This window comes from Eumetopias jubatus, unplaced genomic scaffold, assembly GCF_037043125.1.
Source record: "Eumetopias jubatus isolate StellerSeaLion01/CBP00866 unplaced genomic scaffold, mEumJub1_p1.0 scaffold_11, whole genome shotgun sequence".
In the NCBI taxonomy this organism is placed as follows: Eukaryota; Metazoa; Chordata; class Mammalia; order Carnivora; family Otariidae; genus Eumetopias; species Eumetopias jubatus.
The window spans coordinates 116,111,428-116,399,785 of record NW_028274817.1 but is presented as its reverse complement, the minus strand read 5'-3'; the positions used below and the strand labels follow the sequence as shown (position 1 = coordinate 116,399,785).

Genomic DNA, 288,358 nt, shown 5'->3' with positions numbered 1-288,358 from the left:
ATCTTTTGCCCTTCTTCCTTCTATGCACCCTATTGTATTCCTGTACAGGCACTCTTGCTCTGGTCTTTAAGTCCCTACTAAATAAAATTCAGGAAGTTAGCCATCTCGCTATGGAGACAGATGCACACAAAATCAAAGCATGGTCAGAATGATATGAATCCTAGTAACGATCAAGGTGGAGATAAATGTGGGCAGAATCCAGGGGAAAGATTATTTTGTTCCAGCTGGGAGGATTGGAGAAGGTGTTACAGAAGAGATAGGGCTTGATCTGAGCTTTGGAGGATGAGAAGCATTTTGATAGACTGACAAATGGGGGAATTAGTGTTTTGACATATACTTGAAGTGATGCGCGGAGTTGTGTGCTTAGAGGTAAAACTGCTGATACAGCCATTGAAATTATACCTTTCCCCAACTTGGAGCATTATCTGTTTTAGCCTGGATTTATTCTCATGTGCCTCAGCCTCCTTTTGTCCAGACCTTTCTCTCCTCATTTCGTAAATATTCTGAATTTTCTCCTTCATGGGATTAGCGCCTTATAAACAAGTTTTAGCAGGCACATTTGTAGCTAATGGAGACAATTTGAGAGTTAATAGCCTGGGCAAGCCTAAATAGTGAAGATCATATGGAAGCAATTTCACTTTGGTCTTAGTCCATTAAGCCATCATCACGGGGTTATAAGTCTATGGGTCTGGGGGATGAGTTGAGGAGTTCAGTTGGAAAGAGAGGAGAGTGGTGGTGACGAAAAGCTCTTAATTTCCAAAATAAAGGGGGGAAAGAACCCAGAGGAGATACACAAGCATTACTGATCTTGTCTTACTCGGACTTAGAGTGCCATGATGGATTACAGTGATTCTCAAGAAGGGAAGATTTTGTCTCCAAGGAGACATTTAGCAATATCTAAAGACATTTTTGGTTGTCACAGTGGAGTGGGAGGTGCTACTGGCATCTGGTAGGTAGAGGTCAGGGATGTGGCTAAACATCCTACAATGCATAAGACAGCTCTCCCCCTCAACACAAGGAATTCTCCAATCCAAATTGTCAGTAGTGCTGAGGTTGAGGAGCCCTGATGAAAAGCACACCCAACACCTATCACACTGGCTAAAATAAAATACAGTGACACGCCAAGGGCTGGCAAGGATATGGAGAAACCAAACAGAATCACGGGTGCACTGCCAGTGGGAATCTGAAAGGGGGTAGCCGCTCAGGAAACCAGTTTAGTAGTTTCTCATAAAACCAAACCCACAATCACCACATGACCCAGCGATTGCACTCTTGGGCCTTTAATCAAGAGAAATGGAAATTTATGTTCCCCCAAATACTAGTGCACAAATATTCAAAGCAGCTCGATTCATAATAACCCCAAACTGGAAACAACACAGATGTCCTTCAATGAGTGAATGGTAAACAAACCATGCTACATCCATAGCACAGAATATTACTCAGCAGCAAGAGGAATAGACTACTGATACATGCTACAAATTGGATGAATCTCCTGAGAATAATGCTGAGTGGAAAAAGCAAATCCTGAAAGATTACATACTGTATGATTCCATTTACATAACATTCTTGACAAGAAGAAATTATAGAAATGGAGAACAGATTAGTGGTTGACAGGGGTTAAGGACAGGGGAGTTGGGGAGTGGGTAGGGGGTAGGTGTGTTTTTAAAAAGGCAATACAGGGGCACCTGGGTGGTTCATTCAGTTAAGCGTCTGCCTTCGGCTCAGGTCATGATCTCAGGGTCCTGGGATCGAGCCCTGTGTTGGGCTCCCTGCTCAGCGGGAATTCTGCTTCTCCCTCTCCCTTTGCCACTCCCCCTGCTTGTGCTCTCTCTCTCTCTCTCTCTCTCTCTCTCTCAAATAAATAAAATCTTTAAAGGCAATACAGAGGGTTCTTAACATTGGAACTGTTCAGGATCTTGGCTGTAGTGGTGGAGAGACAAACCTGTCTACATGATGAACTCTCTTCCTCTCTCTCACACACACACACACACACACACACACACATCACATACAAGTAAAACTAGGGAAATCTAAACAAGCTGGGTGGACAGTATCAATATCAACATTCTGGTTGTGATATTGTACTACAGTTTTGCAAGATGTTATTATTGAGTGAAATCAAGTAAAATGTACATAGAATTTCTCTGTATTATTCCCTACATGTACATTTGAATCTATATCTCAAAATAAAAAGTTAAAAAAGAGCTAACTCAGATCCGCATATTTGGAGGACATTAATGGTTTGTTTTGCACAATAGTTCCATAGATTATAACTTTTCTTTTTTGTGCTCAAGTCTATTGTGATTTTTGTCTTCTTCCCTCAAATTAAGTATGAGGCTTCAAGGTAAAACAATCTATTCACCCTTACTGATAATTTCTCAATGTCACTAGATATGAAAATTATAGTGATTCCCATGCACCTCACCATTTTCGTTTGCAAATGCCTCTGTCCCTCCTAACTACACGTGCTTCCCTAGGCTAAGAAGCATAGCCTGTTGCCATCAGTACAAATACAGCACTTGAAATAAGGGAATCCTTTAGCAAGATGCAACTCACCTCCAATATACCATGATTCACAGAACTAAGAGGAAGAATTTAAAACATAAGCTCATCAGAGATTATAAATATGAGTGACATTTAAAGAAAACCGAAGTTTTCAAAAATAGCTCTTTCATTCCAAGGTTTATTTATTCAACATTCTTAATTAATATGTTTCTAATTAGAACTCCATAGATATTACCCATGTAAATGTTGAGTCTAACATGTTTGTTCTTCTGTTAACTTGTCACTGCTAAGAATATGTCTTTATTCCTTCTGTAAACGATGAACAGTGATTTGCCAAACCAGTTCCATGTTGCAGTGATTCTAGTGGCTTTGCTTCTAAATCAGAGCCACTATCGTACCTCTAGTACTAATGAGAATTCAGAGTGATGGATCAAAGACATAAAACCTGCTTTGTAAAATGAAGGATACGGCTATTTCTGAAACTATGGAAGGTAGAAAGCAATAGGAGAGGGTGAGGTTAGGTCTTTCAACTCTCTTCTGTTTGATTTATTTGACAAATAGAAGACAATCATAGTCGATATCTCAGGACAAGCTAGAACCAGATTGTCAGCATGATTTTAGAGAAATATCTGGAAAATCACATAGGGCAATGATATTGTATGCCTATAAAAGGTGAAAGAGAATTTGTTTAGTTAACGAGCAATATGGTAATTTAAGAAATTATCTGGCAAAATTTTTTGAGGATAAAATTGGAATACTTAACTCTCAATAATCCACTTGCTTGACTAAAAGTGATGTCTGTTTTCACCACTGGTTTTGGTAACTGAATGAGTGTTTCTTATTGCCCGGAAGATGTTGAAAAATCATTTGATGGTAGGAATCCTTGTCCTGATTCTGTTTTTAATGAAAATGTCTCTATTTTACTGTTTAGTCAGAAGTTTGCCCTTGGTCCTTGATAAATACACTTGCTCAAGTTAAAGACACACTTCTTGTCACCACTTACTAATAATTTTATCATGAATTTCTGTTTAATTTTAACATATAAACCTATTAAGAGGTCATATGGCTTTTTCCTCTTTAATTATGCAAATTGTTTCCTGATGTTGAATTATCCTTTTATTTCCAATGTGTGGTATATTATTCTTTTAAATTCTACTTAACATTCAATTTGCTAATATTTGCAGTATATTCATAAATCAGATTGGCCAATAGTTTTCTTATCTGAATGGCATGTCAGAGTTAGCTTAGTCTCTCAGAAATGAGTTGGGATTTTTATCTTTTCCTTAGCTTTGGAATAGTTTAAATAGAATACATATTATCTTTTCCTTAAAGATACTATAGTGCTACTCCATAGAACTATATGGTCATAATGGCTTTTGTGGGGGAAGGGAAAATTTTGACAATTTAAAAAAATTTCTTTTATGGTCTACTCAGTCTTTTTAACTCTATTTGGGTCAGATTTAATAATCTTTACTTTCTTTGAAAAATGTCCCAATCATGTATATTTTTAAAACAGTTTCCATATAACTGTAATTCTCTTGCATGATTTTGAACTCCTTAGGCAAAGCATAATTTTGAAAATACCTCAAAATACCAGCTATTGTATCAAAAAAAAATCTGGATTTAGGGAGACTGATATCCTATCTGAGGTATGGGAAAAATTAAGTCTCAGTCTCTCAAGGATCCTCTACTTTCAACGAGGCTTGCTTTAAACATAGTCAGAATTATCAGTTGCCTGGATGACGTGTATCGAAGGGAACCAAAAACCTCTATGTCCCAAATACTTTACTACTTCTTGATCACAATCACGAGGAATCCCACCAATCAATCACTTCTTTAGACTAAGACTTTGGAGGCCCCAGATAAAGTAAAAATATGCTCTATGGAAGGAGCATCACATTCTCCCTTTTACCTTAGCATAATTTTGTTCAGCCCTAACAGATCCCTGAACATCTTGGTTGGATATGTACTGCTAGGTTTCAGATTCAAATATAAATGGGCCCAAGGGCTTGCCCTTGAAAAAAATATATCAATGCTTATTGTTTTATTCCAGTCTCTATAGTCTAGATTTTATTCCATGCCAGGCGACCCGCACCTAATTTCTGCCTCAAATTTGCTTGCCTGTTTGATTTTGGGTGTTTAATCCTGGATTGCAACCTTTGGTTAACTAAGGCAAAATCCCTCAGAAGGAAAAACCAGAATCCCCGCACTAGATGCAGACTTGAGGGCATATAGATGTCCACTGACCACAGATGAGCAAATCAAAAGTTAATTAACAAATAATTAACAGCCAAATAACAGGGTCATCAACATGTGTCGAACCAACAGCCTGGAAACTTAGGTATTCATTACCCTTGAAATTTGCATTGACTAAGATGCACCTTCATGGCTTCTTGGCACCCATCTACTTACTTATTTTGAACTGAGAGGATGGTTAGGACTACCTAATAGTAAACCTAATGAAACTAAGAAGTTAGTTTTCCTTAATTCTAAAAATGGAGTCTGGGGATACCACTACATAGGGTATAGAGCTAAGAGTTAGTAGTCTGAAATTCAACTCACCATGTTTAGCTCTCTCCATGAATTGCTCCATCTGCTCTCAGATTGAGCATAATAAATATTGATCCCTTTACCTCACAGAGATTTTTTTTTTCACAGTGTAATGAGCTGCTTGTGGAAAGCTCCTTAGAGAAAGCTACTGCTAAGACACAGCACTTCCAAATGCATGGAAAAAGAAATCGATCACGGCCTTATCAAATAAGATTAGTACACAGTCACACACACCACCTCTTAGTATCTTGAGGAAAATCACACTTTTGTTTTGTTTTGTTTTGTTTAAATCAAGGAAGCGTTAAAGACTTGATTCCCGTTTCCCCGCGAGTCCCAAGAAGATAGCTGCAGGGAAATGAGAGAGTGCAAGTGCCGGGATAGAAGAAAGCCAGCGGACTGATTACATCTCTGCTGTGCATGCTAATGCCGCACCCAGAACGGTTCTACACGCGGAAATGAGACGGTTGCATTTATTCCATCCACCTCCACCCCCCCTCCCACTCCCCCGCCCCCCCCACCCCGCCGAGCTCTGATGGATACGGAGCTGTGCTGCCCAGCTGCAGTTGTCAGTTCCCACAGGGAAAGAAAGCTGCCTGTTAGCTTACTTTATATCAAAGTCCAATTGACTAAAATAGTCACGTGGGCTATATTCTGATGTTCCCTTTCAAATAGCTCAGAAACTTTCCAGGTTTGTTTCTAGTTCACAACATTAAAAGCTCACACACCAACTATATTGACTTTGGTGTATGTGTCAGAACAAAAAAAGAATGCTCAAGATCAGAAAGAGCAGGCAAATAAATAGAATTCTTCCCAGCTTCTGCCTCACCAATTAAATCCTTCCTTTGTAACATACCTCAGTCCGGTGTTTTCTTTTTAACTTTAAAGAGCGCACAACCCGGGGTGCCTGGATGGCTCAGTAGGTTCAACGCGCACAATCCCGGAGCCTCCCGCTTGGGTCAAGATCTCAGGGTGCTGGGATGGAGCCCTGCCTAGGGCGCCCTGCTCCGCAGGGATGGGGGGGGCTCTGCGTCTCCCTCTCCCCTCCCCCACCCCCGCTCTCACGCAGGCACGTGCATGTTCTCTGTCTCTCTCTCAAATAAATAAAATCTAAAAAAAAAAAATAACAATGAAGTGTGCACAATCCCATGAGGATAATGTTACAATGCAGAGTATGACTCGGGAGATCTGGGCGGGGCCTAAGATTCTGCATTTTTTTAAAGATTTTATTTATTTATTTGACAGAGAGATAGAGAGCACAGATAAGCAGAGCAGCAGGCAGAGGGAGAGGGAGAAGCAGTCTCTTCACAGAGCAGGGAGCCCAACGCGGGGCTCAATCGCAGGGCCCTGGGATCATGACCTGAGCCGAAGGCAGACGTTTAACCGACTAAGCCACCCAGGCGCCCCTGCATTTCTAAACAACTCCCGAAGTGATGGCCAAGCTGCTCGTCCACAGACGACAGTATGAGGAGGAGAGCCATATTGTCACACACAGGTGCTATTTTTTAAATGTTTTAGAATATAAAAAAAAGAAGAAGGAGAAATAAAGGACAAAGAGAAAGTAACCAGGCAATGAAGGAACTAAGAGAAGGCCCGGATTTGCAGACAGTAAGCGAACAACTACTAAGGTACCACTAGGCAAGAGCCTTCGAATTACACGTATGGTGATGAGAGGGGCCTGCATGTTGAGGCACTGAAGGTGTGCCTAATACAAACAATAGGACTCGTGGATATAAGCAGTCACTGTTCTGAACAGGTATTCCATTTCAGTTCCCAGATGGATAGAGATTTTCACTCTCTCATGATACCTCAGGTAATGAGAAAAAACTCCTGAAGTGTGACATAAATGGCCATCAAGAGGCAGTAGTGTTTAAAGACCAAAAAAAAAAAAAAAAAAAAATCCTTTACTTCAGGGTTATTGTGGGGGAAAGGAGCATTTCAAATTAGCGGGCATGGGAATAGCAAAACGGTGAGGCAGAATTTTCCTTCTTAAGTGGGTCAGTTGATGGACTATTCAAGTCTGTTTATAATCATCCAAATGTTCTAAGGCATGAGGGTGTAACACAGTGTTAGGTGGACTTTAATCTTGGAAGAAAATGTCAGAAGGAATCTTCCCTGCTCTGCTTCCTTGAGGTGAGGAGAGGATTGCTGGATGGACTCTGGGAGAAGAAATGAGAACCTCTTCATCCTTTAGTAAAGGTATGGAACACTTGGGTATAATAAAAACGAGCACTAGGGAGGGAGTCAGAGTATCTGAATTCCAGCGCCGATGCCACTATGAACTAGCTGTTGGACCTTGGGCAACAGATCTCTGAATAAGTTTCCTTCTTGAGAAGATTAATCTAGAATAGCGTTTTCCAAAGTGTGACAAAATGTTAATTGGAGTTATCTGGAAAACTGCTGTCCGTGGTCAAATGAGGTAGGCAGATATTGGGTTATATACACCTAAATATCTTTCATTAGAGGCAAGCCTCTTGAGTTCTTTATATGGAGCCTCTGAATATGGAGAGCAGCAGTATTTCCCAAACCTACTTCATCGTGGAACACTTTTTGCAAGGACCGTCTCAAAAGATTAATGCTCCATGGAACTTACTCTGGGAAATGTAGATGCTTTTTAAGGCTATCTACTTTTAGCACAATATCATCCACATACGAAAGTTAAATCAGGAATATCCAGAAATCTACCCATATAAAAAACTTAAATTAAAAAAATGAAGTTAATACTATTTTTAATTTGTTGCTGTTTTAATTTGATAAAATCTGTTTTTCAAAATAACCTTTTGATCTAATTTCAAAGTCGATGCACTTGTATTGTAGAATTTGATTTGAGAAATAAAAAAGAGCACAAAATGTACAATTATTAAGAGAGTCACAACTGTGAATATTTTCATGGAGATCCTTCTAGAATTCAAAGTATTTCCTAAATTAACTATTATTTTTTTAAAAAGATTTATTTATTTATTTATCTTAGAGAGAGAGAGCATGTGTGCGTGCATGGGGTGGGGAGATGCAAAGGGAGAGGAAGAGAGAATCCCAAGCGGACTCTCCTCTGAACTCGGAGCCCTATGTGGGGCTTGATCCCAAGACCCTGAGATCATGACCTCAGCTGAAATCAAGAGCCAGATGTTTAACCAACTGAGCCACCCAGGTGCCCCAAATTAACTATTATTTTTATCATTAAGGCAAATTTTTAATTTCCCATTTAGCAGGTCTCCTGTTCTAGTTTGCATATGGCCCCATTTTTATAAGGACCTTCAAATATAAAATTTTTCTGATACAAGATGGAATATTGAACCTTAAAAATATTCTAAAATGAAAGATAGTAATAAACTACAAAGAAGAAAATTACCTTCATCTTTACAGTCAGATATATTATTCTTATTAAATTATTCTAAGGCTGAATTCTTCTTATATCTGAATATTCCCCAACAGTGGCATCTAATTTATTTGTATATTTATACCCTACCTTATTACAAACATAATTTATGGTGACTGTCTAAGTGTCTTTAAATTGACTCCAAGAATTAAAATTCATTGGCTTGAAGATATTGAGAACCCATAGCATCTTAAATATCTCTGAGGGTTGGAGATGATCACCTTCATTTTATAGATTCATCAGAATAGCAGGGTTAATCATAATACCTGAATAATTGTTTTCACATTGGGTGCTTTTATTGAAAAGGCTAGAACGAATTCTAGATTTTGTTTCTAACACTGCCTAGAAAAAATGAGGGATACACAAAATGACCTCTGGGTGGCCTTCCAACTTGTTATGAATCCTTGCATTAGAAAAGTTTTTCAAGAAAGAGATAATGGTGATTTTTTCCCCCTTAAAATGTGTTTTTCGCCCTTAAAATTGTGCAGTCAGTATTTTTGGAGAAGCCTCACTTACAAAGTCACATTAGTGATATTTAAGGGACAAATCACAGGTTTCTATGGTTAAGGGATAACGAGAAGATTGTATAATGCCAGTCTTCCTCTGCCAGCAGCGGGTACTTTGATTGTAAATATCAAAATCTATTTTCCCTTATTAGTCTTAAAAAAATAACGCTGAATCTAAGAATTAGAGATAGTAATAGTTCAGATGGTTTGCCATGCGCTGAGAACCCCAGATAGCTTAAGTATGAATGATCAGGCTCTCATTGTAAGGACTTTTATTTTTAATAATTGATGACGAGTATGTATTGCTGCCACTGTTTCCCACTTAATTACTTTTCTTTTTGATCAAGCACATTAATGAAAAGAGACCTAATAAATCATGTGCAAAAACAGTAAAGCACTTAATTAACATGTGTTTCCCTGATTGATGGTGATAGAAAACCACAGTAGCACTGAGTAGGCTCACAAGGGCACCTTCAACAGACATGGTATCTTGAACAAACATACAGCTGAGAACATAATCCATGAACTCTATTCTTGTTTAAGAACTAGCCATGACAACCACAGATCACAGTGTTATTACAATCTTCCTTCTTCTCTCTGACTGAGAGGCTCTATGCTCCCGGCTTGGGGGATGTAAACAATACATGGGAAACATAAACCAACAAATGCCGGGGTAGACTATTTCTAATACCAAGAGCCAACATTTACAGAATACTTAACTGTGTTCCAGGTTCTCTGCTATGTGTTTTAAAAGACTGACTTATTTAACTCTTCAACACTGCACTTAGCTAGTGATCATTACTGTCTTCATTTTCTAAGGAGAAAACCTGATACGTATAGATGGTAAGCCATGGTCCAAGTTGCTCAGCTAATGAGTAAGGTAATCTGGTCAGCCTCACTCCATAGCTCCGTTTGATTGGCTGGAAGATGTTTTTCCCATGTGTTTCCAGCAAATTTGAAATTCTGTGGGAGAATCACAAACTACTATAGATATCCCCGGAATGGGATCGCCTGAGAACAAACAAGGGTTGAGATAACTGGGTTTCATACACACACAATGAAAAAGTAGATCATATTGCATGGTTAAAACACAGCTACATCTTAATTTTGATTGTATGAGAAAGGTAGATCACAGCTAGAAGCGACGGTTATTTTTTCTTCTTCATCCTGTATTCCCATTTTTTGTGTAATGTGGTTTTGCTGCTTTTAAAACGAGACCCAGTGGAAGCCAATAAATAAATCCGTCTTCTCTCTACCTCCCTCAAGAATGGACAGGTCCCACATCACCTTAATCTGATGTCTCTCCAGAATGTATGAACAAATCAGCTTCGCTGTTTAAAGAGGTCACCTCTGTTCCCAAATCACCTTTCAGCTCTGCAATCAAGTTTGCTGATGGCTGAACAACACTTCCCACCCCCTACCGAGGATCCTTGGCTGGCCAGTCTGCTGCTGAAAGATATTTATGAAGACCTTCATCATCCCCTGCTTCCAGATCCTTTCCCAGAATACCAGGGATGGTAGGATAAAGAAACCATTGCTAATCCTGCATAGCATCTCTTTTATGGATGGCTGCTAGGTGCATTTGGTTAAATGAGACAAGCCGGCATTGTTCTGAACTCAGAGATTCCCATGAAGAAAGGGACTGATTCATTCTCTGCGCCATCACACCTCAAATTTGAGGACCTTTAGACCAGGTGCGTTGTTTGTTTGTTAGGGGGTATGAAGGGAAGGCTAATATACTGAGTATCTCAGTTCTGCTAAGTACTCACATACAAGAAGGCAGAGAGTAGAGCTCCAGCAGGTGAAGTGAACCGGGGGAATCACAAAGGATGCTCAGGACCCAGAACCATTCCTCTGGACCGTGGAGAGAGGCAGAGAGCATCAGGTGTGTCCTAGAGTCAGAAAAAAAAAAAAAAAAAAAAGTTCTAATAGATGAAAGGACCACAGAAAAAATTTCAAAAATGCTGTAGGGAAATTGGTACGGAGATTGGTGGAGAGAAGTACTCCTCCCTGCCTGACCCTTTTCTTGCCAAGAGATTCCAAAGTAACAACTGGAAGATTTTTTTCCTTCCCCACGGGAACACACACATTTAATTTCATTATAAAATCAAGGGAAAGGAAAGATCCCCTTACATATGGAGTACAAAGTACTTCTGTGTAAAGGACAATCAGGGTCTGGTTTAAAAAGAAAAACAATTGAACAAGAGCTCCTCATGAGTTGTTGTTCAATACATATAAAGTTTCAGTTGTGCAAGATGAGTAAGGGCTAGAGATCTATTGTACGACATGGTGCCTCGAGTCAACATGGTATTGTGCACTGAAAAATTTCTGAAAACGGTAGATCTCGTGTTAAGGGTTCTTGCCACCCACCCACAAAAAACAAGGACACTTTCAGAGGTGATGGATATGTCCATTAGCTTGATTGTGGTGATAGTATCACGGGTATATGCATATGTCGGAACTTACCGAATTGTATATAGTAAACATGTATATTTGTTTTGTATATCAATTATACCTCAATAAAGCTCTCAAGGAAAAAAAAAAAAGAAAACCAAGTCATCCTCGAAGGCATTGAGATGTTTACAAATTAAGTTTCCATTACTGCAGCAGTTCTTAGTTTTTTGGGGGAGGTAGCGAGGGTAAAGATATCTTTAGGAATCTGATGAAGCTAGTGAACCCTCTCCAAGGATAAAAGCACATACATTCATACACATGAACTGTTGCACGTAATCCCAATGGTTCTGCATCCCAGCTCTGGCCTATCCATGGGGCTCATTAAGGAACACCAGCGTTGTTAATTGCTCTCAGTGTTGTTCCAGGTTTCCTCCCTTCCCCAGTAGGTGCTGCCCTTGTGCTGTGAGCATCTCTGTGTCTTGTCATCATCGATGCACCCAATTCATCTTTCATTCAACAGCTGTCCACTCCCTCTTCAGAATGAGAAACCAGCCTGCTTGGACTTCATTTCTGCACACAGGGGACTATGAAGGCATATGATTTTCCTTTTTCTGTGATCGATATAGGTATTGGTTGATATCATGAAAGGAAACTGTTTCAGAATCTAAAAGGAAAGGGAAAACTTTCCAAATCGAAGAAAATATGGAAGAGAGATTCCAATTTCTTCCCGTTATGTTTGATGGCATAAGAAGTAGGCAGTGGGGGGAATTTGTTATTGGAGCTTGACTGGCTGTTTCCTGCTGCTCTGTTATGTAGGAACACATTTTAAGAATGGTTTTGCACAAGATCCAGATTGGTAATGAAATATAGAAATAATTATATCTTCTCAATATGTATGCCTTTCTTACATAACTAAAAAAATATTAAAAAAATGGCCCAAAGCAATCCTTCGTCCTAAGAGGCCACGTGTGGACAATGACTACGGTAATTATGACAGCCAATAGGGACTTGTTGTGAGCTGTACAACCCACTATGCGTTGACTGAGTATGATCTCATCATTAAACCATCCAATTTCCCAACTCACTAGGCTCTTCTCAAGTCATTGCTTTCTCTCATGTATGGCCAATCAAATCCAGCCACTCCACAAGGCTGGGATTTACTGGTGGTTGCCTTGCAGCCTGTACAGCTTAACCTGGCTTGAGTTACTTTGCATCTCAGGCTGCCATGTGTAATGGTGCAGCTTGTGCCCTCCACAGATTTCTGGGCTTGGGGGGCTTGAGTAGCACTGAACTCCAATCAGAGCTTACTAAGTGCCTCATTAACCTTCATTACATACCCACAGACCTCAGACCTTAGTGGCTTAAAACAATAACCATTTTTTTTCCTGCTCATGGTTATTATAGGTTGGGTCTCTGGATTGGGCTCAGTTGGATGGTTCTTCTAAGTTTGACTGAGCTTGGCTAGCTAGCTTTTTCATCTCTAGTCAGCTGCTAGGTGGGCTGGAGCTGGCTGGTTTAGGATGGCCTCAGCTGGGATGGCTGGGATGACCGAGACCCCTCCCCAACAGAATCCCATCAGCCATCTGGCTACCCTGGGCTTGTTTGCATGGTAAGAAAGGTTACTGAGAGCAGCAGGAGGACAAATCCCAAAGTATAAACTCTTTTTCGAGGCTCTGCTTGCATCAGGTTTGCTGATATCCCATTGGCCAAATTGTCTTAATGACAGTCCAGAAGTAGTGTGGGAGTGCAATACCAAAGACTATGGATAAGAGAGAATAATTTATGACCCTCATTATAATCTACACCACAGAGCTATGGCACTGGCCTGAGCCTACATTAGTGGGGAGGAAGGGGCAACTTTTTCTAGATGTGAATTTAGGTGTGTCTTTTCCTAATTCATTTGCCCAGAGCGGGTGCCTCTTTTTACAACCCACAAAGGTACCATATGGGCTAGCTGAGGCTCTAGACTGGCCCAATATATGTTCTATCTTATTAACTAGATGTACATGGCAAATACTATCCCCACGGATATTTTACCCTTTTTCTTTTTTGTAGACTCTCCAAACCAGGCAGGCCCAACAATAAAGACCATCTCTTAAAGTATTTTTTAGGTCTTTAAGGGAAGAATCCATGTCCAATTCAAATTTGTAAACTCCATAGTCTTTAGCTTAGCATTAATTTGGGCTCAAAAATATTTAATCTGAATTTTCACATTTTTATCATTCATATCAGTTACAATCTGGACCCTAGACACATGGTATTCAAAGTGGATCTGCAGACCACCTGAATCAGAATCACCTGGAACCCTTGTTAAAATGCAGATTCCTGGGGTGGAGCAAGATGGCGGAGGAGTAGGAGACCTGGATTTCGTTTGGTCCCAGGAATTCAGCTGGATAGGGATCAAACCATTCTGAACACCTACGAACTCAACAGGAGACCCAAGAAGAGAGTAGCAACAACTCTGAACAGAGAAGCGACCACTTACTGGAAGGTAGGACGTGCGGAGAAGTGAATCCGAGGCGATATTCGGGAGGATAGACGGCGGGGGAGGGGCCCCCCTTCGGCCGCTTCTCGCAAGTGCTAGAGCCGCGGAGCCCAAAATCGGAACTTTTAGAAGTCGGCTCCGCGGAGGGACGTCGCTCCAGTGGCTAAGCGGGGGGGGGGGGGGGGGGGGGTGGAACCCTTGCAGGACAGTGTGGTCTCAGGACCCTCGGGGTCACAGAAAGACCGGGGGAGCCTGAGTGCGGCAGAGCTCCCAGGGATCGGAGCGGGGAAGCCGGCTGCAGAGACGGAGCCGAGGCGCGGGCTCTCAGCTCGGGGTGGCCATAAACTGTGATCCGCGGCCCAGTCGGGCCACGGCTCCTCCAGCAGGGACCCAACAAGCGGCAGAGCCGGGGAGAGTCCCCTTCCTCCCCCGGGAGGAGCGGCGCGGGACCGCACCGCGGGGATCTGCTGGGTTTGGAGACTCCACACGGGGTCGTGTGCCAGAGACAGAAATGCTTGGTCACAGGCCGGGTGAGCACAGAGTGCGGCCGGAGACCGGGGACACGGGAGTGACTGCTTTTCTCTGGGGGCGCACTGAGGAGCAGGGCCCCGAGTTCTCGGCTCCTCCGGTGCGGAGATTGGGAGGCCACCATTTTCACCCTGGTCCTCCAAAGCTGCACCCAGAGCTTGCAGGGAACAAAAGCTCCCGAGATCAAACCCGAGCAGATTGCTTAGTCCGGACCGACAAGGGCGGGGCAATTCCACCTCCGGCAAAGACATTTGGGAACCACGGCAACAGGCCCCTCCCCCAGAAGATCAGCACGAACAGCCAGCAAGCCAAGACCAAGTTTACCGATCAAGGAGAACGGGAGAACTCCAGCGCTAGGGGAATACTGCACATAGAATTCATGGCGTTTTCCCCATGATTCTTTAGTCTTTCAAAGTTATTTTTTTTAATTTTCCTTTTTTCCTTTTCTTTTTTGAATTTTTCTTTTTCCCTTTTTCAACCAACATCTTATCAATCCCTTTTTTAAAAATCTTTTTTTTTCATTTTTAGAGTCATATTCTATCCCTTCATAAATGTTAACCTTATTTTTCATATATATATATATATATATATATATATATATACACACATAAGTTGTTCTCTCTTTAAAATTTTGGGATACAGTTTCTTCTAACAGACCAAAATATACCCTAAATCTCTAGTGTATGGCTTTGTTCTAGTCTCCTGCCTGATTGTATTCTCTCCCTTTTTTAAAAAATTTCTCTTCTTTCTTTTTTCAACCAACTTATCAGTTCCTTTTATAAAATCTTTTATACTTTTCATCTGTACAGTAATATTCCATACCTTCATCGTATTTACCCTTATTTTTGTACATATAGAAGCTTTTCTTTCTTTAAAATTTTGGGAGGCAGTTTCTTCTAACAGACCAAAACATGCCCCAAATCTAGTGTGTGGCACTGTTCTATTCACCAGCCTAATCATATTTGATCATATTCTTTTTTTTATCTTTTTCTTTTTCTTTTTTTTTCTCTTTTCTTTCTTTCCCTTTCTTTTACCCCAGTTTCAGGTCTCTTCTGATTTGTTTAGTGTATATTTTTCGGGGGTCATTGTTACCCTGTTAGCATTTTGTTCTCTCATTCATCTATTCGCCTCTGGACAAAATGACAAGACAGAAAAAATCACTCAGAAAAAGAACAAGAGGCAGTACCGACTGCCAGGGACCTAATCAATATGGACATTAGTAAGATGTTGGAACTAGAGTTCAGAATGACGATTTTAAAGATACTAGCTGGGCTTGAAAAAAGCATGGAAGATATTAGAGAAACCCTTTCTGGAGAAATAAAAGAACTAAAATCTAACCAAGTTGAAATCAAAAAGGCTATTAATGAGGTGCAATAAAAAATGGAGGCTCTGACTGCTAGGATAAATAAGGCAGAAGAGAGAATTAGTGATATAGAAGACCAAATGATGGAAAATAAAGAGGCTGAGGAAAAGAGAGATAAACAACTACAGGATCACGAGGGCAGAATTTGAGAGATAAGTGATACCATAAGACGAAACAATATTAGAATAATTGGGATCCTAGAAGAAGAAGAAAGAGAGAGAGGGGCAGAAGGTATGTTGGAGCAAATTATAGCAGAGAACTTCCCTAATTTGGGGAAGGAAGCAAGCATCAAAATCCAGGAGGCACAGAGAACCCGCCTCAAAATCAATAAAAATAGGTCAACACTCCGACATCTAATAGTAAAACTTACAAGTCTCAGGGACAAAGAGAAAATCCTGAAAGCAGCTCGGGAGAAGAGATATGTAACCTACAATGGTAGATACATTAGATTGGCAACAGACCTATCCACAGAAACCTGGCAGGCCAGAAAGGACTGGCTTGATATATTGAGCACTAAATGAGAAAAATATGCAGCCAAGAATACTATAGCCAGCTAGGCTGTCATTGAAAATAGAAAGAGAGATAAAAAGCTTCCAGGACAAACAAAAACTAAAGGAATTTGCAAACACGTAACCAGCCCTACAAGAAATATTGAAAGGGGTCCTCTAAGCAAAGAGAGAGCCTAAAAGTAACATAGACCAGAAAGGAATGCAGACAATATACAGTAACAGTCACCTTACAGGCAATACAGTGGCACTAAAGTCATATTTTTCAATAGTTACCCTGAATGTAAATGGGCTAAATGCCCCAATCAAAAGACACAGGCTATCAGATTGGATAAAAAAAAAACAAGACCCATTGATATGCTGTCTGCAAGAGACTCATTTTAGACCCAAAGACACCCCCAGATTGAAAGTGAGGGGGTGGAAAACCATTTACCATGCTAATGGACACCAAAAGAAAGCTGGGGTGGCAATCCTTATATCAGACAAAGTAGATTTTAAACCAAAGACTATAATAAGACATGAGGAAGGACACTATATCACTTTAAGGGTCTATCCAACAAGAAGATCTAACAATTGTAAATATCTATGCCCCGAACATAGCAGCCAATTATATAAGCCAATTAATAACAAAAGCAAAGAAACACATTGACAACAATACAATAATAGTAGGGGACTTTAACAACCCCCCTCACTGAAATGGACAGATCATCTAAGCAAAAGATCAACAAGGAAATAAAGACTTTAAATGACACACTGGACCAAATGCACTCCACAGATATATTCAGAACACTCCACCCCAAAGCAACAGAATACACATTCTTCTCTAGTGCCCATGGAACATTCTCCAGAATAGATCACATCCTAGGTCACAAATCAGGTCTCAACCGGTACCAAAAGATTGGGATCATTCCCTGCATATTTTCAGACCACAATGCTTTGAAACTAGAACTCAATCACAAGAGGAAAGTCGGAAAGAACTCAAATACATGGAGGCTAAAGAGCATCCTACTAAAGAATGAATGGGTCAACCAGGAAATTAAAGAAGAATTAAAAAAATTCATGGAAACCAATGAAAATGAAAACACAACTGTTCAAAATCTTTGGGATACAGCAAAGGCAGCCCTGAGAGGAACGTATATAGCAATACAAGCCTTTCTCAAGAAACAGGAAAGGTCTCAAATACACAACCTAACCCTACACCTAAAGGAGCTGGAGAAAGAACAGCAAATAAAGCCTAAACCCAGCAGGAGAAGAGAAATAATAAAGATCAGAGCAGAAATCAATGAAATAGAAACCAAAAGAACAGTGGAACAGATCAACGAAACTAGGAGCTGGTTCTCAAAAAGAATTAACAAGATTGATAAACCCCTGGCCAGACTTATCAAAAAGAAAAGAGAAATGACCCAAATCAACAAAATCATGAATGAAAGAGGAGAGATCCCAACTAACACCAAAGAAATACAAACAATTATAAGAACATATTATGAGCAACTCTATGCCAGCAAACTAGATAATCTGGAAGAAATGGATGCATTCCTAGAGATGTATAAACTACCAAAACTGAACCAGGAGGAAATAGAAAACCTGAACAGACCTATAACCACTAAGGAAATTGAAGCAGTCATCAAAAGTCTCCGAAGAAACAAGAGCCCAGGGCCAGATGGCTTCCCAGGGGAATTCTACCAAACATTTCAAGAAGAATTAATACCTATTCTTCCAAAACTGTTCCAAAAAATAGAAATGGAAGGAAAACTTCCAAATTCGTTTTATGAAGCCACCATTACCTTGATCCCCAAACCAGACAAAGACCCCATCAAAAAGGAGAATTACAGACCAATATCCCTGATGAACATGGATGCAAAAATTCTCACCAAAATACTAGCCAATAGGATCCAACAGTACATGAAAAGGATTATTCACCACGACCAAGTGGGATTTATCCCGGGGTTGCAAGCTTGGTTAAACATCTGCAAATCAATCAATGTGATACATTAATAAAAGAAAGAACAAGAATCATATGATCCTCTCAATAGATGCAGAGAAAGCATTTGACAAAGTACAGCATCCTTTCTTGATCAAAACTCTTCAGAGTATAGGGATGGAGGGTACATACCTCAATATCATAAAAGCCATCTATGAAAAACCCACAGCAAATATCATTCTCAATGGGGAAAAACTGAGAGCTTTCCCCCCAAGGTCAGGAACACGGCAGGGATAGGCACTCTCACCACTGCTGTTCAACATAGTACTAGAAGTCGTAGTCACAGCAATCAGACAACAAAAAGAAATCAGAGGCATCTGAATTGGCAAGGAGGAAGTCAAACTCTCACTCTTTGCAGATGATATGATACTTTAAGTGGAAAACCCAAATACTCCACCCCAAAACTGCTAGAACTCATACAGGAATTCAGTAAAGTGGCAGGATATAAAATCAATGCACAGAAATCAGGGGCATTCCTATACACCAACAAGAGAGAAGAGAGACAAATCAAGGAGCCGATCCCATTTACAATTGCACCCAAAACCATAAGATACCTAGGAATAAATCTAACCAAAGAGGCAAAGAATCTGTACTCAGAAAAGTATAAAATACTCATGAAAGAAATTGAGGAAGACACAAAGAAATGGAAAAACGTTCCATGCTCATGGATTGGAAGAACAAACATTGTGAAGATGTCAATGCCACCTAGAGGAATCTACACAATTAATGCAATCCCTATCAAAATACCATCAACCTTTTTCAAAGAAATGGAACTAATAATCCTAAAATTTGTATGGAACCAGAAGAGACCCTGAATAGCCAGAGGAATGTTGAAAAAGAAAAGCAAAGCCAGTGGCATCACAATTCCAGACTTCAAGCTCTATTACAAAGCTATGATCATCAAGACAGTATGGTACTGGCACAAAAACAGACACATAGATCAATGGAACAGAATCGAGAGCCCAGAAATGGACCCTCAACTCTATGGTCAACTCATCTTTGACAAAGCAGGAAAGAATGTCCAATGGAAAAAAGACAGTCTCTTCAAGAAATGGTGTTGGGAAAATGGGACAGCCCCATGCAGAAGAATGAAACTGGACCATTTCCTTACACCACACACAAAAATAGACTCCAAATGGTTGAAAGACCTAAACGTGAGACAGGAGTCCATCCAAATCCTAAAGGAGAACACAGGCAGCAACCTCTTCGACCTCAGCCGCAGCAACTTCTTCCTAGAAACATCGCCAAAGGCAAGGGAAGCAAGGGCAAAAATGAACTATAGAGACTTCTTCAAGATAAAACCCTTTTTCACAGCAAAAGAGTCAACAAAACCAAAAGACAACCGACAGAATGGGAGAAGATATTTGCAAATGATATAGCAGATAAAGGGCTAGTATCCAAAATCTATAAAGAACTTATCAAACTCAACACCCAAAGAACAAATAATCCAATCAAGAAATGGGCAGAAGACATGAACAGACATTTTTCCAAAGAAGACATCACAAATGGCCAACAGACACATGAAAAAGTGCTCAACATCGCTCGGCATCAGGGAAATCCAAATCAAAACCTCAATGAGATACCACCTCACACCAGTCAGAATGGCTAAAATTAACAAGTCGGGAAAGGACAGATGTTGGCGGGGATGCGGAGAAAGGGGAACCCTCCTACACTGTTGGTGGGGATGCAAGCTGGTGCAGCCACTCTGGAAAACAGTATGGAGGTTCCTCAAAAAGTTGAAATAGAGCTACCATCCAACCCAGCAATTGCACTACTGGGTATTTACCCCAAAGATACAAATGTAGGGATCCGAAGGGGTACGTGCACCCCAATGTTTATAGCAGCAATGTCCACAATAGCCAAACTATGGAAAGAGCCAAGATGTCCATCGACAGATGAATGGATAAAGAAGAAGTGGTATGTATACACACACACACACACACACACACACACACACACACACACACACACACACACAATGGAATATTATGCAGCCATCAAAAGGAATGAAATCTTGCCATTTGCAACAATGTGGATGGAACTGGAGGGTGTTATGCTGAGTGAAATAAGTCAATCAGAGAAAGACATGTATCATATGACCCCACTGATATGAGGGATTCTTAATGTCAGGAAACAAACTGAGGGTTGCTGGAGTGATGGGGGGTGGGACAGATGGGGTGGCTGGGTGATAGACATTGGGGAGGGTATGTGCTATGGTGAGTGCTGTGAATTGTGTAAGACTGTTGAATCACAGACTTGTACCTCTGAAAAAAATAATACATTATATGTTAAAAAAAAGAAGATAGTAGGAAGGGTAAAATGAAGGGGGAGAAATTGGAGGGGGAGATGAACCATGAGAGACTATGGAGTCTTAGAAACAAACTGAGGGTTCTAGAGGGGAGGGGGGTGGGGGGATGGGTTAGCCTGGTGATGGGTATTAAAGAGGGCATGTACTAAATGGAGCATTGGGTGTTATATGCAAACAATTAATCATGGAACACTACATCAAAAACCAATGATGTCATGTATGGTGATTAACATAACAATAAAACTTTAAAAAACAGAATAAGAAAATGCAGATTCCTGGGTCCGACCTTAGGTCTAATGTGCCCAAATCTGCTTGCGGCTGGGAAATTTACCTTTAACACACCTGAGTACTGCTTATGTACATTAAAATTTAAGAATCACCATCTTAGAGAAGCAGATTTTGCAATGGTTTGAACTCTATTCAAGGTAATAAATAATTTTTACATCCTAATTACACACACACACATCCATACATATCCACAGACAGAGACGCATGACTGAAAAAAAAGATTTTGTGGTGAAAATACCCTAAGTACCATAGATCTTTTCTAATCTATTTAAGTTTCCGAAATGTTGATCAGTGAGTCAGATATATTTCGTGACCCAATAATGTGTGATGACCTGGCTTTTGATAAACGCAGGTCTAGGGAAGATGCTCATAGGACCTTTATTTGAACATTTTTTTCTTCTCCCATATATACATGGCAAATATATAATGCTTCTTTTTCTATGCTCATAAATTCCTTTAAATATCCATTCCCCTATGCCAGTGGTTCTCAAATTTTGGCATGCATCAGAATCACCTGGAATGCTTGTTAAATCACAACTTTCTGAGTCCCACCCCCAAGAGTTCCTGATTCAGCAAGACTGGGGAGAGGCCAAAAATGTGTACTTCTGGGGCGCCTGGGTGGCTCAGTCGTTAAGCGTCTGCCTTCGGCTCGGGTCACGGCCCCAGGGTCCTGGGATCGAGCCCCACATCGGGCTCCCCGCTCGGCGGGAAGCCTGCTTCTCCCTCTGCCACTCCCCCTGCTTGTGTTCCCTCTCTCGCCGTGTCTCTCCCTGTCAAAGAAATAAATAAAATCTTAAAAAAATGTGCATTTCTTTTTTTAATTTTTTTAAATTTTATTTTATTATGTTCTGTTAGTCACCGTACAATACATCATTAGTTTTTGATGTGGTGCTCCATGATCCAAAAAATGTGCATTTTTAACAAGTTTCCAGACTGATCCTTCTTCTCGAGGGACCCATTTTGAGAATCACTGCCCTATATATTCCAGTCTCTTTGATTTGCTCCACAAACCATTAGAAATCCCCAAGTTTCCTGGCTGATTTTTATTACCATTTTCTAACCACATTTGCACAATTTCTTGATTTTTTCTTTTATTACTGCTTTCCACCTACATTTGCTTTTGCTGGTTTCCACGCAGACTTAGCTTGCATTGTGTAATGAACATATTGGATTCAGCTGGCATTTCCCTAAAGCCTGCCAAAAGCACTCCAACCATTGTCTTACTGGCATGTTTCCGACTCTGATTCTGAAACTGTTCTTTTCATTCCTCTGTTTCTTCAGAAAGCACGAAGGTGGCTCAAGTCCCAGTATAGTGGTGCTGTTTGTTCTGTAAAGTCTCAGAGATGGCAGATCAGCCCCTCAAGGATGTCATTCTGACGCTATTAATCATTTCTTCCTCCAAGGGCCTGCTAGATCTCAGCCTGAGTCTACTGGCCTGGGTTTACTATGGTGCCTCATGCTATTGGAAACTCACTACCACAAGCAGAGAGTGAAACATTTTTGGAAATTTCATATGTTTGGCGGGAATTGGACAAAACAGCAAGCTATTAGAGCGCCTTGTCTTCTCCCAATACAGAAAAGTGGATTTTGTTCTAGCCATTGTATCCGGTTTTTTTGGCTGTGAACAAAGAGGAAGGGGGACACAGAGAAGTCTAGATCTTCCCCCCCCCCCCCGCCAATTCTGAATTACCCGTGGTAAGAATGGACCAGCTTTGAATGTTTTAATACAGGGGATAAGGGACTCATTCCCGTCTGAGAACCCAGCATTCTGGCCCCACCGTAGGCCACTGTCCTCTCTTGGTCATGATAAGCTGATTAATACCTATGTCATGAATGCTTCGAGGGAAAGATATTTGGGAATCTGATGTCATCATGTGATTTCTCTCCCTCACTTGTCACCCAGATAGTCCTCAGGGCCAGAATGGTGCTATGGTACTCATGGCAGTTGACCCTAACATCTCCCTGTAAACTTTCCTAGGTAAAAATTCTTTCTCCTATATTCTACGATCTGTTTATCTGGGAAGAGGGATGGGATCTATGAGTTCTCTTGCAGGGCTTTGAGCAGATTTTAGGTTCTTTTCTGAGAAATATTTGGACTCTGCCCAGGTCCATCTGAGGCCCATTTCCATTAAAGGTAGGATGACTTTTCATCTAAGCCAAAATATAAATCATGTTCCTTAATTTTCAAAAAAGATGTTTCAACTGGGGCGCCTGGGTGGCTCAGTTGAGCGGCCAGCTGTTGATTTCAGCTCAGGTCATGATGTCAGGGTTGTGAGATCAAGGCCCAAGTCAGACTCTGTGCTCGGGGTCTGCTTGAGGATTCTCTCTCCCTCTACCTCTGCCCCTCCCCCTACTCATGCTCTCTCTCTCTCTCAAAAAATTAAAAAAATAAAAAAATAATAAAAAAGATGTTTCAACTTTCCACACAGTCATCTGAAAGCAAAAGCACTGGAAAAGCTTATTTTTGAACTGATAAGTAGCTTTCGCCAAAATCATGGCTGGGAAGGGGTTATACTTGCAAGAGATGTTCTAGATTACCCACCAATAATAGGATCTCTTACTTCTAGCCTTGTGTTCAGTGCTAGAACCCCTAATAGCAATGCATTCAATAATACCTTGGCTGCAGTAGAATCTTCTTCAGGAACTCACTCTACTCCCACCCAAAAGGTAAGAGCAGTCCCTCTGGCAACCGTTTTCTGTGATATGGCCTTGGCTTCCTACACACACTTGATTGATCCAGACTTGGATGTGTGATCTAGATGATCTAGACTGTATGAAGTAGAGAACCTTCACTGAAAATTTGGAATTAGGATTGAAATTCTAGTTTCCATCAGGACTGCTTATTTAAAGGGAGGAAATATAAATCCATGAGGGGTGGTACAATCCTGTTTTTCACCATGTGGATTGGAGACCAGAGAAGCCCAGGAGGAGGAGGGAGATACAGAAATTTCGAGAAGAAGAGAAAGAAATGAAGATGATACAGAGATGAGAAATGGAAAGAGTGCAGTTGGTCTTCCAAGCCCTTCACTCTAATGTATTCCCAAGGCCTTTGGGATCCATGTTATTATATCTTAATAATAAGTGGTAGCTTTTTCGCTTATACTAGTTTGGGTCCACTTGAGTCCATTTCTGTTATATGCAGTCAAAGGAGTTGTAAATAGGACTAATGCCTTCTCTGAACTACTATCTAATGCTATCTCTCAGCTTAAATCGGAATCCTTACAGAAAAGACGTCTGCATTCTGTATAGAGACATGGTTGAAGTAGCCCCCTTTGTATTACTAGTTAGGTGAAAAATAGCTACACAGACTTACATCTTTGTGTGAGTGTATTTCTGAGTGCATATTATGTCACATTTTCTCCATGAAAATGTTTAACTTCTTCTAAGTCATTTGACAAGTGTTTATTGAGCACCTACTGTGTTTCCAACATTATTGTAAGACCTGGTTTTTAAAAAATGGCAATTTTTTTCTATCAGGTGTTGACAGTTTTATAATTGATAATGTTTCCCTAATTATCTTGACTTTCAGGGAGCTCCCAGCTAAATTTACATGTCAGTTATGGTGACCGTTTTGTTTCATTATTTTATTACTGTTATGCTTTATAGTCTCACTTTTTTAAATATTTTTTTTAAATTAAAAAAATTTTTTTGTTATGTTATGTTAGTCACCATACAATACATCATTAGTTTTTGATGTAGTGATCCACGATTCATTGTTTTCATATAACACCCAGTGCTCCATGCAGTACGTGCCTTCCTTAATACCTATCACTGGGCTAACCCATCCCCCCTCCCCCTCCCTTCTAAAACCCTCAGTTTGTTTCTCAGAGTCCATAGTCTCTCATGATTCATCTCTCCCTCCGATTTCCCTCCCTTCATTTTTCCCTTCCTTCTCCTAAATATGATTCTTAACCACAATTTAAATTCCTTTTTACTGGGGTGCCTGGGTGGCTCAGTCGGTTGAGCATCGAACTCTCAGTTTCAGCTCAGGTCCTGATCTCATGGGTGATGAGACTGAGCCCTGTGTCAGGCTCCGTGCTCAGCGGGGAGTCTGCTTGAGATTCTCTCTCCCACCCCTCCCACTTGCACACTCTCTCAAATAAATAATCTTTAAAAAAATGCCTTTTTACTAGCCTGGATTCACATGTCTATGCATTTTTATTTTAAGTTGACTCCCAGACTTTTGTGAGAAGTTGGGGCACAGATTATTTGGAAATCATACTAATGAAATTTTGCTCTGTTTGGGTTGGTCCTTGGAATGGAGAGGATATTAACTCCAGAGTAGAGTCATGAGATGGCCATGTTTCTTGCCACATAGATGAGGGAGGAGAGACAATCAGTCAAGACAGAGAAAGAGAGAGAGAGAGAGAACAAGAGTGAGAGAAAATAGAAATAGGCATGCAGGGAAAACAGAGAGGCAGAGTGGAGAATGTAGCACTAAAGTGGGCTTTCAACATTCACAGTTATTCTTTCATTTCTCCTCCAGAGATGTATCGGGTGCTTAGAAGGAAGTCTGCTAAGTGCTGAATATCAGAGACAGCATTCCCTCTTAGTGTTTACATTGTCACTGAGGGATCATCATTTAAAACCCTGTTTAACTGAATCAGGTTTAATAGTGCTGATCCGGGATGTCTTTTCTTTTCTTTTCTTTTCTTTTCTTTTCTCTTTTCTTTCTTTTTTCTTCTCTTCTCTTCTCTTCTCTTCTCTTCTCTTTCTTTTTTCTTTTTCCAGACTAGTTCTCAATGGGTCTTCAGGCTTTATTTCTGATGTATGTTGTGGGATTCCACTTTTCACCCATGGGCCTAGTTAATGCCCTGGTGGCCTCTCCCAGTCTTCACTAAGCCCTAGGTATTTACCGCACACCCTAGAGCCAGGGACAAGTCAGTATCAGGCCTGCACTCGATGGTTTATCTCACTGAGGTCAATGACGAGTCATGAGACAGAGAGAAGCACTTGATATTGGCAGCTGGGCCTGCATGTGAGCTAGCAATTTAGAGTGAAAAATCCAGCTGCCCGTCCCTTGAGCTCTTTCACATTTTAACAATGGCTGTTTACTGGCAGGGGAATCGAAGCCTGTGCAGAAAGAAAGAACAGAAGATAGAAAATCACACAGCCCACATTACGAAAATTAGAGCTTTGTTTTTTCTCTTCACTACATATTCTAATATGTTGATCTGGAGAGATTTTCCCTCGCCATGTGACTGTAAATGAATTCCATGAGATCCACAAAATACACTTACCATTTCAGAGCCTGAGGAGTGATTACAATGTACGGCAAAACAACAACAACAACATACACACATATACACATACACATCCTCTTAGTGGAGGAAATTTTCTTCCAATTCAATGAAATTTGGTCGTATTTAGAAGTCATATTTTAGCCCACTCTCACATCTAAGGATGCAACATAAATATTGCTTTGGAAAGCTGAAAGACAATCAACTAAATGTTTCTATTTTATAGAACTGAATACAATTAAAATGCTTATATATACACACAATAGCAAGCAGGACTAACCATTTGGTTTAATTACACATTCCAGATTTTTTAAAAATGTGCTTTAACTCCCAATTGGCATTCTAAAATCTGAAAGTAAACTTCCTGTGATAGTGAATGGAAGGAATTCCAGAATTCGAAGAAGCCTTTCTTGAGGTCCTATCAGTGATCACAAAGAATGCATATGCTCAGTGAACGCAATTATACATTAATTTAGATAAAGACTGTCCAAGGAATGATTTCCTGAAATTCAGTGTGCCTGGCTACAGTGGGCTCTGTGTTGAAAGTAGATGTACGTATGGTACGTATAATGAATTAGGTGAGATATTCTATTTACAGGCAACATCATTGCACTTTCTTTCGTCTTTGGGAACGTTCTAATCCATTCATAAGAATGTTCAGAATCACACTCTGCAAATTCTAATGCTTGAGCAATGTGGGGTGGGGGGTGTAGGGTGGGGGCAGAGAGTAAGACGTAGAGGAACTTTCATCTAAGCAAAAATCTCACCAAATTTTGTGCATATCAACTCTGGTTATAGGGCAACTGGTAAAAGTTTTCTTTCAAATGTTCTTATCATTTCTCAGAGAGATGGCAAAGATGAAGCACGTAAAAGCCAGTAAGGGATCATAGTAGAGCTCACTGATGAATGGATGTTTCTAAATATAAAGATGATATTCATAAGTATAAAACATAGAACATCTCAGCCTAGCATCTTAAAATTTGAAGTTCTAAAATTGAGCATGCCAACAGCAGGGAGGGCTTTTATGATCATCTCTATTGCCACCACCACCACCACCATCAGCACTATCATCATTCTCATGCAGTCTTTTTTTATGTGCCAGGCATCAAGTTCAGCATTTTTTTAAAGATTTTATTTATTGGACAGAGAGAGAGAGAGAGAGAGAGAGAGAGAGAGAGCACAAGCAGGGGGAGCGGCAGGCAGAGGGAGAAGCAGGCTCCCAACAGAGCAGGGAGCCCGACATGGGGTTCGATCCCAGGACCCTGGGATCACAACCCAAGCCGAAAGCGGTTGCTTAACCAACTGAGCCACCCAGGCGCCCCTCAGCATTTTACTCTAACAGGTAATTTTATCCTCACACATACCCTCTAAGGGAGATATTATTATTATTCCCCTTTTATAGGGGAACAAACTAAGTCTCAGAGCAGCTAACTATATACCACTAAAGTCCGAATTCCACCATCCTCCAGTTATTTGCCACCATAGAGACAGTAATCCTAAGTGTTCTTGATTTGGTATTCTTTCTAAGAAAACACATTTTAACTCTGAAGCATGCAATCCATATTTGCTAGAAGGAAGGGCAACCCTCTTCCAACGTGGAGCATGAAAGAGGTATCTGAATGTGATTTAAAGATCCTTTTACTGTTCCCTGCTTGGTGAAGAAGCAGCTATTTTTATCTTATCATGACTCCTGCTTTCCAAATTTGTAAAGTGGTGCACAGACACACCAGGACACAAAATAAAAAGCTCTTTCTTCTCACCCGCCCTTTGTTAACTACAGTAAATAGTAGAGCTGATTTTCCCAGCTAGACATCAGAATGGCAGAACAACACAGAGGTTGTGACACGGATTCTGGAGCTGGACTGCCTGGATTCTTCCAGATCCTGGCTGTACCACTTGCTACGTGTGTGACTCAAAGCAGTCCCTTAATGTGACTATACCTCAATTTCATTGTCTGCAGGATGGTGATAAAAATATTCTACTTCATAGGGTGGTGGCAAAGATTAAATGAGATGCTACGTGTAACATACTTAGGACTGTGTGATAAAAGTTGACTTGTATTATCTGGCTATGACATTCACCACTTTCTCACTACTCAACTGTCCCCTGGAGGTCATCACTGGCTTTCGCTGGCTCTGAAATGATTGGCTTCTAACTCTGTCTCCCCATGATAATAAACTCCTTAATGGTGGGGGCCATTCATTATCTCTTGATACTTCCTGCTGTCTGGCACAATTGCCTTTTTATGGGTAAGAACTCCATACTGTATCACCGCATTAAAAAAGTGTGGGTGACAGAAAAGACCTTTTATTTTGGACCTTGGTCTATCTTTACACTAGTTTTACAAATTTCAAAAGCTGGAGTCGTGACAATATAAAAATAGCTGCCATACTCGACTAATGAACCAGATGGAAAAGGATCTTCAAATCACATTAAAGCATCTCTTACGTACTTTGCATTACCTGAAAGGAAGGGTTATACTTTAACCCAGTTAATAATGTTTGCTGTTGGTTAGTGCCTTGTATTTTCTTTTTGGTCTTTTCTTTCTCTCTTTTTTTTAGAGAAGGAAAAGGAAAAAAGGAAAGGGGGAGGGAGGAGCAGAGGGAGAGAGAGAATCTTAAGCAGGCTCCATGCCCATGCCCAGCGCAGAGAGGATGCGGGGCTCAATCTCATGACCCCGAGATCATGACCTGAGCGGAAATCAAGAGTTGGATGCTTAACCCACTGAGCCACCCAGGCGCCCTGTATTTTCTTGTTTATCTTAAAAGAACACCAAGTTAAGAACACTTAATGTTACTGACCTTGCACTAGGAATGAATCCAACTGGATGGATAGCAGAATTAGGGCATAACTGTGTGAGTCCTCAGGGATATGACTGAAGTTAGGTAAGAAGGTAGAGTGGCACAGAGGGGTGACGTTCTTGGACAAATCTTTTGATTAAACATCTGTTATAAACCCAAGAATGGACAAAGTATAACTTCTGTAGGAACAACACAGAGTAATTTGGTGTTGAGAATGTTAATCTGAAAAACAAGTGCCTGGTACTAGCTCTGGAGACTGAGATGTGTGGGGAAACAGTGTCATGTTGGTGATGGGGTCTGTCATCTCTGAAAGTCACATGATCAATAAGGTCATATCAAGCCATCCATCTAGAGGGGTTGATGGAATTAAAACAACATTTGGAAAGTATTTCACTGGTCATCAGCAGCAGAAAATAACAGTCATCTTGGTAAATACCTAAGCTTTCTTCCAAGGGGCTCAAAGGTTCTATTTATACCCAGATAACGTAGAAATCTCAAAGCTCTCTACTGTAAATATTCACCCCTAGGCTCATGCTAAAATAGCACTTGGTCTTAAAAAAAAATTGTGCTCCTAAAAGCCACATCGTTACAGCTACTCTTGTTTACTCTGATCATTTCCCAAAGGGGCATCACTGTTCATGCCTATCAGTTATCTAAGAATCAAGCCTTATAGACATCACCCTTTCATCTCCAGTGTATTATCAGGCAAGCATCACCCAGGGTCACCACTTGAGCATGAGGGTATCTCTAACTTTAAGGAAATACAGGATATTAAAATCTGAACTTGATATATATGTCCCATGAAGGACAGAGAGGGACTATTTATTAAAGACATATACATACCATGTTGCAAACTCATACTACACACTAGGTATGTATAGGTACCTTACATATGTGTCATATAGGTTTATATACATTACATCTGTACTGTATACTACATCATCCATCCTTACAGTTCCTAGGTTAAAACCCTCAATGTGTCACTCTGATACCTCTTCTCTTCTTTTGATGCCTCCCTTCTCTTGCACCTCACAACGATTCACCAGCAAATACGATCAGCCTGATCTTCATAATATACCTGCAATCTGACCACATGTCATTACCTCTGCTGCCACCCCTCCAGTCCCATCTGCCATCCTCTCTCACCCGGATTGTTGCACTGGCTTTATAACTGGTCTCCCTACTTCCGCTGTTGCCTCATAAAAGCCTATTCTCAATTAAGTTCTAGGGTGATCCTTTGATGGCATAAAGTGGGTCATGGCATTCCTCAGCCGAAAACCTTCCAATGGCTTCCGTCTCACTCCATGATCTGTCCCACCTAGTACCCCTTCGGCTTCATCTCCTGCTCTTCTGCATGCCTCATGCTGTTTTGTGTTTTATGTAAATAGAAGCACAGATTAGTTATTTTTTGTGTGTCTGGCTCCTTTCTTTCAACATTACAGTACTTAAGAGATAGTGGTATTATCTCGGGGTTAGACAAACAGACTAATGGCACAAAAGGGAAGGGCTGGAATTGTGCCCACGTATACATGAAAGAGATGAAAAGATACATGAAAAAATGAAAAGAGATGATAGATACATGAAAAGAGAGAGCCTAGAATTGGCCTACATAAACAAGAGTTGGCATGAGAGATCAGTGAATAAATAACCCATCTCTTCAATAACTAACACTGGAATCAATAGTTATCCCTATGGAAAGAAATGAACTTGTATCTCCATTTTCTATCATAAACAAAGTCAATTACAGGTGGATACAAGACTCAAAGGCAAACAGAAAACTAAAATTTAAAGAAGAAAATATAGGGGAAAAGCATTACAACTTCTGGGTGGAGAGGATTTCTTTAGAAAGATGACAAATACCCAAGCAAAGCTAAATTTAAGTGCATTATAATTAAGAATGCCTATGCAATAAATAAACCATAAAAGGTAAAAGACAAGCCACAAATAGGGAGAGGATATTTGCAGTACATATGACTGGCAAAGGATTAATATCCAGAATATTAAGAAAACCCCACAAGTCAATAAAAAAAAAAAGATGCAGGCATTTCAAAAGAAAAGATATATGAATGAAAATATCCCTAATCCCATTAATAATCTGGGGCTGCTGATTAAGGATACAATGAGATGGCATTTTATGCCTACCAGATGAACAAAAATTAAAATGTCTGACAAAGATGATTATTGCCAAAATGTGGAGAACCAAACACTTCTTGAGCAATTAGGAGGTATCTAAATTGGTTCTACCACTTTGGAAAAGAATGTGGCATCACCTTGTAAAGAAAAATATGTGTATTCTTATCACCCAACAGTTTGGCTCCCAGGCCTGTACCCTAGACTCTTTCTTATTTGATCCTAGAAACATGTGAAAAATATTCTAAGTAGGATGTTTGTGATAGCAAGAGAATAGAAACACCACAACTACCATTGACTGGAGGATGGATGAAAAAACTATAATATATTAATAAACTAGAGCAGGACACAAAAGAATGCCTAATCTGTGCTTCCATTTAAATAAAATGTGTTAGCATATTAAGAAGAGCAGTGAAAATGAAATACGGTTATATGCATCAACAGTGGGTAACTGTTAAACTTAATATTGAGTAAAAAAGCAAGTCACCAAAGAGTGCATGCAGTGTAATTCTGTTCATAAAATGTCCCAAAACATGTGAAGTAAAATAAAATTTTGTCTAGAAATGCATAAAAATTCTGGTAAAAACATCCAACAAAGTCAAGGAATGATGAACACAGAATTCAGGATAGTCGTTACCTTGGGGGGTAGAGTGGGATACAGAAGGGTTCAGGCAGGGGCAGCTGGGGAACTTCAGAGGCTTGGCTAATACTCTCTTTCTTAAGAAGGGTTAGAGGGTACATGGATTATTTGATTAGTTAAACCATATACTCTTTTATGCCTATGATATATTTAATAAAAATATAGCACCCATGAGTTCTACTACTACGCTTTCCAATATGGTAGTACCTAGACATGCATGGTATTTGAAATCAAATTATTTAAAATTAAATAAGATTAAACATTCAATTCCTCAGTCCATACTGCCATGTTTCAAATGCTCAGTAGCCATATGTGGCTGCTGGCTACCATATAGGACATTGCAGATCACTGGGCAGCACTGTTCTAGAACATTTTTACCTCCCTTAGCATTAGGTCCTGTTTTTATCCACTTTTTATAAAATCAGGCAATTCAATGACTTTCTGCAAAAAAAAAAAAAAGTCTCCATAATTCTGTCAATAACAGCAGTAGGAGATGAAGCAAAGATTTACTTCCTATGGATTTTGTTGATCCTCTTGGTTAAAGAAAATTCCATTAACAAATTTGTCAGACTTCATATTCCAGTTCACTTAACTCATCAAATGCCAGCATGAGCCTGATTACTATTCTGCTTCAGGAAGTCAAAGACAGCTTCCATGCAGCTTCTTGTACCAACAAGGTCGTGAGCAGAATTTCATCTGCCAAAAAATTTCATTGTGTGAAGATTTCCAAAGATATATGTCCTCCAAAGTAGAATTTGTAAGTGGAAAATGGCCTTCTAGAATGAGAAGTTACCATAGACAAAAGAGAAAATCTCTGCCTTCCTCCCACCTAGTTTCCAGGGACTTCCCCAAAGCAGGTGTTGCTATCTGAGCATTTCAGATTCTAGTATTCCAAGTGTGTATTTCACCCTGTGTGGTTAGAGGGTCAAATACATAGGTGTATTTCTCTGTTTCCCTGCTCCCGTGGAGCAGAATCTGGCCTTGGGCTCTGGCGTCCTTTCTTCCTTTTCTATCTCACACACACTTGGATGTTCTAAACCCTGGCCCCATATTCCTAATACAGTTTCCGTAAGGGTGGTAAAAATTTGAAAGTGGGGTTTGGAATTAAGCGAGGGATAAACTCTCCCTGTGCACTTGGGTCTAAGCCATGGCTTCTTATCCAGTTGCCTAGAAAGCTCTGCATTGGAGTTTTAGGCACAAACTCACTGAAGGGGTGGGGGGTGGGGAAGACAGGCACAGTGACTTTGGGGAGGGGCTACAGGAGAAGAGAGGGGCTGAACCAAAATCAGATTCAGATGATGCTTTCTCCTTTGCTCAAAATTCCATTTAATGGCACTTAAAGCCCCAACATCATCCCCGGAGATCCTAGCTGAGGATTCGTGATTCAGAGTTGAACGGGGAGTTAGAAAAGTAGCAGTCAGGAGCCTGCTGTTAGCTGTAGTCCAGCTCTGCGGGGAGTCGACATCCCTCCTTAAAACGGGTGTTTCCCTCACCTTATGGGTGGTTGTCACCCCATCAACACCAGAGGTGTTGGGTAGGGTAAGGTAGGAGGCAGCAAGTTACCTTCTGTCCTCGCTCAGGGCACTCAGGACATGCCTGTCCATCCTGGCAATGTTACATCTCAAAGCCACAAACGTTTGCCTGGTCTGCAGTCCGGAATCCCTGAAGAGAAAAGCCATCTTTAAAAACACCATTTTAATAGTTAAAACGTACTTCTAAAGAAGACTTATGTCATCTGATTGCTCTGCTAACACAGATGGTTGACCCCAAAGTAATGAGTGCCCCTAAATTCATCACAGATATTCATAGCAGTAACAAGAATTATCATAAAATAATTTCCCATTTACCAATCAAAGTAATCATACTTCCAGACTCAGCAAAGATGTCTACTTTCTTATCTTTTACTAATAAGTGTAGGTTTTGTTTTTTTTCCACCCAACTATTCATTTTGTATGTATTCATTCATTTGTTTATTTAATAGCATTCATTGTCTAAGTCACTGGTTTCAAATCTGTGCATTGTGGGCACTCAGGAATTCTAAGTCCTTTGCAAAAGGACCCTTTAATCCCTCTACTCACCGAGTATAGGCTGTCTAATGAATAAAAATAGGTCTTCCTATATATGGGCCTTGGGCTTCCTATATACGGATTGCTATTTTTAAATGTCTGCAGGTGTTGTGATTTATAAAATACAAAATCATTTAAAATTGTTTTTGAAACTGTAGTCATTTTGCCCTTGTATAAAATATTTTCTTAACCAATTAACACTAAAAACGTAGGTAAAATTATATGATGATTTGGAGATTTTTCTGATGGTATAAGGAGGTCTTCAAACTCATAGTGTTAGGAAACTCTGGTCTAAGTCACGCAGAGTTGGGTCCTCTCTCACTGTGAATTAATGTCTGCCAACAGATTTTCCAAGTCCTTGAGCAACAGGACCCACCGCTGATCCGTGACTACGTTGAATACCGCTGGAGCAGGAGCTGGGACAGATACCTGGGTTGTTAACAAAGGAAAATGAACAAAACCCTCTCACCAACAAAGAAAAAACCCATTTGCTTATCCAAAGTGATTTTTCCCTTCCTCTTTTTGAAAAATCCTATAATGCCACAATTTCTTTCCAAACATAAGGAAATAATCGCAACTAGTGGGAACGCAGAGGAAAAGTCAGGGGATTCCCAGGCGTCTAGCCGCCCAGGCTCACCCAAGCATTCCTTTGCCCTGTTTTTGTCTTCCGATGTGTTCCTGGATGGAGGCAGTGCCCAGCACCCTCACCTTTCAAACAATCATCTGCTTCTTCTCAGGCTACTCTTCTGCCTGGGATTCAAGCTGGAGGAGGATGGGTGGCCAGCTAGGAATCCTGCTAGGTCTGCACGTGCAACGTGCCAAGTCTCTCTGCCGTTCGCTTAAATAGCCAACATCATCTCTTCTTCAGTCAGCTGCAACCCAAGTCTGGGGGGCAGTGTAGGGATGAAAACTGGGGATGCACCTGGGCTCTAGTCCCAAGGTCAACAGATAAGGTGTTTTGACTAATTCACTCCTAGTGAATTTTTTCTTTTTTTTTACAAATTCACTGGAAAAACAGTTGAAAGTATTATATGATATGTATCTTTTGCTTAAAGTTTGAACAGCAGGGACACACAATTCTCCAAAAAATAAATCCTTTTGTATAACAAGCTCCTTTAGCTCAGTTCCACGTCCACACTCTGTACCTTAGATTTTGGTTCATTAGCTTGCAAAATGCACGTTCTTGGTAACAACTGGGAGCAGCAAGGGTGAATCAGAGGATCTTCGTGGCTGGATGAAACAAAGAAACAACGAAAATCCTGTGCCCCTGATGTGAAATCAGTAGTATCAGCTTTCTGTGGAAAAAAACACACCTTGATATAAGGGGATGGGGAGACTGGAGAAGCGGAAGGAGAGTACGGGGGGACAAAATCAAACTTCATCACCTTCTATTACCTACAGTGGTTTTGGTGGACATTTTAGAAGGCTAGTTTATTATACTGGCAAATTGGCATAATGATGGCCAGCTTCAGCACAAAGCACACACTCTGTACATAATAAGTATCCAATAAATATTTATTAATGCCATCTGACCAATTGGAGACCAATTTAGAAGACTGCTTCTGTTTTCTTTGCCAGTTTGCCTCTACTTGATTTCAGCTCTCAGAATTCCTTTAACTAGGCTCAAGACCAAGAGTATAGTTGGAATTACTATAAAACGTGCTCGTTTTGCCCTAGTATTATGCTCAGAAAATACTATCTTTCCTGGGGGAAATATACCACAAATAGCTTTGCCTGTTTTTTCCTCATGTTTCTGAATATTATTTTCTTTTTTAAAATAATTTTTAATTGTTATGTTAATCACCATACATGAATATTATTTTTTCTGAAAACATTAATTGTAAGGAATATAAAAAACTGTCTTCATTTAAAAATTACTTTATTGAGTGCATTTCCTCTGAAGTAGTTAAAAAATAGGGCTGTATTTTTTACCTACACTTCTTTTTTTAAAAAAGCTTTTATTTATTTATCTGAGAGAGTGAGAGAGAGGGAGAGAGAGAGAGAGAGCATAAAAGCGGGGAGGAAAGGGAGAAGCAGGTTCCCCACTGAGCTGAGCAGGGAGCCCGATGTGGGGCTCGATCCCAGGACCCTGGTCTCATGACCTGAGCCAAAGGCAGATGCTTAACCGACTGAGCCACCCAGGCACCACTCATCTACGCTTAATAATGATATTTTACCACCTATGGTCATAAAAAGAGGGCCACACACTCTCCTGGAAGCTGGCAGTCTTATTCACTGCTATTACTGGAGCCATTTAAGTTCTTCCTTGTTTAGGTTTAGGGAAGTCTGGTCTTAAAAGAGTAATAAATCAACACTCAGTACACATCTGAAAATATTAGGAGAGGCTTCTCATTTCCTCTTCCCAAGTTTTAAATTCAGCTTTGTGATAAGTGTAAACTGCTAATTGGTGGTTCTTAAACTTTTGAATGCATCCAAATCCTTTGGAAAGCTTATTAAGATACAGATTCCTGTGCCCACCCCCAGAGGTCCGATTTAGAAGGGGTTGCCTGAGCATTGGGATTTCTAACAAGCTCCCTGGTGATGCTGAGGCTGGCATTCTGCAGGCCACACTTTGAGGAGTGCTATTCTAATGACCTGGATGAGTTAATGAAGCCATTTAAAACGCCTGACATCCTCCTAGAGGATTATGTATGCGTGCAAGTAATCCTGCCTAATAAGTGAAGATGGATGGCCATACTTGGGCATCTTAAGACTTCAGCTCTGGCTATATCAGAAATAGTATGTTTTGAGACCAGCTCCAGTATGACAAATGTGTTGTCATATAGCTGATCACCATGACTCATGCCTACCGATTCTGTTGTTAAGGCAGCCTGAGAAGTATGTGTGCGTCAGGGGGAAAGCCTGTCTCTCTACTTTGGGAAATACCGGGTCAAATGAAATTTGAGGTCATTCCAGTAAAACTGTGGAAAAGGGAGAAAGCACCCAAGTAGATTCAGGTACCTTCTATGATAGTAGTTTAAAATACCATGGCCCAGGGGGCATGGGTGAATTTGTCTCCTCAGGAAGCAAAGGAGTTGACAGAAAACAGGTATGGATGTATTTTCAATTAATTCACACCAGTTCTTCTGCACACTTGAATTCTGTAGGAGCTTATCATACAGAACAGCAGGCTCTCAACAAATCGGGAGGTATGTTCAAAGGAGAAGAGGTGTCCTTGAGTGTCACTGAGATGCATTCATATCCTCTGGAGTCCTCATGCTCTCTTAATGCTCCATTTATTTGCTGTGCTACCTATGAGGCCAACAGAAAGCATATTCTCTGAGGAAAATACTAAAATTCAATTCAAGGTATGGAGTCTTCCTCTGTTGGGCTTATCTCACTTAGCATAATACCTCAGGTCCATCCATGTTATCACAAATGGCAAGATTTTATTCTTTTTGTGACCGAGTAATAGTCCATTGTATATGTGTACCACATCTTCTTTATCCATTCGTCCATCGATGGACGCTCAGGTTGCTTCCATATCTTGGCTAGTGTAAATAATGCTGCCATAAACATAGGGGTGCATATGCCTTTCCAAATTACTGTTTCTGTTTCCTTTGGGTAACTGCCCAGCAGTGGGATGGCTGGATCGTATGGTATTACTAGTTTTAGTTTTTTGAGGAACCTCCGTACGGTTTTCCACAGTGGCCGCACCAACTTACATTCCCAGAAACAGTGCACAAAGGTTCCCTTTTCTCCACATCTTTGCCAACAAACTTGTTATCTCTTACCTTTTTGGTACTAGCCATTCTGACAGGTGTGAGGTGATATCTCATCGTGATTTTGATTTGCATTTCCCTGATGATGAGTGATGTTGAGCATCTTTTCATACCATATGATTTCACTTACATGTGGAATTCAAAAAACAAAACAAATGAACAAACAAACCACACAACAACAAAAAAGAGAGGAACAGGCTCATAAATACAGAGAATAAACTGGTAGTTGCCAAAGGGGAGGGGGTGGGAAGATGGACGAAATGGGGGAAGGAGATTAAGAGGTACGAACGCCCAGTTATAAAATAAATAAGTCATGGGGCTGAAAAGTACAGCATAGGGAATATAGTCAATAATGTAATACACTAATTGTAGTGAGCTTTTGTAATGTACGTAATGTGGAATCACTATGTTCTACACCTGAAACTGATTTAATATTATATGTCAACTATACTTCAATTAAAAATTGGGGAAAAATAGGTAGTGAGGACTTCTGGATCTTGCTAAGTTGGAGTAAACACACTTCACCCTATCCTCCCACTAATTACATCTAAAAACCCTGGACGGAATACATAAAGTAGCTATCTGACGATGGCAAATAAACACGTGGAAGTGTGTTCAACATCATTAGTCACTAGGGAAATGTAAATGAAAACTGCAATAAGATATGACTACACAGCAATCAGAATTGCTTATCCAATAACCTGATAATAGTAGGTGCTGGTGAGAATGTAGAGCAACTTGAGCTCTCATACATTCCTGATGGCAACTCAAAATGGGACAGCATTGGGGGCAGAGCAAGATGGCGGAGGAGTAGGTGACCTGGATTTTTTCTGCTCTCAGGAATTCAGCTGGATAGGGATCAAACCATTCTGAACACCTACGAACTCAACAGGAGACCCAAGAAGAGAGTAGCAACAACTCTCTGAACAGAGAAGCGACCACTTACTGGAAGGTAGGACGTGCGGAGAAGTGAATCCGAGGCGATATTCGGGAGGATAGACGGCGGGGGAGGGGGCCTCCGTCGGCCGCTTCTGGCAAGTGCTAGAGCCGCGGAGCCCAAAATCGGAACTTTTAGAAGTCGGCTCCACTGAGGGACGTCGCTCCAGTGGCTAAGCGGGGGGTGGAACCCTCGCGGGACAGTGTGGTCTCAGGACCCTCGGGGTCACAGAAAGACCGGGGGTGCCTGAGTGCAGCAGAGCTCCCAGGGATCGGAGCGGGGAAGCCGGCTGCAGAGACGGAGCCGAGGCGCGGGCTCTCAGCTCGGGGTGGCCATAAACTGTGATCGGTGACAGTCGGGCCACTGCTTCTCCAGCAGGGACCCAACAAGCGGCAAATCCGGGGAGACTCCCCTTCCTCCCCCGGGAGGAGCGGCGCGGGAGCGCACCGCAGGGATCTGCTGGGTTTGGAGACTCCACACGGGGTCGGGGGCCAGAGATAGAAACGCTCGGGCACAGGCCGGGTGAGCACGAAGTGCGGCCGGAGACCGGGGACACGGGAGTGACTGCTTTTCTCTGGGGGCGCACTGAGGAGCGGGGCCCCGAGTTCTCAGCTCCTCCGGGTGGAGACTGGGAGGCCACCATTTTCACCCTGGTCCTCCAAAGCTGTACCGAGAGCTTGCAGGGAACAAAAGCTCCCGAGAGCAAACCCGAGCAGCTTCCTTAGCCCGGACCGACAAGGGCGGGGCAATTCCGCCTCCGGCAAAGACATTTGGGAACCACGGCAACAGGCCCCTCCCCCAGAAGATCAGCACGAACAGCCAGCAAGCCAAGACCAAGTTTACCGATCAAGGAGAACGGGAGAACTCCAGCGCTAGGGGAATACTGCACATAGAATTCATGGCTTTTTTTAGCATGATTCATTAGTTTTTCAAAGTTATTTTTTAACTGTTTTTTTCTAATTTTTCTTTTTCCCTTTTTCAACCAACATCTTATCAATCCCTTTTTTTAAAAAAACATTTTTTATTTTTCATTTTTAGAGTCATATTTTATCCCTTCATAGTAGTTACCCTTATTTTTGGTATATATATATATATATATATATAAGTTGTTCTCTCTTTAAAATTTGGAGATACAGTTTCTTCTAACAGATCAAAATATACCCTAAATCACTAGTGTATGGCTTTGTTCTAGTCTCCTGCCTGATCACATTCTCTCCCTTTTTGTTTTTAAATCTTCTTCTTTCTTTTTTCAAACAACTTCTTATCGTATCAATTCCTTTTATAAAATCTTTTATAATTTTCATCTTTACAGTCATCTTCCATCCCTTCATTGTATCAACCCTTATTTTGTACATATATGTCTTTCTTCCTTTAAAATTTTAGGAGGCACTTTGTTCTAACAGACCAAAATACGCCCAAAATCTAGTGTGTGGCACTGTGCACTAGCCTGATCATATTTGATCATATTCGGGTTTTTTTTGTATTGTTCTGTTTTTGTTTTTATCTTTTTCTTTTTGTTTTTTCTTTCTTTCTTTCTTTTCTCTTTCTTTTTTCTTTCATTCCCTTTCTTTTCCCCTAGTTTCAGGTCTTTTCTGATTTGTATAGAGTATATTTCCTGGGGACGTGGTTAACCTGTTAGCATTTTGTTCTTTCATTCATATATTCTCCTCTGGACAAAATGACAAGACGAAAAAAATCACCTCAGCAAAAAGAACAAGAGATAGTACCATCAGCCAGGGACCTACTCAATACGGACATTAGTACGATGTCGGACCTAGAGTTCAGAATCATGACTTTGAAGATACTAGCTGGGCTTGAAAAAAGCGTGGAAGTTATTAGAGAAACCCTTTCTGGAGAAATAAAAGAACTAAAATCTAACCAAGTCGAAATCAAAAAGGCTATTGATGAGGTGCAATCAAAAATGGGGGCACTAACTGCTAGGATAAGTGAGGCAGAAGAGAGAATCAGCAATATAGAAGACCAAATGATGGAAAATAAAGAGGCTGAGAAAAAGAGAGATAAACAACTACAGGATCACGAGGGCAGAATTCGAGAGATAAGCGATAAGATAAGACGAAACAACATTAGAATAATTGGGATCCCAGAAGAAGAAGAAAGAGAGAGAGGGGCAGAAGGTATATTGGAGCAAATAATAGCAGAGAACTTCCCTAATGTGGGGAAGGAAACAGGCATCAAAATCCAGGAGGCACAGAGAACCCCTCTCAAAATCAATAAAAATAGGTCAACACCCCGACATCAAATAGTAAAACTTACGAGTCTCAGAGACAAAGAGAAAATCCTGAAAGCACCTCGGGAGAAGAGATATGTAACCTACAATGGTAGAAATATTAGATTGGCAACAGACCTATCCACAGAGACCTGGCAGGCCAGAAAGTCCTGGCATGATATCTTTAGAGCACTAAACGAGAAAAATATGCAGCCAAGATTACTATATCCAGCTAGGCTGTCATTGAAAATAGAAGGAGAGATAAAAAGCTTCCAGGACAAACAAAAACTAAAGGAATTTGCAAACACGAAACCAGCCCTCCAAGAAATCTTGAAAGGGGTCCTCTAAGCAAAGAGAGAGCCTAAAAGCAGCACAGATCAGAAAGGAACAGAGACAATATACAGTAACAGTCACCTTACAGGCAATACAGTGGCACTAAATTCATACCTTTCAATAGTTACCCTGAATGTAAATGGGCTAAATCCCCAATGAAAAGACACAGGCTATCAGATTGGATTAAAAAACAAGACCCATCAATATGCTGTCTGCAAGAGACTCATTTTAGACCCAAAGACACCCCCAGATTGAAAGTGAGGGGGTGGAAAACCATTTACCATGCTAATGGACACCAAAAGAAAGCTGGGGTGGCAATCCTTCTATCAGACAAACTAGATTTTAAACCAAAGACTGTAATAAGAGATGAGGAAGGACACTATATCCTACTTAAAGGGTCTATCCAACAAGAAGATCTCACAATTGTAAATATCTATGCCCCGAACATGGGAGCAGCCAATTATATAAGGCAATTAATAACAAAAGCAAAGAAACACATGGACAACAATACAATAACAGTGTGGGACTTTAACACCCCCCTGATTGAAATGGATGGATCATCTAAGCAAAGATCAACAAGGAAATAAAGACTTTAAATGACACACTGGACCAAATGGACTTCACAGACATATTCAGAACATTCCATCCCAAAGCAACGGAATACACATTCTTCTCGAGTGCCCATGGAACATTCTCCAGAATTGATCACATCCTAGGTCACAAATCAGGTCTCAACCGGTACCAAAAGATTGGAATTATTCCCTGCATATTTTCAGACCACAATGCTTTGAAACTAGAACTCAATGACAAGAGGAAAGTCGGAAAGAACTCAAATACATGGAGGCTAAAGAGCATCCTACTAAAGAATGAATGCATTGGTCAACCAGGAAATTAAAGAAGAATTAAAAAAATTCATGGAAACCAATGAAAATGAAAACACAACTGTTCAAAATCTTTGGGATACAGCAAAGGCAGCCCTGAGAGGAAAGTATATAGCAATACAAGCCTTTCTCAAGAAACAAGAAAGGTCTCAAATACACAACCTAACCCTACACCCCTAGGAGCTGGAGAAAGAACAGAAAATAAAGCCTAAACCCAGCAGGAGAAGAGAAATAATAAAGATCAGAGCAGAAATCAATGAAATAGAAACCAGAAGAACAGTAGAACAGATCAACGAAACTAGGAGCTGGTTCTTTGAAAGAATTAACAAGATTGATAAAACCCTGGCCAGACTTAGCAAAAAGAAAAGAGAAATGACCCAAATCAACAAAATCATGAATGAAAGAGGAGAGATCACAACCAACACCAAAGAAATACAAACAATTATAAGAACATATTATGAGCAACTCTATGCCAGCAAATTAGATAACCTGGAAGAAATGGGTCCATTCCTAGATATGTATCAACTACCAAAATTGAACCAGGAAGAAATAGAAAACCTGAACAGACCTATAACCACTAAGGAAATTGAAGCAGTCATCAAAAATCTCCCAAGAAACAAGAGCCCAGGGCCAGATGGCTTCCCTGGGGAATTCTACCAAACATTTCAAGAAGAATTAATACCTATTCTCCTGAAACTGTTCCAAAAAATAGAAATGGGAGGAAAACTTCCAAACTCATTTTATGAGGCCACCATTACCTTGATCCCCAAACCAGACGAAGACCCCATCAAAAAGGAGAATGACAGACCAATATCCTTGATGAACATGGATGCAAAAATTCTCACCAAAATACTAGCCAATAGGATCCAACAGTACATGAAAAGGATTATTCACCATGACCAAGTGGGATTTATCCCTGGGCTGCAAGGCTGGTTCAACATCCGCAAATCAATCAACGTGATACAATACATTAACAAAAGAAAGAACAAGAATCATATGATCCTCTCAATAGGTGCAGAGAAAGCATTTGACAAAGTACAGCATTGTTTCTTGATCAGAACTCTTCAGAGGATAGGGAAGAGGGTACATACCTCAATATCATAAAAGCCATCTATGAAAAACCTACAGCGACTATCATTCTCAATGGGGAAAAGCTGAGAGCTTTTCCCCTAAGGTCAGGAACGCGGCGGGGATGTCCACTCTCACCATTGCTATTCAACATAGTATTAGAAGTCCTAGCAACAGCAATCAGACAACAAAAAGAAATGAAAGGCATCCGAATCGGCAAAGAGGAAGTCAAACTCTTTTTGCAGATGATAATTTATGTGGAAAACCCAAAAGACTCCACCCCAAAACTGCTAGAACTCATACAGGAATTCAGTAAAGTGGCAGGATATAAAATCAATGCACAGAAATCAGTGGCATTCCTATACACCAACAACAAGACAGAAGAGAGACAAATCAAGGAGTCGATCCCATTTACAATTGCACCCAAAACCATAAGATACCTAGGAATAAATTTAACGAGAGAGGCAAAGGTTCTGTACTCAGAAAACTATAAAATACTCATGAAAGAAATGGAAGAAGACACAAGAAATGGAAAAACGTTCCATGCTCATGGATTGGAAGAACAAACATTGTGAAGATGTCAATGCTACCTAGAGCAATCTACCCATTCAATGCAATCCCCATCAAAATACCATCCACTTTTTTCAAAGAAATGGAACAAATAATCCTAAAATTTGTATGGAACGAGAAGAGACCCCAAATAGCCAGAGGAATATTGAAAAAGAAAAGCAAAGCTGGCGGCATCACAATTCCGGACTTCCAGCTCTATTACAAAGCTGCCATCATCAAGACAGTATGGTACTGGCACAAAAACAGACACATAGAACAATGGAACAGAATCGAGAGCCCAGAAATGGACCCTCAACTCTATGGTCAACTCATCTTTGACAAAGCAGGAAAGAATGTACAATGGAAAAAAAACAGTCTCTTCAAGAAATGGTGTTGGGAAAATGGGACAGCCCCATGCAGAAGAATGAAACTGGACCATTTCCTTACACCACACACAAAAATAGACTCCAAATGGTTGAAAGACCTAAACGTGAGACAGGAGTCCATCCAAATCCTAAAGGAGAACACAGGCAGCAACCTCTTCGACCTCAGCCGCAGCAACTTCTTCCCAGAAACATCACCAAAGGCAAGGGAAGCAAGAGCAAAAATGAACTATTGGGATTTCATCAATTTAAAAAGCTTTTGCACAGCAAAAGAAACAGTCCACAAAACCAAAAGACAACCAACAGAATGGGAGAAGATATTTGCAAATGACATATCAGATAAAGGGCTAGTATCCAAAATCTATAAAGAACTTATCAAACTCAACACCCAAAGAACAAATAATCCAATCAAGAAATGGGCAGAAGACATGAACAGACATTTTTCCAAAGAAGACATCCAAATGGCCACAGACACATGAAAAAGTGCTCAACATCTCTCGGCATCAGGGAAATCCAAATCAAAACCTCAATGAGATACCACCTCACACCAGTCAGAATGGCTAAAATTAACAAGTCGGGAAAGGACAGATGTTGGCGGGGATGCGGAGAAAGGGGAACCCTCCTACACTGTTGGTGGGGATGCAAGCTGGTGCAGCCACTCTGGAAAACAGTATGGAGGTTCCTCAAACAGCTGAAAATAGAGGTACCATACGATCCAGTAATTGCACTACTGGATATTTACCACAAAGATACAAATGTAGGGATCCGAAGGGGTACATGCACCCCGATGTTTATAGCAGCAATGTCCACAATAGCCAAACTGTGGAAAGAGCCAAGATGTCCATCGACAGATGAATGGATAAAGAAGAAGTGGTATATATACACAATGGAATATTATGCAGCCATCAAAAGGAATGAGATCTTGCCATTTGCAACGACGTGGATGGAACTGGAGGGTGTTATGCTGAGTGAAATAAGTCAGTCAGAGAAAGACATGTATCATATGACCTCACTGATATGAGGAATTCTCAATCTCAGGAAACAAACTGAGGGTTCCTGGAGTGGTTGGGGGTGGGAAGGATGGGGTGGCTGGGTGATAGACATTGGGGAGGGTATGTGCTATGGTGAGCGCTGTGAATTGTGCAAGGCTGTTGAATCACAGATCTGTACTTCTGAAACAAATAATGCAACATATGTTAAGAAAAAAGAAAAAGAAGAAGATAGCAGGAGGGGAAGAATGAAGGGGAGTAAGTCGGAGGGGGAGACGAACCATGAGAGACGATGGACTCTGAAAAACAAACTGAGGGTTCTAGAGGGGAGGAGGGTGGGGGGATGGGTTAGCCTGGTGATGGGTATTAAAGAGGGCACGTTCTGCGTGGAGCACTGGGTGTTATGCACAAACAATGAATCATGGAACACTACATCAAGAATTAATGATGTAATGTATGGTGATTAACATAACAATAGAAAATCTGCAAAAAACAAATGAGACAGCATTCCAGAAAACAGCTTAGCAGTTTAAGGTAAGTAAAACACCAAATAAACTACCATTCCTACATGATTAGCCAAAAGAAACGAAAGCTTATATTCACACACAAAGCTGTACATGTATTTTTATAGAAACCTTAAAGCGAAAAAAGTATGTTCAACAGATGAATGAATTAACACATTGTGACCCAGGGGCATCTGGGTGGCTCAGTGGGTTAAGCATCTGCCTTTGTCTCAGGACATGATCTCAGGGTCCTGGGATCGAGCCCCACGTCGGGCGCCCTGCTCAGCGGGGAGCCTGCTTCTGCCTCTCCCTCTGCCTCTCTCCTCACTCGTGTTCTCCCTCTCGCTCACTCACTTTCTTGCTCTCAAATAAATAAACACCTAAAATCTTAAAAAAAACCCCACCAAATTGTGATCCATACAATGGCGTGCTACTCAATAATAGAAAGGAATAAAGTAAGCATATATGAACAACATAGACGAACCCCAAATACATTGTGCCAAATGAGAGAAACCAGTCTAAGAAGTTACATACTGCATAATGCCATTTATAAGACATTCTGAAAAAGCAAAACTGTAGCGTGAGTAGTGGCTTGTCAGGGAAAAGGGTGGGTAAGGGGTTGACCATAAAACCACAGCCTGAGGGAATTTGGGGGAATTTTTGTGCTTTAATCCAGAGTGTGCTAGTAGTTAGACGACACCATGTATTTGTCAAAAGTCATAGAACTTGACACCAAAACAAAAGTGAATTTTACTGTATCTGCTAAAACTGAACATACACATATTGTAGGACCCAGCCATTGTATTTTTTGATTTACATCCCGAAGAAGTACACGCATTGGTTCACTAAAACGCACGCATGAAAATGTAGTAATACTATTCTCAACAGTCCAAATCTAAAAACTACCAAAATGTCCATCATAACAGAATAAATAAATAAATGGTGGTATGTCAGTACAATGGAATCTACATGGGAATTAATGAACTGCAAGTAGACAGGATAATATGGTCTACTCTTCACAAACATAATGCTGAATTTTAAGAAGCCAAATATAAAAGTGTACATACTAGATGATTTCATTTATATGAAATTCAAAAGCAGGCAGAAGGTAATTAAGGTGTCAGAAGTCAGGGTAGCGTTTGCTCTTGGTGGCCTAAAGACTGAAAGGGGAAGAGAGGTCCTATTGGGGTGTTGGTAATGTTCTATTTTTGATCTAGGTGCTGTTGATATGGGTACGTTCCGTTTGGGAAAATTTATCAAACTGTAACTTTATGTATCTTTAGCACGCTTTATGTATGTTATACTTCAATATAAATGTGAATATGTACAGATTTTTCTAGGGAGAGTTGCTACAGGTTTCAGCAGTTTTGCAAAGGAGTTCCTCCTGCCTCAAAACTAATTGTAAGCGTTGAATTAGAGAACAGAGAGCAGATCTCAAATGGCATGAGGATTGTGGCTTGACCAGTAAATTTTTTCTGGATTTTTCTACATTGAACGAATCAGTCTTGTTCTACTTAAAGAAGTTGGTGGTCATGTGACATTCGCCACCCCCGGCTGCCTTTAAGAATACTATTCTGTTTTCCCAGGACTGTAGGGTTTCCCAGGACTAGGCATGCTCACTGCTAAAGCTGGCAAAGTCCTGGGCAGCAGAACAGAAGTGGAAGAGACCCGTGTTCTGCTTCTTTTTAGAAAAGAACAAGTCTTCAAAGTCATGTGTCATTGGAACTGTTGGCCTTTGGGAATCACCTGCTCCCACAGAAGCACCCAGATGTGTTTCATGGGGAAACAGAATGGAATTTCCAACAGTTTCCATATTTGAAGAAAACTAAAGTGGGTCAGGGCAGCATTTAGAAATTCCTGGTGTTCTAAGGGCGAGGGCCGTCATAGCCGCTGACCTTTCATCAGCCCTCCGTATGATGCTTCCTTTCTTCTTCCATGCTAGGTGCAGACCTGGTTTCCTGTGGCACCTCAGCCGGCTGCAGTTTCAGCAGCGCTTTCAGGACAAGTGATTAAATGAATGCCTTTCAGAGTCCTTGCAGGTGGATCAGATATAGCCAGGGCAATCATGTGTCTCCGTACAATGAGTTCCCTAATGCCCAGGGAGAAGGCACAAATGGCCTAGCAGCCCTTGAGAGTTTTCAGTGTAAGATGGTTTCCCTCTCTAGGGTTGTGGTTATTGATGTTGTCCTTTTATACTTGGTGAATACCACTTAAAAATGTTCAGTATAAGTAATCAAAAGTTGTCCACCCCCTTTTTACAGGAAGTATCTTTGCCTTATGTAACAGTCATGCTTTTTCCACTTGTGATTAACAAATAACTTCAACATGGAGTGGAGGAACAGATGAAGTGGCTGGATTCGCCAAACACTGCAGAAACTCATAATGCAGGCTAGTGGACAAGATGTTTTACTTTTGAAACTGGTTTTAAATCCCCTCCAAAGGAACACATCTACACATCCATTTTTGTTAGGTAATACAGAGTCCTACTCTAGCTTCTAGAAAAGGCACCGTGATTGGTATGGGAGCTAGAAAAGGGGAAGGATAAGAGACAGGGAGGGAGAGAGAAGAGAGAACAAGAGAGAGAGAAAGAAAGGAAATGCTCTTGATAACAAGTATATTGAACACCGAGTACTTATGAAATTTCTGACCATATATATATATATATATGGTATTTAAGTTGTGTGTAAATATATGTGTGTATATATATATATATAGAGAGAGAGAGAGAGAGATGTAGATATATGACCATATATGTCTATGTGTATATTTATATCTCTCTTATCATTACACATGTATACATGATGTTTATGTATATGTGTATATTATATCCTTATTTAATCATCTCAACAAACTTTGAGTGTATTATCTGTTTATAGAAAGAATCTGAGATTGAGAGAGATGAGTAATTTGCCTTAAGCATGCACAGAAAACAGAAGAGAAAGGATTTGAACCCCGTTCTTCTTGATGCTGAGTGGATTCCTCAGGGGCTTTATGACCCCTGTGGGCCTGGGAAATAAAACAGTCCCTTTTTACGAAGAAGAACTCGAGCTGGCAGTTCTCAGGATAATCTTGTTTCGGATCATCCAAGAGAACTATAAAAAAAAAAAAAAAACATTTTAAAGGCAGAAGATTGTGAGCCTTTAGGTTCACAGCAGTGAAGAATGCCATGTATCTGAGGGAAGAAGAAATAAACCATCATGAGGGAAATGCAAGGTCTGCACAGGGTAATTGTGAGGGGGAAAATGGATGCTCAGATTGCCGGGGGTGAGAGAAGTTCTTGAACTCTAGATGAGGCATGTTGGCTCAGGTGACCCCAAATTCTACCTCAGCATCAAGGAAGGTGACTGAAACCCAAATGAAGCCATTTTTATCATCTGTTCATGGCACGATACACCTTGTGTCCCGAGTTTCAAGTCCTTGAAATGACAGACTTCTCTAAGATTAGCCAAATGAGTGCTGAGTAAATCCCACATATGTGGATTGACCTCAGACAAAATAGCTCAGATTGTTTTGGAACACTCTGATGCATTTCTCCTCCATTTTCAATGCATTTGTCATTACTTTCTGTCCTTGGGGTGACTGTATAAACAGAGTTATCTCAGCTCGAAGGCAAGCAGAGGGACTGATTTTACTGCATTTGCCTTATAACCTTAGAAATCGGTGATTTAGCTGGTCCTGCTTTCCAACATTGTCTTCGTGCTAGCACCAAATTATGATCAATCCAGTGTATTTCCCAGGTGCATTAATTCTGAAGAATTCAAACTGTTTTCTGGATTCTTGATTAACCCTTCAGATATGTGCCCGAGGGACCCACAGTCACACGTCAGGCCCATTTTACAGATAGAGGATTTGAGCAGCTTAATAAAAGACATGCCGGCCACATCCTCAAAGGAATGAGAGTCCAGCCCAACCGTGACCCTGGTCCTGCTGGTTCCCAGCTATTGCTCTCCTTATTACGGAACGTGGCTTCTCTAGTTTCTACTCAGGCGCTGGTCTTTGGCTGGTTACTAGGCAACTTGAGCTATCAGCTTGGGCGCAAAACACCAGAGCATCAAAGTCCTAGAAAAATGAGGCAAATCTTCTCATTGTATGCATGTGAAATTGAGGCTAGCATCATGCCGTGCCAGGCAGCACTGGCCAGGAAAAAAACAAAAAGCTTTCAAGGGCAACCAAACACTGCATCTGATGGATCGGGTTAATTTTGAGGCTGCTAATTATTACAGGTGTCTTAGAGCACAGAAGAGGAAAACTAAAGCACAGCTGCTTGCCCTACAGAGCTTGAGCTTCGGCAAATAAATACTTGTACCACAGGAAAAGATGATGTAAGGGGGATGTTGAGGGGTCAAGATAGAAGAGAGAAATCATCCGATAACCAGGACGACTTGATCTTAGCTTCTCTGAGCTGGCACGTGATTTCAAAACAGGAAAGCAAAAAGGGAAAGGTGGAGAGAGCAAATTACCCCAGCTTATTTGCAAAGCATAAAAAAGAATTCCTCCGAAGAGAAGAGGAAAACAAGCTCCGTGTCGCTGTCTATCATCCTCCGGGCGTGGGTCCACGTGGGCCTGGGGATGTGAAGTCGGTTTTGTTCCAGATGACAGAGAAGGGTGTGAGACGTGCTCCTGAGCTTTAGAACAATAGCAGAGCCACACGCCTCCGACACAGTCCAGAGATGTCCGAGGGGAGCGGCAGACTGAGCCTCCAGCTGCCCGTCAGGCACGAGATCCGTTGCTGGGAGCATGTTCACCCCACGCTGGGTAACGGGGGCATTTTGGCCAGACCTGAAAAGTAAGAAGTTCACACTTTCTTCATTTGTAAAAAGGTCACTGCTGTTACTAAAAACGGTGTGGGTTGCTCGATCCTCGAGAGGTACTTCACACCCTGCCCTGCGTGCTGCCTTCCTCCACCTGCCACCAACCTCCCGCATAGGCCGAGCTCTGACAGATCCTGTCCCTTCAAAACCCTCTGACCCAACAGTGTCATCCCTATCCCAACGGGACAGACAGTAGGAGGGATCACCCCTGAAGTAGAGCTCTAAGGTAAAACGCTAGCCAATAACAGCTCATGCTCTCTCAGGGAAGAGATGTCGCTGTTTTCATTTCTTCAGAGTTCTACCTAATGCAGTACGCTTTAAAAAGAAAAGAATTTATGTAAATATTGGAAGAAAGTCATATTATCTTGATGTGAACATGATAGGATGTTTTCTTAGAAAACCTAATAGGTGGGGGCACCTGGGTGGCTCAGTCGTTAAGCGTCTGCCTTTGGCTCGGGTCATGATCGCCCCGCATCGGGCTCCGTGCTTAGCAGGAAGCCTGCCTCTCTCTCTCTCCCACTCCCCCAGCTTGTGTTCTCTCTCTCGCTGTCTCTCTGTCAAATAAATAAATAAAAAACCTAAAAAAAAAAAAAGAAAACCTAATAGGTGTAATTAAAAAGTAAATTATTGGATTACAAGTAAAATAATTGATTAACGTACCAGTTATCAGGAAAAATAGTTTAAAAAATCAATTCATTTGCTAGTAGAAACCAGATGGAAATGGAAATGGCAGGGGGGGTATCACACACGCATCCTATTAACAATGGAGACAAAAACTATAGAATAGATAGGAAAAAAAATTTAATAAAGAAAGTGTAAGATCTGTTTGAGAGCAATAACTTATTGAGGGACATAAAACCAGATCCAAATAAATGTACAGATATATCATGCTCCTAGATAGAAAGTCTTAATATAATAAATATGTTAATCCTTTTTCAAATAAATATATAAATTTCATGTAATTTCCATCAGAAACACAATGAACTTTCTCTTTAAATTGAAAATAATGACTTAAGAAAATATAAGAAAACAGAGTATACAAAATTGCCAAGAATGTTTTTGAAAAGGTAGAAAGTAAGGAGGGATTTATCCTCTCTGCTATTAAAGTTAAAAACTACAAAGATTCTGGAACACAGTAGCCCAACATGACACAGTTATGATCAGTCTGTCACTCAACCACATATTAATGGGGATGTCAGAATTCAATTGCAAAAAGTGAGGTTTTTATCCAGATAAAGGAGCACACAAAGGAAGTGGGTTTAAGGTTTCTAAAGCTTCATGTTACGGCCAGTTGGGTCTCAGGTGGGCTATGGATCCAGAAAACAGTCTTCATGATCCCTTTCCCATTGTCTTATGCCTTTGGGCTTTGCTTTTTAAACATTCGCCTTTGTGACCTGGTCTTCTTTCTTGGCTGGATCATTTGGCTTGTTTCTCATCCGGCACAATTCCTTCCTGTTTTACTTGTAATTCTGTTACTTGGCACTCCTCCCAGTGCTTTGTTCTGGCTTGGCCACCTTTATGCTCCACTTGGCTTTGGCCCAAGATCCAGCACTTTTTCTCCCTTGCTCCATCCTTGCAGGCAGTTCCAGAATTCCAGATTTAGTCATAGCCTCATTTGCACTTATACTACTCCCTCCCCAGAGAACACCGCCTCCAGTGGATTATGACAAGTGGCTAGACTCTCAATGATCTGGAGTCTGGGGCCATGTCTTATTTATCAGCCAGGCCATGAGACTGTAGTTGTATTAGTTTGCTAGGGCTGTCATAACAAAGTATCACAGTCTAAGTGGCTTAAACGACAGAAGTTTTATTTCCCTACAGTTCTGAAAGCCAGAAGTCCAAGATCAAGGTGTCAGCAGGATTGGTTTCTTCTGAGGGCCTCTGTTCTTGGCTTGTAGATGGTCATCTCCCTGTGTCTCCACATTGCCTTTCCTTTGTGCATGTCACTGTCCTCATCTCCTCTTCTTATAAGGACACCAGTCATTTTGGACTATGGCCAACCCCAATGATCTCATTCAACCTTAATTCCTTAATTACCTCTTTAAAAACCCTGTCTCCAATACAGTCACATTCTGAGGTACTAGGGGGTAGGACTTTACCATATGAATTTCGTGGGGCCACAATTCAGCTCCTAACAATGGTCAAGCTATCTGGGTTCAAATATGTATTCACCTCTGCCTAGCTGAGGGATTTTGAGCAAGTTCTTTCATTTCTTTGGGCCTCAGTTACCTTCTCCATAAAATGGAGAAAAGAAGAGTCTGCCTTGTAGGATTGTGTGAGGATTAAATAAACTAATATATGTAAAGTGTCTGACTCACAGTAAACACTCAGTAAAGGTTAGCTCTTTTTGGTATCTTTGAGGCCCCAGCACCAACACTGAATTCAATATGAATACACATAAGATTTTGTATACATAAAAATATGCAAATGTGAGGTTTTTATTCAGTTGCTCATTTACCCAACAAGTATTTATTGAGCACATGTCGTATATAGTAGATTCTCATTATTTGCAGCAGTGATGTTCTATAGAGTCACCATGAACTCTGACTTAGCAAATACTGAAACATCGCTCCTAGGGAAAATACAGGGTTAGGTTTCTGAAAGTCTCTGATCATAACATTTTTGTTAACTGACCAGTGCATAACTTTGTCTTATGTATATTTCTGTTTCAATATAGATTGTTGGTTCGTTCATATTGAACTCATGACCAATGTCATTATAACTCGTGCCTGAACAAAGCTTATCGAACACACATATTTTCTCCATAAAGCACATCACAGCCTTCTTGTGTTTGGCAACACTAGACAACACCTCACTCAGCATTATACTTGGAAACCATTTTAAATAGTGAAATCAACAAATACCACAACAATTTTAAGAACGTGGCACTAAGTTGGCTGAGAAACATATGCTTCTTTACCGTGTGAGAGCTAAAAACCAAGTAGGTGAAACTTTGTCTTACTTAACCTCAGCTGGAAGCATGCATGTGCTTTGGAAGACTAAATATTTTTTGTTGCCTTTCACATGCCCACAAATGACCATGAAAGCTCTGCAGGTATTGATTTTGGGGTTACAAATAAATTTTAATGGATTTGCAAATATGGAACCTCCAGATAATTAGGATGAACTGTAGGTCAGGTACTGTATTAGGTTCTAGGGAACTACTGTGCAGCAGGGGACAGAATGTTAGGGGGGCAAAAGAGGGGTTAATGAATGACCTGCTGACTTAAGGAATTTGTAGGAATGTTCGGATTCCCTGAACCCTCTGGGAAGGAAGAGGATTCCAAGCATCTGCCTCCCAAAGAAGTTCTACTGTCACTCCATTTGCTGAATGATGAGGATCTTTTTCCAGAGGGTACTGCAATCAGGGTAAGACCGTACGGCAGTCCAAGCTGAGTTATGTAGTGTGTTAGACTCTCCTTGCATGTCCTGTGTCTCCTGGGAAATGCTTATACTTGACTAACATAGGGCCTGCCTCCTCCCTCTTATTCAAACTGTTCCTGGCTGCAACACTTTCCCTCTCCAGTGTGGCTGTGGCTCACCTCCTCTCAGTGCTCTCTGCCAACAGCTCACATTCTGCAAGGAGGCAGCGCGGGGGGCGGGGGGAGCGGCAGTGGACACATCTCTGATCTGGGATTTTACATGGCTTTGTTCTACTCCCCACTCTGCCACTGAGCTTTAAAACAGGGATGCTAAACTTTGGCAATATATGAGAACCACGGGGGAGGGGGGGGCTTAAAAAAAAACATCAATGCCAGGCTCCATCCCTGACCAATCAGATGGGCTCTGGAGGTGGGGTGCAGGCAGCCCTATTTTCTAAAGCTCCCAGATAGATTTAGTGTGCAGCCCGAGTGGAGAACTGCTACTTTGATCTCCCAGAGTCTCGCTTTCCTCGTATGTAGCGAAAGATGTTGGTATCCAATGAGTCCCAAGATAATATGTTCTGAGCTACAATCCTAAATTCTATTTCAAAACTACCAGGGTACTTCCCCATCCAGTCTTTTCTTTCACTGATGTAGCTACTATAGGAAATATGTTGATTAACATAGAACATGTTTATAGCATCATTGATGTTTATCTCACTGTCTATAAGTTTGGAAGGATGTAAAGGGATTTTGCCCCCTCCACACAAACAAAAAATGAAAGAGACGAAAATATAACTCAGTGTTTACTAAATGGAAAGAAAACCACCATGACCTTTCACATGCTAGCTGAACTTAAATGCTCTATGGCATGAATTTCAGTGCCATCTCATGTCTCTAATCACATCCCTTGAGCACTTAGGTCCAAGTGCCATTGCTTCAGCTGGAATGAGCAGGACACACGGAGTTCAACCAAACCATTTTTTTTTCTGTTTGTTTTTGAAAAAGAACATGTCTGGAACTCAGAAAAATAGTTCAGATCAGAATCTACGAAGTAAGCCTAGAATAGATTTGAGTGGGCAGATGAGCAGAGCAGAGGCCACAAGGCTCTTGCCACAGGCCAAATGCTGAGTGGAGTAACAGGAACACTTGGCAGAGTTCTCCTCAAATGAGACACTAAAATTCCATGCTTGAGTTACTTAACAAAACCCTCATTAGATGATATGTAACAAGTCTTCTGGAGGTAAAACTGAGTGCTAAGAATAATTTAGATATACTGACGAGCAGTGGTCCAAAGAGACTCTAGCTGTTTGAAACATGGAGTTTTAAAAAGTTATCCCCTGCTAATACGATAGGTCTGGTCACTCAGTTCATAAATCGCATGGAGGATAAGATAGGTACTTGACCTCCACCAGCCAAAAATGATGTTTTTCAAAACTGTCAACAGTGAAGAGAAAAGATGAGAGAAGGAAACTCTGACCAAAGTCTGAATTTTGGGTCTAGAAACTTCCAGAATGTACCAAACGTTTCACAGGACTGATGTGGAAAGTAGCCAGCAGTTACTAGAATTCACATGGAGGGCAAGTGACACTCGGTGACATCAACAACTATACGTGATCAGATCTCAGAGGGGGAAAAAATTGAAGGCTAGATAGAGGGTGCTGTCCATGGTGGAAATAAGCAAACAGACAGAATGCTTCTGCACAGGGTATGAATCAGAAATCATGGCGTCAGGAAGCAGAAGTGAGGAATCCGGGCTCAAAGACTAAGTTTCAAAGGTTGAAGGACTCTGAGAATCTCAAGTGAGACAGGAAGTTACTCAGGATTCCAGCAACAAAAACAGAGTGGTTAGTACAGAAAGATCTGGGGATTAGGGCTTCCTGATAGAGTGACCAACTGTCCTGGTTGGTCTGGGACTCTTGGTTTTAGCGTTCAAAATTCTGTACCCAGGGCAACCTCTTAGACCTGGGAAAACAGAGACGGCAGATTACCCTATGGCTGTATAATCCTGAGCCAAGACCAGATATTTTTCTGAGTAAGAGGAGGCCTATTCTAAAGAAGATTACAAAAGGATACAGCTTATTTGGGAGAGAATGTCAGAGAAGGGCTAGGGTATCAAGAATGCTCCTTGTAACCACCACACCTAGCTATGGGATCTTCTAAATGTCCTTTCATCTTTGGAGACTTCAGTTTCTTTATGTGCAAAATGATTTGGCATTAGAGCAATGACTTTCAATCATTTTTATTTTCCTCTTGTAAAAGCAGCAGATTCTTTTCTTCAAATGAAATCTTACCCAGAAAGGAATATATACACAAGAGAAAGCAGAGAAGCTGGGTTGAAGGCAGGTGGAGAGACCTATCACCCTGACCACTTTGTTGTGTGCTCAACCCTCCCCCACTCTGTGCCCAGCTAGCCTCTGAGGCATCTGCACCAAACCTACACAGTTCTGAAGAACAGACTTTTAAAACCACCAACTGGATGATCTTCAAGTTCTCTCTGGGTCAGAAATCCCATAATGCCTTGGCCATCTGCAACATTATCACCATTTTTCAGAACTGGATTGGCTGCCCCTATTTTCAGAGTCCTGGCCTCAATATCTCTCCCTCTCTCCAACACACACACTACTCAGAACACAGTCAGGGAACCAGTGTGGTTGGGATTTGCTTATTCTCAAAGTCAAAGAATGCATAGGAAACATACTGAAATGATCAGCTCTGGGTTGTGGGAATGTGGGTGACTGATTTCTTACAGTGTGTGTGTGTGTGTGTGTGTGTTTGTGTGTTCCTGTATTTTCTACAATTGGGATATAATACTTATTTGGTCTTGGGCCAAACCTGGGGCTTGGACATGCTTTGGCCTCATCTGCTCCTATTGACCTACTACCTCCCCCTCCTCAGAGACTCTTTTTTCTTGGCTCCTCCCTTTTGCCTTGCATCCCTGCTTTGATGGTGCACTCCCCCCACCCCAGTTTCTCCTATATCATTTTCCACCTTGCATTTCTTCCTCCTACTTTAGATCCCAATGTGAATTTCTTTTATTAGCTTTAATGTCGCCTGCTCCCATGGGGCTGATCCAGCCCTAAGATGCCACGCTGTTTCCTGTGCATCTCCCTAGGAGCTGATTCCCTGGTGAAGTCTTCTCTCCCTGCAAATAGCTTAGTAGTCATCCTGTGCCAACCTCCCAGCCTTAGGGGGTGATCTACCCCCAGGTCTGTTAACCTTACAGGATGTGCTTCCCTTTGAAGAGGATGTTCTGATAAAGAGGAGACAGGTCCTTGAATTTGATGACCCTGGATGATCCCATAGTCATTTGGTCTCTCTCAAGATAAAGACCCTCCAATTGAGCCTGAAACTATGTCAAAGGATGTGTTCCTCCCTTTGCCATGTACAGGAAAGCTTTATGGATAGATATTGATGACCCTGCCACCTTAAAAGGATCAGGACCAGTAAGTTATAGTGGGACCCAGACAGTACAGTGGAAGGTGGTGGAAGAATCAGGCGGCAGCTGTTAATAAAAATATCTTTGATTGCTTTAGGAAGAAAAGGATGCTTAACCAAAGCAAAATCTCTTATTCCACTTTTTTATTCGGGTAGTTGCTTACAAGGAACACTCCATAGTCCAACAACCAACCCAAGTTCAAACATTCCTATCTTCAATTACCCAGTACCTGACTCATGCCTGACCTGGTTCTTCTGGTCTTTTGCTTCCAGCATTAATTTATGACCTTGGACTATCAGATCTGATTCTTTCTGATGTCATTCTTTTATCAATAACCCTGCACATTACAAACTATTGAACCTTGCTACTCACTGATCCTTAAGAAAAGATGGTGGTGGATAAATCTGAGTCAGAAAGAAACATTCCACCACTGACTGATTTTGTGACTTTCAGCTTATTACCTGAACTCTCTAAACCTCATTTTTTCATCTGTAAAACAGACAATAAGAATTGCCTCACAGGATTGTTGTGAGGACTAAGTTATAACATTTATAAAATAGTTGGCATAATATCTGCCCCTTAAAAAGTGGTAACTATTATTTATATGGAATAGAGCTATTCAAAGTATGCTTCATGGACCAGTACTAATTGTTCATTACTGGTCTGTGATGGAAAAAAAAAGGTACAGAAATTGAGAGTTAACATTTAGAAAATTTTAGACTGGTAATTTTCTTAAAAAAGAAAAACTAGACCTTTCCCAAAGATACTTAGAGAAGCACTGCTATAAATGGAATGGACTCTGGTTGGGAAATGACTGATGTACAGCTTAGCATCTATCATCTGGAAAGGCATTCTTAAGAAATATTACATGAGCTCTCCCTTTTCTCCTGGCCAATTACCTTCATGGTTTTGCTAATCCTTGAAAGTCCTCCCATCACATCATCACGTTCATGAAGGACTTCTTTCCCTTTTCTGCTCATCTGTTGGTGTCTGTTAAGGAAACACAAATTAACGTTAACATTTGTTCAAAACATAACTCAGAAAATCTGTTTCGAAAGCACGCAGGACGCATTCCAAAGCCAACTAGCATTTCTGATTTGTTACCCGTGCCATTTCCCAAAGCTGTCAGGGGATAATTAAAAGTCAGAGGGGAAATTTAATCTTTTCATGTTAAGGTATAGTGGCTATAGGAGAAAGAAAGCATTAACATTTTCAGGGGAGGAGGGCAGAAGTGCTTGATTAAATCCAAAGAAAACAATCAATTCTAGGCGTATGCTGTGGTCATTTTATCCATTAGCTTCAGGACAAGAGCAGCATTTGGAGCAGTGTTTTCAAGGCATTGGCACCGGGCCATTCCTGAAGCACACAGTCATTATGGAGACATTTAATTAGTGCATTTTGCATGATTGCCTATGGACACAGGAGGGGCAATGTGCCATCTCGCCCGTTTAGGGTCAATTGATGGCTGGAGAGGAGGCCAGCCTGCAAAGTCATGATAAATTCTGTGAGGTTAGGAACTTCATATTACTTCCATTTTTAATATTTCCCATGCCCAGAATGGGGCTGAAACATAGTAGACACTCAGAAGAATGCTTATTGAATGAATAAATGATTTCAAAGTCACCAAAACTAGCATCCCTCTAGAAAAATTGTTCCATCGCTTTTTCGGTCCAGCATGCCTCGTCCTAGTAAGTGATAGAACCAGGATTCAAACACAGAGCTGTCCAACTCCAGAGTTCAATGCTTATTCTATTACAGCATGCTGCAGAGATGACACCAGAAAGAAATACCATGCCCTCCATAACTGGGGTGGCTCCAGAATGCCCGATCTGAGCCACCCCCTCTCCAGACTCCATGGGGCTGTTACCCCTCACTTCTCTCACTCCTCTCTAAAGAGGGATACACATCTGGTGCCTCTTAGGCTTATTACCACAAAAATAAAATTGGACCCTTCTACTGTGGGCAAAGAAGTCCTCCCTCTCTCTATCATCATCTGTGGGATGTGTTCTGGCCATGTCTTAAAGAACCCAAGCTGGCCCTTCGGGATGCAAAAGGAGACATTGCTGTAATAGATTGAAGCATAAAGTCAAAGTGGAATCTGGCTCTAAAAATCCATTCCAGTCTCACCTTTATTTATCCTCCCTGGAACAACAGCTTTGGGTACTACATGACCCCTGAGCATCCTTCACTTGATTTTTTTAATACGATAAAAAAAACTAATAGTGTTTAGTTTAAGTAAAAGTGATAGCACTTTCCAAGTAAACTGACCTCCTTTCCTTGAGCAGCCAAAATAATTTTAAGATGAGCTTTGTATTGTGCCCTGAAGGGTGCACAATTCAGACTGTTATATTGAGAGAGCAAAGGACTTTCATACTCATAAACTCTGAGTCCTTTGATTTGTCATTAATAATCTAATTTAGTGGCTTTATAAAGGGGGTTTGGGACTTAAAGGGTTATAAGAATTGGATCCAGGAGGAAAACAGGAATGAAAGCATGGGTTAAGATTGAAAGTAAATAAGAAAGGCCCAAAAGGAGAAGAAGCAAATCAAGAAATAATAAGTTAGAATTTCAAATCCGGCTCCTCACTAGTGCCTCTTCCTGGACTGGAAGCATTGAGAAGTATGAAGAATGGATTTCTGTGTCATCTTTAGGTGTAATATGTCTTACACCTAACTAAATAATTATATATGAATTTAAAACAAAGTGCAAAGTCATGATAGAGCATAGAGAATATGTCCTACAGGTGATATGGAATAAGAGAAAATAATGTTGAATCCCAGCTTGCAAAACAGGAAGGTGAAAGAGAATAGAAGAGAGAGTTAAAGGTCAGAAAGAGAGTTTGGATATGATCTCATGGGCAATGGTGGCTTGTATGGGAGGAGGTCCTAGCTTTGTATGGGAAGAGAGGGTATATTCAAATGGGTTAAATGAAGAGGTCTGCTAAAAGGACTATTTACAAATGTCTGTGGTCAGGATTAAAGGAAGCCAACTAGGAATGGTAAAACACCCAGGAGCCAACAACAGCAGGGAGCTGTTTAAGAGTAGAACCATTACAGAAGGTTCTAGAGTAGAGCCATCCTAGGGCGGAAGGTTCAAGAGTAGAGCCATTACTGGAGACTGGAAAGAGCTGTAGCTGTAAGAGAGCACCACCTTCTAGGAACTGTGGCCTTTCTTTCTATTTGCCTTAATTGATATAAATGATATATTTTTCTGGGTTTGTATTTCTGTGTTATAATTTCAGTTTTTAGTGTTTCTTTCTCTTTTTCTTTATCCATATTTTCTTTGTTTTGTGGTACAAAAGTTTAATTTGAAATGTCTATCCATTTTTTAAATGAGGTATAATTGACATATAACATTATATTAGTTTCAGATGTTCAACATGATTCAGTATTTATACATTGAGGAATGATCACCACAATAAGTCTAGTTAACATCCATCACCATACAGTTATAAAGAATTTCTTTCTTGTGATACGAACTTTTAAGATCTAATCTCTTAGCAGCTTTCAAATATGAAATAGAGTATTATTAATTATAGTCATCATGTTGTATGTTACATCCCCATGACTTATTTATTCTATAAGTGGAAGTTTGTATCTTTAGAGTCTCTTCAACCCATTTTGCTCAATCCCTACCCCTTGCCTCTAGCAACCACCAGTTTGTTCTTTGTATCTATGGGCCTTTTTTTTTTTTTAAGATTTTATTTATTTATTTGAGAGAGAGGAGTGAGCACGAGAGAGAGCACGAGTTGGGGGGGGAGCGGCAGAGGGAGAAACAGGCTCCCTGCTGAGCATGGAGCCCAATGCGGGGCTCTATCCCAGGACCCTGGGATCATGATCTGAGCTGAAGGCAGATGTCCAACCGACTGAGTCACCCAGACGCCCCTATCTATGAGCTTTTTAAAAAATTCCACCTATAAGTGAGATCATACAGTATTTGTCCTTCTCTGTCTGACTTATTTCATGTAGTATAATGCCCCCAAGGTTCATTCATGTTGTCACAAACGGTAAGATTTCATTCTTTTTTATGGCTGAATAATAGTCTACTGTATACTTTCTTTTCTTTTTTTTTTGGAGACAGAGAGAGAGAGAGCAAGTAGGGGGTGGGGGAGGGGCAGAGGGAGAGAGAGAACCTCAAGCAGGCTCCATGCCCAGCATGGAGTCTGACATGGGCCTCGACCTCATGACCCCGAGATCATGACCCAAGTCAAAATCAAGAGTTGGAAAATTAACTAACTGAGCCACCCAGGTGCCTCCCTTTTTTAGAAAGAGAGAGAGCATGGAGGAGGGAGGGGCAGAGAAAGAGGGAAAGAGAAAATCTTAAGCAGGCTCCACATCCAAACATGGAGCCTGACTCAAGGCTCAATCTCACAACCCTGAGATCATGACCTGAGCCAAACTCAACAGTCAGACACTTAACCGACTGAGCCAGCCAGGCACCCCTGTATATTTTATATCCATTTTAAAATTGAGATATAATCTCACATCATAAAACTCACCCTTTTAATATGCACAATTAAATGGTCTTAGTATATTGCAAAGTTTTGCAACCACCACCATCTAACTCAAGAATGTTTTTACCACCCACCAAAACCCTATATCCATTAGCAATCAGTCCCCATTTTCCTCCCCCTTGAGTTGCTAAAAACCACCAATCTATTTTCTGTCTCTCTCTTTTTTTTTAAGATTTTTATTTATTTATTTATTTGACAGAGAGAGAGACAGCGAGAGAGGGAACACAGCAGGGGGAGTGGGAGAGGGAGAAGCAGGCTTCCTGCTGAGCACAGAGCCCAATATGGGGCTCGATCCCAGGACCCTGATCATGACCTGAGCTGAAGGCAGACGCTTAAAGACTGAGCCACCCAGGCGCCCCTATTTTCTATCTCTTTGATTTTGGCTTTCAACAGAAGAACAAAACCACTACCAAATTTCTGCTCAGCTGGGAGGGAGCTGATGAAATAAATATTCCAACTTCTCTTTCCCTCCCAGCTCTGCTCCTGATGGTCCCTCCTATTGGTTGAAATAAACTGGAAGCCAGATGTCAATAAAGCCTCATTTGTGCAGTCCACTGATGTCAGCCTCCAGAGGCACAGAGCAGGATGAAGGGTGGAAAGGGAATCTGGAGGGACATAGAGGGAAAACAAAGTACCCAAAGGCCCTATAAATTCTTGATGAGAAGATGCTGGGAATAGAATGTACTGACAGACTGAACTGGAAAGTAAGGAGTGTGCAATCCTGGTACAAGGAACTGGGACTCCATGGTGAAAAAAAAGAAACGCCTGGGGATAATGGGTCTATTTTAACATAACAGAATCAAGGGGTCTGAAGTTCACAGTAAGATTGTTTTCAATGTCCTTATGTAACAAAAGATTAATCATGGTATCCTTTCATTTTAATTTTTAAGTGGCTTCTGGAGACCCAAGAAAATGATTCATCATCCATTATTCATATTTCATTTTCATTCTTATCTGTATCAGTGTGATTTCGTATACATGTCATTGAGAATTGCATTCATCCTTTCTTTATGGTAGCCTATAAATAAATATAAAAGCTTATTTTCTAATTATATGATGGGAGCCTGTACAACTAGATTTGTCTTGTATTTACTTAAAAACTGATTTAGTTTTGCAGTATAATTTGGCCTTATCTTCAAGGTATTACAATCCATAACAAAAATAGTTTTCCTTAAAAGGAGAAAGATGAATTGTTACTCAATTATTTCAGTCTCTTGAGTTGATTACATTTCTTGGTGTGCTGGTCAAGAAGCAAGCACAATTCAATATTTTCCAGAGTCAGTCTTATGGTTACATTAAATTATCTTTAGGTCCCTTTAAAAAATTTTTCTGACAAGACCTTTCCTTTGTGTCAATTGAATTCTCCCCCCATTCATATTTAGCAATTTATCTAAGTTATTTGGCATGACTATTAAACATGTCCTATTATTAAAGTTAGTAACTTAAAATTTGAATTAGGTTTTCTTTCCAGAAGCTCATATAATAAATGCCCATCTGAAACATAATAGGATCTTATTTTCTTCATCCACATATATTTCTCTTTTTTCTGTTTTCCTAAATCAATGTGAAATGTTGACTACAAATTATAATCCTCTCCTTAGAATTAAGGAAATGATTAAGGAGGCTATTACATAAATAGTTTCATGTGACTGTGATAATGAAATCATTTATTCAAGAGTAACAACTTACATTTATTGGAGTCCTTGAAGTTTATATAGCCCTATAACCCATGTCATTGGATTCCTGCTACAACCAGGGGTGGTAGAGAGGGAAGGTGAAATTGTCTCCCATTTTGCTGAAGGGGAAACTGGAGCTGAGAGAATTAATAATTTGTCTAAGATTGTAGAGCTAGTAAGTAGGGGTGCTAGAACTTGGATATACCTCTTGTAAATTTCAAATAATATCATGCGCCATAGATGCATAAGCTTGGAGGGAAGCAAGTGGGTTTATGACAGACCCACATGTTTTTTAAAAATCTCTGTTGATGGAGATTCCACCCATTTCTTCTTTGCCTGGTCCAACAGCCTACCATTTGGCAAAAATTCCCATCTTTGATAAATCCTAGACCCAGGGCCCCATGTGGTTGTCCTGAAAGGAAATTGAGATATGCTGGTTCGGCATATTTTAGAAAATGGACTTTATATTCTTGAAGGCAACAGTTAAATTGTCCTTTAATGTTCTTATGTGAAGTGAACTAATCCCAGCATCTTGGTCTCTGAGAACCTGGAATTGGGGGCGGGGAGAGGGAGATGGAGAGGGAACGCCTTTGATTCTCCAGTTGAAAATGTTCATTCTGTTCAACTTTTTTTTTCAAGCATTTAAAAACTTGTCAGGATGACCCTCTGGCCTTCTACTCCCTCTATTATTCTTTCTGCTCATCTTCATCTTCCTTGACTTTTCTTTCTGTTCTATCCTAATGTGGTATCATACTATAGCTTTAATCAGATTGATTTGGGTACTATTACTAGCTCCCCCTAGTAAGATTTTTTTTTTTGCCTTACAAACTACTTTTGCCTGAAATTAATATATATTGTTATTATTTGTTCATATTTACCTATCTGTATAGCAATTTCTATGTTCACTACTTTTTCTTGCATCTGATACCTTCGTTCTGGAGTCATTTTCCTTTTTTCTGAAATAGTCCTTCACTCTTTTATTTTTCTTTTATTCCTTTCTGGATGTTTCATTGTTATTAAACATTCTCAGTTTTGATTGTCTGGAAATATATTTATTTCACTCTTGTTTTTTTTAAGAATTTGCAGATAAGTAATTCTAGGTTGACAGTTATATTCCCTCAGTATACTGAATAATTCATTTTATTGTCTTCTTTTCCTTTTATTATTGCTAAGAATTCAGCTAATTGTTGTCACTTAATAATTATTTATTTATTTATTAAATTTTATTTTATTATATTATGTTAGTCACCATACATTACATCATTAGTTTTTGATGTAGTGATCTGCGACTAATTGTTTTCGTGTAACACCCAGTGCTCCATGCAGTACGCGCCCTCCTTAATTCCCATTGCTGGGCTAACCCATCCCCCCACCCCTCTCCCCTCTAAAACCCTCAGTTTGTTTCTCAGAGTCCATAGTCTCTCATGGTTCATCTCTCCCTCCGATTTCCCCTCCTTCATTTTTCCCTTCCTTTTCCTAATGCCCTCCATACTATTCCTTATGTTCCACAAATAAATGAAACCATATGATAACTGACTTTCTCTGCTTGACTTATTTCACTTAGCATAACCTCCTCCAGTCACATCCATGTTGATGGAAAAGTTGGGTATTCATCCTTTCTGATGGCTGAGTCATATTCCATTGTATATATGGACCACATCTTCTTTATCCATTCATCTGTTGAAGGGCATATCAGCTCTTTCCACAGTTTGGCTATTGCGGACACTGCTGCTATGAACATTGGAGTGCATATGGCCCTTCTTTTCACTGCATCTGTGTCTTTGGGGTAAATACCCAGTAGTGCAATTGCTGGGTCATAGGGTAGCTCTATTTTTAATTTTCTGAGGCACCTCCACACTGTTTTCCAAAGTGGCTAAACCAACTTGCATTCCCACCAACAGTGTAAGAGGGTTCCCCTTCCTCCACAACCTCTCCAACATTTGTTGTTTCTTGCCTTGTCAATTTTTGCCATTCTAACTGGTGTAAGGTGGTAATCTCAGTGTGGTTTTGATTTGAATTTCCCTGAAGGCGAATAATAATAATGAACATTTTTTCATGTGTTTGTTAGCCATTTGTATGTCTTCTTTGGAGAAGTGTCTTTTCATGTCTTCTGCCCAATTTTTGACTTGATTATTTGTTTTTTAGGTGTTGAGTTTGAGAAGTTCTATATAGATCATGGTTACCAGCCCTTTATCTATAGTGTCATTTGCAAATATTTTCTCTCATTCCTTGGGTTGCCTCTTTGTTTTGTTGACTGTTTCCTTTGCTGTGCGGAAGCTTTTTATCTTGATGAAGCCCCAAAAGTTCATTTTTGCTTTTGTTTCACCAGCCTTTGGAGATGTATCTTGAAGGATGTTGCTGTGGCTGATGTCAAAGTGGTTACTGCCTATGTTCTCTAGGATTTTGACGGATTCCTGTCTCACATTGAGGTCTTTCATCCATTTTGAGTTTATCTTTGTGTAGGGTGTTAGAAAATGGTCGAGTTTCATTCTTCTGCATGTGGCTGTCCAATTTTCCCAGCACCATTTATTGAAGAGACTGTCTTTTTTCCATTGCACATTTTTTCCTGCTTTGTTGAAGATTATTTGACCATAGATTGAGGGTCCATATCTGGGCTCTCTATTCTGTTCCATTGATCTATATGTCTGTTTTTGTGCCAGTACTAGGCTGTCTTGGTGATCACTGCTTTGTAATATAGCTTGAAATCGGGCAATGTGATGCCCCCAGCTTTGTTTTTCTTTTTCAACATTTCCTTGGTGATTTGGGGTCTTTTCTGATTCCATACAAATTTTAGGATTGTTTGTTCCAGCACTTTGAAAAATGTCATTGGAATTTTGATCGGGATGCCATTGAAGGTATAGATTGCTCTGGGTAGCATAGACATTTTAACAATGTTTATTCTTCCGATCCATGAGCATGGAATGTTTTTCCATCTTTTTGTGTCTTCTTCAATTTCTTTCATGAGTGTTCTGTAGTTCCTAGAGTATAGATCCTTTACCACTTTGGTTAGGTTTATTCCGAGGTATCTTACGGTTTTTGGTGCTATTGTAAATGGAATCTTTTCTCTAATTTCTTTCTACAGTTGCGTTGTTAGTGTATAAGAAAGCAATTGATTTCTGTGCATTGATTTTGTATCCTGCCACATTACTGAATTGCTGTATGAGTTCTAGTAATTTGGGGGTGGAGTCTTTTGGGTTTTCCACATAAAGTATCATGTTGTCTGTGAAAAGAGAGAGTTTGACTTCTTTGCCAATTTGAATACCTTTTATTTTTGTTGTCTGATTGCTGTTGCTAGGATTTCTAGTACTATGTTGAACAATAGTAGTGACAATGAGCATCCCTGACGTGTTCCTGATCTTAAGGGAAAGGCTCTCAGCTTTTCCCCATTCAGGATGATGTGGGTTTTTCATAGATGGATTTTATGAACTTGAGGAATGTTCCCTCTATCCCTATACTCTGAAGAGTCTTAATCAGGAAAGGATGTCGTATTTTGTCAAATGCTTTTTCTGCATCAATTGAGAGGACCATATGGTTCTTCTCTCTCGTCTTATTAATGTGTTCTATCACATTGATTGATTTGTGAATGTTGAACCACCCTTGCATCCCAGGGATAAATCCCACTTGGTCATGGTGGATGATCCTTTTAGTGTATTGTTGGATCCTATTAGCTAGGATTTTGTTGAGGATTTTGGAATCCATATTCATCAGGGATATCGGTCTGAAATTCTTTTTGATGGGGTCTTTGCCTGGTTTGGGGATTAAGGTAATGCTGGCCTCATAGAATGAGTCTGGAAGCTTTCCTTCTGTTTCTATTTTTTTGAAACAGCCTCAGGAGAATAGGTATTATTTCTTCTTTGAATGTTTGGTAGAATTTCCCAGGGAATCCATCAGGCCCTGGTCTCTTGTTTTTTGGGAGACTTTTGATTACTGCTTCAATCTTGTTATTGGTTATTGGCCTATTCAGGTTGTCAATTTCTTCCTGTTTCAGTCTTGGGAATTTATAGGTTTCCAGGAAGGCCTCCATTTCATCCACGTTGCTCAGCTTATTGGCATATAGTTGTTGATAATAATTTCTAATAATGGTTTCTAGTTCCTTGGTGTTAGTCGTGATCTCTTCCCTTTCATTCATAATTTTATTAATTTGGGTCCTTTCTCTTTTCTTTTGGATAAGTCTGGCCAGTGGTTTATCGATCTTATTAATTCTTTTAAAGAACCAGCTTCTAGTTCGTTGATCTGATCTACTGTGTTTCTGGTTTCTAATTCATTGATCTCTGCTCTATTCTTAATTATTTCTCTTCTAATGTGTGGCCTAGGCATCCTTTGTTGTTTTTTCTCTAGCTCTTTAAGGTGTAGAGTTAGATGGTGAATTCAGGATTTTTGTATTTTTTTGAGTGAGACTTGGATGGCTATGTATTTCCCCCTTAGGACCGCCTTTGCAGCATCCCATAGGTTTTGGACCGATGTGTTTTTGTTCTCATTGGATTCCATGAATTGTTTAAGTTCTTCTTTGATTTCCTGGTTGACCCAAACATTCTTGAGCAGAGTGGTCTTTAGCTTCCAAGTGTTTGAATTTCTTCCAAATTTTTTCTTGTGATTGAGTTCCAGTTTTAAAGCCTTATGGTCTGAGCATATGCAGGGAATAATCTCAATCTTTTGGTATCGGTTGAGACCTGATTTGTGACCCAGTATGTGGTCTATTCTGGAGAAAGTTCCATGTGCGCTTGAGAAGAATGAGTATTCTGTTGTTTTAGGGTAGAATATTCTGTATATATATATAAGGTCCATCTGGTCCAGTGTGTCATTCAAAGCTCGTGTTTCTTTGTTGATTTTCTGCTTAGATGATCTGTCTGTTGCTAAGAGTGGAGTATTGAGGTCTCCTACAATTAACGTATTGTTATCAATATGACTCTTTATTTTGGTTAACAGTTGGCTTATGTAGATGGCTGCTCCCATGTTGGGGGCATAGATATTTACAGCTGTTAGATCTTCTTGTTGGATAGACCCTTTAAGAATGATATAGTGTCCTTCTGTGTCTCTAATTACAGTCTTTAGTTTAAAATCTAATTTGTCTGATATAAGAATTGCTACCCCAGCTTTCTTTGGAGATCCGTTGGCATGGAAGATGGATTTCCATCCATCCCTTCTCTTTCAGTCTGAATGTATCTTTAGGTTCAAAATGAGTCTCTTGTAGACAGCATATGGATGGGGCTTGTCTTTTTATCCAATCTGCAACCCTGTGCCATTTTATGGGAACATTTAGGCCATTCACGTTGAGAGTGATTATTGAAAGATATGAATTAATTGTCATCATGTTACCTGTGAAGACCTTGTTTTTATAGATTGTCCCTGTAAATTTCTGTTGTATATCACTCTTGGGGTCTTTCTCCTTTTATAGAACCCCCCTTAATATTTCTTGCAGGGCCAGCTTAGTGGTTACATATTTTTTCAGTTTCTGCCAGTCTTGGAAGCTCTGCATCTCTCCATCTATTCTAAATGACAGCCTTGCTGGATAAAGTATTCTTGGCTGCATGTTCTTCTCATTTAGTACTCTGAATATGTCTTGCCAGCTCTTTCTGGCTTGCCAGGTCTCTGTGGATAGGTCTGACGTTATTCTGATGTTCCTCCCTCTGTACATAAGGAATCTCTTCCCCCTAACTGCCCTTAAGATGGCTTCCTTGGTTCTAAGATTTGCGAGTTTCACTATTACATGCTGGGGTGTTGGCCTGTTTTCCTTGATCTTGGGAGGGGTCCTCTCTGCCTCTAGGACAGGAATGCTTGTTTCATTCCCCAGATTAGGGAAGTTCTCAGCTACAATTTGCTCAAATATATCATCTAGTCCTCTCTCTCTCTCCACCCCCTCAGGGATTCCAATAATTCTGACATTGGAATGTTTCATGGCGTCATTTATTTCTCTAATTCTGTTTTCATGTATTTTAAGCTGTTTGTTTCATTCTCCAGATTAGGGAAGTCCTCAGCTATGATTTGCTCAAATATATCATCTAGTCCTCTCTCTCTCTCCACCCCCTCAGGGATTCCAATAATTCTGACATTGGAACGTTTCATGGTGTCACTTATTTCTCTGATTCTATTTTCATGGATTCTGAGCTCTTTTTCCCTGGCCTCCTCTTTTCCCTTTTCATCTATTAATTGGTCTTCAAGGTCACTAATTCATTCTTCTGCCTCACTTACCCTAGCTGTTAGATATTGGATCTCATTGATAGCATTTTTAAGTTCTGCCAATTCAGCTTTCATTTCTGCTCTTAGAGACTCTATGTTGCCATTAATTGATTTCTCTATTCTAGCTATTGTCTTCACAATTGCTAGCCTGAATTCCATCTCTGACATCTTGGTTATATCTGAATCCATTTGTAAATCTCTGGCATAAGTCATAGTCTCTGAGTCTTTCCTATTTTGGGGGTTCCTCCTCCTAGTCATTCTGTTGAGGGGTGGTTGAGTCCTAATTATTGACCACAACCCAAGCAAGATGCACCTGTTTTCTAGGGACCTTAGGGTTGCTGGCCTCTTGTTTTCCCAGCCTGTCTTCTGGGGGAGGGGCCTGCCATGCTGTTACTCAGGCAACCCTGTTTGGGCAGAGTTGCCCTGCCCCCGTGGGGGGGATGGGCTCAGTGAAAACCATTTTGGGGGGGCTTTTGTTCTCTGGCAGCTTTCCCTGGTGGCTTTCCATGTCTCTTCCGAGAGTCAGAGCAGAAGAGACTGTTTCCAACCCTCTGCCTCAGAGCAGAGAGATCACAGTCTGTTCTTCAGTGAGTTCTCCAGGCCACACTATCTCCGTTTCTGTCTGTGCTGCTATAAACTGCAGCGTCTTGGGTTGTGCGCCCCTCAGCAGGGCTCCAGTCCTTGCCTCCAGGTCGGGGCACGTCTCTGCCCTTTGTGCTTCTAAAACTACCAACTGCCCTCAGTTCACACATGCTGCCCCGCTGCTCCGGGTTTCCCTCGGGGGGGGGCGGTGGTTGTTGCCCTAAAGTCCTTTCCCCCCCACTACCGGTCTGCGAGTCTGTGCCCAGTCTCCAGCGCGGGAGGCTACCGCTCACCAGCGGTGTAGGATCCCCACGGCCAGGCTCCCTCCTGCTGCCATTTATCCTCCGATATCTGCTCCCAGAATCATGGCTCCCCACTTCGTACCTCAGAACCAACCACCTGCGATCTTCTGTTTGTAGAGATCCAGATCTTCCTACATCTCAGGCTGATTTTGCGGGTGTTCAGAGTGGTCTGGTAGATATCCAGCTCAGTTCCGGGGACCAGTTGGAATAGGGTCCCCTACTCCTCTGCCATCTTTTCCCCCTCCTATATTAGAAATTTTAAAGCCTTCTCACTTAATAATTTTTTTAAATTGATTTCTGACTGATTTCAAGGTCTTTTCTTTATTCTTCAGTGTCTTTAGTTTCACTTTAAATACAATTTATTTAGGTGTGGTAGTTTTTCCACTTATTCTTGGATTTCACCAGAATTTCTGATGCTGATGATTCAAGTTTTTCATCAATTCTGAAAAATTTTAGCCACTGCCTTTTCAAAAATCACTGCTCCTGAAATCTATTATTTCTTTGAAACTCCTACTTGACATGTGTTAGATCTTCTCTCTATATCGTCCATGTTTCTTCTCTTTCATGTTTTCAAATTCTTTGTTTCTATGTGCTGTTTTCTAGATATCACTTTTGGTCTATCTTCCAGTTCTAGTCATTAGTTATCTCATAAGTTATATCTAATATGATATTTAAAGAGCTCATTGACTGTTAAGTGTGAATTATTATAATTTTCATTTCCTGATATTTTATTTGGTTCTTTTTGAGTTACTTATTTCTTACTGACTTTTTGTTTCTGTAATTGTTAAACACAATTAATACATCTCTTCTAAGTCTGATAATTCTGATATCTGAAGTGTTTGCGTGTCTTATTCTATTACTCATTGCTTCTCCTGGCTCTTACTTATGCATACCTTGTTTTGTCGCATGTTCTGTGATTTGTGTTTGCAAATCATTACATCCATTATAACTTTAGCTAAAGGAAAACTTTGAGGTATGTGTTGAACTTCATTTCCCCCAAGCAGATTAGCACTGCTTCCACCAGAGATACTTGAAGTCACCAGCTTAGAACAACTTTGAATAAATTCCTGGCTTGAGGTGTTTGGATTATAGAGTTAGGATCACAAGCCTATAGATGTTTTCCTGTGGTTACAAATTCTCAGATAATGTTTTAGCTCCATTACAATTCAAGTTTTGGATAGGCAGTGCTTCTGTGCTATCTCTCCTTTTGTATGGCTTATATAGAGGGTCTCCACATAGACCATCTGCCTTGCCTGGACTCTAGGCTTTCTATCTTATTCTCCCTATCCCCAGCCCCAGACCATGCTGCCATTAAAACTGAAGCTATTAGTCTTGGGGATCAAAAGATACTTAGATTAGCTCCTGTCTTTAGCATTTGAATTTTACTCTGGATTCATGTGCTCTTGTTTTGGGTCTCAAGAATTTCTCTCAGTTCATGGCCACTTCAACTTTGCCTTTAAAACACATTTTATCTGCAAATCCTAGGTGTTTTATATTGAGAGGTTTTTTAGTCTATCTAATCTTATTTATTGCTTGAATACCTAGGTATTTCTCTCAGTTCATGGCCACTTCAACTTTGCCTTTAAAAACACATTTTATCTACAAATCCTAGGTGTTTTATATTGAGAGGTTTTTTAGTCTATCTAATCTTATTTATTGCTTGAATTGGACGATGACACAGAACTCTGCAAATATTAATACTGGTAATCCTTTTACATGGCTCTTGTAGTTAATCTTCAAAGACAACTGCCCAATGAACCATACTTCCTAGTAATCACACTCTAGAGAAGTCTCCTTCCACACTGAAACTGAATTGGCCATGTGTAACCAGTAAAATGCAGCAGAAGTGACACAATATGACTTCTAAGCCTATGTCATAAGAATCCTTATAGCAGCATCTTCCTTGTTATCTTGGAATGCTCACCGTTGGGACATACTTTTTCATAACCCAAGCACCAAAGTGGAAGAAGCCCAAGCCTCAGGGAAAGACCATGTGTAGATCCTTTAGTTGACCATTTCAGCTGAGTTCCCATCCAGTATTCAATAGCCAATATCAAATACCAATCATGTAAGCAAGCCATCTTGGAAGTCTGACCCAACAGAGTCCTCAGATAACTCAACCTCAGCTTCCATATAACACCTTGAGAGATCTCAAACAAGAATGTCCAGATGAACCCACTCAACCTGTGGAACCTTGAGAGGTAGTAATAAATTGTTGTTTTAAACCATAAAAGTTTTTAGATCATTTATTACACAGTCACACATTACCTGAACAACAGTCAAGTCTTTTTGGATTAGGAGCCATTTTATCTCTTTTTTTAAAATAAAGATTTTATTTATTTATTTGAGAGAGAGCATGAGCAGAGAGAGGAAGAAGCAGACTCCCTGCTGAGCAGGGAGCCCAACTCAGGGCTCTATCCCAGAACCCTGAGATCATGACCTGAGCTGAAGGCGACACTTAACCCACTGAGCCACACAGGCGCCCCCATTTTATCTCTTTGAAGTGACTTTGCAAATCTATGCTCTGATATGCCATATTTATACTATAGGGCATTTTAATTTCCAAATTCTTAGAAGGGGAACACCTAATTCTTGTTTCTATATATGATCCACACACATTATTTAATAACTATATGTGTATGACAGTCACATAGATAATTAAAATAGACAATATTTACTCAAGCTATTAATTATTTAAATGTGAATGACATTTGGAAACCTTAGAAGATAATATATCTTCATAATATCAATATTGATACTTTTTAGATTACAAGACAAAGATAGCAAAAATTATAAGAGAAAAATGAATTAATTTTTATCATATTGATAATATCAAGAAAATGAAAAGCCACAAACTGGAAGAGATATTTGTAGTGCTCGCTTTGGCAGCATCGGAAGAGATATTTGTAAAACATACAACTAGCAAAGAATTTTTATCAAATAGATTCTACACAGGGGCGTCTGGGTGGCTTAGTCAGTCCAACTCTTGATTTCGGCTCAGGTCATGATTCTGGGGTCACGGGATCAAGCCCCATGAGTGTGGATGGAGTCTGCTTGAGATTCTCTTCCTCAGCCCTTGTTCTCTCTCTCTATCTCAAATAAATAAGTAAAATCTTAAAAAATAATTTTATACATAAATAAGGAAAAGGAAACAACCTAATTGAATAGTTTTCAAAAGAAATGTATTTTACAGATAAAACACAAATGGTCCGTGAACATGTTGAAATGATACTCAGGGTCATTAGTAGTTAGATAAATGCAAACTAAAACCACAGTGAGATGCTGGTTAACAGTCTTTGGATTGGTCAAAATTAAATGTCTGACAATATCAACTGTTAGTGAGGATATAAAGAAATTATAACTTTCCTATGCTATAGTAAGAGTGCAAATTATTACAACATGGTAGGAAACAATTTGGCATCATCTAATAAAATTGAAGCTGTGCATACCTTAGGACTCAATAAATAAATTTTCTTCCTCTAAACATGCATATGTACAGCAGAAGAAATGTATAATAATACCATGCAGCATTATTTTATCATAGCAAAAAATCTGGAAACAACCCAAAAGTCTATCAGCAGTAGAATAGATGGGTAAATGGTGGAATGCTCACAGAATGAAGTAATGTAGTGTGAAAATAAATGAATTCTTGTTATGTGTAACAACATAATATTGACCAAACAAAGCAAGCCACAGAGGAATACACTCTCATTCAATTTAGGTACAGTTTAAAACATGAGAAATGAAACAATGTGTGTGTGTGTGTGTGTGTGTGTGTGTGTGTGTTAGAATAATAAATCAAAGCAAGAAAATGATAACAAAATAGTCAGGATAGAAGTTAACCTAAGAGATGGAATATTCCACATATATATTTTTATAAGTATATAATATTTCATAACATACCATTCTCAAAAAGCAATGGATATGTCAGTTAGCGTGGAGTTGATTAGAAATGGAGCAAGAAAAAAGAAGTCTGAGAGAAATCAAATCCCAATCCAAGAAATGAGTAATGAGAACAGATAATATAAATATTCAATTTCACAAATGGGTATTATGAAGTTGGAGATGGCTCCATCAGTCTATTTGAGATCGGTTCTACTCAACTTTTTCACATTTCAACCATTCAGTCAGATCCTATTAGTCTAACTTCATGTTTATCATGAAGCTTTCCCAGGCAGTGTGCACCCAAGAAGTTTATACGGTGCTTAGCCGACATGGGTTACTGGGCAGCTCAATAGCTGTATTTTCATTCTGGTGTATATGTCAGGTTCTTAGGTATTATAGAGTTAATATGTCACATCCCTCATTAGTAACATATTTGGGGCACTGACGAGATTAATTTTGTGACCCTGTCAAGGTAAGAACTAGAGTTTATACTGTGAAGAATACATAGGTGAATGCCACATTTTGTAGCTCTTCAGTGTCAGTAAGCTGATCTCCTCAGATGATACCCTGACTGAGATCCCCACTTCTATAGTATTTATTTTTCTTATCTTCATATATAGATCATAAGTCCCTAGAGGGCAGAAATAATATATTACTTTACCTCATCTTCATAGACGTATACAGTACTTTGTATGTAGTAAATGCTTAATTATTATTTGCTGACTGGATGATTGGCAGGAATGCTGATTACATATACACTACCCTGTTAGCATCTATGTTATGCTTTACAATAATAAAAATGTCATCACTGAATATAATGAATGGAACTACACTTCAATTACTAAGTGCTAGTTACCTGCAGATGTAAAACTATTGCTATTGTTCAAGTTAAAATAATTCACTCTTTCAAAATCAGCTTCTTTTCAGCCTTCTGTGAACCAAGAGGCATTTTATGGGGAGGGGAGATAAACATTAATAAAATCAATAACAAAACTTCAAAATCTGAGAACTCTTCGAAGGACATTTTCAGCAAGGGTATCATGATAATGAAGGTGGGGTTGAGGCAGTTTTCATGTCAGTTGCAGAACCTAGAAGATTCTAAGACAAGTGATACTGTAACAGTCAATATCCATTATTTTCATTTTTAGAATTGTAGCAAAGGAGGAAACTTTCTAATACATTCAAGCGAGATTACATTTGATTTATCCTCCAAATTATTGTTTGCCCACTTGATTTTATGAAAAGAAATGCTGCATTTCTCACATTAGCCAACAGAGAAGCAATCACTTGTATGAATCATCTCTGGAAACAGAAATTGTTTCAAGTGCTGGACACATTTGTGGTCTGTGAACACTGAACACTAATAAGCAGGAGAGTTCCAAACCTAAAATGATTTTTCTGATTCTAAGTAATTTAATCCAGAAATGCTCTGGATAGACATCTAATTGCATGGAACCTGAAAGAAAAGTGATTTCATATTAAGACTTCATGGCCTTGAAGCTTGCCTCTCTGCATACTGAGCATCTTTATCCATTCCAAAAGATAAAGAAGAGAGAAGCAAACTGAATTTCTAAAAATGAAAGAGAATAAACGCAGGGCAAATCAGCTCTTTGTCATCCTTGCTCTGTGGATAATACTGGCCATTGAAAACTGCTATAAATTTATCAGTACTAGTGCTTCTGGCAGCCTGCACAAATCAACATGAACTATGCTTGGTTTTTACCTTACATTTTAAATGCCCATCCTCTTAGCAATTTATTTAATCCAACAAAGTGGGCTCTATAGTGTTCCTTTCATTTCTAACACAACCATTGCAAGGGGATAAAGAACATATGGGCCGGTGAGTGGCCATGAAAGTTGAAAGCCATTTGTTGACCCTGTAGTGGTAGCTTAGAAATCTCAGCCTTAAGAGGTAGACTCTCTACCTGATCCCTGAGTTATTATATATAGTCAAACAATGGCAATCATTAATCACTAATCTCACAAGCCACATGATTTAACAAATATCATAAAGACCACCCGTCCTCATGTCAGAAGATTTTCTTATCCAGAAATTCATTCTGAACCAGGGCCCCATAATGAGAAAAGGGTCTGTTAGAGGCAAGAGAATCTCTCCTAAAATTCAGAAGGTACATTGTATCAAGATGAAATTGACTTAATTGTTCTCTGTGAGGAAGCATCCTCAAGAAACTAAAGATTTGGTAAAACAACTTTTTGCCCTCTCTAATATGCCTCAAACCTCTGCTTCTTGGGTGATGTCAGTTGTAAATTAACAAACCCTTTCTTAATCTCTACTTCTTCTTTTTAAGTGGAGGAAAAAATGTCCATATTTGAGGAAGATCATCTCTCTGCAGGAAGACCCTTAAGAGTCAAGGAAACCTGATGTAGGATATTGATATATTAGACATCTTTGAACTCTTTCCCTAAGAAAACCAACTTTGAGACTCTTAATAATGTGTTTTCATTTGTCACTTATGGGTAACTGGATCTCAATATAATGGAGACCAAAATGCCCTCAAGAAAGGGGCACTTACTACAATGGAATAATAAACACAGTGATTAAAAATAGTTTAAAAATAGGTATATAGTAGGTTTTCAGTGACTTCAAAAATAAGATCAATCATATATACAATGAGAAATAAGTCTGCTCACTTGGGTAGTAAATATAGAAAGTATGACTTTGTCACTTAATAATCATGTGAACGTGGGACAATTGATCAACGTACATGAACTTTAGATTCCTCATTGGAAAGAAAATGGTGATTAATCATTGTTCTGCCTACCACATAGTATAAGTATTTTGAAAATGATAAAGCATTGTATATGTTAGAAGTTTATCAGTGTTAGTAAATGATACTGATTTTCAAACAAGCTGATGTTCATAAGACATGTCTCTATTTGTTTATATCTATTTAGAATTTTTAATATGCAGCATCATATAGACCAAATATTGTATATTGATCTTTATGACATTATAAGATGGGTCAGAATTTTCTCATTGCTTTGATAAGAAGAGTACAAAATGAGGGTGCCACATGCCTCAACTAGTTGTAATTTGGTGATTTAGAAGCATAGGTGCCTTCAACTTCAGGATTCCATTGCATTGCAAATAAGACCTTTTCTAAGCTCCTGAGACTTACTGTGCTTGAAAGTGGAACTGCCCAAGGGATAAAGTCAAAACATGAAGTTTAGCAGTCAATAGATGTTAAGAACTGAGATTAAGAGACTAAAAACACATCCTCGGCTATGATATCATATGACTTTCAAAAGTATTCCATATAGTAGTATTTTATACAGCAATATTATCATCTGTATTTTACATATGATGAAAATGAGGCTCAGTGGGATTAAATGGCTTACCCAAGGTCACATAACTGATCAGTGTTAGAGTTGGAACTGGAGTTAAGGATATCAGATTCCTAGTCTCTTACTTGTATTTTCACCTCATGCTGTAGACTCATGAGCCACTGAGCTTGGTTTCCTTTCAAATAATCATAGTTCTTCATTTGTTAATTCCCTGTGACAATTTTTGACAAAACTATACATATTTAAGTATATTGTTTTGTTTAAGCAGCACTTCTGGATGGATTTTAAAAATTGTATCTTAATCATCATCAAAACCATTGTGATTATTATCATTATCAGTGAATGTATGAGGATACAATGATAGTCTAACACAGATGCTGTCCCTGTCCATTACAAAGCTCATCACTTAAGCAATTAATCATACATATGTGTACATAAAAATACAAGCTCTTTGACTCAGAGTTGCTGAGTAATAAGGAAGACTATCATAGGGAGAGTTGACAAGTCAGGCAAGGTTTTTTTGAGGAAATAACATTTGGGCAGAGATTTGAAAAATAAGTTGATATTAACAAGACAAAATGGGAGGCATAGGCATTCCTTGGGATTAAGCAATATGGAAAGCATGAGGGACTAAAAAGACACCAATATAGCTATAGGGGAAGAAATGAGATGAGTAGGGGGACAAGATGAAGGACAATGTAGGCATGGGCCAGACCACGTGGAACTATTAGGTAACATTATGTAGTTTTTTTGTTTTACCCAAAGATCAACGGAAAGTCATAGTGTTAATCAGAGGGTATGATATAATCAAATTTTGATTTTTAAACAACCACTCTGGCTAGAGTGTATAGAATGAGGTGGAGGAGACAGTAAGGTAACTATTGCTACAATACAAAGAAGAGATAAGGAATGCTCAACTGGGGTTGTGAAAGTTGATATGGAGAAAAATGGACAGATTTGGAAACATAGGAGTGATGAAATCAATAGGGGTTGGTGAAGAACTAAATATGGTGGGTGATGGAGAGGGAGTCTTAGAGATGATGCCTTGGCTTTTGGTTGGCAACAATGAAACAGGCACAGCAGAATAGGAATGTTTTTGGAGGAAGTATTAAAAGTTTGGTTTCGACATGGGGAATTTGAGGAGCCTTTGAGACATCCAGCAGGAATTGTTTAGGAAGCAATTGGATGTACAGGTCTGGATAGAAATATATATATTTGCATGCCATCTGTGTATGAGGGTAATAGAAGGCATGGATGTGCAAAATATTGTCTAAGAGAGTATAGTATGAGAAGAAGAGAGAACCTAGAATATAGCCTTTAAGAAATCTAACTTTTGTAAGCCAGGTAGAGTAGGATATGCCTGCCAAGAAGACAGAATGGAGGCAAGCTAGGAGTACACTGCATCACAAAGTCAAGGGAGGAAGTTGCTTCAAGAGAGCAGAATGGTGGTTGCTAGGGACAGAGAAGAGGGGGGAAGCGGGGGAGTTGCCAATCAATGGGTATAAAGTTTCAGTGATGCAAGATGAGTAAGTTCTAGAGATCCACTGTACAACATTGTGCCTACAGTTAACAATATTGCATTGCACATTCAAGAATCTGTTGAGAGAATAGATCTCATGTTAAGTGTTGTTACCACAATAAAATAAAACTAATTTTTAAAAAAGAAGGGAAAAGAGACCAATAATGTTCAGGGCAATGGAAATGTCAAATACTATGACAACAGAAAAATATCCTTTGGACTTAGTTACAAGGAATTCATTGTTAAGACTTAGTGAGAGCTGTTTCTGTGGATTGATAGAGCTGGAATCCAAATTGGAAAGAGCTGAAAAGTCAAATGAGGAGGCTAGGACGCCTGGCTGTCTCAGTTAGTTAAGCATCTGCCTTCAGCTTAGGTCATGATCCTGGAGTCCCTGCTCAGTGGGGAGTCTGCTTCTCCCTCTGCCCTTCACCCTGCTCATGCGCACGCATGCTCTCTCTCTCTCTCTCAAATAATAAAAATAATATAATAAAAAATCTTTAAAAAATGAGGAGGCTAGACTAGATCCTCTTTAAAGTCCCTTCCAACTTTAGAATAGTAAATGCTGTGATTTCATGCTCCTGGTCAGAGCCTCTCTTTGTTATAGGTTTCCCTACTCACCTCACTCCTAGTTAATAAAAAGACTCTGCCATTGAAAGAAATGATTTGCAAAGACCGTGTTACTTTAAGCGTCATTACAGCCTCAAACTTGGGACAAATCATTCTCTTCTACATTTACATATATATTTTTTCTTTTGAAAAGAATCTTGAGCACAAAAAAATTCTTATATAATTTTTCCATAGCATCAATTGAAGAAATATATTTCCAAGAATTGGTTTTATTTTTTGGGTCACAACTGCAGGGATAAAATCAGGTCTAGAGTTTCCATGTGGATGAATTTGGAAGTGAACGGTTTCGAAGCTGCAGTCCAGGGATGTCTCACACTACACTATACTATTTTCCTTTTAAATTGAATCACCTTTTCTGGGCTTTGAGAGCTAAAAAAACACATCCAAATAATTGATTTTGTATGTAAGCAGAATGCTTGGGCACTTGCTGCTTTTCATCTAAAGAGAGGTTCCTATATTCTCACTGTCTTGGTAGGACAGAAATCTGATAAAAGGTCATATAGACTGTTGCTACTGAAAGTGAGATCGGTGGACCAGCAGCATCAACCTCAGCTAGGAATTTGTTAGAAATGCAGAATCTAAGGCACCACCTCAGACCTACTAGATCAGAATATGCATTTTAACAGGATCCTCAGGTGATTTATATTAACATTAAAAGGTAAAAAGAACTTAATTTTTTTCAGAATCTACTTTTTAAAAATATAGAATCCTTTGTTACTCTGCTATGATATTTAATTAATCCAAGGGCAGATTAGTCATTTATGGACTAAAAACTAATCATTCTGTTTTAAAATTAAGACCTGCAGTAGAGTGCCTAGGTGACTAACGAGATATATTTTACAGGCAAATAGTAGGTTACTCACCCAACTCATGGTAGAACATGTATTTTTCATTTCCCCTTACCACAAGCTGCTAATTACTTGCATTGAACTATTTATTTTTCCTCTTTTAGTAATAATAATATTTGTAAATTTACTTTGAAACAAGATTACCTGTCATGCTTTTGTATAGGATTTATAAACTTTCACTATTTTCTGTCTCCTTAGCCAGTTTAGGAGAACATCTACACTTTATTGCATGGACCTCCCTGGTGATTAACATCTGGAATGGACTGATGAAAACTCAACCCTCAGTTGCACCCTTCCTTTCTGTTTCTTACATGAAGCCCTACTCTAACCTTTAATCAGGGCAGAAAAAGATTGCTACTGCCCTCTGCTGGCCTGTTGTATTTTTCCTCCTCTACAAGTTGACTTGAATAGGATGCCCAAGGATTTTGAGACACTGAAGAAAGCTCAGCGGAAGGGACTTTCTCTAGTAGAGAGGTAGAGATCCTTTAGGAGCAGACGGCTAAAATCAAACGAAAACACTCAAGGGGCGAGGAAGGCATAAAGGGCTTCTAAATTAAACTATTGATCCTCATGAACCTTTTTCTGCGCACGGACTTGTCTATGTCAAGAGAATGTCCCTTCCTCTTCAGCACAGGACTCCTCTTTTGCCTCTAGGTTCCACTGGCAAGGAGTGAACTACCCACTCCCCTATTATAATTTCGGTACTCCGGATTCTGTTTTCTGCTTCCACCAATTTCCCTTTCCCACTCCTTTACCGTATTCCCTTTTCTGCTTTAAACTCCCGTTCCGCCCACCCACCGACAGACTCGCATTTCTAGGGGTCAGACCCTAACCTCCTTCACCCTCCTCGTCCACCCTGACCTCTGCTCTCCCCTGATTGTCATCACACCCCCCTTTAGCACCCTTTCCCTGAACAGCAAGCCACTCTTTGCCTTTGAACATCAGGCTTGTCCCCTCTTGAATGCCTCTCCCCGACCCCCGCCCCAAGCGACTGAAAAAGGAAACATGCGCACTTCAGAGCTAGGAGCTGTCCGAGTGCTGAAATTTATAGGCTGGGTAAGATCACGTCTCCCGTCTCTTTCTGTAGCTCTCATTCCAGCACAGGATCTCAGCAATTTTGCCCTCTTCCCCCGTGCCCACTTGAGCGCGCAGAGTCCTTTCTTCTCTCTCATTTACAACTTCTTTTAAAAAGAGAACATTTTCTAGAGAAAAGGGATTTGCTAAACAGAAAGGACATAAAACAAAAGCCACAGCAACCCGACTTCCAGCATGGCATTGTCACCAGCCCCCTTTGCATGGTGATGCGATTAAGGTAGCGGCATTTTTATTATTCGGGAAAAGCAGCTGGGGAATCCATCAGTTCTAAGGCTTTGTCTTTCCTTGGTTAGCTGATGGTCCTGAGCCCCGGTTTGACCTGACCATGATGCCTAGGACTGGCACTTTTTGTTTTTTCTCAGCAAACTGTACAAACCCAAATCTCTTTTTGATTTTCAAGGAAACTAGATTCCTGCCAGATTTTGAATCTGGACAATAAATAGATACTTTGTCCTAGCTTTTTTCTGGAACCATTTCGGGGATATTTTCCACAAGCATCACAGAAACAGGAATGAACCGGCAGCTAGTGAACATTTTGACAGCCTTGTTTGCATTTTTCTTAGAGACAAACCACTTCAGGTAGGTGAAACGACTTTGCATGCTGATATTTTCCCCATGAAAACTGTTTGAAAGAGAACATGTCATACATTTTTTATCTATTTTTCTATGCCCTGGACCATATTATTTTAATTTTATAGAGGAGAGTTAGATTTCTTTTGTTCTTTTAAAAGGCGTAATTATGGTGGGAGGGTGGTAAATTTTCACAAAGGCAAGTTTTATGATCTATAACCCCACTCTATGCATTTTCACACATTTTCACAGGCAATGTGATATTAAGGAAGTCTAATGAGTTGCATGCTCTTTACATTTCTATATAATGATGATTTTTTTTGCTTTCAAATTCTTCTGAAAGTCATTAAAAATGATTATTGGATGCAATGCTTCTCATATGGTGGAAGTGATTGGATTAATTTACAAGAAGCATGCTCATTTTATATAAAATATAAAAGAACCCTAATTCTTAGTCAACTTGAAACTTCTATTGTGTTTCAGCAACTAGATGCATACTATGAGCACTACAATTCAGGAAATTTCTTGAAACATCAAAAATATTTAAAATCTCATTTTACCACTATGTTCCATTGCTCAGTATATTTGGGAACTGAATGACTACCAAAATTTAATTAATATGACATCTTTGTATTTATCTGTGCATGAGAAATGGGCTATGCATAATTAAAATAAGTGGGAAATCATTATATCATGCATGCATTTTCTACCTAGTTTATAAATTATCAAATCAGTTTATGCTTCAAAGTATCAGATGATTACCAGTAAGTGAAATAGCCATCCTAATGGCAGAGGTTCTAAGACAGCATGGAGACAGGAGATGTTCATACAACAAAGTATAGGACTCTTCATTTAATTTTCACCAAATTTTATGGTATTTCTTCACAGAACCAAGAGAAATGGAACATATAGCTAATGTTATGAGTACTGGGAAAACCCACTATGTTCCTTTCAGGTTCACACCTACTATGATTAAGAAAAAACTGTAGGCTGGGTTTCATTAGAAGCATCATCACCATCATCATCATCATCACCTTCATTACCACCACCACCACCATCATAATTAAATAATACTTGATTAATCAGATGAATCTGCATATGGGAATGTGAGTATTTTTAGATAATTGTATCAATTTTTAACTCTTACCAAATGTTTAAATTCTCTTTGCACTTAATACTTTGCATTTAATACTACCTTGAAAAACTGGCAAATATGTGGTGTTTTCTCAGTGATAGAATTAAGATTATTTGTTAAACTACTAAAAACGAAGCTTATAAAATATTATGCTTTAGGGAAGAAAAAGACATTCAGTCAACCACTATGTATATTGTGAAAGAATTCATTTCACTACAAACCAAATAGGCTCTTTTTATAAGCCCTTTAAAGAAAATGAAAGTATGAGAAATTTTCCCGTCAACATTTAGTGTTTTTGATAATGCAGAAGAGAAAATGATTTAGAAGTTCTTTTTCATGAATACTTCACTGGAGAGTGAACAATTTAAATGCTAATATATAAATAACATCTGATAAGGTAATAGAAGTACAGACACACTTATTATTGACCTATTTTAGAATGAAGTTAAATTTCCAAGTGAAGCTTTTCTTTTAGGCAATGCATTGAAAATTATTAATAGTTGATAGCAGGAATACAATCTAGTAGGTGAGAAAATAAGCAATGGAATAATTAGTTCACTGTTTACTTTGTTCTGCCCATTGTATTATATATTTCTAATAAAAAGTAGAGGACTTATATTAAGGGCTAAAATGCTGGAAGAATTGTTTGAGAGTCATGCGGGAATGATTTTAAGACAATCACATTTTAGAAATTATCATCTTCATTTCTCTGATGAGTCTAGGAAGAAACAGCTTTAACTATATGTCCATAAAATCTACAACATAAGCTATGCTTATGTTGTATCATCTTAAACATCTTTATGGCTACAGTTTGGACATCTGGGAGATATGACTCAGGATTTCTAACTCTCACCATTTAAAGTTAACTTTAGAGAATGTACAAATTCAGAAGTTGACCATAGAGTGTGTAATTTTCTTTTTCTTCTTACTATCATGTATATTAACAAAACATAATGTCAAACATTCTGTGAGCCTTAGTTCTCAGGCAATGAGAATGGAATTGTTGCTAAAAAAGTTAATGATGTGTTTAGGACGGCTTTCTGCAAAGACCATGACTCCAGGTCTGGAAAACAACCTTCACAGACCCTATCGCCTTCAGATTTCTTGGACAAATTAATGGGAAGGACATCAGGATACGATGCAAGAATCAGGCCAAATTTTAAAGGTAGGTTCCATTTAAATTTATATTAAGGCTGTGGGAAATCTAGATGTTTGAATAATCTGAAATAAGTTTTAAGGGCTTTTTATTATAAAATAGTATAGTATTCATTTCATTTTGGCATTCTTTTGAGCTAGCCAATTTAATAGTTTGAGTTTTATATATTGTTTGCCACTTTTGAAAACTTTCCTCATTTGTATTCTATTCCACAAAGAAAACTAATATCAGAGATTATTGCTACATTCCCTATTTTATCTTAAGTGGGAGTGTGACTAGAAATGACTCCAAGAGTAAATGATGGATTTGACTTATATGAGTGTCTACCAGGATTCATACAAGATTCAATGATTATTCAAAATCTTTGGTTTTCATTTTGAATACCTACTCCCAAAGTGAAGTTTAAATCTCAATATAAAACATGCCATTTTACACACTTTCAGGCCTCTCTCATTTTTCAACATTGTGGCAAGAGACTCTAATTGAATGTATCAGACATTTTTGGTTTCTTTTTGTTTAAACATTTTAATTGTTTATTTGAAATTGTTTATCTAAAATTAACAAAGATCATAGAATTGTAAAGTGCACATGTCAAAGATGGTGGATACTTCCTTTGTTCAATTAGAAAAAAACCAAAAAGTTTGATGTTTTTGTTTATTTAATGTTATAAAAATGTAATTAATCATCTGTAGAAATTACTTTTTATCTATTTGGTTTATTTTTATATGAAATAAGAACAAATTATTAATGAATGAATTATTTTTGATGGTTTAGTTTTTAAATACATATTTTAAATGACAATTGCATTTTATCTTGTAATTTAACATAATGCATTGTGGAGTGTTTATAATATCTTATAAAAGAAGAATCCTATAATATTCTAGATATTATGTTGTAATTCCATTGCTTTGATTTTGCTTATTAGCGATTTAATTAGATTGCTTTCCTTGAGTTTTGATTAATTTTTATTATTGGCAAATATGAGCATGAAAACTAAATTCTAGATTCATTTCTTCTTTAAATGCTATACCTCTGAATATACCCAGCTAAGGGCACATTTTATAAAGAGCTATGTCATAGTTTTGACAAAACAAGTATATCTGATTATATTATAGAGTATTTCCAAAAGAAACAACAGATCTAAGTTCAAAGCTCAATTTTCCTGAAAACAATTTTCATGCTCATCCTATTTCATAATAATTTTGTGGTCATTGCTTTGGAAGTCAACATTTGAAATAAAATCCTATGAGTAACAAGTTGAGAATGAGCTTTCAGTGGGACCACTCATTCCTATATTTATTCACTTAGTCATTCAATAACTTCTGAGTCTGAACTATATGGGAAATACCAACTACTGCATGCATTGAAAAGTTGAGAGATGAAACAGGTTTGGGTGTTACTGTCAAAAATTTTAGTGGGGAGAGTAGATGTTACATGAATAGTTATAAATTAATATACATTATGAGACAGAAATAAGTAGTTAAGTAACATTAAGAAGTACAGAAAAAATGCTACAGGGTTCCAACAAATGAAGAGATGATTTCCTATTAAGCTATTCATGGGAGGTTTCATAGAGAAGGCCCAGAGATGGAAAATTGTTTCAAGTTTATGAGCCTCTTGTTTAATAGCAGCTATTATTCATTATATTCTAGAAGTCACTTTTCAAAAGGGGAGAAAAATGCAGAGTAATAAAACAAACACCCATGTTGCCATTGCTACTTTAAATGACCGCATAGAATGAGCAATCATTTTCACACAGCTTTTTTTCTGGTTCTACTGGGGATGTCACCTTTTGGAAATGACATTTCTCATGATTCTAAAGGATAAATAAATGGAGAGAATATCAAGTATAGGAAAGCATGGCCATGTTTTTGAGATCTTTCCACTGCTTAAAGACTTGAGCACAGGATGTTTTAAAGACTTATAAAAGGGAAATGGGGTAGATATCCTTTAAGACTTGAACATTAATGGACTTCACTGAGTTTTGTCTCCCACTCCTTTTAACTCTCCACATTAATGAACCCTGATCCTCTTTCATAAATTTTATTTACATGAACCATTTATATCAGATTAATTACCTAACAGCTCCCACAATTCTCTTTATTCAGAGAATCTTAGCTCTTCCTAGATGTAAAACATTCCCCATTATTTTAGAGTAAAATAATTTTAACTCCTAGGTATTCCCATGAAACTTTATATGTCTAATATGGTTCTTTTGCATATTTATGTTTTATCAACCCACCCAACACTGCATCTGAGAAGGCAGGAATATATATATATAGAGAGAGTTATATATATATATATATATGTAGAGAGAGAGAGAGAGAGAGAGAGAGAGAGAGAGGGAGTGCGTTATATATATTTACACACACACACACACATACACACACACAAATACGCACACATAAACAATGTAGGGAAACGAAGTCATTCTTTTCTCCGGAATGAGGAAATAAGGACCAAGAAATAGATGAAAATGTAGATCAGTTATGAAGATTAGTGCTTCCAATTAGTTGTAGTAGAAGTTGAGGGTAGGAACTTTTGAGGAACCAACCAGTGGTCACAGTGACTAGCAAAGATGATCTTAGCTGAGCTGAGGAGAAAAATAAAAGAGATAATAAGGAACTTGTAACAGTGAGGATGCTAGGAAGAACACTATAGTACTTACTGTAACTTAGTATAGTTGATTAGCAATGTACCAATGAGAAATTTTATATAGTAGGTAGAAATTAAGGGTGATTGGGAAATGTGACTGTATCTGGAATAGTGACAGGCACGCTGTAAATGCTAAAAAAAAAAACCCAAATTGCTATGATAACAATAAACATGATGATGATGTTGAAAACAACAATAATAATAATTAATAAGACAGAAGGGCAAGATCTGACCACAAAAATAAAAGGAAGAGTGAAATATGGGCTCTTGAGGTAAAGGGAATGGCTTTTCTAGATGTATTATTAAATATTAGTTCTTCTCTGTTTTCCTTGCTGCCATACACTGGCAAGGGAAAAGGAAATGCATATGCATAATTCTTCTTATTGGAAGGAATCTTTCCTGAATACTTTCAAGTCAGTAAAATATTTCATGTCTATTCCATATCTCTGATGGACTCTGAAAGATGTCATAATGGGCACATATACAAGAAGAAAAATGGACGTAAGCTAGAAAAGGGGACCAGAAATGAATCAGACTTAGGCTCTGTAATTGAGAGCCATTCTTAGAAACTACAGGGAAAAAAATAGCTTTTCTGATGTGCTGAAGCACAAGTGTATAAACAAAGTCATGAGTCAGAGTTGCCAATTGCATTCCATCTGTAAGATCCATAGAGACCTGGGTCAGAACTTGTCAAAACATAAATTTTCAAAATCTTCAGTTCAGATGATAACACAAGCTATGTCCATTCACAATTACCTGGTTCTGAAACCATGGTAAATATTGATTCTATGTCAACAGAGGGGCCACTTTCCCCACTTGGGTGATTTGTCTCATTGTCAGTTGATTTATCATGGTGTTACTCCATCATTCTATCAGATACTCCTTTGTCAGTGTTATTGTATCTTGAGAATGCCACTTTAAACATTAAGCTTTTAAGGAGGCCAAATGAAATGCTCAAACCTGGGCAAAATGCATTAGTTCCAATTCTGTCTCTTTGAAACAAAGCCTTTATCTATTTTAACGAAATTTTCTTTGAAAATAAAATTAACTTAGAGTTATATCCTAAGTTTCATCCCAATGTGAATAAATACATTCCACTATAGCATTCATTTTGGAATAGAATCTGGAATGGATAATGCCAGGAGATAATTATTCACTCCACTTCTTTGTGCATGCCATGCACACTAATTTTTTTCTATGTCTGGAGACCTAAATTTGAAAGTGTGATGTGTGACATTAAAACCTACATTTGCATGCAATATGGTTTCCTTCATTTTCTAAGGAGTTATCAGCTCAAGAGGTGTTTCAGATACAAGTAGAAATAGATCCACTTTCAAAAAAACTAGAGGTTCAGTTTTCTCCCCTTGGAAATTCTATTTATCGTCTGTAGCCAAGTGGAACTCAAGCTCAAATGTTGTGCTTGCCAATCCCTGTAGGGGGTGGCTTGAGCACAAATGTCCAGCAGAGACATTTGGAAAGGGTGATTCTCACAGTTAGTGATAATGCAGCCCCAGCATGATCATTTCTTTGATCACCCTAGTAGATGTGGGCATCGGATGTTACTATGGATTCTGAGAAAAAGAACAGAATGCTTGCAAGTATCAGAAGTATTTGACTTGAGTGCAGGAAGTTACAGAAAGTGTGCAGCCATTTTAGAACAAGACAATAGGAGATAAAAGGGGGAAAGTATTATTGAAATGAAAGGCTGGAGGTAACAAAGGGAACTTTATATATGAGAGTTTTGTTCAGAAATGACACTGATGAAGATTTTTGAACATCTGAAATCCATTGGCTGTGTCACAATTTAGCTTTTCTCTGCTTTATGAACACCAACCAACACATTTGTATATACTAGGCTGCTACTATGGGCCTACAAGATGCTTATCGGGGATTTGAGGTGACATCAGGAAGGAGACGTCTAATATTCTAATAGACTCTGGCAAAGTATATGTTTTACATTCCATGGTGACAGAGTAGTAGAGTGGAAAGGGTCCTAGACGTGGATTCAGAAAACCCACGTTCATGTCCTTTTTGAGAAAAGGTATGTTCACCTCTCCATGCTTTAGGCTTTCTTCTGCCTTTGCCCATTTCATCTCAGTTATTCTGAGCATCAAAGGAGATCATGCATCTGAATAATTTGTTTTTAACTATTAAGTTTATTGCAAATAATTTAAATTATTAGTCCCTATTACTAGTCCCTCATTTCTCTTTTGTAACTGACACTGCTGATATATTGTCAAAGCTAACCCTTTATGGTGGTTGGGGCCTTATAATTGCTTGATTTTTTTTAATGGTAAAAAAAAAAAACAAGTCAGAGGGGCGCCTGGGTGGCTCAGTTGTTAAGCGTCTGCCTTTGGCTCAGGTCATGATCCCAGGGTCCTGGGATCGAGCCCCGTATCAGGCTCCCTGCTTGGTGAGCCTGCTTCTCCCTCTCCCTCTGCTGCTCCCCCTGCTTGTGCTCTCTCTCTCTCTCTCTCTCTCTCTGTCAAATAAATAAATAAAATCTTAAAAAAAAAGTCAGAGAAGTTCTAGTACCTTAGAGCTCTGCTGCACTAATCAGAACATAGACGGCATGTGTCTCAGCTGGTTCTCCTTTTATTCGATTGGTGGGAACATTTCCAACCTGAAAGAGTTATTTCATATTCCTAAACATGAAACAAAGAGGGAGCCATTTGTGGGAAGGAATTATCTTTATTCATTCAAATCCCATCCCTGATTATTTTCTGGGACTCATTTTTAAATGAACCGAGTAAAAGAACCAATTTACCTAGTCCTACAAAGAGGGACCCTAAATTTAACTGAAGATATATGACTGTCATTTCTTATGTATTTTTTTGTCCAGTTACTGCACTTTCAAGGGTCACTGCACAAGCATGCAGAATTGATTTCTTATTTTACAATAAGCATTTTGAAGAGAACATTTGGTCCCTACAACATGGCAGGTTAAGAGCAATAGAAATGGAGGCCCATAATTTCATTTTTGAGAATGTATTGCATTGCTCCTTGGTTGAATCCAGGTAACTTCGTATCCTTAATTTTCATTACTGAAAGAGCCTAAACATTTTATCCTAAATTCTATAGTGCTTGCTTGTCCATCTTGAAGGACAAGCCAGTACATAGTACTGATAATCTGAGACTTCATTTTTTAAAAAAAGATAACAGCATTGATATCAGGGTATCTCGGTCCTTAATGAGTGGACATTAGAATGTGTCCAGTTAGGGCGATCAGGTTTAGAGAGAGAGAAAAAAAATCATCATTTGTTTGTTCTTAGTGGTGTTGAATATTTTTCTTGGTGTGTTGGATACACATGTTTGGAACAGGGTCTTAAAAATGGAAATATAGTTGATCAAGCCTCATAACAACAAGGTCTTTGGAAGCATTCTGGCTTCTCTTTGGAGTTAACACCTATGAGGCTGTCCTCACTGTGGCACACAGCATTTGCTCATTGACTTCTTTCTTGAGAGGGCTACTCTGGATACTTGTGACTGATTGCAGACATTTTTCCCCATGTGAAATGCACTAAAGGAAGGACCTGCACAAAAGGAATAGGTCTCTAAGTGGTATTCTTAAGTGAGCAGGACATTTAAAAATAAAGCCACTGGGTTACTCTCTTGGAGTCTAGTCTGGCTAGCCAACCAAGTGTGGTCATGGGGCAAGTAAAAGAGGAAAGCTGGGCACTGTTTCGGACTCATGCCCTAGCTTGTGTACCCACCATATCCTTATGAACATGAGTATACCAAATGGTGTCTCTGTTTTCTTAACACATTTATCCAAAAGGGCAAAAGAAAATCCTGGATCAAGTCAAAATATGGAAAGTCAATAGGAAGTTATCACAAATGTGACTGCCTAAGTTTTGTTTTCTTTTAAGATTTTATTTATTTGAGAGAGAGAGAAAGAGAGCAGAAGCAGGGGGAGCAGACTCCCCGTTGAGCAGGGAGTCTGATGCGGGGCTCAATCCCAGGATCCTGGGATCATCACCTGAGCTGAAGGCAGACACTTAACCAACTGAGCCACCTAGGCGTCCCCTAAGTTTTGTTTTCGATTTCTTCTTTTTTTTCTGATGGGAGGGGGGCTTATTTTCTTGAGGAAAAATAAGCTACACCTGCCCATGCATTTTCAAAGCAATAGAATAAATCTGTGGCAAGGGAGCATCTATGTGGGCACAAAAAAAATTACATGTAATAGTTTTACATCTTTATATTGGAGTCTAAATGCACAATTCATTTGTTTGTTCCTCTTAAATAGTGAGTAATTACTATGTGCCAGGTGCCACGTTACTTGCTAAGCATACAGTGGTAAACAAAAATTTAAGCTTTTAAATGTCAGTTCTCACCTCACTAGAAACTGGAATATAATTTGTAAATTGAATGCTGTATCATCCAGGACCTCTGCAGGAAAGAAGTGGCACACTCCAATGGGGTGTGAGAGAGTAATACACTCTCACAAAAGGAGAGTGTAGTACTCCAGGACTATCAAAATTAGACCTGAAGAGGCAAGGGGAGGGGAGTGGTTACCAGAAAGTAGAGAATGTGGCTATATAGACAGGCCACCTAATGAGATCTGTGGAGCAATGTAGTCAATCTGTACTGTCCTAGCAGGGAGAAAGCTAGAGAATAAATATTCTGACCTCACTTTCCTCCTGTATTTCATTTTCTTGTGGGAGTCTATCATTGGCCAAATCCAACTAGAAGTCAGAGGGCGAGGGAGCTCAAAGATGCAAACCCAAAAGGCCAGCTTCCCAAGGTACAGAGAAGAATAGGAAAGAGAAGAGAGTGTCTCTGGGCAGGAAATGGAAGATAATCAACACAGAGCCAACATAGGAGCAAAGCCATCCATCAACCTTCAGGTGGTGGAGCAGACATCTCCAAAACTGATAATCAGTTTAGTAAGCCTTCCTTGATCAGTCTTGGGAAAGAAGGGAAGTGAGAGAGGGATATTGTTTGGATAAATTATCCCAACGGTAAATGATTCCTCCAAAGGCGGAGAAGAGAGAGGAAGATAATGTAAGGTGATAGTTCCTTCTCCTAAACAGACAACTGAAAGAGGCACAACCAATGGACTGGTGTGTGTGTGTGTGTGTGTGTGTGTGTGTGTGTGTGTGTGTGTGTGAGAGAGAGAGAGAGAGACAGACAGAGACAGACAGAGACAGAGACAGGGAGACAGGGAGAGAGAGAGAGAGTGAAAGAGTTTTCTGTGGAGTATATGAAAATAATATAGTTTCCTGGCTATCTAATATGTTTATATGTTTTCCAATATTGTATTGTTGTGCTTGCCCCATGGCAATCCCCTCCAGGCTCCTTATGCTGGGATGTGTTGTGGGCTTAGATTTGAGCACAAGACTTAAAGCCAAGTCTCTTTGGGGCAGCATTTCTGAGGCACATTTTTTCCCTCTGTGCTCTTCTGTTCTACATAGAGCTGTGGAGAGTTAGAAGAAGAAAAGATTGGGTGGAGGTTAGAAGAGCATGAAGACCAGGAGCAGAGTAGTGTGCATTTCAAAGAAATGGCAAGGCTGAAGGAACAGTTGCTTGTTTTCCACTCCTTGGTGGTTTGATTACTGCACCTGAAATACAGCTACTTATCATGGCAATTCTGCTACTTTAGGAAAATCTCAGAACCACTTTGCCACATAATTTTTCTTTCATTTTTAAAACCCAAGTGTATATAGACGATAATATAATCTATCGTTTCCTGATTTATTTACATTTAAATACTTCAAAATGTTGATTTCTAAGAACCACTCCGTGTCTAAGAAGGCAGTTGAGATTTCTTTTATCAGCTTTCTCTTAGGAAAAGCATTCTTTGCCCAAAAATGTATTCAGGATCAAGGGGTCAATATATTTAGCTTTGAAACTCAAGATCTCTGAAAAGTGAATGATACACACATTTGGCAAACCACACTGTAGCAACTGATTAGATGATGTGATTCAGGATAATTTATAAATACACTGTGCAATGCTCACAATGGAATTCTTATATTCTACTTTTTCCTTTGAATTAACTCTGGTTTTAGTACTTCAGCATTGTATAGACTATGTGAAGGCAAAGGATTTAAATACTAAACCAAATGAGCAACCAACCAGATGTCTTTCTCAAACCACGCTTTTCAGAACACCTGCTCCAGAGCCATCTGAGTCCTGTTAAAAAGGCACATACCTGGACCCCACACTTCTCCAGCTCTACCTTTCCAGAATTGCTGAATGATGGGGGATCTTAAAATATTCACTTGAACAAATTCATAACTCCTCGAAGTTTAAGCACTGCAGGGCCAGAATGAGAAAATTTTTTCCCTGTATCTGAAGGATAATACCTTTCTTGTATTTTTTTCAAGATGCTGTGTACCAGGGATTGCCTTACCAAATAAAGGGGGGTGAATACCACAGGAGAAAAAAAAATCTAAACTGAGACTCATGAGGCCTGGTTTTAACTCTAGTTTTGTCAGCTGTAACCTGGAGCATGCCACCTAACCTTTCTAGGATTCATTTTTATCATCTCCAAAAATAAAGAATTTGGGCCAAGATGTCTATGTCACTTCCAACTTTGATAGTCCCTGGTCTTTATATTCTAAATTAAAATTCTGGGGTATGTGCTTTTATAAATTATTAATTCACCCACAGAAGAACTTGGATACATCCAATTTTCCTAGGGAATTGGTCTTTCATCTGAGAAATATTAATTCTGTCCAGATTTTTTTCAGTTTCCCATATCTTATTTCAACTCCCAATATTTCAAGGATGATCATTATTCTATGTGAAGACTTGGGAAACTTATGAGGGGATTACTGAAGAAATCAGCCATTTACAATTTTGTCTTGCTTTCAGTTTAGAGGTAGCAAATTCATGTATAGAGGCTGCTTCTGGGAGAAGTAGCTGCCACATTTCTTTAGTTCAGCATCTGGTCAAAAATATTTCTCAAACCATTAGTCCTACGAAATGTTCTCAGATAAAAGGTTTAAACGGAAAAGTGGAAAATAAGAATGGGAAATTCTATAAAACAACCTCTGAGAGAGTCCCAATATTCATTAGCATATTAAAAGTTTAGAGAAAACCTGCAGTAAAAATAAACAAATAAATATTTTTAAAACTTTTTTACATAGGCGCTTATCCTATACTTATTTGATTATGGATTTCTTGAATGAGTAACATTCTAGGGAACCGGTATTTCATGGAATACACTTTGGAAAATGTGGTCTTGGTAAAATCCATAAATCTAAAAGATTTTTTTTGCCCTGAAAATAGATGATGATGATGATGATGATGATGATGAGAAACCTACGATGCTCTGCTGGAAAGATAATATCCATAAGAGTGAGAATGCCCCTGCATTCAGTAAATGTGGCTTTCATTTTGATACATGGTCAACATTAGCATTCTGATGCCACAAGAGAATTACTGTACAAGTTAAATTATTATTGCAGGCTATTTATCTCCTGCTTCATTTACATGAATAAATGAGCAAACAGTGGCATTTTGAAAAAACAAACATTGAAGACAAAAGAAAAGACATCAGTCAATATAGCAAAATACTTTGATCTGATAATAATCTTCTGTTTTAGTCTTTATGATTCTTGAATGCTGAATGACCAATACATATTTAAACAAGTGGCCTTTAACCTTGAACTGAAGACATTTCTTCAGCAGGCTCTGACAAAGTTTCATGCCTGTATGAAAAATTTCCTTTTGGATCGCCATCTTCTATTTCAGGCAGTTTTCCAAGATGGATAAATCTTCTGGTTGTACAATTTCCATCCATGTTTGTTTAGAATTTCTCCCCCATCACCTCCTTGACATGAAATTTTTCAAATTTGAATCCATACTAAAAAAAACCCCACATTTAACAAATTGAAATTATGCAAGATTTATCTTAAATAACTTGTATAGATTTACGATCAAGGTCTTTGTTTATTAGTAATAAAATATATTCTAAGTTAGTCTTCTCAAAATTAATCATGTTTCATACTTAGATATGTAAATTCCCAGGAAAAACTATTGAAAATTGTTTTCAATAAAGATGATGCAGAAAGAAACGTCTTTGAAATAATCACTAAATCACTACTTTATTACTAGTTCCTCCCCCATTCTTTCTCTGAGAGAGTTTGTTAAATAACCCAGTATGATTTTTTTCTTCCTGTTTCTTACTCCAGGATCTTAGGAGAATATAGAGAACAAAGTACGGGGTGGGAAATATTAAAGCTACCTTAGATTTAACCAATGGCTCCTGATCCATGTCACTTATTTCATACAGTAGGTGAAGATATATTGATAATGGAGCCACTACATATTCTGTATGAGACTAGTCCTTTATTTGAAACATTGCTTCAAGGTATGCACAGTGATGGCATTAGTGTTGCTAACATTCTGATGTACAACCCACAGATAATGTGATACCAATTTTTAAGCCTTTCTGGTGATTGAGGATTGGCAGTCTTAGATATACAGCACCTTGGAGAGGAACTGAGTGAAGATTAACAAAGTTATTTAACCTACACACAGTTTGCTTACTCTGTCTTTAAATTTTGTTTTATATAGCCTGGGTGCCTGACTCAAATTCCTTGCTATCATTTGCTCCTGATGTCACTGCTGCTTCTCCATTTCTAGGAGGCAGACAGTGGCATTAGATATTAAGGGATGAGGAGATGGCTTGGGCTGAATCCTTAGTTACAGAAGTCAGGGAATACGAACAAGAAGATAACATTTTCTCCATGATTCTGAGATTTGCTTTCAAAATGAAGTATACAGTATCTTCCCAAAATATAAAAATTTAAGAAGAGATCATGCCTCTTTGAAAGGAAATGTCACATAGACCCAATGCCAGGTCTCGTAAATAGGAAAACTGGCACCAAAATTTCCATTTTTTTCAGGAGGATTTTTGATACATAAAATGCCACTCTGCTTCTTCTAAAATTTGAGATCATAGCTTGTTAACAACAAAGTTGCTACACTATTCAGTATTTATTTTTTCTGGAATATCCCTATTTCATTTTCTGGAGTTAATGACTACTCTGTGGCCAGTGGCATATTCAAACTAATCTTTACCAAATTAATCCTATGTTAGCAGGCCTATTTTTTTCCAGCTCTCCAAAAATAGGAGGAATTACCCACAGTTTGGGGTATGTGTTCCTTTTATTTCCCCCCAAGTACTACCTACATTTCCAATATTCACATTTGTTTATTAGGCACATATGCCTCATTTAAGCTCATCCTTTATTCAAATCTTCTGAACAAATATCCCCACTTATAAACCCAGCAGGTGGCTTCCTGTTCATAGATCTCCTGATGCCAAACAAGTTTATAAAATGCTGGGCTTTCAGCAAAGTCTATGAATTTGTGACTTGGGGCAAATATCCTAAAGCTCATTAAAAAAAGGATTTCCTCAGCAAGAGAACGCAGTTATCCCAAGGAAAAAATTCCACATTTCTACTTGTCAAACAGACTCTGCAAACAGCATAATTACACACACATTTTTTATTTCCTGCCTACTTTTGAAACCGGGTTTGCATAGGGCCCCTGGGTGAAGAGTCTTCCATAGCACCCACTCACCCCAACTGAGTTCATTTAAGAAGTGCCAATGTACAGGTAACAGCAAAATAACTTGGGTGAAGGAATCTTTGTGGAGCTCAGTGGAAGTGGATTGACACATGAAGCTTCCATGATTGAGTTATGAGTCCTCCACCATGGGACCTTTCTCATTCCTCTACACATTAAAAGAACACTATTATATAAAAATCTGGACCCAGGTGCTAACAATATGTGCCATAATAAACTGTGCACATGTAAAGTCTCCAGTGAGCAAGTATCCCTCAGTGTCTAACGTTTTATATAAATGTCAGAATAAATTATCTGCTTCAGCGATAGAGCAACACAGTTGAGGGTACTAACAAAAAGTGTCCATCAGTGACATCGTGAAATATGCCATATAAATTGCAAAATGACACCTTTGAAAAAAAGTTATTTACTGCTGAGGGGTGATGTGGCAGGTGCAAAGAAGACAAAGAAGTAGAGAATGGATAATAAAAAGATTCTAAAGGCAAGCTAAGATCAGAAATAAACTCCTATACTTTTTTTAGAAAATTCATAGTGCAGCTGCTCTGGGGTGCCTGATTGGCTATATCTTTATCTGAATGCACAGGAAAAGCAAGCTGAGCTGTCACCCAAGGGAGTGCAGAGCTCAAAATACTAGTATCCTCGATGTTCTAGGCTTCTCATGACTCTTGAAATTCTCCTGGGACTTATCATTTCCTTATACACCTGTGCATGGCTTATAAAGATCTTCATAGTTAGATTTTTGACTACATCTATCTGAGGTTAGATTTCTGAGAAGCAGACCCTGTGTGCAAGTAATTTATTAAGGATAAGTGAGCAGGAGAGACACGTAAGAGAGCGATAAAATCAGAAAAGAATGGGAGGAAACCCAGTATGGGTGTGATCTCAGGCAAAGTCCAACAGACGGCGGGGTCAACCTGATCCCCAGGCTTTCCGGGGTAACTTCAGTGTAAGCTGTATCCCGGGGTTCTCCTGACTGGAGGCAAGAGAGCAGGCTTTTCATATTCCTCTCTGTCAGTTACTGAGTAAAGACTGCCCTCAGCGTGTACGTAGGTGGGTGGGGAGAGTAAATTTCCCAAATGCGTCTATCTCTTTTCACATGACCTCCCGTAGCCCCAGGACAGTCCTCTGTGAAAGGTCACATGTTTTGGCTACTGCAAGCGAAAGCACACTGAGGTAAGAGGCACAAAATGATAAATGGGACCCAAGGAACCTGGGTGGAGAATCAATATTGTCCATTTCAACGTGACCATTCCACATTTCCAGCCATGCCCTCTCACTCTGTTCCAGCCTCAATGCCCGGTTTCTTGTTCCTTGAACCTTTTATCTGTGGTGCTTTGTACTTTCATTTACCTGCACTGTGCCTGCCTTTCCAGCAGCCTAATGCCTACTCATCCTACAGACCTCAGCATCATTATCATTTCCTCCAGAAAGCCTCTGTTCAACTACTAAGTCCACCCTGTCCTTCATGCTCAGTCTATAATCTCTGTTGTGATTGGCTGCTTTCCTGTCTCTCTCCCTCCTAGACTAGTTCAAGGAGGCCAGAGATTGGGCTTATCTCATTCTCCATCTGACAGTAGGTCAGGCCAATGAACATTTATCAAATGAATAGAAAAACTTACAACACCAATCTTTATTCCTAGAATCTATACTAAAGCAAAGTTGGATGTGAACAATTAAACTAAAATAATAAATTATTATCTGGTAATATTCGTGATTCTTTTAAAATGCATGAAGTTTCCCCCCATATGTTATCTCATTTGGCTCCTTATGCATTTCTCAGACTGGAAAACAGCTGGAATTTTGTTTACCATTCTTGTTATTTAGGGGGAAGAAAAAAGTTATTTAGTTGCCAGACATGACTTAGAGCAACTCTACATTTCCAGATACATAAAACCTAAGATGGAGTAGAATGTAGGTCATCATTTAAAGAATGAAGATAAAGACACTCAATCTGCAATACTTCACTGAATGCATTTTTTAAAGATTTATTTATTTATTTGAGAGAGAGAGAGGGAGAGAGAAAGCATGCACAGCGCACATTGAATGTATTTTTAACATAACTGCCCCCCTTTCTATTACAGGGTGAGTCTAATTTATCTTTGAAGTCCCAGGTTTTTATGCATTTCCTGTCTTTGTAGGAGTTTAATAAATGTTTAATGTTGAGTGAGTGTATTCACTCACATATAGATAAATATCAAGCATTTATTGTGCATATGTCACTGTGCTAGGCACCAAGTAGAGGAGAATTAAAGGGAGAATTGTTAATTTACCAACATTCTAACCTCCAACTTTTCTATCCCACCTCCTTCTAATTTACCACTATTCCAGGGTCAACACCCCATGTATAAAAAGCTTTATTTTCCATGCCCAGTTCTGAACAGTGATGTATAGTGGCATCAAACATACCCAAATAGGATCCACTGGCCTGAGGCAACTTTCCTACCCAGTGCCTGCAGTTTTAGTAAATAAAACCAATGTACCCAAATGATACTCATTGTGAATATTGGATAGACCTGAATTACCAGTGAGTTCCAATTGCTAAGGCAATATCAGATTCCCTTCAGGGTTATAGCCCATAACTCCTTCCAACTCCTGAGCCTGTGGTTGATTCTCCTCTAAAATTCTCCTTTTGAGCCTTGTCTTCCAGCTTCATCAAAAATCAAAGAGTGGCTTTCAAGGTGTAGGATTCTCCCAGATTATGAGGCAATGGACAAAAAAATGTTCACAAAGCCTAGGAAGCCCAACTAAGGCACCTACTACTAGTGATGATCTTTATATTTCTTTGGAGAGTCCTTTATATGTGAGAGGTCAGTCTACAGAGGAGAAAAAAAAAAGTAGCTCTAGGTTTCATAAAAGAGGTGATGTTTTAATCGGGTCTTGAGAGATGAGTAGGTATTCAATGAATGAAAAAGGGAATTTCAGATAGGGAACTCTCGATGTCCAGAAAGAAAATGGCTAGCTTGGGGGATAACAAAAGATGAGTATACCTAGAGGAAGTAAAAGGAGGGGGGCATAGAAGATGAAGTTAGGGCCAGAGTATTAAGGAGATCATTAAGGCATTGAAACTTAACCTTAGGTAACAGGAAAGCAATCAAGATTTTTAAATAGAGCTGGTGCATAATTAAATGTGGTTTCCAAGAAGATAACTCAAGATACCTTTCAAATGGTATGCTAGAAAGAGGGGGACTCAGGGTGCCATGACAATCACCCACAAGAGAGAAATAGTGAAGGTTTAGCCTTAGGCAGCAACAATGGGATTAGAAAGCAGAACCCAGATTAACAAGATAAATTTAAGGCGAAATTGCATTAGACAAGATATGGAGGGTACAACAGAAAGAATAGTGTTTGACTCAAGGTTCCTGGTTAGGCAACTGAGCAGATGGTGATTTTGTTTACCCATAGAGGAGATATAAGAGGAAGAAGACGCTGAGGGAGGAAGATAATAAGAGTTCAGTTTTGGGCATGTTTTTGAGATGACGGTTACAAATCCACATAGAGATGTCTAACCTGCAGTTAAAAATGTTAATTTGAAGCCAAGAAGAGACGTCAGGGCTAGAAATGTAAGAATGGGAGTCATGAGAATGTGACAGTATCAACTAAGATCAGTGCTAAAGTGTAGAAAGAATAAGGATGTGTAGAGGAATAAGGATGAGACTTACATGCACATGGACATTGAGAGAGTGGGGGAAGAGAAGGACTCAACAAAAAGTACTGAGAAGCAGTCATCAGAAAGTCTGGAAGAGAACCAGTAAAAGATGTAGTCACTGATGTTAAAGGAAGAGAGAGTTTTGTGGATGAGGACATCAACCATACCAAATGTAGCAGGACCGTTGGATAGAAAGAGGCGAGGAAATAGACCACTGGATTTTGTCACTGGGACATTTTTTACTTTAGGAAGGGCAAAGTTTCTCTAGAATAGGGAGACAAAAGCTTAGACTGTATCTGGTTGTTGAGTGAATGAGATTTCAGAAAGTGGAGAAAAGAGTGTGTAGACGTCATTTAAAAGACTAATGCCAGGGGAAAAAAAGGAGATCAGATATTGGCTTAAAGAGTTTGAGAGAAGAGAGGCTTTTGTTTTGTTTTGTTTGTTTTTATATTAAAATGAAAAGAATGCATTTGTGATATGAGGGAAAGGTAGACTGAAAGTACAAGAGACATAGGAGATAAGTGATGAGGCAGAGAGGACAGAAAGGAGCAAGGTCACGAGCACAGGTGGAGAGATTACCCGTGCACTCAAGGAGAAGTATCACTTCCTTACTCCAATAGTAAGTTTTACACGTGTAGAGGAAGGTAGTCAGGGTAAGTTCACATCCAATGGCCTCTCTTTTTTTGGTCAAGTCATGCTCTGTCATCTCCCACAGAGGAGTCACTGCCCCTGGCATGGGCTGGTCCTGAGTATAGTCATCATTAAGCTGGAAAAGAGCACCAGATTTTTGATGTTTTGTCCTTTTTTTTTTTTTTGAGAGAGAGAGAGAGAGAACGGGGGGAGGGGCAGAGGGAGAGGGAAGGAGAGACTCCCAAGACATGGGGTTCAATCTCACAACCCTGAGATCATGACCTGAGCTGAAATCAAGAGTCAGATGCTTAACCAACTGAGCCACCCAGGCGCCCCATGATGATTTGTCTTGATGGTCCTCTTTACTATCAGGAAAGTCCACCCAGACATTCAGGAAGCTTTTGTAAAATTTAAATACATCATAAAAATAGAATTTTCTAATAAAATTCACTTATCAGTAGGCTTAGTGAGTAGGGAGATTATTTTAAACATAAGACCCAGAAAATGAAGCCAGAAGCTATTATGTGTAATACTCAGACAAAAGATGAGGGAAGTAAAGGGGCTCAGTGTCCAAGATATCCATCATTTGCCTTCTTGGCCAACCCTTTATTCCTTGCTGCATCTATCCATGTATTTCACACCATTTTTCATTGTAGGGGCCCAGAAAGAGTTAATAATAATAATATTAGTTTATGTTACTTGAGCCCTTACCATGTGTCAAGCATTCTTCTAAGCACTTTGCATATTCATTCATTTAATCCTTCCAATACCCTATACATTTTATTACCATCCCTATTTTCCTATTGAGGAAACTTAGAAAAGGGAGCACAGTGGTCGTTCATAGTCATATGGCTAGTAAGGGTGTAGAGCTAGCTTTCAACCCCAGGTCATGTGCCATGAGTCCACCCTTCTACCACTAGTAGCATAGTAAATGCCTAGAAGATTTGTGTTGTAGTACACCAAGTTCATGAGTGAGAACTGCATCCATTTCTTAATTACACAGCCATGCTGGGGGCTGTGAGTCTGGAGGTTTGCAAGAGGCTTTGAAGCATTTTCCTCAGAATCTGTTCATTATTCAACTTTATATCTTCTGATTTGAGCACATTATTAATCCTTCATAAATATTTGATGAATGATTAAATGAATGAGCAAAGCTGATTTCTCTCCAATCACCCAACAGCTTTCTGCTTGGAATATACTGGAGCTTGCAGATCGTGGGGGTGGGGAGACAGCTAGTGGCTGAGGAAAGAAGAGATACAGTGACTGCTTCTTCACAGGTTACACATTCTGTGATTTTTGTCTCTGACTAATGGCATTTTGTAGTCATTTTTTTACATCTTCTTTCAGGACAAATTTGTGATGTGTTTAAATATATCCCAGAAAAATGCTGACTATGACATACCAAAAGCATCTGGCATTTTCTCTAGTCTGATGGCCTCCTTCCTAGTGCAGTTTACTATCTGGGCTCTGGGAATGTTTTCCTTTAATAATCTCATTTAGACATAGTGGGAAAAAATGGTAAGTCTGGGGCCTGAAGTCTGCAATTCGATTCTCTTCATGATAACTTTCCAACATATATGAAGAGCCCAAGCTTGCAAAGAGAACAGGAGAGGGAAGATTTATGTGCTGCTTGCTGGAATAATGTTCTTTAAGAACTAAGGACACTGCTCTCTGGAACAATGTACATGGGCTTTTCTTAAGCAGAAGAAGCAGGGGCTGCTTATGTACAAAGTCAAGTTTACTTTGTAGCAAGGTAAAAATTAATCACAAAGTATTTGGAAGAAAGACTTAGGAATGGGCCTAACTTCTAGGTACTTTGGGAACTTACTGAAAGCAGTACCAGGACAGTCACTGTCCTTTCTAAATGTGTCATCTTGATGAACAAATGAAATAATACACATAAAACAAGTCTGAGCAACACAAGTCAATTCTTCACTATATGTACATGCAGCTAGGTACGGAATTATGTCATGGACACTAGGAGTTCTGAGTAAGGGAGGTGATGATGGCTGAAGTATAAGGAAGAGGTAGAACGTGACCCGCAGGTGGGGTCTACAGAAATAACGAGGGCCTCAGGATGCGTCAAGCAACATGTTAAGTGTGCTGCATGCAGAATCTCATTTATTCCCTACAAAATTGACAAGTACTACTATTACCAATTCCCTTCTGCCAGATCCAGAAACTGATGGTCAGAATCCTTCCAGCTGGCACAGCTGAGAGAGGCAGAGCAGCCGGTCAAATTCAGGCTATCTCGTGCTGGAGCCCACATACTGACCCACTGTGCTGTTCCTTAATGGTAGCCTAGGCAGACTACCAGTATGTGTGTTTGCAAATGAACAGTGCATCTGACTGGAAGGGAACTTTTGAGGAGGCATGCATGAACGCAGGGTAATCCCCAGAGAGAAGACTCTCTTAGGAAGATTCTTGCCTTTTAACTTGAGGGACTTTCTACCTCCATTCCCTGAGAATTTGGGAATGGAGCCATTTCTCATCAAAGGATTCTTTTCTACAACACTGCTCTATTGTGTTTGGCACAACACACAAATTAGAGTCTATTAAAAGCTTCAACAAATCTTGTCTCTAGAGTGAAAGGATTAGGAGTACAAACCCCACTGTATTTCTTTAGCAAAGCATCCAGACTCTCATGTCTTCGAATTATAACCCAGCCAAGGTCCCAAAGTAATGTTCCTGCTTGTTGTCATCAGCTCACAGGAAGTGACAATGTCTAATGGGAGAATCACATCCTCTACTTCAAGTGTGAACTCGGTTGTGGTGAATGGGAGGAGGCCACTTAGCTTCTTCATTCTTGGAGGGACAGCTGTACTCAGCTTAGTATCAGAGATCCTATCACAGTGAGATGGATGTGGAAATATAGGGTATTAAAATCCTGATGGAGGACAGCTTCTCCACAACTTTAAAAAAAAAAATCTCAAACAATGCAAAATTTGGAGGCCTCTCAGTTTCAGGGAGGATATGTAATAAAAAGAGCAATAATGCAGGTTCAACCTTTGATTACTGATTATGCTTTGGCTAATAATATGTACTTTTAATAAAATAGAGCCATATCTTTCCCCTCCTCATCAACCTTCCTACAAAGAATTCTCCCTCTTCTTTCCCTTTCTCCTGTCCCATGCATGATTCATCACCTCTGCTACATTCCCTTAAAATATCAGTCTTATTATCACATTATATTACAGTTAGTCTAATTTATGTCTTTGTGCCATGACAGATTGTGAGTTTATTGAATGCGTGAATTGAGCACATTTTGGTATTCCTAGCACCTTAAAGGCACCACTGTAAGCCCCCAGACCGTATCCCCAATCCCTTATCACTTCAGTGCACCGTCTGACTTCCAAATGCCAACACTTGCATTTCTTTGCTTGAGGGCTTTCTCCGACCTAAGCCATTGTGTCCACTGCCGTGGCAGACCAGATGTGAAGATGAATTAATGCCCCCTGAAAGTACTCTCATTCAATGACAGATGGGAGTTGACATAAAATACCCCAGCTCCTTCCTCCCCTGGGTAGCATAGTTCAGAAGAGTGTGCCTTCCAGAGTTGCTCATGGGATAAAGCTTCGTTTTCCCTCAAAGAATAATGGACTTGCTAAACTACCTTTTCTTAGCTTCCTTCCCTACCCTGTCTCTCTTCCCCACTTCCCAACTAGTGTATCATTCACCTCTTTAATAAACTACTTTCACCTGAGTCCTTGACTTCAGCGTAACCCAAACTAAGTAAAACCCAATATAAAGAAGTCCAATAGATGTCCTTTTAATTAAACTGAATTACAAAGATGCATAGTGTAGCATAAGATAAGAGACATGGAAGCGCTATACTACATAAGTGCTAGGGGCCTATTAGTCAAATTTGAGCACACGTAAACACCACAAACATCATAATTTCAGGGTTTCCTTCTGTAGTAGTGAAGCTGCTGGCCTAGTTGTTAGTAGAGAAGAGTGCATGTCAGGAACTCTGGCTTCTATTTTTAGATCTCTTGCTGACATAGAAAACCTCTGTCTCCTAACAGTACAATGGTGACCTTCCTACCCTCAGAGAAATGGTGCAGAATGCCTAATGAGAAAACAGTCCCTTATTTGTGGAAGCCACAGAGGAAAAGCGGAGGGAAATGAGAACTTAGGTACTATATATTGGCAGACATGTTGCTCTAAGATCTCCTTTGGCAGCAAAACAGCAAGAGCTGGGTTGCCCAGCAGTGCAGTGGCCTTGAACAGAATTTAGGTCTCTAAGCTTCCAAATCCTGGTTCTGAGTCTAACACTTCCAAAGGGTAATCATTTCTTTTTTTCAAAAAAAAAAAAAAAAAACCCTTGCATTAACAGATAATTTTTTTATAAATGTAAAATCACGACTCTAATGCAGATACAAAATGAATACATGTTACAGATTTTATTTAACTCATTAATCAATGAGGGAGCCAAAGAGATGGTATAGCCAGTTCAAAAGAAAATCCAAAGAACAGACACATTTATAGATCAAGAATACTAAAATGAACGTGTAAAAGGAGGCAAAACTAGCCTCTTCCACAGTGGGGGAGGGCACTTGAACTTGAACTTCTACAGGACAGGACAGGACAGAATTTACATGTCTCTAAGCAAAAGACACCTTGCTATCAGTTATAAAATTCATGGAATTGTAAAATACCTCCCATAGAATCAGAATCAGATAATATGGAAGGGTGTACTATTGACAATGTATAGTTTCCACTGAAGTACATTTCCCCCCCTACATTCATGATTCTCCAAAAAAGAGGAGATTATATATATATTTTTTTCTAGAGCCTATTTATACTGTTAAAATCCAGGTCTTTTTCTCTTTTTCTCAACCCTGTGAGTGGGGATGAGCATATAAAATGCAGGGCAGAGATATGGTGCTTGAGAAAAGTACATCTGGTTGTTAAATAAAGGGAAAAATCTCAAGGTTTAAGAGGAAGATTCTTTTTTGATAGGGGATGGAGATGGTAAGAAAAAAGAAATTGGTGGCATTTCATCCACACAATCACATTCAGTCCCCACAATGGACCTGAGAGTTTGGTGAAGATATTTCTTTTGTAGATGAGGAGCCCAGAGTGATTCAGCAGCTTACAGAGGGTCACACAAATAGTACACAGCAGAGCCAGGATTTAAATCCAGTTCTTCTAGCTCTGGAGCTTATGATTTTCCCCCCGTTATTTCATGCTGTGCTAGTGAGGGATGACGTTAGGAGGGAGGGAAATAGTCAAGAAGTTTCCTGACCCCCACCTCCAACAGGACAGCTCAGTAGTAGTTTCAAAGGGCCATGCTGCAATGGTACTCATTGGTGACTGTCATGTTCTTGTCATAATTTTCTCATTCTGCTGAGTGTTCTGGAAAGATAGCAAACAGAATTCACTTCTGATTTCATGAGAGTGAGATGAGACAACTTATTTAAATGAACAACCATTTGAATGAACTGCCCTTTGAAGATGAAGGGATGGAGGCCAATTGATTTAAAAGTTAAAATGTCCCATATTGAAAGTTGTTCTGAAATGAAATGGAAATGCATGGATTTCTTGGAATGCCACTGGTATTTCCTACACAAAAAGGCTTATATTCTGATCAATAACATATATTGAGCACTTATTGAATGTCTCCTATATGCGTAGGACTATACTAAATGCTTTGGAAAACATTAGAGTGAATCAGATCTGAACCACAATCCTTCTATAGAGCATACTAGAAATGGTTAGACACATATGAAAATTTGACCATAATACAACATGATAAAGAGTTGTGGGGCTATGGAAAGATGATATTCAAGTGGGGAGAATCACGGAAAAACCCACTGAGTAGGTATCATTTGAACTAGACTTTGAAGCATGAGAAGATTTGAACATGGAAACATATATGTATATGTGGGTAGATTGCACCTACCAATTCCATTATTATAAACCTAAATGCAGCATAGTTCCTTCTTCAGAAATTATTAATGCAAAACAGATCTATTTGCAATTTGTTAGGACCTAACAAGTTGTTGAACTTGCTATTCATTTTGCAAAGTAGTAAAGGATCCAATTAACATGAAAGAAAGTTGTCTTTAATTTTATTTTTGTTACTTCCTAAAATCAATGGAAATATCATTTGGGTTCATGAGAAATTCTTAGATCTCTTCATTTCAAAACTAATTCCAAATGGCATTTAAAATTGTCTTCTTTTAAGACTAAATAGGTCTTTATTTATTATCGACACTAATCCCAAGATAGCAAGAATCTCATGGTTTTTTTTCCCTTAGCAATTCTCCATCTGATGACATCTTATGACAGCATAAATAGAAATATATGTAGATTACACTTACAAATTACTCCCAACATGAAGGTCTATATCTAGTCTCTGAGATCTTTAAAATAGTAAATGAACTTCGTCACCACAGGCAAAATGCCCTAAATATCCCAGAACAAAAACTGTTCACTTTAAGGTCACTATGATCTTACAATGAACAAAAAAGCAGCAGTTCACTTTTATTAGAAAGAAGCTTAACATAAATGCCCTATGTGAGATGCTTGGATAGGCACACACTTTTTGTTCCATCTGACATTTCTTGCAGGATGACTCAAGGGCTTTTCAGCATATTGTTTCTGACTTGTCCATAATGCCTGATTTTCTTATATTTAGTCCCACAACTCACCACCTAATGTAAATGATAATTAGTAGAAGACCAAATATATACCAGGCACATAATGGGTACTCAATAAATGTTTGTTGATTTAATGAGTGACTGAAGACTTATAAGATGGAAATGTCCAGAATTCAGTAAATGCCTGCAAAGAATCACCAAATTTAATTTCCTGCATCCAACAAAGGGGTATACGTTTCATGAGGGTTCTTATGAGAAAGTCACAGGACCAAAAATATTTTAATATGACCCTAACATATATTTGGCTAAGCAGAATTATCTGAAGCTCATTTCATTATTACATAACATGTAACCCTTGCTGCGTTTCCATAGTGTAGTGGTTATCACGTTCGCCTCACATAACATGTAACCCTTGTTGAAAAATCTTTCCATTCATCCTGCCATTTTTACCTTCTTTTTATAATCTAGTGGTTCTCAGCCAGGGGTGATTTTTTTTTTCTCCCAGGGGATATTTGGCAATGTCTGGACACATTTTTGGTTGTTACAATAGGGACCATTAAAGTTGGGGAGCTGCTGGCATCTAATGAGTAGAAACCAAGGCTGCTGCTCAACATCCTACAATGCACAGGACAAGCTCCACAGAATTATCTGGCCTAAAATGCTAATAATCCCAAGGTTGAGAAACCTTATTTTAAATAAAGAAGCTAGCAGCAGTGACCTCAAACCCATAGTGCTATGTGGTTGCCCCCCAACCACATAGGAATGTTTATGCATAACTTCTCTAAGAAAGAAAGTTAAAAAAGTTGGTTGGATCCTGCTAAAAAGTTCCGTAGAGCTGAGAAAAAAACAGAGTTTACAGACAGAAGAAAAAGAAAATTGGATGAGATGGGCATTATTTCAGTCAAGATTAGCACAGAAAATGTCAGGAGATCTAAGTTGTAGTCTCAACATTTCAGTTTACTATATATTAAAATGGGTTTAATGACACACCTCCTGCATAGGCATGTTTTTGACAATCCAATGAACTTATAATAATGATACTAATACTACCAATATTACTATGAATAAACTACAATTTATTGAGCAACTATTATGTGCCTTCCATACATTACTACTAATTTTCACAATTAATATCAAGGCAAGCATCATTATTCCCATTCTACAGAAGACATAAAAGACTCAGAGAGTTTCTGTACTGTTTAAAGTTCACAGGTGGAAATAAACAGAGCTAGTGGCAAAAACAAGACAGACTGTAGTCACCATACTTCAAAAATATCTGAGTAGTATGACCCAAAGTCCAGGTTTTTCTTGAGACAGTCCTGGTTTATACCTGGTGTTTCTGTGTAATTATCAATAGCACCCACTTTCTTTCTTAAAAGTAATCATCCTATATGAGATAATGGTCCCTGTCTTATCCCTCGTCTTAAAAATCATAGAGAAATCCACAGCATGAAAAAAAATAGAAACTTGCTGACATTCTCAAAGCCCTCTGACATGGATCTGAGCTATGTGTTCATCTGTCCATTCACTCATCCTTGTGTGAGAGCAGTTGACAACTGGTAGCCATTAGTGGGAGGGACTCACAGAAGCTGCCATTTGGTTCTCTATATTTAAGGCTACCTTAGGTGCTAGTTAATTGCTTTATCTGGCAATTACATCATTTTATCAACATGGCTGGCCCAAAGCAAATGGTTTGCTGGACTATCTTATAAGATGTGGGAATCAGTAAATGGCCAACTTCTTTACTTCTCTAAATAGTTTGCCTTTTGCACAGACTTGGATGTCAGCAACCATGTGTTGAACAGAAGAACCAATGGTATATAATTCATTCATGGTGAATTATCAAGAAGATTAAAATAATGCAATGGGTTACTTAGTTTGTAGTCATTTATAATTACAATCATGACATTGAAAAAAAAACCCTCCCTTCTTTCAGATTAGATGCCTCAAATCAAATCACCCCTCATAAAGGGACTACACCACGAAAAGCCATTCCCTCCCCTTGCAATCCTCCCATTCTCCAAGGCTCTCTTTTTCATGGGCATCAAAAAACCATGCAACACAGGAAGCCATCATAAGAAACACTGCTTCTCCCCATTCAAATAGCAAGGCTCTGACCCTTAACTATACATCTTCTTGCTTCCTCTGTGTGCTTTATTTTCCCCTTTTATCTTGAGACAATGGCAAGAATCTTTCTGCTAGACAAAAATCTTCTTATTCCAAAGGAAACTTAATTCATGTATAAATCAAGCACATATATTTAATATTCCATTCCCATCCAAGGGTCTTACACTAAAGCAACCATGGTACTTAATGACACATTAAATTATTTACTAGGCATAAAATGCAAAATAAAAATGCCATTTTTGCCTACTTGTGACAAGAGAAAAAAATAATATTTTCATCTTGGCACTCAAAGAATGCCCTCTGCTCCTAAATCTTTCTCCTGAAAATGATGTTGGAAAATAACATTCTCGAGGCAAAACTAATGAATAGTGACTACTTGTTCTGGCGTTACACAATATTTCCTATTCCTTCCTAACGCTTATTTTTTAAATCTTTGCTGCAGCCCTTGTTTAAATTTTTTCCAACTTTATTGAGATGTAATCAACATATAACATTGTGTAGGTTTAAGGTGTACAATGTGTTGATTTATACATGTATATATTGCAAAATGATTACCACAATAGCATTAATATCACAAGATGATTACCACGTAGTGTTATTTAACACCTCCATCATATCACATAACTACAATTTCTTTTTCGTGGTGAGAACATTTAAGAGCTACTCACTTAGCAACTTTCAAATATGTAATATAGTATTGTTAACTATAGTCACCATGCTGTACATTATATCCCAATATCTTGTTCATCTTATAACTGGAAGTTTGTATCTTTTGACCAACATCTCCCCATTTCTCTCACCCACAGCCCCTATCACTCTACTCTCTGTTTCTGTGAATTTGTTTTTTTTTATAGTTTCTACAAATAAGTGATATCATACAATATTTGTCTCTGCTGCTTATTTTTAAATAGAATCCATCATGAAGCTTTTTAAAAAATAATATTTGTTCTTAACTTAGAAAACTATGGTCAATACAGATATATATATGTATATATATATATGGGTTTATATTAATATAGTTCACTATGAATAATAGATAAAATTTTAAAAATACAAAAATAAATATTAAAAAATAATATTTATTCTTAACTTAGAAAGTTATGGTCAATGTATATATATATATATATGGGTTTATATTAATATAGTCACTATGAATAATAGATAAAATTTTCATTGCCATGGTAGAAGTTATAAAAATTGGTTTCAGGTTTTAAATATGCAAGATAGAGAACATATTAAATATAATGACTGAGTCAAATATACTAAGTGTTTATTGTCCACATTATCTGGCCAGGCCCTATTTTTCTTCCATACTGCCTCCTAGCTCTTGCAATAACATAACAGTCTAACTTAAACTTAATGGTTTTCATCCACAACAGTGCAGCTGGCTCAAAGGACATCATTTCTCATCCAACCTTGCTGCCAAAGTAGGTTTTTTTCATGCCAAAAATCACAGTATTAAACTGATTATAGATAATCCTACAGACAGTCCCTATGCTCCTCCATGTTCATGGCCAGTCCTCACTCATAGGTGTGAAAAAATCTTAGAATTCCACAACAATTTCTGCTGTTCACCAACCTCCTACTCTGAGCCCAGAGCAGGGCTCAACAAACTTGGCCCATGGGCCAAATCTAATCTACCACCTGTTTTGTAAAGTTTTACTAGAACACAGCCAAACCTACATTACTGTCTATGGTTACTTTCACTACAAAAACAGAATTACGTAGGTGTGACAGAAACTCTGTGGCTCACAAAGCCTGAAATATTTACCATCTGCCCCTTTACAAAAAAATGTTGCTGACCCATCATCCAGAGCACTGGGTTTTTAAGAGAACTCATCCAGGAATTTATACATTTATCAAATCTGATTACAAGCAGAGTTTTTCACTTGCATCCCTGAGTTATATTTCTAGACCACAGGATCATTACATAAATTCAGTCTTAGATAAGTAACTGAGAAAGATTAAGCTGATCTTTGCTGATTCTTTGTTCTTCCTCCATTACCTCTCCATCCCAGGCACTTACCCTGCAGCCCCCAATAAAAGATCCCCTCCTTGGCAGGAGCGCAGAGCTTTATTATAGCCCTATGATTGCCTTTAGTCTTAGTCATAGTTTTATTATTATCATCTAACATATTTATTGTTCAACAAGACTTTGTTAACTGAATTAAGAAAAGAAAAATGTGGATCAGCATTTTCGAAACTATATTGTGCAGAATGCTTGCCATCTTTGAAACATGCTTCATTAAAAGGATGATCTATTTAAAAAAACAAAAAACCTCCTATGGTCAAATAAATCTGAAAAACAACAATAACACTCTATGTTCTCCTTCAGGAGAACCATAATTCACAAGACCGTATTAAAGTTTTGGGGAGGAGGAGGCTGATGTTAACAAAATGGCAGAGTAGGCAGGTCCAAGCTCTTGTTCCCCCGGAGAAACATCAAAAAGTAGATAGAAACTGTCAGAACTAACTTTGTCAGAGTTAACTCTAGAAAACAGTCAAAAGTTTGCAGTAACCAAGAAACTGCTGAATTAAGAAAAAGCCAACTTCAAATAGTAGGAAAATTTTGTGTTGTTTTTTTACTCTCTCGCCCCATTCCCTCCCCAGCAGTGGTTTGGGTTTTGAATTAGTGGCAACCTGAATTCTCAGTGTGGAACCCTGGGTCTTGGTTCTGGAGGGGGGCAGACCAAACATTATTCACAAATTATTTTGTCTGCCTATTCTAATCAATGTGTGCTACCAGAAGGACTAATGCAAGGCACTTGTATTAGTTTGCTAGGGCTGTCACAACAAAATATCACAGACTGGGTGGCTAAAACAACAGAAATTTACTTTCTCACAGTTCTGGAGGCTATAAGTCTAAGATCCAGGTGTCAGCAGTATTGGTGTCTCCTGAGGACTATCTCCCTGGCTTGCTAATAGCCATCTTCTCAACTCTGTCCTCACATGGTCTTTCCTCTGTGCACACACATCCCTAGCATCTCTTTTCTCCTCTTTTCATAAGGACACGATTTGTATCAGATTAGGGCCTACCCTGATGACCTCATTTAACCTTAATTACCTCTTTAAAGATTTTCTTTTTAAATTTTATTTTATTATGTTATGTTAGTCACCATACATTACAACATTAGTTTTTGATGTAGTGTTCCATGATTCATTGTTTGCATATAACACCCAGTGCTCCATGCAATACATACCCTCCTTAATATCCAACACTGGGCTAACCCATTCCCCTGCCCCCTCCCCTCTAAAACCCTCAGTTTGTTTCTCAGATCTTCTTTCCAAATACAGTTACATTCTGAGGTCCTGGGGGTTAGTACTTCAACATATGAATGGGGTGGAGGGGAGACACAATTCAACCCATAACAGTGCTTATCTCTATTCCACCTAACTTGGAACTCAGGATGGAAAAACAGCAAGTACTGATCAAAAACACTGCAAAAAAAAAAAAAAAAAAAACACTAAAAACCTTCAGATGTCTGGGGCAAAAGATTACAGTTGAAATATATAATAGACCATCTAAGGCCTGAGAGCTAAAGCTGAGGAAATTTTCTTAGGGAAATTAGGAAATTCAAATCAGCCATGTATGCAGGGGGAATTTTGAAAGCCACATGCATTTTCAGGGCATGATGCATCCTCAGAAAAGACCTGAGCAGATCCTAAAATTTTACCTTGGGCTGATCTTCAGGTTCAGTTCAAGACTGGCTAGGTATTGAAGGAATGCCCAGCACAGAGACAATCTGTATACTGGGAGAGGTATGTTTCATTTGTTTGGTTGATTGGTTGGCTGATTTTTAGCTCTTGGTGTTCACAGAAATCTCTGTCAAAACCTTACTGAACACAAGCTGAGGAACAAAGACTACAATGACCACAAGTGAGATGGAATATAGTCTTCACAAAAAGAGTTTGGGAAATAGATGGACTACTATATCCTTCAACAATCAAAACATCCAGCAAACTCTGGGGAAAGGAGAGAATCTGATTTCCAGAGTTATCACATTATAATATTCAAATGTCCAATTATCAACAAAAATTACAAAGCATACAAAGTAACAGGAAAGTATGGTCCATTCAAAGGAACAAAATAAATTAACAGAAATTGTCACTGAGGCGGTCCACACATTACTAAACAAAGCCTTTAAAATAACTATCTTAAATACGCTTAAAGGTCTAAAGGAAAATAAAAACAAAGAATGAAAGGAAATCAGAAAAGTGATGCATGAATAAAATGAGACTATCAATAAAGAGATAGAAAATATAAAGAAGGACCACACAGAAATTCTGGAGCTGAAAAGTATGGTAACAGGAATGGAGAATTCACTAGAGGAGTTCAACAATAGATTTAAGCAGGAAGAAGAAAGAATCAGTAAACTTGAGGATGGGGCAATTGAATTGCTGAGTCTTAGGGGCATAAAGGAGAAAGAATGAATAAAACTGAACAGATGCTCTGCCCAACAATACAATACACATTTTACTCAAGTTCACCAATGGGATACCACCAAATGGACCACCCTACACATTCTGGGAGTTCAAGAAGGAGAAGAGAGAAAGGAAGAGGTGGGAAGAATATTTGAATATATGAATAAATAATTTAAATAAATAATGGCTCCCCAAACTTGATGAAAACATAAATCTACAAATCCAAAAACCTCAATGAACTCCAAGTAGGAAAACCCAAAGAGACCCACACTATTGAGAACATTTATAGTCAAACTGTTGAAAGCCAGAGACAATGAGAGGATTTTTAAAACAGCAAGAGAAAAACAACTCATTATTTACATGGGATTTTCAATAAGATTATTAGCTTATTTTTCCGTGAAACCTTGTAGGCCAGAAGGAAATGGAATGATATATTTTAAGTACTGGAAGGAAAAAAAAAGTTAACTGGGAGCTTGGGACCTGATATCCAACAAAACTGTCTTTCACAAATAAAGAAGAAATAAAGACATTTATAGATAAACAAAAGCTGTAAGAGTTCATTACAACCACAGACCCTTACAAGAAGAGATAAAGGGAGTCCTTCAGGTTGAAATGAAAGGGCACCAGACAGTAACTCAAAACCTAATGAAGAAATAAAAATGTCTGGCAAAGGTAAATAGATGGGCAAATATATAACAGTATTATGGTAGTTTTGGTTTATAACTCCACTTTTTATCTCCTCCAGGATTTAAGAGAGAAATGCATTTACAATCTGTTAATCTATGCTATTGGGCACACAATGAATAAAGATGTAATTTGTGACAATGGCACATAAAGGGAGGAGGATGGACCTGTATAGCAGTAGAGTTTCTGTATGTTACTGAAGTTAAGGTTGGTATAAATTCATACTAAATTATAAATTTAGGGTGTTAAGTGTCATCCCCATGGTAACCACAAAGAAAATATTTAAGAAGTATATGAAAAAGAAATAAAAGAAAATCAAAATGATTCACTGCAAAAAAGTCAACTAAACACAAAAGAGGGTAGTAATAGAGGAAATGAGGGACAAAAAAGCTATAAGATATATAGAGATCAAACACCAAATTGCAGATGTAAGTCATTCCTTATCAGTAATTACTTTTACTGTAAATGGACTAGACTCCTCAATCAAAAACATAGACTGTTAGAATGGATAAAACAAAATATGATGCAACTATATGCTATTTACAAGAGACTCACTTTAGATCCAAAGACACAAGTAGATTGACAGTGAAAAGATAGAAAAAGATATTCTATGTAAATAGTAACCAAAAGAGAACTGAGATGGTTATACTAACATCAGACAAAATATACTATAAGTAAAAATCTCTTAAAAGAGACAAAGATTGACATTATTATATTGATTAAAGGGTCAAATAATCAAGATGATATAACAATTCTAAAAGTAAATGCACCAAATAATGGAGCCCCCAAAATACATGAAGAAAACCTTGACAGAAACGATGGGAGAAATAATACTTTTATAATAATAATTGGAGACTTTAATATACCATTTTCAATAATGGATAGAGCATCTATACAGAGATCAGTAAGGAAATAGAGGATGTGAACAACACTATAAATCAACTACACCTAACAAACATATATAGAATGCTCCAGCCAGCAACAGAATTCTCTTCTTTCTTTTCTTTTCTTTTCTTTTCTTTTCTTTTCTCTTCTTTCTTTTCTTTTCTCTTTCTTTCTTTCTTTCTTTCTTTCTTTCTTTCTTTCTTTCTTTCTTTCTTTCTTTCACATCATTAGTTGCAGATGTAGTGTTCAACAATTCATCAGTTGTGTATAACACCCAGTGCTCATCATATCTTGTGTCCTCCTTAATGCCCATCACCCAGTTACCCCATCCCGCACCTACCTCCCCTTCAGCAAACTTCAGTTTGTTTCCCATAGTTAAGAGTCTCTCATGGTTTGTCTCCCTCTCTGATTTCTTCCCATTATTTTTCCCTCCCTTTCCTTATGGTCCTCTGCACTGTTTCTTATGTTCCACATTTGAGTGAAACTGTATGATAATTCACATTCTTCTCAAGTGCACATGGAACATTCTCCAGGATAGACTTTATATTGAACCACAAAATAAACCTTAATGAATTTTAAGAGATTAAAATCATAAAAGTTATCTCTTCCAACCATAGTGCAATGAAGCTAAAAAACAATAATAAAAGGAAAACCAGAAGAATCACAAATATTTTGAAATTAACACACTCTTAAACAACCAATGGGTCAAAGAAGAAATCACAAGGGAAATTAGAAATGAATGAAAACAAAAACACAACATACTAAAACTTATGGGATGCAGTGAAGGCAGTGCTCAGAGGGAAATTTATAATGTAAATGGCTGCATTAAAAAAGAGGAAAGATCTTAAATCAATAACCTAATCCTATATCTTGAGGAACTAGAAAAAGAAGAGCAAAATAAACCCAAAGCCCTTCAAAAAAGTAAATAATAGAGTAGAGAAAAAAAAATAGAAAAGCAATTAGAGAATCAACAAGACCAAAAGTTGGTTCTTTTAAAAGATCAACAAAAATTACAGACCTTAGGTAGACTGACAAAGAAAAAAGAGAGGACTTCAATTATTAAAATCAGAAATAAAAGTGGGGGTATTACTACTGATCTTGCAGAAATAAAAAGAATTATCAGAGAAGATTATAAACAAATTAGATAACCTAGATGGAATGGACAAATACCTAGAAACACAAAAATTACCTAAATTGGCTTAAGATGAAATAGAAAATATCAACAGACTATAACAAGTAAAGAAATTCAATGAGTAATCTAAAACCTTCCAACAAAGAAAAATTCAGGATCAGATGGCTTTGCTGGTGAACTCTTCCAAACATTTAAAGAAAAATTAACACCAATACTTCTCAAACTCTTCCACGAATTAAAAAAAGGGAAAGAACACTTCCAAACTTGTTCTATAAGGCCAACATTACCCTGATAGCAAAGCCAGAAAAAGGCACTACAAGAAAAGAAAATCACAGACTGATATCCTTCATGAATATAGATGCAAAAATCCTCAAAAAAATATTAGCAAAAAAAAAAGAGGCACCTGGGTGGCTCAGTTGGTTAAGTGTCCAACTCTTGATCTCAGCTCAGGTCATGATCTCACGGTCGTGGGACTGAGCCCCATGTTGGGCTACACGCTGGGCATGGAGCCTGCTTAAATTCTCTCCCTCTCCTATTGCCCCCCTCACTCGCATGCATGCTCTCCCACTTTCTCTAATAAAAAAATTGTTATTAGCAAAACAAATTCACTGTTTGTTTTGAAGAGTGTGGTTTTTGTTTGTTAATTTTTTTTTAGATTCCACATATAAGTGAGATCGTATGGTATTTGTCCTTCTCTATCTGATTTATTTCATTTAGCATAATAGCCAAATAGATTTCCACAATGCAAAAGAATGAAGTTGGACCTCTATCACACACCACATACAAAAATTATCTCAAAATGAATCAATAGCCTAAATATAAGAGCTGCAATCATTAAATTGTTAAAAGAAAACAGGGGTAAATCTTCATGACCATGGATTTGGCCATTGATATTTTTTGATGACACTAAAACAGAAGCAACAAAAGAAAAAATAGGTAAGTTGGACTTCACCAAAACTAAAAACTGTTGTGCACCAAGACACATTATCAGGAAAGAGTAGAGACAACCTACTGAATGAGAGAAAATATTTACAAATCATATATCTGATCAGGGTTTAGTATCCACAATATATAAAGAACTCCTGCAACTCAACAACAGAAAGACCACCCACCCAATACAAAAATGGGCAAAGGACTTGAATACACCTGTCTCCAAAATGATAGCCACTAATCACAAGAAAAGATGTTCAATGTCATTAGTCATTAGGGAAAAGAAAATCAAAACCACAATAAGATATCCCCTCATACCTACTTGGATGACATTGAACAAAACACAGAAAATAAGTGTTGGCAAAGATACGGAGAAATTGGAATACTCAAACATTTCTTGTGGCAATGTGAAATAGTGTAGCCACTGTAGAAAACAGTATGATAGTTCCTTAAAAAGTTAAACACAGAATTAGCATATGACCCAGTAATTCCACTCCTGGGTATATATCCAAAGGAATTGAAAGTAGGAAGTCAAACACTTCATTGCAGCATTACTCACAATAACCAAAGGGTGAAAAAAAATCCAAGTTTCCATTAACAGATGAATAAATAAACAAAATTTAGTATATATATATATATATATATATATATATATATATATATATATATATACAATGATTATATAGTCATAAAAAGGAAAGCAGTTGTGGTACATGCTACAACATAAATGAACTTTAAAAGCATTATGCTAAGTGAATGAAGCCAGATACAAAGGACAAATATTATATGATTCCACTTAAATGAAATACCTTCAACAGACAAATTCATAGAGACAGAAAGTAGATAAGAAGTTACCAGTGGCTGGAGAGAGAGAGGAGAATGGAGAGTTATTGCTTAATGGTTATAAAGTTTCTGTTTGTTTGAAGTGATAGAGAAATTTTGGAAAAATTTGGAAATTTTTGGAAAAAAAATTAAGGTTAGACAAGTTTCTTTAATATAGGTTTCTCCAAATTTGGGGAATTTGGAGAAACCTATATTTGGAGAAACCTATATTAAAGAAACTTGTCGAACCTTATCCAACAGTGCTTTCCAAACTTGTCTGACCTTAGTAGTTTTATTAATGGACTACAGTTAAGATTTCAAGGAATACTCATGAGAAACTGAAACAAAGTACAAGTGATCTTGATTTTGAAAGGGAGAAGAAATTAACTGTAGGAACAATTCTCTCTTATTAAAGTGCAGACCACTTCAGCAGGATTCAAATGGAGCTGGAGAGTGTGCATTTCCAACAAGCTCCCAGGTGGTTCTGATTCTGCTGATCTTCCCACTACAGTTTGAGTAGCAAGGGATAAAATAGTTGGATGCATTATTAATTGTGATCCTGTTCCTTCTTACAGCCAATTTGATCAAATGGTCCAAAAGGAAAGATGTTAATAGACAATAATTGATAACTCTGTTATTCCTCCCAAGTAGCATCACTGTAGTTTCACTTGGGCTACCAAGACAAATAAATGCCTTACTCCAAAGAAGATAATCTGAGAGAGTGATATATAGCAACAAAGAAGATCAGTATAGGATGGGGCTTGTCATCTTTGTGCTAGGGGTCAGGGAAGGGAGCGTTTCTTCCAACTACTGAAAGTATTTGAAATCTATTTACCATATACCAAATACACCTCCATTTATATTTGAATTATATACTTGAGTTATGACAAGATCACTCTCTCAAAACAATAAGGCAAAAAGAATCAATGCAATCCCTATCAAAATACCAACAACATTTCTCACAAAACTAGAACAAATACTACTAAAATTTGTATGGAACCACAAAAGATCCCAAATAACCAAAGCAATCTGGAGAAAGAAGAACAAAACTGGAGGTATCCCAATTCCAGATTTCATGATATACTACAAAGCTGTAGTAATAAAAACAGTTTGGTATGGGCACAAAAATAGATACACATAGATCAATGGAACAGAATAGAGCCCAGAAATAAACCCACACTTATATAGTCAATTAATATATGACAAAGGAGGCAAGAATATACAAGGAAAAGAAAGTCTCTTCAATAAATGGTGCTGGGCAAACTGGACAGCTACATGAAAAAGAATGAAACCAGACCACTTTCTAACACCATATACAAATATAGACTCAAAAAGGGTTAAAGACCTAAATGTGAGACCTGAAACCATAAAAATCCTAGAAGAGATAGTCGTTTCTTTGACATCAGCTGTAGCAACATTTTTCTAGATATGTCGACATCCTAAAGCAAGGGAAACAAAAGCAAAAATAAGCTATTAGGACTACATCAAAATAAAAAGCTTTTGTACAATGAAAGAAACCATCAGTAAAACAGAAAGACAACCTACTGAATGGGAGAAGATATTTGCAAATGGTATGTCCAATAAGGGGTTAATATCCAAAATATATAGAGAATTTATACAACTCAACACCATAAAAACAAACAAGCCAATTAAAAAAAAGGGTAGAGGACCTGAATAGACATTTTTCCAAAGAAGACATCCAGATGGCCAACAGACACATGATAATAAAATGCTCAACATCACTAATCATCAGCGAAATGAAAATCAAAACCACACTGAAATATTACCTTACACCTGTGAGAATGGCTAAAATAAAAAAGACAAGAAATAACAAGTGTTGTTGAGGATGTGGGGAAAAAAGGAACCCTCATACGCTGTTGGTGGGAATGCAAATTGGTACAGCCACTGTGCAAAACAATATGGAGGTTCCTCACAGACTTAAAAAGAGAATTACCATAAGATCCAATAATTCCACTACTGGGTATTTACCCAAAGAAAATGAAAACATTAATTTGAAAGGATATATGCACCCCTATGTTTATGGAAGCATTATTTACAATAGCCAAGATATAGAAGCAACCTAAGAGTCCATCGATAGACGGACAGATAAGGAAGATAGGGTACACACACACACACACACACACACACACACACACACAGAAATATCATGCAGCCATTAAAAAAAGATGAGATTGTGCAATCTGTGACAACATGGATGGACCCAGAGGGTATTATACTAAGTGAAATAAGTCAGACTGAGAAAGACAAATACTACATGATTTCACTCATATGTGGAATCTACAAAAAAAATGAATAAACAAACAAAAAGCAGAATCAGCCCTGTAAACATAGAGAACAAACTAATGGTTGCCAAAGGGTGTGGGAGATAGGCAAAATGGGTGAAGAGAGGGGAAGATACAGATTTCCAGTTATGAAATGAATAAATCACGGAAATAAAAAGCACAGCATAAGGAATACAGTCAATATATTATAAATAACAATGTTTGGTGATAGATGATAGCCATACCCGTGAGCATAGCAAGTGTTGAAACTCGTCAAATAGCTACCGTGTATTCCTGCAATAAATAGGACATTGTGTGTCACCTACACTCAAATAATAAAAAAGAATAAGACAAAAAATAAAGGAAGAGAGAGAGTGATAAAAAAGTGAAAGAGGGAGGGAGAGAGGGAAAATGCAAGAGAGGAGACAAGGTTTAGAAAGAAAGGGGATAAACAGTGATGTGAGAGATTAGATGTCTACATAATTCTTTTTCCTATCCATTTCTCATTCAATTCACTTTGGAATGTCATAACTTTGCTGATAAAACCAATTACATGAGGTTAACTAGTGTTAACTATTTCTTTCTACAGTTTATAGAACGTGTTCATTCACTGATGATCACGTCTAAGAATGTGTCCTTGTTAATTAGAACACCTTAGCCGATTACTGGGCTAAAATACATGTCTCAAATGAATAAATAAAATCTTTAAAAAAATAAAAAAAAATACAGATGAAAGGTTGTGCTGGCAAATATCGGGATAACAAAAGTGAAAAACAGTTCTATCATTTAACTCAAAGAACTTGTAGGCCAAGTTCCAGTAGCTTCTCTCATTAACATAATTCCATTGGCTTCAGACATTTCACCCCTGCAGTTAAGAAAAGTGTCCCTGAAGTTAGGAAATTGCTGCCTCTTACAACCTCTGCGACCTTGGCAAAATTAACTAACTGCCCTTGTGTCTCAGCTTCCTCATCTATAAAATGGGGGACATGGTAGCACCTATTTACTGAAGAATTAATAAGGCACTCACTGGCACACAGTAAGGGTTTAATATGTATCAGCTCTTAATATATGCATGTGCTAATCCCTCATCAAAAAAACCGCCTCTTCTTCTTTCCAAGATTTTATATCCAAACACAAATGAAACTTGAGACAATGCCAAAGATTGAAGAGGTCAGATATAAAGGATCAAATTATCCCAGAAATATACAAAGCAGTGGAAACACCACGGTTGGCAGGTCAGGACAGTCATGACAGGCAGGTCATTACATTATCCTGTAATGAATGCAGTGCAGCAAAGTGGTTGAAATTTAGGTTTTTGGGAATCCGAGTGATAAGGCATGGAGGGTCAGCTTTTCTAATTACTGTGGCAGGATTCTAAGCAAGTTACTTAACCTGTCTCACCCCCAGTTTCCTCATCTGAAAACATGTGCTGGTGCAGTAAAACAATTCCTCTTTTTTGAGGATTAAACTAGATACTTTTTAAAACGTGCCTAATACAGTGTGTCAGTATGTGGTAGCTTAAAAAATATCTTGAGTTCCAGCAATACCCTTACACTTCCATTTACACGGCAGGATAAAAATAAATATACGATGATATGATCCAGCCTCCTAAATGCTTGCAAGCCAATTGGGGAGGCCAGACAAATGGATAATGTGTAGTAGAAGACAATCTATATTTGAATTTTCAAACTCTTCTTGTTAAGATGACATTTCTCTTTTTCCTGTTGCTTTATCCAATCATCATTCATTTTCTTATCTATCTTGTATATAAAAATTCATGAAAGTTTTCCATCCTGAGTTGGGCTATTTAAAAGGAAATATTTTATTGTGGAGAGAAGAAAAAAAGCAAACATACATGATTTCTTATGGCTTATTTCTACCTTGTCTTAATTTATTTCTTATTAGCAGAAAACTATATTTGTTATAGAATAGAATTTTATGGCTAAGGAAGAGAGTCATTTTCGTTTTGTTTTGAGTAACCAAAAGAGAAAAACAAAGAAAGCAGAGTAGAAATTGACCCTGGAGAGGAGGTCATCTTGGCAGATGCTAAAATAAGAGGGGAAGGGAGGAACTATAAGGCTTGGAATATCTCCAAGACACAGGCTGAAAAATGCTTTGGTAATGGGGGGGTGGTGCCTGTGATTCTATACCTACAAACATTAAAAAAAATAAACACAACTGTTTTTCATTAAAAAAACAAAAGTTAGTTATGTTAAAGAAAAAAGCTCAACACAATCTCTTTCACTGAAGGTTTTTGCCTGGAGACTTAAATTGCTGTTCAGCCTTAGTTTCCTTTCCTCAAAGCACAGGGTTGGAGAACCCACCAACTTACAGAGTTTAAAAACATGGTGCTCAAGTGCCGCCACAGCTGTTGTTTTACTACCAGCCTGAGAGGGAGACCTCAACCTAAACTCCTCCTCACTTAGATCCTAGTGGCTTGTTGGGTACAGAACCAACTGGAGTGTAGCCTGCACTAGGTTGCTGAGACTGTGTCGAGTGAAGAGAAACGATTTTCCACCGGGGAAATCAGCAAGTGAATAGATGGTTCATGGCAGTGTGTTCTCATCCCAGAAAGCACTAGGGGGTAACTACATGAGGGCAATAAATATATTCCCCAGAACAACATGAAACTGGAAATCATTAGACAATGATACCTATCATCGAAGGGCAAAGGGCCACATACCCCCCCTGAACACACCTGTTGTCATCTGATCGCAGACACTAAGCAGAAAAGGGCCTGATTAGTGCTTGGGTGGGAGACCGAAGGCAAGAGAAAAAGAGAGCTAGCCCCTGGGTCTCTGGAGAAAAAAGTGGGTTCTCTACTGAAAGCACATTGAGAATTAATAACCCTTGCTTTACAATCTGGGCGCTAAGTGACATTTCTGAGTTTCTTCCTTAAAATCAGCTCATTTTCTTTGGTTTTGTATGTCTGTACATCAGTTTTCATTGGCGGTCAGAGGATATAAAGAATGAATGGGGTAAATTCAAAGGTATCAAGAGAATCAGTTAGACCCACTGATTTAAAGGGTGTCATGGAAAAGGAAGTGGATATTTCTGACTCACCCACAGTTCAAAATGCAGCTCCATTTGGACTTATGACCGGGCTGTTTCAACACCGTAGGGCACCCACTGTTGATGTCTACAATGTTGATGAGCCTCAGGTGGGAGAAAACCACCCACCCAAAAGGCTATTTTGATAGCAACTACTGACAGTGAATTCAGTTTAATAGTCTCCAGATTATATTTTCTAAATCCAAAACTCTGCTGGTAAGCTATCATTGCTTAACTGTCATTATTTGAAATACTAGTGGAAATGTTATCACTCTGAACCTGTGGGTAAAGCATTTTTGTTTTTCATTTTTTGTTTCTTGGTGTTTTTTTTTCTTTGCAATCTCACCATCATTTTAATTTAGTTTACATTTCTAGTCATTTGCACAGATGTTGATGGAGCTGTATTTTTGCTTCAATGTCTATTGCAATATTCTTATTGCATTCTGCAGGTCCTCCAGTAAACGTTACTTGCAATATTTTTATCAACAGTTTTGGATCAGTCACAGAAACCACCATGGTAAGTGCTACAATGCCACTGGCAAGAGAAAAACATGACTTGATTATGCCATGAACACAACCTGTCAAATTTTCTATTTATTGTTCAACTTGCAGGACCTCCTGTAAATGTTACCTGCAACATATTTATCAACAGCTTTGGGTCAATAGCAGAAACTACAATGGTGAGTGGGGCTGAGCATTGAAGCCATCGTGTGAAGGAATGGGATATGGGATCGAAGAAGCACTGTTTCATATTGTGGGACACTTACTGAATGCCAATTTCCATGTTCATTTACCTCTAGAAAGTGATTATTTTATACACTTTCACTTTAGAAAGTCATTAGTCAAATGTTCATTACTTCAAATTCAATAATATTTTATCCATCATGCCAAAGAAATTTTGGAAACACTTGCTGTTTCGTTGGATTTAGGTAGAATTATCAGTAATAAACACAGTGTAATGTTAAGGATATTTAAATATTTGTATCTCTAATGTTTCAGAAATATAAATTTCAAAGTTCAGGAGATATATTTTATAGCCAGTCTTTTTCATATAATGGAAGTTTTAACACAGTCAAGCCTCAGATATGTTACATTTAAGATATATGCCAAAGGGGCTGACCTTACAATAAACACACACACACGCACACACACACATCTTGTTGGCAAAAGAAAGTAGTCCCAAGTCCATAGCAATTACATCACATGCATGGCTCCCTCGCCCCCCCAAAACCCCAATAAACATAAAACTAATTATAAGCTCATCATAATGTATGTGCAAACATGTCTCATTTGCACGTTTGCATGAAAAAGACTTCAGATACTATAAAATCCACCAATATTCCTTCTAAATGTCATGGTGATGGTGTTGCCTGTAATATAGCCTATTAGATCTATAGCCTTACAGTACTAGGCAATAGTGTGGAGACTGACTTTTGGGTGAAATTTCTTCTTGGTCCTCATACTATTTATTTTAAGTCTTAAATCAATTGGCTAATTTTCATGATTATGTAAAGTATAGAGTCATATTATTGGATGAAGTCAAAATAAAATATAGTTGAGCTTGACTGAGTACTATGGTGGCTGATGTCCTAGAAACACTCAAGTGAAATGATGAGCATAATGCCATTGAGAAGTAAAAAATAGTGTTCCCTTGTCTTTATAAATTTTCTCTTTTAGGCTACTAAGATTGTGTTTAACAAATTACTGTACTTTTTGGTGTCCTTGAGCTAAAAAAAAGTTATTTACCTTTTACCATTCCTTTTCACTGGCAAAATTAGACATAATGCAACTCTACTACCCGTTTTAATATTACTGACACAGCATTGTCCAGAAATGAGACTTCTGGTGCTTGGACAGTATGTAGTGAATTAAGAATTTTACTCAAATAAGATAGGTTTTTTTTCCTAAAGATTTCATTTATTTATTTGACAGAGAGAGAGAGACAGCGAGAGAAGGAACACAACCAGGGGGAGTGGGAGAGGGAGAAGCAGGCTTCCCGCCCAGCAGGGAGCCCGATGCGGGGCTCGATCCCAGGACCCTGGGATCATGACCCAAGCCGAAGGCAGATGCTTAACGACTGAGCCACCCAGGCGCCCCTCGAATAAGATAGTTTTGATAGGGTTATTAAATGCCTCACAAGACAAGGTAAACATAGAAAGACTAATCCAGCTCCGGGCTTGGCATTCAGTTTCTGTCTCTCCCCTCTAGGTTTTATCCTGAGAACAGAGGGGCAAATCTTCCAGCAGCCCAAATCACTGTACCAGCTTTACACCATGGCGTTCAATGACGATACTTGCACGACCTAATGCTGATTGCATTAATTAGACTCTTACGTTGCTTTGATTAAATCTCCCCATTGCATATACCCTCAATCAAAAATGTAAATGTGCACCTTTTCAATGTTTATTAACGCGAGAAAAAGCTGAACACTCACGGAGATGAAAATGGAAACTCTGGATGTCCTTGTTTTCCTGTGTCTTTAATAGCTACTGAAGGTGTTTAATAAATGGTCTGCTTAGGTGCTTCCTGGCCACTTATTAAGGTGTCCTTTGTCACGTTTCCTATGAGAAAACTCGGAAATCACTGCTCAAGTGTAAAATGAACAGTCTGCCTATCTTGCCTTTTGAGATAGACTGAATCGCATGGTCAGAAGAGGGATGCATATTGTGATTCTTTTATTTCTTAGCTTTTGATGGAATGACAACCTTCATTTGGCTTTTAAAAAGGATCTTTTCTTTTCTTCAATTAAAGCTTGTGTGTGAAACTAAAATAAATATTTTTGGAAGCTCTATCATGCTTAATAAATCCTCATGCCATGTAGGGTAGGGACTGGCCAACATTTTTTCTGTAAAAGGCCAGACAGTAAATACTTAAGACTTTGAAGGCCTGCCAGTCTCTACCACACTCAATTCTGCCCTTTGGGCAGGAAAACAACCATAAACAATAGTAAACAAATGGGTGTGGCTGTACTCCAAAAAGCAGGCCATAGATTGCCAACCCTGGATCTGAGGCATCCATATTTAAGTAGATGTTAAGCAGATGCTCAAAAGAATATGAGAGTTGCTCCACCTTGAAAGGGTCTATCTTGCTAGACCCGTGGGGCCCTGCCTGGGAATCCACCCTCTGAGTTACAGAATATCATCGCAGCCCAAACTTCCCTTAACCACACCTTGAGATTCCACCACTCGTGAATTGACCCATATTTTCACAAATTCTGACTGAAAGAAAATTGGTCAAAAAAGTTAAACAGAAACAGATTTTTCTCTGAACTGTCTTTAATTGAAGTCAGAACATCAGACCCTTAGTTTTTCTGCACGGTAATGTATGTGGTCACTGAGGACATGGCTCAGTGCTATTGGGGAGCAATAATAATTTTGCTTTCTCTCTGTGTTCTGGAATGAATTTTTCCAAGAATGCCTCAGAATTTTGAGTTTCTAAACAGGTTGATTTTCCCCTCTTCCCTCATGCTCCATTCTCACTCTACAACCCTAATAGCATTATTGAAGGATCCAGTTCGGGTATTTGTTTTTAAATAAGAGGCAATGACTATCCATTTTAAGAACTCAGGATGTCTTCCTTCTGGTGCTATCGAGTTTGCCCCTCTTATGTTTGATATTATCTCACTAAATTATTGTTGGTACTACCTGCCCACAAAGTATAGGCTCACTTACAGACCCAATACTGCCTCTCACTCCTCTCATGGGTTGGTGTTGAATATATGTGATCGGAAGACAATATATTTGTGTTATTCTAAGGAAAATTTTTATGAATCATTATGACGATATACATTATTCCAAAATACACACTTTTTTAAAAAGTAGGCTCCATGCCTGGCGTGGAGGGCGTGGAGCCCAACCTGGGGCTTGAACTCACAACCCTGGGATCAAGACCTGAGCTGAGATCAAGAGTCAGATGCTTAACCAACTGGGCCACGCAGACTCCCCTAAAATACACACTTTTCTTCATGAAGAGTCACGAGGATCTGTTGATGGTCACTGCTAGTTGACCCTGTATTAAGAGATTTCAACAGAATAATCTTTTTGTGATTCCAAACGACTTAGGAGACTAGTAAGGGATGTATGGTGAAACAGTTTATATTTTGTCTGGAGAATGTCAGTTTACCATTTCTTTTTCTATCTTTCCCCCTTTTCTTTAGCTGCTGATGGCAAGTGAATTTAGAGGATGGGGAGTGTATTACAACTTCCACTTTCCTGATATAAAGACATACTTTGGGAATATTATAATGTCAGTAAAGGTCAAGAGCATTTGCATACCATCTGCATACAGCTCTCCCCAAGGCTGGGCCATCAGAAAGTGAAGAAGAGATAGTCTCAAAGGATGTGGGTAGATAGAATGTGACTTGGACCTGTGGGTGCTGGAACACTCCCCATGCCACAGTAGCAGATCCTGACTCCCTCCTCATTTAACAGATTTGAGGTGGGGGAGAAAGAGCTGAAAATGCATAAAATGTGTTCCCTCAGAGCGTATCTCCACAATATGATTCCAGCTCCCCCAAGCTTTTCCCCAAAAGATAAGTTCCATATGCTCTGCGGGTTACTGCTGCAGGGTGTTTTATCTCTGATCTGAAATCACATTCTGAGGAAGTGGATAAGAGGTAGACAGCCCCTTAGGAGGATGCCTGCTGGGCTGGCACTGCTGAACTAACATTATGGGCTCCCTTTCATTCTATAGCTGCATCAGCAATTCATGAGGAATAGCAGGTAGCGACATTTCTTATTTCTGACTTCTTAAGGAAGAACCAAGGGTGTACCCCAAGCCTGGCATTTTGTTAAACTGAGGAGATAGAAGGTGACCTTGGTCTCTAAATTAACAGTGCAATGTTAAAGCCTGAATTCATCATAAAACAACTGCACCCCTCCCCATAATTCCAAATTCAAGGCTAACTTCCCATATCAAAGCTAGCACAGATTCAGGAGGATGAAACTTTCCTGCAGTATAGCCAGAAGTTAAAACCAAAGGGCCACATTGGCACTGTGGGGAATCAACAAAGCATATCCTTGTGGTTGATAACTTTACAACATAATTGGATTGAGAAATGTATACATATAAAAATAATAAGAGAGTAACAGTAAGATTTAATATGAGTATGTATGAGACAGAGTGGCAATCTCTGTGCATAAATGCTAGACCAAATACAATAGTACCAAAATAATTCAATTTAAGGAAATGATCTGTGGCATGGGCATAGCATTAGAAGGTATTAGGAAAAGTGAAACTTTAGAAATAATAAACTCGATGTAAAATAATAGTATGGAATGTAGGTACTTGTAGTACCTGTGTTAAGAATATAATAAAGATTATACGACTTACACACAGTATTTGAAAAAATACATATGTATTTGCATATATATATATATATATATATATATATAAATTCAAATGTTTCCATGACCTAATCTAATACCCAGAGAGTCAATCATAGGAAAACAAATTGTAATACAAGGAAATATGACATCTATTTGAAGTAGAATATGTCTTTGTAGAGAGAAGGCAGTGTAAAAGAAAATTCAGCCTGCATTTAAGCATGTCTCTCAATATTTACTCCGCCTTTAATATTTTATTAAACCTAGAAGCAAACACAAAGACAAAGAAAAACTACAGAAGAATATAACTATCTCCTGTGGTTTGGAATATCATGAGGAAATAAACTTATCTCTAAATAAACAGAGATGATGTGCAGAGAAATCACATGTGTCAAATTTTTATCCTACATTGAAAATCATAGTGAACTGAGAGAATTACAGAGGTCCAGCCCCAGAAAATCTTTTCCTTGGATGTCTATGTCTCTAGTTCGTTAGGTGTCATTTTCTAAAGTGTTTTAAGAGTTGCTATTTATTTTAGAATAGTGTGTATCATCATAAACAAAAGTATGGAAAATTATAATTCCTATACATTTATATAAAGGATACCTCCAAAAGATCTAACAGAAGTTGTATTTCATATAATTCCTGTCATTGTGGCATAAACTATATTTTTTTTTCTAAGTTTTCTACTTATCCTTGCTTACAAATGGGATTCACTTATTTTAAAATAACTGTTAGACATTTAATGGTTCTAATTGCGATATGATAGATTCAGTATTCTTTCTAAAGTTCTAATATTGGGAGAATCTATTTTATCATTTTCTAAATATAAAATTCAAAGTAGGAAGCCAGGAAACACTGGAGAAGAATGCTCATGGGAAAGACTTTTTAAAAAAAGATGTACATGAGTTGTGAAAATTTATATTGATATTTTTTTAAAGGTCAATGTTTTCATATTGTATGTCATCATGTAATATTTTCTGGAGTCTTTCGATATACAGCTTTAAATCATTCTCAGGCTCAAGGGAGGATTGCAGTGATGTTCTCTTAGTGATTTCGCTGCCCAGTACTGTCTGTCTGACTTCTCTGGCCTTTCCCACCCTACAACTGCTCCCTAGACAGGGGCGGGAGCCTAGTTGGCTTCCCAATGGCCTAAGATATTTAACACATTCACCTCTATTATTTCTAGCTGTCATTACTTCTCATACTTAGAGTTTCTCTACCTCCAGAGTTATCTAAGGGATGAAATTCTCTGAAATTCTCTTTTCTCCTACTTCCTACTGAAACAAGCTCATAGACCACCCCTCACCCCCCACACAACATCTTGTTAAGGAAAACTGGCTTTTACTCAAAGGGATATAACAGGGGTGGATGTCAAACACTGGAGAAACTGCATTTTTCTCTCAGAAAACCTTAAGGAAAGCTCACAGTTCATGTATCTAGTTCATACTTATATGTAAACTGGATTATTGTATTTTCAATAGCCCCCTTTTTTGATTTTCTACATATCACACATCCTCACTCTTTATTCGCACACAATTCCAAAGCTTCCAGTAACTCCTGTTGTCAATAAAACACTGAACCGGTAATCTCTTTCCACTTACAATCCTCTGGTCCCTTTGAACAATTCCAAAACTATATGATGGGAACAACTTTGAGGTTCTGCTATTCCCTTGATTCACTCACTGAAGGAGTCAGTGAGCAAACAGGATGGGATGGAAGCCTGACTGGGCCCACAACAGTGCCCTCTTAGGTTTGAAAATTTGCCACTCATGCCTGGTAACATCCCAAATAAAAGTCAGCTGATAAATCTTCCAAGTCAGAAAATTCTTATGCTGTACAACAGAGAAACTTGAGGTTATTTCTTTTAATATCAACCTTTCCAAATGAGCTGGGGTTTGATGACTGATTTTCAGAAGTTAGTAACTATTTGATTATTTACATTCTTTAAGTCTACATTGGGCACTATTTCCAAGAACTGCCATCTCCAAAATACTCTATCAGCCTGATAAATCAGGATGGCTGTATTTGAAAAAAAATGTCCTAGGAATTTGGATTAGTTTAGTAATAGGTAGAAGGAACTGGATTGAAGCTCTTTTCCATATACCCTAATCTTTATAACTTAGTTATTTTTTTCTTTTGGCCCCGAGGGAATGAACCAAAACTGACCACCCTGAGGTGTTTCCACTGTACCTAGTAAAGTAACCAACCATCCTGGTTTTGTCTAGAAGTGAGTGGGTCCCCTGAATGTGTGACTTTGGGGGCTAAAAGTTCTCAGGTAAACCAGGGCAAGTTGGTCACCATTAGAGTAAAATAAACAATGACCAAAAATCCAGGTGAAAAAGATGTGGGGATGGAGCAAATGGTGAAAAAGGAGAGTAAGAAGGTATGAGTATGTATCACTCTAAATGACCCTAAGTGTCAGGAGTGAACAACTATTAGTTCTGAACTATAGTCCCACTTGACTAGGGAATACTGTTAAAGCCTCTTTTGGGGTCCACTCTACCAAGGAAAGCAACAGTTTCCATGAACCTAAAGACCTTTGAGTAGAAATTCCCAGAAGAGAAGTCACTGCCCCAGGCTGATTCACTGGCAAAGAAGTAAATTCCCAGATCAAGTGGGAATGACAGGACGTACCTGAGTCTCCCATAGGGAGGAACACCTTTGTCAGAAGGTGCTCAGATTAAGAAAACATGAAAAAAGATCTCTGTATTGATGAAGTATCACGTCAACTACTATAAATACAACCCATTCAGAGAAATGATAAAATATTTAAGAATTTGAAAAGTAAGTAGTGTGAGGGAATTATCTTGTCAAGATGAATACTTATGTAGATGAATTTAAAAAATACTGCCCCATCATGTCATATTTTATAATAAGATTCCCACGACCAAAATTACAGAATGGGTTTCCTTCTGCCCAGAGCATCTGAGCAGTATGAGAATAGAGATCATGTTATTTCTGATTTGGAAAATGAATCAGTTTTGACAATCTACCATCACAGTCTGACTTCTGTACTCATGGTTACCTTTTTCTATGGAAAAATCAGCTTGAGTTAGTATTATTTCCTCCCAGGATGAATGATTTAAATTTAAGCATAAAAAAAATTCAACCAACTCAATGTGTTCCATTAGTGTTCTGGTTTGGTTGAGGCTTCTTTCTTTCTTCCCTCTGTTCCCACTTCTAATAGAACAGAATGGTTTATTTTGACCAAGATATATATAGCCTGGTTCAGACACTAATACTGCACCAAATCAGGGAGAAGAGTGATGGGAAATGTAGATGGACCTCTTATGCCAGACTGCATGATAAGTAACTTTTATGCATGGGGTTTCTATAGGACTACCGAGTGAACATTTTTCTGAGACAACAGTGGAATGATTCACGGTTGGCATATAGCGAGTACCCTGACGATTCCCTGGACTTGGACCCATCCATGCTGGACTCCATTTGGAAACCAGATTTATTCTTTGCCAATGAGAAGGGTGCCAACTTCCATGATGTCACCACTGACAACAAATTGCTTCGAATTTCAAAAAATGGCAAAGTACTCTACAGTATCAGGTAAGCTTCTTTCGGCTGTACCTGTTTACGTCACCATTTTTCTCCTGGCCTGGCTCTGCCTGATTCTGAAGGGTAAGATGTATATAAATATTTGACTTTTGTGGTCTCTTGGTTATCATTCGAATCTTAAAATTGGTGAGAATGCCAGAGGTTCCCACGGTCTCAGAAGTGTGATTCTCCACAAAAAAAATATATTTGGAAAAAATATGTATATGTATTTGGTAAGATGGGGGGTGAATATCATGTAAATACCTACATACATGTATTTTTGATTGCTTCAATAAAAGAAGTACAGGTCTTTAGTTCAATTAGTCATTGAGCATAATGTAAAATTCTCCATTTCAAATAATTTTGCCATTCTATAACATGTAACCACACATACAAAAATATTGAATGGCTCAGCATGGTCATTGACAGTATACTTTGGGCTGGGTGAGTGAAAAACTGGTTCTAATCTCAGATCTGCTTCTAACGAAACCTGGTAACCTTGATCTCTTAACTTTTCCTGGGCTTGAGCTTGTGAGTGACAAATCTTGAGATCCATTTTTGCTTTTACATTCAAATGTGATCTTCTCCAGAATCTTTATCACCCCAACCTCAAAATCGTATCTTTCTTTTCTGAACTCTAGTTCCTCTGTGACTCTGTGAGGCTCTTATTTCTTCCTACCTCATATTTTGGCTATTTCTGTATATGAATTTAGCATAAGAACATGGATCTTTGGAATCACACAATCTAGAATCAAATCCAAACTTTGCCACTAAGTTACATCACCTATAACCCTCAGTTACCTAACTGTAAAATGGGAAACACTATATTTATCTCTAGGTATTCTTGTGAGAATGAATGATATAGAGATCAGTAAATATTTTCTGTAAAGGTCCAGACAGTAGGTACTTCAGCTGTGTAGGCCAGACTGTCTCAACTCTGTCACAACTACTCAACTCTACCATTGTAGCACAAAAGCAGCCATAGACAATACTCAGACAACTGAGTGTTCTGTGCTTCAGTAAAATGTTATTTATAAAAATAGAGAGTGAATTAGATTTGGCTCTTTGGCCATAATTTGCCAATCTCTGATACAGCGTATATAAAAACACTTGCCACAGTACCCGACACAACATATGTGCTCAATAAATGAGATGACAGCTGTCTGTATTTTAAAGTTAATGTTCTTTCTAAATAGTAAGCTCTTTAAAGCCAAGACATTTGGATTTTGCACCTTCTGTAACTCCTCCCAAAGATCCAAGATGATGTACTGTATATGAGAGATATTTAATACATTAAACAAATACTGACATTTTAAAGATCCTTTGTAGAAGTTCCCCTTCCTCTCCAATCTTATTACAAAAGAAAATGGACAGCTTGTATCCCTGCAAATAATTTTCAAAAGTCTGTAGAGTCACCACCATCAAAACCTCATTTCACAACTCTCTATACAATTTAGGTCTGTACCGTGTATTCCATTCTTAAACTAGTAATTTCACAGTTTGCTGATGGCTGACAGACCGAATGTCTTATGGAATGAAAGAGGCTGCTCATTTGTAAAAATTGGCAAAGTCATTGCTTACACAAAAACAAGGAAACTTCCTCCACTTGATTTTTAAGGAACTTTACTTTTATTTTTATTTTTATAAACATTTAAGATATGAGGAATTCTTAATCTCAGGAAACAAACTGAGGGTTGCTGGAGTGGTGGGGCGTGGGAGGGATGGGGTGGCTGGGTGATGGACATTGGGGAGGGTATGTGCTATGGTGAGCGCTGTGAATTGTGTAAGACTGTTGAATCACAGACCTGTACCTCTGAAACAAATAATACATTATATGTTAAAAAAAAAAAAAAGAAGAAGAAGAAGATAGCAGGAGGGGAAGAATGAAGGGGGTTGGAAATCGGAGGAGGAGACGAACCATGAGAGACTATGGACTCCGGGAAACAAACTGAGGGTTCTAGAGGGGAGGGAGGTGGGGGGATGGGTTAGCCTGGTGATGGGTATTAAAGAGGGCACGTTCTGCGTGGAGCACTGGGTGTTATACACAAACAATGAATCATGGAACACTACATCAAGAACTAATGATGTAATGTATGGTGATTAACATAACATAATAAAATAAAAAAATAAATAAGATAAACATTTTATGGAAACACAGAATATTTCACATGGTGAAGTGTTTGGTGTTAGATGTAGTATTGGGCACAACCTAAGTTGATGTGACCTGATGAAATGGGACATATGTGGAGCGTGGTGCTAGGGAGGAGAGTTATAAAAAGCAGCACAGGGTATCAGTGGCTCCAGCTAACCCCCTGGGCCTTGGGTGGCATTTCCTCTAGTAAATACCTGGCATCGTGCACTGCTGAAATAAAACCAAGTTTTTTCCCTTCTGTTCTATGAAGGCCTTTCCATTATAGAACCATGAAGAATATAATGTTCCCTAGACCTAGATCCAGAGGCAATTCTTCTCTCATTCCCAGTTTAGCATATTATAAGCTCTGAAACACCCTGACAATTGTTTTGGATTGGGTAGAGTTTGTCCTGTCACAGGCTGGTTTAGATTTTTCCCTCATCGTGGGTGTTCTATGAAATCAGAGGAAAGATCCTTGGTGTAGGAGAACTGGGCATGTCATTTTACAGAAACACAGCTCTTGGCAGATTTGAGTTACAGGAATCTAATTATTTGCCTGGAAGGATTTTCAATGAGCCAGACACTGTGCTGGACCTGGAGATCCAGAACTGAGTAAGATACAGTCCCTGCCCTGGAAGGGCTCCAGTCTAACAAGGCAGGCAGAGATAAGATAAATTAAGTAATAGGAATAAATGACAAACAAGGAAAAGAAAAGTGGCTCTAACTTTGCAAATGAATATGTGACTCAAATATTGTTAGAATTTGGGGGCTGGGACCTACATATCTGTTTACTTGAGTCACTGAACTCAATTTAACTAGAAGGCAAGGAGTAATTAGTGCTAATAAATGCCCAGCTGCAGGTCTGATTCAAGTTTAAGGCCAAGCAAGTGACAGTTTCTGATGTTTTAAAGGTGTTGGAAAGATTCCTGCTGATGTTGCATTAGGGAGGATTTTCCCTCTACTCTCAGGTTTACAATGCAAATACCCCTAGAAGAGGGAATCCATTGACTTAAATTCATACTAAGCTGTAAGGAGCTGATATGAAATTTTCATCTTGACAGCACATTTGAGGCCTATGAGGAATAGTGAGAATGAGCAAGTTGGATGCCTGAGACGAGAAATCAGGATGAAGAGGTTAAGAAAGATACAAGGAAGAGATACAACAGAAGTACCAAAGATAAAATCATGAATTGTCTCTATCTTACATATTTAAATAACTACTTAAACATTGGTCCACATTAAAATAATTATGTTCTGTAGTGATGTTTTATATATGCATTTTCTGAAACCTAAAACAAATAGATGATAGCATTTCATCCACAAACAAATCCATGCTTCCTTAGCTTTGTGGGAGCAGAAGTAAAATTAACTCCACAGGGAAACCAAAGCCTAAGGCTTTGATGGCCGAACAGAACACAAAGAGAACTATACAGTCCATTGATTTCATAATAAGCAAGATCACACTTTCCGAGAAGTTTCTTAAAAGGCAGCAGTTTAAAAAAAAAGAGGGGACAGTAGACCAGAACTCCACAAGTGTCCTGCAGATCCAAACACCTGGGGTACTTTAGTAAAATTCAAACAAATCTTTTAAATAGGAGCCAAAGGTGTTAGCTCATTGTTGGAAAATTTCTGTCCAGTGTGGCAGGACACAAGTCTTTGCTGATGAAAAAGTGTCAAATCTATTTTTGTCCACTTCTCTTCTGATTTCTTCTTTGATGTTCTCTTCTCTAATACATTTGATCTTACTCTTTGTTTTCTTTTTAAGTTTTTTGTTGACCCACTCCATTAAGTATTGATCATCCCTGACCAAAATATAAACAAGGACACACATCTTTCTTTGTATATTCCCTGCAGAGACAGTCAAATTCTAAACTCATGTTACTTAAAAAGGCCTGAATCCATAGTGGAATAGTGAGCTGAGCCTTGAGTATTGTACATATTATTGCTCAAACAATATTTGCTGAATTGAATATAATGGATTGCAGTAAAAGTCAGGGCACCGTGGCATATGGTGTGTAATATGAAAGAAAAAAGGAGAAGGTATTTTTGGAGAGGAGCAGCTTGTCTCATTTGTCCACAATGTCTTTGCTAATATTTGTTTTCTTTCTTTACTTTCCATTGCTTCTGAGAATTTTATGCCAGCATTCTGACTTTTATAGAAGCATAGGATTATTTTTTTTAATTTGAAGGTATTATGTTGCAAAGTATCTAATCCAACACCCTTATTTTACCAATGAGGAAGTGACTTCTTTCAAGTTAGGTGAGGGAAAATAATGGAGCCCATACATAGGACAGGTAGGTCAAGAATCAAACTCTTGACTTCTATTTCAATGCTATCGTCTCCTACCCCACATTAATTCTTCATTTGCTCCAACTCAAGTCCAAAGACACAAACAAATACAATTCCAAAGGCATGTCATTTTGGAACCAACCTTTTTGGAACTCATTTTTCAAAGAACTATTGGAGGAAGAAGATAAGATTTAAGATGAGAACATAAAGTATCTTCAAATTTTGCAAATGTCTGAAAAGACTATTTAAATTCAGGGTGCAACAGTTGACTTTCAATTCAAGGTGCAACAATGTCAAGATCGATTTGATAGTTTTACATAGCATATGTCACTAACATAGCATATCTACTTTCTGAAAAATTTTATTATCCCAGGGATGAAAATCATTAAGTCAAATTTCCTCCCTTCAGGCAACCTGTTGAGAACTCATTCTAGTTTTAAAGACCCTCAGAGAAGGAGACTTTATATTCTTTCTTTGGATCCTATAATAAGTTACTCTAGCATCATGCAGAAATTCTTTCTTATATAACTTAAATCACAGTTGCTACAACTTAAATCAGTAGCTTTTTCCTACATTTGTTAACATGATAAACAAATGGCTACCATTTTTGGAAGAATGGAGGGAATTACCTCACTGTTTTTACTTTCATACATTTTTATCCCACTAGATTTAGTAGACATATGCTTGGTCATCAACACTATGTTGCTAATTTAATTTTACAGTGTGTTTCACTTCAGCACCAAGATGTTCTTCATCTCCCAGTTTTCACTTTGCTGTACTCTTTGGGGTTCCGACTCTGAAACTTATGATGCTGAATGCTATCCTGGTTATTTCTGATACTATAGTAGACAAGGATTTTAGAGTAAACACCCTTGGCCTTGAGTCTCTGGCCTCAAAACTTGATGAATGACCTAGGGAAATTTGTTACTCTCTGAACTTCTATTTCTTCAGCTTTGAAAAAGAGATGATTTGGTTAAGACCATTAGTAGAATACAATATATGTTATACAGATACAGGTCAAAAGTGGTATTGCCATATACTCTAAGGCCCTTGGTATTTTCTTGTGATTTAATGATTGTGCTTTCTGTTCTGGGCTCTAAGACAAAAAGTAAGCTGATCAAGATATATTCCTACAAATTCCAGACATTAAGGATAGGACGGACCCATTCCTTGAGTGTGATCTTATAGAGTAGGGGGTTCTTCACCTGAGGGTTAGGTGAAAACTCCAGGAGGTCCTTGAATCTCTCTAAAGTGTATGCATATTTCCTGTACTGGGGTATTCAGCTCTTTTGTTTATTTGTTTGTTTAGAGGAAAAGGTCCTTAAGGAAGCTATGATCCTCCAACTGCTAACAATTCTGCTTTAAGATTTAGTGCATGCCTCCAGAATGGGTATACCTGAGGCAAAGTTGGTAAGGAAATACTGTTTGCCTTAAGTGTCTTCTTATTTGACTGACCAAGTACCTAGGGGTTTTATGCTACCCCCCAAATACACAGAGTCCTCCAAACCATAAATAATTATGGGATTGCTCCTCCATAACAGTACCCCTTATCACCAAGATATCTGTTCCCCCTCATCATCAAACGTTATCTGACCTGAAACTTATTGTTTTATGGCATTGGAGGTGATTTTCTTGTTAATCTCTTTTGATTCAATTCATGATTCTAGGTGTGGATGATTCAGTGTTCCACCTTCCCAGTAGTACTTGAGTTGTAATAGAGAACTCTTGGGGATTGACATGCCTCTCCCTCTGATGATAGATTAAGGCACCACTGAGAGTAGGTGGAGTGTAGATTTCTAGACAGACATCCAACAGTGTTCCCCAAATAATCCTGTCTAATGACTGACTCTACCCACACACATACAAGGCCAACTTTTCTCACATAACCTCCTATCCTTGACTCATCCGGAGCTTGATGCAAGAACTTCAAAAGATTCTAACTTTAGTTACAGAATGATTTTTATGGCCTAGGAAAAAAGAAAATTCTCTATTTAGATGTCAGAGCTGAAAATAAAATGCACAGTGAACTTAGACCTGCCTAAATGTTACCAATGGTGATACTTTGATTATCTTACTCTCAATTTTGATGAGACATATAAAGCCCATATTTTCTGTTAGAAGGCAGCTATAAAAGCTGTGATTTCTTGTCTCTGTGCCTATTTGAACCATGTTTATCTTTATATCCTATAATCCAGGCAAAATTACATTCTCATTTTCCAATTCTGTGTCCAAATCCTCATTAGTTTTGTGACTTGACTTAATGCAGTAATTAATGACTGTAACATAAGCGCCCACATCAGAATTAAGCACTGAGTCTTCAGAGAAGTGCTGGGAAATGCCATGGAAACCACAATGATTCCGTTCTTCCTAGAGTCAAGCAAGTTTGGGAGAGTGGGAAGCAGTGGTCCTCAAAAAAAGGTGCCACTGAGGGTACAAGTATTAGAGTTCAGAAAGTGTGTTCTGTATATGACAGACTCTCTTAAAGTGCTGGACAGCTCTGTCAAGCTTCTAACTGGGTTCAGAAATTCACATATACTCATGGGCATAATACTTGTTCAAACACAACAGCATTAGGATTTTACCCTTGTTTGGAGGAAAAGAGGGAATTGTGCAATGAAATTCATGGCAGCTGGCATGAGCACTTGTCCTTGACTGTTTACCTGATTGGACTAGCAATAGCAGCCAGTAGATTTTCCTCCTTTTGGAGGTAACTTTCCAATGCATTTAACATTTATCAGAGTTTGCTCTGAAGGTGATAGGGCAAAGAACAGAATACTGAAAAGGTACCTCAGGGTATCAGGAACTCCACACTTGCTTGCATCATTTACCGTATCCTCCAGGCTCATAGAACTGCCTCTCTAACCCTATCAGTCATTCTGATTCTTAGTTTCCTCATCCATAACATGAGATTGAACTAGAAAAGATTAGATAAAATCTGAGGCTCCTTGTAGCTCTATCTTACATCTATAACTTAAAATGATCTCCTTCCCAAACCACAAAATTCCGTCTGGATGAGGAAATAAGGGTGAGTCCTTTGTGTCCCTTAGGGCTTGGGAGTAAGCAAGTGAGGATTCTGAAGTTTAAGGTGCCGATCTCAAACTATTTTTGGATCTTTGAGTCTTTCTCTCGCAAGTTAAATATCCAATTCTTGAAAAGAGAAACCTGATTTTGGAGTGGGGCAGGGAATATTGGACTACCTGTAGTTTAAGAGGCAGCCTTGTATTCAACATACAGTTTTCACAGTGACAAATACTCAATACTAAACTCCCTACTGAGAAATTTCCCAATCACAAATTAGATCATTTATACCCTCTGATTCACTCAGCAGGAGTATCCATGAGATATTATTTTAGAATGTATTCATGAATTATGGGTTTATATGCTTTTAGACAATTTTACAAAGATGGTTGGCTGGCACAATTATTAACTAGATATGTAGGCTAAAGGAAATTACATGGTATATTTGAGCCAGCAGAGTCGAAGGGCTAGTCTGCTATTACTCATTACCTGAATTTTCTTGTGGCAGGAAGCCAAAGGAAATTTGGAGGTCCTAGTGAGCCTGTTCAACTCATGTTGACATGGGCCTCTGCCTGGTCCATAGTGCTGCCTTTGAAAGCCTCCCTGGATGGCATTAATCCCAAAATAAATACATATAATATTGCCATGGCTCTTATGAGACACATGAATTACTTTAGCACATTCTCATAGCACATAATCCAAAAGAAAGGCAATCCATTTTAAAATGGGGAAAAAAATTTACATCCTCAAAGCTCAGCAGTCTCTCCAACAAGTCTATCCTTGCTTGTGGCATTTAAAATTACAAAGCAACATCTGTACTGAAGAGAATAAAACATTTATCACTGGACAGTCATTGAGAGACAATTAAGGACATATATAATTATGTAAAGTTCTACACATGACACACACTCAGAGCAAGGCCACCTCATATCTGATTGATCATTCCTTTCAAAGGACAATAAAACAAATGCTTTATTTGATGTTTCATTTTAGTAGGGACATTTTGCTAAATTTGAGCAGTTAGATGAAGGATAGAAAGCAATAAGTAAGGTGGGGATTACAGACAGAATGCTATGGGGTGGGGAAGATGTCACTTCTGAGATCACTTCTGAGATTTAGGAAGACTTGGATTCAAATCCAATCTTACTAAGTGACTGTGAGGTCATTTAACCTTTCCTTGATCTGCAGTTTTTCTCAGTTCCAGATTCATACTAAATGTTCAATGAGTGTCATAATAACCCTGAGGTGGCTGTAGGATAAAAGGGAGGAAAGGGGGGAGACAGCTCTCCCTATTCCCCCTAACCCATATACATGAACATTTCCTTATTCAGTACCTGTTACACTCAGGCTCCACTCGCTTTCCATACCCAGTTTCAAGCAGATAGATATCCTCCTTGCCTTGGGTTTCCTCCCTTTGGGAGGCATTTAGCGCATAACAGAAGTGATAGTTGCATCTTTTTATCTTAAAACCCTATTTGCAGTTCACAAGCATTTGTTCCCTTTCTCTTGTGCCAGAAGTAAAATAATCCCAAACAAAATGTTAAGAAAATTATTATACAACACTTTCAGATACAGAATGGCTAAGAAAATTGCTATACGGCGCTCTTAGACATACAGTGACCATGGACAAGTCAGTTCTCATTATTCTAATGTGCAGACTTAATAACATTTTATCTTGATGAATATCTGGGTGTATAAATAAATACTAGATGTGAAATGACTTTGAAATATAAAATGTAACTGGAATGTGAACAGTATTAGTTGAGTCTTTGGTACTTTGAGCTCTTCTTTCTGGGGGTGTCCAGTTTAGCCCTCTCCTATTCAACACCTTCAAAACATTTTTGTTCAGGAAATATCAAAGCATTTGGAAAAGTTTTAGCCACAGATTTATCAGTTGCTCTCCAAGTTGAATCCAATCCATATTTGGACTTAATTAACATGGGCCAACCATATGTGTGCACATTTTTCTGAAAGGACCAGGCACAGATGGGAACAGATATTGTATTTTTGTCCTTCCCAGCTAGTATTGCTCAATGCATATGGGTATTTTCTGTGATGCCTTTATAATGTTTGGTAAACATGGACCTTCCTAGTCAGCCACTGGCATTTTAGTCAAGGGAGAGGAGTAGAACAGCCAATGAACCAACAGTGATGTGATGCATCTCCTCCAAAACCCAAGGTCAGCAGTGAAAAACAAGTCTTATATTTCTTTGAAATTAATTAAGAGGATAGAGTCTAACCATACAGCTTAGATCCAGGGTGGGGTTTATGTTCAGCCCTAGACAATATTGAAAGAATGATTTCTCTCTGGTGTCCTAGCCACACGGTTCTGAGCCATGTTTTCCATCCAGCTTCATCCTTCCATTTAATACTCTCAGTATCAAAGTCTGCTCTTGGGGATATTGATAGGGAATCTGAGAATCCATCAACTCATATACACAAAGGAGGAAATTACGAACAGTATTTAAAACACTATTCTTTCCCTAGATTTGCATCTTAATAGTCATGGGAGAATTTAGCTAAATGTCTGTTAGTTAATTATATGTAGCAGCTAAGAGTTGGAAGGTGTTTGAGCAAGGATATGCATTGGGATCTTTCCGGAACTCCTAGTAATTTACACACCATGAATTTTCAATCTTTACTTATATGGAAAACGTTTCTAGGTGCAGCCACAGCTGTGCTTGCCCATAGATTAGGTGAATAGCTCAGGGCTAGAGTGAGCAGGACACTCGTCTATGCTTTCTATGATGAGTGAGTTCAAAGCAGCCATTTAATTACAAAGCTTTCAGAAGATGAGTTTAAAAATTTCATTCCTTGCCTGCCTTGCCAAAGTTGGACCAATTATTTTTGTTCTTCATAAATCAAGATCCTTTTGTGGGTACCTTGGGTTTTGATTTAGGAGCATCAAATGATTATTACAAGTCCTACTTCCCTGATACACTCGAAAGGCCCTCTCAGGGTCTAGGGCTATAAGGGTAGGTTATCTGTTCTACCCAACTGGTATGAGCACTTATCTAGGGCAACAAGGGAGTAATTAAAAGCCTTTAACTTAATTCAGTTATGTCTGATTGACATAATCTGGAAAGATTCTTTAAATGGGGATTTGGAAACAATTTTAAGTTGAAGAATAAATTCACAACTCTTGAGGTATATTCCATTGAAAGAATATATAAATAATTAATATATATTATCATGTAATATATAAATAATAATATTAAACTATGATCTCCTTCAAGAGAGAAACTGTTACTTCAAGTGTTTGATATGCACAGTGCCCAATAAACCCTTGTCAAAAATTGCTGAATAGATGTGCTAGATTACAACCCAGGTGGAGTTCTGTTTAACACTAATACCTTCTCACTGAGGACCTGGAGCTGGTCCTCCTCTGTGCTCTGTCCTCCTTCCTGACCAGTACCATGAGCTTTTTAAAATTTATGGCTGAGGTTCATCCAATGCATGTTACAGCCACCTCCCCAACTTCCTTTGAAATTTCTCGGTGGCTGATTTTCTAGTCTAGAGACCAGGGACAGTGCACTGATATACTGCCACTGCCCTGACTAGAGTTCCATTGCCTACCTTTGCACATTTGTGTGTTTTAATAGACATGGACTTGGTTTCCTCTCTGCAGCACCTGGAAACTATCCTCCTACCCTTCTTAGCAGCTTCCCCAGCTTCCTGGCCACACCCATCATATTATTTTCTTTTAAAAAATTATTTATTTATTTATTTATTTACGAGAGAAGAGACAGAGAGAGAGAGAGCAGGGGGAGGGGCAGAGGGAGAGGGAAATGGAGAGAGAGAATCTCAAGCAGACTCTCTGCCAAGCACAGGGCCTGATGTGGGGCTCGATTCCATGATCCTGAGATCATGACCTGAGTCGAAATCAAGAGTTGGGTGATCAACCGACTGAGCCACCCAGGCACCCACACACCCACCATATTCTTGGTTGCCAGTGGACTAACGTTGGTTTCACTGCCATGACTTTACCAGCATGCCTCTCTATTGTGACTGAGGATCATGACTAACACCTCTTGTCTTACAACCCCTGGTACAATCACTTAGAACTCTACTTGGGCCTAACTGTCCTGCCTTGGTTTCAAGTAGAAAGTATTATCTCCCAAAGAGAGTGCTAACATTACTGAAAAATTGCAGACGTCTTTCTCAATCTTCCTATTTCCCTTTTAAAATTTTCTCCTTTTACTACATCATGTTGACAGTAATTAAAGTCATCCATTAAGACATGCTGAAGTTGTGCTTCTCAAAATGTGCTCTAGGACACCAGCATCAGTATTACCTGGGCTGCTTATCAAGAGGGCCTGAGAACCTGCATTCAGATGCCCTTGATATGATAAAGGGTATCTTGATCAGACCACCAGCCTGGCAGTGTCTTTTAATCCACTGACTCCCTAACTCCTCCCTCCCCTCTCCCCATCTGTGGGTTGTATTAATGATGTACTTTTAACTTGACTTCTAACTTGCCCCCAGGCTACTTTCACTGAAGGTCTAGGTGGCTTCAGATGATACTCTTGTTTGATACTGGATGCACCCTGTCAAATCTCCCTGGCATTAGAATGTCACATGGTTCAGAAATTTCAAAGTACAACTGAGAGGAGAGATTCAACAAATCTACATTGTATCATAAGGCTGTCCTTATGTTCTTGGGGAAAGAGGGGATTGTGTTCGAGGATGCTGGATGACAAAGCCCAATGGGGGCAATAAATATGTCACCTATATACCCAGACAGCCAGAAAGTTCCTATTTTAAGAAGCATTATTACTTGCATTTAAAATTTTCATTATATTCGAGAATGCAAATTCACCTATAAGAGGAAATCCTTTAAGCTGGTCACCTTCACTGACAGTTTAGAATCATAAAAATTTTGAACAAGATAGGGTTGTGGGTGGAGAATGAGGCCAGGAGATTGATTCAAGGTCAAATAGCTCTTTATGGGTAAACTGGGTCTACCACCTAGGTCCCTGAATCCCCAGTCAATGATACTTCTACTCTGTGAAGCTACCAGGAGAGGCTAGAGGAATTTTTAAAAGAATAGATCATGAGAAGTCTGGATTCCTGAAGAAAAATGAAAGGGGTATCCCTGAGCAGGTACAAGGCAACTAAGGTGTCTACAACCTACTCTGTTGACTTTGCAGACAAAAGAGGATGATAAACTACTAAGATTTTTTTTCTAAGGAGAAAATGTAGTAGAGTGGAAAATAAATAAATGGATCTGACATCAATTAAAGTTGGGTTCAAATCTAACTTTGGTCACTTAATGGTTTTGTAGCTTTGGGAAAATGGCTTAACCTCTGAGCTTCAATTTGCTTATCTCAAAAACAAAGAGAACACTGCCTTATGTGATGGTATTCCATGACTGTAAAATAATAAGAGTGCTTGACCTACAGCAGGTGCTCAGAGAATTATGATTATTAATACTATCATTGTCATCACTTAAGTTTTTATTTTTCCTTAATAAGTATTTTAATGCTAAAAAAAACTCACCATAGGTCCTGTTCCCTCTGTGGGGTTTTGCAGCGTGCTACATAGAGTGTGCTAAGCGTTGGCCCTAACAGAGGAACAATAGTAATATACCAGAGACTCTTGCTTCTCCTGAAAAACACAAAAATATCCCTTTGTCCTTCCTCTCCAAGCAAGACAGGCTACTGTAACCATGAGAATCAACTCTCCCAAAATAGTACACTAGCAATCTTTGCTTCAAGCAAACAGATCACTCATTAAAATTTGTATTTCTAACCTGAAATTTTGTTTTTTTCTTCAAATGGCTTTATTCCCCCCTCCTCTTTCATTGGGAATGAACTCCCAATTCTAACACTGAGTTCTTTATGAACCAGTAGTTGCTTCAAGAGTCAGGGAGCTTTCTGCCCACCATAACCATGGAAAGTTAAATGATTAATTTGCATCTCTCTAGCTATGTGAGAACAGTCCTGGCCGTGGACCCAGCTATCTGTCCAAGGCTCAAGCACAGGTAGACTGAGCTTCCTGACTTTCCTTCAGCTTGATTTGCCTCACTTCTAGTAAGAACCAGCTAGCAACTTACAGAAGGGGCAAGCAAGCTTTGTTGGCTTCCCTTGCCTGTCTTGTAATTTGGCAACACCCTCTGGGCTCTGGTGACCAGGTTCTTCTCTTCTAAATCCACAGTCCTTTCCCATTTCCACAGAACAAAAGCCTGAAATCCTCCCATAGAGCTTTAGGATGCTGATTCATTCATTTGTTCCACAAATATTTACTGATTATCTACTCTGTGCCAGGCACTGTTTTAGATGGTAAAAAAGAGAGTTCCAGGCTTTGTGGATCTTGCATTGTAATAGGGGAGAGATACATGTAAGGGTAACTGAAACAGTTCACAATGTCTGCTACTATCAGTCATTTAAACTTTGAGTAAGGTATAAACCCAAGAGCCGGTTTCATGGGCAAGGTAAACTGAACAGGGGAGGAATAAGGAAGGGATGTGAGATTTGGGGAGACTGACTTCCTGTGCTTCATTTTATTTTTTTGCCTTTAATATAGAAATGGGTACTCAGTCTTCTTACTCTCAGTAAAGTAACAGGGCCCCTGTAAGGGAACTTTATTCTTTACCTTGTGCAAACAGGAGCAGGGATACCCTGAATGCATGCATGTCCACTGCAGTGACAGTGGGGGAATGTAGTAATAATGCTTCAGGAAATGAGTTATTTAACAAAAAACGAATGGAAGATGGGTGGTCTCAGCTCAGTGCCTTCAGGTGCAATGCCTTAATATTTTAGATCATGGGGAAGAAGAGAGCATATCTGATATGCTGTAGGCAGTACCTGCCAGCAGAAAGTCTGAGTTGCAATTCAAATATTTAATTCTGTAAGATCCACCAAAATAGATGGAGAGCATCTATTTTGGAGGAAAAATTGTTCACGTTTTAGTATAATGTTGTGTCAGTCTTATTTGGTGCAATTTCTACACCTCAGTAGAGATAACCAAAATAATATCAAGCTAATCCCCCCAAAGTCACATTTTTAAAATAAAAAAATAGCTTAAAAATAAAAACAGTGCTGTGGTACTTCCTTTTGAAGGTTCTTTCCAGGGAAGAGAGCACAAGGGAAGTTCTGGAGTGATGGATATATTCTAAATCTGGATGTGGGTGCTTTTTAGATAGGTGGATAAAGATGTAAAATATCATCATGCTCTCTAACTTAAGATTTATATGTTTTTACTGTGTTTAATGTATACTCCAATGAAAAAGGGAAAAATAAGTAGAGGGCAAGTCTGAATTTCAGGCCTGCAGATGTGTGGTAAACAAGACATCATAAATTATGGGCTCTGTGACCCATGAAGGGATTGATTAGGTCTTTACAATCTTTTTCCATTTGCTCAGCTAATGACATGATGTAGCAAACTATGAACCGTTAACTTTTCTCCTTGTATTGGTGCCCATTGGGTTCCAATACAAAACCTATTGAGAAAGGAAATTAGAAAAACAAATGAGGAAGAAGGAAAATACCAGCTGAGTTCTCAGCTGAGACAGAATTCAGAGAGAGTTTCATGCTTGTTGGGAATTTCTCTCAGTGGGGTTTTCCATACTGTTCATAGTTTTTACCCTAAGAATTCTGGGTCCCTGTAGGATTGTGAGATCTTCCACAAAGGCAAAAATAATTGTGTGTGAGACCTCTTCTCCCTAAATAAATGTGAAAGGTTCACTTCACAAAAGAATCATATTCAGCAAGCCTATGATTAAGAATGTTAAAACTGGGTTGTTTCCAATAGCAAACGAATGGTTGCATGTTTTTTAAAGCTGTATTCATTTCCACTATTATTATTTTCTAACTTCTCAAAAGTAAACTTTTCAAAATCATGATGAAATTTCCAGTTTCTGGTTTTGATTCACTTAAATTATGCACATGACCCCTGATTGTTTTTGTCAGATGAACATATTTTTTATTTGATGAAAATATTTCCATTTTAAAAATAGAGAATAGATGGATTCTCATTGTGTTAATAACAAAACCCCTATTCATAGATCCTGCTGAGGTCTTTTCCCCCTTAATAAAGTGCCAGGTTTTAGAAAGTTTTGATTACTAGAAATTTTCATTTTGATTCTTTTACTCTGCCCCTAAAGAGTTCATGCCATTAATCTCAACAATATTGTGTTTTCCAAAAAATAAAGTATTGGTGTGGGAAAAAAATCTAAATATCTATATCTCCATTTATATCTATCTCTAAATGAACTCTATGATTGACAAAAATTATATTTCCTGTCTAAAATGTTATTTTTAAGTCAGTTGTTTAGAACTCAGAGCTATTTTTTTTCCTTTAGAAACATGGTATTTATGTTCTCAGAACAGCCCACAGAAGCTAGGTAATTTGTTTAGCAATGAAGGTGAAATACTGTATGTTTATGGCATAATTTTAATAATAATAAAATAAAGCAAAGGATTACTGAGTAAGACAGAATTTTATAATTTTACCTTTCAGCTATTGTTTGAAGACAGGCATGTTTAATTACATGAAGATGGACATCTTCAAATAAATTATACTTGTCAACACAGATAATGCTGAATAAAGAATAAAAACAAAACATGAATCATCCAACCAAACAGAAATACTTACTTTTAACATAGTGTTGTGTTTATTTCCAAGACTGAAAACTTATTTTTACATAATTGAGATTATAATGCACTGTTTTGTATCTTGCTTTTCCCAATCATTCTTGTATTTTCACAAAAATCTGAAGACTGTCAGCATAGATTCTTCACCTAATCTGACTTCAAATCCCAAACATTTTTTTCTTTAACATAAATGTGCCCCTACTTTTTGTTTTGTCTTGGCTTGCATGGAATGTATAAAATGAAGCCAAGAAGGGAAAAAGAGAAGGGAGCCAGGAGAGGAGAGCAAGAATGAGCATGACAGTAAGGAGAGTTTAGGTACCCGTGCAAGCCTCAGAGGGTTCTATGCATGTAAAAGATGTCTGAGAGAAAATGAACAAAATCTGGAGCAGCGAACTTTAGAATAACAGGGATGCTAATATTAGAGCTAAATGGGAATAAGCATCATTTTATCCTATCCCATCCTTTGAAAAGGAGATGAATGTTTATTGAGTTTAAGATCTTGCTTAGGGGACAGAGAGTGTTTGAGGCAATACTGGGAAAGGAACCTAGATCTGTTGATGCTCAATTTCCTTCCTTACATATCTGAGGTCTAGAAAAATTGAAGAGGAAGAGGTGTGCATCATCTTCTTGAGGAATAAACAAGGAAATGGCAAAAGAGATAGCAGCTCAGTCAATATCCTGATACAAGGCATGGTCAGAGCTGCCTGGAGCTCTGAAAAGTTAAGGAAAGAGGAAAGAAGGAGTGGAGTAGCCTTTCTTTGGTGCAGAGAGGTGAAGACTATGTATAAGCTACCATCCTTAAATGATTTTTTAACTCAAGCATTACTTGCTCCAGATTTGTCAAAATTCTAGAATAAGTGCTACAATATATTGTGAACCTATCCATGTGGGTTAGCAAAGGAAGAGTTAAACATTTGACCATTTGATGGAAGGAGAACCAATGCCTATCACAACCAATTACACTTATCACATCATTTACTGTCCTTGAAGCGAAGTCCACCTGTCTCAAAGTATAACTCTAAAATAGTATAAGCTTTATGTCTTTTGGACATCAGTGTGAGTAAGAGTCCATTGTTGTCATATGATACTATTTCTCAGCACTCTTGTTGATTCTAAAATAAACTTGAGATCACTGAGGTGGGAGTCAGAGGCTGGAAGATGGGAAATAGAGAGTAATGACTACTTGTTCACTTGAAAAATAGAAAGCATTGCCTTGTGTGGAGCTTAGATTTCATTATTTGAATCAGTGTCACTTTGCTTAATGCCAAATGTTGATTTGTTTCTCAAGATTCAGACCTCGCAGATCTAAAACTTGTTTTTAATTTTTTTTTCTTTGCTAAGACTCACCTTGACCTTATCCTGTCCCATGGACTTGAAGAATTTTCCAATGGATGTCCAGACTTGTACAATGCAGCTGGAGAGTTGTAAGTCCACACTGTTGAAATGACTGCCTGCTTGTTTTAACCAATGACCCGGTTCTTTTAGTGTGTCATTAAGAAGAAAGGACCCAGAAGACTCATTCTCTACCTATTACCAAATCTCAAGGCCCTAATGGAACGATAAGCAAGTGTGCATGTCTCATACACAGACAATCTTTCAAGTAAAATGCCAAATAACTCTCTCTTCCTCAAAAAACAAACCAGATTTAGTAACCTTTATTTGAAATGCAAATGTCTCCTGGGAAAATTAAGATTATTAGTCATTCAATCTCTAAAATGAATCACTTTCTCATCAGAAAATTGTATTTCTTTCTATCTTATGCTCATATAGACCATCACCCCAGAGGAATTTTGTCAGGACGGGATAACTGATTTGAGGACAAGATACAGGGACCTTTGCCAGAGGAGGATGCAAGAACAGGGGGGCCAGAGATGATATGGGAAAAAAGGCATTTCCCTTAGATGGGCAGTGGATCCACAAAGGCATGGGGAAGGAAATAGAGAAATGTAATTTACTTTATCCCCTTTTTGCCCTAGCCCTGATGTCACTGACATCTTTGACACATGCCATACATTGCTGATGCCTCCAAGGTAATGGGATTTTTAGGCAAGAGACATGAACATTTTTTTGGCTTGTTCTGTCACTTTCTCTGTAAAGTGCAGAGAATAATAAGCAATACTGACCTACAGGGATGTTAGGAGATTTAATGAAGCAAGGGCAAGCAAATACTTTTAACTTCTTGGTTTAGAAAAATAATAAAGATAAAAAGACACATCAACTATTATTTAAAAAGAGGCAGTGACAGGGTTTCCTTCTGATCACTTAAAATCACTGTAGATTTCCCTTGAAACTCCCTACAGAAATAAACAAAAATAATGAAATGTCTTTGTTTTAAGAAGCTGTCAGGGACAAAATGAGAATTTCTGATTTATAATAGGCTTTATGTATTTATTTGTTTCCCTATTGCCTCTTCTCTTGAGAAGAAAGTTGAGAAAAACATTTTCTTATATAATGGTTCCTTCTTTGTGTCTCCTTTCCTGCCCCAAATTCTCTCCTGCCTCAACCCAACACTTATTTTCTCTGTAAAACAGCAAGCATAGCTGTCATCTGAGGCTCCCCCAAGACTTAAAAAAACTTCAATTAGTAAATATGCTTGGTCCTTGCAGGCCCTAGAAGTAATGAAACCAAAGCAGCCGCAAAGTGTTTACCACTAACTTTGAATTATTCCTTCCTCTTTTACCCTGGTATTACTTACTTCCTCCTTCCCCATCTCCTTCCCTCGTCTGTCTGCCCCAGTCTGGTGCTTCAGGATGGCTGACAACAACTATTACTGTGGTGGCCAGTAAGAAGCTGACCAGATAAGGATATAGGGTCACACGGATATGGGGATATGAGCTTCTCGCATTGGTTGGAGAAACCCAACAAGTACTCATATAGTGTTGCAGTGCAAGAGACAGGGTTGGCCATTCTCTTTGTGGAGCATCAATACTTATATAGGCTCCTCTTTTTAATTCCCAGCTTTTCATGTTTTATTTTTTGGCTTTGAATAGAAAAGGTGGCTCAAAGAAAGAGGAAAGTAGATTCCAATTAACCTTTTCATTGATTTCTGGGTAGCTTTGGTGAGTCACTATCTTGCAGTAAACAAGAATCTATAAACTCAATAAATATGCTGAAGTTATTGGCCCACCAAGACCTCACATAATATCCCTTGTCCTCCTCACTCTCATTTTAGAGTTCAATATCACAAAGAGGGAAGGGAGAGAAAAGATGCCTAAAGGAATAGCAGCCTTCATTTCTGGGGTACAAAAAGATCCAGAAGCACTTAACAGATAATGACCTAGTTAGCAGGAGCTTGGAAACTAAGAGCTAACTCTGGTTTACTAAACTGATAACAGTCTTAACTTTGGATGGCTCAGGATTCATAGAACAATATGACCTTATATGATGGAGAATCTGTTTTACTTCATATTAATCATTGTGATGAGTGGGCCCAGTTAGCAAGATACTAGCACAAATGGATATTCCTGATTTGCATTATTCCACAACTTCTTTTTAGGTTGCTTGTTTACATCTCCCCCACTTGGTAAAATAACCGAGGATTGACCATAAGAACCTTAACATAAGTTTTCTTTTTTTTTAATTTAAATTTAAGTAGCCAACATATAATACATCATTACTTTTTGATATAGAGTTCATGATTCATTAGTTGCGTATAACACCCAGTGCTCATCACATCACATGCCCTCCTTAATGCCCATCACCCAGTTACCCCATCCCCACACCCACCTCCCTTTCAGTAACCCTCAGTTTGTTTCCCAGAGTCAAGAGTCTCTCATGGTTTCTCTCCCTCTCTGATCTCTTCCCATTCAGTTTTCCCTCCCTTTCCCTATGATCCTAACATAAGCTTTCTGAAAACAAAGCTAAAATACCCTAGAAGAGGGGCCAAGTTTACAATGGAGGTGTTTTAGGCAGGAGTGTGATTAATTCATTCTCATTTAATAAAAACAGAAGAATGCTTTTCATTTGAAATACTAAGACTAGTGCCATGAATTAGATTGTCTTACTGGATTGTCACAGACACAACTCCTTCTAAAATAAAGACAACCTTCAAAGGATTTTTATGTTCATTTACTTGTTTCTTCTTCAGAAAGATTTAGTAAATTAAGAGGGCAGAAGAAAATGGACTTTATAGATTCCATTCTCCCATTACACAGAAAAAATCATTCAGAAATAGCTTGCTCCCTTCAATTTCTTTGGCTCCAATGACATGTAGTTGTCACGATGATTGTAGCTCCTTTACTAAAAATGATCTTGAACTGACTGGGCATGTGTCTGCTTTAGATGGTTTCCTTGTTTGTTCTTTACATGGCTAGACTTTCAAGCTTTCCTGGAAAGATGCATTAAGTTTTTCACTATGATTTGTTTACTCCAGTTGGGTACACGATGAATGACCTGATATTTGAGTGGTTAAGCGACGGTCCAGTTCAAGTTGCTGAAGGACTGACCCTGCCTCAGTTTATTTTGAAAGAAGAGAAGGAACTTGGCTACTGCACAAAGCATTATAACACTGGTAAGTTTACTTTCAGCTGCTAAACCCAAGTGGGCTCTATCTGCAGCGTGGGCTATATATCACATCACCTTGATTGCTATATCTTTACCAAGAAAATGGAGCTACAAGGCATAGATCTTGGCTCAAAACCCCCTTTACAGATAAGATGCCTGCACCCTCTGGAATAAGTCAGTGAGCACAATAGATAATTTCTCCAAAATGGAGACAGAAGAAAAAAGATTTGGGATTCTTTTGCTGTTCCCTTGCTGACCATGTGCTGTCAAATGAGTTTGAGGAAATGTGTACAAGACCTTGTATATAGTGCAGGAAACGTATAAATTCTGGCCCGTTCCCGGCGTCCACTCTTGACATTGGATCCTCAGATCAGTTTGTACTTTCTGACTTAGTGGAAGAGAGGAATAACCACATAGGACTTTGTAAACCCAGAAATACAGTTGCTGTGCTCCCCAGTCCTTGACGGTGATAAGAATTTGGATGAAAACCAGCTGGTGGGAATTCAGCTGGTTCTAAAGCCATGCACTGTCGGTAGTGCTGATAGACACACAGGTCAGAGGGAGAATATGAGGAGGTAGTAACAAGTGAGCCTATGTTGTTACCTAGAAGATCATGCCTGCCCAGTAAAGTTGATGGCTTTTCCTACAAATGTCCCAGTCTTCGATACCACACAAGCTGATCATGGAGAGGCAAGCTAGACAGGATAGTTTGTTCAGTGACTGCTTCAGGTCCCTTGCTAAATAGAACATTCACGAACACTTATCCCAGTAGTCAATAGTGCTTCTTATGAAGTGACCAAAACCTGGTTCCAAAGTGTTTTTCCTGACGAAGAGGAATCCAACCCTATCTCTCATAATTTGTGTGGACTAAGCCAAATTACCTTCCAGGGTTCTGTCTCCAAACCAATTAAGGGGGAAGAAAAGTGGCAAGGGGCAGGAACACCTGTCTCTTAACTGTATGTTAAAAGTTTTAATATCTTTGTATACACTCTTTTTATAAGTACTGTAACACTGTAAACAGATTTTAGGAATATTCTAAATGTCCTCAAGCAACTACCCAGAAAGCTAGGAAATTGTTACAAGGACTAGATTATATGCATGTCATATACAAATATACATTTTTCTCTTATTATGGATGGCACAAAGATAGATACACAATTATCCAAATAATTTGAGGGCCCCATGTGAACTTTACTATTTTCAACTGTTACATATTATGCGTTATATATTATATGCTATATATATATACTGCAGGTTATGTACTGTATGTTATATATTACATATTATAACCTCACAAAATGTGACTATTTCTACTTGTCAGTTTCTGACTGTCTTGCAAATTCTGAAGCTCTGTCTAAATAATCAAGCTACAAGCACAGATTTAGAAAAATCATTCAGTCCAGTGACTCTTTTTTTTTTTTTTTTTAAGTAGGCTCATGAAGGGCTTGAATTCACAACCCTGAGATCAAGACCCGAGCTGAGATCAAGAGTCAGATGCTTAACCAACTGAGCCACCCAGGCGCCCTTAGTCCAGTGACTCTTAAGATCACTCATTCTCACAACTGTTAATTCCATTACTGGTTGAGTTGAAAAAGAGTTGAATTGGTTATGTAGGGTTAGCACTTTGTGCAATCTTCCAAATCCACCTGTAATGCTCTTAAAAACTAAACAGTGGGAGGCTAGAATGGGAAAGATAAATTCAAATTGGATCTTAAATCATTATTTCCTTCTTTCAGGAAAGTTTACCTGCATCGAGGTTAAGTTTCACCTGGAACGCCAGATGGGATACTATTTAATCCAGATGTACATCCCCAGTCTGTTGATAGTCATTTTGTCCTGGGTCTCCTTTTGGATAAACATGGATGCAGCCCCTGCTAGGGTTGCACTGGGCATCACCACTGTCTTAACAATGACTACCCAGAGTTCAGGTTCCAGGGCATCTCTGCCAAAGGTAAGAAGTCTCCTCACTTGACAACAAGTGACAGGAGGCGGGGGGGGGGGGAGGAAGGGGTTGTCAAAGGTCTTCTGGGCTGGAGAATTCTGTGAAGACAGAAATGTTTGCCATCCTGTGGTACTGGTGGAGGTGCAATGCAATAAGAGAATGAAGAGCTGAGTTTGAGAGAATTAGAGCTCTGAGGACATGGGGGACCTTCCTGATCAGATCAATTAGGGGAGAGGAGAATCAGGGTTGAGAGAGAAGAGGAATGAGTGAAGGCAGAAACATGGCTCAGGAATTATGTCTAAGAAGCCCTTGAGTGCTTTTGACCTCATGTTGTTCATGAGCCATGAAGCTTGCAGGAATTAGAGTAAGATTGATGCAACTTACGCTGTACTATCAAGTATTTATTGGTGAGCCTATTGTGATTCATGTGCTCAGTGAAGTCATTTACAATAATAAGTTTGAATTAAGCTCCCGGAAATTTACACAGAAAAGCCATGTCAATGAGTATATATGAGAAATAAATATAAATATTAGAGTGCAGCAAAGTAGATACACAAATCTTTGTCATTCCTTAATTTGCCTTAATGGTTGACACACAATTATTTTCAAGTGACATAGTTACCTAGAGAAAGAACAGAGGAGTCTTCCAAGATGGTGAAAACTCTGACAACCATGGCGGGTGGACAGAGAAGCATGAGATGGATAACAGGTACACATAGACATTTTGTAGCACTTCAAATAATAATCCATAATGGCTGTATAATTTATTTTTATGTAAGGGCAGGCCCTCTATATTTGTAAATATTGCTTAAGCAAACAATGATAAATGTCCTGTTTGTGAAATGTCCCAGCACTCCAGAAGTGTACCTGTGTGTGTTTCCTTTTCACTGAGTACACTGAGCCGCTGGCTTCAATTTTCCAGGAGCGTGAGTTCAATTTAGTAATCACTGTACACTGTCTCATACTGGTTGGGCAGTCTCTCCAAAACCTAGTTCCAGCAAATAATTGAGGTATAATCCCCTATCTTTGCTGGCTTGAGCTTATGTTCAGTTGTGCGACATTTGACATAAGCTATGTCTAGCTTGCCTCTCCATGATCAGCTTGTGTGGTATCGAAGACTGAGAAAGGGATAAAAAGGGATAGATCCAGCTCCACTTTTTAATTTTTTTAATTTAATTTTTAATTTTCTAGAATAACAAATAGTATAAAATACTTGTATTTCTATTGAAATACAGATATCAGAAATACTAACTGCTTCCTTTTCATCTACATAATAACAAATCAATTTTACCTAATAAAAATTCTAATCCACAGTGTGCCCCAACCCAAACAGGTTCATTTGCTTATGACTTGTTAGTTATTAGTTCTAGCCATCACTGCATGCCATGCCATTGAACCTCAGGATGCACAAAACATGTAGTTTACAATTTAATAGATAGCTGAAGTATTGGTTACAAGTTGTAAGCAGATAATGTCAAAAAAGAAGACATTTATAGCCTCCAAACTCCCATTGCTATGAAAAAGTAGTCATTTAATTTCAAAATGGAAGCTTTTGTTTTTCTAAATTTGTTATTCATTCTTATTAGCTATTATGATTCTACATCAAAGGTCAAAACTATTGCTAAATCAATGGTCACTGATCAGTGATCTTTGTCTGCAGAGGCAATCAGGAACTCAGATAAACTAAAAGATAGTATATTTAAAAGTCATTTTATACTTGGCTCTGAACTCATAGTGGTTATCCTTTAGCCATCAGTAGGTTTATCTTCCTACATATGTTCTTCTTGGGCTATTATTAAACATTGTTGGCTCTCAACTGACTGTGGGGAGATGTGACTCACATAGATTACAGTGAGAAAGGAAAATGGGATAAAAAGTGAGTCATGGAAAATAAAGAATTGACCATACACACACACACACACACACACGCACGCACACACGTGTACTCATTTTAATTTATAAACACTGTAGTCCCCAAGCAGATGCCCCACTATGCTGATTGTACAGTTGTTCCAGAGCCTATAGCAATACCCTTTACAGACTAGGCATGCACCTTGCACTTTCAAAATAAGACATGCTTGTTAGAGAAAAAATAGAAGATACAGAAAATATCATTAACATTAACTATCCAGTAAGTAACGGTTGTTAAGACTTTGGTATATTTTCTTCCAGCCTTTCTTTGATGCACATTTGTAGGCAAACCCACACACATGAACACACAGAAAATTGGATCAAAACTGTCTAAAAAGACAATTATGTACTATCTGCCATTTCCATAGCATTAAAAATCTATCATGAACATACTTTGCAGTGACATAATAGCCTATCTGGCATATTAACAATCATTTATCTTACTATCTTGGATATTTAGGATTTTGTTATTTGCTTTTCTAAGTGTGATCATTATAAATATATTTGTATATGAGTGCTTGTGTCTCACTGTGTTCTAGAAGACATGTGTATATATTTTTTCAACCTTATTTTACAATGGAAAAAAGAAGAAATTGAGGATGATTAGAGAAAATGAGGGACAATCTGTAGGAAAATGCCCAATATCTTCCATTCAGGCAAAAATTTTGTCTTGTTCATCATGTTAACTTCAGCACCTAGTACAGTGTGTGACTTACACTAAATGATCAATAAATCCTCATTGAATGGATAAAGAAGTTAATGAACAACCATGTTTCCCCTTGTGAAACCATGTAGAAGATACACTTAACACAGACTCTATGCATAAATGTTTTACAGAAAATATTAGAGTTCTAATATATGGAAGAATCTCATAATAATATGACATATACCACAGAGGAATGGAATTTCTCTAAAGGACTATGTTTCCCTTTTCAGAAGTTCTCAAGTAGACTTTGGGAAGTTAAGAATATATCCACAAATACATATTTTGGAAATACAGGCAGGCCTCCCAGATCTAAATCTTAAAGACTTCTTTTCACTTAACCTCTCCAAGCCTGTTTCCTCATTTCTAAAATGAGAATAACCTTATCTACTCCTTTTAAAAATTGAACTAGGATGAGATGAGGTATTACTTATATAAATCATTTAGCCCAGTTTCTGTACATGGTAGGCACTCAATTCATTCTCGTTTTTATTATTTTTCCCTGTCCGTAATATTAGTAATATTAGAAGACTCATAAATGGCCTATGAGTAGAAGATACCATGTTCTTCAGATGGCCCATTATTTGGTTATAATCATGATGCCAATGAGATGAGCCAAAGTTTGTCATATGCATGTGTGTGTGTATACACCCATGTATGTGTTTTTCATAGGTAGGCAATTTATTGAATGGGTTAAGCTCTAGAGCGGCTGAATAAGCAATGGCTCTGTTTTTCTCTAATCACTGCCATTAAACATCCTCAGTTGGTTCTATTTTCCCTGTCCCTGGAGGACACTTCAGAAAGATTCCATAGGGTCTCAGTTACTATATGCCATGCCATTAGACCGAGAATGAACAAACATGTGTTTTACAATTTAATAGACAGCTAAAGTATTGGTGATAAATACTTTAGCACAGTCCTTTTTTTTTTTTTTTTTAATTTATTTGACAGAGAGAGACACACGGAGAGAGAGGGAACACAAGCAGGGGGAGTGGGAGAGGGAGAAGCAGGCTTCCCGTGGAGCAGAGAGCCTGATGCGGGGCTCGATCCCAGGACCCTAGAATCATGACCTGAGCCGAAGGCACACGCTTAACGACTGAGCCACCCAGGCATCCCTTTAGCACAGTCCATTATCAGGTTTTTAAAAAATCAGCTAGCTTGAAATAAAACTTCAGTCTCACAACCAATTCAATGTTCTTTTCCTCCCTTGCCCCCAGCCCAGGCCTAACCTTTGGCCTGAAGATGTCCGGCGAGGTGGACATGTTGTCTGTTCTTACCCTTGCTTTTCACAGCTCTTACCCTTGCTTTTCCAATTCTCTTCCCCACTCCTGTTGCTTGCTTCTCTACTATTGAGGGCTGAGGGTGAAAGAGTGGATGGAAGAAAGTTGTACAAGACTAACACTATTGTATTTGAACTCTTGCCTTCTCTAATGGCAGGCCTCCAAATACTGGCTTTCTTGATGGTTGAACTTGAGTTCCTCGATAATTCCTGGGGATCCTGCACATTACACCATTCCTGGATGAATAATGCAATCTCTGGCTGGTGTCTTATAATTTCCTCTTATCTATCACTTCCTAGCAGCATATCCCATACAATTTCTTACTCCCCGGCTCTCCTTACTCAAGTAGATAGCCCTCCTGGTTGACACGTTTTGAAGATAATTCACATCTATCTTCCACACCATTTATTTGGCCCACCAAGAATATGTGTTCATTGCCTTGCTAAATAGTGGAAATGCAACTTAACTGTTAACGCATCTGCTTTTACCCTACCATCTTGGGTATTCTAGCTAACCTACTGCCTTCAGAATTTATCCAGGTAAGAAACAAGTATTGGTGTTCATTTTTTAGTACAAAACCCAAACTACTGAGGACACATGACAAGCTCTCCTAATAACACCTTTACTCTCTCATCCAGGAGCAACCTTTTGGAATTTCAGCAGCTCAGCAGATACATGACATGTGCAAGAGATGCCAGTCTCTTCTCTTACCAGGGTGAGGGTAAACCATCTTCTCCCCATCTTTAGGAGAATAGGGTAAAGGCCACAGCACTCTCAATATCCATGAATCCCATTACTTCAATTAATTCTTTTCAAATGTCTAGTCTTCTGTAATGGTACAGGCTATGGAGTGCAATCGTCTCTAGATAGCATTTGCTTTGTTCTAGCAAGTCCTGTATCCTTCATGCATATGTGTAGAGTCTCCCTTCAGAGTGAGGTTTTAGTTGACATCCTGAGACAAGAATATCCCATTCCCATACTATTATACTTATGAATGAACATACTTAATTTTAGAGCTTTAGTCCTATGAGGTAAGGACTCCATTGATGTCATCTGTTTACATATCACCACTTAGCACAACACCTGGACCATAGTAGATGCTCAGTAAAGATTGGGTTAGTAAATGAATATACAGTGTTAAAAAATTTATGGTCAAGTGGCATGCCAGGTGTAATTTAATTGGTGATTCATTCATCCATTCATTTATTCAACTAACAGTTATTGAATGTTTTCTCTGTGCCACCCATTGTGCTAGGGGCTAGAGAAATCAGAGATAAATAAAACATAGTCCCTGCCCCCACGGACTTGTCATCTAGTATGCTAGAGGCAGATACCTGGAATGGTGACCATTAAACAATGTGGAATATAAGGACATCCAGAAGCATGCCTAACCTATTAAATGAAGTAGGGAGAAATGGAGGGGGAGGAAAAGGACTGGAGGAAGAGGGCAGAGAAGGAGGGAGAGAAGTAGTGTTAGGAAAATGGCCTGAAGGAGGGAGCCTGAGCTGAATTTATGAAGAAAATAAAATAGGTACTGTAGAAGGTGGCAAAAGTCTTTCCAGGCAATGAGGACTTCCTACTCATATTTGGGCTACACCTATAAAATAAGATTTTCTAGAAGACACTCTGGGCAGGTTTCCAACATGCTTCACAAATTTTAAGCACATTTCAAGTAGTGTATATTGATTCCAAGTTAATTTCCTGCTTTCCTGCCAACCAAAGCTTTTTGTGGTTTTTGTTTGGTTTGGTCTGGTTTTGTTTGGTTTGATTTGGTTTTCAAAAGTTCAATCTCTTCCCTAAATACAGGAAAATGAAATACCAGCATGGTATCTGTTCCATAGGTGCCTTCCCATTTGAAACTGTAAAATTGGTTTTTTAAATATACATCTCTGCCAACTTCCAAGAAGCTGTTCTGCTGGTAATGTTCTATTTGGAGCACAAAACTCCTAGTGGTAGACTAAAGGCTGGGTGTATTGTTGTCTTTTCAACCCACAGGAAAATATCAGGATGAATTGAAGGCTGTGAGACATCAGGCAGGCTTTGAGTGTGGCCAGAGTTAAACAATTAATTTTCCTTTACTTGTGTTTGCTATTATTGCTGAATGATTTGCAGCCACTCCTAAATGTGTCTTGAGTCCTCATTTGTAGCTGCAGCCCAGAGACTGTAGAGGTGAGAGCCAGTGTTGGTAGGGGACAGTTGGGATGATGTGGTGTGCAGGTGACTCTGACAGATCCTTAGCCATCACCTCAAAGCAAGGATCCAGAGGTATTATCTTTGGCTATTATTAACCAAGATGCCCTATGTCCTATATAAGGAAATTTCCCCTTACTTTTCAGCCATCTGGTCAACTAAGACCAGCTGGACCATTTCAAGCAGCTGCCAAACCCAGGACAGCTTGAAATTTTAAACAAAAGAGGCCATAATCTTACCATGTTTGGTCTTGCTTTATTCCCCAAGAGAATTTTTCTAGCTAGAGACTGCAGTAAGAGAAACTATGAAAGCAGCAAGGCTGATACCTACAGAAGTTTTGAAATAAGAATTTGTCTGGATGTCTGTTTTAACTCTAAGAAAATAAAGATGATTGCTCCTTGAATCAAGTACATCCCCAGCGAATTGGAATGAATCTCCTATGTCAGATGGGTTTTTCTGGAAGAAGATGGGAGTAATTTTGTCTTATAAAATCAGGATTTTACTTAGTCCTCAGATAAAAGGTTGAAAAGTAAGAAAGCCAAGCTTTGGCAAGTTGATCTGCAGGCCTGCTTGCTTTAGCCAGATGTCTGCATATATGGGAGACTACATAAACTTTCTCTTCCAGCATTTCCTGAGACACAGCAAATTAAAGAGTTGTTGATATGGTGAGTGTCTGATAAAAATATGCAAAGAGATGAAGTGCACGAATTCTTTTGAGACAGAGCTGGAGCACCAATGGCACTTTAGTTCAAGAATGTTGTTGGAAAGCTGACAGTGGGAAAAGCTACCCAGGCTGTGCTTCTGCTCAAGTCTTGATGAGGTTCATAAACCTTTTTTGGGATAGCATTTTAAGGGTCAGGATTATTATTTTTTTTTTTATTTTAATTCCAGTATAGTTAACATACAGTGTTATATTAGTTTCCAGCATACAATATAGTGATTCAGCACTTCCATGCATCATCCATTGTCCATCACAAGTGCCCTCCTTCATCCCCATCACCTATTTCACCCAGCCCCCCACCCACCTCCCCTCTGGTAACCATCAGTTTGTTCTCTTATAATTAAGAGTCCTGTTTCTTGCTTTGTCTCTTTTTTCCATTTGCTCACTTGTTTTGTTTCTTAAATTCCACATGAGTGAGATCATATGGTATTTGTCTTTCTCTGACTTATTTTCACTTGGCATTATATTGTCTAGCTCCATCCATGTCATTGCAAATGGCCAGATTTCACTCTTTTTTATGGCTGAATAATATTCTGATACACACGCACACACACACACACACACACACACACATGCACACACATACACACATACATACCACATCTTCTTTATCCACTCATCTATCAAAGGACCCTTGGGCTACTTCTACTTCCATGATTGGCTATTGTAAATAATGCTTCAATAAACATGGGGTGCATGTATCCCTTTGAATTAGTGTTTTTGTATTTTTTGGGTAAATACCCAGTAGCGTGATTACTGTATCATAGGGTAGTTCTATTTTTAACTTTTTGAGAAACCTCAAAAAGGATTATTTTGAACTCTCTCTTTCCATTTCACTAAAATGGGTAACTCTATCTAGGTCATACAGCCTAAATGTCTCTGGTTCTTATAAATGCCACACAGTGAGGGAAAAATCAACTATTATGGAACATGTACTACATAAAGAAACAGAACTTCTTAAGAAGACTGACACATACATAAACTAGATTATAATTTAGTAAAGTAAGGACAGTGGGGTAGATTTTTTTTTTTTTTTTTTTACAAAAAATGGCTGTAATGATTCTCCTCTCTGTATCCATACCCTTTGGGTAACAGGCTCCTCCCACATTGTCAACTTGACTGTGTGACTTGCCTTGGCATGCTGGACAATGGCAATTGTGACATAAGCAGAGACTTCAAAAATGTTTGCATATTGTAGCTAGCTTTCTCCTGCTACTCTTGGGATCCCGTACACACTACCATGTGAATAAGGCCAGGCTAGCCTTCTGAATGATGAGAGACACGTGGCCCAGCTATCTCAGTTACCAAGATGACAGCCAGCTAACCACCACTTCCTTGCTCACTGCTCTAGGCACACTGGCCTTCCTGCAGTTTCCTGAATATGCCAGGCACATGCTGTCATCCCCAGGGCCTTTGCAATGACTGCTCTCTCTGCCTGGAATGCTCTGCCCCCAGATATTTACATGATAAACTTTTCCACCTTTTCCAAGTCTTTATTCAAATCCTGCCTCCTCAGTAAAGCCTGTTCTGGCCTTTATCACTTTACCCATGCCCTCATCCATACCCTGACCCAACTTTTCATTTTTTTTGCTTTCTCACTATACTTTATTACCTTATAGCAACCCTATGACTTGTATAAAACTCTATTATAGATTATGTTTCCTGTATATTGCCTGTTTCCCTTAGCTTGACTATGAACTCCATGAAGGCAAAGATCTTTATCTAGTTTGCTTCCTAAAACACCTAGCCTATAGTATATGCTCAGGAAATGTTTGTTGATAGAATGAATGAATGAATGAATGAATGAATATATACATCTCTAAAGTCTATTCATTGTGAAAATTCCATCTAAATTTTCTCGAGGATACCGAACAAATAAAAGGAGCCCACATAGCCAGGGGCCCATCTTTCCTTAACTGGCTGGCTACTCATTACCACAGAGAATCCTGACTGCCTATGTTATGTTACTGTAACATAATTACATTATTTTCAAGTTTCACTTCTCCGACTGACTATATCAAATAGTGTTATGTACAGTTTTTGATAGCTGTTTCTCTTAGAGCAATGTAGCCAAAGAAATAATAATACAACAACAATGGTTTAGATGATGAGAGAGCATGCAGACAGACTATTTTTATCTAAGTTTTGCTTCCTCAGCACGGTCACAACTAATTTGGAAGTTTCTCAGTGTGCCAACGCAAGTGTCCATTCCCCCTTCTTGCTGCTCCAGTTTGTTTGGATGCAAGGGTGGCCTCTGAGTCCTGGTGAAGGCACCCAGTGCTCTCCCCATCCGAGCTCTCCACAGCCACTCTGGGCCACAGGTGCCATGCTCTACTTTTTCTTAGGGGCCCAGACACCAGAAAATACTCCCCTTTATTTACCTAACAAAAACCAAGTGGATTTTTGCTTTCCTCTGATTTTAATACGTCATCAAAGACTATCTGTGCATTCAAACTTAAGGAATGCTTTGGACTGCATCTAGGACTCGAGAGGTCATGAGCTCCAATCTGAAGCCAACTGTGTATAACCAAAGCACATCATTTTCCATCCCTCCCAATAACGGGGGGTGGGGGGACAACTCCATTTGCTTTCCAAAATTAACTATGCCTTAATGAAACTGGAGTAGTGAAATATTTTCTAAACTACATATGACTTGATCTTATAAAATCTCAAACTTTTGTGTTGTTAAAAGAGCCTCAGCAATCCTATTAGGGATATGAAAACTGATGACATGAAGGTGAATTCACTTCTCATTTTTTGAGATCTGCTTGAAGTGGGGGCACCTGGGTGGCTCAGTGGGTTAAGCATCTGCCTTCGGCTCAGGTTATTATCCTAGGGTCCTGGGATGGGGCCCGGCATCGGCGTTGGGCTCCCTGCTCAGTGGGGAGTCTGCTTCTCCCTCTCCCTCTGCCCCTCCACCCGCTGGTGCCCTCTCTCTCAAATAAATAAAATCTTAAAAAAAAAAATCTGCTTGAAGTGGATGCCACTTCTTACATGAAGCCCTCATGAAGCTCCATAAAATGTAAATGGCTTGTTTTCCTTGCCTCCACGGTACTTCGTGCTTTATATCAATCATTGCATTGCATTTTGGACTCCTGGCTTAGTGATTACGGCCCATGTGTCCCTGCCCTACTTGAAATCGTGCGACTCTGCATAACCTGTGTGACTTACACAAAAGCAGCCCTCAGTAGTTACTGCTGAAGTACTGTAAGAAGACCATGTTCAACAGTTTCTGATGTTCGGTGATCAGAGTAATAAGAATTACTGCCGGAGCTTAATGGGCCTGAAAAGAAAGTGTCACTAAAGCAGAGGGTCTCAGACTTTGCTGCACGTTAGAATCAGCTGAGGAAATTTTCAAGCTTTCTCAGATTTCACCACAGACAAATGAAATCGAACTATGTGGCAGTAGGGTCCAGGCATCAGAATTTAAACAAAATGTTAATGTGTAGCCAGGGCTGAGAACCGCGGCTCTGAATTTTGTTTGGCGTGTTCCAGGGAAATGTTTTCAGTGTTTATCATGTACCAGAATATATATATTCACTTGAACTTCACAACAACACTCAGAACTAGATACTATTATTATCCTCACTTTGGAGATGATGGTACCAATGCACAGAGGAATGAAGTAACTTGCTCACGTTCATACAGAGTGAGATCTGTTGTTTAAGCCTAATGACTACTCATGGCGCCACAGCATCTTTCATAGTTAACAGTTGCGGAGTTCCTTCCACGTGCCTGGCCCTGTGCTAAACCCTTTTACAGAGGCCGTGTCACTGCAAACAGATAACACAAGCACGATTTTGCATCATCAGGTAACAGGTAGGGAAATGGAAACATAAAGAGGTTAAGTAATTTGTCAAGTTATTTTTCTAGCAAGCGAAGAACTAAGATTCAAACCGCTGGTCAATTCAAATCCTCCTGAAGGAAGAACTAAGAATTTTAAGTTCCAACACGCTGTCCATACCATGCTAATTACAGGTGGAAGTTTTGACTGTGAGAGGAGTTATTTTCCAGGCTCTGAAATCCCTGTCTGTGGCTATGCATATTGTATTCACGGGGTACTGAATGCAGTTGGCAACTTTGTTCATCATTTGGATGGAGAGACAATGCTTGCCTGATTGTCCTCTATCATATTATGAAAGGACTTTTAATGGCTCCTAAGGCTTCCGTTATGCGGTCCTCCTCAGCAGACTCTCTGACTGAACTCAGTTGCTGTTTATTGCTTCGGTCAGCTGTAGGCATTTTAACCATCATTTTCATCAGCTCACAGGTATGATTATGTTAAGAGCCCCACCGGACATAAGCCATTATCTATCATTTAATGCCAACTAAAAGGTTGAACAAAAGCAGATTGGGTGATCGTCGACAACAAAACGGTTAAATAAGTTGTGGCCTATTCATACAATGAAATACTAGGTACAAAAATGTAACAACTGCAGGCACACTTAACAACAGAGATGAATCTCTGTCAAACCTAATGTTGAAGAAAAGTTAACAAGCACAGAAAAATATGTTCGCAGGCAAAATTAATCTAGGGTGTTTGCACTAGATATGGTGGGATTTGGGAAGTAGAGAGGGATTAGTGACTGGGGGGGACCACGAGGGATTGAGCTTCAGGGGTCAAGGAATGTCCTATTTCTTGACCTGGGTGGTTATGTGGGCATGTGCATTTTGTGGTGATTTACTGAACTGTATAGCTGTGATCCTGGTACATTGTGTTTCCAATATAAATGGCACATTTTGTTTCTAAGAAGAGGAATAAAAGTTGTTTGGTAGAGCAAAAAAAAAATACAGGTTCCCCAAATGAGCTTACAAGAACGTTTCGGCACAAAGCCATTCTTTTTTCTTTCTTTCTTTCTTTTTTTTTCAATTTTCTTTTTGATCTGGTACTTTAAAATATTTTAATACAGAGGTTTTAAAAAAAAAACGAGATTGCACAAATAATGAAGAAACAATAGAGAATACTGTTTCCTCCTCTTCCTTTTTCAGAACAAAAATCACAAAAGCTGATATTTATTGACTCTAGGTTCCAAACTTGCTACAAAGTGCTTTTCATTCATATATTATTTAACCCTCTCCACAATCCTATGAGCTAGATATTATTAGTCCCATTTTCGGGATAAATAGATTGAAACTCAAGGTTGTACAACTAATAAGTGCCAAAGCCAGAATTCAAACTTAATTGGACCCTACTCTATTCCTTTCTTACTATGCTACTGTCTTCATTTTATAGTCACCTAATGTCCCTTCAGCCTTTAAAATGGATATCCTTTACGACTGCTGCAATTTATATGCTTGAGGGTTGACTGAAGAGGCTCAAAGGATTCGGTAACCTAGAGATCCCTTCCATATTCTTACATTATGAGACACAGTGTTGACGGATCATAATGAATTTTCCATCCAGTTCTGACTTCTCCCCGGAACAGTCTCACCCTTTACGTTGCTTCACGCTGCTGTTCCCTGCTCACTTGCTAAACAATCCTTTCTTATGAAAAGGGAAATTAACAGCTTTCTGTCACTGGAGAGAATTTGAAGGTCCAAGATATTAAACAAATTGGTACCTAATAGTGTTTCCCGCCTTATGTAATCCTAATGAAAAGATCCCTAAAAAAAGGAATGAACGTTTTGTAATTGGCTCATAGAGAAGACCATTTCCCTTTACCCATAAACTTGTTGGTTCCAAACCATATGCATGGGTTTCTCTTTTTGTGGGACTCCATAGAAAGTATGGTCTGCAAATATGCAAATACATTATAGGACTAGTCTTTATTCATTCAGTTTTATTTAATATTCATAGTAGAGCCTGTCTTCTAAGATGCACTTTTTCCTGTTTTCACAGCTCTGAGTTTGGGTTGCAGCTTAAAACTGAAGGCAAATCACAGTTTAATTAGAGATGTTTTTCTTTCTCAGTGGCGTGTAAAATAACGACACATCTTCCAATACTGGCATCTTAGGTGTAATGAACCACTGTACTGAACTTCTTCTAGAGCCAGCCACTATGCTTGGCACTGGGCATATAGAAGTAAGCAGGATATACATGTGCCCAGCCTTCCTGAGAGCCCACATCCCACTGGAGTTACACAAATTGAGTATGTAATTGGCTGATAATACTGCAATGCCCCCTGAATGATCAGGTTTTCTAATCTGGTTGTGGGAACAAGCGCTATCCTCGGCCCTGTGAGAACACCAGATCCCCTTTCCTCTAGTTCTTTATGGCTATTCTTTCCCTGGCCTTATTTACTTTCCTCACGGGAGTACTTTGCTGACTGCTCTGGAGGAACCTTCTTCAGACCTCTGGAACTCATTGTCTGTCTCCCTTGGCTCTTCTCTCCATTCTGGCACTCTACCCTGTGAACTCTAGACTCCGTGGACTCCCAGACCCTCAGCTTCAGCTCTTCAATTCTGGGAGTTTGTTCGTCCTCTCTGCATCATGACCTGAAAGGTCTCTCAAAACAGTACACTGCAGCAATAGCTGGACTGACTGCATCTGTTTTCCATCTTTTAAGGATCACTATCCTTTTTGCCTGATGTCTAGTGCCTTGAAATCCATTTTCTTTCATGTTTTCTCCAGAGGTTTTTTAGTGATTCAGGATGGAGGGTAAATCTGGTCCCTCTTATTCTCTCTTGGCCTTAAGTGGAACTCACTGATGGTTTTGAGTCCATGATTTATTTTTAAAATTTGACATGGGATGTAAATAAATTGAATGTGACAATTTAGATAATGAAATAATTATCAGAACAAGCATTAGCTTGTAATGCTAAGAGTGCAGTGGTTCTAGTCAATGAAGACTGCATTTATTAACACATGGTCTATGAACTCTAAGACCGAGAACAAATGTTTTGTAAAGAAATTAATAATTAGGACGTATGGGCATGAATATTAATATCCTAATGGGAAAATTGGTTTTGCTCTACAAAATGTTTCATCAAAAGATGTGCCTCAAAGTGATATATTCCAACATATTTAGGATTATAGTTGACTGATAACTCTTGACTCTTTCTTTATAACACACTCTGGACTGCTTTGGGAAGAGGGGGCCTTAACCTCCCATTCGGCAACTCCTCTCTACAAGTCAATTTCTCTTGATTGTCCCTGCTTGCCCCCCGTGGATGCAGTCACTAAATCACATAATTATTTACTTCATTTAGGCTTGATTTGATTCAATAAATACTCAAGGCACACCTACTATGTTAGGCATTAAGTAGGTCAAAGAGATGGTAAGATAGTCTCCGCCCTTGAGGAATTTATGATCTAGTACAAGAGTCAGCAACTACTCTCTGCAAAGGGCCAGATAGTAAGGATTTTAGGTATTGTGGGCCATAAGGTCTCTGTCACAACTAAACTCTCCAGCTATGGCATGAAGACAGTCACAGACCATACATAAACAAATGAGTGTGGCTATATTCCAATAAAAAAAACCCTGACCTCATAGGAAGAAGCAGAGATACAAAGATGACCAAAAGCAAGTGCTACGGGATGTCACAGAAGGGAGATACATATCTTAATATCAGGTTTGTAAAAACTGAATGATTTAATGGAGGCAGCAATATTTGACTTCATGTATTAAGATTAGATAGGATTACAATAAGCAGAAATGACAGAAGACCTGAAATAAATACCAGAGATGAGTAAGCACCGAAGATTTGGGGGGAGAAGTCATCCTATTTAGCCAGAATGATGATTATACTCAGGAGTGAGGTAGAAAAATAAGGAAATGTAAGGTCTCTGGGCACCTTCCCCAGTCCCCAAGAGAAATTTCTTCCTCCTGTAGACTGGTTAAGCTCCTCTCCTTGGTCCTTTATCTCATTCTGCCTTATATTATGGTTATTTTTGCACTTCTCATTATTCCTCTGCTAAACAATCTTCACCTTTAGGGCAATGATTATATATTGTTCATCTTTGAATCTCCACTGTTTCTAGCCAGAGATGAGACACAACAGCAGAGGAAAGAAATCTGTGGGATTAATAAATGAAACCATCCACTTCAGCCCACACCATTTGGGTTTAGTAACTAGACTCTGAGGTCCCGCAGAAACAGTTTAAAGACTAGCTGACTCACAGGGGGTAGAAATGTTCACTCGTTACAACAGCAGCACCTTTATTTTTCAACAAGGGTCTTGGGAAGAAATCATGCAAGCGTGCATAGGTTAATTCCTTTAATTCCTCTTCCATGTAGATTTGACCGTAATTAGTAGCCACTTGAAACACAGCTTCTAAGTTGCAATTCTCCAGTCTATTTCAAGGGGGAAAATCCATATAGATAAGTACTGGGGTTTTATTTTTTAATCAAAAGGTTAATTAAGTGAATTAATCTTTATGTTTGAATATATTTTTCCATGAAATTTGGAATAAATAATTTAAATGGGTTAAAATCAAGTCAGTGTAGTATTAAAATGAATAATAAAGCTTAGGAAATGAGTAAAAATCCTATATGTTCTGTTAATCATGCATCAGCAGGCAAAATTGCCAATGGCAAGTTTAACATGAGAAGACAGGAAAGCTGATAAAGGTTCTCAAATCCTCCCGCAATTGCTAGTATCTCCATAGAAATCATTTTGTAAAATGCATAGTGCTTCACAGAGACCCAGTTTTTGAGCAGTTCTTCAAAGAAAAGCACCAAGCAGTTAGCATTTAAATGAACCTTCTGAATTGCAATGAGAGTAAATAAGTGCAGAATTATAAATCAGCTTTATTGTGTCCACTGAGAAAATGAAGAGACAGCAAAACTGGACTCTGACTACACACATGGGGCTGAGAGCCAATGGTGACGCCATCCCTCAGCAGGATCAGTTCATATAACACCTGTGTGTCGTGAGACTACGTGGTAAGTGGTAGCTTACGAGTAGGAACCTTCTCTTGTTAGTAAAGAAGCAAACAAGAGAAGTATTATGGTCAAAATCTGTGTCACTATTCACAAGAAAATGGGTTGTATCATAAGGATATAATGTACACGTCAAAATATGAGAATGCAAGACAATTTCTTGCATTTCTTTCGTGCATATTCAGTCACGGTCTTTGAAGGCCCCCAGAGAAGTGTTAATTTGTTCTTCATGTGCAGTTAATTCGGTCATGTGAGATGTGTGTCTCATGTTACCTCTACTGGAAACAACTCCTAAGGAAGAGTTTTGAGTTTATGTCTCCCAACCCCAAGTCGTGGGGATCAAATGTACTGTGGTTTGTATTGAGAGCAAAGAGATACTCCCCTTTGTGTCCAGGTAGAATCACCACTCCTGGGATTCCCTGGCCACACTGAAATTGGGACACATGCACAGAGAACCATTAGGGGTATGTCTGAAGGACACAGGAGCCGAATGAATGAGTTCCCAGTGGCCAAAGCTGGAACAATTTAGAGGAAATAAAGTGGTACTGGATTATAACCTATATTATAAAGTAAATATCCATGAGTACATACTGATATAAATAAATGAATAAAAATGGTTGGGGGACAGTAAATAAATCTCCCATGCAGAAGGACTCCAAACAATTTATGTAGATATTCTACCCTAAAGGAGATAGAGCATAATTCCCCACTTCTTAAGTGGAGGGTGTATGTAGTGAGTTTCTTCCAAAGAGGATAGCACAGAAAGGAGGAAAAAAAATAACTTTACAGTAGAGAAACCTGACAAACCTGACCTCAGCCAGATGATCAAAATCAACACCAACAGTGACAGGTGATGTTGAGAGCATGTGACCTTGATCCAATGTGATGAGAGGAGAACTTTACCTCTGTAGTCTTCTTCCCCAAAACCCATAACCCTGGTCTAATCACGTGAAAAACAACAGACAGTGCCCAGTCGAGGGGCATTCTACCAAATGCCTATCGAGTACTACCCCAAACTGTCAAGGTCATCAAAAACAAGAGAAGTCTGAGAAGCTGTCACAGCCAAAAGGAGTCTGCAGAGAGACAAAAACCAAATGTAATATGGTATCCTGGATGGGATCCTTGAACAACAACAACAAAATTACGTAAAAACTCAGGTATCGACGTTGGTTCATTAGGTACAACAAATATGCCAGACCAAAGGAAAATGTTAACATTAGGGAAAACTTGGCATAGGTTATATGGAAACTCTCTGTACTGTCTTTGCAACTTCCTATAAATCTAGAATTATTCTAAACTTTTTCTAAAGTTTATTATTCTAAACTTATTTTAAAGTTACTTTAAAAAGTACTATTTTAAAGCAACTGAAATGTCTTCTAGAATCCAGTGTGTGCCTAGGCATCCAAACTGGACTAGAGCAACGGAAAGAACAAAGGGAATCCTCTTTCTCTGTCTCCAAATAAGAGATCTAGTTTGTTCTATTCTCTCTCTCACTCTTCTTATCCACGCAGGGTAGCAAACCTGGCTATAGACAGTGCCAGAATGTTCATGTTGTAGGCTAGGTACCTGAACAGGGACTGTTCTCTTTCTGGCCCAATTCCAAATTCCCAGAGAGAAGGATTATCTGCTTTGGGACAGGATTCACCTCCATTCCAACAGCTGTGATAGACAGGGTTGGGGAAAGGACTCCAATCAGCCTAGCTTAGGTTGCTTGCTCGCCCTGGACAAATCAGTAGCCATTAAGGGAACAGGTATATGTGTGCACATGATGGCCCAAAGACCCTACCCTTGTGGGGGGGGAGAGGAAGAGGAGGAGGAAGAGAAGGAGTTTCTCCCAGGGTGGAGAGCAGTGGGGAGGACAAGGTAGCTCCTACCCGATAAAGGAATGTCCATGAAACATCTAAAATTGCGGGGGTAGGGGGGGGAGAAGCAGACTTAATATAAGACAGAAATATTTAGTACTTCTGAAAATGTACGAGTCCAAAATCCCTTATCCATACTTCTGAAATCCTCAAAGCTCTGAAAACCAAAAGGTTTTCCATAGCTCATTTGGCAGCAAACCTGTCCTGAACTGATGGGAGGCTAATTATACATTCTACATATCCCATTTAGTGTGAATATTCACACTGTTTGCCAAAGAAATATTAATGTGTTTGATTACAGGGTCTTCCCCAAGCCCCAGTAGGAGGAAGTAATATGTAATAAATTGAACATGTTACAGTATTACCTTAATAAAATCTGAAAAACTCTGAATTACAGTGCTTAAATGTTCCCATGGGTTTCATATAAGGGATACATATATAATGGTACATATACTGAAGAACATGAATGTCAATTTCTATGTAGGTCTGAAAACAAGAGCCTCAAAAATAAAAACCGTACAAGAAAACAAAGAAAAAACCTTTAAAACAGTGAAATAAAAATATATAATATCTATGCTCATTTGGGAGGATAAACTATTAATGGTAATACCTTATTTTTACATAATGTTTAGCTTTCAAATCTCTCTTCTGTTATTTAATTATCAAAACAAGTCTTGGACATAAGTAGGGCAAATACTATTATTGCTTTTATTGATAAGATTTTATCCATATCCAGCGAAGATTTTACTAGAGAAGCAGTAGGGTCCCAGTTACATGTCTCCTAACCACTAATCCAATATCCTTGAACTCTGGCGCTTTGTGTCTCAAATGGAAAGGGGTTGTTGAACTGGCACTTTGAGCCTGTAGGGAAAAGCATACCAAAGCCACTTAATATGTGCTTTCTTTGATGTTTGGGGGACTATGAAAAAGAAGGTTTGCCAAGGATCCTTGGGAAGGTGAAAGTGAGGCAGCTTCCTGCAGGATAAAACATCCAGGGTTCATATTCCTTGGACCTGAATCCCTTATTGGCTGTTAAGTGCCTTTGGTCAAGCCAGTTATCATAGTAGGTACCTCTTAAGGCTGCTGTGGGGTCTGACATGACACACTCCACAAGTAAAAGTCTTGCACGGTGTATTCCATAAAAGGTAGTTCTCTTCTCTTCTCCTTCAAAGTCCTGCTGGCCTTTCTTAGGAAGTCACCCAAACTTTCTTTCCCAGGTGACTTTTAATGGGAATCACATCTCCAATGCTGAGAAATAGGACACTGTAGACATATAGAAATACAACATACACCTCATGAAGGCAGAGACCCGTTGGGTACTCAGCATAGCACAGAGCTTGGTATGAAGTAAGTGCTCAATATATATATTTAGTGAATGAATAACTAAAGGAAGATTAGGAATTTTCCATTGGAGAAAATCCCACATCAGAAGGAAGGAAATCCTCAACATTTAATTAGTTAAATTAGGTGATTTAATACTCTTAGAAGAAATTCCCTCCTGTGTTGCAATTATTTATGGTTTTCTCTATTCAGTGACAATGCTCTTCTATTCCAGTGTCAGTATGGGAACCCCAGGGACAATTGTTAAAGCCAGCTCTCCAGGTCTGGGCCCTATGCCCCTCTGCTTTCTACTCCTCAAATGCTGCTCTAAATTCTTAATAAGTGCCTGAAAACCCCACAAAAAGAACTGAAATTGGTCTAAACTTGAGAGATTTATCCTATGTAAGTAGCTCCCCGTTTGTTTGTTTGCTATATTTGCTCTTTTTATTATTTTTGTTTGGAAGATGCCTAGAATTACATGGTAAACTCATCATTTAAAAAAATAATCAAGGGGCGGGCGCCTGGGTGGCTCAGTTGGTTAAGCGACTGCCTTGGGCTCAGGTCATGATCCTGGAGTCCCGGGTTCGAGTCCCGCATCGGGCTCCCTACTCAGCAGGGAGTCTGCTTCTCCCTCTGACCCTCCCCCCTCTCAAGTGCTCTCTCTCCATTCTCACTCTCTCAAATAAATAAATAAATAAAATCTTTAAAAAAAATAATCAAGGGGTGCCTGGGTGGCTCAGTCATTAAGCGTCTGCCTTTGGCTCAGGTCATGATCCCAGAATCCTGGGTTGGAGCCCTGCATCTGGCTCCCTGCTCTGCAGGAAGCCTGCTTCTCCCTCTCCCACTCCCCCTGCTTGTGTTCCCTCTCTCGCTCTGTCTCTGTCAAATAAATAAATAAAATCTTTTTAAAAAATGCTTTAAAAAATAATCAAGAAGTATACTGCTTGTACCATAAAGGAAAGGAATGTCATGGAAATGAAAAAGAAAGAAAAAAGAGCTAAAATATTCTGTTTAATCACAGGAAAAAAAATTTCCCAGGCACAAATCTTTTCTTTTATTAGAGTAAAAAAATACACACATTAAAATGCATAAAATGCCCTAATGTTAAGGGTACAACCCCCCAAATTTTTACACATATATACATCTCAGATCAAGATGTAGAATATTTCCAGTACCCCCAGTAAGTTTATTTCTCCTTCACAGTCAATTCCTGCCCCTGCCAGAGGAAACCACTGTTCTAACGTATTTAACTAGTGATTAGTTTTGCCTCTTCTTGTATTTCATTTAAACGGAATTTTGTACTATGTATTTTTTTATGACTGCCTTTTCTCACAGAACTGGATATCTATGCAATGTATCTGTGTTGTCTGTGTAGTTGTAATTTGTTCCTTTTTGTTGACCATTCTCCTATTGATGGCTATCACGTCCAGGTTTTAGTCTATGATGTGTTAAACTTGTGAACATTTGACACATAATTTTTGATCAACATATGCACTCATTTATCTTGAGAATATATCTATGAGTGGAATTGCTGGGCCACAGCATCTGAGCATGCTTGGCTCCAGTATATACTGAAGTTTTCCCAAGTGGTTAAAACAATTTACACTTCCCCAGCAATGTGTGAGGGTTCCAGTGGCTCCACATCTGTATCAACAATGTTAGTCTTCTTCATTCTGGCCACTCAGATGGTGTTTGGAGGTAGCTCATTTGGGTTTTAACTTGCATGCCCTTCATCAGTAATGATGATGAGCACCTTTGTCATAAGTTTAGTGGCCACTTCTCTTCTTTTGTGAAGTGCTTGTTCCAAGTTTTTGCCCATTATGTTATCAACCAAGCACAATGTTCTATTTGAACTCTATTATCTGAGTACTGTATGTTGAATTATACATAATTTTCATAAATCAATCTAGTGAGGTTTTTCAGGGGTAATAATTTTTGTCTTTTTAGAAGTTCTCTGTGGTGTTTTCAAAAGTGGTGATTTCAAAATGGTTATTTTTTTCAAGTGTAAAATTCTATATGGTAGGATTCCTCCTCTGCGTGTTACCAGAAGTGAGATACCGTCCCCCAGTTTAGTGGTTCAGAGCATAGACTCTGAAGCCAAGATATCTGGGTTCAAGCCATATTATGTTGGTGATATTTACATGCCTTTGATACCTCATCTGTATAATGGGGATCATGACATGACTTGCCTGCCTCAGTGCTGGGGAGAGCACTGGGGTTAACCCACATAAAGCTCTTAGAGTGATGTGTAGTGTATAGCAATCCTTCAGAAAGTGCTGTTTATTGATAACATTACTTAGAGTGCCAGATTAGGCCCTCACTGTGTCTGTTTAATCAAGAGAAGATTAGAACATTATCCAATGAATTGGGGAAGCATTCACATGTGGATCTGGACCACTTGAACAAAAACTGGGGGATTGGGTGTGAATTGGGTGTGAAGCCGTTTGAAATGACCACTGAAATGATCACTGAAGCCTGTTGAAAATGTTCTTTCTGGTCCATTTGGCTTTGAGGACCCAGCATATGCCTAACAGCTCCATTGGTGCCTGAGTTAGGAGGGCCCAGGCCAAATTATACATATGCATGACTCGTAAATTGTTCAGTCTGGCTCTGACTAGGAACTAAAAGATGTAGGGAAAAAAATAGCAGCTCCCCTTCCAGGCAGCCCAAGACACAGGAATGCTTTAATAAAAATGGGAACTTGGGTTTCATAAGAATCATTTTGTAAAATCTGTAATGTGCACTGATAAAGGTTATATATTCAAGGACATCCAAGTGGCCAGAAAGCACAAGTCAATGTGGCAGGGGAGAAACTGCCTAAGTAAGAGCACTTACTCTCTGTCAGTAACTTAAAGGGGGCCATGGGCTTTTTCTCTCATTAAGTCCATCTGCCTAGGCTAGGTGTCTGGCAGATCTTCTACTAATGAGAATCTGTTTTTCCTAATACTGGAAAAATTAAGTCTTCATCTCTATCCTTTTACATGTGCCAGTGTCATGTCAGAAATAATTTTTCAAGAAAGAGACCTTCCAAGGCACAACCAGGTATGATCGTTCAGTCACCCAGTTCCTCCCATCATTTGATGCAATGAGGACAGAGGACAGTGCTGACTGACTGTCCTTCCTCTGTTGAATCATTACATTCAGAAGGGAATCACATTCTTTATTATCCAATGCCATCAGGATGTTAGCTTCCCCAAAATGCTCATGTAAGAATGCAATTATTTGCACTTGGTCATGATTTTTTTTTTTTTGCACAATTCATCAGGTTATGGCTACATGGATTTTTCGCTATTAATATGTCCACCAAGCAATTGTTTTTATTTTGCTTATGTTTTTTTAAACCTTCTACATTATGGATTTTAAGAAAATTATTCTTGAGAATTATTTCGCTCAAAGGAAAGACAGTCCTGGCTCCCTTTAAATATGTTCATTGACCTGATATGGTAGGCAGGATTCTAAAAATGCCCTTTCCCCCCAGATTCTGTGAATGTGATGAGATATCACCGCTGTGATCCTGTTATGTTGCATGGCATAACTGACCTTAATATAGGGAGATGATCCAGGTGGGCCAGATCTAATCACGTGAGTCCTTAAAAGCAGAAAGCTTTCTCTGGTTGGTTGCAGAAGAGAAAGTCAGAGAGATTTGAAGCACAAGAGAGATTCTATTCTGGCTTGAAGATGGAGGAGGCCACAAGAGATTTAGGCCGCCTTAAGGAGCTGAGAGAGGCCTCTGGCTGAGAGTGATCAAGGAAACAGGTATTTCAGTCCTATAACTACAAGGAACTGAACTCTGCCAATAATAAAAATGAGCTTGGAAAAAGAATTCAGGCTCCAGATGAGAACATAGCTGGCTGACATCCTGACTCCAACCTTATGAGACCCTATGGACAGAACACAGCCATGCTGAGCCAAACTTTCAACCTACAGAAATGAGCTAATAAATGGATGTTGTAAGCCACTAGATTTATGGTAATATGTTACACAATAGAAAACTAATCCACCTGGTTTCTTCTCTTGCCATTCTTTCAAATGTCCAAACAATAGATGAGGATTGAGTAGAGAAAATTAAAAGGCCAGTGAAACACCCAGGGACTGACTCAGATTATTAGAGATTAGGGGGTCATCTCAAGAAGAAAAGGCCCCAATTAACCCCATCCTCACAGTAATTATCACACTATAGTTGGGATAAGGAAAAGAATATTGTATCTTCCAGTGGGAGCATAAGAGAGTTGACCAGGTGACAATCATTTTTCCTCAAATTTGAATCATGCCAGGAATGTCACTTTGGTTTTTGTGCTTCCCTTTCTTCCTTGACTTAGACGGGCTCGTTCTCATTCCTGTAGCAATATGGCCAAGGTCAGGAATGCCATGACAGCTCCATGAATGAAACAGGAACATGCTGACATCATCATTATCACAAAATCCATTATTAAAGCATACCCAGCACAGATGTCACAAGGTGTTAGATAAGTGGAAGGTATGAAGTGGTGATAAAAATAATTTCCAAAATTATAGGAAACTATGATATGCTGATTCAGGAATCTTGGAAAAGAAAGAAGACAGGAGTATGGGTCCTGTGTGTGTTTAACACAGAGCTAAAGCAAGAAGCTATTAAGAGAAGGATACATTTATCCACCCCTACAGTTTCTAGGAGCAGCTCTGAAGTCCCTCTACCCTGGCGTGGACCACTCCCATCGGCTTCTGCTTCCCCAGGCGTGCCACCAATGTTGCTGGATTTTCTATATACTCCTGATATCCTTTACCCTTTTTCTCCGGCCCTTCCTGTTCTTATGAGGGATTGTTTTCAAAAAGAAAACATGTCCAAATGACACTCTTCTTTCTGAATCCAGAGTCCTCTCCTCATCAGAGCTCACATCTCTTGCTCTGTTGATAGAAAACTGAAGTTTAGATAGACTAATCAGATAAGAAAATGAACTGGAATTTTTTAGGAATAGAGAAATTCTGAGTCATGGATTTTAATGAACTAATGGGGCAATCTAGCTATTCGGAAATCTCTCTTTCAAATAATATTCTAAGCTTTCTAAAAAATAGGGAATTAATTGTGGAAAGAAATGAAGATTCAAAGCCTTCTAGTTTAAGCAAGGAAAAGAAGTATGGTATTCCCCACAGCCAAAATCTCAAAAGGAAAAGCCCAGGGCATCAAATCCGGGTAATTTGTTTTATTATCCTAATTTACAGTGTTTCTTTTGCAGATATGATTTCAGAAGATGGATTTATCTTTTTAATTAGTACGCTTAAAAAAACTAGAAGGCTCCTTGGTCTACCAACAATAAATTTTATTTCCTACCTAAGTGAGTGGTTCTAAACTGTTTAAAGTATTGCTTTATCCTTAAACATTCCTACTTGTGAAATTAAATGCTGATTCGAGGGAAAGGGACAAATGAGAGAAGATAATTCAGTTCAGTATTGGCTTTTGGTTTTATGGTCTGATGAAAGCAATCCGTTTCTTGTTTATCCTATACCTTTCTAGTGCTAACCTCTAGTACTAATCACAGCACTGTAATGAGTGTTGTAAATACCGTTCGTTGTTCAATCTTCAAAAATATGTTAACGCTTAAGTCTTCATCTTCAAGTGAAGTAGAATTTTGGTGGTGGCATAAATAAAAATGGCCCGAATGAATTTTGTATATGGCATTAATGAGAAGTGTTGATTTCATACAACTGATATTATTTCCCTGATCCATAGTAATGGCATAGCTATGTAAAGGTGAACAGCAAATTCTCTGCTTCTTCTGCTCATGTTTTGATTATTTGGCGTGGGTACATGAAAGAGAACTGCAAGGTGGATAATATATATTTTCCTTGATTTGGGCCATAGACCCTCTTTGCCTACAGATCAAACTGTCTAATAAATATTCTTCCTTTTCTGGCACTAGTGAAGGTGAACACTTAATTGATGCCTTCATTTTTCTCTTCTCCATCCCTGATAGCCATATGTGCTTCTTATTCTTACTGCGTTTTATTTTCCAGTCTCTTCCTCAGGGATGGGAATTAACTTAAACTTTCAACAATACGAAACTGAGAAAAATATGGAGAAGTGACTGTAAACTCTATTTTCTGGTCTTTTCTTCTTTGAACCCATAATTAGACACTCTGTGCAAATACATGTGCAAATAGCAGAGTCATTTTCCAAAGCAAAATACTTTGAACAGAGATCCAAACAAAACACAGCTCTCATTCCATTATCTTGCCTCTTTGTAATTAACCTAAAGGAAAGACTAGAATAAGAACTCATCACAGATTCTGGAGCAAAGTCCACTTGGGGCTTGCCAGACCTGGTGCAATATTAGATGGCTGGTTTTCCCACAGAGTGAGATAGATGTACTTTGAAAAATAATTAAAGGGCTTTTGTTCCTTGGGTGAATTAAAACTGTCCCTTTGCTTGCCTGTTCCCTTGTTTTCCTTGTACAGTAACTCCACTGATCCTCTGTGAGTTGAAAAGTATCACAAATCTAGTCTATGCAAAAATAGCTTTTCTACCTTCCAACCCAAATTTAAGACTACATATCATTAAAGCCATCCCTCTGGAATGAGTGGAGACAAATGGACAGGGCTCAAGAAGACCATGATTCAATAATTACGGAGGAGAATTCCAGTATTCTAAGGGAAAAAAATAGCCAATTGAGTTGCATGCTTATTATGTACCAGGCACTGTACTAAAATGATTTATACACATCATGTTATATAAAGCTTAATACAACCCTATATGGTAAGGTTACTATTATTATAGATAGATGAAGAAATTCAGCCTACCAACTTAGATTATATGACCAGTGCATGGCAGAGGCAAGATTAGAACCTAGACAGTTAAGAGTCTGAAGCCACGTGTTTTACGGCTCTGGTCTAAGTTCCTCTAATTGATTGGCATACTGTACTTGCAATGACTATTTACTTGGTACTGGATACCCTAATGAATTGTTTATGTGATTAACTCATTAAACCCTTTAATTAACTCATTTAATCAAAGAACAAATGAGGTAGGGGCTCTCAGTAGCCCATTTGACACCTTTATAAACTGAGGCAAGAGAAGTTCAGTAACTTGCAATCATTAGAAAGGGAGTAAGGCAAAGCACTGGAATTTGAATTCAGAAAATCTTCACCAGAGGCTGTGCTTTTAACTGTGGCCTCTCCTTCTGTCACTAAATAACTGACTTGAACCTTCCCAATGAGAGGGAGTTGGAAAAGTCAACTTAATTTGGGGAGCCAGACTCAGTCTCAGACAAATCCAGAGGGCTTGGAAGAGGATAAGTGAGATGTGCAGGTAGACACATGCCAGAGAAGCCTGCGAGTGACATGGTGCCTAGGGGAAGGTTCAGCAAAGGTGGGGAGGGTCCGTCAGCAGAGGAAGGTGGGCAGCCCCATTGCCATAACCTCAGCTTGGCCTAGGGAGGCACGATCCTCTGATGGTGTTGAAAAGAGGAAGTAATTTTTACTCCAGGCTTCAGTTTTCCTGTCCTGACGTCTGTATGCCTGGGACTTCATAAAAGACAGCAAGAGCCACTCTGGGCCAGGTTTTCACAACTGCAAAAACCTGAGCAAATCAAGCAAAATAAGCCATTATTCCTCTTCACATTAGCTGTAGAAAGCCTGACATGAGCAAGTATGAACAGATGTGGGCAATGCACAGAGGGATCCAAAAGCATATAATTAAACACAAAACAAAATGCAGTGAGGAATGAGAAGGCTGTGTTCTGGGCTTATCTTGGCCAGAGGGACACTTAGGAGTCAAGGATCATTTTGAGGAAATACCAAAAATACACCTAAAACATTTCTCCCAAACACATTTGTCTTCAACTGTGGGGCTGAGAGATGCATGGTTTGAAGCTAAAGGTTGACTTCAGTAATGATTGTGATAGTTTATATTGGCACGGCATGTTAAATTTACAAGTGATTTTCCCATTATTTAATTTCCAGAGCAGCCTTTGAAGGTAGGCAGGGCTAGGTCTCCTTCGCAAAGGAGACAACGAAGGGCCCTAGCCCCTCTGTCAGTGGCTAACAGAGCTAGAGTTGGAATCCGGATCCCACGACTACTGGTCTGAGGATACAGGAGGCTGAACAGAGGAGCAACAGGGGAGCAGGCGGAACCCACTAACAGAGGCGAGCCTGCCACAGCCAGAAGACAGATATTAAGAGAAAAATGGTAAAAAGCTAAGGACAAACGCCATTTATTTTAAGGCGAGACAGATTGAGGTTTGTGACTATACACATGAAGGCGCACTCACATTTACCTGGTCATTGATCTGGTCAGACTATGGGAGGTGCATAAAAGTGGTGGTTTTTGAGATGGGTAGAAGACTTTCAGGCAGAGATGAGGTGGAAAGAATTGTAAAGTGGGAGAGACAACTTGAATGAATGTAAAAAAGCAGAAATCAATGGCATAAATGAAGAACAATGTTGCACTGGATATGTGAAAGGGAAGAGCAGAGAATAAAGCTGGCAGGGGCAGGTGGTTGGATAATACCACCGACACTTCTGAATGCCAGCCTACACAGTTGGATCTTAATCCTTAATTGTCATATAGGCTTTGGAGAACCAATAATAATTTATAAACATCGAGGTAACACACTGTCAGCCTCATGGGTTTCTTGTGAGATTTTAATGAAATGTTGATGCCCAAGGGCCTTGTAAAAATATGAATTAAGTATTATTATATAATTGCATTCACTCATTCATTCATTCATTTCGCAAGTATTATTTGAGGACCCATTACACATCAGGAATGGTCTAAGCATTTGGTATTCAGAAATGAGCAAGACTTATCACTATGCACTGAAGCTCACAGCCTAGCGGGGAAAGTGAACATTTAAATAAATAATTACAATTAGGTACTCTGAGGTAAATGGACATATGGTGCCATGAAAGTACGAAGGAAGATTTGATGAGCTCTTCCAGGAAGAGTCACAGGGGAAATGAATATTGAACAAATGAATCCTGAATAACCACAGATCTAAATGTAGGAGCCAAAATTATGAAATACGGAAACATAGAAGAAAGTCTTTGAGATATTGGATTAGACAAAGTTTTCTCAGACAAATCACAAAAATCACAAACCATAAAAGAGAAAATGCTAACATGGACCTTACTAAATTTAAAATGACACTTACGTCAATGAAAAAGCAGGCCATAGACTGCTTTTAGAGAAATAGAGAAAATATTTGCAAGACATATAACTGAACAGAAAGCTTATATCCAAAATATAAAAAGGGCTCTTACAAGTCAATAATAACAAGAGAAACAACCCAATAAAACAACGGGCCAAAGAGTGTCAACAAATACTACAAAGAAGATCTTTAAATGGCCAGTAGAGAAAAGATAGCGTCATTAGTCGTTAGGGTAATACAAAATAAAATCACAAGACACCATTATACTCCCACTGGAATGGTTAAGTTCAAAAGACTGATTATACCTAATGGTGGTGAGAATGTGGAGCATTTGAAATCCTCATGTATTGCTGGTAGGAATGCAAAAAAATGCAAAATGTTAAAGCGCATTTTCCAACAATATGGCATTGTTATGTCTTATAAAATTAAAGACACACTTACCATATAAGGCAACAATCCCTCTCCTAGGTATTTACCCAGAAGAAATTAAAATACATGTCCACACAGACTTGTGTATAAATGTGCATGGCAGCATTCTTCACAATATTCTAAAATGGAACACGACCCAAATGGCCATCAATAGCTGAATGAATAAGCACGCTGTAGTATATCTATACTCAGAACTTGTAGAGTAGAAGGACTGGTGGTCCTTATTTATCTGCAGAAGAAAGACGAAATTAACACTACAAAGAAGAAAGCGTAGTACCTAATGGCTGTACACTTTGGCAACATAGATATAGAACAGCCAGCAAAACTTTGAGGACAATGAGAAGAATAAGTTCACTCCTAATAACTTAAAAAGTTTTAGACAACCTTAAATAAACTTTGTTTTTAATGCTGAGCGACGAACTTTTAAAGTAAATAAAGCCCAAGATGCAATAGGTCTTCGTTCTCCCTAATATTTACATCGTCTCTGACCTGCCTAATCTGATTCCCCAGATATACTCCTGTCTGCGTTTTCTTCTCTCATCAGAAATATGTGGATTTTGACCACTTACGTGAAAAAAAAGTAGAGCTAAAAAATGTTAAACAGATATGAAAAGTGATTTCCTAAAAGTTGATCTCTAAAACTTTTCATTGTTTTGAATTAGTTGACAAATATGTAGTGGGATTGTTCAATACAAGAATTCTAGATAAGCCAAATAAAACATCAAGTTACGGATTCATACAGAACATAATATTCCAGCCCAGGCAGTACTGTATTGCATATATTAAAGCATAATAGGAATATTTTAGTTTCTGATTATCACAGGACCATTGCACTAATCACCTTCAAGAACTAATAAAACACTGATGCAAGGAAAACAAAATCTAAACACACCATAATGACTACAGGAAAATCTCTGATGAAATATTATTATATATAATAAACAACAATTTTGAAAGCTTTCTCAAACTGTGTTTTAATCACGTTTGTCTCCATTAAGCCTCTAAGTTAATTAAATAGGCAAACCAACTTGAGACAAGAAAATTGATTTTCTGCATAGAACATTCTCAACAGAGTAGCAGACATAAGAAGAGGATCAATTTTTCTTCCTGGTGTGCAAATTAAGCTCTGTTAAAAAAAAAAAAAACACAAAATCCCTGTTCCCTTGTTCCCTTCTGTTCTTTTATTCTTTAGTGACATGTTAATCGAGTAAATATGGCAGGAAGGGAAAATACGTCTGAATGTTCCTTGTACCTTTCACCTCTGGGAAAACAAAGAAGTCTCCTGTCTCATTAGAGAGAGCCTCCACTCCCCGCAGCCTCCTCCCTAGTGGAGCCTGGGCACTGAGACCCAAGGAGTGGATCCCAACTCTGTTTTACCCACCAAGGAATTCTAGTAGCAATCTGTTCAGCATGGACCCACAAAAACACAGCTTGTGCATCACTTTTTTTTATTATTACCATAATAAAGGCCGCCTAGTCCTTTGCTTTCCACTTCATCACAATCTCCTCATCTCCACCCCAATGGCCTCAGGTACACAAGGGTCTCATTTTCATTTGCTTCTCCAAAAGAGAAGTCAGGAAGACCAAAGTGTGCCTGTGTTTGTAAGGCTGGAGGAAGCTTATCAGTGGCATCCCAGGCTTGAGTCTTTGACATGGGATTTTACTGTTTTAGTGACTTCATCAATGTCCGCTTAGAAACTAGAGTAAGTGAATGGAGGGCCCTCTCCTATATCGCTTAACTAAAAATCAAAAGAATATCCTTTTGTGGAATGCGGATGCTGAGAAGCGCGTTCTCGGATAGAAGGTAGAAGAAAGAATTTTTCCTATACCTTTTTGCTTAGTATCAACATGATATCAGTAACACTATATTCCAGAAGATATGTGTCAACAATTCAACAATGACAGAGTAGTATTCACTGGAGAGCATGCCATCTCTGAAATACTTGCATGCAAATGTGAATATATTCTTTATTCTTCTCCTGTTGAATTTGAAGAACAGCAAGACCTTAATCATTTCCGAAAGTGGTATTACTGTTTCATGAGAGAAGAATCTGCTAATAAATGAAGTTCAAGCAGGAGCTTTTACATAATTCCAGAGAACTGTTTTTCTCACACTTTGTAATTCTAAACCTGTGGATAGGGCGCAATGCGCTTTTTGAGATGTAAGGATCTGTGTGTTGAGAGATTTCAAAGTCAAATCATGCCTGATATTGTAATCATATAAAACTGTATTATAATATTCAAATATAAAATATGTAACATATTAAAATATAAATTTATGTTTTATTTTTAGAATATCTACCATCCAATTATAGCTTAACTGCGTGTTACTGTATTCAGAGATCCCACAGTAAAATCAGGTGTGTTTAAGTATAAGGCTCCAAAGAACAAACCTAACTTGGAACATATGCGACTAATTTTACTTAGCGTGCTTTCTCAAGGCCGTCATCTAGGCCGGCCCTGCTTCACTTGCCTGAGCAGAAATCGAACCAGGGATTACTGGACATAAATGAGGACAGAGAGTCATCCTGATGTCCTTGAGGAGGAGAGAAACACTGCTCTGTGCTCCGAGTTTTCTTTCCACACACAGATAGCATGTGGGCATTTCTATCTCTAACACATTTTTAGTCTTTGAAATCAGCATCCACCTCTGGTGAACTTACATTTACACTCAGTGCCCTAAGCATGATAAAAGCTAAAAATATTTGGGGGTGAAGGACATGCTACCCTGGATTTTCAAGGTATTCCAAAATGGAGGAGCGTGAGAGCTGTTTGGATGGAAACAAATGAGCCAGGTGTGATGTCCACAGTGCACAGGGGCTACTTACACGTGGGGAATTCTCTAGAGAGGAAAGTAAGTGCTTAGTTGGGTAAATCCCAGAATCGCGAAGTTTCATTTTGGAAATAGGAGAAGCTGGGTAAAAACAAACCAGGTTGAGCTCAGAGCCAATCTGGGTTGTGTGGGGCATCTGTGGGGCAGGGAGCTGAGCGAGTGCCAAGGTTCTCTATTACTCTCGCAGTGGTGGATTCCCTCTCTCCCTCCTGTACTCCAGGCAAGGACACCTGGAATGGGCCTCTCTTCATTTTTTTTCAGCCACTCCTGATTTACTCCCTGCCATAGACCTGAACAGGTGATGACCAGATCAGATTCTCATGAGAAGTCTGTTATTCTTGGTGACAATAATCTGAACCGAAGGTTCCTGTATAAAACCCCTCCTGACTCTTTGATGGCCACTATTCCCTGGAGGAATCTGAAGGAGGCTTCTGCAGCTGCACTTTTGGATCTGTGCCATTCTCAGAATCAGTCCAGAAGGAGGTTTCTATAGCTTAGTATTTATTTTCAGTTCTTAGGATATTTTCTTAATTGCCTCCCTTGGCATCCTCCCAATTCCTACTGGCTGCATTTTATACGGGGCTCAGTTGCTTGCCTTTGTACATTGTTGTTTTTCAATTGTTTCCCCAGATATAATGGCATTTCACTCTGAAATATGGGGTCTATGCCACAGATCCACCTGTGTTAGAACACGGCACTCTGTGTGTTTATTTCATAACTATATATAGTCTATTTTCGAACACCGATCACTTCTTGCATCTGGGAACCTCTGTACTGAACTCGAGGACCAGTGGTATCGCCATCACCTGGGAGCTTGTTAGAAATGTAGGATCTCAGGCCGTGTCCCAGACCTAATGCATCATAATCTGCAATGTAACAAGATCTCTAGGTGATTCATGAGCACATTATAATTTGAGACACATTGGGCTACAGCCCTGGTTTCTGAAGCAGGGGCTATACATTACACACATGGAGAACTTAAAAAAAACCAACCACCAAAGTTAGATCCGACTCCTAAAGATTCTAATTGGCTTGATATGGGGCCCTGATATGGGTATTATTTTTAGGTTTCATATCTATTTTAAAGGGCAACCACAGCTGAGAAACACTACTCTAGAATAAGCACTGTCAGGTAAGATTTGTATCCTTTTGGCTGTGCAGGTTGTATACTCAGTGTTAGACTGGAAGATCCCTGAAGGCCAAATCTTTTATTTTTTGTGTCCTCCGAGTTTCCCTTTGTGCAGGGCTTAGCATATGGTGGTTACTCACTTACACGTTCGTGGTTGATGGGGTACGAAAGCAGGAGAGAGATTACTAGGATTTATGTCCTAGCCCTAGAAGACATGATGTCTTTGACCTTGAGCAGATCACTGAACTTGTTACAAAGCCCATTTCTTTGTCAATCAAATGTGAATGACTTGCTATTCTAGTAGTTATTCAGTCACTCATTCAATATTTATAAGCATCTATTCTGTTCCAGGTACTCTTCCAGGCACTGAGGATACAGTGAAAAATAACCAAGACAGGAAAAGCTCTTGTCCTCATAGAACTTGTATTATAATGTGATAGGAACAACAAACAAGCAAATAAACAAAAGTATAAAGAATAGACACATAGGTAGTGGTCAGTACTAAGAAGAAAAATAGAGCACAGTAAAGTGATGATGGAGAGTGGTAAATTGTGTGGGGAGAGCAACGTAGCTGGGTGATCAGAGAAGAGGTCTGTGAGAAGGGGACATTTGAGCAGAGGCTTGAATGATGGAAGCAGCCAGCCAGGCAAACATAGGGAGACAGCCTGTAAGAATACAATCCCTGAGGCGGAGCCAAGCTAGGAGTAGTTAGGGGTAGACATAAGGCAAGGGTGGCTGCAGCAGGATCCTTTGTGGATGTCACTAGTCTATGGCTTTAACGGACCAGGTCGATTTACTGGAGACTTGTAACTATCAAAGCTATAGTGCATTTATGGGAAACATAAATTACCTGAAGGTAAAAATATCTAATATTTGAGGCAGCAGCAAAGTAAAAACAAAACAAACAAGCAAACAAAAAACCAGAGCATTATCATCATTGGCTGAACTTCTTCATTTTTCAATATATGAATATTTTACTTTGGAATCTGCGGGACTGTGTTCCCAAACACAAACAGAGGTAATATTTCCTGCTCTAGACAGTGCCTCGAGTTCCATGGATGTACTCCCAGCTCTCTTGTGTGATGAAAAGGTCCAGTGACGCACTCTCTGGCTTTTGTCTCTTATCAAAGCTCTGTGAACTGCTCAGCAAGCCAGAATCAGAGGCCTGGCTTTCTGAGAGCTGGAATTTAGCTCTAGTTCCAGGCGATATGCATCTCTGGTTCCAGGTAAGAAGCAGAACACCATTATTTTGTTGCTGTCTTGCTTCTTAAACCATTTTTTTTCAGATGTCATGGTTTTATTTCTACAGTTCAATCACCAAAGTCCATCTAGGGTTTAGAGATCTGTGTTCCGATTATAGGAGTCTTAATGGCAAATCTTCAAGTTAAAATATAAGCTCCCAAAGAAACAACTCTTGATGATGATGATGATGATTAACGTATCCATGATAGGTCTCCTCTTTTTCACATGATACTTAGCTCTAGTAGTGCAGGTTAAATATTCATAATAATAACACTGACTAACACAAGATAAAGTTAATTTGATTTAATCTCTAAGTTCATTACATGTGTTATCAAATTTGATCCCCAAAATCCCCTTATGCATTAGTTATTGTCGTGTGCATTCCCAGGAGCCTGAGTCACATAGAGATTAAGCAACTTGTCCAAAGGCATACAAGAAGTGGCCAAGACAGGCCTCACACTCTAGACTTTCTGGTTCCACAGCCTGAGCTCATAGTCATATAGCTTCCCTGCTTGACAAACACCTGCTTATCCTACAAAATTCAATTGGAGTCTACTCTCCATGTAGCTTTCCCTTATCTCCCCCTCATCAGGTATAAATACTATAGCAAAAACTGTATCATTACAATGTTAAATCCTTATTCTGTGTCAGACTCTGTGTTTAATGCTGTACTTATGTAACCCTCATAAAATTAGGCTGCCTCCTGGCCAGGCAGTGAAATGGTTTTATTCCAAGTCCTACACTGTAAAATTATATTGTAGTTTTCGTCCTGATTGCATTCTCTCTAAACACTCCAGAAGGAGAATTACATTCATCACACAGAGCAATACTTCTTAGAATCCTTCTCTCCCCCCCCCCCTTCCCCTCACCATCTCTGTGGCCTACAAAGCAGTGCATGAGAGCTGCCTCCAATCCCATTTCTTACAAACTTCTAGAACTCTCTCCCTAAAAACCCATCCCAGGATAGCCTTTCTTCCCTCTCTCCCTCCCTCCCAACTCCCCCTTCTTTCCGAATCCAGTTTTTTTTTCTCTCTCTAGAGAAGCTCTGTACCTTTTCCAGGATAAATCGGTCTACTGTTTTAGGCTTCTTTCTTTCACTTCGGCTTGAATTCTACATAGCCAAGAGGATGGGTGCTCAATCACCTGACCTCACCACAGAGGCAGCAGCCTTAGTGGCACGGGAAAAAAGAAAAGAGAAGACGATGGCCGTCCATGTGTTTATATATTTTCGCCTTGTCACATATACTTCCTCAATTTATTATCACCTCTGAGATGGGTTTAAATCTTTGCCACTCGTTTCCCCAACCCTTCACTTTTGCTCTCTATGTGTCTTTAGGTCTCAAGTGAATCTCTTATAAGCAGCACACAGATGGATCTTGTTATTTTTATCCATTCAGTCACCCTATCTATGTCTTTTTGATTTTTTTCTGAGTATAGTTGACACACAAGGTTATGTTAGTTTCAGGTGTACAATTTAGTGATTTGACAAGTTTATGCATTATGCTATGTTCATCACAAGTATAGCTACCATCTGTCCCACTACATCACTATTACAATGCCATTGGCTGCATTCCTTATGCTCTGCTTTTCATTCCCATGAATTACTCATTCCGTAACTGGAGGTCTGTATCTCCCTCTTCCCTTCACCCATTTCGCCCAACTCTGCCCCCACCACCCCAGCAACCATCAGTTTGTTCTCTGTATTTATAGTTCTGATTCTGCTTTTTGTTTACTCATTTTTAGACTCCATTCATGAGTGAATTATATGGTATTTGTCTTTGTCTGACTTATTTCACTTAGCATAATACCTTTGAGGTCCATCCGTGTTGTCTCAAATGGCACGATCTCATCCTTTTTATGGTTATGTAATATTCCATTGTGTATATATACCACATTTTCCTTATCCATCCGTCTATTGATGAATACTTAGGTTGCCTCCATATCTCCGCTATTGTAAATAATGCTGCCATAAGCATAGCAGTGCATATATCTTTTTTTAAAGATTTTATTTATTTATTTGACACAGAGAGAGAAAGAGAGCGAGAGCAGGAACACAAGCAGGGGGAGTGGGAGAGGGAGAAGCAGGCTTCCCACCAAGCAGGGAGCTGGATGTAGGGCTCGATCCCAGGACCCTGGGATCATGACCCGAGCCAAAGGCAAACACCCAACTGACTGAGCCACTCAGGCGCCCCAGGGGTGCATATATCTTTTTGAGTTAAGTGTTCTCATTTTCCCTGGGTAAATACCCCATAGTGGAATTATTGGATCATATGGTACTTCTATTTTTAATTTTTTTGAGGAATCTCCATGCTGTTTTCCACAATGGCTATACCAATTTATACCAATTTACATTCCTTTTTCTCCACATCCTTGTCAACACTTGTTGTTTCTTGTCTTCTTAATTTTAGCCATTCTAATAGGCATAAGGTGATATCTCACTGTGGTTTTGATTTGCATTTCCCTGATTATGAGTGATGTTGAACATCTTTTCATGTGCCTGTTGGCCAACGGCATGTCTTCTTCGGAAGAATGGCTATTCAGGTTCTCTGCCTGTTTTTTAATCAGATTTTTTTTGGGGGGGTGTTGAGTTGTAGGAGTCCTTTATACATTTTGGATATTAACCCCTTATCAGATATATCATTTACAAATATCTTCTCCCATTCGGTAGATTGCCTTTTTGTTTTGTTGTGCAAAAAAAAGCTTTTTATTTTGATGAAGTCCTGCTAGGTTATTTTTGCTTTTATTTCCCTTCCCTTAGGCAACATATCTAGAAAAATGTTGCTATAGCTGATGTCAGAGAAATTACTGCCTGTGCTCTCTTCTAGGATTTTTATGGTTTCAGGTCTCATGTTTAGGCCTTTAATCCATTTTGAGTTTATTTTTGTGTATGGTGTTTGAAAGTGGTACAGTGTCATTCTTTTGCACGTAGCTGTCCAGTTTTCCCAACACCATTCACTGAAAAGTCTTTTCCTCCCTGTATATTCTTTCCTCCTTTGTTGGAGATTAACTGACCATGTATATGTAGGTTTATTTCTGGGCTCTCTATCCTGTTCCATTGATCTATGTGTCTCTTTTTGGGCCAGTACCGTACTGTTTTGGTTCCTACAGCCTTGTAGTTTATCTTGAAATCTGGAACTGTGATACCTCCAGCTTTGTTCTTCTTTCTCAGGACGGCTTTGGCTATTCAGGGTCTTTTGTGGTTCCATAAACATTTTAGTATTGTTTGTTCTAGTTCTGTAAGAAATTCTGTTGATATTTTGACAGGGATTGCAATGAATCTGTAGATTGCTGTGGGTGGTATGGACATTTTAACAGTATTTGTTCTTTCAATCCATGAGTACGGAAGATCTTTCCATTTGTTTGTGTCATCTTCAATTTCTTTCATCAGTGTTTTATAGTTTTCAGAGGACAGGTCTTTTATTTCTTTGGTTCAGTTTATTCCTAGGTATTTTATTACTTTTGATGCAATTGTAAATGGTATTTTTTTTTTTAATTTCTCTTTCTGCAATTTTGTTGTTAGTGTATAGAAACGCTACCAATTTCTGGGTATTAATTTTGTATCCTACCACTTCACTGAATTTGTTTATTACTTCTAGTAGTTTTTTGGTGGAATCTTTATAATTTTCTATGTATAGAATCATGTTGTCCGTGAATAGTGACAGTTTTTGCCACTTTAAGATGAAAAAAAAGGAGGGGTAACTCATTTGCCCAATCTGATAAGGTAAATAAATAGAGATCCAGAATTTGAGTCCAGTCTGAATAGATAAAAGCCCTCAAGTTTAGCCAGATCAGACACTGGGTACATGACCTAATCCCTTCAATCTCCCTTAAGGACTCCAGTGTCCTCTAAAATAGAGGTTAGCAAGCTATGGCCCATGGGCCAAATTCAGCTCACTATCTGGTTTTATAAATAAAGTTCTATTAGAATGTAGTCACTGTCATTCATTTACATAGTTTCTACAGCTGCTTTTGCACTACAAAGGCAGAACTGAGTAGTTGTGACAGAGAATGCAAAACCTAAAATAATTACTGTATGACACTTTGCAGAAAATGTTTGCTGACTCCAGCTCTAGAATAAGATCTCATAGCACAGCTTAACAGTTGGCTGGAAATAGGCCAATTCATCACAAATAGTTTTAAAGTAATTTGATAACTTGACAAATTTATTAAAAATGGTAAATTGGTCATTCAATAAATTTATCTGTTGCAAGTTGGGTTCTGACAAGTTTTTCACTCAGTAAATTCATTCGAGAATTACTTATGGAGTATCTACTATGTGCCAAGTTCTATTTGGATTTATGAATGAAAATGACCCCCCCATGCTTTTATATATTACATTGCAGCAGAAGACAGATAATAAACAACACATATAATAAAAAAGTAAATTATATGGTACTTTAGAAGAAGATATGGGCCGTGGGATTAAAAAAGTTCGATGGGAGATTGAGAGCACAAATGGAAGGATACAATTTTAAATGGTGTCATCAGAGTAGACTTTTCCTCAACACTTCTCCTCATTGAGAAGAAGATATTGAGCAAAGACTGGATAAAGTGAGGAGAAAGGCACACAGGTATCTAGGAAAGAACATTCCAGGCACAGGGAGCACAACAAAGAGGACAGTGTGTCTGGAGTAGAGAATGAAGGGGAAATTAGTAGATGTAGTCAAAATAACTATGGTCCTTGTTGACCAATGGAAGGATTTCAGCTTATATTCTGAGTGAAATATGGGCAGTGGAATTTTTTGAACAGAGAAGCAACATGATATGATTCATGTTTTAAAAAGATTACTGCAGCTACTTTGCTGATGATAGATTCTGGGAGAACAAGGGAAGGAGCTGAGATACTACTAGTTAGGAGGCCACTGTAGTTATTCAAATGAGAGATGATGGAGAGTGGGACCAGTGGCTGGCAGTGGAGAGACAAGAAATGGTCTCATTCTGCTGGATGTATATTGGGTTAGAGCCAACAGAACTTCCTGATGGATTGGATATAGAATTTAAATGAAAAAAAGTAGTTAAACTTTTTAGCATAGCAACTAGAATGGAAGTACCAACTAATATGACCATTGGAAAGATTACAGGTAGAGCAGGTTAGTATAGATGTCCATGAGACATCAAAGTAGAGTTACTGAGTTGGCTTACATACACAAGTGTGGAGTTAATAGAAGGTTCTGGTTAGAGATGAAAATTTTATTGATTAAAATATAGCTCGTGGCATTTCTTTGTTTCTGTATATTCTTTGATGGCAGGACCCTTTCTCATTCATCTTTTAATCTCTAGTCCTTACTATGGTGTCATGAGCGCAAATGGATAACACTGTATTTTACTGATATTCAAAGATGCTGCATGAACGAATGAATGAATGGAATGAATGAATAGGTAAATGAACAGATACATTAGTGAGACCAATTCACACACTTTGAGAAAGGAATATTTTCCTTCTGTGGAAGAGAGAAGACCTCAAATTGTTCCATTTACCTTTAATAGTATCTAGGAAGCAATGTTCACGTGGGTTATCATGGTAAAAGATCACATATGACCTTCAAATTTAGCAGCAGGCAGTCATTATCATCATTTTAGTTGTATGAAGACATAAATACATTGGCAGTCCTAATTCTTGTTATTCTTGATATAAAAGAATGACTCAGATTGATCAAAGAAGAGTTGTCAATTTCTGAACAAGCTGGATGATCAGAGAAAATGAATTCCAAAGAAAAAGGGCAGGAAAATTCACCCATCTGGGGAAAATTCTGTAGTTAAAAATTGTGCCAAGAGAAATATAATAAATCTAAAAAGTAGATAACTTTGCTAAAACTTAATTTTAAAATAGATTTGTCAATATCATCCAGTCTAAGAATTAAGTATATTTTCCCAGATTACCTAATTTTTGATCTGAATAATATCTCAAGCCTATGATTTATTAAAATTTGAAACTCTATCCAGATGAATACAATACTAATATGAGTTATTTTATCACTTTTAATTTCCAGATTATATTTTTTAAAGGGGATGGAATAGTTAGATGGGTAGAACTGAAATGCAAGGACATCTGGGATTTATTATTTCCCTGAATACTCTCCAGTTTGTCACTATAACTCCTTTTGTTGACTTATGATAAATGAAGATGAATTACACATCCTAAGATCTCTGTCTCTTTAAAATTCATGAAGCAGAACAAAACACACACACTTACGCACACACACCACACATACACACACAACGACTCACACAAAGACTTAATGAAGATTCACAATCAATAAGACAATTTTACTTAAAGGGGCAGATATGACGCGATTTCATATTTTTTCACATTAACTTCAGGTTCTATTTTACTGCACAAAAAAAGGGCAACACAATTCACTTAAGCTAACTTTCAAAACTGTATTTCATAAGTCAATCAGAGAAAGACAATTATAAAATTATAATTATATTATGTTTCACACATATGTGGAATTTAAGAAACAGAGGAGCATAGCGGAAGGGAGGGAAAAATAAGATGAAATCAGAGACGGAGACAAACTGTAAAAGACTCTTAACTCTAGGAAACAAACTGAGGGTTGCTGGAGGGGCAAGCGTGGGGGAATGGGGTAACTGGGTGATGAGCATTAAGGAGGGCACGTGATGTAAAGAGCACTGGGTGTTATATGCAATTGATGAATCACTGAAGTCTACCTCTGAAACTAATAATACACTATATGTTAATTAATGGAATTTAAATTAAAAAAACTATCAAAGTTCTAATCCAAAAGGAATAAAAAATTTTGTGTTACTATAGGGGGAAAAAACTGTATTTCAGATGACCATGTATATGTAGGTTTATTTCTGGGCTCTCTATCCTGTTCCATTGATCTATGTGTCTCTTTTTGGGCCAGTACCGTACTGTTTTGGTTCCTACAGCCTTGTAGTTTATCTTGAAATGATTTTTCAAGATAATGATTTTAAAAAATAGAGAAATTATCCTGGTAAGAATTCCAGGGCCAAAAAAAAAAAAGTATATGAATGTTCAGGCTTTAGAGGTTTAGCTACACCTGATTTATAAAAATGTTTATTTAATTTTCTGAACAGACAATACATTTATATGAATGCCCAGGTAAGGTACTAAAAAGAAGTCTTCCCTGACTCCATCTTCCACAGGCCCACTTCCTAAGTTTGTATCCCTCTCAACAGGTAAACATTTCACATATTTATCAGGAACACGTACAGTTACAAATTTAATCTATAAAAAGATTAGAACTTATATGGTATTGCGAGCCTTCTTATGCAAGTACACAGAATGTCTTTTCATTTGATACCTAAATCAACTTTTGTGTTCTTGCACATTTCCTAAGTGTATTCATAAACATTTATTCTTTTTCTATTGTTATGGTGAATAAGTTATTTTATTATACTTTTATATGAATAAAAGTTTTTGATTTCTATATATTAATTTTGTCCTTTACCACCTTAGTGAATTATTTTAACACTTGGAGACTTTTCAGCTAATTCTCTTGGGTTTTCCAGGTAGATTGTTATATGATTCACAAGCAGTTTTATTACCACCTCCTTTCTAATTTTTATAGCTCTAGTTAAGTTCTTTGGCTAATTGCCTTAATGTCTACCTCTAGTACAGTGTTGCACAATGAGAGTAATGTGGGCATCCCTGCCTTGTTCTTGACACTAGTTTTAATTGTACCAGTGTTTCCTTTGTTAAACACAGTTCTGGCTTTTGCATACATAGTTTTCAACTTAATATTATTGAATATTTTATCAAGAATTTATGTTGAATTTTACAAATATCTGTTTAGCATATCAAAAGATGACCTTATAATTTCTCACATTAGATTCTGGGCCCAGATGGCTTCATGGAGGACTTCTAATATACCTTGAAAGAGAATAATTCTAATCTGTTTGTCAATTCCAGAACCTAATGTATGAAAGAGAAACTTCTAAATCATAAAGCAAACATTGACACCAGAATTCCGCAAAAAGATTACACACACACACACACACACACACACACACACACACACATACACTCTATATTGCAGACAAGACTTACTTAGAAAAATGGATGCAATAATTCTACGTCGCAAACAATTCAGCAAGGCATTAACAAATAAGTTATAACCAAATGAGATTTATTAAAGAATGCAATGATAATTTGCTCTAAGAAAATCTATTGCTAAAGTACTTCATATTAATTTATGTAAGGAGAGAAATCCTGTGGTTATCTATATGCTGAAAAGGTAGCCCTTGAATAAATGTCTCTATTGCTTCTAGGAAAATGGTTACTCCGATTTTTAAACAATTTCTTCTGGGATCATTTTAAGTAAATTGTATTTTTCTACAGTATTGTCCATTTCATCCAGGTTTTGAAATATGTTTAGGTTGAACAAAGTAGTCTCTTAGTAGTCTTAATTTTCTTTTTCTGTTTTTTGACCATTATAACCATATAAAATAAGAAATGATATTTTCTCTTTTTTTTTGTTAGTCCAGCTAGCAGTTTATCTTGTTGTTTTATTATAAAAAGCTAGTTTTTTACTGTATTTATTTTTCAAATGATTTCCTTTTCCTAACTCATTAATTCCTGCTTATAAAAGACAACTTTTAAGCCCTCCCTTCTACTTTCTTATAGTCTATTTTGTTTACTGATACAATATTCAATATAAATATCATTCTGAGTACTGCACTAGATAGGCCTTATAAATTACAGTACATATCTTCTTACTATTTTCTAGACAATATGCAGTATTGGTTTATATTTCCTCTTTGGTTTAAGGATTAAGAGAAATGCATTTTACCCCAAAAAGAAAGGTCTTATTTTCTGGACTTCACTGTTCTTGTTTTTGTTTATTTCTAGTTTTGCCGTATTATGAGAAAATGCTTGCTGTACTATTTCCAATTTTTGAAATTTATAGAAATGGTCTTTGCAGTCTAGTACACGGTTGATTTTTGTGAACACTCTATGGGTATGTGCAAAGAAGACATATTCTTTAGAGAGCTCAAAAATGTCAGTTAGATCTTCCTCATTAATTACGTTATTAGGTCTTCCATTCAGGCTCACTTCAAGTCTCAACTTCCTGGACATTTCCTCTGACACAGGTTTTCAAACCATGCACACCCTAAGCCCAGATGGGCTCCTTTCCTCTCTGCTCATTTAGCACCTGCACTTCCTGCTATTTTCACAATTCTTACCCTGTATTATAACTGCTTATCTACTTGTCAACACATTCAAGGTCCTTGAGAACAGGGAGCATGTCTTGTACATTGTTAAATCCTCAGGACCTGACAGCACTTGGCACATAGACGATCCTCAGAATCATTTGTGGAATGAATGGATGAGTATCTCCATAGCTTTCTCTTCTTTAGAATTCCTCTTACAGAAGAAGACTAGGGAGAGGGAGCGAGATACTGGGAAGAAAATATTAAGGATAGATTGAAGGTGTCTGGCAAGTAGATAATATTCTAAATAAGTCCTATGATTCCCATCCAGACATTGGCAGCCTCCAGTGCTGGTACCCAGATGTGGTCTGGGTACACCAAGAGCCCAAGTACATCAGAAAAAATGGCGAAGTGGCCAGTGTTCATCATTTCTACTCTTATTCTGTACCCAGCCCTTGAAGAAGCCACTAATCTCACATGACTGATCTAGTTCCAACATTCAGAAACCTCCTCAGTCCTTTTTATCTCTTCTGCAATGTAAATTCCAGCCAATTAGGCCAGTCTCAGTTAAGTACTGATTATATTAAAGTAATTTGCAATGAGTTGTGACTGACTCTATAACTTAATTTTTCAGGACATATGTTCATCCCCAAATGGGAGCCTGCTAATCCAAATACATCTTGAGTTAGTTGCTGTTTATCTCTTCTGAATAGCACCTTCACCTCCATGCTTAATTATGCTTTCGGAATGCATGGGATCAGCATAGTTTAAAGCAGGCACTCATAGGCAATCTTGCCCTTTTCATTTCCATTCCTCATCTGGAAAATGAGGGAATTCAGTTAGCTCATCTAGAAAGTTGTCTCAGCTCTAAAATTCTATGATTGGTGTTCTGTTATCTAGTCCTTGCAAATTACTCTAAATAACCTCAGTCACCACTGGAGAATTAGTAAAGACAAGAAAGGCAAATATTGAACCTGATCAATCCTCAAATTGGGGGAGGGGATAGTAGTCAGTCTTTGACTATCCACATCACTGAGGCATGACACAAATATCTGAACAGTGAATAACACAAAAATCTGTTATCAATGAGCAAAGACAAATAAAAGAATAAGGAAGAATCTAAGATACAATCTGGGCCAAACCTTTTCCATAGGCATAAAATTCCTGGAAAGATGCATTGTAGGAAGCATTCTGATTAATCAAATATTCCAGTTAATTGCACAATGCCAAAAGACTTAGAGTACAATAAAAATATTCCAAATGTTAAAACTAGAATGAATATGTGATGTCACAGTGGAAATCAGGCTGGACTAAGAATCCTGTTCCAGGCCTGGCTTTGCTCTTAACTGGTTCTTTGACATTAGGGAAATCTCTCAAGCTCTCTGACCTCAGTATCTGCAAAGCTATAGTATGTAGAGAGAGAATGAATTGTATATTGAAACATTTTTGAAAGATCAATGTATACTACACAACATATATAATACTAATTTTTCATGGTGATAATATTCTTCAGAATGTTAGAGAAAACTGGGCAAAATTACACAAACTTTGTATTCTTATAATATTACTCATAAATGCCTTCAATATTACCACCATGAGTCGTAATATTGGATAAGGCTCAACAAAAGTTTATGGAAAAGATTAAATTCAATTATGAATTATAGAAGCATAAATGAATCTCTAAATAGGGTTTGTGCAAATATACAGTTTGCATTCTGTTTATCTAAATTCCACAAGAATAATTTTGCCCAGTTTTCTAAAAATAAACAGTTGGGGATTTAAAGGTAAAACTGGGCCATTTTAGGCCAAAAGGTCATTCTAAAACAAGAATAGTGGCAGGAAAATTAGCCATTCACTGATAGCATTGACTTCAAGATACAGCAGTTGCCCAAAATCTCTTAAGTGCTTCCATCCAGGAAGGAGTCACACGAGACTGACTCCCACATTTAATTTTAATGAAGGTCCTAAATTGGATGAAACTATTAATTAATCTAACTAATTTGCAGTACTCAAGGCACTGACTCTAGTGGCAGGATGGGAGTACCAGAGGTCAGCTCCACCGTGATGATCAGAGTTAACATGTTTGAGCATTTACAAAGTACCAGGCCCAGTTGTAAGCACTACCCCCTTGTTAGTTCATGTATATCTCAATTGTTACAGCAAACCTATGAGATCAGCTCCATTATTGTCCCCATTTCTCAGCTGAGAAATCGAAGGCACAGAGTGATTAAGTTATCTTGCCCAAAGTGTATGTATAGCTAGAAAGAGGCAAGGCCTGATTTGGACCCTCAAAGTCAAAAACTGGTGCAAATGGGCTTTAGCACCATGCCAACATAGCATGGATAGAGTGCATGGCCATCAACTCTTCAACAATTTACAAGGATTTGTTGACTGACTGCTAAAAATATGTAATTCATTTTGGGATCCTATATCTGTATACACGACAACAACAAGAAATTGAGATGCGAATTTAAGTGATTCCAGAAAAAAAAAAAAACCCTTACAATGGGATGTTTGGGTATGAATTATCCAGTTTTACCTTCTATGTTGATCAAACCATAGAGAAAATTTATTAACTCAGACTACCCTGGGTATTTACTTGAATTACAATATATGATTAGTTCAGGAATTCACGACAAAATTTTTTTTCTGTAAAGGGCTAGAGAGTAAATAAATTAGGCATTCTGAGCTGTTAGAGCTCTATTACAATGGTACTCAACTGTACCATTGTAAGTAGTAAATAGAGAGCCACACACAATATGTAAATGAATGGGTATGGCTGCATTCTAATTAAACTTTATTTACAAAGGAAAATAACAGGACAGATTTAACTCATGGGCAGTAGTTGGTGACCCCTGGACTCCAGCACAGGTAAATTGATTTTGAATAGCTATTTTATATATGTTTAAGCAGGGAGCCTGCTTGAATGAATAGATTAAAAATGAATGTGTTATGGTTCTTGTTCTCATATGCTAATTAATTATATCCTTCTGGATACCTTGGCTATTATTTTTAACTAAACTTTCCTCTTTAAAAAGTCCAAAACTAAGCCACAAAATCTTACCAAATTCTGACTTTGTGAGGCCCAAAATAGCCAACTTATCTCCCTTTCCTTCTCTCTTCTCCCTCTTGCTCTCTCCTGAAGACACCATGTATTAGTTAACTATCACCACATAACAAATTACTCCCCCCCAACACACATACACCACCACCACCAAATTTAGTGGCTTAAACAACATTTTAAGCTTTACTTTCTATGGATCAGGAATCCAGGCAAAACAGCTGGGACCTCTGTTTCAGGGTCTCTCAGGAGGCTGAAATCAAGGTGTCAGCCAGGACTGCAGTCTTACATGAAGGCCCAACTAGAGAAGGATCCACTTCCAAGCCAACTCATGTGGTTGCTGGCAGGATTCAGTTCCTTCTGGGTTGTTGGACAGAGGCCTCAGTTCCTCACTGACTGTTGGCTGAGTGCCACCCTCAGTTCCTTGCCAGGAGCCCTGTCCACCAAGGCCAGCACATGAAAGGAGCCAGAGAGAGCATGCCAGCAAGAAAGAAAATACAGGCAAGATGGAAGTCTATCTTTTATAACCTAATAATGAAAGTAACAACCCATCACTTTTGCCATAATGTATTTGTTAGAAGCAAGTTGCTAGGTCCAGTTCACAGTCAAGGGGAGAGGGTTATAATACCAGGAGGCAAGAACCATTGGGAGCTGCTATTAAAACTAAGTCTTCATTGGTCTTTTAATGTAATGTTGTTAACATATTTATTGATGTTAACATTTTTAATTGATGCCCTGTCAACAGGACTAATTTGTACCTTCATAATATGTACATCCTTATAGGGTCAGAATATAGCTGTGACTCAAATCTCCCTAACAAACATCATACCTAACATGGAACAGATTATATTTCTGCAAATAAGGTGTTCTCATTATTTCCCTGACCCCAAGAGGGTTAGTATATGCTGAATAACTCTTGCATATTATTGATAGAAAGTATTAGTTTTTGTTATAGATACACAATTCTAATTTGATCAGTTCAAAACTAGCTGTGTAGAACAAAAAGGGAAGTGATGGGTGTTAAATTATATGGGTAATAGATCCCAAATTGATTTGATACTTCTCCAGATTGGTTTTTGAACCATGTTGACACTCCATTCCTATTGACGATGTACAAACCAGCCAGATATAGGGCTTTTGTCGATAAGAAAGGAATTTTCAGGAGGAGGTGTGGTTAGTTTGTTTGCCATCCTGGTTCTAAATAGTGCCTGATGTGGCAGGCATCATATTTGTGTCAGGTTTCCCTGATCTAGTTTTAGGTTTGGGTCATTTGTTTCAGTAAACCGTGGGCCCTATAACAAGTATTTGGATGCAGATAGTTCATTTGGGAGGTGGTCTCAGGAAGGACAAATGAGAGCGTGGGGAGTGTAAACAAGGAAAGGGAAAAGCCAATAAAGTGTATTAGTGAGTTGGTTATCATGGAGGGCAACTAGAGCTCAGTTCTGCTGGGGATCCTCTGAAAAAACCATACAGGATTTTCACTGGGCTTGTCCCACCAATAATGGGAAATCTGAGGTCTTTATCTACCAACTCAAATCCCATTCCTCCATGGTTGAGAGCTGCCCCTAGGAGTGTTCTAGGCTTCCTTGCATACAAGTAGAAAAAAGTTATTAAAGCACCAGGAAAATCTCTTAGGCAGAAAAGCTGAGAGGTTCAGGGGCTCGAGGTAAGTTGCTGACCATTTACAGGAGAATTTTCCACTGAAATGGCAGGTGAATTTAGTGCATCTGCCACACACGGTCTTAACATGTGTAAATATTTTCCATCAGTGCAATTTGTTTCTAAGCAAGGAAGTCACCATCTTAGGCAAGTTCTGCCTGGCACACGGAAGAGCTCAATGAATATGCATTATTGGATGGGTGACATTGAAGGTGGTAAGAAAGCAGAGCAGAGGGTCAGAAGGCTACCTTGAGACTGGGACTCCATCCTGCTATTGACTTGGTTTCCTCTCTCATCACTCTCTCTTTCCCTTGAGTCCCAGAAGCATAGAATAGCAGAAACCTTAAAGATTTTAACTTTAAGGCATCGTCCAAGCCTTTTCTATTTCTAGAAGGAACCCGAGGCCCAGAAAGGTGAAGTCATGTGATCCAGTTTGCAAAGCCAGCCAGTGGCAAAGCCAAAACCCACATCCTTGGCATCTTCTCATTGTTCTCTCCATCACAGCTCTGTTACCTCCTCTTAGTTTCTATAATCCTACAGGATTGATTGCCAGGGACTGAGATTGATCGTAACTCTCGGAAGCAGATATATACAACTGATATATTAGAAACTGGTGTACTCAGTGAGTTCTACCAAAATCTTTTCACATTTACAATTTATTGTTTTTACTCATCTGTACATTTCCATATTGAAATGTAATAATAATGCTTCCTGATGGTGGGGACTTTATCTTTTTATTTCTTCAAAGAGCTTACCCATCTATTTTTGTCATTTTATTCAAGAGGCTGTAGGATTTCTTTTTTCATTACTGACAGACTCCTGCAGGCTAGTATCTATTGCAAATAAGTATCTAATTATTAGCTGGTGATTTGTGCTTCTGGTTTTAGCGGTGAGGTGAGAGTCATAGAGCTGACTTGCATCAAAATGCTGCTAGGCTACTGGGGCGCCTGGGCGGCTCAGTCGTTAAGCGCCTGCCTTCAGCTCAGGTCATGATCCCAGGGTCCTGGGATTGAGCCCCACGTCGGGCTCCCTGCTCAGCGGGGAGTCTGCTTCTCCCTCTCCCACTCCCCCTGCTTGTGTTCCCTCTCTCGCTGTCTCTCTCTGTCAAAATAAATAAATGAAATCTTAAAAAAAAATGGTGCTAGGCTACAGGAAATAGATACAGTAGAGGCCAGCTCTTTGGTAATTTACAGTAACAAAAATTGAAATCACCAGCCCAGCCAGTGGCTTTTGTATCAGTTAATTCTCAATCCCAGATGGACCTGTAGCTCCTTTTCTTGTTTTCTCCTCCACACGTGTAACCTGGAATTTGATGGGGGCCTGAGATTTTTCCATTTCAGTTTTACTTTGAATGGTATGAAACAGTAGGCAGCTGAATAGCTTCAGGAGCTTTAGATTAGCATGCACCAGGCAGCAGTGCTCAGAGTGTCAAGCCAAGAAGGGAAGGTTTCTGTTAAGGTTCTATCATGGAGACATCCTCACTGGCCTGCGGCCTCCACATGAGCTCACATGCAAGTACAAAGCTGATGTTAAACCGGGACAGAAGCCAGGAGTTGGGTGGTAAACTTCTCAGCTACCACACATTCTGACATTCAATTATCATCTCACACTATGTCCTCAGCTGTGAAATAGTCTTTGTCCCTCTACCAAAAGAATACTTTTCTTTATCCCCAGGATGTAGCATCCCAGTGCTCAGAGGATTCAGGTATATTGTGGGGAAGGTCAGCATGGGGAGAAGTCTCTTATACTCCGAAGTCATGAAAGGATTCTAGGTGTTCTTGAGGAAATGGCTTCTCTATAATTGTGGGTTGAACTGGGTTTCTCAGACTGCCACCATTTTACAGTCCAGAATCACCCATTCCTCACCGCTCTTACCTACTGATCGTCTCAGACGCGGGCATGAATCAGGAGTCTGCCATCATGATTGCTGTGGAACGATGAAAAGCCTACACCTACTCAGCACTGGCATCCTCCCCAGATGCCTACCTTTTCAGAAGGCTGAGAGACTTAGGGGTCCCTTGCCACAGGGTGTCCCTCTGGTGCCTGTAAAAGTGGATTACCATCTAATAGTCCTTGTATATTCTGGGGCTGGCAGTTCTACCCTTCTCTTAACCTCTCCACCCATAAAAACTCACGTAGGTAGTAGGTTTTGGCAAGCTACTTTGAACAGTTTGCTGACCACCATAATGGAGAGAAACTTATTCATCTTTGGAAATAATCCAGCTTTCTAGGCCTGTGTGCCACCCAACAAACGAATTGGTCCCTGCATGTCGTTCAGGTTTGTCCTTATGAAAGTTTTGTGATTTAAGGACTACCATTTTTTCTAGTTGCCTCCTGCAGATACCAGGCTTGGAGGCACTGCCACCCAATGGCTGTTTCTGCAAATAGCACCTTCACGAGAGTGTTGACTCAATATTCTACCCAGACCCCCGCAAGAGCATAAGACGTAAAGAGAAAATGGGGCAGGGGTAGTGACACTGGGATGGGCCAGGTACTCGGTGCTGCCTCCATCCCTCTCTGCCAAGGAAATCTGATTTTCCTGGCATTAAACAGCAGATGTGAGCTCTTTAATTAGGCAATAAAAATGGCAACTTGGCAGTGAAATTATAAAGATAAAATTGTACAACGCCATGAATCTTTGGCACTAGGATTAATTCAACTATCTATATTTTTTCTGATGACATTTTTACAGTGAATGAATGTAGGTAAGAGTCAAAACAGAAAATAAAAACCAGGATTCTCATTTCCTCTATTGTTGATTACCAGCTGTATAAGATTTAGATGTGCATTTGATAAAATTATTTTTCCCCCATAAAATGGGGATGGAGAGAGTGGTGATATATTTCATGGCACTGAATGAAAGACAAGTTCATTGGAGTTGCTAAAGGCTTCTGTTCCATGTAATGAAAGCACAAGTCAGGCTACTGTGACCAACAGGTATCCTTCATTTCAACAGCTGCATTAACAAGGGTTAATTAAAAATTTGCCTTCTAAATTAGGTAAGAAGCAATTGTACTATACATAGGAGAAAAGCTTCTATTCTGGTTTATCAATGGTTTGTATGTATAGTTTGAGAATAAACATTGACTCAGGCAGGTGGGTGTGAGAGACCATTCCACTTAAAGAAAGAAAAATATCTTAGTATTTTGAGATTGCCCTATGAATCCATTTTGTCTTTTTTTCCATTAAAAAATAGGCTCAGTGGGTTAAGCGTCTGACTCTTGATGTCAGCTCAGGTCTTGATCTCAGGGTGAGTTAAGCCCTAAGTTGGGCTGCACACTGGGCATGGAGCCTACTTTAAAAAAAAAAAAATACTACTTGGTCGATCATAGTCATTTGTGATTTTTCTCTACTGTAGAGAACTTCTCTCCATATGTGTTCATAACTTACCCTCCTTGCTTGTCTGCCGGAGGAATGTCACAGCTCTCTGAGGTCAGCCCAGAAGCTGAGAAGGTGGATATATTTTTGCTGACAAATTGTCACAGGCGAGTGACCTGCCCATGAAGGATGGAGAGGGCATCCAAGCTGTAAGGACATTCAGGCAAACCTCCTACAATGATGATTCACTCTTCTGTGCAGAGGATAAACCCTGGGTAGAAAATGGCCCAACCCGTAAACAACCAGCTTCATGACATGGAATATGGTGTAGTTTTTGAATACAAACAAAACAAATTATGGGACTAAAGTAAATAAATTCATGGCTTGATTTTCCCTTTTGAAATGGATCTGAGTAGATGATTAATAAAAAATGTAACTCAAGAAAACTTGCCTAAGTTTTCAAAAAAATGCCAAAACAGTCTTGAAAAGAACAGTGATGCAAAATATCTCTAAGAAATGTCAACATGATGCCAAAACAACTGAGCAATGAGCTAAACTCTACCATCTAACTGATGTGTTTGAATACCAGACCAACATTTATTTAGTGCCACAAAAATCTAATCCATTTGGCTGGCTCTACTTTCTTACCAGATAGGTGTGCAAACTACATAAATTGTAAAGTCATGAAAATAATAAGTATGCTTCTCTCCCTTAATGCAAATAAATAAAAAGTAATCTGGATATCATCATCTATAAAGACCAAAGCGAATTTTTTCCTTTTAGTTTTTGTTGTTCTCATTTTTGTTTTGGTAGCTGATCCTTCATCTAAAGCATTGATTGTGAAAGGAATCTGAAATTATATATGGCTTGGATAACTTGCCAATCAACAGAAACTATGGTGCACTTATGGTATGCTCAAAGACTTGTCCTTGGTGGCATAGATACAAAAGACATTACTGGGTCTTTATCCAGTATCCAGTATCATATACTTTACTTGGGTGGATAAAACATGCATACATGAAGCAAAGACTAAACTGTATGATCCTAACTGTAAGTGTAATACAAATCCTAAAGATGGGCAAGACCACCGTGGACTAGAATGGGCAGAGAAAGCATCACTCTGGAGATGGAGTTTGAGCTACTCCTTGAGGAATTCTCTGGAAATAAACAGGTAGAGGAAAGGCAGGAAGAGTTTCTATGCTGGCAGCAATATATAGGCCAGATTTTCTCAACCTTAACACTATTAACATTTGGAGCCGGGGAATTCTAGGTCATGGGGAGGGTGTTATGCCTTGTTGGGCATTTATAGCAGTATCCTTGGCCTCTAGCCACTAGAAGCCAGTGGCAAAACCCCACCTTCCAGTTGGGACAACCAAAAACATCTTCAGGAATTGCCAAATGTCTTCTCAGAACATCGTCCCCAGTGGAGACCCACTGGACTAGGTATAGATGCCTGGGCTTGGGGAGTTTTTGCTTTCTCCATCTCACAGTTTATCAACCTCAGAATTATTGACATTTTGGGTTGGATAATTCTTCATTGTGAGGGTTGTTCTGTGCATTATAGGATAGTTAGCAGCATCCCTGATCTCAACATCCCAGACACCAGTAGCACCTCCCTCCCCCTGGTTGGGAAAACCCACTGTGTGTGTGTGTGACACAGACATTGCCACATGTCCCCTGGGGTGCAAAATCACACCCATTTATGAACCACTGGAGTTCTCAGTAGGACTGGACTTGGCCCCCTCAGGGATAAACAGAATTGCTTAAACAAAGTACAAGTTTCATGTTAGGAAAGAGCGGAAGAAGATTGATTAACTAGGGTGGATACATGCAGTGAAAGATCTTGGATACTAGAGCCTACAATAGGCAGCCTTGGCAGAGGGAGAAGCAAACTTCCCGAGGAGCAGGGAGCCCGATGTGGGCCTCGATCCCAGGACCCTGGGATCATGACCTGAGCTGAAGGCAGATGCTTAACGACTGAGCCACCCAGGTGCCCCAGCCTTGGCAGTTCTTAAGCAGATGTGTTGCAAAATGTAATTGGCATTTTAAATTTAATCTCACAGAAACAAAAGGATAAAGTGCCATGGAGAAGAACTGAATACAGGGAGCAGGGGGCTCGGTCAGGAAGTCATAATAACCAGGTTTCAGTACAGATGGCCAGGGTTGTAGTGACATCTTTAAAATGGAGAGAAAAGAGTAAACCCAAGGGTGCTCTGCAGAAAGAAATGTTGAGTTTTGGGGCACCTGGGTGGCTCAGTCGGTTAAGCAACTGCCTCTGGCTCGGGTCATGATCCCAGGGTCCTGGAATTGAGCCCCACATCAGGCTCTCCACTCAGCGGCAAGTCTGCTTCTCCCTCTCCAGAGCTCTGTGATCTCTCGCTTTCACTGTCTCTCAAATAAATAAAATCTTTAAAAAAATAGAAAAAGAAATGTTGAGTTTTCACAACAGATTGAATAATAGAGATAAAGGTGAGTAAAGAACCAATGGTGAAACTACATTTGCTAGTGGAAAGAAAGATTAAAATCAAATGATAGGGAAGGAGGGGCATTTAATGAGTTTGATTTTGCAAATAGTAACTGCAGGCATTTTAGAATTAGCACAGGAATGAGAGGTGAGAAGTCACTACTGAATGATGAATTTGCAAGTGTTGAAAACCCAAAATTCTGAAATCTCTGTGGCCTAATATAATGAAAGTTTCTCATTCAAAAAAATGCCAGAGTGGGTGGCCCTGGGTCTTCTAGGGATCCAGGCTTCTTCCATCTCTGGGCACTGCCATCTGAAATGAGTGACATCCAAGGTGGTTGCAGAAGGGTTGAATCATAAGGATCTCATGGGAGATTTTAGAGGCCCTGAACTGCATATAGCACTTCTGCCCACATTGCATGGGGGATCCAACTAAAGTGGCAAATTTATCTTACTGGTGGTCCAGGAAAAGGAAGTGGGATTCATGAGAACTTGGCCAATCTCTGCTATAGGACGGACACAGACATGGGCACACACACACACACACACACACACACACACGAACAAGAAGAAAACTATAGGAGTGGATGGATTCATTGAGGACATGAAGACAGAAGGAAAAATCAAAGAGGTAGAGCTCAAGGAACACAAATTACAAATAGAAGAAGATCCAGCAAAGGATTCAGAGATGTTGTTAGAATGCTCGGAAGAGAACAGGCCTCGTGTAGAGTTGAAAGTGGCAAGAGGAAGGAAGGCAAATTTCGGTAAGGAGGGAAAATGTCTGCTTTTGCTAAGACTCTGGCTTTTGAAGACAAAAAACACCAGGATAATTAGAAAAGGTCTTACACATCTATACCCACCTCAAAACCACATTAGCTTATTTTTAAGAGCAGTCCGACACCCAAACCCCTTGGCCTGGCCTTCAGTGTGCTGGCCCAGCCTATCTGTTCACACTCCACCATGCACTTCCCAGGTACCTAGCATATCCTGGTTACGAGGCTGTTCGCGATCCCTGAGCCAACCTACTCTCCCATCTTCATGGCTTTGCTTCTATAGCTGTTTCCACCCACCAAAGTCCCAGCTTTCCACAAACCCTGAGTCAAATGTCACATCACTGAAGAATGAAGCCTTTTCTGATCTTCCCTGTCAACATCAACCTCCCCATATTCCAACAGCCTTTTGGTTTTTCTTCTACCTTGACACAGGGGACCATCTACTGTGTATCAGTTATATGTTCACTTGACTTTGTCCCTCAGTAGACCAGGAGTTTCTCAAGCATCAGGCAGTGCTACTGTGATGTATAACCCCGGGACAAACCAGACAACGCTACAGTCTAGGTCAGGGGATAGCAGATGTTTTCTGTAAAGGACCTCATAGTAAGTATTTGAGGTTTTTGCAGGCCATATGGGCTCTGTCACAACTATTCAACTGTGCCATTTTAGTGTAAAAGCAGCCATAGACAATATGTAAATGAAGGAGTATGGCTGTGTCCCAATAAAACTTTATTTCTAAAACATGTGGTGGGCCAAATTTGATCCGTAAGCCCTGATTTGCTTCTCTGTGATGTATGGGAATGTCACTTTCTGGAGCACAGTGTGAACGGGGTCCTCTGAAGTATAATCTGGAAAGTATCAATGTGCATCTTAGTTATCCTTGTATTTTTTGCCCTACCTCCCACCACCACCTAGTACAGTGCCTTCCACACAGTAGGCCCTCAATGTTTATTTTCCTGAATTAAATATGCCTGGAAAGATACCAACTCAGTGAGTCATAATAGCATTTTGAGAGCTTAATTACCTTTGAAAACTATTTTTTGCAAGACTGTAGTAAAGTAGTTCAGGAAGCAATCATGTAAGCCCAAGAATCATAAAAAGAATGTGACAGGGGAAGATGTGAGCTAACAACATCTAGGGATTAGCAGCCAAAGAGAGGGAATCTGACATCAGAGCTGGGTAAAAGCAACAAAAAGGCATTTCAATCCTCAGAGACTAGCACCAAGGGACATCACATCACATGTAATAGTTGTCTCACAACACCCTCTAAATCCGTGTGAATAATGCATTTAATGCCAGCACTTCAGTGCTGGAAAGATGTTCATAATTTGGAGGAAACTCAGAGACCAACCAAAATGATTAAGAGACTGAAAGGACTCATTTATGAGCAGTTATAAGAGAAGCCAAATACGTGCTTGGCCTGCTGATGACCAGAACGAGATGGGGGAAAGGTTTACAAATTACTAAATGCTATAAACACCAGGAAGGGGAGGAATGATGGTCAGTTCTATTGGACTTAGCTTGTGGTATGGACATATCTCAGGCACTGACAAATTCCTCTCATTATTGGGTCTTAAAACATTTACGGGCCTTCTGAATAATATATAACTGGGAATGCTGTGATTGGTAATGTTCTATTATTACAGGAGAACAGGATTGCTCCACAAGAGCAACTATAAGACAAATTACAGTGGAACAGGATTGCTCCAGAAGAGCAAACACAAGACAAATGATTGCTTATTAAGGGAAGAAACATTCCAGGCATGCTAAGGGTGCTGAGAGAATTAAAATGCACTAACAGTCCACTCCTAGAAGTATCAAATACATGCAACTGTGAGTAATGTTACATAGCGTAGAATTGTTGAAATTTAATACAAAGATGGAAAGATGGCCTGATATTTCCATCATTCCTTCTGTCATTCAATCACTGATTTATCCATCCATCCATCCCACATATCCAATGCTTACTATTTCCTAGGTCCTGTGCTGGTGATACAGAGATTAATAATACAGAGCCTGTCCAAAAAAAAAAAAAAAAAAAAAAAAAAAACTGCTTATAGTCTAGTGGTGGGATCAGGGAAGTTCATGGAGTAAGAACGGACAAGTTCAATAGAGAATGATGAGAGAGCAAAGAAAAGTGGCTCCTAACCCAGAAGGCAGAAAGCAGGAAGGTTGGGGAGGCCTCCCAGGTGAGCCGACATCTGAGTCAAGTCCTGAAGGATTCTGAGGAGTCTGTGAATCAGAAAGAATGAGAATAAGCATCCCAGGTAGGAAGGGTGATCTATTCAAAGTGCTGGAGATGACAAAGTACTGGACCACATTGTCACAACATATGTGGGACTGACGAGTAGATCAGGTTGACCGAGACGAACAGTATAAAGCAGGTGGTAACCTTAAAAATAAGAATTGGAATATATTAGGATCATGGGTGATTTTTTTTTTATTTTCCTTGATCTTTCTCTCTCTTCCAAAATTTCTCCATTAACAAAATCACACCCTTATGTAGACGAATAATTGCAAACATTTATATAGCACTTATTCTGTGCCAGACACTATTCTAAGCACTTTGCATATATTAAGTGATCTTCGCCACGTAACTCTGAGATAGGTATTATTGTCCCTATTACACAGACAAGGATGGGAGGCAGAAAGAGGTTTAACTATTTGGCAAAATGATAGAGTTAGTCAGGAACAGGGCGCTCTTTTCTGCTTGGGGCATCTCACTCTGGAGCCTCTGCTTTTTCATCCACTGTGTTGCTCTTAACTTTCTCAGTCAGAAGCTGGTTTTCCTATAATTTATTCCCATAATCCCACTCTAAAAACTGATCTGACAAATAATTAGAGATACAGCCAAATATTTTAGGGGAAGGATGTTCATAGCCCCAAAGTTTATAGTAGCGAACAATAGAACTTCAAATCACCTAGATGCCCTGTAATACAAAATGATTCATCGTGGTCTGGACCATTATGCAAGCATGATTTAGAAGACAGTTAAATGATGTAAGAAATGTTCACTCTAAAGATCAAAGAGAAATGTAAGATACAAACTGTATAATCCTAGTAGCATGTTTGTGTGTGTGTGTGTGTGTAAATCCACCAGTCAGACTGGAATCCAATTCCAATCTTAGCTCTGTCATTTAGCTAGCTCTGTGACCTTGAGTAATAATTTAACCCTTCTCCAGTTTCCTCATCAGAAAATGGGGGTAATACAGTTGTTGTGATGGTTAGAAAATGCACGTAAAATACTTATGGTACTGGCTGGTAAACACTCAGTGTCTGATATCAAAATAATTGGAAACCCTATTTAAAAGTTAGAGCTAGGGGCGCCTGGGTGGCTCAGCTGGCTAAGCATCTTGATTGTGGCTCAGGTCATGATCTCAGGGTCATGGGATTGAGCCCCACATCGGACTCCACACTCAGGGGAGAGTGTACTAGAGATTCTCTCTCTCCCTCTCCCTCTGCCCACCCCCAACGCATGCTCTCGCGCTTGCTCTCTCTCACATAAATAAGTCTTTAAAAAAAAGTTACAGTGAGGTGCCTGGGTGGCTCAGTCGGTTAAGTGTCTGACTCTTGATTTTGGCTCAGGTCATGATCTCAGGGTCCTGGGATCGAGCCCCGCAGGCTCCCCCTCAGCAGGAAGTCTGCTTTTCTCCCTGTCCCTCTGCCCCTCCATTGCTGGTGTGCTCTCCCTCTCCCTCCCTCTCTCTCTCTCAAATAAATAGATAAATCCTTTTATTAAAACTTAGAGTTAGATAGTACACACTCAGCCAGCAGTTTGATAAGTATCTTTTGTAGTCTGGGGTCCAGTAGGTTACAACACCATCTAGTTATTTTAAAAAAAATAAGTGGGAATGAGATGAGATGAGGGGCACTTTCCATTGCAAGTAAAAACTATTTGCTTTCAGAATCTGATTTCTCAAATTTTAAGGGATACTGAACACTCAGCCAACCATTGAAGTGTTAAAAATTTCCTTTTTAACCAGATCCCTTCCCAAGACCGAGCCCTGATGTTTTACCTAGGTTGAATATTTTTGAATTGTGATAATTTAAAACCATTTAGAAATGTGTTTTAATTGTCAGGATCAAGAGATTGATGGAAATTACAAATGGGTTTTTGAAGGGTCCAAAGCCACACATAGATAGCTTCTTTCTCATCCAAGGTTTTGGAATGATCTTAATTATACTAGTTTTTAAATATTAAGAAAAAATGGAAGGAAATAAGCAGCTTCAAAATTTTGTTTTTTCTTTTCTTTTTTTTTTTTTTTCCATTAAGGAAATTCTCGTAGTCATCTTTGGAGCTGGTCTCAGGGACGAGGCTACTTGAGCAGATGGGCTTATACTGAGAGAGACAGAACAAAAGGCCTGGGGCAAAGGGCATGTCATTTTCACTGCTCAGCCCGAGTCTGCAAAGTGGAAAGGAAAATGCTTAAGCTCTCTCTTAAGGAAAGGAGAGAAAATCCTTGATGAAGGAAAATGAGGTGTTCTGCTTCTCACAACACGAGGAACCCGATTTCTCCATGAGTTTTCACAGTGCCCCCCTCCTCTGTCTCTCTCTCTCTCTCTCTCTCTTTCAGGTCTCCTACGTGAAAGCGATTGACATCTGGATGGCGGTGTGCCTTCTGTTTGTGTTTGCTGCCTTACTCGAGTACGCGGCCGTGAACTTTGTCTCCAGACAACACAAGGAGCTCCTGCGGCTCCGGAGAAGACAGAAGAGACAGAATAAGGTACAGTTGACCCTCAGCGCAGACAAAGTCGGGTAGAGCTTGAGGTAGTTACCCAGGCAGTGCAATTCAGAAAATAGAATACATAATGAGCAAGAGGCTAAGGTTAATTTTGGTCCTGAGGTGTCCTACTAGACTGAATTAGTGCTCAGGTCAGTCCTTTAAAATTGGGGCAGGGTTGTCGCATTTAGCAAATAAAAGCACAAGGCATGCAGTTAAACTTGAAGTTTAAATCAACAAACAGCATTTGGTATAAAGATGTCCCAAGTATTGCATGGGAGATACTTATATTAATGAATTATTTGTTGATCTGAAATTAAGATTTAACTGGGAGCCCTGTGTTTTATCGGGCAACTCTAATTGGAGATCTATACTCAATTTGACAAAATTGCTTTAAAATCCTGTTGTTTTGAACATTAATAATTTGCGTGTATGTGACTTTGTGTACATAGCTACCTCGACTTTCTCATCAATTGCTCTGGTTTTATGTAAATAAGGTCCCTACCCAGGTTGGTCACAACTTGATAAATCCAATCAAACTGATCTCATTGTCTCAACTTAAACTTTAATGCATAAACCCAAATTCTACACCATCCAGAGGTTTGAGGTTTCAGACAGATGCTCAAAATCAGTAGCTCCGTGGTTCCTAAACTTGCCTACCCCTTAGAATAGCCTGCAGATCTTTCAAAATCCCAAACCTTGGCCACACCCCACAGCAATTAAATCCCAGTCTTGGGATGGGGCACAGTAGTGAGGATTTCTAAAGCTCCCCCCAGGGAATTTCAGCATGTGTACACGTTGGAAAAGCACTATTCTGGCTTATGATCCAATTTCATATGCGACACCAGGAGGCTTGCCCTTGTTTTCAGTTTCAGATTGTGGGAGAGAAACATGCCCTTTGATATGGAGGATCCTAGTGCCAGTCGCTAGAGGACTGAAGTTAAAATGTTACATACAGGAAATGACAGATACTTTTCAAAATCTGCTCCCCTAAAATGTAAGAAATTAAACTTGCTATTAAAGCCATAGTTATATACTACTCTGTTGGAAGAAAGCCAAAAATGTTTCACTGTCAATCTTAATGCTTCCAAATACCTAGATGCAAAGCTAAACATTTATTGTGATTTGGATATTGGTTACGTTGAGGAGCTCGTATGCATATGAGCTCACAGAGTCCTGACCTCATCTACCAAAATGTTTCCTGCACATACTCTAGACTGGTATCTGGCTGATTGCCCTGTTTTTCTTCTCTACCTCTTAGGAATATTTTGCCCTATCATAGCCTATGGAAACACACATTCTCTTTGCTGTATACTGTTGAGTATCAAGCCTTTCTCAACTTTCTCCTCCTTGCCTCCTTGTTGATGATAACGATTTCTTCATCCTCAGCCACAGGAATCTGCACAAATGGCACCTGTGCCACCCAGGAAATTACGGGAATGTGAGGTTATTCCAGCACATAAACTGTATTCCCAGAATTCCCTGGCTTAGCATAGTAGATGGCCACTGACTGCATACTCTCCTAGACCAGAAATGGAAAACGAGTTTCATTTTGCTTCCCAATTCTGAATAATTGGGAGGACTTCCTTGGAATGCTATGTGGAAGATTCTTAGGCTGTATCTGTATCTTATCATAAGAGTCACATGGAGTGCTTGTTAAAAGTAGTTTCTTGTACAGATTCCTAAACCTATGAATCAGAGTCTGCAAGGGGAGGTCGCTGAGAATTTCACAAGAGTCCCAACTGAGTCATATTTTAAGTCTGCAGAAACCTGGGCAATACTAGAGCAGGCAGGAGGAAAGAAGATGAGGTTGGAGGAATAGGTGATTTCAGATTCATACAGGACTTTGCAGGTCAGTATAAAGGAATGGATTTCATTCCAACTGACTGGAATCCACAAATTAGTTTCAACACAGCAAATACCAGGGTATCAAGTGATGGTCCATGGGGTCAAGCATAGCAGCAGCAGATAAGTTAGGAGGCTATTGTAGAAATCTTCCAACCCAGGAGCATGGAATATCTTTCTATTTCTTTGTCATCTTCAATTTCTTTCATCAGTGTTTTACGGTTTTCAGAGTACAGATCTCCCACCTCTTTGGTTAGGTTTATTCCTAGGTATCTTATTATTTTTGGTGCAGTTGTAAATGGGATTACTTAATTTCACTTTCCGCTGCTTCATTATTGGTGTATAGAAATGCAACAGATTTCTGTACGTGGATTTTGTATCCTGTGACTTTACTGAATTCGTTTATCACTTCTAGCAGTTTTTTTCGTGGAGTCTTTCGGGTTTTCTATATATAGTATCATGTCATCTGCAAATAGTGAAAGTTTTGCTTTTTACTTCTTCCTTACTGATTTGGATGCCTTTTCTTTCTTTTTCTTGTCTGATTGCTGTGGCTAGGACATCTAGTACTGTGCTGAATAAAACTGGTGAGAGTAGACATCCTTGTCTTGTTCCTGACCTTAGGGGAAAAGCTCTTAGTTTTTCCACATTGAGGATGATGTCAGCTGTGGGTTTTCATAGATGGCCTATATTAGGTTGAGGTATGTTCCCTCTAAACATACTTTGTTGGGGGATTTTATCATGAATGGATGTTGTGCCTTGTCAAATGCTTTTTCTCCATCTATTGAAATGATCATATGGTTCTTATCCTTTCTCTTATTGATGTATAACATTGATTGATTTGCAAATATTGAACCACTCTTGCAACCCAAAATTAAATCCCACTTGATCATGGTGAATGATTTTTTTAATGTATTGTTGAATTCAGTTTGCTAGTATTTTATTGAGGATTTTTACATCTATGTTCACCAGGGATATTGGCCTATAGTTCTCTTTTTTAGTGGTGTTATTATCTGGTTTTGGTATCCAGGTAATACTGGCCTCATAGAATGAATTTGGAAACTTTCCTTCCCTTTCTATTTTTGGAATAGTTTGAAAAGAATAGGTATTCAGCAACACAAGAAACAAACAGGTGTTGGCAAGGACGTGGAGAAAAAGGAACACTGGAGCACTGTTGGTGGGACTGCAAATGGGTACAGCCACTGTGAAAAACAGTATGGAAGTTCCTCAAAAAGTTAAAGACAGAACTACCCTACTGTCCATCAATTGCACAGCTGGGTATTTACCCAAAGAATACAAAAACACTAACTTAAAGGGATACATGCACCCTGATGTTTATAGCGGCATGATTTACAATAGCCAAGATATGGAAGCAGTCCAAGTGTCCATTATTGATGAATGGATAAAAAAGAGGTAGTGTGTGTGTGTGTGTGTGTGTGTATAATAGAATATTATTCATCCATAAAAAATAACAAAATCTTGTCATTTGCAACAATATGGATGGAGCTACAGAGTATTATGCTAAGTGAAATAAGTCAGAGAAAGACAAATACCATATGATTTCACTCATATAAGAAATTTAAGAAACAACAAACAAGCAAAGGAAAAACAGAGATAGACCAAGCAGGAAACAGACTCAATTACAGAGAACAAACTGGTGGTTACCAGAGGGGAGGTGGGCGGGGGGATGGGTGAAATAGGTGATGGGGATTAAGGAGTGCACTTGTCATGATGAGCACCAGGTGATATATGGAATTGAATTACTATGTTGTACATTTAAAACTAATAAAACACTGTAGCTTTAAAAAAGACAACGGAGGAGTTGGAGGAGAGGAAGGGAAAGTGGGAGGGAGAGCAGGGGAGTTAAGGGTGCTTGCAAGGGACCAGTAGTGATGAACCAGGGACTCTAAAGTAGGTAAAGTGAGAACATGAAGGATACACTGGCTACTCATGGATTGGCCATTTCACTGAGGTCAATGAAATGCTGAAATAAGAATATTAAAATAACTGCGCTGGAAGGACAAAAACCAGTGGTGAGCGGGGGAAAGAAAAGTTCAAAAATCAAGATTTCACAGGATGTAAAGACAAGGGTAAGGGTATGAACATGAGTATTTGGCTAAGGTCCAGCAGAGGAAAAATTGACAGCGAGGCATTCCAGGAATTGAAAGGCCAAGGATGGGGCCAGTTGTCCATTTGGTTATTGAAGACCCTCCACGAAAGATGGCATTCATGGGTATTGAGCTGATAATGAAAGAGTTCCTAAAGTCATCAACTACTAAGGGCTGGAGGCTGGCAGATGACAGCAGTGATAAAGGAGACCAGTGATGAAGTCGAATGAACTCAACTTCAGAGGCTCCAGAGGAGCTGGGGTTAAATAAGGAAGAAAGCAAGATAGTTTGGGCACTGCAGAGAGGATCAAGAAGGACACCTGAGAGGCTGACAGTGGCGGGCATTAAGGGGAGACTCCTTAGAGATGCCAGTTGGCGTTGGTAGTCACTGCTTTGTCAAAAAAACTGAGAAATCCAAGTTTAGATGTTTTGCATGGAGCTGTTCTGGAGTTTGACGATGCATCTCAAAATGGCCATTCAAAAAACAAAGCTTAATTAACAAATTTAAGACGTGAGAAGGAGGTGGGGAACAAAACAAATCATGTTTGGACCTTTGCAGTCAAGGCTATTATTTTCATTGACAAGTAAATTTTGGAGGAAAAAAAAAGATTAGGAGGCATTTCCAATTATGTGTCCCTTAGAAAATGGCGTCTTTTTCTCTAAGGCAGTACTTTAAGTTTTTTTAAGTCTGAACCATGGTAAGAAAAATAATGGTAATAAGAGCTAACATTGATTGAGGGCTTACTATATACCGGGCATTGTTTTAGGCACTTTCCATATAGTAATTGACTTAATCCCCACAACAACTAGGTGAATAGTGTGGTCATACCGCCCAGCTTACTATGGGAAGTCCTGGTCTTGCATATTGTCCTGATGCCTTGGTGTAATTTAGCATTTGCTATAGATTATTCATTTTAAACAAATTATTAATATTTGCATTAAAACAAAATGAAGTGGGTTTGGTCATCTTCTGGGGTGGGAGCATACACGTACAGTGGACGAGTTCTCATTTTAACATGTAGTCAAATCTAAAAAATAACCATCACTATCCCTGGCTTCTTTTCTTGACCCTTTCCAGAAGCAATGTCATATCACTCTCTTTCCAGGATAGCTCAAAGGGAGCTTGCTGATATCAAAATGAAGTGCACTTGGACACAAGAGACTAGGGATAAAGGAGCCTTTCTTTTGGCCTCTGTCAGTGGGGGGACACTACTATCCTGCTGGCCATTTGGGGTGCCAGCCTTGGTCCATGACATGGCATACAAAATCCATGACACCACTAGGCCACCACTTAGCTGGAACACATGGAAAATCATAGGTTCAGTGGACAAAAAACAAAACAGAGGCTGAGCAGTCTTGCTGTTGAGCATCTGATAGTTCAGGACTGAATGTTGTCATTTTTTGCAGGATAATTTGTTTGATAATGCATTTTTATTTTGTAATAACATCAGAGAGTTGTATTGTCTGTTAGTGTCATTTTCCACTCTCAAAATTGCCCTTGTTGGGATAAATTATGTGGTCTTCCTATCAATAATGAAGGCAGTATTCTTATCGCCATCTTACAGATGAGAAAACTAAAGCAAAGAGAGGTTAAGCAAAATGCCCAAAGCCACACACGCAGGAAGTCTGGCTCCAGAGTCCCTGACCTTAACTGCTATTGCGCGAACTTCACATTTTAGATCTTACATTATGATCCAGTCTCTCCCTCTGAGACACAGACATACTTGAAACAAACACCTCTAATGCACTCTAAAGCTCTATTCTGCTTTTTAAATGCAGATGTGATTAGGGTAAGGCAAGTGAGGTGAGCACACGAGTACAGGGTCAGATGCTGTTTTTATTTGAAATTTTGATATTTTGTTCACCTTGGATTTTTTGCACTAACAATGAAGTTTTTGCATTAAAATATTGACCTGGAGCACTGGGGTTGTGGCACCACCTTACATTTTGCACCTGAGGCCTTACTTACCATGCCCTAGTTCAGGCCCAGCTAGTCATGAACCACTAAATTCTCACAGACTCTAATAGGTTGTGGCCTGAGTTAAAAACACCATTTTTATTTTTATTTTTTTAAGATTTTATTTATTTATTTGAGAGAGAGTGAGCAAGCGAGAGAGAGAGAGAGAGAGAGAATGAGCAGGAGCAGAGAGGGGCAGCGGGAGAGAGAGAAGCAGACTCCCTGCTGAGCAGGGAGCCCCACGCAGGACTCGATCCAGTGACTCCAGAATCATGACTTGAGCTGAAGCAGATGCTTAACTGACTGAGCCACCCAGATACCCCTAAAAACATCATTTTTTAAAAAGTTCAATATTCCCAGTGAAAAAAAGTCATTGGGGAACTGACCTCTGCAGCACAATACAGGCTGATTATTTAGAAGGTATAAGAAAAAAACCAAGAGCAAATCATTTTCCAAAGTGACACTGGCATTAAGATTTATTCAAGGAAGATATTTATTGAGAGATTACATTTACTTGCATGGGAAGAAAGTCTGCTGCTCACTAAACAACGAAGTTATGAAGTGGGGTCACTTTCAAGGAGGGGCCAGGCAGTTTGTGATTTGCTTCGATTATCTGTTCTACATCTCACAAAGCAGCCACTGTCAATTTTACCAAAGCAGAGTTTCTCAGAAACAATCAAGCCCAGATCTTCAACGGACAGAACTTGTAAATCCCGACGGTTGGGCCAACCCCAGTCTATTAGATGCTGACGCCCCGGGTCTGTGTGGTAAAATCCTATTTTTATGTTACCTCCTCAGCTCCAATAAGAAGTTTTCATACCATGTGATGTTTATAACAGTTTCCCCACAAGAACTTTAAAGCCTCACCTGAGTTTCTCCCTTTCTTTTGTTGTTTCCTTTCTTTTTATTATCTGGCTGCACCACACCTGACTTTTGGCATTGGGCCGGGTTTCAGATCTTTCCAGTTGCCCACGGAGCCCTGATTTCTTTATTTTCCATGACAAAACAGAAATTATGGCTGCTTGAGAACATAGTTATGGTTTTTAGGCCACCTAATGATAAGATCTTTGTTTTAAAGTGTTCATTTTAAATCCAGTTAACCTACAGTGTTATATTAGCTTCAGGTGGACAATATAGCCATTCAACACTTTCATCCAACACCTGGTGCTCATCATCATAAGCTGCCTTTTAAAAGGAATGTTAACACGTTATTCAGACTTCAACCTCCCAGGAAGAAAATAAGGGGCTTCAACCTGACCAGACAACAGGGTGAGAATGTGAGGCCCTGATCAAAACGTCTCAGATGATAGTAAGTTGGCAAAGTAAGAATTCAGTACTCATTTTGTTGTGCTTTTCTGCCCTCCCCCCATCTATCCTTTAACTCTTAGCTAACTTGCTAATTCCTCAAAAGATCATTTCCTGGTCCTACAGGGCTGAAATAATCCCACTGTTTCAAGCACCCTTAGTAACCAATTTGTTCTTTTTGATAAACGTGTACAACGATGGGTAGAAAGGGACGCATGTTTACAGAAGAATAGAAGATTGGAAAGATATTGGTAGATATTATTTAGGACACTTTACCTAGAAATACCTGAATCTTGTTCTCAACCAATCATCTTCTCATTGCCCTACTGAATGGAAATAAACCTCCAAGGACAATAAACTATTTTTATCCAGGCTTTAGCTTCAAACCTGAATGCAATGCCCCCAGGAGGGAAACAACTTAGAAGAAGCCCTTGTCCCTCCACCCAGCAGGCCCAGAAGCCCTGCGCTATCTCCTCCCCACTCTTCCAAGGGCCTTAGATTTTCCCATTCCAATGGGACATGAGACCCCACTGGTGAAAGCCAGAAGACAAGGACCCAGAGCAAATGGTCATCTCGGAGTGGCTTATCTAAATCCATGGAGTCCTGGAATGTCCCCAGTCAGACCAGCCCTCCTCCTCATTAGGAGTAAAAATCTCCTTCCTCTTTTCCTGGAGGCATCCCTTCAAACACTTAAGGATGGTGAGCTGGCAGGTCTTCTCAAATTTTTGAACTAAACAGACCTAGTTCTTCCTATGATGTGGCTTATAGCCATGCAGCACACTGATTACCCTTTTGTGGTTTGCTAGTGGGCATCTTGAAGTATGAGTCACAGAATTTGAAAGATAGCCCAGGCATAATCAACATGTAACACAAAGGAGCAGTAATGTCCCCTCTTTATCTGCAGTTGTTAATAGAGCATTAAATTACAGTAGTGCTTTTAAGTCATCCTATTCCAAAATTGGCTCTTTTTGACCTTGTTAATGCTTGTTAATTTCCCAAGTCTTTCTTTTCCTATTATTAATATGAATAGCTATCAAGTTATCTCCTTTTAAGTGCTTGACTTTTTTCTAACCTAAATAATTTATTTAGGTTAATTTTATTGCTGTAAATTATCACTTCATTGGATTTGGCCCATTTTCTAGATTATATTAATTTTTTGATACTGATTTAGTCATCTGGAATTAGCTACCACTTTTAGCTTTGTAACACTGACAAGTAGTGTCAACACTCTTCAGCCAAACACCACCAGAAACAAGGCTGTAGTTAAACAAGGTGGGTTTACTACTCTGCAGTGAGGAAGAACACACACCACAGGGAGCAGTGGAAGAAGGTCCTCTGTAAATTGGGTAATTTGGGAGGAAAACCTAAGGAAGCAGGGGTTTTGCTCTAGAGTGGGTGCTATCAGAAAGCAGGGGGAAATTTGGGGTGACTGGGTGACTCAAGTCAGTTAAACGTCTGACTCTTGATTTCAGCTCAGGTCATGATCTCAGGGTTGTGAGATCGAGCTCCATATCAGGCTCCACTGGGCATTGAGGTTGGTTAAGGTTCTTTCTCTCCCTCTCCCTCTGCCCCCCCCAACCCCTTTCCCTCTCACTAAAAAAAAGGCAGGGTAAATTCTATAATTGGGCATCTCAATAACGTATCTATAGAAGGGCAGACTCATGTGTGGATAAAACAATAGTCATTAAAGAAAGAGTAGTCACTTCCTTTAACCAAGAGCTGGATGATGAGTATTTTGTGGGTAGCATAGTGACATTGTTTTTTTTTTTTTTGTGCTTAGACAAAGTTATGAAGTAGCCTTGTTTTGTCTGACTCTGTCAGGTTCTCAGTCTAGCCTTGTCTGAGGTGAGTATCCTGTGAGGGATTCAAGTTTTGGAGTTGTGGGCTTCCTCTCCAAAAATGAGGGGCCTAAACATTCAAATGCAGGCACTGTAATTGACCAGTCCTGTGACCTTGGTAGGTTACTTAAAAACAAAACAAAAAAACCCCACAAAAACCTCTCTGTGCCTCAGTTTTCTCATCTGTAAAATGGAGTTAATAGTATTCCCCTCATAGGGCTGTGGTGAGAATAAAATGAGTTCCTATGAGTAAAGCTCATAGAATAAAAAAAAAAAAAATGGCACATGGTAAATTCTATGTTTAGTGATTGTTCATTTTCATATCTACTTTCTCTCTGGGTCATAAAGCTTTTGTTCAATTTAATGGGGAGCATATTCTACAGATTAAAATCAAACATTTTAAATAGCTTCATTTCCCCTCCCCCATTTGCATTCCTCTTGTCTTTCTTGCACAAAGGAAAATTAGATTGCACAGCAAGATGTGACCCATGTACAGTGATTTTTATAATCATAGGATTGAAATAATGAGTTCGTGCTTCTACTCTATAGTGTCTAAACAAGAGAAGTGGGAAGAATTAGGGGCAAGCTGAACTCTTCCATTTTATCCCCCACAGTTATGGGGCTGTGGCTAAACTTCCTAAGTACCAGGGCACTTTTTCCAAAGGTGAGAACCCATGAAGACCCTTCTAACCCAATTAGGATGTAAACTGACTCTGAAAGGCGACTATTGAAATGCAAATGATACTATCACGAAGCCTAATCAACCCCACAGATCGAAGCAAATGAATCCACTGAACTGTAAGTCGAATAGGATCAGCCTTTGAGAATCTTGCATAAGGTCTCTCATTTTCCACTCCAAAGGCTTAGAGTAGTGGTTCTCAGCCAGAGCAGTTTTGCCCCCCTAGGGACATGTGGCAATGTCTGGAGATAGGCTTGGTTGTCCCATCTAAGGGAAGGGTGCTATTGGCATCTAGTCTGTAGAGGTCAGGGTGCTGTTAAATTTCCTACCATGTACAGGGTTGCCCCCCCAACCATAAAATGAAAAATTACTCAGCCCTAAATGTTGATAGTGCCATGGTAGAGAAAACCCTGGTTTAGAACAGTTAGGACTGTTTCATATTGAAAAGTATACCCTAATTATTTCCTATTTCTTGTTTGCAAGGGTGACACAGTTGGCATACATCTGCCCACGAAGTCAGGAGAGCACTTTCAGTTCTGCAAACCTCAGAGTAAATTCCTCCATGATTCATATGTGGGTGGGGCTCATTAGGTGATGGCCAGTTCTTTCCCTTACATTAGAAAAAGGCAAGTTCTATCCAGCAGCCTATCTTTGAAAATTTGATTTATTCAAATGCACACTCAGTTGAGTATGAAGGAAAACTCCATCTGATTGGCTTCATTGAAACATAAATCATATGGATCTGCACACCACACACCCTAAGAAAACAAGTCTATGATGCTATGCATAGCTTCATGTAGGAGGTAAGGCAGGGCCCCTATATGGGAACTATTAAGTTCACACTCTGAATATCCAAATTCTGGGAGATGAAGATACTTGTATGTGGGTAGGAAAAAATTAAGTTATTTATCACACCTATTTAGGGAATGCTCAGTGGTGTTAACAGTCATAACAAAAGCTTATTTTTAAGTTTAACCCCTGAATGTGTGTGGTTCAAGAGGTGCACACAATGATGTTTAGTGTTAAAGAGAAAGTGAGGGCAGTAGGACAATGTTAAAGAGACCCACGATTTCATCCATTCTAGAAAGAATCTAGAGGGAACTCTTGAATTGGGTAGGTTACTAAAACTGTGAGAATGCATATAAGAATCCTTACTACTTGGACCAGCAAGAGGCACAGGAATTGAGAAGAACCAATGACAAACACACTTGTCCACTTGCAGACTACTGCTGGAGTATGGGCTACCTCTTGACCTGCTCTAGATCAGTCCTTCTCTAACTATGGTACACAGAAGAATCACCTGGAGGCCTAGGTCCAACAGAGTCCTGGAATGCAGCCCCGAGCTTGACTCAGAGTCTGAGACATTTCCGACAAGTATGTGCCAGGTACAGGTGATGCTGATGCTGCTAGTCTCGAGAGCCACACTGAGTACTAAGGGTCCAAAGAACCCCTACAACTGCCTTCAGTAGTGAAAATGTTATCATTACTTCATACTTTTGCTACTGATGTATCCGTAATCATGTCAAGGACATTAACCCCAGTGATTCCGTGTTGAAAAACTAGCCATGAACCATTACCAAACAGAAAATAAAGTACTTTTTAAAGACATTTTAAGACTAGAAATCCTGACAGGGCTCCTTTCTCCTTGTCCTTGGGAAGGAAACTCCATCATCTTAGCTTTTTTTTTTTTTCTTTCAAGAATACAGTGAAACGGTGTGTGTTCTTTCTTGTCCTTTAGCATTTCCCCCTATATTCTGCCACATGTTTGCACACGGTGTTTAAAGAGGATTTTGTAGATCATTAATTAAGGTAACAACTGCTTCCTTAGCAAGCAGGATGTTGAAAAGGTTGTAACTACTTCCCCAGGGAGGTAGAAGACATGTTTGTTTTTTGTCTTAAAGGTTGAGGAGTTTAGATGAAGCTTTAACGGACCTGTGTGGATTAGGAGTTTGGACTTAATTGTGAAAGCCAGCCAGAATAAATAAATGTCATGGTACTTTGCAATTCCCCTAGACCACGGGCGTGAAGAGCTGGTACTTGTCAGGGACACAGAGGCCTGAAATGTTCATAAGGTGCTTTTCTTCCTAGTTTGTTCCACTTTGCTAGGTATTATGACAGTCTTATTTTAGGGCTTACGGTATAGAATGCTCTTTTTCAGGATGCGAAATGATGTGAGGAAGTGGCCTTGCAGGTGAAATCCCTGTCTTTTTAGTATCTCCAATCCTTTCTTTCATCCCAGCCTGTTTACCGTTCTATTTTCTTTGCCTTCCTTCCTACTAGATCCTGTTTTTCTGTCCCTGCTTGTCTTCATCCTTTTCTCTTTCCCTTATCCTCAGCGTCCTCTCTTCAGACTATCTCATTTTACCCATTCATTCATTCAGGCACTCAATGTAAACGTAGTGCACACCTACTATAAGCCCTGCACAAAGTCCAATGGACTCTGCCCTGGGGATGCTCACAGTCCAGGGAGAGACAGACTGATAAGCAGACACACCTTCCATGTACATCGGACATGTATTGGGCTAGAGGCCAGAGGACTGCTATGGGAACACGCCGGAGGGGCCCGGTGCTAAACGCTGTCAATGCTCTACCCATAATCCCGGTGCCACTCCTCCTTTCTATATACAATGATGGCTTCCCGCTATAAGCTCTGCTCTGCCATGGTGTGGAGAGGAGGGATCTTGGGCCCCAGAATCATGCTCAACTTGTGCAGGGCGAGCTAGAAATACTGAGTACTCACTCCAGGAACAGCTCTCTGCCAATAACGGTTGGGGACTACAGATAAATATCCCAGCTTCCTTGTCCCTCTGTAGTATGTTCTATACTGGCTCCCAGTGATTCCCAGTGGGACTGAGCCCGTCACCCACACTCTAACCTGCTTACCAATATACCTTGAATTGATGTGGTTTCTTTCCCTGCCTCACTTTCCCACTCTCTACTGGTGCCTCCTGAGATCAACTCCCAAATAAACTATATGTATTCAAATCCTTGTCTCAGGGCCTTCTAGAAAAAGCCAACTAAGACAAGCAGCGAACCAACAACTGGGCTCCCTCAGAGTTAACTAATAAGACAGGAGCCCAGAGAGCTGAGCAGGTGCCAGGCAAGGAAAAGCTCTGCCCCAGGCTAAGAAGGTTGCACTTCCTCCTCAAGGCAAAGGGGAGACAAAAGTATGGCTCATGTGATGGTCCAGGAGGGGGTAGCAATGGCTATATAATGTAAAGAGGAGAAGAATAACAATGAAAGGAGGACACTTTATACATAAATGAAAATGTGACCAATACAATACAGGAGTTACCACCACTTTTTTCTTTGCGATAAAACAGTTACTTCGGGTCTTTAACATCAATGATCCTTTATATTTCTATAATCATCAAACTTAGCTGAAGTTCCAGTTTTGCATATAGACCCTTTTAAGAGACTTGTTACACAAAATTTTAAAAGGGAATTCAACGTTAAAATGAGAAGAAAAACTTTATCAACTAGTCTTTTTGTGTTGTCTGTGGTTTTTTTTTGTTTTTTTTTGTTTTTTTGTTTTTTTTTGCCTAGGATGGATAGACTCGTGGACAAATGGTTTCAATACAGAAACCATGTACTGTGCTACAGGTGAGGTTTAAGTGCAAGATTCAGTGAGGACAAAGGATAGAGCAGGTCCTCCACTTCGTAGCATCTGGGAAGTGACCACTCATCTGGGTCTTGACACACGAGCAGGAGTTGGAGAGGTGAAAGGGGGCTAAGAGGGATGTTCAGGTTGAGGGAACAGTTATGGGGGTCAGAAGTCCAATATGGGCCTCGGTGGGCAAAAAACAGAAGGTATGGGCAAGGATGCATTGCTTCTGAAGCTTTGTGGGGGTTTCTGCAATTTGGAGGCTGATCAAGGAAAAAGACACGCCCATGAGAGGAAGCACCACATGACAAGCTGTATGGGATGGGCTTGGCAGGGCGGCATGCGATGGTTAGAGGCTTCCAACAAGGCGCTGCCCCCCAGAAGGGAAGAGGGCACAGGGACTCCCAGCAGAGAGGAGGCCTACCTGTCTAGGTGACATCATTCAGCAGCAGGCGGAAGTGTGTGTCAGAGAGCTTCAAGAGGCATGGCAGCTGAGGGTCTTATAACCACAAGGCTCTGTCTTATCATTGATCAGCAGATGCTGAACACGGTTTCATGAGGTATGCAAAGCAGGCAGGCTTTAGGTGGCTAAAGATCTGCTCGTTTGGACCATTTTAAAAATGATTCAATGTGTAAAATTTGAGTGAGACACCAGCAGGCTTTGGAGCTACAGGTCTCAGCCCACACTGAAATAAACAACCCAGGGACCAATACGTAGTGGCACCTCTATCTCACTATGTAACAAAGTTCTAGGGAAGAAGCTGATGTCTTGCCTTTTCCCACTTCTAAAGGCCACCCACGTTCCTTGGCTTACAGCCCCCTTTCTTCAAAGCCCTCAGTGTTGTCTCTGACCGTTCTTCCATAGTCACATCTCCGTCTGACCACAGCTGAGAAAGGTTCTCCAATTTTTTTAAGGATTTTTTTAATTTGATAGAGCATGCACATGAGTGGGGCAGGGCGGGAAAAGGGGCAGAGCGGGAAAAGGGGCAGAGGGAGAGGGTGAGGGAGAAGCAGACTCCCGGCTGAGCAGGGAGCCCGACTTGGGGCTCGATCCCAGGACCTTGAGATCTCAACCTGAGCCGAAGGCACACACTTAACCGACTGAGCCACCCAGGGGCCCCAAGGTTTTCCACTTTTAAGAGCCATGTGACTAAACGAAACTCACCTGGGTAATCTAGGGCCCTCCCTCCTCCTCTAATTCCTTCACTTAATCAGACCTGCTAACTCCCCTTGCCCTGTAAAGTAACACTTTTACAGTTCTGGGGATTAGGACACAGACGTCTTTGGTAGCCATTATTCTGACCACCACACACAGCAATGAATTCCTGCGACTGTCTGAGAGTGTCTGCAGGCCACTCTAGTATATTCCATCCATACTCAAAGCAGCTGGAAGTGGCAGGACGTGAATGCCTCCGGAGTGGCCCTCAACCAATGACAGCTGGGGCTGGGTAGCTGACTACCAAGCTTCCTCACGCCCTGGTTCAAGTCTGTCTCTAAGAGGTTTGAGCTCCATTTGTCAACAGTAATCTGCTGCTCATTCACACACCCTTGACTTTCCTCCTTTCCCTGTCCCGTTTCCCCACTCCCTCCCTGCACTTCCCATACTATGTCCCCAGTAAACTACTTGCACACAAATCATTGTGTCAGGGTTGCTTTGGAGAGAACAAAAGCAAACGAAGGTGCAATGCCTTTTATGCCAGGAGCCTGATGACAATTACAGTCCCATTTAACCCCATCCTCTGCCTCCTCACTAGATACCAAACCGACCCTGGAATACGTTTTGTGCCTAAAGTGTGGAAATAGACGGCTCAGGATCTGGAAGGAGCAATGAGTGCATCCCTGAAACCAGAATAGTCATTTCTGCAAATTAGAGAAAAACAATTGCATTCCACCTGTTGCAACTTGCAGTTGGCATTGATAAAACATTTTGTGCTACTGGGTATTCCAAGCAACCTGACGGGTTTCATAATACAATTCTATTTCCTTACGTCCCTGAAATCAAGCCTGTGCCTTCAGCTCTACTACTATCTTAGAAAGGCGAGGATGGCAGATATCTTAATCCTTCTCCTTTTACTGTCTCGCTCTTAATTACTATAAAATTCTCCATGGTGATGCAAACTGTAGTTACATGTAAACATAACTGGACTCTCATAAGCAGATCAAACGGAATGAGAGAAGTTTGGTGCTTCCCTAATCAGTTTTAATCTGTCTTTTATCAATATTATTTTTCTTTGTAACAAGCTCATTTGGGGACGAAACACTTAAGCAGGAGTTATTCCCACCTGATAGAAGAATTATCACAAGCAAGTGTAGCCTTTTAGAGAATAAATGATCCTGGCTCTGTGTAGAAGTGCGTATATGGAAATAGCCCTTATTTTCTTTGTTCTCACTCTAAGTTGCTGGATAAACCCTAGAGTTCATTTATTCAGGTATTTTTTTTTAGAATGCTTGCTTTGTACAGAGTTCCGTTTTAGCTAAGGGGAAGAGGGGATATGAAAACTGCTTGAAACCTGTTTCCATGCAGCTGTGGGGATCCATAAGAAAAATTAAGTGCAAAACTTTTCTAATACGGGGTAGAGAATGTCAAGAACCCTAACAGAGTTACATGTGGAACTGTGGCAATTCCTAGGCAGGGAAAGTACTGATGAGGAGGGGCTATCCTCAAGGAGGAACGGGCATCTCTGAACTTCGTTTCGTCTTGGAATGTTAACTGAATTATTCTAACCTCATCTTGTTATTGTGAATAAATAAAAGAGAATTAAATAATTAAACAGGCAATGAAAATTCCACTCTATAAGGCAGCAGTCAATGCTCACCGGAAAATGGCCTCATCTTCCCTTGCCAATGATCTACCTCTCATCTGCATCAGATGAACCCCAAGAGCTTCCCACACTGAGACGTTCAAGATGAAAGGGAGAGTCACTGATGTGGAAACCTCCTTTGATCTAAGGCAGTGGTTCTTAAGCAAGGGTTACTTTTCCCTTGCCCCAGGGGACACCTGGCAACGTCTGGAGGCATTCTTGGTCCTCACAACTTGGGGGGTGGGTGGGAGACTGTGTGTGCTATTGGCATTGAGTGGTTAGAGGCCGGGGATGCTGCTAAACTTCCTACAGTGTACAAGACACAGCATCCACAGCAAAGAATTATCAGGTTCAAATGTCAACAGTACCAAGGTTGAGAAACCCCGATCTAAGGGACAGAGACATGCTGTGCGTGCAGACGACTGCGGTTTTGAGAGAGAAAAAAAAAAGAAAGTTTAGCTTCATGACTGCAACCTGCTTACGAGCAATGATACCACTCCCGTCCGGAGTAATTAGGCTAGTATAACCCGAAAGATCATCCAGCTAGAAAAACATTTTAATTAGGAATTTCCTCTTTAGTAAGTTAGCTCTTTATGTAAGCTTTTTTTTTTTAATTTACATCAGACAGTAAAAAGTGGATCCAAAATATGGCTCTTTGCACTGGTGAGAGGCGTATGAATTTTGTTGGGTGTATAATTTAATTGCTTTTTAAGAAGTTGACATGAGTGTAAACATCAGGAGGTTAAGTTATTGAATTTTCCCACTTCGTTTCACTCTGCTGCTGGATTTATTCAAGAGCAACAAAAGTCACACCAGAAATGAGCCCTCATATTTTCTAGAGACAAGGTAATCCACTAGAGCAAAGTTCTTAATCTCACCTGGGAGTTTTTTAAGCTCTCCATGCCCAGATGCCACCCCAGATCAAATAAGTTAGTATCTTTGGGGAGTGGGAAACAAATCAAGACGTCTTGATTTTGTAAAGACTTCCCAGGTGATGTCAATGGGCAGCCAATTTTGAGAACCACTGTTCTAGAGGCTCGTTTTTTTAGAGTATCACCTGTTGACCAGGAGCAGTGGCATCACCTGGAGCTTGTTAGAGATGCAGCCCCTCAGGCCCCACCCAGACTACCAGAATCAGAATCTTCAGTAGAGCAGGATCCCCAGGAAATTCACAAGCACACTGAAAACTTGAGAAGTGCTGCTCTGAACATATTGCAAATAGTCAATTTAAAAAATGTACGCATATTGCAATATGTACAGTCGAAAACAAGGCATGGGGAAATGCCCCAAAGCTCAAGGTAAAATGAATTTTCCCTTGACGAGAAATGTTCAGTTCATCACTGTGGTGGCTTATGTTTTTCAGTAAATCTTAACTATTTTAATTATGAAAGCTCTTCATCACATAGAATAATTTAATCCTATGTTGTGGAGGGGGTTGTTTTGTTTGGGTTTTTTGGTTTTTTGGGGGGGGGTTTTTTTTTGGTTTTCTTAAGAGTAGCACTAGCTATTTGGTGGCCTGAGATGATCCTTCTGGTATTGGGAACCCAGTGAGAACCCGAGGCAACACCTTTCTTTCCCTGTAAGTGAGAAGGTGGTCTCTCAGCTCCGTGTGCACATGCACGAGGAGACAGTATGAAATGCCAGCCAGTAGAATCCATGCCAGGCTGAAAAGTGTCACCTTAGTTAACAGCACTGAACTGTGCTCACGTGTATCGTGGTAAAACAATTGTTCTAAATAGTCACACAACTTTATTCTGGGAAGCACAAAATGCTTCAAATTAAAGTAGTCTGGCGGTGAGACTTTCCTAGGGAATTTAGGAGGTTTGTTAAATGTCGACAGCCAATTCCTGACTGCCAGACCTGAGATGCCTTAATTCGTCATTGAATCATCGAATGCTCTTTCACACTTCCTGTCTTTTAGGACAGACTGATATAAGGGGGGGAAAAAACCCATAAAAATCTCTGTCACAAAGCCAGCTTGCTTCATCCTGGCCAAGTACCCTGTCAGCATGTTTCATTAGAGCACCCTTTTCTGGAATAATTCTACCATGTGAATTTCTGCCCTCAAAAAATATATACATTTTTCTCTTCAAATCCTACAAAGAAAGAGGTGAGAGAGAAGCATGGCGTAGTGAAATGAGTTTCTGCCAGGAGTCCAGCTGGCTGAATTCAGATCCTGGCTGGTACTCTAGTTGCTGGGTGATTTGGAGCCATGATCAAATCACTCTGGGTCTTGGTTTCTTCATCCGTAAAAAGGGTCTAATAAAGCCCTTTCTCATGGAATTACTATCAGAAGTAAACAAGATTATGCATGTAACAACAGTGCCTTGCACACAGCCAACACTCATCAAATATTTCCTTTCTCTTCCCTTTGCCTGTTTTTTAAAAAACCCTCAGGAAAATGTTATCAGACATCTAAAAAGCAGAGGCTGTTCATCATTCATCTTTCGATCTGAGGGGCCTGTCATGTCGTCCGGTACATACTCGGTACTTGAGAAATATCTGTGGAATGAATTACTGGTTTCTACTCAGGGCTTGTAGCTCAGTGGTCTGAAAGTGGAAAACTAGCCAGCACTAAGTCATCAGAAGTCATGCCATTTCTTATATGGTGCGTGGCAGATGTAGATAGCTACATCCTTCTTAAGAATCCAGCCCACTGGCATCTCACATCTAGCCCAAGGCACAAATCCACGGGAAAAGGAACGGCCAGCTACCTGCAATAGCATAATTGAGTTCTTTATGTAACGTTATCTTCTCCTGTTCATGTAAAATGTCCTCTGACTCTTTAAAATGATCCTATGTATTACTTTGATTAATTGCCCACTGTTTAGTGCACAAAAGACTCACAATTGTATTATTAAAATCCAACCTCATAAATACAAGCATTTAGGAGAGAATAGAAAAAAGGTGTGGTTCCTGCTAAATGGGTGGCAAAGAAGCAAGAGGCAAGAACCTTCTGGAGGGAGCTATAATTTGAGCTAAGGATGGAAGGTTGAATGGTCATCCAGCAGGCAGACAAAAGTCAAAGAGAACGCCTGGACAGAAAGAAGGGGACACGTAAAGGGCCTGATACATGGTAGGCCATCTCTCAGATCTCCTGTGAAAGCCCGGCACCTTCTTCAGCGTGATGCACGACCGCTACAGGGAGTTTGAACAGAAGAGTTGACTCTTTGTCAGGACTCTCCTGTGTATTTATTTAGAAGGCTCTCTTTTAGATTTCCCCATGACTGGCACATGCCTATCATATGGTAGATGTTCAGTAAATACTTGACGAATGACAGCTGACAGTGAAGGAACCAATTAAGACCATGCAACACGTACTTTTCAAACCACGGGGTAGGACTGACTTGTGGGTCATGAAGCCAGCCCAGTGGCTCAACACCAGCTCTTTGGAAAAATACAAATTAGGGGGAAAAACTGAGAAAATATCAGAGTGCACTCTGTTTTGGAAAAGTCAACAGCACTTTGTGAAACTTTGGTTTCTGTTAGATATACTCACGTATGTGGGAGTGTGTGTATGTGTATATCCTGGCTGGCAATAGGAAATAGGTTTCCTACCTTGGGTCATGGCGAAGAAGTGCCTTCAGCCTGCATCAGGCCAAGCAGACGAGTTCACCAGAGCTTTTCTGGTTTAAATCTTCACAGACACACTTAGGAATCAGTCACAGATCGAGTAGCAGGGGTCCTTATTTGGTTGCTATGACGGAAGGGACAGGAGGTGGCCCTTGCACTCACTAGTGCACCGCCCCCAGCCGCTGGCCCTTGTCTTACCAGCACACACCCATCCCCTACCCGAGCACTGTGATGCCTGTGGCCCTGTGCGTTCATCCTGCAGTAACTGTGCCTGCAGTGTGAGAGCCGCGGCACCCTCAGTGGGGTGTGACATCGGCCTTATCAGGAGGCACAGACTGAGGGGAGAAAAGGCACCCGCCCAGAACTTAAGTCTGTTTTCTATGAAAATATGTTTTCTTATAACCACATGAGGTTAACTCTTTGCCTTTGATTATGACTGTTGCACTGACATCTTTGAAAAAGAAAAGGAGGCAGATTCCCCGGTATATGCCAAGTACGGTGCTACATACCTGCACACACTTTATGACCCAGAAACTCAACTGGTTAACAGTTAGCTCAACAGAGAGTGGTATTATTTTCAAGTTGGGCCTGATCTCTGTCTTCTGTGTTTACTGCAATCAATCTTCCCTCTGGGCCTACAGGCAAGTTTCTGTCTGAAATCTTAAATCTGGTAACCACAGTAATGAAGCAGAGAAAAGGGGAGATCTTGGAAATCCGCTACAGATACTCCAGGAAACAAACAAACCTCGTTTTATCTATTATTTTCCATTTTCTTTCTTCTATTTTTTTTTTCTTTTGGCAAGAGTTGTTTGCAAGAAGCTATAGTCAAAGTGCTAGTGAGCCAATGGTTGCAGGGAAAGTAGAAGAGAGCTAGGACATAGATGATCTGCAAAACCGAATAATAATCCAGAATAACGGAGTATAGATTGTGTTTCTGGTTCACTTCACTGCTTTGAATGTCCTTGGGAGAAGCGCTACAAAAGTGCCTCCTCGTGGTTTACAGTGCTCATATGCTTCAGTAACTGCTAATTTTAAAACAGAACGTACACTCTGTATTCATTTGAGAAGACCTAGCTTATCGGGATCATTCAAATTCAGAAGGAACTAACGATTGGCCAGAGAAAGCAGGTTTCTAGTTGTTCACCTGCAGAAAATGTTTGTTGTGCAGCTTTGGAAGATGAGGCGATGGCCCACAGATGTCTCTTTCCTCAGGCTATGCCTCACTGCCCCTCTGTCAGAGCCTCCTAATGCTTCTCCAAGTCACACCTGGGTGATGCCATCATGACATTAACCTGTCTCTTCAAAGTGGGGAGAAGGGGATCCAGGGCAAGACCAGAGATCCAGTCCTACTGATTGAGTTCTCAGTTCTTGAGTTTTACCGAGCTTCCTGCACCAGCAACCAGCTCACCAAACCCTGACGGCCCACAGCATTGCCTCCTCTCCCTCTGAGCTCCTTTCAGTAGAAATTGAGCAGTGGGAGGGAAGAGAAGAGGTGGTTACTTAGAAGGCTGATATTATTGCTTGTGGCCTCTAGATTTCAAAACTGAATAAAGATAGGGTTCCATGAATATGGTGTGTTGACCTCCAGAGATACACGCATTCAGGGCCTAATTCTTCATATAATGTGAGGTTATACGTTACTATTTGGGGGGGTTTCATTATTCTATAGTCTATATTTTATATATTCTATATTAGAATCTTTTTCAAAATTATAATAGTAGCAAGGGACTTGTTGCTTAAATGAAACCCTTAGAAATAATGAAATGAAATACTGTGCAAGTCAAAGATAACTGAAAGAAAATACACCTGAACCAAACTGTTTCTGTGGGGCTGATTATATTATGGCAGGGTTTCTCAAAATGAGATCAGAATGACTAGAAATCTCCAAGAGGTCAAGGAGAGTCATAGCAGGGCACAGCTTATCGAATACATCTTTCCTGCACATGGGTCAGCACCTTCCATGTGTTTTGCCCTCCTAGACTTCTGACCTTAGTAATTTCCATATGATCAGAGATGACCACAATTAGTAGGTACAGAAATGGGCATCTAGTTGCCTAACCGTCATGTTACGCGCCAATACCCAACATCTCCAACAAATGATTAAATGGCTTAAGCATCTCTATCAACAAGGAATTCATTACCTTCCAAGGTGTTGTGCTCCACGTCCAGTCAGAGAGTTGTTAAAAGTTCTTCCTCATGGTGAGTTGACTTTTGTCTCCCTGTAATGTCAACCAATTGTTTCTGATTAGCAACCTGGGAGCCATTAATACAACTGCTCTTCACTCTTTTGAAAGCACCTGTCATATGAGCCAGGCTCATCTGTTTCCAAGGCCAGCCTCTCTTGTTCCTTCTATGGTGGTTCCTCAAGTGGTATTCGTTCAGGGACATTCAGCACACTTGCACCTTACCCCGTCCTCAGGCTATTCCATATTTCTTACCCCTTTTCCTATCCAATGACCCAAGCACAACAGTCTATAAGCTGGAATATCTATGAAATTCTCTCTTTCAAGAATTTGAAGGAAGAGTATTCTAATTAATTAGATGATAGATGATAACAAGGACTTGAGTTGAAAAGGTCCCCACAGGGTTGAGGCTGGGTTGGCCCAGCTGGAACATGCATAAATAAAGGAAACTGAAAGGAAAAGAGCCGAAAATGGGAGAGGATAATGGCCATGAGAGATTGAGAATAATCTCATTTCCTGACTTGCTCACTGGAGTTCCTGGGCTGGGGAGCCCTGCTCACACCATCATCAATATCCCCATCATTACTAACATTTATTGAATATATACTATATACCAGGCACTGTTAAAAGCCCTTAATGTGCACTATCTCACTGAATCCCTTCAAAAATCCTAAAGGATGTTGTCACTATTTCTCTCTTACTGCAGAAGAGACTGAGGCACGCAGAGGACTGAGTGACTTAGCCAGCTCCCACACTGGTTAGTGGCAGGGCCAAGATTTGAAACCAGGAGTTCTGGATCCAGAGCCCAGGCTTCTTTCCTTTACAGGGCACCGCTTCTGGATCCTTGGAGACTCATGATATTTTCTTACAATATTTTTACAGTAATTTCTTGAAGAAATTCCCCATTTATTTAAGCAACTGTGAAGTAGATTTCTGTCTTTTGTAACAATCCTCCCTGATTAAAATATAGGAATATTAGAAGATACTGACTCCTGGCCAAAAGGCACAGACAAGTGCCTTTGCGCTGCTGTGTAGGTGCCCTAAAAAGTAGGCTCAGTTGATGCAATGAGGCTGCCTCTTGACATGGCTCACTTTTCTGTAACGTATCTGTAACACTCATGTATATCTTCCAGAGGCAGTGCATTTCATGGTGCTAATAGAGAAAGGATGCCATCTAGCTTCTCCTTCGTTACGCCAGCCTAACATTACCCCCTCCCTAGGATCCTACTGGTCTGTACATTCCTTTACCATAGCACACATCACATTCTATTGGAATCATTTGTCTATGTCAGTGTTTCCCAACCTCAGCACTATTAAGATTTCAAGCTAGAGGAAGGGAAAAATGAAGGGGGCGGGAAATCAGAGGAGGAGATGAACCATGAGAGACTATGGACTCTGAGAAACAAACTGAGGGTTCTAGAGGGGAGAGGGTGGGGGATGGGTTAGCCTGGTGATGGGTATTAAAGAGGGCACGTATTGAATGGAGCACTGGGTATTACACGCAAACAATGAATCATGGAACACTGCATCAAAAACTAATGACGTAATGTGTGGTGATTAACATAACATAATAAAATTAAATTAAAAAAAGATTTCAAGCTAGATAATTCATGCTTTGCTGTGGTGGAGTATCCTGTGCATTGTAGAATGTTTAGCAGTATCCTGGCCTCTACCCCCTAGATGCCAATAGCACCATCTCTTCCATTATGACAACCAAAAATGTCTCCAGACATTGCCCGATATCCCCTGGTGGGTAAAATCACTCTTGGTTGGGAGCCACGGGTCTACATGTTCTAAACCCCTAACCCCAAACCCCCGCTAACTTCAAGGACAGGACTCTGTCTTTTTCATCCTCATTTCTTTTCCATGTTTGGGACATTATGATGCTTAATAAGTCTTAATTGAATAAAACTACAGTAACTTGCATTAACATGGTGTTTTGTACTTGTAAGCCTGAAGTACCTCTATTATCTGTATCTGTCTGGGTTTAGTCAGGAAAACAGAGACACTAAACATACTGCCATATTAAGGGGTTTAATATAGAAATCAGGGTTTATATGAATATGAGAGTAACTACAGGAACGAAGGTCTGCAAGGCTATAGCCAGAAGAGAGGACTTTCACTTGAAGCTCTGGGTGGAAAAGCAGGTGTTCACAGGGAAATCTGAGAAGCCACCATAGCCAGTCTGGAAAGTGAGATCATAAAATGGGAGCCCACTGAAAGATCTGGAATCCCACTATGTCTAACAAAGCAGCCTCATCTGACATCCACAGACTCCCAAATAGAATAGCCTCTGCCTCTTTTCCACCTTTGAAATCTCTCAAATTCTTCTCCCTGACAAACCTTAACATGGAACCAATCAAGAAGGGAATTGTGGGAAGTGTAGTTTTTCCCAGCCTTAAGGCAGGCTCTTCAGCAGGAATGGCAGTGCCAGGAAAACGACAGCTAATTCTAACAAGAGCTATGTGTTAGCCTAACAAGCCACTTTTTGACACCAAATGTGTATATGTGCATGCACGCGCGCGCACGCGCGCGCGCGCACACACACACACACACACACACACACACACACACACACACAGGAGCCGATAACGGTCCAGAGAATTTGGCAGTCACGATCATCCAAGTTAGAAAGGAAGTAAATGTGATTTTGTTGCTGCTGCTGTTCTTGTTTTTAGTTTGGCAGAGGGCTCATACTCTGATCACCCATCCCCTTCAGTTTGCGCTCTGCAGACAGTCGCAATGTTCACTTTGTTTGCACCCGGAACAGATGGCAAACTATGTTAATAATCGAACAGCTCATACTCCAGATGGAAGATGTTCCCCTTCATGCCTCTTAGAATTTCGGGTGTCTTCTGAGCATTCTCGCTAGGCCAGAATTGACAGAGATTACTAGGAAAGAATTTCCAGACACAAGGCATTGCTTCGCTCTTGAGGAATCGAAGCCTCAGAAGCATGTTATCAACTTCTAAACTACACCCTAGGACTGCAGCTGACATGAAGTGAAAACATTTCTGCTTTATAGATATTGAGCCAGAAGTCAAACAATTACTTTTAAATAATGACTTCCAGTCCATTAAAAACGTGTTGCTGCTGGTGAGGTGTGGTCCAAAGTAGAGTCAAGTTTATATGTCACTTTAGAGAATTACATTCCACATGTTCATTGAAAGGACGTATACTTCAAAGACTGCAGGGCCCATGACGTCTAAGATATTTACTATCTGGCCCTTCACAGAAAAGGTATGCTGACACCTGGGCTGGAAGGAGAGCAGCAGGAGTTAAGGCCTGAGAGGTAAAGGGGACATAGTAAGGACTTGTCTTTTACTGAGTGAGGTGAGATCCACTGGAGAATTTTGAATTGATGAGGATCTCCCTTGACTCACATTTTAACAGGATCCCTCGAGTTGGGGTCCTAAAAATTGACATTACTGTTGGGAGGGAGGACCTAGAAGCCAGGGGACCAGGTAGAAGACTATTAGAGTAATTCTGGTGGGAATGATTCTGATGAGCCACAGTTGGGCGACTCAGACCAGCATGCAGCACTGGAGGTAGTTAAAAGTGACTAGATTCTGGTTTGGAGATGGGGCTGACTGGACTTGCTAGGTACTTGATGTGTTGCCTAGCCCCACACGGGCGCAAGGGAGGCCAGAAAATGCAGTCTCCCCATGTGCAACATGTGTGACCGGCTGAAACAGGGCCTCTTCAGTAGGGGCGATTTTACAATGTCTGGCAATGTCTGGAGACATTTTTTCATTATCACAACTTGGAAGGAAGGGTGCTACTTGCATCTAGTGGATAGCAGCCAGAGATGCTGCTAAATATCCTAAAACATACAACACAGTTCCCTACAACAAATAACCACCTGGTCCTAAATGTCAGTAGTGCTACAGTTAAAAAACCCCGAGCTAAAGGAAGATCCACCACTGGAACAAGAGAGAGAGATGGGTTTTTGTAGATAACCAGGAGTCTTAGCCCAACGCCATTCCTGGGCCCCAACCCCTGCAAGGCATTTGGAGACTGTGGTAGGCTCAGTCCTGGAATGCCAGCTCATACCACAACTGAGTCCCGTCTGACCTCCTCGCCCACATATTTCCGCCCCTGTTACTGGAGGTGAGCTTTGTCCTGCATAAGAGGAGCTGTGGGCTTTTATGTTCACATGGAGACATGCAAAAATAACATGTGACCCAGGCAAGGAAGGAGGTTTTGTGAAATGATAGCTAAACGATGCACAGCACCACAGGGCATGCATTCGTTTGTTTTAAGAGATTTGTGAAGCAAATGTTCCATTAATTAGAATTTTATGACATAAAACCAATGTTTGGTGATGACCATAGATTTACAGGAACTATATTCTGTTCACCACACCCAGATGGGCGGCATGTGAGCTCAGATACCCCTAACATTATGCAAATACTCTTTAGTCTTTGCTATGGGTAATAACTGATAAGGTCTAATTTATTTGGTGAAATATTTGCATATACTAATATGTATTGTCTTTTCATTTACCTAGCATTATTATTTTGACTTGCAAATAGATGCATAAATGAAAATTGTTACTTTGTATTCTGGCATGTTTGTCTATGCCATTTATTTTCTTTGCAAATGAGTGTACATTTTTTGCTAAGGTTGTTAATGAGTTTGATCTAAATTTATGTATTTTCACACTATCTGGGCTGCTCACTAGCTTAACAGTGGACCAAAAAAATGGACAGTGTTTCAAAAATAGACCATAAACACCTCAGTCCTCGAGTGGCATTGTTAAGTTTAAATTTGCCCTAATTTTATGTCAATTCAATATGCAAAAATAAGCAACATGATAAGTAAGCAAAGAAAGCATTTTTCGTATTACAAAAGACTTTTTTTCTACTATTCATTTAAGAAGCATTTCCTTTATATATATATATACATATATATATATATATATATATATATTTGACATAGGAAGCTTCAGCCAAGTATTGTTCTAGGTACTGGGGCTACCAAGATATGAGAAACTGCATCCCTATACTTGAAGGTCATCAAGGAGGCTGACATGTAAACAGCTGATTTTAATACGATGAAGCAGGTTCCGTTATGGAAGCATGTACCAGCTGCTTCTGAGGAGAAACACATGACCCAGGCTCAGGGGTCAAAAATAGGCATCCTGAATGGGATGACGGCAGAGTGAGGTCTTGAAGGATATGCGGGAGCTCACCAGGTGAAGAGAGGTGAGGGGTATTTAACGCAAAGGGAAGCAGTTGGCTAAAATCACAGATCATGGAACCCCATGAGAGAAGTAGGTATAAGGCAGGACATAGGGGACCTTGAATGTCACACAAAAAGGAGCTTGGGAGTGGTCATTAAGGAGATGAAACTGTTGAAAACTATGAAGTCTGGGAATAGAAGCAGTGGGCCAATGGCATTCCTTCAAACCTACGACAGCAGAAAGCAGGGCTGGCTTCGAAATCTGTGGGGCCCGGTGCAAAATGAAAATGTGGGACCCTTGTTCAAAAATATTATGAATTTTAAGATGCCTCTAGCAAAGCATGAAACCAAGTATGGACCCTTCTAAGCACTGGGCCCGGGTGTGACTGCACAGTATGCATGCCCATGAAGCCAACCTTAGCAGAAACTATCAGGGCAGGGCTAGGAAGAAGACATTAAGACCCTCATTGACATACTCTCTAGGCTCTGGTTGCGAAGATAACTCCTAAACGTATCGACCAGCTAGAGATCAGTTTTAAGGCAACATACTAGCCAGCATTATAGTCCTATACTGAAACTCAGAAGATGGTCAAATGACTAATTTCCTCCTTTTAAAAATGAGGAAATGGGAGGGGCACCTGAGTGGCTCAGTCGGTTAAGCGTCTGCCTTCGGCTCAGGTCATGATCCCAGGGTCCTGGGATCGAGCCCCGCATCGGGCTCCCTGCTCGGCGGGGAGCCTGCCTCTCTCTCCCCCATTGCCCTGCTTGTGTTCCCTCTCTCTCGCTGTGTCTCTGTCAAATAAATAAAATCTTAAAAAAAAAAAATGAGGAAATGGGAGAGCAAAAAGTCTTAGGGGCTCTCCTAAACCCACACATTTAGGAGACAGTAAAGACGTGAATTCAACCAAAGTCTTTCAGATTTGGTTCCAGCGTTTTCCTCTGCTCCTCTGCAATATCAAGGCTATTGTGTCTGTAGTGAGAGGGATAGGGATGGAAGTTCTTAGAGGCTGCAGAAAGGACTGCAACTGGCAAAGAGAGGGAGATCAACTAAGAGACGGTCACTACCCCCTTCTCTCTCCCAGGGAGCGTATCCTTTCTGAGCTTTTACTCAGAATCAAGAGGATCAGGGCAGGCACAGTTATTGAATAACTCACAGGACCAGCACTGTACCAGGGAATAGGGCTCCAGAGATGACTTTAGCACACTCTCAGGAGCTTACCCTCCAGTGAACGAAGACAATAATGGAAATCAGCTATCAAAATTCAGAGTTCCTGACTACCCAGTTTTTAATTGGGAAACAAAAATTTTAAAATAACAATAAAAAGGAAAATGGAGAATGTAGTCTAAAAACCAATAGGTCGCTAAAGAGTCTTTTCCAGATGGGGGCAATCATAGATGATTTGCGCATTGCCTTGTGTATCTCAGCTATATTACCGTGGATACCCTCACCAATTCTGGAGACTCTAGGCGCATCTGACCACCAATACACCTTTGTACATAGCTCAAGGATGTGTCTTGTATTATTCTCTATGTCCCGCCCCCCAAAAACCCAAGGTCTTATTCATCTTTTGTTTCCCATGGTTCTGAAAATAAAGCTCTAAGCAGGCGGCATGGTTTGCAAGGCCCTATGTGATCCAGCCCCTGCTCACTTGTGAAACCTGTCTCACCCCACTTTGCCCCCACATTCCGGGAGCCATCTCACCATCTGTCCATTGCAGCAGACCTTCCCATCTTAGACATCTCCCCACTCTGCCTTCACCTCTTTAATGCCTTTGCTTTTTCAAGTCTCTAACGAAACATCACTTCCTCCAGGAAAAGCTTCTCCTATCTGCCAGATGAGACCAGGACTCCCATTAATAAGCTCACATGGCACCCTATAACTTTCCTCCAGAGCCCTTATCATAGTTAGCAACTATGTATTCTTGTGATTATTCTAATTTATGTTTGCCTTCATCTCAGGATTGTGAATTCTTTAAAGGCAAGAACTTGATCTGTTTTGCTTACCAATGGATCCCTCACAAATGTCTCAGTGCCTGGCATCTGCTTAGGCATTCTGTGACTACTCAATCTGAAATATCCATTTCTCTGCCACACATCTCTCTTAAGTTGCTTACCTTGATTATTTTTCTTCAAAGCATTCATCATTATTTGTGTGTGCATGTGTCTGCCTAAGTGTGTGGGAGTATCGTGTGTGTGAATACACATATGTATATATGTGTGTGTATGTAGAAGTGTTTGTGTGTGTGGGAGCATAGTTTCTTTACTTGTTACTATCTGTTTTCCCCAATAGAATGTAAACTCCAAAAAAGCAGAAACTTTGTCTTCTTGTTTACTGCTGTATCCCTACCATACCACACAAGCGGCACATAACAAGTCCTCGACGAATCTTTGTTGGAAATACAAATATATAAATAGCAAGTGCTCAAGAAATGAATATCAGAAGTTCCTTGTGCAAAAATTAACATGAATGATATCCTGCATTGAAAAAGAGCTGCTCCAATGATAAGCTTTCCTTTGGGAAAAATTGCTATTTACTGTTTGCCTAGAATGACACTTTGACAGTTTTAATTCATTTTACAAGATGTCATTAAACAACAAAGGGGGTTATATTTGGTTTACTTTACTGCCAATTTGTTGTTCTACAAAGTTCAGTCAGATTCTTCATCCATAATCTTCAATGAAGCTATTTGGGATTTGATAGGGACAAATTCATAACAATCACAAACTTTCAGAGTCTTTGGAATCAGACAGTTTTGGGATCAGACAGACCTGAATTTGAATCTCAGCTTCAACATTTATTAGCAATATAACTTTGGAAAGCCACATAACTTCTCTCAGTCTCAATTTTCCCTGAAAGCATGTGATTTCCACAGTCAGTTTAGTGAAAGGATTTACTGTAGTTTTAAGGGCTTAGTACATAGTTATAATCAATAAATGATTACTATTTATTATTCATATCGATCCCCAAGCCCCTGTGACATAAAGGAGAAAACTGAGGCCACAAGAATTGAGAATTTCTCAAGGCCATCGCTCCTCCCCAAGTCCAGGTGATAGAAATCAGCAGGCCTTACAATTAAATATTATCCAGCCTTCATTTGACCAGGGGTCTTTTTCGGAGGGGGAAACCTACTGTGTTTGGACTCACAGTGTTTCCTTTTTTTTTAAGAGGTGGGAGAAGGGCAGGGGGGCAGAGGGAGAGAGAATTTTAAGCAGGCTCTGTGCCCAGCGTTGGAGCCCGATGCAGGGCTAGACCTCACAACCCTGAGACCATGACCTGAGCCAAAATCAAGAGTCGATTGCTCCATCGACTGAGCCACGCAGGTGCCCCCCCTCCCCCGCCATGGGCTCACACTGTTTCCTAAGGAGGGCCAGAGACTCCATTACATCCTTGCACTGACTGAGGCTCACAACAACCTTGAGTTCCTATTCATACAGAAGAGACACTCAATCCAATCAAAGAATCTGGTTGAGAAATGTGATGGAAAGAATTTTTCCCTACCCCAGATTTTAGGAATCTTTTTCTTTCCTCCTTTCTAGGGCATAGAAGAAAAATTGGAACTATGGGCTCCCCTAAAATCTTTCATTTTATAAATACCATGTTCTTTAATTATATTGAAATCATTTACTTGTGACAGATAATTCACTACAATGCAATTCTGGTGAGCTTTAGGTTTAATTTCACATCTAGACAAGAGTTATTCCAAATACAGGAATGAATTAATTTTACAGCAAGTAAAACTGAGGCATGAATTAAATAAAATAAATCTCAAATGAATTACATAGTGCCATGACAGTGCTCCATATGGCAGGATAGGATTTACGGAGATTTTTCTCAAAGTGGGATATAGAAATTGAACGTATTGAAGCTTTGGATGATTCATTTTCTGTGGAAATTTAATCACTGAATAACAAAACAGAGGGATCTAGAAGTATTTACTGTTCAAAGTTCCTGAAGATGGTGGGTCAGCAGCAATACTTAACTAATTGGTTTCCCGGCTAATTAGAAGAAGTGGAGAACATATGTCTAAAATTCATTGCTTACTGGGAAGATCTGATTCTCCCTGTTAATATGTTCAACTAAGCTGTGCCTACAGATTGTTCTTTCTTTTAGCTTCAGCTTAACCATGACTCAAGCTCATCTCCATTTTACCCTCATATAGGAATCTTGCCATATTACCACAACATTTTATTCTGAACCTGCTATAAAGGCAATTAGTCTTTCATTATAACACAAAAATTCAAACTGGTTGCAATTATGTTTTCCGAATCAAAACCATACCCTTTGATGTGGATAATTTAAGGTTCTATGTTTAAAATGCATTGAATGAGTCGTAATGGTAAATAAGAAGGTCCTTAAACTAGCATTCATATCTTCTGCATGTGAAAAAATTAAATGGATAATTTCTACCTATGACAAACTTATTTTTGTGGTGGAGAATGTTAAAGAATGGATTTAATTAGCTCTAACTATGCTCAGAAGCATAATTTGAAGTACCGTTGAATGAATGAAGAAAGTATTTTCAAGAATAAAAAAAGCCCTCTTAAAATTCCCTTTTGTTCATTACTCAACAAACGTTTATTAAGCTGCCACAGTTTGCCAGGCAATGTACAACTTAATGATAACCTAACCTGGCATCATTCTGCTCTAGCTCTGTACTTAATTGAATGAGTTAATCTCTTCGGCTGTCCATTCACAGTCTGTGAGGAAAAACTATAGAAATTAAATGAATGAGTCAGTCTGAAAAGAAACATGGATGTGGGTATTTAGGTTTCCTTTTGTTCTGCATTCTAAAGCAGGTTACCAGCTAACTACCTTTTCTATTTCTTCAGGGATCCAGGAATTTAAAAAGAATCTTATCTCACTCAGGCAGTGATCTATATGCTTAATCATGAGTTTCTAAATGTTTATAGAGGTGAGAATAGCAATTTGCAAGATTCTCCAGATATGGAAAAGAAAAACAGCACAGTAAGTTTAGGCAGATAAGGGGAAATGTACTTTGAGGAATAGTTCCCATTCGAAAAGTAATTTTAGACTTAATAATATAGAATAGGTTCAGCATTTTAGAGCTGGACCTTAAAGCTCACCTAGGTCACTGGTTTCCAACCTTCTGCATTAGAGTCACTGGATTTTAAGAGTCTCATGCTCTACCGACTGAGCTAGCCGGGCGCCTGAGTCACTGGATATTAAATCTCCCTAGAAATTCTAATTCATTTGGTCTGGAAGGGGTTTGGAGGGGAGGCAGGCATGCATATACTTGTAAAAGTTCCCTAACAGTCAAAGCTGAGACCCACAGATCTAGTCCAGCCTTGACATTTTTGGTATGAGGTCCCTGAGGTCTTTATTTAATTAATTCATTTATTTCTTTTTAAGTAGGCTCCATGCCCAGTGTGGAGCCCAACATGGGGCCTGAACTCACAACCCTGAGACTGAGACCTGAGCTGAGATCAAGAGTAGGATGCTTAACAGACTGAGCCACCCAGGAGACCCCCTGAGGTCTTTGAAGAATAAATAACTTGCTTAAGATCAACACAGCTTACAACACTTGGAGCCTGACCTAGAACCCAAATATCCAAATTCCTAGTCTGTATCTCTGTTTACTAAACCAACTGGCACTGTTTCTACTTCTCTTACTCAGTAGTTGAGATCTAATTACCAGTTAGTAATAGAAAGTTCAAGACAGCTATAACCCATGTGACTCCCAAGTCCCCTCCCCCTAATGACCTGTGTGCTTCCTTTCTTGCTAAGTACTGAATAAATCTTCTGATAAGATTGTAATAATTAATATGTTTATTCCACATTTTTAAATACTTCACTTATTTAAAACTTTTGCATCTATAAAATATATCATTCACATTTTAAGACAAAGAAAACAGATTCAATATTTGAATCTGAGTCCAATTAAAGTCTTCATTATTGAGCTTATATAGCTGGGTACATCAAAGTACTCTAATGTCAGGCTGGGTTTTCTTAGCCAGCTTCCTTATATGATAATGTCTTTAGGTTGAACACTTCCACTGGGTTCTGAAAGCTCCATGCAAGTAGGGCTCTTGTGCAACTTCATCAACTGTTTCTGAGGACCTAGCAAAATGCCTGCCATAGACTCAACACTCAATAATTCATTGTTGCATGAAAAATCCTTTATTATGTTTTGTTAAGAAATGAGATGGAGTGTCTTAAACCAACTTGTATAGAACAATCCTATATAAATAAAAGTACCAGGGAGATGATTTTATAAAGGAGTAGCTTTATAGTTACTTTATTATAAGAGCTTTGGCCTGATTTTCCTGACATAAATTTGTCCTTGCTATACCATTTGGATTACAGTTGGGCTCTCATTCATACTATGTTCAAGTACTTCACTCAAGATATCTTTTACATGTGGCTGAAGGCACAATTGATATGCAATAAACACTGATAAAATAAAATTCATACCAAGTTTTCTTGTGTTTTGGGAAACATAAGCCTTGGTATTATCTGGCAAAATAAAGTGCAGTGCTTTTGGTAACTCCCAGGGGTTGAACAGTATTGTGGAAGGCAGTTAACTCATTTCAAAAGAAGATTCAATCGATGGTTATTTAGAACTAAATTTTTATTTTTATTATTTATTTATTTGAGAGAGAGGGAGAGGCAAAGAGTGAGAATATGAGCAAGTGGGAGGAGGAACAAGGACAGAGAATCTCAAGCAGGCTCTGCACTGAGCGCGGGCCTGACACAGGGCTCCATCTCACGACCCATGAGATCATGACCTGAGTCGAAACCAGGAGTTGGTCACTTAACTGACGGAGCCACCCAGGCGCCCCTAGAACTAAATTTTTATTAAGCAGTTCATTTCAATCCCACCTTTCCAACTCCACCATTTTTACTCAACCACACACCACGATCCCATACATTTGATTCTACTAAGGCTATTTGCACTTTACCCTGAGGTTGCAGTTTTTTAGTGTTTTAGTTAATTCACATAGAAACAATCAACATAAAATACCATTGACATCTGTTAAAATGACCCATGTTTAAATATGGTAGAGATAAATAACTAACAAAACAATCAATGTTAAAAATTGACACTAGAAAACAAGTGTTGGTGAGGATGTGGAGAAAAAAGGAACCCTCGTGCACTGTTGGTGGGAAGGCAAATTGGTGCAGCCACTGTGGAAAATAGCATGGAGGTTTCTCAAAAAGTTAAAATAGAACTACCACATGATCCAGTAATCACACTACTAGGTATGTCCCCCAAAATTACAAAAACACTAATCCAAAGGGACACATGCACGCTGATGTTTACAGCAGCATTATTTACAATAACCAAGTTATGGAAGCAGCTCAAGTGTCCATCAATAGATGAATGGATAAAGAAAATGTGATATATATATAGATACACACACACACAAACACACACACACACACACACACACACACACACACACACACACACAGTGGAATATTACTCAGCCATAAAAAAGAATGAAATCTTGCCATCTGCAACGACATGGATGAAGCTAGAAAGCATAATGCTAAGTGAGTAAGTCAGTCAGAGAAAGACAAATAGCATATAATTTCACTCATATGTGGAAATTAAGAAACAAAACAAATGAGCAAAGGGAAAAAAAGAGAGAGAGACAAACCAAGAAACAGACTTAACTCTAGAGAACAAACTGATGGTTACCAGAGGGGAGGTGGGTGGGGGGATGGGTGAAACAGGTGAAGGGGATTAAAAGTACACTTATCATGATGAGCACTGAGTAATGTAGAAAATCGCTGAATCACTGTATTGCACATTTGACATTAATATAATACTTCATGTTCACAATACAGGAAATAAACTAAAACACTTGATTAGGGCATCTGGGTGGCTCAGTTGGTTAAGCATCTGTCTTCAGCTCAGGTCATGATCCGGGATCCTGGGATTGAGCTCAGCAGGGAGTCTGCTTCTCCCTCTGCCCCTCCCCCTGCTCCTTCTCTCTCTCTCTCTCTCTCTCTCTCTAATAAATAAATAAAATCTTTAAAAAACAATTTAAAAAATTAGATTGCCTAAAAAAAACTGACACCAGACAATTAGCCATGGTAGAAATATTCAGCACCACATAGTGAATGTTTAATCTCTGATATATAGCTGAGATGAACTAGAGGACTGGAGGGGAAACAGGTGTACATTTAGGGGCTTAATCTTAGGTCTAACATTAACATTAAAGCCAATGTTAATGGAAGGAACTAGGCTGTGAATGGGCCACAAATTTGCTAGCTAAATTTTCCTAAATTTAGGAAAAATCTAAAATTTCTAAAATTTCCTAGCTCAAGGCCAGGTACACAGCAGGGATTCAGTAAATGATTTTTTGAATGAATGAACGATGTGTAAGTGAGTAAATGAACAGATGGTCTTCTATATAGAGTATAATATTTGGATCTGGAGGCTTGGCTTTACAACAGTCCATTCAAAGTTATGGATTAATAAACTAGATTTTGGGAAAGTCAGTGCTGAATATAATGGGTTTGTTTGTTAATTAAAATGACCACAAAGTCGTTATTCTTACTCTTAATTTCTCAGCCTGAAAGTTAATAAACTGTATCTGTTCCATGAATAATTGAGTTGAACTTGAAAGAGAACTCCACATTCCAAAAGCCTCCCACACTACCAGTTAACTGTGATTTATCCTTTTACTTCTGAAGAATTTTAAGCATCTTCCATCTGATTTGACTGACAACCAATCTGTGCTTCCTCTGTCTTTATTCTCCCAGGAAGAAGACGTTACTCGTGAAAGTCGTTTTAATTTCAGTGGTTATGGGATGGGTCACTGCCTCCAAGTGAAAGATGGAACAGCTGTCAAGGCCACACCTGCCAACCCGCTCCCACAACCCCCAAAAGATGCAGATGCCATCAAGAAGAAGTTTGTGGACCGGGCAAAAAGGATTGACACAATATCTCGAGCTGCCTTCCCGTTGGCCTTCCTCATTTTCAACATCTTTTACTGGATCACATACAAGATCATTCGGCATGAAGATGTTCACAAGAAATAGATGTGCCCTTCAGACCCTGGACTTTCTTGCCTAACTGTTGTGCTTGTAAATACACAGTGAAATTGTCTTTATATCACTTTGACAGAGGAGGAGACCGGGGGAGGGGGGCGGGAAGATTATGAGAGCAGGTTTCCTGGCACCTACATGAATAAAGATAAGTTATCTGGGCAATGAAGGAAAATGTTTGCACAAAATTAAGGTGTTGCAGAATCATGTGAGCATAATTCCCTTTATAGTCTTTAGCATTGTTCTTTCAGATGATGTATTAATTAGACATGATATGCAAGGTCAAGTTCTCGAAAGTTATTTGTCTTTGGTTTGGTCTGGTTTTGACTAATTCTGGTACTGAAAAGTTAGCTTAAACCACACACACACACACACACACACACACACACACACACACACACACGGAAAATGCTTACCATCTGACCATAGTGACTAGCCTATAGTGAGTCAAGGACCAAAATTTTTCAGGAAAATGCTGCCTCGTTTTTAAAACAAGTACTCTGAGCCACAGAGTCTGAGCTACAGTTCTTTACAATGTCTGTAATTAGTGTTTCACCTGAGAAATCCTTTTGTGGGTCGTAAATTATTTCTATTTATTGAGAAAAAAACAACAGAAAATAAACACCAACCACAAAGAACATATTTCTACTTTACTGTCCGTGTAGGTGTGCAATTTAATATTATTTTTCTTTCCTAAATGTAATTTGGGGGTTTAAATTGTGTGTCGTGTAACTGATTTGATAGTATACCCTCTTAAAAATAAATGCCCATTTTATTTTAGATCCCGACCAGCACACTGTATTTTTTTCGCTTTAGCTATATCTACGTGTGACTTTAACTGCTCAAGTGTGACTTAGCCATTGCAACCTCTCGGCCACAGTATTTATGGAGATGGTGTGTCCTGAATGGTGTAGCTCATATTAGCTTGAACTTTCCATTTCTGCTCTCATTGTAGGTGTAACTACTAGTCCTAATGTCAAATGACCCATGATTTCTACTGTCAATCAAGTGAATATTGTTTTAAATATCCTTAACTAACTTAAAGAATTTTAAAATTGTACTGTGATTTTCATAACCCGTTGCCTTTTTGGTACCAGAGCTACGTGGTTTGAATCCTGGCTACATGTTTTAAGTAAGAAAAAATAAATAAAAGACGTATTTTTGCTTACTCAGATAAAAGACAACCTGTAAAAATATAATGAAAAACTTAAATTTTACATGTGCTGTCAAAGGGATTATTAAAAATATTTGTTCAATTTCAATAAAGCTAAGTGTGCCACAGAACTTCCCTAAGAGCCTTGCCATTTTTGCACCACAATGTAAGTAAGTTGGATGACAATGGTAACTCGGATTTTTGTTTCTGGTCTTTCTCACAAACTTAAAGCACTTATAGCTATGATGTTCTGCCCTAATATAATAGTTGCTTTTATAGTGTCCCCAGGAAGAAAGGAAAAATATTATTGTCATTGCAGAAACAGAGAAACAGGTATGTGGAGCTACTGGGAGTCACCGTGGGCAAAATGAATAGTGAATACTTCGTATGAGCTCTGTGGAAGTTCCAAGAACACTGAGGGATCATGAAATACCAAAATGAAAAGAAATTTAAAAGAACAATCTGTCCACCTAGCCATCCTGGTTTTGTCAGGAATGGAGTTCTATGATGAAAAAAACTCTGAAAACCTCAGTGAAGTAGAGGAAATTCACCTTAACCCCTTGCAGATTTTCCTTAACCAAAGAAATCCATCATAATATTTTCAGATAAGATGCAGATTTATAAGTTGATGTTTATGGTCTTTTAAACCTATTCAAATATTGAATCATTTCCCTAGAAAGGAATATTGTAGAATGGCTAAAAGCGGGAATTTTGCAGATAGAAAGACTAGCTTGGCCACCTATCAACAGTGTGATCTTGGATAAGTTACCTGACTTTTCCTGAATAGCTCCTGTTTAAATAGAGTTTTAAGAGGATAAAAAGAGAAAAATGCAAGTAAAGCCATTAGCTTAGTGTCTAACACACAGTAAATTTCCAATAACTAATAGATAATAGTAAAATTATTATTATCATGAATAGTATTGGTTATCCACTGGGAAAGAAGCTTTACAATTCCTTACCTTGGCAAGATCAATGCTATGTTTTTTGTATCATTCCTAAAACATCATTTCTGTCCTATTGCTCACTCCTTTCCAAACAAATAAGGCAAAGTCTTTGATTGGTCTCATTTCTCTTCCTCCTACTAAAAAGTAGTAAACTGAGGCTAAAATGCCTTCCAAACATGGGCCTGACTCCATGAGTATCTTAGGAAGAGCCCTGATGTTGCTTATGGAGGGATGGGGAGGCACCTTGGGGGATAATCCTAAGCTAAATGATCATATCTAATCAATGTGTGAACCATATAATTTTTGGGGGGAGTGTGGTCCCCACATCAGATAATTTTCAAAAGATTCTCTTCTAAACGTATCTGCCAGCCACTCAAGTAGGCAAAGACATCCTGGATGGCAAGAGGGATTCTTTACTTATCTCTGATTCAAGTCTACATTCAGGGGAAAGAATTCTTCAGTGTGCTGATTTGAGTTATATAAATAAGATAAAATCTCAGGGAAAAGATTTTTGAGCTGCATACTCTGGCAAAATAGATAACTCCCCTATAATGTTATTGGAGATTTTATTTAGGACATTTTTCTTTCATAATAGTATTTGAAGGAAAACAGTTCAAGAATAAAAACATGGATCTGAGGAAGAGAACTTACCAGTTTTCATTAGATTGGAAGCTTCTGGAAGAAAGTGGCTATGTTTTCGTGGGTTCTCTGCACTGCCTGCCAAAGCTCAAATGCCCACTGAATATTATTACTACAGCTAGGAAAAAGTTGGTGAGGGAGGATATGATGTGCCTATAGACAAAGTTATATAAGGTTTTCCCATCAAAGCAATGACATGAAGTAACCAACAACTGCTACCATTTTTCAGATAATGGATTACTGGGAGATTTGTCTTTTAAATATTTTTGAATTCCTACCACTTGGTTTTAACAACAGATCGAGATGACTTACGGCTTAAGACTCTTTATTGCATTCTCAAACACCTTGGCCCCAAACAGATACTACAAACCAGGCTTGCTGTAGATTTTTTTAAAATCCTTCCAGTATTAGCATTAAGCTCCTCATTTGTGCTGCTGAACAGAACTCCCAAATTCTGAAACCAAATTTTCCAATAAAGATTAAATGAGTATCATTTTACAATATGCTTAGTCAATTAATATCAAATAAGAAAGTTCTATCCAAAACACAGCACAAAATTCCCTATCATAAGATTCACAGTTTTGGGGGAAAAATTTTATTGAGAATTTTTTTTAATTTATGCATTTCCTAGTTTAAGCCCGAAGCCAATTTGTGGAATGAATATAAGTCATATGTCTGCCAGATATATTTTTTTTAATCTTTCAGCCTCTGCTTTAAACTTTTTCTTATTTTCACCAATTTGGGTTTTCCTAAGTATGATTTAAATGATTCAAGTAATGCATGCTCTTCATAGATCACAAAGTAGAACTAAAGATAACACCACAACCTCATACTCATACAGTGCTTTCAACATATCAGAATGTTCTGACGTCCACAATAGCATTCAATTCTTTTTTTTTAAGATTTTATTTATTTATTTGAGAGAGAGAGAATGAGAGCCAGAGAGCACGAGAGGGAAGAGGGTCAGAGGGAGAAGCAGACTCCCTGCTGAGCAGGGAGCCCGATGTGGGACTCGAACCCGGGACTCCAGGATCATGACCTGAGCCGAAGGCAGTTGCTTAACCAACTGAGCCACCCAGGCACCCGTAGCATTCAATTCTAATAATTGTCCAAGGTGGTCAGATCCAAAGGATCATATCCATCCTATGGTCAATAGATAAACCGAAGCTCCATGAGTTGAATGCCTCACCCAAAGTCACCTGTCATATTGGGGGTTGAACATCCAGCATAATTTGTTTCCTAACTCCTCAGACTCCTACCTGTTCACTATATACACTGTGTTTAGGAAAATAAAAGCTGAGAAAGTAAAAAGTCATAGTACCACTGACTCATTCTCATGGATGACAAAATAATTTGGTAAAGGAGGGCATATAACAGAAGATTTCTGTTGAAAATGCCTAAGAGAAATTAATACTACATACAGCATTAAGAATATCCTCACAGAGAGTAATAGCTTATGCAATTGATGGTCAAAAAGATACTGGGGGTGACAAAAGACCAACAGAACTCAATTTAAGAGGTGTTATTTCCATTCTTGAAAAAGGGAAAATGACCTTCACATTGTCACACATGCCCCCACGTAAGAAAAAACTGCAATATTCCTACTTTGATGCAAACACATTAAAAATAGCAAGTAATATAGGGCGCCTGGGTGGCTCAGTTGGCTAAGCTTTGGGCTCTTGATTTCGGCGCAGGTCATGATCTCAGGGTCGTGGGATCAGGCCCGTGTTGGGCTCTGCGCTCAGCATGGAATCTGCTTGAGATTCTCTCTCTCCTGCCTCTAACCCTCCCCCTGCTTGCACGCTCTCTCTCAAAATAAATAAAATCTTAAAAAAATAAATAAGTAATATAGTTTCCCCCAAGCTGAAGGTAGTATGTATGTGATGCTTTTAGACCATGAATCAGCATTTAGAAAGCACATTATCACCTTGGCACAAATGATTCATAAATAGATGAATGTGTCTTCAAAGAGGAGAACAAAGCTCTGGGGTGCTCTTTTGAAGTGTGTATAACACTGGCCTTCTGGTAGGACCCAGGGCTGGTCATGAAATGGACAGCTTGGTCAGTCCTCATGCAGACTGAAGCCTCATGAGAGGTTCCAGGTCCCCAAAAATAATAGAATCAAGAGCTAGGAGACCCTTCATGTGCCAGGATCAGAACTAACCAAGACTTCATCAAATCCAATAGATAATCATTTCCTGAGCTACCCCTGCTTTCTAAGGAGAAAGATGTAGAGGCAGGGTAGAGAGAAAGGGAAAAGAGATCAAAGAAGACAGTAGTCAGAAAGTTCCTTTTAAGGCATAAATCAGATCATGTCACTCCAATGGCTTTCCGACTCAGAGAGAATAAGCCAGAATCTTCATTATGGCCACATGATCTCAGCTCCCTACCTCTCTCCCATCACCTTCTCCTATCCCCTCTCCCTCCAGGCATACTGGCAGGTGCTTAAACATACCAACCACACTTCTACTTCAGAGTATTGCATTAGCTGTTTCCTCTGCCCGGCACCCCCTTGCTTAGACCAGGAGTTGCGAAACTTTTTAAAGGCCAGACAGTAAATTGTTTAGGCTTTGCAAACCATACAATCTCTGCTGCTACTATTCAACTCTGCTACTGTGGTATGAAAGCAATCATAGTCAATATGTCAACAAATGAGTGTAGCTGTGTCCCAATAAAACTTTATTTACAAAAACAAGTGGCAAGCCAGATTTGCCCCACAGGCAGTACTTGACCAACACGTGCTCTAGATACATACAGGGCTTACTCACTCATTTAATTCAGGCCTCAGCTCAAATGTCTCTCTATCAGAGAAGGCTTCTCTGACCATCCTATATAAACTAGTACCCTCCAACCATTATACTCTATTACTCATTCATGCCTTATGTTTTGCATAGCATTTGTCACTTCCCAATTGATGCTTCTATGTGTTTATTGGCATGCACACATACTTGAAGGACAGTTTCATGTGAGAAAGTAGAAACACAGGGATACACATTGTTGTATTCCCTGATTCTAGATCTGTGCTTGGCACTTAGTAGGTGTTCAATCAATATAGTATTTGTTCAATGAATATTGAATAGTTAATACTTATTAAGGAGTTAATTGAGTGTTTGCATGGGAGGCTTGGAGATGGAAGTAAGCAACCTACTACCAGCCAGTTAGATAAAAATTGCTTTCAAAACTCAAGCAGGTTTTGGGTTTGTAACGATGAAGAAATTGTACTAGATTAGCATTTTCCAAAGTGTGTTCTGAAAAACCCTATTTCTACAGACCCTTAAGGGTCTGGGATATTAGCCATCCTTCCTGAATGGAGTTTTTGTAGTTTCCCATTAACTTTTATCAGAAGATGGGGGCCTTCTAAGACATGGGGTTTCTGAGAGGTACCCCAGGGGATCTCAGGCATTTCAAACATATTTCCCTTTACCTCCGTTATGTAGTAGCAACTCAATTTCCCCTTGGTAGTCAGGATCAGTCACCCCAGCTAGTACAGTAACCCCCTTCTCTGTCTGCTGGCACAAGGAGCCCAAAATGCCAGGCAGTAGTCTCAACTTCCAGTTCTATCATTGTGTCTCTGAGAGAAAGCAGAGGCACAGATTTCAGAAAATGTTGTAGATTTGAGGCTTTGTAGCTAAATATTCTTAAAGCATAATTTTCAAAAAGATAAAATCATGACGCTCAGGCAAATATAAAATTAACACATGTCAAAAATTAATTTCACTTAATAACTGATAAAAAAACAGTAAAATGTTAAAACCAGTCCAAAGAGCATTTGGGAAGTTAAGTATTTACAAGCATCGCCAGGATAAGTTTCCAGAGTTAGACACACAGCCAGTTAATGTCCAACAGGTCCACAACCAGTAACCTTTGGGATTATTTCTTCTTTAGACAGAAATTATTCACACTTCTACTGGACAAAATTCTACAAGTTCACCTCTGCCTCTACAGAGTGGTAAAATAGGCCAGACTATACAATGTCAAGCCTAGCACTGCACTGAAAGAGTACCTGCAACCTATTTTTTTTTTTTTGGTCTATTTCCAAGTTTCAGATAATTTTTATGACAGATCACAATTCAAATTTAATGCTTATCTGTTATTTGACTATTAATATCATACCTTAACAGGACCAAGACCCAGAGCGTTAAAGTGACAGACTCTATATCACACCACATGTTAATGTAACTTTGGGCTCAGAAACCAAAATGCCCTGAATTCTATCCTGGTTCCTTTCTAAGTACTCCCATGCACTTTTTTCCATGTATCCCTGGTAGAGAAAGTTAGAAAGGGCAGTTTCTTTCCTTTATATTACTCTACTTCCATGTGATTATTTGCCCATTCTTCTAGAAGGCAGGTGGCATGGTTGTAAAGGCACAGTTTGTGGAATCAGATCTGAGTTCAAATTCTCCCTCTGTCTCATATTTGTAAGGTGTCCTTAGGCAAAGCTTTAATGTCCCAGTGCTAAAGATACTGTAAAATAGAACATAATAATGTCTACCTCATACAATTGTAGGTAAAGACTAAATTGGTATCTGCCGCTTAATGGGTAATGAATAAATATTCGTTCTCATTTCCTTTCCTACCCACCTTTAATTAATGTTTTATTTCACTAATGATGTCATCCTGAACCTATCACTTATGAATGGAGTCTATTCTTGTGTGGTCTACTGTAACTATTGTAATTTTATTTTTATTTTATTCTATTGTAATTTTAAATTATCATCTAAACATTAAAAAGCCTACAAGTGAAAAGTAAATAAAAGAAGACATATCGAGAGACAGTCTGAACAAACTTCTTGGGTAAAAGGGGACAAGAGAGTTTTTATTATTTCACTCTGACCTAATACAGAAAGGAAAACATTTTCCTGATTTAAGTGTTGAAAAAGTTTAAGTATAAGGCATAATCAGGGCCAGTAGGAGGAAGTTGTTAGGAGGACTTTTACTGTATATAATTAACATTTGTGCAACACCAGTACAGTTTACAAATCATCTGCACATAAATTCTGCCAGATTGTCCTGTGATCATAGGAATTGTGGCCTTGGGCAAGTTTCTCCCATAGCCTCAGTTTATTCTCCTGTAATGTAATGGAGAAGAATAATGGTTTCCCATTAGAAAGCCTAGCATAGAGCAGGCCTTCGGTGTATGATAACCACCACCATGATCATCATCATCATTTTATGGGTAAGGAAACTGAAACCTAGCACAGTTAAGGGATTGGTTACTGTCAGAGAGGTAAATCCAGCTCTAAAGAATGAAGATGACGATACTTGCTGCACCTACCCACCTTTCAAGGCTGCTGTAAGAATAAAATAAAACCACGAATGTCAAAGATATCCAAAAACTGTTCTATTGAAAAGGAAAGTGGGACACAGAGAGGTAAAGTAACTTGCAGAGGGCACACAGCTTATAAAATGTCACAGCCAAGATTCAAACTCAGTCTTTCTGCACAATCCATGCTCTTCGTCACCACAGTCTATTGCTTCTTCAATATAAAAAATTATCATGTTGGATATACATTTATATACAGTTGCATATACACAACTATCATGCTGGATACATAATATGTATATTTGATATATTTATTTTTAGATTTTTATCATAATATTTTAAATTATTCATTTCCTCATCCATTTCCCCTATGAAACTTTCAAGGGCACTATATTAGTTTCCTGGGGCTGTTGTAACAAATCATCACAAGCTGGTGGCTTAAGACAACAGAAATGTGTTCTCTCACAGCTCTGGTGGCTGAAAACATGAAATGGAGGTGTCAACAGGGCCATGTTTCCTCTGAAAGCTCTAGGGAAGCGTCCTTCCTTGCCTCTTCCTAGCTTCTGCTCGTGGCTGGCAGTCCTGGGCGTTTCTTGGCTTGTAGCTGCATCACTCCAGTCTCTGCCTCCATCTTCACATGAACTTCCTCCCTCTGTGTGTCTGTCTACAGATCTCCTTCTCCTTATAAGGCCACCTCATAAGGCCCATCTTCATCCAGTATGACTTCATCTTAACTAATTATACTTGTAAAGAGCCTATTTCCAAATAAGGTCCATTCTGAGGTTCTAAGTGGACACGAACTTGGGGGCAACAGTATTCAACCCAGTAGAGGCACCAGTTGTGTCTCATTTTTTATAGCCTTCCAGGAGCCTGGCTCAGTGTGAGGAACAAACAGATTCAGCTAGATATAGCTTACTGGTTGAGCAAACAGGTGCTGCAATGAGACTGCCTGGGATCAAATCTTAGTTCCGCCCCTACTAGCAGTGGGCCTTTGGGCAAAGGTTCCAAACTCTATGCATTGGAGTCTTAATGTGTAAACAGTACCTATTTTACAAAGTTCTAATGAGATTTAAATCAGTCATTTCATGTCAAGCACTTAGAACAATCATTAGCCCCTAACAAGTGTTCAACAAATATTACTAGCATTATTTTCTGACAGTACAATTAATATTTGTTAAATAAGATAATGAAAGCAAGCAGTGTCAGAAAGCACGGAAAACAGCTTACATTCAAGCTGTTAATATTATAAAACATTTTCACATCAGCCCTTTTACTGTGCATAGTCTTCTTAGAGCATCAGTGAACATTCAGTTTAAAAGAGAGAAGCGCTGCAGAAGCAAAGGTGAAAAGGAAAAGCTTGCCTTTCCTTCTCCCTCAGGGGAACAAATTTCAAAATACCCATAGAGAAGTAGTATTATTTCTAAGAGACCATGCTAGGAAAATGGAATTGCTTTTCTGAAAGAAAGTAGAAGATTAATACCTGGAGGGTCTAAAATGTAATTATGGTATTGATCTCAGGAAAGCCTTGGATGGATCTAATTTTTTTTTCTTTTTTGCTCACCAGTATCACTAAAATGGGCTCACATGTTAGGGTCTGCAGACTGCAAATATCTGAACATCACACATCAAAGTAAGCAAAAAGGTCCTGTTAATGGATCCTGGGCGGCATCAAGGTAACATTCAATACGTGCTCTCATTTGGTCCCCTCCTTCAGAAATTTTCTTAATGGCTCTGGGGACTGATTTAGCAAGCTGTTAATGAAGTGGCGAGGCAACACTAGGTTGCAAATCAACCTGAAAGTTCTGTCTATATCCTAGCTCCGTCCAGTCTGTGGGGTGACGGAGGGGTCACGAGGACCCCAAACCTCAGACTATAAATGAATTGAGGCTGATTTTACATCTTTCCTCCGTAGCCCTAGTGAGGAGATGGCTTTTCTTGATTCTAGCCTTTTTACCTCCCCAGCTTCTTTCCCCTCCAAGATGTTCAGAATCCGGTAAACAACAGTCCCCTTTCCCACTTGGTGGGACAAACACACAACCCACTGTTTTGCTGAAAGCCCCTGATTGCCTCCAAACCCAATAAAAGCCTTGAGACTTATGACTGGGGACTCCGGATTTTTAAGAAACAGTCGTTTTTTAAAGATTTTATTTATTTATTTGAGAGAGAGAGAGCGAACACGAGCAGGGGGAAGGGCAGAAGGAGAGGGAAAGAGAGAGGAACAGACTCCCCACTGAGCAGGCAGCCCTATGTGGGGGCGGGGCTCCATCCCAGGACCCTCCAGCCATGACCTGAGCTGAAGGCAGACGTTCAACCAACGGAGCCACCCAGGCGCCCCTTTTAAGAAACGGTCTCAACAACAACTCACATTAGGGATACTTCAGGTGGTTGAGGGGGAACAAGATGGAGATACACTTGGGGCCTTTTGGACATCTCTGATTCTGTGGTTATATTTTTACAAAATCATTCAGTCAAAACTCTTAGCATTCCATGTCCTCCTTCATAGAGAAACTATACCAGCTGCAGACAGTTTAAAATGCTTGGATCTTATTCTGGAGTGGGAATGAGAAATGAGGCTGGAAAGAAAAGCTTGGATGAAAAGATAAAGTCACATGCCTGCTTAAAGGATCTTGGGATTTCTCTTCTAAGTAATGACACACCATTACAAGGTTTTAAGCAGGGGAGAGACAGAATTGATTTTGCATTTCAGAACATAATTATGGCTATAGAGCACAGAAGAGATAAGAGGAGGATGAAAGAGGGGTGATCTCTAAAGTTGTGAAATTAAATATTCCTGTTGAAACTTGACAAGATCCATCTACTGCTGAACATAACAAGCAAAGGAGAACATCCAGTCTGGACAAAGACAAAAACAAAACGGACCCTAGAAATGTGGATTAAAATTTTTACCAGTTAAAATTCACCAAAATTCACCATGTCACCAGCTAAAAATTCAGTAATATTCCAGTTCAGGTTACAATCAAGAGTTAAGCAAAAGGGTAAGGTATTATCACTCTGTGGTTAAAAACACAGGCTTCAGCACTGGAAAGGCTTGGGTTCAAGTCTCAAATGTGTCACTGTCTGTTCCTTCTGTTCCTGTTCCTTTGAGGTGTTGCTTACCCTCTTAAATTCTCAGTTTCCCGGCCTACAAAGGCAGTAATGAGAGCAGCACCTGCTTTGCAATGGCCTTGTGAGGCTCATGCACGGGAACTGTCAGAACCTACAACACAGGGTTTGTGGAAAAGGTCTTGTTTCCCAAACTTGGTGGTTTCTTTATATGTAGAGGGACCTCACTAGGGTATTCCTTCTGGCCCCTCTCTGCCCCTCTCTGGACAGGAAAAGCAACTGAATCTGATTGTGGAGTTTGAAGGTGTTTTCCTACCCCCGCCCCCCCCCCCCACCGCCCCTGTCTCCTCTTTCCTTTCTCTTGGGGGACGGCCAATCCTCCAAAATTGCATGTTGTGCTCTGGTCTTGCCATATGTTTTCAACACAATGGAAACGTTTGCCATGGAGGAACTGTTTTCAACATTTCCCTTCAGGGAAAGCCCACGGTTCTCCAGCACAATCTATGACTCAAAAGACAAGTCTGGCTAATTCTAGAGCGCAGAATTTTAGAGCCTGCTCATGCACAGATATAAATCACATTTTCCAATATCAGTACTATTTACAATAAAAGTGACACACGTATACCACACAGACTGTTCTTTGGTTAATGTTTTCTCAAGAAAATGCCTCTTGGCTTTTAATATCCCAACTTCACCTAAGTACTTTTCAGGGGAAGGAGGGTTGTATTAAAAAATTACATTTATGCCTTAAAAAATCAATACAACCTTTTTTAACAAAAGAGTGTATGGGAAACATCTTAAGTTTCACTCCTAATGCAATTGGCATTTAGAATAAATCAGGTTTAGATGGATCAGAAGCACACACAGATATTTTGAAGTGCTCCAGAGTGTCAACAGAGAGGATCTGTGGCTAGAATATTGCTGGCAATAAGAAAGACATGGCTGTAGACAAAGCAACTGCTTGTTAACAACCATATTAATTATTTGGTGTCAACAAAGCAATGTTTTGAGCATTCTACCTTATAATATGAGAGTTCGGTCTTTACATATGGGCATTTTAATGTGTTTGGGTTGTGGTTGGAGGTTTGGGGTTGATTTGTAATGCATGGTAATTTCTCCCATTTAAAATAATTGGAAAAGAGCTCCTTTAACATTTTTGTGCAGAACATCTGATTTCATTAACAGAAAACCAGTGTTAAGCAAGAGATGTCAGCATTTTCGGCCTCCCATCTGCCTCACCTACTTTTCTGATTTTTCAGTTAGCTCACAACTCAATGGAAAAAGCAGATGGCTATTTGTTGGCCTCCACTAATAAAGAGAATAAGGCAAAAGTGACAGGATGTCACTTTCAAGATCAAGTCACAAAAGACTGACTTCTGTCTTGATCTTCCTGGGTCTTATTGCATGCTTGCTTCTTGCTTGCTCTGAAGAAGCAAGCTGCCATGTTTTGAAATGCCCTATGGAGAGGTCTGTGTGGCAAGGAATTGAGGGAGTGCTCTGGCCAACAACCAGCAAGGAACCGAGGCCCTCAGACCTATGAGGCCTATGAGGCACTGAATCCTGCCAACAATCATATAAATGAGCTTGGAAACGAATCCTCCACCAGTTGAGCCTTGAGTTGATTGAAGTCCTGGCCAACACTTTGATTTCAGCCTTGTAAGAGACTCTGAGCCAGGGGACCGAGATTTCTGACCCACAGAAACTGTGCAATAATAAATGTTTGTTGTATTTAGTAGCTAAGTTTTACGGCAATTTGTTGTGCAGCAATAGATAATTAATACAATCAGTAAACATACGCTGATGAAGGAATAAATGCATGACTTAATTATTCCCCCCAAAGCTCAGCTGATTTGATTCCTTAGGTACTTACTTTCAGGAAATGGACCAAGACTTTCTGAGTATGTTTGGGTTTATGGGAAAATTACATAGGGCAGGGGCCCAAAACTTGGTTGGATCCTATGAGTTTAAATCAAGCATAAATTTAGAGAATTGCTGTCTGGAAAGGAACTTTGAGGTCATTAGCCAAACACCCTCATTTTATAGAAATGGAAACTGAGATTTAGAAGAGCTAAGGGACTTACTTTCCCAGGGCCATAGGATCCATGTAAGTGTCATGATAGAACCTATGGCTTCTAATTCTCACTACACAACTCTTCCATGACATCCCATGACAGTGTTTAGAGGACAGGAATATCAGAAGGGCTGGAGGAACACTGAAGGTAGAAAGTCAGGCTCAAGAAGGGCTTAGAAAAATAGGTGAGATTAGGGAAGGCATTCCACATGAGGGGTTCATGACAGACAAACAGTGATGGGACTGTACCTCATGGGAGGGGGTACTAAGAATCAAGATCTCCATGGTTTGGTCAATCATCTTGAATCTCATATGAAAGGTGAGGATGGGGAGGCCTTGGAAAGAAAGGGTACCTACAAAGAGGAGAAGTCAGCAGAGAAAAGAGGGCAAATCTTGGTGGAGGGGCAAACCAAGGAAGGAAAATTTGCATAAGACTTTATGGCAAGCAGCCAGAGTGAATCTGGAAATAGGAAAAATCGGTGGGCAGGAAGAGATGGTGGGCATCAGAATTTGGGAAACTTGCTAGTTTCATAGTCTTGAAGCAGAAGGAAAGAGGAAGTATTCACACCTAAAGATACAGGCCTCAGACCTGTGCTTAGAATGTGCCAAACCCTTACCTGGATCTTGTGGCATTTGTATTATCCATTATATGACTGTATGAACTGCCAGATATGGTTATGTAGTGTTCAATCTACACCGCTGTATGTCACAGCCCCATGATAGGCTAATCAAGCTTTGGGAACTAACATGTAAACTTAGCCCAAAGACACCACCTTTAAAGAAATTCTTGAGAAATCATTGATTTCTTTAAATTACTGATTCCTCAAACCTACACTGAGGAATCTCAAATGTAATAGCCTGTCATAATGTGGTCTGGTGGATTCTGTGATAATTTCCTGACTCCTGACACAGACTCCTGACACAGACACTGGAGCGTCAGAGAGAGCCAAAAGGATAGTGGACTAGAGTCACAAGTCTGGCTTCTAGTCCAGTATGACTGAACCTCTGTGCACTTCATTTTCTTCAACTGCCCAATGTAGATAATAAAAGCTGCCTGTCCTATACCACAAAGCTTCTATGTGGGATGGAGTTTGAAAAGCATAAAAGAGTTGTACAAATACATGGTTATATATAAAAAGAGGTTCCATTAAATTTTCCATTGTTGCCATGAAAAGGTCTTTTTTTTTCTCTCCATAATGGCTTCCTTCACAAAGAACAAAGAAGTTCAAAGGCTGAATTACATAAAATTACGTAACACTGTCACAGCACATGCAATAAATAATAGGACTGAAGATATTCACAAAGATAATATGATCAAGGCCCTGCAAAGCAGAGCATTTAATTCCTATGATCCTGGCTAGTAAGGAGAGGTAGGGATAAGTCTTCAAGGTTTCAGTTGTGGAAGAAGTAGCAGAATCCAAATGATGAAAGCAGAAGGAAGTGGTGGGATGAACATGGAGACTTCTCTGACATATGAATTAAGATAATGCTAGCTGCTGTAACAAATAAGCTCCCAAATCTCAGAGGCTTAACACAATAAAACTTTATCATTCAATCATGCAAAGTCCAAATGGGCATTTCTTTTTTTTTTTTAAGATTTTATTCATTTATTTATTTGAGAGAGCGAGCAAGCGCATGGGTGCACACGAGTTGGGGGAGGAGCAGAGGGAGAGGGAGCAGACTCCTCGCTAAGCAGGGAGCCCAATGTGGGGCTTGATCCCAGGACCCTGAGACCATGATCTGAGCCGAAGGCAGACGCTTAACCGACTGAGCCACCCAGGTGTCCCCCAAAAGGGCATTTCTGATTGGCAGGTAGCTCTCCTCTCTTTCAAGCAGTGATTCGGAACCCAGGCTCCCTTGATGGCTCAGGCATCACCATGGGCTCAAAGGCCCATGCTGAATCCTCTGTATCTGTCTGTTGTGTAGAAAAAAGATAGAGAAGAAGGAAGACCTGCTTTCAACTACTTATCCTTGGAGATGACACACATCACTATCATTCATATTCCTGGGGTGAGAACCTGTCACACGGTCCCACTAGATACAAGAGAGATATGAAATGTAGTTCCTGGTTTGCCAGCAACAACGCCACACTATGAAAAAGGAGTTCAAACCTTTGGGGATCAGGTAGCCATCTCTTCCACACCACAGAACAAAGAGAGAACACAGATTTCTAACATTTTGCATCCTTTCCTTTTGCCAGCATTTCTTTTTTTCTATGTAATACACGCATCAAAGGTTTTTATAGCTAGAAATGTTACCAAGAAAACAGACCTCATTGCTTCCAAAGCCACTACCATTTATCCTTAAATCATATGAAAATAGTACAGCATGGTTCTAAATCAGAGATCAGAAGCTTATGGGAGGGCATCTTAAAAAAAAAAAAAAGGCTTTGAAATCAAGTCAGGCTGGGTTTTAATCTCTGCTCCAGCCCAAACAATAATGGGCCTTGCACAATTTACTTAAACCTCCTACACCTCAAAGTCTTCAGCAACAGCATAAGCTCAATAATAAGATCCTGAAAGGTTTTTGTGAAGACTCATCAAGATGGTATGTCAAGTTCTTGGCCTATAAAAGGCACTTGTAAAGTAGCACCCTCACAGTATCTACAGAAGTTGAGCTCGTACATCCCCTATGGCCAGGTTTACACCCAATGCATATACATATTTACCCAAAGTTAAGTACCAGAATGATCAAAGAAGCACTATTCATAATAGTTAAAATGCAAAAATGTGACATATGCCCACTAAGAATAGAATGGACAAATAGATTGTAGCATATCTTACATGCCATACGTACTACATGGCCATGAAAATGAACAAACTACAGCTACGTGCACCTGTATGCATGAATCTCACAGATATTGAGCAAAAGATACAAGAGAATACCTACTGTGTGATTCTATTTATATGAAGTTTCAGACAGATCTCATCTATCCCATTACAAGTCAGAATGATGGCTACCCTTGGAAGAAGCTATTGAATGGGAATAGAGGTGAGAATGGCTTGTGGGAGGCAGATGACATTCTCTTTTGGAAGAAGGGAAGTGCTGGTTACAGAGCAGATTCAGTTTGTGAAAAGTCATTAAGCTGTACACTTACATCAATAAAAAAGTTTTTTTTTAAAAATAGCATCCTTCCCCTGAAAGACTTCCAACATGCTTAAATACTACTCATGAGTGCCACCAGACTTTGGAAGGGGAGAAAAAGAGTTAAAAGGAACAGAAGGGGAGCAATGTGAAAGTAAGCCATAGAGAGGGAGGAGAGATGGTGAGGATGCAGAATAAGGCTAGAGGGTACCAAGAGCCAGAGATATCTACCACGTGTCTTAAAAATGCCATTTTGTGTCATATGCCCCAAATCCCTGACAATAACAAAAGGGTCCGGGACATTTTTCCACAGTGACACAGGCCTTCTTATTTGGGCTAAGTTTTAGTGCTGCTAAAAATACAAGTCTTCCCTATGGGCAATCAACTACATGTCTTCCAGATTATAATGTGTCTTTCTATTCCATATGCCACCCTGTAATTTCTGTCATTGTGATTCTTCTTTCCTGTGTCATCGTGGGGAGCTATGGTTATATGTATGTGTATGGGGAAGGGGTTCATCCTTGCCAATCCCAGTCCTCACAATCTGTATCACATACCCTGATCACAAATGGAGGCTTCTAACATCATGGTCATGCAAAAATCTTTCTCTGCTAGTATCATCCCGGATAGCCTAGCTTCTACAGGGGCAACCACATAATAACTCAAGCCTGGGGTCTACTATCCATCCAGATATTTAACAAGGCACCCATCCATAACCATAAATATATGTCATGTGTGGTTATCACATAATAACAAAGAGTCACTAGGATGACAACACTAGAAGTCACTGAATAACACATGTGGTTTCGTTTTATAAGGATTTTATAAATGTTAGCATCAATGGGAACCTTAACAAATTACCTTTCCATTTAGTCTAGGAAGAAAACTGAGGCCAAGAGAGTTGAATAACTTCCTTTAAAAGATAAAGATAGTTGTGGCAGAATGAAGACAAAAATCCAGACTTGCTTTTCCCTATCTAGCACCGTTCCTACTGCATATTTTGAAAGGGCTTCTCTTTATCTCCAGGTATTGGGCATAAAATGAACATGATTCGGGCTTTCTCCATGTCCCATTTTGATCATAAGCCCCAAGATCTGATGTCTACATAAATAAGTATCTTGGCTTTTGCCTAAACAAATGTATTAAGATAATGTTGTTAGGAAGTTTCTGAAGGAAGCTGTAGCAGTTAATTTTTTATTTCCTCAATTGTTGAGTTTTCCTTTTTACATTTTTTAAAACATTTTAAAACTTAAAGATACACAAATAGTATAAAGAACCCCCAAATAACTTTTCATAGCCTGATTAATTTTTAGTATTTGCTACAATTGCTTTATAATTCTGTCTTCCACCTTCCTCCTCTTCCTCTTCCTTCATCTTCTTCCTCCTTCTCTCTCTCACATACATCATCATTATTATTATTATCATCTATCCTCTGAGAGAGAATATCATTATTAGTATTTTTCTCTGAGTAGGTTACATAAATCATGCCACTTTATTGCAGAACACTTCAGTGTGTATTTCCCAAGGGGAAGGATGTTTTCTTACGTAACCACAATGTAATTATCAAATTCAAGACAATACCATTATCATTCCACAGTCCATATTCCATTTTTTTCAATTGTCTCAGCAATGTCTCTTAGAGCATTTCCCCCACACAGCCTAAGAGCCAATCTAATATGACATATTACATTTGATTTTCATGCTTCTTTGCTATACTCCAATCTGGAACAGTTCTTTGGTCTTTCTCTTCTTTCATGATACTGACATTTTTTTAATGCAGGTCTTTTTTGGTAATAGAATGTTCTTTAATTTAGGTTGTATCTGTTAGTTTTTGCTATATAATAAACCACCCCCAAATTTAGCAGCTTAAAACAAAAATTTATTACAACAAAAATTTATCATTTCTCACAATTTGGTGGGTGAGCTAAATGATTCCTCTGGTTTGGGCCAGCTTGACTGGGGCTGGATGGTCTAGGATGAGCTCTGTCACGTGTCTAGCAATTAGATGAATATGAGCTGGGGTGATAAGGATGACCTAGCCATTCATTCACATGATGGTGGTCACGGTTCTGAAGCTCAGCCCTTAAGGGGGCAAGCCCCAGTGTACAAACATTTCCCAAGCCTTTGCTCACATCATGTTTGTTAATGTCCCATTGGCCAAAGGAAGCCACAAGGCCAACTCAGAGTCAGTGTGGGAGAACACTCTCTCAGATCACGGATAGAAAAAGGAAAATAATTTGTGGCCATTTCTATAATTTACCATAGCGGCTAAACACAGGGGATGAAATTTTTTTAAGGAAGACTATGCTATTAATGGAAGAAATGAGGAGAAAAGACAAAAGCCTCCAAAATAGTGAGGTACAAATACTTAAAATTTATATCCTTGAAAGAATCTGAAATCAAGATGCCACCCCACTGAGGGAAAAGGGCTTATAACACAAGCTACCTATTTTCAATTGGTCAAAGGGGTCAGATTTAAAAGCCTATACATGAACTGTAATTCTCACTCTGACAGAGAATTCTGTGCAGAGGAGTATGTCCCTTTGGTAAGATGAACAAGAGAGAGCTGATAAAGGGACACTGGCGATCTTTCTCCCTGCTAGGGCAGGGATGGAGAGGCCTGAGCCTGTGATAAAGAAGGGAGCCTATACCCATTGTACAGGCAGCCCCAGCAGCTCCTTCATCAGTGCTGGGCACTGCTAGGCAGCAGTGGAGGCCCTGGCATACCCACATTTACCACTGTTTTTCAAGAAAATATGGAAATCTGGATTGAAATGTGAAATTTCCAGACTCTCTAAACGTTGCTTCAAGTATTTTTAAGAGCACATTCACATGCTAAATTAGGCCCAAGGACCATGCATTTGAAAACTCAATTGTCTAACCTACAATCAAAAAAATGAAACTACAAGAACAGAAAGGGTTTAAATTTTGGATAAATGAAATGCTTATCCAATCCTCTTTAGACACAGTCTCTCAACCTGTGACTATATAAAATGTACCTTTATTTATGCTCAATAACTACAAGACTTAGCATCATATACATAGCATGGATACACTTTAAGCTCGATAACTATCATCTGCAGCATGATATATTATGTATAGCATAGATGACTGAACTTTGTAATATTGCCATATGAAGACATTCAAGAGGTAATGGAAAGCTGACAAAGAATAAGACCATGACACAATTTCTGAAATCAAAAGCCTGAATTTATTTCTTACTTAAGGAAGAGAGAACTTTGCTGGTCAGGCACAGTCTCTCTGAGCAAAACAAACTGCTGATTTAGGGGATGGGTTTGGTTTGAGGTTACACTGTCAAAGATATAGGAGTGGTCAGTCTTGGAAACATGTTCAAAGTCAGTGGCTTCCCATTAGACAACTGTCAAAGTGTGAAACTGACACTGATTGGCTGGCTTTCAGATAAGACAGCTAAGACAGCTTTAATTCTTGTTTTGGGGTTTGATTGTTACCGTGGTTAGAGCATGGGCTGTCTTTCCCTAAGAGTGTGAGGGCTTTTGTGAATTATTGGAATTAACTGTGTAGAACTAATGTGGGACACTGCAAAGTTTACACTGTCATGGCCTCGTGTAGGCATAGATGCTATCTACCAATGGGCTTTGAGCTTATTACCACAAGGGGTGTGGCTCCTCTGTGACATCATGGCTCCCCAAGTAGAAAGTCAGGGCCACTTCTCATCTCAACCTAAGAAGAGCTCTATCAATGTAGACAGGTGGCTCTTGCTCCTCTGAAAGGTGATGTTCCTACCCTCATGAACTACAAAAACCATTAAGTCCAAAAAATGGTATTTCATTGAAAACATTGTCTCTCTGATGCCCCAATACTGAGACAAAAGGGGTGAAAAAGAGAAAGCATGGGATACTGAAGAGGAACAGAAGGGGGGAAAAAAAGAAACCAAGGTAAAGGTAGTCCTGTGTCTTATTACAACTACATTTGGAATCAGAGACGAGATTAAAATTCAGGCAGCTGGATAATGTTCATTTTTTTTATATATTCCTATGAAAGAGTTCCTAACTCCCACGATGACTTTTTTTCCTTATTAATAGCATGTCTCTAGCTTCAAATAAAGTAGGATGTGTGATATCCCTTTATAAATATGAAGCCCAAGTTAAGATCTTATATGAGATTCCCTTCTCCTGGCTTCTCATGTAAAGAGGGTCACAGGGAGGCTCAGAGAATTGGAAGGTCTCCAAAAAGGGCCACAGGGAGTAGGTGAGACAAGAAGAACCTTGCTGGGGGTTCAGTGCCAAATGACAATGCCATGTATTTCAATCAGTCTTACATCTATCTGACCCTTGCAGCAGGAAATCTCTCCCCCCTCTCCACAAAACTGATGGGATGCAAGAAGTGGCTTTAAAGCGACATAACAAGAGAATGTGTTGTTTCTCATAACTGCTCGTTCATCCACCCATTCCGCAAACATTGGGCATTTACTAAAGGCATAGGCTCCAGAGCAAAATAAAATTCGTCCCTGGGCTCAGAGCATCACAGTCTTAAAAGAAAAAGACACAGATTCACTGACATACCAGGTGAGTACAGAGGTAGGATCATTGCCTGAAGGAGGGAGGTATTTAAGTAAGTAACACTCCCTGTGGGTTTTGGGAATTCACCAAGGTGGTATTTGAATTGAATCTAGAAGGAAGAGAAATGGCTTTCCAGGAATTTATTAGACATTCACTTTGAGTAAACCATAGGATAAAGGTTCCATAAACGGAAATGTAAAAGTTAGTCTTGGATTTGTTAATAGAGTCTTAGTTCTGGCACTAAAAGCACAAGCAACGAAAGAAAAAATAGATTCATTGGACTTCATCAAAACTAAAACCTTTTGTGCATGAAAGGACACTATCATAAAAGTGAAAAGACAACTTGCAGAATGGGAGAAAGTATTTGCAAATCATACATCTGATAAGAGTCTCATATCCAGAATGTAAAGAGAACTCTTAGAACACAATACAAAAAGACAATCCTAAGGGCAAATGAGCAAAAGGCTTGAATAGACATTTCTCCAAAAAAGACACACAAATGGCCCATAAACACATGAAAGGTGCTCAACATCACTAGCCATTAAGGAAATGTAAGTCAAAACCACAGTGAGTTACCACTTCACATACACTAGGTTGGCTATAACCAAAACACAGAAAACCACAAGTGCTGGCGAGGATGTGGAGATATTGAAACCTTCATACATTGCTGGTGGGAATGTAAAATGGTGCAGCCCCTGTGCAAAACAGTGTGGCAGCTCTTCAAAAAGTTAAACATAGAGTTACTATATGACCCTGCAATTCCACTCCTAGATATATACCCAAAAGAACTGAAAGCAGGTATCCAAATAAAAACTTGTGCATAAATATTTATAGCAGCACTATTCACAATCCCCAAGAGCTAGAAACAACTGAAATGTTCATTCACTGATAGATAAACAAAATGTAGTATATCATACAATGGAATATTAGTAAATAGCCACAAAATATATACCCTTATAGAGGTAATCTTAGAAGGTTTTTAAGAGTAACACTGTATTTTAGTATTTGAGAAAGAGTCTGGGTAATTGTAAATAAATTACTGAAGGGGGAATGGTGACAGGGGGGTCAGTTGCAAATGATTCCAGAGACACAGAGGGTTTGAACTGAGGCATGGCAGAACAGGCGGAGAAAAGAGACTGGTATGAGATAAGCTTTTGGAAACAGAATGGATAGCAGTTCATGACTGGATATAACGGTGAGATATAAGGAGTTGGGGACACAGTGCTGGGAGAAGTAGACGGTAGTATTATCAACACTGAGTGCTATATCAAGAACAGGTCTGAGGGGAGTCCTAAACCTTAAGCATCTGCACACTGGGGGAAGGTGTGTAGACGATGGATTAGCAGCATGACTGTGAGATCTGGGCCAAGACTGAGTTTTTAGAGAGCTAAGAAACAATTGCCTCTTGACCAGCCCCAAGGAAAGTGGGTCCATTCTGGGCCCATGCATCTCATCACTTTCCAGATCAGTGATCATAGGTTTTACAGAATGAACAGCAACAGTCTCAGAAGCTCTAGTTGGTTTATTGACTCTGGTATCGATGTTTTCTGAAGTGAAGGACCTTGCATCGAATCATTGTTTTTTCCTGGATCAGCCAGAGGACTTAACTGGCATTTTTCACGGAAGAAATGGGGAGGCTGGAGTTGCTGCTGGTTTGCTTTTGCTGGCTATCAGGCACTCCTTTAGTAGTCACGTACTCTGCAAATGTTACTGTGAGGAACCCTAATTGTAGCTGGAAGAACAGTGTCAAAAAGGCACTACTTTCTGGACATATGAAGAAAATGAAGTAGGGTAGGGAGAATGAGCAAGATCAGTTGGGATCATTCAAGAGAGGCAGAGTGCCTGAAACAAGCAGAAAGTCAGCAGTAGGGGTGGAAAGAAAAAAAATGGTCATAAGAGGGTTTTCTGAGGTAGAACAGATGGGATTTAGTGAATGGATAGAGTGGTGAGAAAAATTATGAAAGGCTGGGAAACAGTGGAAGGTGGAAGGTGGATGATGGATACATGGGGAATAGACATGAAACAGGTCTCAAGCAGGTACAATCCTTCCTGGAAAGGATGAGCACATCCCTATTTAGAGAGTTAGCTTTCTCCAAAGAGAGTGAACAAGGGGGCACTATGAATGCGTGCATGGTGTAGATGTGATGGTTAAACCTCGGTGGGGATGAATAAAGAGATCATGGGGAAAGCCTAGTCATGACATGGGGAAAGGGCCATTTTGGACAGAACTGTCTCAGTGTAGAGAGGAGGGTGTGTTGACCACCCATGTCCACCAGAGAGTATCAAGGATGCCCTCTTGGCCCAAACATGAGTCTGCATTTCTAATACTAAAGTGTTGGAATCAGGGGAGCCTGGGTGGCTCAATAGGTTAAGCGCCTGACTCTTGGTTTTGGCTCAGGTTGTGATCTCAGGGTTATGGGATGGAGCCCGGCGTTGGGCTCCACACTCAGTGGGGAGTCTGCTTGAAGATCCTCTCCCTCTGCCCCTCCCCCCTCTCTCTATCAAATAAATTAAGTAAGTGTTGGAATCATGCTTCTTTCCCCAGCCAGCAATGTTACTATGGTCGAAAGCCCCATTAGGACAGTGGCCCTCAGGCTTTGCTTATTTTCTTTACAGTAGTATCTGCAGAGAGCACGACTACTGCAGGAGTGCCTGATAGCCAACAAAAGCAAACCAGCAGCTCCTCCAGTCTCCCCATTTCTTCTGTGAAAAATGCCAGTTAAGTCCTCTGGCTGATCCAGGAAAAAAACAATGATTCGATGCAAGGTCCTTCACTTCAGAAAACATCAACAACAGAGTCAATAAACCCTTATAAGATCAAATATTTCTGTGGTTCACAACTACTGAAATAGCAGTCAATTTGTCTCCATGCAGCAGGCTTACTTCCTTTCAATTCTTCCTTTTTCATTCTTCAAACTGTAGCCAGAAGATATGAACTATGTTTTGATATTTTTGGTGTTATTTCAGTGTCTAGCATTGTGTTCAGCAAGTAATCAGGTTAAATAAATACTTAAGGATTGAAAAAAAATGAATTTTGATCTTTCACTTACTTTAACCTTTTAATGGCTCCTCAGGATAAAGTCCAAATTTGAGCATGGTTTGCAGCACAGTGAGTCATCTAGAACTGACCTAGCTTTCTGGCATCTGTTTAGACTACTCTCTTGTATTTTAGAGAGTGGTCTATACCAAGCCTGGAAAGGTAGACTGGTGGCAGATCACTTGTTTTCCTGTAAACCACATTAGATAGCTTCCCTTCTTGATTTCAAAAGTCCAGTGCCTTCATCCTATCACCCAATTCCACTCCTAGGTATCTACCCAACATATGTTGTCCTTCACCGAAGCCATGCACAAGGATGTTCATAGCAGCACTGTACACAACAGTTCCAAATGGGAAACAACCCAGATCATCCACATGAACAGGAATCAATGTGGTATCCTCTTAAGAGGCAATACTATGCAGCCATGAGACTACAGCTAGATGTAACAACATGAATGAATCTCACAAATACAATACTGGGAAGGAAATCCAGGTACAGAAGAGCATGTGCTATATTAGTCCAAGTATATAAAGTATAAGGAGAGTCAAAATTAAAGTATGATGTTACAAGTTAGGACAGGGTTACGCTTGCAGAGGAGAAGGGCAGGTTCTTCTCTGGAATCAGACACAGGTAGGCTTCTGGGAGGCAGGTAACACTGTTTCTTGATCTGAGCAATAGTCACATGGGTGTTTGCTTTGTGCAAATGTATCCATCCGCACACTTAGGATTTATGCACTTTTTCTGTCATACCACAATAGTTGACACTTTTTAAAAATTCTCTGCCTTCTTACTCTGCATCTCTCCTTTTTGGCCTAAATAAATTCTTCCAACTTTCAATATCACTTTCTCCAGAAGCCCTTTCCTGAATTCCTAGACTATTTTAGCTCATCCTGCTGTGTACTCAAAGTCCCCTGTTGTTCACCTATCTTAACAATTCTCCACATTTAATCACAACTCCTTGTTGGATCAAGTTTTGCAAATTGGCTTTATATATCTTTTCAGGCACATTGTGAGAGCACACAGATCTTAATAGAGGGCATGAGGAGGGACTAAGATTTAATAATACTCTCCCAAGGGTAGAATATCAGCCCCAATACAGTGTGAAAGATACAAGGGTGAGCTAGTTATCTATTGCTTTGTAACAAATGACCAAAAACTTAGCACCTTAAAACAACACACACGTAAAAAAATATATATATATATATTCTCTCACAGTTTCTGTGCATTACAACCCTCGGTACAGACTAGCTGGGTCCTCTACTTCAGGGTCTCACAAAGGTACAATAAAGGTGACACCAGGGCTGCGTTCCTTTTGGGAGTCTCAAGGTCCTCTCCCAAGCTCACATGGTTGTTGGCTGAATTTAGTTCCTTGCTACTATGGAACTGAGATCTCCTCTTTCTTGTTGACTATTCGCTGAAGGCCACTCTCTACTCCTAGAGTCAACCCATCTTGTCACACACAGACCCTCTAGCAGGTCTCTCAACATGGCAGCTCCTTCAAGCCCAGCAAGGGAGAATCTCTTGCTCTAGTAGGCTAAAAGGGACTCATATAATGTAAAAGAATTACGAAAATGAAATCCTATTACCTTTGCCATATAATATAACTTAATCAAGAGAGTGACATCTTATCACCTTTGTCTTATTATGTTGGCTAGAATCAAGTCCCAGGCTCTGCCCACATTCAAGAAGAAGGTATTATACATGGGTATAACTCATTAAGGGTTGCCTTAGAAGTCTGCCTTCCACAAATAGGTAATATTTAGAGAGTGAGGGGGTTCCTACCAGCAGCCCTCAAATCCCACATTATAGATGTGGGAATCAGCCTCCAAGATGGCACCCTATGATCATACCCGTGTGTAATCCCCTCCTACATTGAATGAGGATTGGTCTATGTGACCAATAGAAATTGGCAGAAATGATGACATGTGACTTCTAAGATTGTATCAAAAAAGACCACGCAGTTTCCACCTCTGTCACTTGGTTCTCAGGGAAGCTGGCTTCTGAGCTTCCGATTAGCTGGGTCCTCTACTTCAGGGTCTCACAAAGGTCCCACAAGGACCACGCCGTAAGGACACTGAAACAGCCCTTTGGAGAAGCCCGCATGGCAAAGAATTAAGACCTGCCAATAAGGTTATGGGATTCAAAAAGAGAATGCCAATTAAATTTAGATTTCTGATAAACAATAAATAATAGTAAAAGTATGTCCCAAATACTGCAGATCTTATATTACAAAATTATTTGTTGTTTATCTGAAATGCAAATTTAACTGGGTACCCTGGGGTGTTTATTGTTTGTTTTCCAAAATCTGCTAGCCCAACCTGCCAGCAGCCATGTGAGTAAAACGGATTCCCCAGCGCATCAGTGCATCTTCAGTCGAAACTTCATCTGACAGCAGCTATGGCTGACATCTTGACTGCAACCTTGGGAGAGACCCTGAACCAGAACCTCCAGGCTCAGCTGCTCCTGAATTCCTGACCCACAGAAACTGAGACCACATATGCTTGTTATTTAAAGCCACGAAGTCTGGGGAGTCATTTATTACACAATAAGTGATGACTAATAAAATAGGTAACTGTCTACCCACTACCTTGCCCAAACAGCCTCTCTCTTTCATGAGACACAATAATCGAAAGAATGGTTCCATTGTTTAAGAAGCAAATCACCTTCTTTTGTCGAAGAGTAAGAAAACAGTTCAGAAATGACAGCTCATCATCTATTAATGAAATGCCTCAGTATCTATGTGAATTAAATGTATCAAACAGGACTTACTTGTTAGGGAAGTCAGAAGGCATTTTTTGTTGTTCTTGCTTACTGAAGTTGGCAACAGCAGCTTCAACATAACAAAGCCTGACAGCTAGATTCAGCCTGAAAATGCTGATGATAGGCAAGTGATATCTGTTAGAAATATAAAGTCCTGCAGTTCCTCAAGCCAAGAAGGGAACGACAAATGTGCATTAGACAACTGAGATCTGCCCGGGTCCACTCTGCCGCTGGAGGAACAGAAAGATGTTTAAAAACGATTTCCACATTACTAAACATGTAGCTGGAGAGAAGGGAGGAAAGGAAGCAAATGATTTTAAGAGCCACAGTGCTCGACCAGGGGCGATTTTGTCACCAGTCCCCTCTCCCGGCAGACACTGGGCAACAACTGGAGACATTTTTGATTGTCAAAATGGGGTGGTGGAAGCTATAGGCATCTAGTGAGTAGAGACCAGGGATGCTGCTAAGCATCCTACAGTGCACACGACAGCCCCACACGTCAAAGAATTATCTGACCCCAAATGTCGTCAGTGCTGAGGTTGAGAAATCCTGCTTAATGAGAGAAATAAATGATTGGACAGAACAAGGGGATGCAACAGAAGCAGGCCAGAGCCTCTGCCGTCGCTATGACCTGTGGAAATCAGCATGAGCTCACCCACGAGAAGAATATGAAAATGCAGAGCAACTCGGTGAAGGGAAGGCGCCAAGATGACAGGCTTTCTGCTGCTGCCTGCAAGCAGAGGGCCCCATCATCTCTACCCCCAGGGACTCAGAGATCATGCGGCAGAAGCAGAAAAGGGCAAAAGAGAAGAAGGAGAAACCCAAGTCGCTTTGTGGCTTCGTGTCCAACCCTCTTGCCCTTCGCCTGTGTGCCTGGAGCCAGTTCCACCATGCTTGCGTTTTCTCCTTTAGTGCTCACAGGTCCCAGCACCAATGGCACTCCCTTTGCCCTGAGTCTGCAGCAGGTCCCTTCTGTGCTTTCTTCCCCTCAGGTAGCCACTCTCCCCCTGGGCCACTCCTGGGGGCATGGGGGTTAACTCTTCCCAGTGTTTTGTTTTTTTTTTTTTCCTATGGGGCTCACCCCAACGTATTAAAAGTAGTTTTGTAGTTTAAAAAAAAAAAAAGAGAGAGAAAGAGAGAAATAGATGATCTTCTTCAAATTATGACAGAGTTACATCCTGATAAACCCAACATAAGGTGAAAATATCATAAGGTAAAAATGCATTTACTACACCTAACCTATTGAACACCATAGCTTAACCTAGCCTACCTTCAATGTGGTCAGAACACTTACATTAGGCTATAGTTAGGCAAAATCATCTCAACATAAAGCCTCTTTTTAAATAAAGTATTGATTATCTTATGTAATTCATTGAATACTGTGGCAAAAGAGAAAAACAGAATGGTTGTCTGGGGACAGAATGGTTGTCAGTCTATCTGTTGTTTGCCCTTGTGATCACGTGGCTGGCTGGGAACTGCAGCTCCCTGCCCTGCCCAGCATCACAAGAGAGGACTGTATATTACCAGTCCAGGAAAAGATCCAGATTCAAAATTCCAAGTACTGTCTGTGTATCACTTTCACACCAACATAAAGTCAAAAAAATCGCAAGTTGACTGTAAGTTGGGGACTATCTGAATTGTTTGTTATACTGACAAATCAGATTGCTATAACACTCTGGCATTCAGAACATTTCCACTTTGAAAACACTTAGTTCATTGGTCCATTCTACACTCTTTCATTCCATATTCATTCATATATTCATGCTTCATTCAATAAATTTTTGAGTGATTCACTGTGCCAGGTGCTTTGAGAAAAACTGTGTATAAGAAATTCACTCAGCCATTAAATAAATTAGTAAGCACCTGGAAGTGATATGGAGAAGGAATCAGATGTGTGTTCTTCCCTCAAAAAAACAAAATTTTGTGTTAATACCGAATGCAAATAGAAAAAAAAAAAAAACAGGAAAAAATGAAGCAAAACCCTGATTTAATAATCAAAGCTTTGTGTAATTCTAATAATGGGTCATTTTCTTCAGGCAAACATTTAAAAAGCAGTTATCACAAGACCATAGGCCAGGTAAAGGATGTATCACTGGGCTAATGTGTGAAACTAGCTGGTCATGTGTGTTTTCACTGACTGACCTCCATTTGTCTCTAATCTTATACAGCATATAGTAATTTATGAAGAGGTTAAAAAAAATGTTTGTGAAAAACAGCAATCGAGGTGAAACTGAAAACATCCATGATGACTGAAGACCTAGCCTTAGGATACATATATATCTTGCACAAAAACTTCAGCTCAGAAGAAAGCATGAACAAGCATTTCAACTTAGCAAAGGTGGGGGTCTGTGAAGGCTCTGAACATGCGTCTTATGAATGGTGAAGTATAATAGTGCTATTCAAATCAACAAATAGGAAGACCTGGGAGTCTCAGAAGAGCTTTCAAAGACAAGAAAGGCAAAGGTGTAGTCCTAAAGCAGTTTGGCTGACATGCAGGATGCAGGAAGGAACAGACTAGAATACTGGTAGAAAAGCCATGACTGAAATTTAGAGGATACCCAATGCTCAATAAGATACTCACATCTAAACAAAGGCATGGAGGGAGGAAAGGAGGAAAAATATCTTTTATCTTGTTCAGTACTACTTCAATTAAAACTATTTTTATGTCACCTCACACCTGCTAGAATGATTAGTACCAAAAAGATAAGATAGTAAATGTTGGCGAGGATATAAAGAAAAGGGAAAGCTCATAGGGTGTTGGTGGGAATGTAAATTGGTGCAGCTACTATGGAAAACACTAGGGAGTTTCCTCCAAAAACAAAAACTAGAACTACCATATGATCCAGCAACCTCACTTCTGGGTATATATCCAAGGGAAATGAAATCAGTATATTGAAGAGATATCTACACTCCCACATTCTTTGCAGCATTATTCATAATAGCCAAGATATGGAAACAGCCTAGGTGTCTATCCACAGATGAATGAATAAAGAAAATGTGTTATATATATAGAATGGAATATTACCTGGCCATAAAAAAGAAGGAAATCCTGCCATTTGTGACAAGATGGATGAATCTGGAGGATATTATGCTAAGTGAAATATGCCAAACAGAAAGAGGAATACTGTATATTCTCACTTGTATGTGGACTCTAAAAAAGTCAAACTCATGGAAACAAAGACTAGAACAGCAGTTTCCAGGGGCTATGAGGTGGGAGAAATAGGGAGATGTTGGTCAAAGATGTTTCAGTTATAACATGAATAAGTTCTGGGGGTCTAATGTAAAGCATGGTAACTACAGTTAATAATATTGGATTTTATACTTGAACTTTGCTAAGAGAATAGATCTTTTTTTAAAAAAGATTTTATTTATTTATTTGAGAGAGAGCACACAAGAGGGGAGGGGAGGGGCAAAGGGAGAAGCAGACTGAGCAGGGAGCCCAATGAGGAGCTCAATCCCAGGACCCTGGGATCATGACCTGAGCCAAAGGCACTTAACCGACTGACTCACCCAGGCACCCCAGAGACTAGATCTGTGTGGTAACTATGGGAGGTGATGAATGTGTTTATTCACTTGGTTATGATAATCATTTCATAATGTATACAACAGTAAATCATTACATTATACAACCTAAATATATAAAATTTTTGTCAATTATACTTTAGTAAAACTGGGGGGGGGACTATCTTTACAAAGTGGGATTCTCAGCTCTCATAACCAGCAAGAGTGTGATTCTAGTTAGAGATATCTGAAGCAGGAGATCCATGTCACTAGAACACTCTATAGATGTCAGCCTTTTTCTTTCTTGCTGTGTTCTCCATGAAGCAAAACCATGCTTACTTACAACTCTAGGCTAAAAACGTCACATCTCTAAACCCTACAATGAGTTTCCCCATTCAAAGAGATCCTAGGGAAAGAGTCTAACTGGCTTGGCCTGTGTCACCAATCTGGCTGTTGAACCAACTACCAGGATGTGATGAGGTTCTTTGTTTAATGGCCTTCAACCCAGTCATATGATTAGACTGAGAACGAAGCAACTACCCGAAAGAAAGAGGGTAAACAAATACCAGACAAAACAATCAATGCCCACAACCTGAAGGTCGCAAAATAGCAGAATGGTTAGATAAATCAGGGTATATCAATATGAAAGAATATTAAGTAGCCATAAAAAATTCTGTATTATGTTTCATAAATTCAGTGAGATTCCAACAAATGCCAATATTCTTTGTCTAGAACTAGGCAAGCTAATTGTAAAACTAAATGAGAAAAGAGGCAAGAATAGTTAGGCAAACACCTGAAAAATTATAAAAGCAATGAAGAATAACAATTGTTACTATTAAAACATATTTATAATGGCACAATAATTTAAAAATATGGAACTAGGGCACAACTAGAAATGCCAGTGTAACTGAATAGCCTAGAAATATAGGATAGAAATACACACGGGAGTTAGCACATGATAGAAGAGGCATTTCAAACCTGTTGGGTAAAGTTGACTTTTTAAAAAATGTAGAGATGATTGGGTAGCCCTGCGGAAAAAGAAGTTGGCACTACACTTTACATTGTGCAGCAAAACTGACTCCAAATGCATCAATGATTTAAAGGTAAAACTTAGAAATCTTAAAAGGATTAGAAGAAAAAAAAATGGGCAAATTTCTTTATATCCTGGGAGTGGTGAAAACTTTCCTGTGATTCATAGGAAGCATACAACTCAGAGGAAAAGTACAAATGTTCTACTGCATATTTTCTTTCCCATCCTTTCACAGGTAGCTAAGGATCAGATTCCTAATGCTCTGGCCATGTCTCTTTATTGTCTATAAACTACGACATTTCCTTTTGGGGCCCTTTTCTATTCCCACTTTGTAATTTCCATTCCTCTAACCCAATCTTTTTATTTTGGTACCATTTGGTATAAATTTCTATAATCTGTTTCAAATGTTTTGAAGGAGGGTACATATGGGAAAATAAAGAAATGAATGAATGCAAAAGAAAAAAAAGAGAGTAAGCGAAGCTGGGAAGAATGAGAGAAAGCATAGTAATTATAAGGGTTGATAAAAGCCATAAATTTTCATCACATTAGAATCTGAGGTTCCTAGAAGCCAAGGTATGAAGGGAAAAATGAGGTCAGCAATATCTGGTTTTCATTAAGGAGAGTGAATATCAGTTTCTTTGAGGACATACAGCATTTTCCTGGCATAGTATCCTCAAAGAAATTGAAACCTTATGAGGATGATAATGCCCAACTCTGAGGGTTAAGTGCATTAAGTATATACAAAAGCCTTTATAAACTGCAAACTGTTTTTTTAACACTAGTTAAAATGTAACTCTCTTTTCTACACTTGCAGATTTTCCTACTGGTAATCCTTCTCCTGCCCTCATTACTCTACCTTTTAATACAACCCATGCTTGGCCAGTCAGTGTGGGGCAGAAGAACCTCAGAAGAACGTAGGCTGAGTCAGAAGATGATGTTGGGCAGACACTTGGGAATCCTGGCACTGATAGAAAGCAGCATGGAAAAGGAGATACCTATTTGAGATCAGCTCAGTGGGCTAGAAAAGACTCCAACTTGTGGAGGAGTCCAAGATGGCAGAGGAGTAGGAGACCTTAGTTTTGTCTGGTCCCAGGAATTCAGCTAGATAGCTATCAAATGATTCTGAACACCTGCGAACTCAACTGGAGATCTAAGAAAAGAATAGCTGCAACTCTACAAATAGAAAGCGACCTCTTTCTGCAAAAATGACAAGACAGAAAAACTCACCTCAAAAAAGAGAACAAGAGGCAGTACTGACTGCCAGGGACCTAATCAGTATGGATATAAGTAAGATGTTGGAACTAGAGTTCAGAATAATGATTATAAAGATACTAGTTGAGCTTGAAAAAAGCATAGAAGACACTAGAGAATCCCTTTCCGGAGAAATAAAACAACTGAAATCTAATCAAGTCAAAATAAAAAAGGCTATTGATGAGATGCAGTAAAAAACAGGATCTAACTCCTTGGATAAATGAGGCAGAAGAGAGAATTAGTGATATAGAAGACAAAATGATGGAGAATAAAGAAGCTCAGACAGAGATAAACAACTACTGGACCACGAGGGGAGAATTCAAGAGATAAATGATATCATAAAGCAAAACAATATTAGAATAATTGGGATCCCAGAAGAAGAGGAAAGAACAGAGAGAGAGGGGCAGGAGGTATATTGGAGCAAATTATAGTGGAGAACTTCCCTAACCTGGGGAAAGAAACAGGCATTCAAGTCCAGGGGGCACACAAAACCCCCCTCAAAATCAATAAAATAGGTCAACACGAAAACATATAATAGTGAAACTTGCAAATCTCAGAGACAAAGAGAAAATCCTGAAAGCAGCTTGGGACAAGAGGTCCATAACTGACAAGGGTAGAACATTAGACTGGCAGCAGACCTATCCACAGAGACCTGGCAGGCCAGAAAGGACAGGCATGATATGTTTTGGGTGCTAAATGAGAAAAATATGCAGCCCAGAATACTTTATCCAGCAAGGCTGTCATTCAAAACAGGAGAGATAAAAAACGTCCAAGACAAACAGAAACTAAAGGAATTTATGATCACTAAATCAGCCCTTCCAGAAATATTAAGGGCAATCCTTTAGGCGAAGAGAGAGCCCAAAAGTAAAATAGACCAGAAAGGAACAGAGACAATATACAGAAACAGTGACTCTACAGGTAATACAATGGCACTAAATTCATATCTTTCAATAGTTTTCTGAATGTAAATGGGCTAAATGCCCCAATCAAAAGACACAAGGTAAACTGGATAAAAAAGCAAGACCCACCAATGTGCTGTCTGCAAGAGACTCATTTTAGACCCAAAGACACCTCCAGATTGAAAGTGAGGGGGTGGAAAATCATTTGTCATGTTAATGGACATCAAAAGAAAGTTGGGGTGGCAATTCTTATATCAGACAAATTAGATTTTAAATGAAAGACTGTAATAAGAGATGAGGAAGGACACTATATCATAATGAAAGGGTCTACCCAACAAGAAGATCTAACAATCGTAAATATTCATGCCTCTAACATGGGAGCAACCAATTATATAAACCAATCAATAACAAAATTAAACACATCAATAATAATACAATAATAGTAGGGGACTTTAATACCCCACTCACTGCAATGGACAGATCATCTAAGCAGAAGATCAACAAGGAAATAAGAGCTCTGAATGACACACTGGACCAGATGGACCTCACAGATATATTCAGAGGATTCCATCCTAAACCAACAGAATACACATTCTTCTCAAGTGCCCATGGAACATTCTCCAGAATATATCACATCCTGGGTCACAAATCAGGTCTCAATCGGTACCAAAAATTGGGATCATTCCTTGCATATTTTCAGACCACAGTGCTTTGAAACTGGTACTCAATCAGAGAGGAAATTTGGAAATAACTCAAATACATGGAAGCTAAAGAGCATCCTACTAAAGAATGAATGGGTCAACCAGGAAATTAAAGAATTAAAAAATTAGTGGAAACAAATAAAAATGAAAACACAATTGTTCAAAACCTTTGGGATTCAGCAAAGGCGGTCCTAAGAGGAAAGTACATAGCAATGCAAGCCTTCTCCAAGAAACAAGAAAGGTCTCAAATACACAACCTAACCTTACACCTAAAGGAGCTGGAGAAAAACAGCAAATAAAGCCTACACTCAGCAGGAGAAGAGAAATAATAAAGATTAGAGCAGAAATCAATGAAATAGAAACCAAAAGAATGGTGGAACAGATCAATGAAACTAAGAACTGGTTCTTTGAATTAATAAGATTGATAAACCCCTGGCCAGACTTATCAAAAAGAAAAGAGAAAGGACCCAAAATAAATAAAATCATGAATGAAAAAGGAGAGATCCCAACCAACACCAAAGAAATAAAAACAATTATAAGAACATATTATGAGCAACTACATACCAACAAATTAGGCAATCTGGAAGAAATGTATTCATTTCTAGAGACGTATAAACTACCAAAACTGAAATAGGAAGAAATAGAAAATCAGAACAGACCCATAACCAGCAAGGAAATTGAAGCAGTCATCAAAAACCTCTCAACAAACAAAAGCCCAGAGCCAGATGGCTTCCCAGGGGAATTCTACCAAACATTTAAAGAACTAATACCTATTCTTCTGAAGCTGTTTCAAAAAATAGAAAGGGAAGGAAAACTTTCAAACTCTTTCTGAGGCCAACATTACCTTGATCCCAAAACCAAAGACCCCACCAAAAAGGAGAATTATAGACTGATATCCCTGATGAACATGGATGCAAAAATTCTCACTAAAATACCAGCCAATAAGATCCAACAGTACATTAAAAGGATTATTCACCACAAACAAATGGGATTTATTCCTGGGCTGCAAGGGTGATTCAACATTTACAAATCAATCAATGTGATACATCACATTAATAAAAGGAAGGACAAGAACAACATATGATCCTCTCAATTGATGCAGGAAAAGCATTTGACAAAATACAGCATCTTTTCTTTATTAAAACTCTCTACAGTGTAGGGATAGAGGGATACCTCAATAGGATAAAAGCCATCTATGAAAAGCCCAGAGTGAATATCATTCTCAATGGGGAAAAACAGAGCTTTTCCTCTTAGGTCAGGAACACGATAGGGATGCCCACTCTCACCACTGTTGTTCAACATAGTACTAGAAATCCCAGCCTCAGCAATGAGACAAGAAAAAGAAATAAAATGCACCTGAATTGGCAAAGAAGAAGTCAAACTCTCACTCTTTGCAGATAACATGATACTCCATGTGGAAAACCCAAAATTGCTAGAACTCATACAGGAATTCAGCAAAGTGGCAGGATACAGAATCAATGCACAGAAATCAGTTGCATTTATATATACTAACAATGAGACAGAAGAAAGAGAAATTAAGGAATCAATCCCATTTACAATCACGTCAAAAACCATAAGATACTGGAATAAACCTAACCAAAGAGGTGAAGGATTTGCACTCAGAAAACCATAGAACACTCATGAAAGAAATTGAGAAAGACACAAAGAAATGGAGAAATATTCCATGCTCATGGATTAGAAGAACAAATACTGTTAAAATGTCTATGCTACCTAGAGCAATCTATACATTCAATGCAATCCCTATCAAAATACCATCAACTCTTTTCACAGCACTGGAACAAATAATCCTAAAATTTGTATGGAACCAGAAAAGACCCCAAAATAGCCAAATGAATGTTGAAAAAGAAGACCAAAGCTGGAGGTATCACAATTCTGGACTTCATGCTCTATTACAAAGCTGTAATCATCAAGACAGTATGGTACTGGCACAAAAATAGAAATATAGATCAATGGAACAGAATAGAGAACCCAGAAATGACCCCTCAACTCTATGGTCAACTAATCTTCGACAAAACAGGAAAGAATATCCAATGGAAAAAACAGTCTCTTCAACAAATGGTGTTGGGAAGATTGGACAGCCATATGCAGAAGAATGAACCTGGACCATTTCCTTATACCATACACAAAAATAGACTCAAAATGGATGAAAGACCTAAATGTGAGACAGGAATCCATCAAAATCGTAGAGGAGAACACAGGCAGCAATCTCTGTGACCTCAGCCGCAGCAACTTCTTGCTAGACACGTGTCCAAAGGCAAGGGAAACAAAGGAAAAAATGAACTATTGGGATTTCATCAAGATAAAAAGCTTTTGCACAGCAAAGGAAACAGTGGACAAAACCAAAAGACAACCAACAGAATGGGAGAAGATATTTGCAAATGTCTTTTCAGATAAAGGGCTAGTATCCAAAATCTATAAAGAACTTATCAAACTCAACACCCAGAGAACAAATAATCCAATCAAGAAATGGGCAGAAGACATGAACAGACATTTCTCCAAAGAAGACATACAAATGACTGACAGACACATGAAAAAATGCTCAACATCACTTGGCATCAGGGAAATACAAATCAAAACCATAAGGAGATACCACCTCACACCAATCAGAACAGCTAAAATTAACAACTCAGGAAATGATAGATGTTGGCGGGGATGCAGAGAAAGGAGAACCCTCTTACACTGTTGGTGGGAATGCAAGCTGGTGCAGCCACTCTGGAAAACAGTATGGAGGTTCCTCAAAAAGTTGAAAATAGAGTTACCCTATGACCCAGCAATTGCACTACTAGGTATTTACCCCCAAGATACAAACATAGTGATATGAAGAGGCACCTGCACCCCAATGTTTATAACAGCAATGCCCACAATAGTCAAACTATGGAAAGAGCCCAGATGTCCATCGACAAAAGAATGGATAAAGAAGATGTGGTATATATACATAGTGGAAAACTACTCAGGCATCAAAAAAAAAAATGACATCTTGCCATTTGCAATGACGTGGATGGAACTAGAGGGTATTATTCTAAGTGAAATAAGTCAATCAGAGAAAGACAATTATCATATGATCTTGCTGCTATGTGGAATTTAAGAAAAAAAACAGAGGATCATAGGGGAAGAGAGGGAAAAATAAAACAAGACGAAATCAGAGAGGGAGACAAACCATAAGAGACTCTTATTCATAGGAAACAAACTGAGGGTTGCTGGAAGGGAGGTGGGTGGGGGGATAGGGTAACTGGGTGATGGATATTAAGGAGGGCAAGTGATGTAATGAACACTGGGTGTTCTATATAAGTGATGAATCACTGAACTCTACCTCTGAAATTAATAATACATTATATGTTAATTAATTGAAGTTAGATTAAAATAAAACAAACAAAAAAGAGTCCAACTTGTAGACACATCCTAAGCTGTGGGAATTACTTTTTATAGCATAGTGAAATCTCAGCTTGAGCTTCCACTTGGTCACCAGGGGAATTGAGAGTGTCTGGGCATGTCTGTGGGCCCAGTGGATTGAACCTGTCAGAAATCCCCCCAACTTTTTTTGAGGAATTAAGAGAACTCTTGGGACAAAACTTATTAAAACAAAACATTACAAAAAGTCCTGAATAACCGGCTTGATCCAGTTACCCAGCTATAATGATCAGAGGGTTGATGCTATTTTGAATATCACATGGAATCAGTTATTTAGAGTTCTCTCTCTACTGAGCACTCCACACCAGCTCTCCAAGCAAGAGGTCACCAGTGCCCACAAACTAAGGCGGGAGAATGCAGAGCCAGAGACCAGCAGGCCTGCTGGGTATCATCAGAAGGGGAATACAGTTGGTGATTTGTTTGTGGGCACATTTTATAGCTCCCCAAACCACTGGGGTGGCAGGGAGACAGGGACGTGTCAAGGGTTCTACAGTTGTAGGAAAAGCAGAAATGAGAAAAAGAGGGGTTTTCACATCTTCATTGCTTGAATGTAGTGTCTTCTTAGAGCACTTTTCAGCTCATCAACAATGATAAAAGCAAGTAGTTGAGACTGATCCTAGGGCAAATGCCCACTTGCTTCAAGTTGTTAAAAACACCTGCTGGCCATCTGGCCAGGATGGTTGGGAGGCCTACTGAACACCAGGCCAGTTCAAATCTTGGCCCTGTCAGAAACAAGCAATGAAACGCTGAATGTGTGCCTCTAACTCTCTGGGCAAAATAAGGAGACTGAACTAGACCAGTGATTCACAAAGAGTATTGAACAGAAAGCTCCAGTCTGTGGAGTGCCTAAGCTGAGAAGGGAGCTATGAAGACCAGCTAAGATGGCCCCTGGGCCCCAGCCCCACTACTCCAGGAGCAAGATATGGGTCTTCTTCACACACAGGGACTGCTCAGCTGTTTTTATCCAAGGGAAAAACTCGGCTGCTGAAATAAAGTTTGTCAATCACTTAACCAAACAAAAATAGTTAATCATAAGAAAAAATCAAAGTAAATCTGTGAGGGCTGATCAATATTAGCAAGAGAAGAAATTAGCAAGTTTATCTTGTAGGTGTGCAACTCTGAACAGAATAAGGATTCTGGGCAAAATCAAACTTGCTAATACAAGGCGAG

At 39.3% G+C, this 288,358-nt stretch overlaps 1 protein-coding gene across 2 annotated transcripts; it reads left to right on the top strand.

The window, feature by feature from the left end:
• The first annotated feature begins 81,909 nt into the window (after nt 1-81,909).
• GLRA2 (glycine receptor alpha 2) lies at nt 81,910-249,815 on the top strand. Of its 2 annotated transcripts, none has more exons than XM_028115068.2 (9): nt 81,910-81,977; nt 84,135-84,268; nt 124,286-124,353; nt 132,338-132,561; nt 149,924-150,006; nt 152,955-153,092; nt 154,822-155,036; nt 213,582-213,731; nt 249,537-249,815. In XM_028115068.2, the coding sequence occupies exons 1-9, from the start codon at nt 81,910-81,912 to the stop codon at nt 249,813-249,815; spliced, it is 1,359 nt and encodes a 452-aa protein (XP_027970869.1). The 2 variants fall into 2 exon arrangements, with proteins under 2 accessions (XP_027970869.1, XP_027970868.1); XM_028115067.2 differs by lacking the exon at nt 124,286-124,353 and adding an exon at nt 124,123-124,190.
• The last annotated feature ends 38,543 nt before the right edge of the window (nt 249,816-288,358 follow it).

What these genes read in the sequence shown, in the direction of transcription:
- GLRA2 (XM_028115068.2), top strand. Translation starts at nt 81,910, where the DNA reads ATGAACCGGCAGCTAGTGAACATTTTGACAGCCTTGTTTGCATTTTTC. An exon ending in TTAGAGACAAACCACTTCAG is followed by an intron (nt 81,978 to 84,134) that starts GTAGGTGAAACG and finishes TGATGTGTTTAG; the next exon opens with GACGGCTTTCTGCAAAGACC. An exon ending in AATCAGGCCAAATTTTAAAG is followed by an intron (nt 84,269 to 124,285) that starts GTAGGTTCCATT and finishes TTCAACTTGCAG; the next exon opens with GACCTCCTGTAAATGTTACC.